The sequence below is a fragment of the Siphateles boraxobius genome, unplaced genomic scaffold (genome assembly GCF_051911475.1).
Source record: "Siphateles boraxobius isolate OS27281-9 unplaced genomic scaffold, OSU_SipBor_1 20, whole genome shotgun sequence".
In the NCBI taxonomy this organism is placed as follows: Eukaryota; Metazoa; Chordata; class Actinopteri; order Cypriniformes; family Leuciscidae; genus Siphateles; species Siphateles boraxobius.
In genome coordinates, this window is record NW_027508811.1 from 11141928 (window position 1) to 11385720 (window position 243793).

Consider the following 243793-nt stretch of genomic DNA (forward strand, 5'->3'; position numbering starts at 1 on the left):
GCAGGTGCTAATTACACCTTTGATTGGGCAGGAACATTAACAAACAGAGGACGGCGGCTTTATCAGGAAGCCTATTTTCCACACAGCGATTTAACAGTAATTAACATCTTGTCGGCAAGTTTTATTTATAAAAATCAAAGTGTGGGATTTACTTTTTGCGGATGGAGTCTTTAGATTAATCAAGCCACTGCTGTTTCAAAGGGTCGTTGATGCCCTCTCCATCTGGCATTGATCTTAATTGGCATCCCAGATTGCCCTACAAGCCAAGTAATCTGTTGTCCAATGTCACCATCCCCCTGTCTGTCACCACTAATGGCTCAGGTTTCCTGATCCAAGCTGCTCTCGGTCACTGACGCAAACCGGATCCCTGGGTGTATGGTTCACTGTAAAACAACTTGCAGATTTATCACCTTTGAAATAATATTTCTCATTCTTTATCCACAATAAAAATGATCGACTGGGCCAACATAAACAATAGCGTAGGAAAAAACATACGGAGTCCTGTGAATTGTTTAAACACGCCTACATCACACACTTGTGTCTGTGATTTATAATCCAAATACACGCAACTCAGTGTACCTCTCAGGATTTCTGGAGAGCCGTATTAGTCCTGTCATCTATTCAACAAAGAACCTGAAGTTCTGCAGGCTCGGATTGCAAGGGAACATCATTAAGATGTAATTGCTGAATGGTTAACATTGCAGGGCACTGGACTGCACTTTGAATAAAGGTGTTCATTCTAACAGAGCAGCCTTTGGGAACATGTTGCCAACCCACAGTGCTGTTAATGACAGGCCCTCATTCAATGTCTCTCACTCCCTGGAAGAACTTACGATAATTGTTCTGGTGCCGTGGAAAAGCGAGTTTTTGAAGATGGGCCGAGACAGGGCCAGCCAGTGGGTCTAGAAACAGATGGTTTCTACCACTTAAGCTCACAAGCAGTTTTTGTCCACACAAAAATACCTTAAATTTTGTAATTTTAAAAGTGTTAATTTTTAATAATAGAAAAATGAATTATCAGCTGTTCTCCCTGTAGCACTGTTTCAGGCGTCTTACATTACGGGCGTAGCAGTTTATTTATCTGGCCACATCTGCAGTCCTTATGTCTCCTGCAAAAGGACCATGGCATGTTCAGGCAAGTGATCAGGGACCCTGGGCATCTTTCTTTTGTTGTTTTTCAGAGTCAAAGGTCTCTTTAGTGTCCTTAGTTACTGGATTTGCAATTTGTATGTATTTTTTTGCCTGTACTAAAGCATAAAAATACCATAACGTTTTCAGATTTTTCATTTAGGAAAGTTCACATATTTGTTTCTCTGGAAAACAATGCTACAGCCAGTTATTTTACTTTGAAATGGACGTTCCGTGACGGAATGTACCCGATAGTTTTTCGACACCCAGAGTTGCCAGTTGGCGGAAAACAGCTCATTGTAGCCATAGAGTAGCAAACGGACTTGGTCAGAGATCGCAGATTCCATCCGACCTAAAAAGCCTCGGCAACCATCTAAAAATCTCTTTAAACGGGAGCATATGAAAATGCGTATATATAAACCCATCAACTTACAGTAAATAGCCTCGCCTTTCATTGTCAATTGTGTTCGCACTCGTTGCGTGTCCTCAATCTGGCAACCCCAGTGAGCGTCCAGTTTGAGGAGAAGGGGTCAGGTAGGGGGCCAACTTAACCCAGTAGGGCCATCTTACCCCTCTTTTAATATTTTAGATTTTGTACTATAACAACTAAATTAGCAAATGTTTCTGTTTATTTCCTGTAATAACACATTGGCTGATGCATTATCTTCATGCACATCCTAAACTTATATCTAAATGTGTTACAATTTAAAAGTAAATCCACATTTTTCTTAAGGCATCTTCACCCATCCTAACCTATGTATACAACTGTCAATTCTCAGTGTCAATCAACAATATCTGTCAATCACCGGAACAGACAGGTCAGGTTAACAGGGGGTCAATTTGCTCTGTATCCCGCTCACTCAAAATGAAACACCATAACCACAGCTGCTACGGCATTCACTTTTCACAAGCTTGGCCTCTTCTCCACTGGCAAGCTTAATGCTGAAAAATAACACCAAATGCTCTTCCATTCAACATACAGACAGACGGTTATGTCTTCAGAGCATTCTCATTGAGTGACATGAAAAGGTCTAATCACCACAGAGGGCCTCCAGTGAGAACTTTTCAGAAACATTTTGCATAATTCCATTGACTTTACATGTCCTTGGAGAACCACTGAACCCTTTAATATGATGTAGATAAGGGTTGGCTTGCAGATGTACAATTCGTTCTACCTCCCAAGTCATCATGCTGGTAATGACTATTCTTCCATATTAGACTCTTGGCACAGGACAATATAAAGGGATTGATTTACCCATCTGAGGTCTAAAAAGTTGTTTTTATCAGTATTTATAAGGGTAAGTTTGTACATTTAGGAGTAGTACCTCTGTTGGGACTGTTATTTGAAAGCCAGGAGCAACAAAACAGTGATGACAAAAAGGGTAATGCAAATGTTGAAAACATGTTCAGATATTTAATCATGAATCAATATCATTTATTAATATTGTTAATATATGAGTATATCCCTGCTTATTTCCTTTGTCTGATATTGTTTGCTGTCAATGTATACGCAATGGGATTCTATTAAAGTCATAAAGTCCGAATAACAGACCCTAAATTGAGTATATTTAAAAGAAAAAAGGGACTCGCCAGCAATGCATCTCCTCCTCCCTGAACAGAGGAATTTGCTGGAGTATTTGGGCTGGGCACTCCAGCAAGTGTTTTCCATCACAGGCTGCGACCCAGAGCCCAGCCAGCCATCACCCTGCTGCACAGAGCGTATGCCGGAGCCCACCGCAGATGGAGGGATTAAGCCTGCCATAATACATAAGATTGAGCCAGTGAATAGGGCTGAGCCAGCCAGAGCCCCAGAGCCCGAGTCCTACTGTTCGTCTGTCCAGCTCGAAGTCTCCTGTGCCTCCAGTGGTCCCATCCAGCACAACGTCTCCTTTGCCCACACTGGTCATGTCCAGTCACAAAGTTTCCGTCCAGCCTCCCTCTTCCACCTACTTGTTCAAACTTAGCCAGCCTGTTAGCCCTGCCTCCGCTGGTTCCCTTCAGCCCCTCAGCTCTTCTTCTGATCCCATTGCATTGTGTGGATCCGCCTTGAGCCCTCAGTTCTCCAGCATCACCCAGTCACGAGGATCCCCCAGCTCTGCCTCCAGCCACTGAACCTGTCACAACACTTTGACCTGTCAGCTTTGCCTTGGCTCCTTCCTCCCTCAGCTCCACCAGATACCATAGTCCTTGTGGCTTCATTGGGCACCGTCGTCCCTCTGGCTCTGCGTTGGTCAGATGTCACTCTGCCTGCTCCGTCTCTCCACCCCACCCCGTCACTCCGTATTTCCAGTGGCTCCACCTCGGTCCTCAGTCTTACCGGCTCCGCCTCAGTCCTCAGGCACCCTGGCTCCACCTCGGACGCTCGTTGCTGCGGCTCCACCTTGGCCTCCAGGACCATCATGTCACCCGGTCTCATCTGCTCTCTGTCAACACCCAGGGCTTCACTACCATCGGCTTAATCTCCATCAGTCGTCCCCCAGGTATTGTAAGCCAAGTCTCCACCATGGCTCTTCCCTCCGCCGTGGGCTTTCATCCTGGCTGCCCTCTGGCTCCCTGCCTGACGCCACCTGCTGCTGGCTCCTCCCACATTTATCGCCACCCTGGTCTCTCCCTCTGTCATCTCCCCTGGTTTACTGCCCTCCACCTGCTCTGTGTCCTCCTCCAGAACCCCCTCCCTCCTCAGTTAGACTGTTTACAGTGCAAGGACAGGCCTTACCAGGGGATTTGCTAAATTTCTACAGTAATACCATATTGAAACATATTCCAAATCTAATAATTTAAAACAATAAGATGCAGCCGAACACCTATATAGGTGTTAGTCTATCAATGTCATTACCATCTACACAAAAGGGGAAACTTAGGAATCATTTTATACTGTAATGTAAACATGGACCACGTTACACACTGCAATGAATTAAAAACAACAGAGAACTGTCCGTCTTGTTTATTAAAGACACTTAACAAAATAAAACATTATAACCTGTTGTTAGTGTTTTTTAGGTTCTTGTGAGTGACAATGTGTGTTTGTTGGGTGAAAAACTTTGCCAGTGTTCTGGAGGAATGTGATTTGAGACATTTATGAAGTGTTTTGTTTTAGTGCATTTTGAATGTAAAATTAACTGCTCTGCCAAGATGAAAATTGGTTAGGAATGTGTGAAGAGTTTTGATAAAATTACCTAAGTATTGAGAAATGCGTCAAAGTGATTGTAAAAAACTGTAAAAGCAGAGGCTCTGTTCTTTCTTTTGATATGATGCATAATGAACATTTTGTGAAAATTATTTAAAAAAAAAGCTGCCAGGGAAAGAGTTAAAGTATAGTTAATAGTATATTTCAAGTATAAAAATTAATACTAAATGGGAACAGATTAGTATACTTAAAGTGCAAAAATAATATATAAAATGTAAGTATGATCTTAAGTTCACTTAAAGAAATCTTACATGTATACTTATAGTATATAATTACTAAACTAGTAGTTTACTGGTTCCCAAACTGAGGTACTCTTACCCCTGGGGGTACGTGAGGTGACAGAGGGGGAACACAAACAAAATGAAAAGTTTTGCCTTTCAATTCAAATACGACATCCAATCAAATTACCTCATCTTTTGCAGTCAAAACTGACTGCATCCACACAAGCAGCGTGCATATGATAGGTTGTGTGCAGACTCAGAGTATGCTGCCTTAGCAAATCACGCTACATTACTGCCGTTCTCCACAATGTACTTTTGTAATTTAATTGTACAAGTGAGGTTTTAGCACTAGCATGCAGAACATTTAGCCTCTAGTATACTTCAAAGTGTACTTTCATAAACTAAAAAATTCTGCTATAAGTATTTAACTAGTAAACAATCAGTATGTTTTCATACTGATATATATATATATATAAATTATATATATAAAATATTTTATATAGAGCTATTTATTTTATAATACCCCAGAACCCCCCTAGGGTGGGCACCCCCACATAATAAATCCCAATTTAACCCCTGCCCAAGACCATTAACCCACCTTCAACATTGGTCCATATAAATTTGCCTACAGTACATAGTGTAGCAAGCTAGCAAAGGTAGTCTTCGGAATTTTTTAGAATTTAATAATAAAATTTTAGGGGACCCCCCCAAGAGTCTTCGAACCCTGGATAGAACTATATATTTAAGATTGGGCGCAATCTGTCACGCCCACTGGAGTCTCTGAAGTAAACTAACCCTGGACCAGAAACTGCTCCGGCAGTTTGAAAGTTACCTCTGAAAAGTTACCTCTGTTTTTGGAACCAAAAGTTGAGGTTATCTGCTTGCTTACAGGTAGGCCTATGTCACATAACCTGCTTTCTGGAATATCCCCCAGAAAAAAATCTATCACGGGCCAGAATAAAGTAATCTCCAACATCAGAGAAGGCTTTATCTGTAATATTTGACTGGGGCACCACAATGTAGCTGTAACAAAAAAACACTGAAAACAAGTTGCGGTTAAGGTAAACTAAACAACATTGACTAAAGTAAACTTGACTAAGAACATAGGCTAGCATACATACATATAAAGATGAACTTGACTTGAGAACACTGGACTCACTAACAGTGGCTAGAAGGTCGTATAAGGAATAGATAGAGAGAGAGTATTAATATAGTACACCTACAAGTATACTAGTACATTAATATTAGTTTACTAACAACATAAAGACACTTATAATATACTTGAATTTTACTTATTAGTATACTTAATCCCCAGCATACTCCTTTTCAGCAATCTTACTTTCGACTTAATACAAACTGAATCCACAGACCTTTCAATTCCCTGATATTTCACTTCACCCTCCACGGGACAGGAGCTGAATTGTCAGTGCACGTAAAGTTCAATCAGATTTACTTTCCAAAAATAATTTGTAGGCCTCTATTTTTTGCACTTAAATACTTTTAAATGTGCTGTACCATGTGCAATAAAAAAAATATTTTTTAAGCTAAAATCTATACTTCATCTTGTAGTGCTCAAGAAACCTGGTCATATTTTACAGGCCACATTGGAAGCGAGCCCTTCCTGCTGTTAATCAGATACATGACTACATGGGGGATACAGCACAGGTGGAACACTATTACTTACTCACCAGCATGCTAGTCAACACCTGCCCTGTTCTTCTAACCATCCATAGTCTTCTGCTTTTCCCATCATTTCCTTTTTGTGACTATAAGAAGTCCATAAGTGAAGCTCCAGCTGTATGATACAAGGCATCTTCTGTCTGCATACAAGTCTCTGGTTGCTCTCAAAGATCCATTGGCTCCCTTTTATGAACTGATCCTTTGCTCTCCATAATTCACTGCAGATTCACAATACTCACTGCTTTTGTGGGTGAGACATCTAATTGCAAACAGAACTGACCATTTTAGCACATGAAAAAAATAGCACACTAAAATTATTTAAGTACACTTATTCCTTAAGCATAGAATACAATTACAGTGATAACATATAAAAAAGTACTATGCTATTCATAAGTCACCATAGCCTATTTACTCATCAGCAAGTTTGCACTAAAATATATTTTCATTTTAAGAGCAAATTTTGAACTGATCGAATTTTGAACCTACATTCTCCCGTCTGCGTTAGAAACAAGTAGGCCTGTTTTAGTTTAGCTTCATTTTTGAAGCGAAATGAAAACAGTAAGAAACTCTACAAAATAAGGCTATTAATTATTTCTCAGTATAACAATTAAGTAAAATTATATACAAAAAGCAATCTGCATAGCCATATGCAAAGCTGGCCAATTAGAATTCCGAAAACTATCACGTACAGGAAGCTCTTTCCAAATGCTCTCAGAAGAGTGTGCGCGAAAAGAACGGGATTTGTAGTTCTCTTACGAGAGTATCTCTCGTACTGCGTAATATCTTACGCTATGGGGAAAACCTCTTTTCCTCGAGATATTGAAGACAAAATTTATCCTTAATTTTGAATCAATGTAAAACGCGTTGCGACAGCATGAAGACAAAGGCAAGGCGGCTCGCATGCCTATTGGCTGACCTGTGGCAACAGCAGCAGCCTATCGAGAGAGGCCCTGTGTGACGTGATACCCAATGGGAGCGCTTCGCGCCCATTTACGTCACGTCCCGCCAGAATAGGCGCGGCCTTGGCCTATAAAATAGCTCGACAGGCTGATACAAACTGATTTTCATCTCTTCAGCGAAGCACTACTGCATCGCTGGATCCGGAGTGAGAAGCCGCGCCGTCTGAGAAAAGCCTTCTGCGGGACGAGCCTTCGAGCCTGAAGCCGCTAGCCTTCACCTCGCCGCCGTACCTGCTACGCTTTCCGGCGTTTATATCCTTTCACTGCTAAGAGTGTGTGTTCGCCGCTGCGACTCACACTCTCTCTCTGTCTATACTCTCTCCTAAAAGAGCTGCGTCTTTTTAAAGATGCAAAGATCCTGCGGCTCGTGCCGAGCCACACTCAGCGACGGGGACCGCCATGTCATCTGCGTTTCCTGCTTGGGTGAGGATCATGCGGCTCTCGCTCTCGTCGACGGTGGATGCCCTCACTGTGAGCTGATGCCTATGGTGACTCTGAGGACTCGCCTGGCATCCTTCTCAGAGCCTGCATTTCCGCCCACTGTAGTGCCGCGCCGTAAAAAGTGCCGTGCTCAGCGGCGGTAGCATCCCATCTCTGCAGGCGGGCTCAGACCGTGCTGCCATCTAAAACCTGCCGAGTGACGTCAGCCATGCACGGTCGCGCTTACACCGACGCCAGGCAAGCTGTGTCAGCGCTGCACACAATGGCCATCCTGCAGATCTTCCAGGCCGACCTTCTCCGTATAATGGACGAGGAAGACGTGGAATCGATCAACGTCGCGGATTTAAGGAGCGCTACCGACCTGGCTCTACGCGCTGCGAAATCTGCTGCACAGGCTATGGGGCGGAACATGGCCTCTCTCACCGTGGCTGAGAGACACCTGTGGTCTCAGATGACGGATTCAGAGCGCGCTGTGTTTCTCAACGCGCCCATTTCGTCAGCTGGCCTCTTCGGAACTTGCCGTCAAAGATTTTGCGGACAGATTCCAGGAGGTTCAAAAGAAGCACTTCCTCTTGAAGCGCTCTAGCTCCGCAGCAGGTCGCTCGAAACAGCCGTCTGCCCGGAGCTCCCATCCGCAGCCTGCATTACCCGCCGCCGCTTCTCAGCGCCGCCAGGCCCGAGAACAGAGACCGCGCTCTACCTCTGCCGGACGCCGCCCCCCTCAGTGCGGGCCCCGGCCGAGGATCGAGATCAAGCCCGAGGTCTCAAAGCCTTCCTAGCCTTCCTAGGAAAGCGACGGTGTTCAAATCCCGCTGCGGCCGGATTTTCACCGAAACGTTTCGCTCGTCCGGTTCCATGCGATGTGACTGATCCAGCGTATTTAGCAGTCAACAAGCCGGTTCATTTGCCCGCTTGCCTGCACACAAAAGCCGATTTTACGGCTACCGAGATAAATCCAATAAAGAGTGTATTTTCTGGTGTTCCGGCCACGGCCGATGGTGTTATGAGTGTTGTAAGAATACTTGCATCTCAGTGCCCATTACCACACACAGACGCAGCCCGCCACAGTTCAGGGCTAGCACAAATAAATCGACTCATGTCGATTGTGCGAAAAATTTAGTGAATGTGCCCACGACACAGTGCCCACAAACACTACACGATGCGTGTCCCACGGTTTCTGTAAAAACGAAACCAACACACATTCAGTCAACACAAGCCCACGGTGTTTTCAGTGCAGTGAGTGTACCCGCTGTCCCGCGCCCACATTCCCTCACAGACACGCTCAACCCAACGGGGTTTGTCCCGCTCGCTCTCTCTCCACAATCTGTCATAGAGAAATCGAGCACGACCAGGCTGCCCGCGTGATCGGCGCGCCCCCCGCCTCCCACACTGTAAACACAGTGTTTATGTCTCAGCACACCGAAGCTCTGCGGCCGCCGCTATGCCGCGACCAGAGCCTGGATTTCATTCTACCTCTAGCTATTCACGCAGATGCGTGGGCAAAGCTTCCCGGGGTATCAGAATGGGTGTTGAACACCATAAAAAGAGGCTATTCGCTACAGTTCGCTCGACGTCCCCGTCGTTACACGGTGCGAGTCGAAACCACGGTAAACAGCGAAGTATCTCATCTACTTCAAGCCGAAATAGCGAAACTACTGAGCAAAGGGGCCGTATAACCTTTATCTCAGGCTCAGAGCGAAGGGGGGCTATACAGCAGATATTTTCTGGTACCGAAAAAAGACAGGGGTCTCAGACCCATTCTAGATCTGCAACAGTTGAACAGAGTGCTTGTGAAGCGCCAGTTCAGAATGCTGACAACCAGGAAAATCCTCGCGCAAGTTCGCCAGGAAGACTGGTTTATGTCAATAGATCTGAAAGACGCCTATTTCCAAATACAAATAGCGTCACGTCACAGGCGATTCTTGAGATTCGCCTTCAAGGGCCAGGCATATCAATACACAGACCTATAGTTCAGCCTGTCCCTAGCACCCCGTACATTTGCGAAGTGCATGGACGCGGCTCTCGCACCCCTGAGACTTCAGGGCATGCGAGTTTTGAACTACTTGGACGATTGGCTGATTCTAGCTTGATCACACTCAGAGCTCATAGAACACAGAACCACATTACTGAGAATCTGTGTGTCACAGTCAATTGGGCGAAGAGTTCGCTGTTTCCCAGCCAGAAAATTCTTTTTTGGGAACATTACTGGACTAGCTGTCTATGACAGCACGTCTGTCGCCGGAGCGCGGACTGGACATTCAGCGCGCCGCGAAATCCTTCAGAATTGGTCAGAACGCCAATGGTCAGAACGGGAAAGGCTTCTACACATAAACTGTCTGGAAATGTTGGCAGTCGACAACGCACTACAGCGCTTTTGTCCCCAGATAAAAGGCCACCACGTCTTGGTTCGGTCGCACAACATGTCAGTGGTGGCATACATAAATCGCCAGGGTGGCATCAGGTCCCGAAACCTTTACAGGCTGACGGAATGCCTCCTGGTCTAGGCTCAGCACAACCTGCTTTCACTGAAAGCAGCGCATGTGCCTGGTCACCTGAATCTGGGACCAGACAGACTGTCCAGAAACAATGTCCCAGCAGGGGAATGGTCGCTGCAACCCGCAGACGACCCAACTCCTGTGGTAGACATTCGGCAGAGCGCAGGTGGACCTGTTCGCGTCCCAAGAAAACGCTCACTGTCCGAACCTTTTCTCCAAGAGCAGGGATGCGCTGGCCCTCGTATGGCCCCGCTGCCCCCTCTATGCTTTTCCCCCCGTCTCGCTCCTGCCTCAAGTGTTGGAACGAATCAGGGAAAACGGATGCCCAGTGCTGCTCATGGCTCTGCTCTGGACGAACCAGATTTGGTTCCCAGTCCTGATGCGGCTGACCAGCTCTGCCCCATGGCCTATACCGGTGAGGAGAGACCTCCCCTCTCAGGCAAAGGGCTCGATTTGGCATCCTCCCCCGGATTTATGGTCCCTACATGCATGGGCCATCAACTGGTACTGCTCGTGGTTCTGCTCGCCTCCCACCTTGCGGAGGGAGTGTTAAACACGATCACGCAGGCTAGAGCCCCGTCTACTAGACGGCTCTATTCCTCGAAATGGTCGGTGTTCTCTGCCTGGTGTCAAGCTCAGGGCTTTTCACCCGTAGACTGCGGGGTTACGGAAGTGCTCTCCTTCCTTCAGGAGCTGCTGGATAAGGGCAGAATCCCATCCACGCTCAAAGTATACGTGGCGCCCATAGCTGCGTTTGCAAAACCTACGTCTGGCCAGTCACTGGGGAAAAACGACCTGGTCGTGCGATTCCTCAGGGGAGCTCGGAGGCTGAATCCTCCCAGACCCCCCTCAGTCCCTGTGTGGGACCTTTCTACGGTCTTGGAAGCCATGAAAGGTGCCCCATTCGAGCCAATCCATTTGTCAGACATGAAACATCTGTCTTTCAAAACGGTGTTTCTTATGGCTCTCGCTTCAGTAAAGCGCAGAGGGGACTTACAAGCGCTTTCAGTAAGCGGTTCATGAATGGAGTTTGGGCCTAATGACTCAAAAGTCATACTCAAACCAAGGCACGGGTACGTGCCCAAATCCCTCAACGCACCATGCAGGGCCCAGTTTATTTCCCTGTGCGCCCTCCCGGTTCATGATGAGGAGGAGGATGCGAGTCTCCTTTGCCTTGTCAGGGCACTGAGAGCTTATGTGTCCCGCTCGTCTGTCTGCAGACAGACCGAGCAGCTCTTCGTTTTGTTTGAGGGATGCTCCAAGGGACTGGCCGCATCAAAACAGAGCCTATCCAGATGGATAGTCGATGCCATAGCGCTGGCTTACACTTCTAAGGGCCTGCAGTGTCCTTTGGGTGTCAGAGCGCACTCCACGAGTGTCGTGGCCTCGTCGTGGGCGTGGTCTAGCGGGATTTCCTTGCAAGATATCTGTATGGCGGCAGGCTGGGCCTCGCCGTCTACATTTATAAGGTTTTATAACCTAGAGGTTCCCGCCTTACAGGCCAAGCTGCTGTCAGTCTAGAATTCAGTACTATCTGCCCCGCTGCACCGGCGCAGAATGCTGAGTTTTGCTTGTGCATCGCTCACTGATCGATAGAACAGCTCCATGGGTGTTGAATAGTCCGTACTGTTACCCGGATCAGGCTGAACATGTTCACCCTGTCTGCGTGAAACACTGTTAACATAACTATCTCCTGTAGGGTGCTATTTCATGGGGAATGATGCTTGCAGCCTCTCTTCTTCGACTCTCTGTGAGTCTATGGTGATTATGCACTATATGAGCCCCGGGCTAATGCCCTTGGGACTTTGCTGTCGGATCCCAGTACGCACAGAGTGTTGCATTGTGTTCCCCATAGCGTAAGATATTACGCAGTACAAGAGATACTCTCGTAGGAGAACGTACTCGGTTACTAACGTAACCTCGGTTCTCTCTAGAGAGGGAACGAGTACTGCGTATCTTGCCGTTCATACAACAGCGCTGGTTCGCTTCAGCGATGAAAACCAGTTTGTATCAGCCTGTCGAGCTATTTTATAGGCCAAGGCCACGCCTATTCTGGCGGGACGTGACGTAAATGGGCGCGAAGCGCCCTCATTGGGTATCACGTCTCTCGATAGGGCCTCTCTCGATAGGCTGCTGCTGTTGCCACAGGTCAGCCCATAGGCACGCGAGCCGCCTTGCCTATGTCTGCATGCTGTTGCAACGCGTTTTACATTGATTCAAAATTAAGGATAATTTTTGGCTTCAATATCTCGTGGAAAAGAGGTTTTCCCCATAGCGCAAGATATTACGCAGTACTCGTTCCCTCTCTAGAGAGAACCAAGGTTACGTTAGTAACCGACTACGTTTTTCATGACAGAATATGCTAATCAATGACTAGAAGATAGTTATCTCCACGTCAGCTACATAAATTCATCAACTAACCATCTGGAAATGTCCTGTTGAATTCTACATGTTGTCACTACTTCTTGAGTCTCTCCATCTTTGTCCAACTCCAGTTTGAACATAAAAGGCTAAACAGTTTCTGAAAATGTTCTTTTCCACATGAGAAATGTCTGCGTGAAGTAATCGGAGCTGCTAACACGCAAGAACTCATGAAGCTCCGCCCTCTGTGCCAGGAGCAGCAGCTCATTTGCATTTAAAGGGATACACACAAAAACAACGTGTTTTTGCTCACCCTCAAAAAGTGACAATTTTAACATGCTATAAATAAACATCTGTGGGTTACTTTGAGCTAAAACTTCACATACTCACTCTGGGGACATCAAAAACTTATTTTACATCTCGTGAAAAGGGCATTATAGGACCCCTTTAATGAATTAGGTGCAATGAGTGTTTTTTAAGTCTGAAGTGTTTTGTTTCTGAATGTTGCAAAACAGACTCTTTTTATCTGAGCTGGTTTGGTGCTTTAATTTATACTCTAATTTATGCTTTAATTGGTGCTTTATATTTTTAATTTTGGTGCTTTAAGTTCAACTGAAGAATCTATTTGCATTAGCAACAGTAGCCTACCAATGTAATTCTGTGGAACCGAGGACGTTGACTTGTTAGTGCTGTATTACATTTTATGCTATTTTTACATTTGTTACCAAAAAAAAATATGTCTGCACTGCACTGTGAACCCAAGAGTTGGTGGATTTACAAGGTGGCTGTGAGATCATTTCCACACTCTTATAAATCACTGGCTCTCTCCAAATACACCGTTCCAAATTACTTTACCACGACAATACACCCACTCCAGTGCTGTCTTCTTGAACTTTTCAGCTCAGTGACAAAAGCAGCGGCTCTGGAAGTGTTATAAAACTGAAAGATGAGCTTGGTTGGGTCTTATATTAATTCCTAAAGTATGTTCAAATTTCCGCACATGTGGTTTCAGTTGCATGATCAATGATTGGAGTATGTCAGAACCACATCCTCTGCCAGTTTCCTTCTGCAAGTGCACTAAATCAGGCCTTGCTAAAGCAATTGCTTTATGTCAGCGTGTTGATGTTGTCAAAAAATGTTTTTTCATAGAATAGTTATTTTTTGTCACTCTGTAAATGGGTGTATGTAAATAAAGATGATGATAGGATTGCCAACAACTACAAAACATTACAATTAACCACCAACACATTATGTTTACTATCAGGCAACAGTGGTGTTGTTGGTCTTACTAATTGAAAACATTTGAGAACACGTTGAAGAAAACAGAAGCAATAATGAAATCCAGATGGGTTCTTATTATTGCAAAACATGCCTAAAATCACACCAGCAAGGGAAAGAGTGTTTCGTTTCCAACACATTAAGGTAGCTTCTCAACAAAGAGTGATTGTTAAATTAATGATAATAGTGAACAACCTGATGTGAAATTATCATTCAATTGTGGTTTTGCTCTTTACAAAAAGTTGAAGACAATTCAAGCAATGGCTGCTATTATTCACAATATCAACAAGGCCTGGAATAGAAGAACTCGCCAATCGTGTTTTCACACAAATGTTTGGCTTTGAAGGCTTTCCTCCTCTTCCACAAGGTCAAAAGGCTTTCCATGCTGTCACAAGAGCCCATGTGAGAGCCGAGGTGGTGTTTACTCTGCAGTAAAAGCAGAGTGGGAACACTCTGCCCTGTGTGCCACGGCGTTGGCTGTAAAGATTCTGTTTTTTTTCTCCTGAAATTTATCATCCACAGTGTGGCCGCAATGACAACTGGAATCCTCAGGATGTGTACAGATCAAGTGCAGGAAGAAAGGCTTCTGAGCTGTGCTGAAATAATACTGATTCAGTGTGCACCTAGGATAAGTGTTTTAGAACTTTCTTATCGAATTGGTGGTGAATATGAATATTAGCGATGGAACAAGTAAAAGAATTTAACAGTTCTGATTCCTCTTAACGATTCCAGGTTTTTCATTAACTGATTTTTCATTAATGTTTTTTTCATTTTAGAGGCACCATAAATGTAATCCTATAATAGACTACACAACAATACTTCAGTAAAAAAAAAAAAAAAAACATTTCCTGGATTTATTTTTGGTCAAATACTAGACGAAACTCATGTGCATCTTCAACTACACGTTGTCATGAAAATCCAGTAATGACAGTGAGTCACAGTTGGTTGTAAACTCTGTGTTGGATTCACTAAAAGAACCAGCTCATAAGAGTCATACATTATTTTGAAACACATGAAATACAATGATGTACTGTTTTTATTTGTAAAAATGGGTACAGTAAGAGTAATAGGCCTACATTTCTGATACATATAACTATAGCTCATAATTGAGGTTTCCATCAAAGTACAAGGTTAATAATTTATAGTGAAATACAGTAATATAGTAGTTTGATCATGTTTCACAAAGCCCGTGGAAAATTAATGCAAATAAATATACGGCTATAGATCAAATGGGACGATTTACCCCTTTTAAAAGCTCTGATGTGCTCATATTCTATAATAAACTCAGTTTAAGACATTAGTGTGCTGCAAATTATTGTGCAGTTGCTTTGCATAAAGCTCAACAGTGAGAAGTACTAAAGTATCACAGAATATTGGTCCATTGCCATTTCCAACCCATTCACACATTTGTTGCTTAATATTGTGAGTCTGATGTCTTACGATGGTTTACTGCAAGCGTTCTTTCTCCATTACAAGTGTAAGCAGATACTTGCTATGCTGTCCAAAACAAATACTGGTTTCCAAGAGATTATGCCTGCTGGCAGACCCTCAGAAGCTATACAAGAAGGCTGTAGTTTGTAATCTCTTAGAATCAGTCCTATTTCTTTGGGTTAATTCCTCCTTCTCTGACCTAATGTTGACTAAAAGGGAAAACAGCTTTTTATTTTAGAAGAGTGCAGATAAAGAAAGATGAGCGGTAAACTGCCCACATGTAGAGAAATTAAAAGGCACTTTGCTAAAAGTATCTGTCCAGCAGCTGGTTCTTCTGAGTGTAAAAATTATTTTGAATGAAGATGACCTCTCTCGCGGCTACTAAAATCAGACACTGCAATACTGACAAATCAAAACAATGCAATTCTGTAAGAAAATCAGAAAAATTTTGACAAACTTCAGTTTGGATCAGTATTCAAAACATACATTTTGTATAATGGTTTGAGGCTGAATAGTAAATTCTTTAAAATGTGCAAAATAAGTTAAGTGAATTCAATAATTAATGAATTGATTAATTCAATTAATTGAATTGAATTAATTATTGTGCATAACTCTTGTATTAAATAAACTAAAACTTGTTCAAGGCAAAATGACTAGGAGTCCAGAAAGGCTATGAAATCAGTGTTTTTAAGCCAAAATGGTACAAAAATATATATCAGATCACACAGGGACTTTGCACAGTTAATGAAAATATCTACCATATTTCCTATGATATATTCAATATTCGATTAATAGAACTAGTGGTCGTACTATATCAGACACACACGATCAACACATCACCATGTCTGCCACTCCAAGACACATATATTGTTGCCTTTCTGAGACACTTGTAAGATTTTAAGGACTGTAAGGATGCGTTAATGAACAGGTTTCGGTTTGGCAGTGGTGACCATGAAGAAGTGAGATGCTTTGTAACACCTCCAGCCAGACTTTGTAACAAAAGAGGTATTGTTCCTGTAATCAGAGAGAAGAATGGCAAAACCTCTCCATTAAGTTTATTCAACTCTTCTATACATTCAGAAGAAGGGTAATGCACACAGAATAAACACAGAAGATAAGTATTGTATTCTTCCCAACCCCATTTTGATGCTAATTAAAAGCTAATTAAATAAATGAAAGCCAACTAATGATTGACAGTTTTTTTAGTTTTGTTTTTTTCATTGGCTGAGAGACTATGTGCCCTAGAGGATTATATATTCACCTGAAGGAAACATTCTTACTGAATGTCCAGATTTACTCACCTTGGTCTGAATCATGCCGTGCCGCTGGAGTCTCATTTCCTTTACTATGTCACTCACATTAATCTACGGGAGCAAAACAGAAGTACATAGATTTAGTTGCTCATAATTAATGTGTAAAAATTTACAGTACTCGCGATTACGAGATTATATCTCATAAAAATGCAAAATATGACATTCTGAAAGACTTTGAATTACTTTTTTTAATTTCTAGTTTCTCTCACAATTTTGATATTTTCCTCACAATTCAAAGTTTATATTTCAAAATTCTGAGGAAAAAAAGACAGAATTCCAAGTAAACCTGCGATTGGTAGAAAAATGTCACAATTGCGAGTTTATATCTAGCAATTATTACCTTAATGTCACAATCGCGAGTTATAAAGTCCAAATTGTGAGATATAAACTCACAATTGAGAGGAAAAAAAGTCAGACTTGTGAGATAAAAAGCCGCAATTACTTTTTATTTTTAATTCCGTGCGTGGAAACAATCTTCCATAGAATTCTGGCATTATTTACATTTAAATGAATGATCATTTTCATATATAGATGATCTATTGTTTTAAGCTTATTGTTAATGCTATACTTGTGTGTGGAAAATACCTACACTTAGGTCTTTCTCAATGAGACTGAGGATGACATCAGTGCAGATGAGGACTCCAGCTCGGCCAATGCCTGCACTGCAGTGGACTGTGATAGGCCCTTTAGAGTGTATAGCCCTCATGTAGCGAATGAAGCACACCAGCTGCTCGGAGGAATGAGGAGTGCCATGGTCTGGCCATGTGGTGAACTTTAGATGCTTCACAAAGTGAACGCCTCCACTCTGGAAAGGCACACAGGTCAATAATGAGTTGCATAAAAATATTTACACATATTTTTGCTGGAAAAAAGCAGTTGAAAATGAAAGAATTTTTATTTTTCTTGCTTAGCATCATTTTATTATTCTTAATACCTTATACAATTTTGGATCTCAGATACATTTATCTTGTTTTAAGGATGTTGAAGGCATAGCCTGACTGTGATTTTTAAAATGGTGGATATTACACTGAAAAGGTCACAATAAGAAAAAGGTATTTTTGGATGAGATGCAATATTTCCATCAGGTACATGCCCCTAACCTCTTTTTCCACCATCTTGATGACCTTGATGTGGAAATAGCCAAGCATCTGGTAGTTATCCAGGAAGAGCTGGTAACGGCTGGTTTCTTTGGGAACATCAAGTTTTCCAGGCCAATACTTGTGGCATTTTACCCGGCCACGTTCCACCTCTTGGGTCATCATGGCGATAACATCAGACTTGTTCTCCCACACCATCTGCCAGAAGTTATCCTGAGTGCCAGGCAAAGGGCCCTGAGCAGAGATGTAGAAGAGCTCCTCTGTGCCCACCTTCAAACAAATGTAGCTGGCATTGATGTAGCCCTCGTTCTCTCCGACAGGAACACGCGTCTTATCATCTGATTGTTCAAACAGTAGAGAGAAACAGGGATTGTAGATTGTGATTAATTAATTTTAATATGCAGACTCACATTTAAAAACCAAGCAATTACTTCTGCTGTAATGATAAATGTATTTGCCTCGGCCCAAAATCCTAGTACATTTGAGCTTGAACAGGCATGCATGTTATTTGGCAATAATATAGGATAAGAGAACAACAGTTAAACTTTCTATGACACCTCAATTCCCACCGGGCAACTAAACCATCGAGTGCTTATTATGAAAACTAGAAGGTATAGTATACAAATTTTTTGTTTTAAGATTCAGTCAAAATCCAGCAAACAAACAAACTCTTGTGTATTTTATTATCAAATGTATGTTTCCCAAACCACAAACAAATTTTTATTTGAAATGCAGCTTGGAGATTTATACGGGGCCTCAGCATTCCTGTAATGAGGTGATTGCTGTTGTTGGCTCTGGTAGCCAACAGTGTTATTAATCTACAAACCAAGAATGCAGTGTTGTTGGTTTCCCCATAGAGAAGGAACAAATTGTGTCCAGGTACAGCAAATAGCTCCAGATAAATGAAACAAGGTCTCAAGGTCATGGCGGCAGGAAAGCCAAAAGGAGTGAACACGGGGGAGCAGGGTGAGAAGAATGTTCTAGAGTATTCTCAAGGTGGCTTGTTGGTCAATGCAGCACACTTGAGACTTTACTTTAAAATTGCAACATTTATACTCTGAAATCGAATCAGTGAGATGAATACTGATTTTTTGTAACTATATAAGTCGAATTTTGCTTGATTTTCTATTTATTTAAGTTAAAATAATAACATTATCAATCAATACCTTAAATGAACGCTTCATACTGATTAAATATAATTTTATAAGGAAAAAAGAAAAGAAAAGCTGATATATACACTAAGATTGTGGTCAGTAAGATTTGGGGGTTTTTTTTGTTGAAAGAAATTAGTACTTTTATTCAGAAACAGCATTTAATTAAACAGTATCTGTATTTTATCAGAGTATTTTTACTTTTACTTCACTTCATTCCAACGCATATCCAACTGCATTTCATAAAAACATGTTGTGTCTCATTATTTTGAACTGAAGAAATGATCCCCCGGTCCAAGACGCGACAACCGTGTCCAATTCGTTATTTTCAATTAACCTGTTAAATCTGTTTGCAAATTACACTGAACGATTCATTCATGAATTGGACCGATCAGATTGCATCTGTTCTCGATTCAACAACTCCTTGATTCAAATCCCTGGTTAACAATTCACTGAATTCACAAGTCTGACTCAAAATGAGTCAAGAACGGGAGATCCTTAGAGCTTGTAAGACATGTTCCTGGATAAACATGTTTTGTTGATCCTGGAACAACATTCCTGTCTGAAAATTTATTCCTAACCTTATCCCTACCCCTGACCAAATAACCCATTATTTGTCCCTAAAATCAGAGGAAAATGATAGGTTTATAAGAATGGTGTAGAAGCCCTGGTTGTAAACCTAAACTTGACATAAACTGTAAACTTGTCCCTTAAATCTGATTGGTTGATTTGAATTTTGTTCCAGGATCAACAAATATGTTGAATACAGGAACATGTACGTTTACTTGCGTGGGATATAGTTACTAAGTTACTAATGAGTTACTGATGCCAAAATAAGTTACTAATTTTAGGATTTATTATTGTACATGAAAATCATATGTAGGTCATGACTGTCACTTGTTTGAAAGCTGAATCTGCTGTAAAAGGGTGAGCTGTTTAAACCAATAGAATGTGGACATGTCCATATTTGTGTATTACCGTCTGAATGGGGTAGGTTTTAGGTAAAAACTAAACGATGTTAAAACAATGCAGTTAGGAGATGCATCTTCCCTGCTGCATGCAGAAGCAGTTTCAAATGACAGCTATAAAACTGTTATTTTAAATTATAATATTTCACAATATTACTGTTTTTACAGTATTTTAATTTTTTTTTTAAATTCTAACCGACCCCAAACTTTTGAACAGTAAAGTATATATATATATATATATATATATATATATATACTATAATATAATATAGCCCTGATCTTGAACATTATCTTCCCATATTTCACCTGCTATGAGTTCATCAGTCAGGTTCTGGTGAGATTTAAATTTTTAAGTAATTGTGCTCAAAGTTTCTGTTACAACAATATAAAAAAAAAATAGTTTAGGTAGATCCAATTTTAGTAGCCTGTTAAGATGCTGAAGAGATTGCTGCTGTAACTCTCTAAAAGCGGGCTGCTTACAAAAACATGTCCAACAGCTCGGAAAGGAAAGGGTCTGAAAAGTGAAACTGAGAGGGAAAAAGATGAACAAGGGGGGCATATGTAAGGGGAAGCGTATGTCACTGGAAGTAGGTAAATTCGTGTGGAGCGGCCTCCACAAAGGGTGGCATCAAGCTTCCTGGAGAAGGTTGCGGCCCTTGAACTGCCTCCAGCAATAACAGTGGTTAAGTCCCAGGGGCCTCACACTTTTCAATCCTGGGCGCTTTATTCAGGGAACAGAAGCCCAGTGAGCTGCCGTGATAATAAACAAACACTCCGGGCCAGGCTAGGGCCAGTCTGCCCCCTGCCAGCACATGAAGCGCCTTATTGTGCCTATTCTGTACAGAGACCTGCTCTCTTCAATACAACTACAGCCCATTCTCTGCATACTCGTTCTGACACTGCACATGAATGGATGTTTCCCATTAACAGTGAAAGCAGATCTATGAGTCACTCATCTCCTGTTTGACTTTACGTTTGCAGCGTTCTGTTATGTTTTAAACTAAGGGCAAACAACGTCTCACGCAGCCTCTGACCTCCTTACACTTCACACCAGCAAAAGCTGAATCCGTACAAACAGGAAAAGCGTGGCCGCAGTGTGAAAACGGCTCCACATGGGTGAGGAGGTCCGGAAAGCCGCAATAAGGTGGCAGATAGAGTGTGAAATACTGAGTCAAACGGACGTCTACACCAGCAATGTAATCTTATATCGCATTGGCAGGACACCCGGGAGTAAATAACCAGGGATTGGTTACATTGCACTTAATTGGCGTGTCATGTGTTCCACTGTTTACAGGTAAATGTATACAGGGGTCATTCCTCTCCCCACATTCAATGTTGTCTACATTTAAACATATGCTCTTTGCTCTGGAAATTTACTGTGTATATTTACAGTATATTTTTGTGAATTTATAGAAAAAGCTGAACAATTTATTACAAATAATTTAATTGTAATAATAAATTAATGCTAATAATATTATGTACTAAAAATAAAACAAATTCAAACACAAGATGTGTGACAATTTATGTGTAATAAACTACTATTGTAAAACATTATACTCATGTTCATAGTGGACAAGATGGTTATTATTTTATTTACAGTGATTTTTACCATAAAAACTGACCAAGCCCTACATTGATTTAACTGTAAAACGGCATACAGCTTTTTATCGTAAGGAATTCAAGGAATTACTGTTAGTGCACAGTTTCCTGGAAATTTTGTACAGTGTGTGGTCCGTGTGGTTTCAGAATGGTGTGAAAATGTACCCCCAAAAACTTCTTTTATGAGAAGTGAGGCTCACAAACTGTAAAACGGCAATAAAAGTCCTAACTAAGGAGGGTTTGTGGAGGATTATGGGAGAAACAGAGGAACTTACATGGCAGGATATCCCTGTATCTGTTCTTCTCCCGGTTTTCGGGTGCTTTTCCAACCAGGCAGTTGTCTGAGGGTTTCAGATGCTCTAAAGCCTGGTAAAAAAAAAAAAAAAAAAAAAAAAAAAAAAGAGCCATACAAGTTCTCTCATTTACACACTTGAATTAATCATGTGGTAAAATAGAAAAAACATGTTTTATACATTATATTCGTATAAAAAATACAGAAAAAAACAGAAACATTTTATTGAAAATTATTCAAATAAAACGTGATTAAAATGTGATTGGATGTTTCTGCTCGTATCAATCAACGATTTTAGTCTTGTGAAGATATAGTTGTTTGTCTTGATGTAAACAACAGGAACCTACCATAAACTCTTTGATCAGATCTTGCTTTTCCAACTGTTCAAGGGCTTGGATGAGGGCTTTGACCCTGGAGCCAGAGTACTGCCCATTCTTAGAAGGAGATATGACTGCAAGACTGGCAAGCTCCTCTTCTGACACGATTGGTCGACCTTAATTTAATAAAGTTATTTTAAGATGCTTGAATCTACAGGCCAATCATATCTCAGTATTTCCCAACTAATTATAGTCTGAAACTGTAGTTTCATAAAATGATTTATGAAAACATAAATATTATATCATATTAAAATAATGAATATATATGGAGTAGAATTACTAAGATGATGAATAAATATGAAGACGTCTGATTTACCTGTTTGAGGAAAAGCCTCTGCAGGCGATGGCTGAGAAGCATTGTCATCATCATCACCATCCTCGTCCTCATCACTGCTCCAGTCGTCTGACTCGCTATGCTCTGCTTTCATGGCAGATTTTTCTAGATGCTGCTTCTGGGGGTCTGTCCTGAAGGGGGTACGGGGCAGGAATGAGCAGAGACCTTGACCACATTGCTACGTTCCGGGGCCTGTTATCATGCAAGGCTGATTTTCCTGCGATTTTTCCACCTAAAATGTAAAAAAGCTGCTAATTGCAAGTGCTGCGTACTATAACAAGAGTGGCATGTAGGCCAGCCTAACTAGAAGCCAAAGCTGTGATTATTGGGCCTGTATTTTATTAATGACTCTTTAGTGCCTCCCTGTGGCGATTCCATTTGAGAGCTATGTTAAAAAAACAAACATACAAAACAAAAACAGCAATGAAATTCAGTCCTTATGATCTGGTTTAAGTTAAGTCATAATACAATGCACATTTACGGGTTAATAGACGAACAGTTTTCGCGGATGATTTTAACGAAGTTTCAGTTAATTCAATCTGTCAGGTCTCATTCTGTACAAAACTCACCACTCTTAGTGGCACATGTGATATAGCAGCTGCATCAACAAAAATTTGAGAAAAAATTATAGGAATTCAGTGACACTCACCTTTCTTGTAGCATGTCAGTAACTCCCAGAGACGGACAACACCTCTGACAGGTAGGTGTACAGTTTCGACTTTCCTACAGGCAAGAGATAGACAGAAAAAGGAGAAAGAGAAAGAGAGAAAGAGGAGACAGGTGATGAGTTAACTCAGTTCGGGCCACCCTTACGGTCTTCTGAGTTTCAGTGTTTTCCTCTGAGAGAAATTGGAGGCAGTGCTAATTAATTTTATGGCGAACCTTGCTAGGTGCTGGAACTTGTCATTTATTAGATTAGGTTTTTGTCCTCTAATCTGTTCTGAGGTGGACTTTCAGTTTACTGGAAAAAGTCAGCATCTCATTATTTGCTTACTTACTTCTATATTTACTTGACAGTAAAGGGAAAAAAAATGTATACCTGCTCACATTCCCCTCTAAGTCCAGGACAACCTGAGGTCTGGAAAGACACACGATCTGCATGCGCTTCTGTTTGTGCTCTAATATCTGCAAATGAAGCATTACAGCAGGAGGAGACCTTTAAAACATTAGTAAGAATATCTCGGTTTCTAACAAGTGTCAGTGCTAGTAGTTAAACAACAATATGCTGTTCAACAGGCAGTGATGATATACAGATATCTAGAAAGGGTGGCAAATATAATGCCAATAAAATATTTAAGCAGTCAAAATTGTGATTTAAAATGTAATTAAAAAACAAAAATTAACAGAATAAATAACATGATACCAGTAATCAAATTGATCATATATTAATATTTTAATTATTATGAATTGATGTATCACATTTGTAAAATAATCATATTTAACCACAGTAAATTAATACACAGTAAAGTAAGTTAAATTGACAATCTATAATTTACATAATATAATTTAATAATGACAAATGATATGTTCACAGAATTGCTGAAATTATCGAACATGCACTACCATTCAAAAATGTATGGCTATTAAGATTTTTTTTAAATGGTTTTGAAAGAAGTATTTTATGCTCACTAAGGCTGCATTTGTTTTGGTCAAAAATACAGTAAACAGTAATCGTGTGAAATATAAGTACAATTTACATAACGGTTATCTATTTTAAAATGTAATTTATTCCTGTGATGGTAGAGCTGAATTTTCAGCATCATTGCAGTATGACGATTTGCTGCTCAAAAAACATTTCTTATTATTATGTTGAAAACAGTTGCTTAATATTTTTGTGGGAACTATAATTCTATGATGAATTGAACGTTCAAAACAACATATATTTTTTTAAATATAAGTTATATTTTGTAACATTATACATGTCTTTACTGTCACTTTTCATCAATATAATGCATCCTTGCTGAATAAAAGTATTAATTTCTTTTTTTTAAATCATACTGATATTTTACATGATTATACCTACTCAATATTTAGTTGAAATTTTCAAAAAAGGACCTAATGACAAAATTCAAACAAAAAAATGTAATATCCATTGAGAATGCTATTGGCATTAATTGGCCTATACTGTATATTGTTCTATCATCATGCAATACAAAAATTATAGGTTATAGTTTTATCAATTGAATATGAATATATAAGTGATGCTGCCAGTCTGACATAATAGATGACCAAGTACAGTACAGACACAGAGCGGGGCTTGCGTGTCAGGCTTGCTGACCTGCAGAATTGAATGTGCTGAATTCCTGAGAGGCCTCACCAGGGGAGCTGGAACCGCAGGTTAACATTGGCAGGATGTCCCTACATATGGTTAACTGAACCGTGCCCTCTGCCTTCCGCAAAATATCCACAACTTTACCGTGGCTCAGTCCTGACACAATGATACCATTCACCTGCAAAACATACACAGATGTGGTACACCTACTACACAGTTTATCAATGGGAAAAAAAAAAAAATCAATGAGGGAATGATTTGCTCATACCTCCAAAAGGATGTCACCCACTCTGAGACGACCATCCAGCTCGGCCGCACCCCCACAGCAAATATCCTTCACTCTTAGTGAGCTCCCATTGACCCCGCCCACCAGAGCAAAGCCCAGCCCACTTCTCTCAGGCTTGGTGAACTCTACCTGGAGGATACAGCTCTACAGAAAAAAAGAGGAACAACGACAGAAGGGTGAACCAGACAGTTGACGGTAGCCATTGACTTCCATAGTAATTTTTGTCTCCTGGAAGTCAATGGCTACCGTCAACTGTCTGGTTACCAACGAAATATCAAAATATCTTCTTTTGTTTTCAACAGAATAAAGAAATTCATACAGGATATCCTTTAACATGGCACACAAATCCGATTTGGTTTTTAAATCCAATCATTAGAACTAACTGTCCACACTGTCATTATTCATGTGATGAAATTGAGCCATTTGCTTAGATCAAATGGATCAATGTTCAGTACATCTACACTTGCGATCAAAAGATTGGAGTTGAATTAAAATGATTTTTTATGTTTTTGAAAGAGGGCTGGATTTATCTGATCAAAAATGGTAATATTGTTATATATAATGTTTTCTATTTTAATACATTTTAAAATGTAATTTATTCCTGTAATTACATTGTATGCTGTAGTCACATAAGCAATAGAGGCATTTAATGTGTTGAAGCATTTGTTGTGTATAGTAAATTATTTAATATCACCTTTTGCTATATGAAGAATTGTATTTGCTATATGAAGTATTGTATCATTTGCTATGAAGTATTGTACTTAGACAGGTCCAGACATGCAAGTACATGTACACTCATTTTCTAGGAAAGGTTTAAATGATTGCTCTTTGAATATTGTAATATTATTAATGATGAACTATTTATCTAGCTGATGATGATGATTACAAAGATATTTAGAGGTGAATGACATAGAGATTACAAAGCAAGAGTCATGTTACAACTTATGTCATCAGCCTAAAACAAGGCCGAGGGAAAATTACCTCCTGCTCCGATGTGATGGACAGCCTCTTCCTGAATTGCACGACACTGTCAGAGACAGGTTTAACTGTACCAGAAACAAGAGAGAGATTTTGTGTCAGAAAATTTGAAGACATTTTAGATGCATTTCTTTAACTGAGCAGGACATTAAACAAATGCCAAAATGAATGAAATGAGTTAATCAGAAATAAAGTCAAAAATCAACCCAAATGAGGAAACCAAGTGCACAGCAATTTCAACCAATTCCCAAACTCACAAACGTCCCCCTCCTCTGCTGCCATTTCCGGGGGAGATGCGTTGATGACCTGCTCTGTACTACGGTAGGTAAACTGTGCTAGCCTTTTCAAGCTCTTTCGGACCTCCTGGCTTGCGGTCTCCTAGCAACCCGGATGCCCACTAGATCAGCTGGCCTTTATTCGTCAGACACAAGAAAGCGCACTTTGATCGGCCAGAGGAGGCCATGTCCCTCGCTAATAATTAATCCTGCCCCCGCTGCCCTCTGAGCAAGACATGCCATGTCTGTCAGCACAGATCTAATGCCACAACTCCCAGACAACAGACACAGGAAACCAAAGGCTTTACCATCCATAGCAGCTGACTCCATGACAGGTGACACAGGCTCTTCGAGGCGAGGGCAGACTTTTTTCTCCTTCTTCCATTCAAACAAACCTGAAGAGGAGAAAAGGGATAAGCTAAGGGCTAAACGGATGTTTTTTTATTTTAAATATGCTACTCCAGAAATCAGAGTTTGCTATTAATCTAATACTTTTGTTTTAATTCTGGTGCCCATATCAATATGGATAATTAGAGTAAAAGTTCAAAATGACAGCGAAATTAAGCGAATCAAATATTATTCAGGGCTGACACTCTAATAAGAGGTGACACTGTGCTCAAAATGTGACAGTGTCCAGTAAAATGTGCAGTAAAGGCCTGGACTGCTCTGGACCTCCACTGGAGAAGCTCTCCACCTCATATCTGTCACTTCAGACTAGACTGAAACAAGTCGATCACGACTGCCCTCTGCAGCCCAGCCGGAGCCTTCACACGCCCAGAGCAAAAGAAAACACACCCCACTGACAGCCAGAGCAGTTACTTCGCCCATGGGAAGGTTAAAGTCTCTCTGTAACTCCATATATGATTAAATAATACCAACAAACACACTCTCAAAGTGAAGAAAAAAACATTAAACTTAATCACATCCTCATATTCTGTATAGATTATGATTCAAACAATTATTGCTGTAATTCAAGAAGATCAGCTCAAATGTACCATTCCATTTATCCATTGGTATCAGTGGTTGATCATCTCTGAAACAAAGAAAAAAAACATTTAATTAAAAAAAATGAAAAACGTACACACAAAAAGTTGCTTATATGTTGTCAACTTATTGATCATATTTTTTTTTACAGTGTACACCATGTAATTAATGTTTTTACTTAATCAATCTCACCTCATGGCTTTGAATCTGACTTTGCGTGGGGCGCTTTCACACACTTTCACCGCATCCTCCAGTGTCATTCCCAGGGTGCACTTCCCACATATGTAAACAATCTTGTCATTGGGCTGGATGCTGCCCTCTTCACTAGCAGGGGAGCTTGGCACCACCTCCTGGACATAAATCCCCTGCCACTTGCTGCCAATGCCCCCTGTTAGCTTAATACCTGCACAGACAAATGCAAAAGTATCATAAATTTGAATTAAATACAAAAAGTCAGAAGGTTACTGTTTCTAAAACAATCACTTTCACCTCAAAATGTTTTTGTTTTTTTTCCATTTTGAAATTCTTACAGAGTAATGTGATCTTAACCTAGTTTATCCTACTATCAAGTATTTCCTCACCCAGTTGTCCAGATGGAGTCTTGGGTATGACAATGTCCTGGAGGGTGTCAGGTGGTGGTGGAGGCAGTAAATTTTGCACAGCTCTCCCCAGCACCATGTGCAGCCTTTTGGAGGAGCACCTGAGGATGCCAATTGCCACGTCATCTGCAACGTTGGTCACATTGTGACCATTCACCTAACAAATATAAGTTGATAATGCCAATTCAGTCTTAACACAGGAGCTGGAACTGTTCATGTAAGTTGCAATTGTGCACAATCAAATCAAATCTTCAGAAAGAGATGGTCAAAACCGTGATTGTGTTTCTAATTGTGAGAAAAGCTGTACCATGACAAGCCTGTCTCCTGCCCTCAGTCTGCCATCTGCTTTGGCCGGATTATCCAGGACATCCTGGATATAATAGCAATTGTCCAGTTTACTCCTGGTTATTGTAAACCCGAAGCTGCCACACCACGATTTGGTCAGTGAGACAGTCATTTCAAACTCCTTCAGCACGTCCTAAAACAAGACAGAGCATATGAGAAGGTGAACAACATGGCTATGCTATTTCACTAGCTAGACCAGCATTAAATCATGATGATGATGATAATAAACTTTATTTTATATACTGCAGTGCTTTATTTTATAAAGCACGCTTCTCAAGGCGCTTACACAGAAAACAAAACAAAAAAGTAAATATGAAAAAAAAAACTATTCCAAAAATGTCTGAGGAGTTAAATAAATTAAATATAAGTAGAAATTCAGAGTTTTGGAGCATTGGAGCAGCACTGAAATGCCGATCTAAAGACTTCATCAATTCATAGTTTTCATGTGACATGACACCCGGATAGGAATGCCAAATTGGAGGGTAAAACAAGGCTAATGCACTAAGACAGTGATATTAATAGACCAATTTTAATATATACCTTATATTCAATATATACATATATATACCTTACCATATATTCTGGGTTCATCAGTATATAGTATGCATAATCAATAAGTACTGAATACTGAATTTGATATTTTAAAATCACTGTTTAAATACATTAAGACACATTAAGTGTTTTTCACATTAAGCACATTAGAATGTCCTGCTGTTTTTAGTGATTGAAATACTGCAGCAAGTGCTGCAATTGGGTCACAAGTGCCCAAAACTTTGTTTACATTTTGTTGACATACTTATGTTTTTCCTCTTTTGAGAGGTGATCTAACTATTCAAGGAAAATTGACAGGCCTGTGCTGCAGTTCTATGGATGTTTGCGCCCTCCAAGTCTCCGCGCCAGCCATGTGACTGAAAACTATGGATAGGCAAATGCAATCAGACTTCACCCCTCTGGGATCTTCGTCATCTTCATCTTCATCATCATCCCAGCCGTTGTTGTTGCTGACTGAGGGGGCGCTGAGCTGGGCAGGAGGTTCTGCTGGGGATGCTGCTTGAGTTGCTTGCTGGTAGGATGGAGGTGTGCTCTGCAATACTAGAGAAAGGGCTGGTGGAGCGGGCGGTTCACTGGAGAAAGCACTGGTGCTTCTGGTTGGGGGAGAGGGTGCCATGGTGGTAATGGTCAAATATTCTTCATCAGCTGTAACAGTCAGCCCATTAGCTGTGAAACTTGTCATGCTCTCTTCCACACCTTCAGTTGTGTGACTGTAAATGGATAACAGGAAGTTAATGTTTGTTTGTGCCAAAATATTTAAGTCATACTTTAGCTTTAAATGAACATTGTCTTGAATTAAGCAATGAAGAAACATCCCCAGTTTTGTCGTAACTATAAACCACATGTGACAGTTGACAGTTGATTTTTAGTTATTTGTATTAGGTACCCCTACCCAAATCTCATTGGTTTGCCCACACAAAGCCCACTCCATATAGCTGCATATTAAACATTAAATTTGATCTGACTATGTCGCAATGTGTAGCATTTTTGTTGTCTGTGTTGACAAATTGCTTTTCACTGGAAACATATTAAGTCCCATCTGTTCACATCCCCAGCATAGTTGAATTATGATTTTTAAAAAAAAAGAAATTTATACTTTAATCCAACAAGGATGCATTTAATTGACAAAAAGTGACAAAAGTATTTATAATATTAAAAAGACATTCAAATAAATGCTGTTCTTTTTTTATTGATCAAAAAATATCTCATTCCTTCCACAAAAATATTAAGCAGCACATCAGTTTTTAACATTAATAATAAAAAGAAATGTTTCTTAAGCACTAAATTAGCATATTAGAATGATTTCTGAAGGATCACGTGAAACTGAAAAAAATCAGCTTGGCCATCAAAGGAATAATTTACATTTTATGTATATTAAAACAAAAAATGGTTACTTTAAATTGTAATAACATTTAACAAAACGACTCGGTTACTAACGTAACCTCGGTTCCCTGAAAAAAAGCAAAGTTATCATCCAACTAGCCGGCAGAGGCGAGCTTTATATGTGGGAAAGAATACAGAGCGGCTAGAAGGCGCTCAGTGTGACACAAGCACATACATAATCTAGATACGAACTCGTAGTTCAACTAGCATCATGCTGATAGTACATTGGAATGCAGTGTCGGGACCTGTAGGTTGTAGAACCTGATAAATGTGGACGGTGAGGCCCAGCCTGCCGCCGCACAAATATCCTCGATCGGTATCCCGCTCGACCATGCCCAGGAAGAAGCCACACTCCTGGTGGAGTGTGCTTTGACTCCCCAGGGGCATTGAAGTCCCTTAGCTTCATAAGCCAGCGCTATAGCTTCAACTATCCAGTGAGAGATTCTCTGCTTTGAAACGGCGGAACCTTTCGTACGGCCGCCAAAGCATACAAACAGTTGTTCTGTCTGTCTGAATAGGGCAGAACGCTCCAAATACACTCTGAGAGCCCTAACGGGGCAGAGTAGATTAGCGTCGTGTTCGTCTGCTGGGGACGATAGCGCAGTTAGGGAGATAACCTGTGCTCTGAAGGGAGTGGTGAGCACTTTAGGAATATACCCATGTTTCGGTCTAAGGACGACCCTGCAGTCGTTAGGTCCGAATTCTAGGCAGGCAGCGCTTGTCGAAAGCGCGTGCAGGTCGCCCACTCTCTTGACCGAGGCGAGTGCCAGCAAGAGCGCAGTCTTGAGCGAGAGCTGTTTAAGGTGCACGGTTCGGAGTGGTTCGAACGGAGGCCCTTTAAGAGCGTCTAGGACAGTAGCTAGGTCCCAGATCGGCACTGAGGGGGGGCGTGAAGGGTTCATCCTCCTAGCGCCCCTTAGGAAACGAATAATTAGGTCGTTTCTTCCCAATGGACGTTCCATTACAGGGTCGTGTGATGCTGTGATGGCCGCCACATATACTTTGAGCGTGGAGGGGGCGCGGCCCGCCTCCAGAAGCCCTTGTAGAAAAGCGAGTACGTTCGTAATCTCGCATGTTTCAGGGTTCAGGCCCTTGGCATTACACCAGACACTGAACACTTTCCATTTCTGGGCATATAAGCGTCTCGTGGAGGGCGCCCGCGCCTCAGCGATGGTTTTTAGTGCTCCGCTCGTGAGGTTCCTGGGAACCCGTTGAGGGGCCATGCATGAAGGGCCCACAGATCGGGGCGGTGATGAAATATCATCCCGTTGGCCTGACTGAGGAGGTCTGGCCTCAGTGGAATCGGCCGTGGTGCAGATTGCATTTGCATCAGATCTGGAAACCATGTTTGGTTCTTCCAGAGTGGGGCTATCAGCAGCACTGCGTTTTTCTCCTCTCTGACCCGACTGATGACCTGCGGTAGCATCGCGATCGGGGGAAAGGCATATAAGGGACGGCTCGGCCAGCTCTGGGCGAGCGCATCCATGCTTTTCGTGAAGAAAAGAGGGCAGTGCGCGTTCTCCTTGGAGGCGAAGAGGTCGATCTCCGCTCTGCCAAAGGTTTTCCATAACCAGTGAATCGTCAGCGGGTTGAGAGCCCATTCTCCTGGGAGAATTTTGTCTCTGGATAGCATGTCCGCCCCCTGGTTCAGGGCACCTGGCACATGCGCTGCTCTCAGCGAGCGCAAGTTGTGCTGGGACCATAAAATGAGTCTCCTGGCCATTGAATGCATGGAGCTCGACCTGAGTCCACCCTGGCGATTTATGTACGATACTACCGTCATGTTGTCCGTTCGGACCAAGACGTGTTCGTTTCTCAGCTGTGGGAGCAGGGCTCTGAGAGCCAAAGCGACCGCTTTCATTTCCAGACAGTTTATGTGTAGGCGCTTCTCCGGGTTTGACCAAAAGCCGGAGACAGGCCTGCCCTCGTAAAGGGCCCCCCAACCTATTTTGGAGGCATCTGTCGTTATCATCTTTCTCCTTGTGTTCACACCCAGACTCACGCCTGACTGGTACCAGTCGGCGGCTTTCCAGTGCGTCAGGGCTTTTATACAGCCGTGGTTCGCTCTGATTAAAAGGTGGCCCGAACGCCACGCGTGAGTAGGGACGCGGCTCTTGAGCCAGCGTTGGAGAGGGCGCATATGCAACAATCCTAGCTGGAGTACGGCCGATGCTGAGGCCATGAGACCGAGCATCCTCTGAAACCGCTTGACGGGGCGAGCGCGCCCGCTCTGAATGATGTTGCAAGGCGCCGGATGGTGAGCGCGCGCTCTGATGAGAGACGCGCTGTCATTTGCATCGAGTCTAGAACTATTCCCAGGAAAGAAATCCTCTGGCTGGGAGATAGTATGCTTTTTGCAAAATTGATTCTTAGACCCAGGCATTCTAAATGACTGATAATCCAAGATCTGTGTGTTATTAACTGACTCTCTGATTGTGCTAGAATCAGCCAATCGTCGAGATAATTCAGTATTCGCACTCCCCTTCGCCTTAGGGGGGAAAGTGCTGCATCCATACATTTCGTGAATGTACGGGGAGCCAGGGACAGGCCGAACGGAAGTACTGTGTACTGGTACGACTGTCCCTCGAAAGCGAATCTCAGAAACGGCCTGTGATGAGGCGCTATTGGAATGTGAAAGTAAGCATCTTTCAGATCCACTGAGAGAAACCAATCTCCTGGGCGTACTTGCGCGAGGATATGCTTGGTTGTTAACATTCTGAACGAGCGAATCATTAGTGCTTTGTTCAGGTGTCTGAGATCTAGGATGGGGCGGAGACCGCCATCCTTTTTCGGGACGAGAAAATAGCGGCTGTAAAAACCTGCCTCGCTCAGAGAGGGGGGAACAGTTTCCACAGCGCCCTTTTCTATTAGTTTGCGCACCTTGGTGCGTAGAACATGTGAGCACTCTTTTCTCACTTTCGTCTCGACCACAGTCGTAAAACGTGGTGGTCTGCGAGCGAACTGGAGCGAGTATCCGTGCTTTACTATATTCAATACCCATTTCGGCATATCTGGAATATTTTCCCATGCCGCTGCGTGTACAGATATGGGCTGAATACAGGCTAGGGGCGGGCCGCTGTGACGCAGGGACCCGGCCAGCGAATCGCCTGAGCTCATAGCTCTCAGAGGCGCGGGCGCGCGCTGAGCAGCTGAGTGAATGGGCGCGTGTGTGATTACAGCAGCGGGCGCTGTGTCTGTAAAACTCGCAGCCTGGGCTGGGGTTGTGTTTGACACTGTAAGGACAGTGTTTATAAGTGGGGGTGCATAAACAGTGGTAGGCACACGCGTCACTTTTATAATGTTTCCCGCTTTTACTGGGGATTAATTTATAACTGTGTGAACAGTGCTTGTGTGTAGTGGTGCGTACATGACCGTAGGCACGTGATCTACATTCATGGGGTGCGCAGCTTGAGCTGGGAATGAATTTGGCACTGTTTTGACAGTATCTGGGAATGCACACTTTGTGGACATGTGAACCCTTAGTGACACAGGCAGAAAAAGACTCTTTTTGTGTTTTCTGTGCGTCGCCGTAAAAACGGCGTTTGTTTGCATGTGAGCGAGCTCTGTGACTGGCCCATTGACTGCTGTATGAACATATCCAGCCGCCTGTAAGGGGACTGGGTAATGCTTGAGCTTTTGCAGAGAGAGTGGTCCGGCTTTTGCGAGACACGCACTCTCTCTTTTCATTCTTGTGGCTAGGACGGCTTTCGAGGCTCGGGGTTCAGCACAATCTTGGGCCGAGGACCCCGTCGCTCAGAAGGCGGCTTGCGGTTGTGAGAGCGCGAGCGGCGTCGAGCGTCAGCCTGAGGCGCGGGCTGAGAGGCGGTGGGGGCTGTTCTAGCCCGCTGCGGCTGCGGCGGCCTCTGTCTGCTCTGCGATGAGCTGGAGCGCTTGGGCAGGAAATGCCGCATAGCTTGTGAAGCATTCTGGGCCTCAGTGAAGCGTTCGGCGAAACCCTTAACCGCCGGTCCAAACAGCCCGCTGGTGGAGATAGGCGCGTCGAGAAATGGCGCCCTTATCCGCGTCCTTCATCTCAGTCAGAGTCAACCACAGATGGCGCTCGAGAACAGTCAAATTAGCCATGGCACGGCCGATAGACTGGGCGGTGGCCTTCGTGGCTCGCAGGGCTATGTCAGTCGCGCTGCGTAGGTCCTTAAAGGCTTCGGGTTCGGGGCCAGACTCGTCCATAGAGCGGAGAAGCTTGGCTTGGAACACTTGAAGTACCGCCATAGAGTGAAGCGCTGATGCAGCTTGGCCGGCGGCGGCGTAGGCGCGACCGGCGAGAGCTGAAGTAGTGCGGCAGGGCTTCGAAGGGTGGGAAGCTTTGGCTTTCCATCTGGTGGTGGAGGGCGGGCAGAGATGATTGGCCACGGCCTCCTCGAGGGGCGGTGTTCCCTCGTAGCCTCTTTCCTTCGCGCCGTCCACAGAGGAGAGCGAGGAAGAAAAAGAAGGCTTTAGGCGCGCAGAGTGGGGGGCTTTCCACGACTTGGTGAGTTCGTCGTGAACTTCCGGGAAGAAGGGAGAAGGCCTTTGCCGAGGGGCCTGCTGGCGCCCCTGCAGAAACCACTCATCCAGTCGGCTCCGGGTTGGTTCTTCGGGAGAAGAGCAATCGAGCCCGAGGTCTTCCACGGCCTTAGAGAGAACGTGGATAATCTCGCTATCCATGGTGGAGCCCCCGCTCGCGCTAGCTAGCGTCGACGGGGCGGGGTCGAGAGTGGAGCCCGGCCAGTCGTCCGATGCAGCGTCGATTGACAAGCTGTCATCCATTCCCCCGTCGTCCTCGGACGCGCCGAAAGTCACAAGGCCCACCGCTCTGCTAGAGGGGTGTGGGTCCGGCTGGGTGAACTGAACCGGCGGTAGGGAAGGCAAGAGCGGCGGTGAAGCACGCGGAGACTGGCTCGGCGTGACGTCACTGAGCTCAGGTTCAGGAAGCCTCTGTGAGCGGCGCTTTTTCTTAGTGCGCGGCTCGAACAGAGGGATGGCGGCGATGGGCTCGCTCACGGCGAAAGCGGCGAGGCGAGCCCGCAGTGCGGAGAGACCCAGGTCGTCACATTCGGGGCATCTGCCCTTGGTCAAAGCAGCTTCTGCGTGGTCCCGGCCCAGGCAGCGAGCGCAGATGATGTGACGATCCCTGTCCGGGAGAAGGTCTCTGCACGACGCGCAGGAAGGCATTTGAAACAACGCCTTGGAAAATTTGCTCTTTTACAAGTGTCGCAGAGCGAACAGATGTAAATACTTGCGTGAGCAGTACGCCGGATGGCTCAGTAGGATCGCGTTAGAAGGCGGCTGAAGGTGCCGACGTCCTCGTAGCAAATCCCGCTGGTATGCTTTTCGACGGCGAAGCTTCAATAATCCGGAGGATCCAACGAAGAAGGTGTTCGCTGAAGGAGATTAAATCTAAAGAACTCTCATGACGGGGCGCCCAATATATAGCTCTTGGCCACGCCCATCTTGGCGGGCTATGCCAATGACCGAGCTGCCTTCGTTCATTGCTGTCAGCTGTGCAGCTGCAATGCGTTTTACATAAAGACTTCAATATTCTCGAGAAAAGGAGTTTTCCCATAGCGTAAGCTACTTACGCAATAGGAGAGACCTCTCGAAAGGGAACTACAGTTTTGACTGTATTTTTGATCAAATAAATGCAGACTTGATGAGTAAAAGAGACTCTTTTTTTTTAAACGTACTAACCCCAAACTTTTGTACGGTAGCTCTCAAGCTCTTTATTTTCAAAAATAAATGTAAACACATTTACATGTAATATTAGCTTCATATTGATCATTTTATCCATCATGTCACATAGAAATAAACAGGCCTTTACCTGGTACAAGCTGAGGCATGGTTGCTTTTTGAGGCGGTATTATCTTTTGACTCTTTAAATGCTGTTTCAGGGGCTGCTGGAGTTGGTGCTGTGTTGGCTGCTGTCACTTTAAGAGTGCTTGGTGTTGGGGGTGGAGTTTTGTTCTCATGCTCCTCCCTCACTATGGCATGAGGTTTTAATTCTCCAACTTCACTTGAGGATGGACGTGAAGGTAGGGGTGGAGGGGCTGATATAGTCGTATCCACCATCTCACTGTCTTGGCTCTGTTGGGTCAAGGGGATCTCCTGGGTTTGCTCAGGGGTAACTTCTTTCTTTAGACCCATCTCTATTGCCCGCTTCTTGAGGAGTTCAGTGAAGTCTGGGGCAAAAGACCTTGCTTGCATGTCTAGAGACCTGGATCTCAGTGCACGGGTTGAAAATGTGTCAGGACCCTGTCAAAAAGAGATGTGAGTATAAAAAAATAAAAAAATTTAGAGTTGTTCCCAACAATGTAGAAATAGGATGTTACCAGAGAGTTGTCAATATCACTGAGTTCCTCCTGTGAGGGTCTGCAGATTGACAGCCTGATCTCAGATGGAGATTTTTGGAGGAGATGCAAAACTTCCTGCGGTGATAGAAAGACATGCTACCGTTAACAAGGTTGGGAAGAATATTTTTTATGTTTTTGAAAGAAGTTTCTTATGCTCATCAAGGCTGCATTTTTATCTAAAATACAGTAAAAACAGTAATATTGTCAAATACTATTACAATTTAAATAACCGTTTTCTAAAATGTAGTTTAGAAATCCTGTCATGACAAAGCTGAATTTTTAGTTATTTTTTAAAGGATATTTTGATGATTAGAAAGTTCAAAAGAACATCATTTGATTGAAATATAAATCTTGTGAAACATTATAAAATGTTTGTACTTTCCCTTTTTTTAAGTAATTTAATCCATCCTTATTAAAAATTAAGTATTCATTAATTTATCAAAAAAGGATTGATTAACCTCTTGATGCATTAATGTATCACAGTTGTTAGTGTATTACAGTTGTTTTATTTAATCCAGTATATTGTATTAAACTGAATAAAGCACAAATAACAAATTTTGGTGGATTAAAGGCTTATCTGTAACATGTGACAAGTTTTAGAAACTAATTGTGTTTCTTGGCCACACATACAAATTATGTTGTCATGATTCCAAAATGTATTATGCTACAGTTATACATTATACATACATAAATATGATCCGAATCTCAGTAAATCTTTAAAAGCTATGTGTCTCTCACAGTGCTTTGATGTGTCTAGTCTTGGAATGCTGGATATGATATAAATAATGCATCCTTTACCTCATAGGACAAGCCTCTAACGGGTTCTCCATTGACAGCCAGGATTATGTCTCCCTCCTTCAGAAGCCCACAGTCCCCTGCAGGCTGACCAGAAGAAAGGCTCTTAATATGCACCATGCTGCCCTCATCAGGACCCAGCTCAGATACGAGGAAGCTGAACCCCAGGCCACTGAGACTCTTCTGAAGCGTCACCTCCCGGATGTTATCTGCCACAAAGAAAGAGTGGAAATCTCTCAATTTGTCGTTAATATCGGGTTCAGACTCACACAAACAAAAACTAGTGAACAGTTAAAGGGAGAGTTCATCCAAAATTAACATTTCTGTAATCATTTTACTCACTTATGATGTTCCAAACACATAATATGACTTACTTTCCTCTGTGAGAATTATAGTATATCCTTGCCACTCTTTAATATAATGAAAATAAATGAGGACTGCCACACAATGCATTGTTATTTTAGTATTATGTATACAGCATTATAGTATTTAATAATAATTTGAATTTGCTTTTATTTTTAGTTATCAATTAAATTTTACTTTATGCTTAAGTAAATTTGTGATGTGCTTTTGTTGTAGTGGTATTATGTAGTTTTGTTTTTAAATAATTCTATTATTAAGCTTTAATTTAGTTAAAGTAGTATTTCACCTTAAAATGATTTGTTTCAGTTAGTTACCCAAACAATAATTTTTAAAATGTCTAATTTTAGTTTAAAATTAATTTTTTTCCCCATCTAATATTTATATTTTATTGCAGCTTAATTTCAATAAACGAAACGAAACGATTTCTAATAGTTTTACTTAACAATAACAACACTGATCATATGACATCAGAAGATTCAAAACATAGTCAAACTGACTACATTTATGGTGCTTTTGCATTCTTTTTAAAGTTTGACAGCCCAAAAGAACTCATTCACTTTTATAAAAATTTGTAATAAATAGTGCCCAAGGTACTCCTCAAAAATTCCCCTTTTGTGTTCCACAGAAGAAAGAAATTCAGTCAAACTTTAGATTAGAGTCCAATTCTCCCTATTAATAATTAAGTTAAATAAAATGTTAAAATAAATGTTTTATTTTTGGGTGTTGTTCCTTGAAAAGAAACTAAATTATGCATGTAAAGGTGATTCTAACATTCAGGCCTGATGCAAAACATATGTCAGTGCAAAAAAGTAAATTTGGCTGGGTCTTTGGGTCTGGCAGCTAGCACAGGGTCGCTGTCAGATTCAGTTGAAATGTTTTGCAGTGTTTTCTCCCCCTCTCTGATCCCCATCTCACCATCTGACACAAATCTGAAGTCCTTGGCCCTGACAGACAAGGGTGTTTCCATGGTCACATCTCTCCTCAGGGGGGTGGGTGCACTCTGCACACTTTGATTTGAAGGAGATCTCTGTCTCTCCAACCTGGATGAAGCACTGAAAGTGTCCAACACCACCGGAGGCTCTCGTCCAAGAACCAGGCTCACCACCTGAAAATAACAATCTCATTAAAGCAACATGTCTTGTTATTTTACTGTTAAAGACAATGGTTGCCCCATTAGCTGCAAGCCTATGGTGAACATGCCCATGTCATCTGTTTGCTTAGCACACAGCCTGTTACCTAACCAGTGCAAGTGGCTGAAGACTGGTCAGCTTAAGTGTTATAGTGTGTCAGTATGACGACGCACAGCTCAGCGTCATACCCCAGAAAATCTTATTAGCCCAGACAAAAATAACGACCAGCACATATGCTTTCACAACCATGTGTCACTTTAGATCTCTCTTTTCTGCAGTCTGAGAACCCTTAAGACACAAGGGTTGCTGGTTGTCCTAAAGCAACTGACATGCTGAAGAAAGGGCCAAAGACCCTTCAGACATATTGTGACCTCTGTCTCGTCCTTGTTTATAGAGTTCACATCTACGGCTGTTACTTCTCAATATAATCATATTAAACGAAAGCGACTGTTCTTTAACGGTTTGAAAAAATGCAAGCGCTCTTCTACAATAGACTGAACTGACTCACATGGCATGTTAAATAAAGCTGAAAAAATTTAATATATTAGATGAAAAACTTAAATTAAAAAACAAATAAGTTCTAAAATTATTAAAAACTGAAATTCACATAAATTAAAGCTAAACAGCTAAAAAAGCTAAAAAAACAAAAACTATTAAAATGACAAAAGCACATTACAATTATTTAAAAAACTAAACTAAAATAAAAAATAATAGCTAATTCAAAATATTAATAAATACCATATATATATACACTCTCAGCAGAAACGGTCTTATATAACTTCCAAATCATGAGGACTAAACTTATACTGTAGGCTCAATCATATGCAACAGCTAACTACATAAACGGTTGTGATTGTACCGCTCAAAAGTAAAGCAAACATGTCAGTACCTCTCCCGTCCTTTTTAGGCACTCCACTGCCTGCCTGTGTGTGACGGAACGCAGGTTACAGCCGTCCACCTCCAGCAGCCTGTCACCTGTCACACGCACACAACACATCATTGAGCTGTCAACACCAATCATGCATCACAACCAGTAAGGAGTTGCATGTTCATGCTCATTAGCATGTTAGGAACATCTGAGTCATTTTTGTAAATCGTCAAGGAGGTGACAATTATGCATGGAACACACTAAAAAAACCTGGAAAACATACCACTTCCGTTAAAAAGTTACAGTAAATTCATTCATGTCATAAATGTTATATTTATAAATTGAAACATTTACAATGTTACAAAAATTTCTGTTTGGATGGATGCTATTCTTTTTAGCTATCTATTCATAAAATAATCCTGAAAATAAAAAATATGAGACAGCACAACTGTTTTCAACATTGATAATAATAAGAAATGTTTTTTAAGCACCAAATCAGCATATTAGAATGATTTCTTAAGGATCATGTGACACTGAAGACTGGACTAATGGCTGCTGAAAATTCAGCTTTGCCATCACAGTAATAAATTACATCTATACATGCATATATTCAAATTCGCAATATTACTGTTTCAATGTATTTTTTATCAAATAAATGCAGCCTTGTTGAGCACAAGAGACTTCTATAATCATACCGACCATCTTACAAAATATAGATATTTTAAACATTATTTTAAGAAAAGTGTGACAAATAAAATATTTTGAATTCAGAAATTTTTATCATGTTTTATCATTGGTAATGATGGATCTTAACCTATCTGTATTCTTCCATCTTGATCTGCCGCTCCTCCTGGCATAACGCTTTTGATGTAAATTCCTCCATGATGTACATTAGTGTTGATTCCCCCCTAAAAATCATTTAATAATAGTATCATCATCCATTTTTTAAGATTCAAGAATAGAAATGAATGCAACACAGAATAAAAACTCACAGCAACACTGATTCCCAAGCTGCTGTTGATCTTTCTGAGCTCCATGTAGATTTCTTCACCTGGCTTCAAGCTGAAGCTAGAAGAATTATTAGACATCCCATCCTGCATAGGATGAACAAATAAAAATAATTTTGGTTAAAATCAGTATTGTTTCATGTCAGATGTTTTTTTAATAAACTGGACAAGCTGCATCACTATAAATCACACCTGAATATCCAGAATCCGCACCACAGGTATGTGCAGCCTTTTGCCCATTTTAGGAGCCATGATGTTGGAGAGGGTCTCCTCCAGCTCCTCCATCACAGGCCTGTACTCTGCACTCAGGGTGCTTTGGGAGCCAAATCCTTTTTCCAGCATCATCCCTAAATTACTTGCAGCCAGTGAAGTCTTACTGTCCCGAAGATCCTCTAAACATGAACAAAAAATTAAAACATTTGACCATACATTGGTTAGCTTCGTCAGTTTTCTTTCTTTTAAAGGTAAAGTGAGAAATTAATTTCATCAAATGTAATTGAAAAAAAAAGATATACAGTAATGGCTTACTAATAGTTTCAGCATATTAACTCTTTCCCCGCCAGCGTTTTAAAAAAAAAAGTTTTTTTAAACGCCAGCCACAGCGTTTTCACACAATTTTCCTGGCCCCCAAAATATTTCTTTGTGAGAATATCTGAACATGCCATGAAATATGTCAAAAGAAAGAACATAAAAATAAAAAAAATAAACACTTTATTCTAGCTTCATGCATTCTTTTTTTTTTTTATCAACACTTGAATGTGGGTAAGTTTAATTAAAAAAAGCAACATTTTGAGCAAAAAGCAGAGAAAATTGTGTCATTATCAAAGACTACATCTGGATGGGATTCAGAAAGATGATCAAAACATAGATGGAGTAGATCGGGTCCATCAAAACCCCTAATGCCTGCACAGTCCTATACCTTGTCCTGGGTCGACATTTTATTCAGTAAAATTTGGCAGTTATGGGTTATATGCTGTTTAATGTTGGTGGTCACGTTATTTTACATATGCATATAATTACATATGATATTGCTTGTTTCTGCATCTTCTTCGCATGTGTTTTAATCAGGAGATTCAGTACTCTTTCAGAAGATGTGTAATAGCGCCCCCTAGAGTGACAACACGGAGACCCGGAAAATTCCGTCAATGGCGGGGAAAGAGTTAAGCTGGCATAAGAGAATGTATTTTTTCATATTGAAAAATTACGCACTTCACCTTTAGTGAAATAGTATAAAGATAGATCAAGTGAACAATGTGGAATCTCATGTTATGAAGACGTACGTTTGGGTTGGGACACTATGAGCTCCACTTCATCTGGGCTGTTCTGCAGTATGGCAGCAGCTATATTAAACGTCACCCCCTCTAGACTGATCTTATTCAGAGAGATCAGCCGACCGCCTAAACAGAGAAGAAAAAGACTTTCAGCTTCTTTCGTTTGTTTCTTTTGGCATAAATAAGGGAAAAGGGTCAGGATTTTACCTGGTCTGATTCTGCCGTCCTTATCAGCTGGCCCGTCCGGAACGATGGATGCAATGAAAATTCCAAGATCTAACTTCCCTGTGTTGTCCTCCCCGACTATTACAAAACCTTTGCAACAACAGTGATACATCAGTGTTTTGGAGTAGGTTTACAGCAAGCGCTTCATGTTATATAAAAGATGCTTGCTCATTTTTACTCACCGAAGCCAAGTTTGGGATCCTTCTTTAATGTAACACAGATCATTTCTCTCTCTGGGGTTGTTCTTGTTGGTGTGTCCACTGAGAGAAAAAAATATATATTTAGTTGAAATACCCATTTCTCATATCATGTTAGGTTGAGAATAACTGTTGTTTTTAATTTTTAGGGTGTTATTAAGTTGAAATGTTCCCATTTCAAATGTGATTGAATGAGTTCCCAAATTAGTTCCCATTAGATAGTCATGAAGAACTTTAGAGTTTCACTGTTAACCTCTTATAGACGAAGTGGTGGAATGAACCTCTGAGTCCTGCTTTTGCAAAGAGACATTGGACATGATGCGATAGATTGGAGGACCGAAAGTGTCTGGTGGGCTGCAAGGAAGAAAGATCAACACAATAGGACCTTCAATACACATTTGGTTTTTCATTAGGATTTGAATGATGTGCAGAGCAGATCCATTGACACACCTGCTGCTTTGGCTCTGGTCTTTCAGTTCACTTGGAGCTCTTCGTTCAGGAATGTAATTTACTTCATTCTGTTGTTGAATCCGAACTCCGATTTTTGCTGACAGGTCATCGCAAGACTTGCTAATGGAGTCATTTGGTAACACATTCAAACCAATATTATTGAGCACGATCTCCGAGCAAGACAGCCTCTTTATCTGATCGTGTCGAGCACGACATATTGATGTATATTTTGCTACGTTGTCATCTAGAATGAGAGATAAGAGAAATAATTAATTACCCGTTGAGTCCAATAAATTCAAGTTATTTATGATCCTAAAAAAACTAACAAATCATTTCCAGCTGACAAAAACAATAAACTAATAAAAAGGAAAAGCTTCTGTGTTGTACGTCACACGCATCACACAAATGACCAGCGTCGGCCAATGAGCCTACATGTGATGTAGCACTACGCAATCACACTACATGAACTGACTCGAGGCCCACAGAGAAGGAAATGAATAGTTGAAATAAAGTCGTTATTTTTGTTTATTTTTGCGCACAAAAAGTATTCTCGTCGCTTTATAAACTTTGAGCCATTGTAGTCACTTGGACTATTTTAACATACATTTTCGGGGCTGGCAAGTTTCAATCCCTTAAGAAGGGTATGGAGGAGTGATCCAGCTCTCAGATTTAATCAAAAATATTTGTATGAAAAGAATGCAAAAATAGCAGCATTTTCACTAGTGGTGTCAGAATGTTGGACTCTTAAGTATTCAAGTTCAAATGACACTCTATACACAAAAGATTTTACACACCTGATGCTAAACAGTAGGTCAGTTGACGAGAGGTCATCTCACTGTGAAACTTGTGCTGGGCTGAGCAGAGGTTCAGGAGGTACTGTGCGATCTTTGAGCTCTCCGTCACAAAAGAGTGCTTCTTCCCACTCGGGCTGCACTCAATGGTAAATTTTCGTCTCTATGGGATGAATAACAGAACATGATTAAAACCTATAGCATGTTACTGGATTAAATGAAGTAACAAAAAAAGAGCTAAACAAGCAATATATGTCACACAAATACCAGCTGTAAACTCACACTTGTTGACAGACTGTCTGTCTCTGTCCAATGAAATCTGCGGCTTAACATCCGAGTATTGTTTTTTACTTCATATACCAGAATACATTTGGCACAAATTCCCAAAACCAGCTCTCCAATAATAGGTTTTCTTTCACGGGCTACTCTGTGAAACAGCACCCCGTACTCTGGTAGCTGCTGTGCAATCTATAAAGGCATGAAAGACACAGGAGGTATTGAAAACTACGATCCAACATCCAAATATTTGAAGAAAAGTACAATTATATTCATCTGAGAGTTCATTTGTTTTATTGTTAAGTTTTATAAGATTTAGAAGAGTCATTTTAGACTGAAGGCCAAAAGAAAGAACCTTTAAGAACTCCATCTCAGCCTCCTCTGGAAGCATCTGGGCATTATTGGCATGTAACCTTGGCAACTCCTCTCTTAAACAGGGCAAGGCCACTTTCTCTGTGACTCTCTTAGAGATGTACTGTTCCGTCTGGAAATAGTTCTTCCCGTAAACCTGAAAAAGTCAGTTTGATTTCTCAAAATACTGTCTAGTTAGGTCAGATGTTAAAGTGTTCATTAAGATCTGACTCACTTCAGGCATATAATCTCCAAACTCAGCCTGCAGTGCGAGAGCAGCAAGAAACAATGCAGTCTCCTCATTACAGTACACTCTGTCCTCCAGAATGTCTCTCCTCAGCTGGAGGTAGTATTGGTGCCGTGTAAGTCTATGCCTTTTAAAATGAAAAGACAAAAACAAACAGTGAGCATTAGAATAAAAGGAGAAGATTTCATAGCAAACAATTAAGAATAATGGTCATTAAAGGCCCCATGACTTGACAAGTGCAGTTTTCTTTCCTGAAAGACTTCTTTAAATGTGTTCAAAAATTAGAGGTCAGTAAGATTTTTTTAATATTTTGAAAGAAGTCTCTTCTGCTCACCAAGGCTGCATTTGTACCATGTTCAAACGTTTTTACTGTCAAGTTTGATCAATTTACTGCATCCTTGCTAAATTAAAAGTATTAATTTCTTTCAACAAAAAAAAATCTTACTGACCCCAAACTTTTAAAAGGTAGTGTATATGTACTAAAAGTTTATTTTTGGAGTACGCTACCACATGGGTGACCCCAAACCTAACAGACATAGATAAAAGCCTGTTATCAAGGGGTCTTTAAACAGACCATCTAAATATGATGTGCTGTATATGTAAACAGTAAAACAGTTAAAAAAGATATACAATATGTAGGAGATGTCATCAGGGAAAAATTTGACACGGAGAAAAAGGGTAAATGTTGCAGAAGCCAATTTCTTCCAGTAATCTGGGGCAACCTTTGAGATTTTTGTCTCAGGGTCCAAAAAGAAATATTCACCATCTAAATGAAAAAAAAAAAGTAATTATTCACCTTTGCAAGACAGCTTAAAGTGTGGATAATATAAATACATGATTCTCTTTCAGTCATTAATGACACACACAATTACCATCAATGAAAGCAAGGCCAAAGTAAAAGTGTTCCACAAGATTAGCATGTGCCACAACCATGTCGAATACATCTCTCCCGCGGGACTTAATGTCACATTTCACTGCCACACACTGTTCATTTGGCATGATCACGTTAACTTCCCTTTGAGACAAGCTTGACTTGCCTTTCTTTGACTGTATCGATCGAAAGAGAAAGGGAGAAGACAATAAATATACAGAGACACAAACTATGCAACCTTAGAAAGCAGTAAAGCTGAACAAAAGTGCTGAACACTTAAAAATGAAGTTCATTATACATGCAACCAAAAATACGGAAACAGAGTTTACCACTATAGATCCTGGCAGCTCTAAAACTATTTGAGGTACATCAATCATCCTGGTAAATTCAGGTCCAAGACTCTACAATTAAAACATGGAAACAGACAATTAAAAATTATTAAATTAGCATAAGATGCAGCATTCATATTATAGTACAGCACAGATATTAAGCGCATTACCTTAGCTTTCCTTTGGGAGAGGCTGACCGCAGACTCACTAACAGTAATACAGGGACTAGAAGGTCTGGCTTCACTCTTGTTGGGAGTGTTGAGGCATGTACTCCGGGACAGCCAACAACTTGTGCTTCGTCTGTGGTGAGGCCCCAGTGGAGATCTGGGATACCAAAGTATCAAAGAAGACTGACATTAACCAGCACTAATAGCTAATTTTTAAAGTGCAAAACAAGACTACCAACCTGTCTGAGCCCTGATTGGATGTAGTCTGACTAGGTCTACTTCTGAGAGACCAGGTTTTTTGTTGAGGGGAAGTTTCTGAAAAAACAAAACAAAAAACAAAAAATCAGCTAGGCTGAATACTGAAAATAAGTATATGAAAATAAGTACTGTCTGTCTAAATGCTCAGCAAAAATTAAGTACAAATATAAGATACACAATTTAACAAACTGACATGCAATTTTAAACAGCAACAATAGTTTTAATAAACATCTAAATATCTGACAAATTGATGTTAAAAAATTAGGGGTGAAAACAATATATTTACTAAGCAAGGATGCATTAAATTGATCGAAAGTGACATAAAAGACATTCATAATGTTACCGATTTTCTTTTTCAAATAAATACTGTTCTTTTAAACTTTCTATTAATCAAAGAATCTCGGAGAAAAACAGTATAATAATAAGAAATGTTTCTTTAGCACTAAATCAGCATATTAGAATGATTTCTGAAGGATCATGTGACACTGAATACTGGAGTAATGATGCTGAAAATTCAGCTTTGCCATCACAGGAATAAATTACATTTTAAAATATAAAAAAAGTAGAAAACAGTTATTTTAAATTGTAATAATATTTAACAATATTGCTATACTTTGATCAAATAAATGCAGCACTGGTGAGTATCACGCTTCTTACAAAAACATAAGAAAACCTTTACACAAAAAAATCCGAACACAAGCTTTTGTAAAGTAGTGTATGAGCTCACCTTGCTTTAGCTCAGAGTCCAGAGACAGTCTTCGAGTCTCTCCTGTAGCTCCGTTCTCCTCTGTATAACCAGGATATGGTCCACGCTTACCTGCTCAACAGAGACCTGATCACTACCGTCACGATGTATACTGTGCACTCATTCTATACACACAGCAGTTTATACTGGTTTGCATTGAAGCATCAATGCTTTGAGCCTGATTACAACCTTTTGTAATCCCATGTTCAGGTTTAGGTTAAACTGTTAATCCAATTGTGGAAACTATTTTATTGGTTCAATGGTGCTTTCTTACGCACATGTTCGTCAAACCTGCATGGTTTTACTGATTTAATTTTTAGGATAAACATTATAATCCAATGACCATTCCTGGATTATCCAATGAAAAGGTTTGTTAAGACAGGTTTTAAGACAAATGTGTGGCATCAACACCCACTTAGACCTGTTATGCAAAGGATCTGACGTGCAAAGATTGTTACATGACACGATAAAACTCTTCTATAAACAGTGGTGTAAAGTATCTGTACTTTATAGAGTAGTTTATTTTTACTTCATTACATTCCGAAGCACAATATTGTACTTTTTACTCTGCTACATTCCATAAAAACATACTGTGTTCCACGTTATTTCGACCTGAAGAAATCGCCACCCCCTCTGAGACAAGCAATGTCCATTTTGTGAACAAGATTATTTCCAATGAACCTTATTATATATTATTAAATACAAATTAATGCCCATTCATCTTCCCCCGCTGTTGTAGCAGTTTAAAATGATATAAAATTAGTATGTTTGCATAGCATTCCTCTTAAAATGTTAACACATCTTGCCCCATGTGACGTCTGTACATTGTATTTTTATGGCTCAGACTGATGAAGAGCCATTGGGCTCGAAACATCACTTGTGGTGAGAACATTAAATAAATATTTTCTATTTTTGGTGCTGTGGTGTGCCAACTTTTCCTTCCTTTTTAAAAAATTGTCTTGTGGTTGAATTTTTATTTGTATACCATTTGTTGCCACATTTACACAAAATGTATTATCCCCATATTTAAAATACTATATGGTATATTATATAACTTGTTAGCACACTTGAATTATCAGTAACTTAAATCGATATTCTAGTTGAATGTTTTGATAGTGTATAGAAGTGCTGTTAATCAAATAAAAGGGTTTGCTTATTTGCAATACATATTTAATGTATGCACTAATCTTTTTCATTAGTGCAGACTACTGACTAGTCTGATTAGTCCTAGCTAGAATAAATATATGGTTCATAAATCAGTACTTTTTACTTTTAATACTTAAAGCTGCAGTCCGTAGTTTTTCCTCTTTGTCGCCACCTCTGTTCAAAATCTGCAATTGCAGTTATTCGCAGAATTATCAACTTTATGTGGGTTGTGCCTCGGCGTGGAGCACAGAGCGGATGAATCCAATGTTTTGAGGAGAATGTGCGGCTGTCAGTCACCGCGCGGTGTGGATACTATCATTCGGATTACAGATTCTACTTTTTGGAAGTTTGACCAACATAAAACATTGCAGTAAATCGCGATGATTAAATCTAACGATCGCTTATCATATCACGTCAAACCATGCAAATTATCATTTGTTCTCAAATTGTTAATGTTAACAACATCAGCATTGCGTGACTACATTTAACGCCCTTCAGATATCTATCCTTGTTTTCGCATGGGCCGGTTGCAGTTTCTTTTTTTCTGTAGCCACTCCGAAGTCCAAAGTCTTTTGCATTTTACAATGGGTGAATCTCCAGTTGTCACTGGTGATTGTCGTTTGAACCTTTCTGGATCCGTCATCAAATTAATAAGTTTAATTATATCAAGTGCTGTGAGAATATCCTCACACGCAATATAGCCTACTAGCCGAGACTTCTTTTTTATGTGTACAGATGTGACGTAATGACGCAAAGACATCCTCGAATTTCCCGCGGAAATCCACCAGTACCACTGGAATTAAAAAAATAATTACAAGCTTACCGTTTTGACTAGAGCTAAGGCAAGCAGATAGTTTTGAACACTGGTTGGTTATGTACTTGCTCAAAAATTTATTTTGGATAATTTTTAACGCAAAAAAGTTACGGACTGAAGCTTTAAGTGCATTAAAAATCAAGTATTTTTGTAAAACGGAAAATGAGTATACTTTTACAGGAGTAATATTTTAATAGGGTATCTGTACTTTTACTCATGCACTTGATTTGTGTACTTCGTTCACCACTGTCTATAAATACCTGCTACATAAACACATTTGAATATGTATCAAAACATCAAGTCAAATGTACATTCATTATAAATACTTTAAAATGTAAACATAATTCAAATATAAAAAATAGCATTTTAAAATATAGCTGCAAGCAGCAATTAAGGGGCCAAGCACAACAGAGGCAGAATGAGGAGCTAAAAATCAAGGCAGCAAGCATCAGACCAACTGCAAAATAAGTAAAGACATTCGGAGATGGTTTTAAGCTAAACAGTTTTGAGCCCATAAATACACTTGTAATGTGACATAATTGCATGTTATTATTTTTGACCAATAGGTGACACTGACACCAAATTGATATGTTGTGGTCAGTGTTTGGTGACAATTTTCAAACTGTTCAGAAGTTATAAGCTAAAAAATCATCATATTTAGTGGCCACTAGGTGGCACTGTGGCGAAACTGTATAGGTACCATCAGATAGTAATAACAAAAAACAAGTTTTGTCAGAATACGTTAAAGTGTTGCAGAGATTGCCTCACGTCCGTTTGGCATGTTGTTCAGAAAATTTGCCTTGAATATGCCTTAAAATTTAACTTGAATTACATGGAGGGGGGATTGAGGGCTCGTCAGCAAGGTCTGAGGATAACCTGATTACATTTTTTGTAAACATCGGAGCAACATAGATACCAATTTTGTCATAGTCAGCTAAACTTCCTGTCTGCCATTTTGATTTTTTTTAACCTACTATTTTGCATGACCCAATGAATCTATTAAGAACATTTTCATTACAATAGGCAAAATTAATCAAAAGCTTTTAGCATTTTTTTTAAATTTCATAATAATTCTTTACCACATGATGGCGCTGCCCCAAAACGTTTTGAGTACCTTCAGGGCATGGTACTGATGACACTTTTGTGGAAAATTCAAAATGGCAGAACATTTTTCATTAACAAAAAGATTTGTGTTTCTAGCCCTTACGGTTCAAAAGTTATTAGCATAAATGTAAGTAAAAGTTTGGACAGTTGGTGGTGCTAGAGGGATTGAGTTAGAGACTCCAAAAATGCTATTGGACTGTCTTCTATATGTGCCAAATTTCACAACTTTTTACCATACGTTCTATTAGGATGCCATAGACTTCAACAGCTGAAGAAGAACAAGAACAAGAAGAAGAACAAGAACAAGAACAAGAAGAAGAAGACTAACGGATACAATTATAGTTGCTTACGCACCTTTGGTGCTTGGCCCCTAAATATTACAAAATATGTGATTATTATTAAAATTACTATTACTTATTTGACTACACTTCTTACAGTATTTTTATAACTATAAGAGGATTTTGAGATTCAAGGTTATTCCTACCATGAAGTCTTTCTCTGATCATCTGACTTTTCCCACTCAACTGCACAACATTTTCAGTTAAAGCAGCTCGATCCACCTGGAAATGAAGATCTCATGAACTCCTTGGGTACCAATTTTATAAATTGATCAACTGAGAAGTTTTTCAGTATAAATGCTTCTTTTAAACTCACAGAGTCTTGGAAGACATCCTCTACCAGCTGTTTGATGACTTTGTTAGGAGGAGGCAGGAGAGACGCTTTGTGGTGCGATTCACACAACTCCAAGATGGAGTTCAGGTTGGCTCGCCGATGGGCCATATCCTCACACATGCTCAGGAGAAGGCAATTCAGAGAGTCGCTTAGCTGAATAGGCTAAACAAGCAGAAAACACATTTCCACAATATTTTCAGATGGAAAGTAAAGGTGATGAAAGTTTAATGTAGCTTGCTTATTCTTCACTGGTATTTGATCATTCTTATTCTTATATGGTTACTTATAATCGTATACAGTCTTTACTTTCTTATTTATTACTCGGATTTCTGTGAAACTGACCTGGTTTTGAGGGAGATGATAATCAACTGACCAATACAGAGTCATACCAAGAGAATACACGATAATCTGGAAGAAACGACACTCAAATCATCAGCATCTCTTCTGTGAGCATTCAACTTAAGTACAACAATAAAGAAGGGCACTTTTGTCAAATAAATCCAACCCTCTACATTTCAACTAAATTTCACGCTAGGTCAGGAAAACGGTAAAATTAAAAGATAAATAATAAGATTAAAATAAATAAGTAAAAAATAATATAGATTAAAATAAATAAATAAATTAGATTAAAATAAATAAATTAGATTAAAATAAATAAATAAAAACGTTGTTTATATTCAGTACTGTGCAAAAGTCTCAGGCGCATTTTCACACATTCAAAAAAGGTTTTAAGCCAGTTATTTATATCTTTTGCTGTAGTGTGTCAGTAGGAAATATTAGTTTCCATTTCCAGGTTTCTTCCTGTTTCTTCATGTAATCACAGACAGACTTGATGATGGTGAGATCAGATCTCCGTGTGGATCATACCGGCTGTTGTTAGACTCCTTGTGCATACAAAAATCTCACTGGATTATTACAATTAATGGCAAAAGGAATGTTTAAAATGTAAACTGATATTTCATACTGACACACTATAAATAACTGGCTTAAAACCATTTTTGGTTTGTACGGTGAATAAAAAGATAAAATAAAATAAACAAAAGATAAATAACACATTTAACAGTACATTAGTGCATTCTAGGATGGGTGCCCCTCACACGAGTGAGATCTAAAAGAAAACCCATGAGAGTTTGTGACTAAATAAATAATGTCTGTCGTTAGCTATTGGCTAATAAATTAAGTGCTACATTCCACTTGTGAGTGATTGAATTTGGCCAAAGACTATACATATACAAGAGTAAGTTTAGCTGATACATTTTCACTGCGTGTCGTGTCCTATGGTGGCTTTAGGGCGCTTTCCCACTACCTGACAGGAAAGAGTGCGTTAGCTCATTTAAGAAGGCGTGAACAAAGCATCAGTGTATATCAATACATATCCGTAAAAAATCTGTCATTTTGTGATGAGAAGCTGATTTGATTTGAAATTTATATTAGCTAGTAAATGTTTATATATATATATATATATATATATATATATATATATATATATATATATATATGTACAAGCCAATGCAGTTTATATCGCCAGTGTGTCCGTAGAGGGTTGAAATCAGATTTTGCAGGTTAAGTGTATGATAACCTCCTGATGTCGCTGAATGGAACTGACCTTCTCCATGGCTAGTTTGGTGGAAATGGCACGGCCTTGCAGCATCTCTGGGGCTGTGAAGGCACAAACCTCATCTGTCATCGCACAGTTCTTGAACGCCAGTGTCCCAGTCGCAGACAAGAGCAGTGATGCAGGAGTTATAATGTTGCAGATATTGTGACCTAGAAAAACATACCCACATTCATTTTGCATGGACTGCACTCTTCACCAGCAGGAAGAAAAAAACACTAACTGCAAGGTCAACGTTTTACCTTTGTAAGACAGGTCTACAAGTGATTCAGCCGAGCCCAGCAGGAGGGACCAAATCTCGTCCTCTTCCAGCGGTCCTCCTCTGGCTTCCAGCACCTCTGCGATGGTCACAAACGTGCTGCTCATCCTGCAGAGTCGCGAGACAGATACCTGAGAAGGAGAGACACAAGCTAAATGGCTGATGGAGGAGGGGAGAAATCTGTTGGAAGAAGAGGATGGAGCCTAAACAAAGTGATCAGCAGGGACTCTGCTCTCATTACCAATGTTTCATAACAATTTTGCGTAATATACATATATTTATAATGTGTGATGTGTAAATCTAAATCTGTCAACAATTATCTATTTTTATCTTTTGCTGAAGTTTAGGCGAGAATGTGCCAATTGTTTTGCATAATCGCTGTGGGTTGGATTTCAGAGGACACCTTTTCAGATCCTTTTTGGAGAACAGCAAGCTACAAACATACAGATTTTAAATGTTTTACACAAGTTATGCTAAAAGATTTAAGTCCGTTTTTTCCCTATATGAAATACTTGTTTATATACTGTAATTCCAATTCACATCTACTTCAATATATTGTTTCACCTGCTACAATACTGAACAATACAGAGTTTCCTGAGATCTTTTCATTTATTCCAGTGTGTCTCACTGTAACTACACAAGACAGAAGGCAGGGGGAGACATTTCATGCCAGTACATGCCATGTACATCCCCAAAACTAATCAATAATATACACTTCTCAAAGGAACGTCCCAGTTAGTACATAAAACTCTTTTTGATTTGGTGTTCAAAAGTACAAAAATCGAAATAGCTTGCTAGAGCACCAGTGAAATTAACTTCACTTTACACGCCTTTTTGGTATATGAGGAAGATAATTTAATAAACCAATAGTATAGTGACTTTTTCATTCATTTAGCTAGTCGTTAGGTGTTTCATTTTGCTGTGATGTATCATGAAAAAAATTACAGTACTGACTTTCTAAGCACAGTCCTGGTGTTATTTAGCATAATTCATTATTTAAAATAATAATTACAATCATGTCTATCAGCTGATGTCTCCATTATGAGGCAGTAAATGAGAAGCGCTAACAATATTTAATTAAAGTCCAAAATGAACAAAATCTAATCCTCTCCCACACATTTTTACATTGCATGTACTTTTTCACTATTAGTCACATCACACTATGGAAGTTACATTTTCAATGCTGTTAATAGAAAACTGTGATTAAATTTTTAAAGCAAGGTTACCACAAGCCAACGCACTAAAAAGAAAGAAAAGTTAAGGATTACAGTAATCTGGCACGAGAAGTGAGACATAATAAGATGTCCATAAGAAGATGCCAGTGACTGCTACAGTAAATGTGCCAAGAAATGTCACCAACATCAGCCATCAGGTACTCCAGGTAAAGCTCCAGGTAAAAAGCTACACCATCAAATTAATGGAAGCTCTAATAAATAATGATTTTCCTGTAATTACTGCGGCAGAATTCACTCATTAACCATCTCACAGATATTTAGCAATGTATTGTGTTTAAGTAATTTGAAGAACTATTTGATGAAAAACTATTTGATTTTTTAACTAAAATGCTCCAATTTAACTTTAAATGCCATACAAAATATATAACATGAATTTTACATTTTAATTTATATAATAAATACAAATACAATGCATTTAAATAAGAGACAAAAACTAATGATTGTAGTTTATTTCAAAACCTTATGCTTAGTCTGTTGTTGTTTGGCTCTCTTGAAGTTTATTATATTGAACTAGATCAGGTCTAGGTGCCAATACAGACAGATTACACCATCTAGTTAATTACATAACCTCTGTTAGCAGGCTGACTCAACACCTTTGTTAAAAAATAATAATACAAAAAAAACTCACTAAAACATATTACATGCAATAATCGAAAAATTGGTTATTTATGGATACCTGATGTTGTTCACTGCCTCAACAAGTCAGATCAGACAGAACTACAAATATTTAGGTTAGACACACACACACACACACACACACACACACACACACACACACACACACACACACACACACACACACACACACACACACACACACACACACACACACACACACACACACACACACACACACACAAAAACAAAACATACCCCCTGCTATAAAGAGCTTGAACTCCAAAGAAGGTTAAGCAGGACCTGCAGATGTGTATGTCTGAACATTACAGGAAGCCTTGAGTTTCTTTTTGTGGCCTTTCAGAAATAGCATGCCTAATTTTGTCTTAGTTTAAGCACTTAACATAAACATAGCAATTATATGAGTCAAAATCTGATATGGGTTAATTAAATGTAACAAATCATGTAAAAATGTATCATCTTTTGGGAAGATTTAACAACATTTCATCAAACTTTGATAACTGCCTTAATATTTTAAACAACTGAGAAGATAAAATCAAACTACATTTTATAAAAATCACCAGTCAAGTTTATAATATGTATTACATCAGCATATAAGAGTAATATAAGAGCAAAAAAAATAAAATAATAATAATTAAAGCCGTTGTTCCATTATTACCCCTTAGCAGATTTTAAGATATATATATATATATATATATATATATATATATATAGAGAGAGAGAGAGAGAGAGAGAGAGAGAGAGAGAGAGAGAGAGAGAGAGAGAGAAAGAGAGAGAGAGAAAGAGAGAGAGAGAATATAGGCTATTCAAAATACATTTGAGCTCTCTCAGACTCCCAGTTTTGGAAATTCAACATGTAAATTCTTATGGAAAAGACACTAAATTCTCACTGCATTCCTACAATAATCAAATTTGAGGATATACCTTTAAACAACCTAGTCTTTGTGCCACATACTGACAGAAGCAGTGGTTAAATAAATCAACTTACCAGTTATATATAAGGAAAGTAAGAGTGAATTTTCTTTATCCTTCTTTTTGCATTGTGTATACTCGCTGATGGAGAAGTTCAAGGCCTTCTCTGGCTAAATAAAAAAAAAGTCTGAAATATTCTGTACATCACAGCTCAGCCCAACCAAGTCATGGAAGCAGCATTAATCAATTACAAACAGAATATGTTGTTTAATCCTAACATACAACTTCATGAATTTTAATTTACACAAATTAAAGCTACTAAGTGTGATCTTTCATTTTAGTAATATTAATAGAGTTGTACCTTCTAGCATTCAGTGTATTAAGTCCTGATCTCCCTCTGATGCCTTTAGTCCCAGTGCACACACTTTAATCCAGTTGATCACTACATGTTTCCTTTACCTTCTGTTGCCAAGCACCACATGTGACCCAGCCTCTGCTCCAGCATACTGCAGTATTGTACAACCATACAAAAATGCATTAAGCTACTGATAAACTACTCACGTCTAATAATCACTAAGAAGCGACGGATGTCTGTGGGTCTTTGAAACTTTTTGCAAATTGAACAACTATTCTTAGACTACAGCTAAGAGCTCAATTGGATTAGATGAGCAGTGACAGAAGAGGATGAAGGAGTCAGCAGGAACATTTTTTTGTCAACCTTTTAGGCCTATTTGAATATGTAGCATTTCCGTCCTTTATTCCTCCCTTACAATGAATTCACAGACGAATTCTGATTCTTTTTCACCACATCTCATGTCATGCATTTTGTTAAATAACATTCTGTAGTAAAAATTACATTTAAAACATTTTTGGAATAAAACGGCTTTTAATTTAAAAAAAGACTATTTTGTCTTGCTAACGCTAGCATGTGTATCCTAAATACACACAATTAAACATTTGCACACTTTTTGCTTACATTTGCATCTTGACTGGAACTTACAATAAAAATGCATATAAAAATAAGTGGTGTTTACCTGTCTTCCATTTCATCAAGCTCCTCTGCTTCTGTTGTCTCCTTGATAAACAAACTGACTAAATTTTGAAAAAACTTTATTAGGCAAACAAATGTGGACAGTCCCTTTTTTAGTGAAACAGATATATAAATTTTCACGCAATAAATAATTAAGAAATGTATGATTATTTCACTCAGTTTTTCTCTGTCACTCTTTAGCCTAGGCTACATTTTTTTTTAATCATCCTTAATATTTGATTGCAAACCAGTAAGTGCATTTCTCAAAACAATTCGTGCGAACCACACGATGGATTACTGCCAAAGCCTGTACCTTGCTCAAAATCCTTAGTTCATCTTTCAAAAGTAAGTATTTATGTCAATGAACATATCAGTGCCATCTCAGAATGACAAGTCCTTGAGTTGTTGTTCACACAAGTCAAAATGCTTAGTCGTGTTGTAAATATAACAGTGTACTGTCATTATATACAAATGTAAACATGGCTAAAATTTTTATGACAGCGATTGCACAAGACTGCACTTGTATAGCTGATATTTCAGCAGTACAAATTTACACATTACTCTATTGTGGTATAGTATAGCCTACAATAATGTAATAGGCCTATTATAGGATACGCACACGTATGTGTGTGTTTGTGTGTTACATTATGTCTCTATAAAGAATATTTACTGTATTGCAAAATGCAATATTACAGTAAGTGTATACTCTATTATAGTGTATAGTGAACATTGTCTGACATACCTGTCCTGCCTACAAATGTTTGAATAATTGAGGACACTGTTCTCCCAATATTCGACTGTACACCTTTCGACCCGTCTCAGCCATTGTAAGGTCATTCTTCCTGGCTGTTGACCCTGTTTGTTTCCTTGTTGTTTTTCCATTGTCAGAATGTGTAACACTGTTGTGCTCTCTCTATATATGATTGCCAGATAAAGCTTCATGAGATGCACCTCTGAGCTATTTTAGAGAATTGGTTGATCAATGGTATAGATCTACAGTAGCCTTTTACATTTCCCTTCGTTAGTAAAATTCAAAACTCACCTCCACAATTCATCAATTCAGGACACATTTACAAAAAAATAAAAGTCTAAGAGAAATGTATAGAAAATATGCTTGACAGTTTATGACAACTAATTCAAGCATTTTGCAATTAATTACTTATGCAAGGAACAAATTATGTTTAGAGGGGTAAGATTCAACAGGGAACCAGTAGCTATAATATATGTTGACATGACACCAGCAATTGATAATGTATTTTACTAGTGACAAGTGACTATGATGTTGAGGTTGAACAAATGGTTTTGAGTATTTCAGTCGTGGTGCATTTCTCAGATCACAAATATATTTACAATGGATCATCAAATATTAACTATTAAAGTTTCTATCTGGGAAATAGATCATATAGACTAATTAGATCAATATTTCCTTAAAACAATGCACAACAAAATTTAGATCATTATTATTATTTAGTAACTGTGGATGGATTCGAATTAGATACTAGGCTATGTATTCAGACTTTGCCTGAAGATTAAGAAAGAAAGAAAGAAAGAAAGAAAGAAAGAAAGAAAGAAAGAAAGAAAGAAAGAAAGAAAGAAAGAAAATGTAGGCCTATCTATGAATAGACCTGCGTGACGGCACGGAAGCGCGTGGGGGTTTGGTGACGTAGAGCGCATGTCGTCCGCAGTGCACGCGAGGCCTGCTGCCAGTGGAAGAAAGCGCTTTCAATACGGTGAGGTCATGTTATCGAAACCAGCAGCCGAATAAGCGCTATTAATAATCAATAGAGACTTCACCACGTCATTTCTGAAGAGCCCGAATATTTAATCTCATTTAGGATACAGGAAGTGTTTATATTTCAATCGTAGCAGGTAAGTGAGCGTTTTAAGGTGGTTTTAATACTACGTGGTATTGTTTCGCAGTGGGGGAGGGTGTCTGCACACATCACAGCTGATTTTTCTTCCTTTGAAAATGTAATACGACAATGTCGCTGTTTTGAATGATGAGGCTTTTAAACGTAGCGACTAATAAATGAGCCTAGTTACATGAGATCTCTTACAATGCTATTTGTCAAGCTGCTTGCTTTGACACCCACCCAGTGTAACCATACTAACGTTATACCTTGTGTGTATTCTAGATATAATTTAATCAATAACGTAACATTTGAATGTAGATTGAATTACATAACTTATGGTTTAGCATTTGTACTGATCACTGTCCAAGTTAAATATATATAGATTATTTTATACATAACTTACAGGCCTGTACTGTCAATACTAACTTACATGTATCCTGAATTATAAACATTTAAACGATTTTAACATTTTAAATGAATTGGCAACAGGGTGATTAATTCAAGCTTGACAGAATTTCCCCTTTATATCTGTGTGTTTTATGGGTAAAATTGTCATTATTATTAATGAAACAAAAAATGACCCCTAAAGTTTGGTGGCAGGACCACATGATTGAAGTTTGTAAGCTATCTTAATCAGAATTTGTCATATTTGATATCTCTATAAAAGGGTTTATTTTAGTAGCCAATGGTCACTTGTGATTTTTTTTTCTACTTTTCACCATGAAAGCTGTCCAGAATATTTTATTTCTAATAAATTAATTTGATATCACATTAGAGCTGAAGGAATTCCATGAATTTAATGGCCGTTTCTATTCCTTTCTATCGATAATTTCTATTGTGGTACATAATAATACTTGTGGTTTGAAATTATTCTCTTTGTGAATGTTGTGTTTTGCCTGGAAGTCTAATCCTTTATTATGATCTGATTTAAATGAGAAATTATGTTAATTGGTTAACTGGTTTGTTTGGGTGCATGTCAGATTCTACAATGTTACCATTTGTTAATATTCAGTCATAAGCACCAATTTATTTTTTAAATGTACAATTAAAGATGGGCCTGTAATATATTAAAATGATATTTTTTCATTCTTTCTTTCACTTGCTTGATTATACAAGGTTACAACCACAGACTCCTGATCTAGGGTTTTCCAGAATCAAATCTTGGCAAAAGTCTCTCTGTTGCTATGGATCCAAATGCATTTTTTCATGCTTTTTTTGTTGTTTTGTTCAGACAGACTTATTCAGTGCTACTTCCTCTCATCATAGTGAACTGTGTCACTTTTAATGTACTGTGACATGTCAGACAAAAAACATCCCTGATATTATGCCATTTGCGGAAAAAACAAAAAAGATTTTCTGTGGATCTGGGTCATTCTGTTAGTCCTGCTATTTAAACTCAGGTTAAGAGCTATTAGGAGACTGCCCTACTCTTTGGTGCCGTGCGAGTCCCCTTTTTATGTGAGTGTGTATATTTCTAACAGCTGTATGCTCTAGTTATTTTCTTTTTGATGGCAGAGAGATAAAGCCCAGAGCCAAAAAGAGGCTCGAGACTACTCTTTGCTGTCCTATCAGTTTATTCTACTATACCAGGACAAACGATAGTGCAGAAAAATAATGTTACGATGCTAGGGATATCACAACAATTGCAATCTATAGTGCATTTTGCTTTGTTTTTGTGGTCTAGGTTTGTAAAAGTCTGCCTCATTCGGATGCTAGGACATCGACTTCATCATGAATAAAAATAAGCGAGAAAAAGAGTTCTACAGCGTAGATGTGGGTGATTCGACATTCACAGTGTTGAAGCGCTATCAGAATCTAAGACCCATTGGCTCGGGTGCTCAGGGAATAGTCTGGTACGTTCTAGAGCTCAAATTCCACCTCAAATCAAGGATGTTACACAGTCGTCACATCTTTTCATCTGTTTTATGCATGCTTTTCTCTTTTAGCTCAGCGTATGACCACAACCTTGAGCGAAACGTGGCTATAAAGAAACTCAGCCGGCCTTTTCAGAATCAGACTCATGCTAAACGCGCATACAGAGAGCTGGTGCTCATGAAGTGTGTCAACCATAAAAATGTAAGTCATCATGACTCCAAAATGGGTGCATGTTGCATGCAAAGAGAAACGTTTATCCAGCATCCAAGCAGGGCTAATAGATATGCTTGTCTTTTTCGTTCCCAGATAATAGGGCTCTTAAATGTTTTTACACCCCAAAAAACATTAGAAGAATTCCAAGATGTGTGAGTATACATTGTGCATTCATACAGTTAAAAACGCCAGACCCCAGCTGATACCCCGCTAATGCTCTCTCTCATCCGCACACACACCCTCCCCTTCTTCTCTGCTCTCTCCTACCCCCCCATCACACCCTGTTTTTTGTCCCTCCCCTTCCCGCCCCTTCCCCAACGACAGTTACCTAGTAATGGAGCTGATGGATGCCAACCTCTGCCAAGTCATTCAGATGGAGCTGGACCACGAGCGGCTGTCCTATCTTCTGTACCAGACGCTGTGTGGAATAAAACACCTCCACTCCGCAGGGATCATCCACAGGGTCGGTGCTCTTTAGCCTAAAGCCTGTCCGCCTAAACAAAAAGACTGCCGTACGCAGCCAAGGTTGCAGTGACAGCGAAAAGCTTAATAATCAGTTAAGGTGAGGGAGGGGGAGGGGTTTCATCCCCTGGGCTGATTACAAAAAGCCAGACCTCTGCCTGCCTGACTGCCTGACTGCAGCTGCTGCTGTGGACTGCATTGCGCTGTTGAGGCAGGGACGTGTTGAGAGGCGACAGGAGGGAAGCGATCAAGGGATCCTCAGTAAACATCGCTGTCCTGTAGTCCTGTTTCACCTTGACTTTACCTCTGGCTTATACGGCGTTAGTGCTTTTGCACAGATATGACCGGAGACGTTTATATTGATGTGTTACAATAAATCTTGTCTCACTGCACAAGGTCATGTCTTATAAACAGCGACCTTTGAACATTAAAGATGCTGATTTCATTTGCAACCGTGGATAATCAAACATTAAATGAATAAAAATGGTTTCACTCTGATACCCCTTTTCCACCAAGGCAGAGCTGGTGCTGGTTCGGAGCCAGAGCCTAGTTTCAATTCGGTTCTTTGGTTTTCCACACGCAAAGCACCAGCTCCGAACCAGGAAAAGTGGTTCTTAAGTAGCACCAAATCATTGCTGGTCTAGAACAGAGCCAAGTAAGAACCACTTGCGTCAGGGGCTGGGGGCGGGGTTACCGTGACCAACAAGAGGAATAGAAACTTGTGACCGCCATTTTTAAATAGCAGCTAGTCGAGCTAATAGCAGCTCGATTATAAATATCCGTCTATGTAAGTTACGGCGAGCTGCACAAACGCGTTGGACTCCGATGTATTTTGTAAACCCATGAGCATCCATAGTATTGCAACGTCCGTTATTGTTGATGGCTTGTTCGAGATGCATCGGAGCGGCGCGGACCGATCGGAGCTGCGGGAGTGTTTGGAGAACATACGACTCCTTGTGCTTTTAGATCGCTATCGCAGTGCTTTGATGTCATGCGGAGATCGATCTGCGAGAAGCCGATGCATCTCGAACAAGCCTGGCGTACTGTTTGGCGCTACCGCACTAGCGTTGCTGGGCAACATGAGACGTATACAGTGACGTAAGATCTGGCTCTGTTGTGGCTCTCTAGCCGGTGGAAAGGCAAATCGGTTCTTATTAAGCTCGTCAGTCGAACCCACTCTGAACCAGCTTTGGCTCTGGCTCTGAACCAGCACCCGGTTCTTGTTGGTGGAAAAGGGGTATGACAGATCGATTAGGTGACGAGAAAACGAAGGAACATTGAAGGAAGTCTTTTTTTCAAGGTTAATGGAAAGATTTGTTTGTTTAAAATGGAGTACAGAACATTATTTTTAATTCACTTTAGCCCCTGGAAATATATGTGTATTGCTGGTTGAGTTTCAGTTAGACAGGACCAAGTGAAAGCTAAAAAACTCAATACTGTATTTGATATATAAAATCCTTTCCAAAGCGCGCACAGTTTATAACCACTTTTGGCAGTTTATTTACAATTAGGCCTATTCTTTGATTTTTGGAAAATTTACTTTTTTTTAAACATTTATATTCACCCATTAATTTTAACTGAATGTTAAATGCCGCTGTCACTGGTCCAAACGTCTGCTTCTGTTTTTTGTATATTACAATATATTATCAGCATAACATTTTGAGTGGAAATTAGAATTGAAACATATTGACTGTTTCAAATAAATGGTACTTCTAAACTTTCTATTCAACAAAGAATCCTGAATTTTTTTTTATCACAATTTCCAGAAAAATATTAAGCAGAACAACTGTTTTCAACATCAATAGTAATAATAAGAAATGTTTCTTGAGCACCAAATCAGCATATTAGAATGATTTCTGAAGGATCATGTGACATTGAAGACTGGAGTAATGATGCTGAAAATTCAGCTTTGCCATCACAGAAATAAATTACATTTTGAAATATATTAAAATAGAAAACAGTTATTACAAATTGCCATAATATTTTACAATATTGTTTATACTGTATTTTTTTATTTAAAAAAATGCAGCATTGGTGAGCATAAGAGATATATTTCAAAAAATCTTACCAATCCCAAAAACTTTTATTATTATTTTAATTTTTCAAAATCCTAAATCTTTGTGTTGTATTTTTTCTACTTTGTTGTTGATTTTCTATGTCGTCTCAGACTTTTGGACCTCATTATGCTTTATATATTTTAAAGCAAACAAATGCTATACATGAGAATGCAAATAAACACCGTATTGACTAATATTCTGTCCTGTTACTCTTTAGGATCTAAAACCCAGCAACATCGTGGTAAAGTCAGACTGTACTCTGAAGATCCTGGATTTCGGTCTGGCCAGGACAGCAGCTACGGGTCTGCTGATGACACCATATGTGGTGACGCGTTACTACAGAGCCCCTGAAGTCATCCTTGGAATGGGATATCAAGCCAATGGTCAGTGCTGCTGACAAGCTACAGAATGCCTAGTTGGCACATCCTATGCATGCTTAACTACCAATATCATCCTCGTGTTGCAGGTTTCAATTCACGCTTTTATAGGCCTCTCTGATGCTTTCCTTGCACTAATAGCTTTGTGGTTTCAGCACCAAAATGTGTTACAAGGCATTCAATTTGTTGGGAATTCATTCTTTTTTGTTCTGTCTTTGATAAAATGTGAAGCTTGTTTAGTGTGTGATGAGTAGACAATGGCTTGGTGTGCTCATTCATGTCTTACCCAAACTCTAATGAATAAAACAAGCTCTTATGCAACAGTACAAAAATACTAACACCCCCTGACTTCCTGCTTAACCGTTTTCTCTCTTTCCCTCTGCTGCACGCGCTTAGTGGACATTTGGTCTGTGGGCTGTATTTTGGCAGAAATGGTCCGTCACAAAATCCTTTTTCCTGGGAGGGATTGTATCCTTGAGTCACAAATTACAAAAATGCATAAATGACGCTTAGATTGTCTGTTGTCATTTTGAGAATCTGTATTATTCTCACAAAGAAGAGTCATGCGGTATATATTGAGCTAGATATACTGTATAGTCCCCCACTAATTTGGCATAAATGTGTAAGAAGGTTCTATATTATGTTCTTTGTTATGCATGCTGTGTTCATCAAATTTGGGTTGGTTATAGCTCTTTCTTTTGCATTTCATTCAAATATTTGTTTCAATGAAGTCCGGTTTTGACTTTACAGTTGGCTTACTGGCTAATTTTGGCTTTACCTTTAGTGAACACCACTCTATTGAAGGATTAGTTTGGTGTTTTAGATTGCCACCTGCTTTTTCATTTACTGGTTGTCTCTTATTGGTAGGTGTTTTAGTGTCATGGTAAATTTAAAAAGAAACATTCAGGCATTCTAGCTGTTGTGTTCTGCACTTGTGATAAAGGTCTGACATTGTTTTGGTTTCATTATAGAAATTACTCCTGAACACTGGGGTCAGTTGCATTTATGAGCTTATTAGATTTGAAGGATTTGCACACTATGGTGTTCACTACTGTTCACAAGCTTGGGGTCAGTAAGCTTCTTTTTTTAAGAAGAAGAAGAAGAAGAAGAAGTGGGTACTTCTATTTAGAAAAAGATTCTTTAAATTGATCAAAAGTGACATTTAAAAACGTTTTATAATGTTACAAAAGATTTTCGATCAAATTTTCTATTCATCAAAAAATCCTGAAAAATGCATCAGTTTCCACAAAAATATGAAGCAGCACAACTGTTTTCAAACACTGGCAGTAATGTTTTTTTCACCACTAAATCCGCATATTAGAATGATTTCTGAAGGATCATGTGATTCTGAATACTGGAGTTATGACTGCTGAAAATTCAACTTGTCATCACAGGAATAAATAATATTTGAAAGTATTTTTATATTAAAATCAAAAAATGTTATTTGAAATTGTAATAATATTTAACAATATTACTGATTTTGCTGTATTTTTTAATAAAATAAATGCAGCTTCGGTGAGCATTAAAAGAAAAATATTTAAAAAATCGTACAGACTCCAAACTTTTAAATGGTAGTGAGTTTTGATATTGTTTGAGAACACATTATAGTGTCATACCAAAAAGCCTACGTCAGGATTTTGGTGTGTTCTCTTAAAATAATATTCTGTAATATGTGTATGGTCATATTAAGTCTAAATCTATTATATCATAATCAGCTGATGAGTCACAATATGAATGAAAATGGTCAGGCCTGTGATGCTTTATAAGGCTTGTTTCCAGTTTATTTATAGTTTTGCGATGATCATTCTGTGTTACGTCTGTGCTTCATCCTCACTGACTTTCCCTGCTAGACATGACAGTTCCTGCATGACGCACATCACTTTTCTTGACATCTGATTTCATTTTATTTGTCTTTTTTTAGCTCTGTGTTGCATGCTAATTTCACTTTCATTTCATTTTTCAGTGGATGTGTGGTCTGTTGGCTGTATCATGGCTGAAATGGTCAGAGGTAGTGTGTTGTTTCCGGGTTCAGATCGTATCCTTACATGTTTATCGTGTGTCATCCATTCCATGGTCATCCCTTCTCCCTGTTACACACAATACATTGTTTTTCCATGGTACACTATGGCTTTTAGAACTAAATATTTTAGCATAAGTCTTCAAAATGAATTGGTGCAAAGTAAAAGATTTGTGGGAAGCCTGCAAGAAGATCGTTTTAGATATTGTAGGACTATTTATTTTTTTCTTAACCTTCTAATGCCTGAAGATATTGATCAGTGGAACAAAGTCATCGAGCAGCTGGGAACACCATCCCAGGAGTTCCTGATGAAACTCAACCAGTCTGTGCGGACCTATGTGGAGAACAGGCCACGGTACACCGGATACAGCTTTGAGAAGCTGTTTCCCGACGTCCTGTTCCCTGCTGATTCAGAACACAACAAACTGAAAGGTACATCTGCCTAAAAGTTTAAATGGGTGACATTTTTCTGTAGCATTTTTTTCATTATTTGGCAGCTGTGCTATTGCTGTTTGCAAATGGGAATGTCAAAATGTTGGTATTGTGCTAGTGTAGTATGTGAATGGCTCGGAAATTAAATATTGAATCCATCACTCAATTGATATATTTGCAGAACAAACACAACCTATTTTGCAATTCTAATAATTTCCAGTGTATTCACAGTAAAGTGGCCTGAATAATCATCTGTGTTTTTGTGATGACATGTTAAGCCACTTGAGAACCTCAGAAACGCCATTAACTCTTTCTCTTTGTACTGGATGTGATTTGTTATGCAGCGAGCCAGGCACGGGACCTGCTGTCTAAAATGCTGGTAATAGATGCATCTAAACGAATTTCTGTGGATGAAGCTCTTCAGCACCCCTACATTAATGTGTGGTACGACCCAGCTGAAGTGGAAGCGGTGAGCTTATGCGCATTCACACACACCAAGTACCAATCCATTGCTGTTAAGTACACATGCAAACTTATTGTGATTTCAAGTCCTTGCACTTTTGAATAATCTACATAATTAGTGTTGATACCCCCCCCCCCCCCCCCCCCCCCCCAAATAGTCAAACAAAGGGTTGTAATTTTGAAATCCCTTTACCAAAACTATTGATGTCTAAATAATTTACCATTTTCTGTTTGTTTGTTTTTGTGTAATTTTGTAAAGCTATACATTTACAAAAGCTATTTTAAAAAGAAATTACAACTATGCCAGAATAAATGGGTGTCTAATTTGGGGACCAAATGTAGGTTTGTTGTTATTGTTTGGAAATGTTACAGATACTTGATGTGTTTTTAAAAAATTAGATGTTTCTAATCGGCTAATAGTTGTTTAACAATCGGCCAAAAAAATCCTATCGGTGCAAATAGCAATATTGTTTTAATATTTGTTTAATAAGAGTTATAAATTTAAAATAATATTTATTTATGGCAAAGCTGTAGTTTCTGCAATAATCATTACTCCAGTCTTGAGTTTCACATGATCTTTCAGAAATCATTCTAATATTTTGATTTCGTGCTCAAGAAACTCTTATTATTATTATTAGTATTTTTATTATTATTATTATCATCATCATCAATGTTGAAAACAGTTGTGCTGCTTAATATTGTTGTGGAAACCATTTTACATTTTTTCAGGATTTTCTGATGAACATAAAGTTCAAAAGAGCAGTGTTTATTTGAAAAATAAATCTTTTGTAACATTATAAATGTCTTTACTATCACTTTTGATCAATTTACTATGTTCTTACAAATTAGAAGTATTAATTTCTTTCAAAAACAAAAAATCTCACTTATGAACTTATGAAAGGTAGTGTATCTAATGGTTCTCACAACAAAAACTATTTTTTTAACACATGAATTGTTTATCTCACCAGTATAATTATGTATGCTTATGTTTCTTTTTTCAGCCACCTCCTCTGATCATAGACAAACAGCTCGATGAGAGGGAACACACAGTGGATGAGTGGAAAGGTGGTTTGTTTTTCTAACTTTAAAGTTCACTGAGTGAAATCCGATGCAAACGAAAGTGCCAGAGGTTTAGAACAAACATAATTTGCCTACTGCACACGCGGTCGAAATCTTGTCTGCAGCGGTCACCTGATTGAATAGTGTTAATAAGCTCCTCTGCGTGTTTAAATGTCTGAGGGCAGTTTCTTAAATTAGAAAGATTGATATTTCTTTCAACTCATGGAGAGGAGCATGTGCTGTTAAACCTTGCCAGTTTCCATGACTTCGTTCATCTATCCAGATTTGGGGAGTAACAAAAAAATGTTTTTTCAGTTGGATTGTTTCTTTTAGCTACTTGACAGTAGCTCAGGTCTTTTCAAGACAGCGCAACTATTACCGTACACATTTTCAAAGAGAAAATAGATTTTCCTGCGAAGCTATGTAGCGTGATGGCAAAAAAATATCTCAAGTTCCTAAAAGTGTTGCGAAGTCTCATGTAGTTTAGTGAATCAGTTCATTTGGAGGTTTATACGATTCAACAGTCATTATTATACGATACAATAAATGAATCATCAGTCAAACAAACAATTCACTTTTATTTCAATCCCTGCTCTTTTCCCTTCCAAGTATGTAATTGAATGCCACTGTTCATCACCATGTTTTCAAGTTAATTGGTTAGTATTATTTTCTAGTTTTATTAATGTATCTGTTTAAGTGAATTTAACTCAACTGAAATCCTTATGGTTTTTATGCTTGAGAAACTTATTTATAAAGTTCCATTCCCTTAATTGACTTCACTGAAGTTGGATAAAAAGTGTGTACTAAGTACTTCAAAAAGAGTAGCCTCACTTTTTTGTTTATTCTTTCTAATTGTTCTTTCTTTGTTTTTCTTCATCAGAGCTGATCTATAAAGAAGTTATGGATTGGGAAGAACGGGTGAAGAATGGTGTTATACGAGGTCAGCCCTCCCCTCTAGGTTAGTTAGATGAGTTTCTATTCGTCTAATGCAGAACCACACTTGCTTATGTTGATCTCAGAGCTTAATGTTAAGAATTATTTCTAATGGCCTGGTCAAGCATGTGGTTTAAATTTTCACTGGCCCCACCACAAAGTTTTTATAAATGAAAAAAATTGTTATTGTTTACAATGATTTTGACCCATGACACCAAAATGTTAGATACCAGTAAAATCTCGCAATTCTCGATTCCAATTTCTAGCCTAACTAATCTATATCACAATCAACTATCCCAAACATCTTTCACGCTGACCTTAGGCGATCAGGCAGTCCTTATTGTCGGGCCCTGCATCTGCCCTGATCTGCATATCATCACAAATTACACCGTACAAAAAATAGTTGTTTCAACTTAAAATTGAGGCAGCACGAACACTTACTTTTAAGTTTAATCAACTCAAATATCCAAGTTGTATCAAGTACAACTTCACATTTCAAGTTTAAGTTAAAACAACTATTATTATTTTTTACTGTGTACGTGCAGGTAATCTAACTGACTGTTATGTTTCACATAGCACAGGTGCAGCAGTGATCAACGGCTCACCCCAGCCCTCCTCCTCCTCCTCTATTAATGACGTCTCCTCCATGTCCACAGAGCCCACCGTGGCCTCGGACACGGACAGCAGCCTGGAGGCCTCTGCGGGACCCCTGAGCTGCTGCAGATGACTATCACCTTCCCCTGGAGATTCTCTGTGTGTGGCATGGTATCAGATTTAGGCCAGTCTAATACATTATTTTGGGTCGGTATGGCTTTTTGAGTTCTGCTGTAGATGCTGTAAATGACTATACAATTTTATCTTTTTAGCGACAACCCTAACAGGTTTAGCCAATGATAGTGAACTCCTTAACAAAACTCTTCTTTTATAAGCTACATTTAGAGTATTTTGTCATGTTGTCGTAGAGTGATTTTGGAAGGTAATCTGTAAAGATTGAATTGAGAATATATTTTCTCAAATTCATTTATTTTGAGTCTTTTTTTTCCCTGGTCAATGTATAATTTTCTTAGTCACCTGGGATATGAAAATCTTTAGATTGTCAATATTAGTATTTTAAAATGGACATAACAATGTTGCACAAATTGATATCAACATAGTTATTTAAGTACATTTTGACAGCTTGCCTGAGGTGGCTTTCTGGGTCATGTTTTCCATCTTTGTGCACAGCACATTTTATTTAAATTTTGTACAGTTTCGTTTAGATATAATAACTCACAACATCGAAAAAATATTTTTATATGTACATTGAGTTATTTTGTCAGGCTGATCTGTTTTTCATGAATACTTTTGCTGCTGGTCAATTTTCTGGTAGACTGTGATATGTGTCGTGCTTGTCCATATATCTCTGGTGTTCTTGTTCTAGTCCTAGTTACCTGGGATTTCAGCACCTTTTTATTTTTTAATTATTTAAATTCATTTTACCCCTTCAAAATCTGCATATAGAACAACCATTGCACTTCAATACCATCCTGGTCAGAATTATTGGCCGCCTTTGTAAATATGAACCAAGAATTCTGTGAAAATAAATCAGCATTGTTGATCCTTTCGACCTTTTATTCAGAAAATTGACAAAAATCGAACCTTTCATTGAAGTAAAACAATTGAAAATGTGGTGAAAATCTCATGAAATAAGTGTTTTTCTCTAATAAACACTGGCCACAATTAATGGCACCTTTCTATTCCATACCTTTTGCAACCCCCTTTTGCCAAGATAACAGCTCTAGAGTCTTCCCCTATAATGGAGAACACCTGACAAGAGATCACAGACCACTCCTCCTTACAGAATCTCTCCAGATCCTTCAGATTCACAGCTCCATGTTGGTGCTTCTTCTCTTCAGTTCAGCCCACTCATTTTCTATAGAGTTCAGGTCAGGGGACTGGGATGATCATGGCAGAAGCTTAATTTTGTGCTCAGTGACACATTTTTGTGTTGATTTTGACGTTTGTTTTGGAGCGTTGTCCTGATGGAAGATCCAACCACGGCTCATTATAAGATTTCTAGCAGAGGCCATCAGGTTTTGATTTGTTATCTGTTGGTATTTGGTAGAATCCATGATACCATGTATCTGAACAAGATGTCCAGGACCTCCAGCAAAAAAATATGCCCACAATTTCAAAGATCCAGCAGTATATTTAACCGTGGGCATGGGGTACTTTTTATCCCTTCTTGCACCAAACCCATCTGGTGGGTTTTCTGCCATAAAGTACTATTTTTAGTTTCATCTGACCATAGAAGCCTGTCCCAGCAGTGTCTGACAACAATATGCTGACCCCTAGACTCAACTATGTTCTGCAATTCTCCAGCTGTGATTCTTCTTGTGAATATATATTACTCATAAGAATTTCTAAGGGTACCGATAATTGTGGCCAATGTGTGTTAAAGAAAAATATTTATTTCATTAATGTGATTTTTTCCCTCCACATTTATTAGTTTTGCTTAATTGAAAGGTTAGATTTTTGTGATTTTTTTTTTTTTTTTTTACTTTTTTTTTAATGAAAGATCAAAAGGATAAACAATGCAGATTTTTTTTACAGCCATCTTTGATCATATTTACCGAGGGTGCCAATAATTCTGACCACGACTGTAGCTGGTATTATATCAATATTAGATTTTGCAGTTTTTCTCTAATATTTATCCAGCCCTTAAAAAGGTTTGTTTTGTGACTTTTTATTTGGTAGAGCAAATGTTTTCCAATTATTTTATTTTATTATTTTGGAAGACCTACAAAAACATCTATACTAGTTCATTTCTAGCATATTCCATTAGAGTTATTGAGTTACTTATTTTTGTACAACAGTGAAATGAAGCAAATTTGGAAATAATGTTTTTATTATTAGTTTTTTTATTTCCCCCGTCAGGTCGGATGGTCTGTAATGGCACATTATGTGCTGTAAATGAACGGGACATACTGAATTGACCTACTGTACGTATATGAATTGTAACTCGTGACATTGAATACTGTGGAGTGCCATGTATTATTTGATAAGATTAAGATATATCAGGGAAGTGGATTTCTTTTACATTTGCTTTTGAAAATGAACGTGAGAGAGATCGTTGAAAAGTTTTGGAGTGAAAAGTGGGAATCTGATTTTTGTTGACCTGGGGTTTTGCCCATTGGATTTATTTACCTGTGCACAGGGTAAAAAATATTTTGCTATTACTTTATATTATGTTTTTTATTTTAAGTGCTCTTAATAGTGGCAATGATATTAAGCCCTACATACTAGCCTGGGAAGCCTGAACCTACTGTAACTGCAAAAAGCAAAAGCCTCTCAACATGTGATGTTTTAGGCATGAAAACACAAGAGCCGTTTGAAGGTCGAGTCTGAACTACCTCACACTGACACCATACAGCTCACATTTTACAAGTATTACTGTAAACTTCATTTCATTTTATTTATTTATTCAGAAGAATGTGAGTGTACAAGTGTCTGTAGTTTGTAAGTGTGAATCTGTGCGAATGTATTGTATATATGTTGTATACAATTCAACGAGTGTGTGTCCTTGTTTCCTCTAGACTTTTTTGTTTGTTTTATTCAGCTTATGTGCAGTAACTCAAAGCTGAACAACGAACCATCTTATTTCAGACTCTATTTATTTCAGAAGATGTTTAGAAGGTTTCTGTCCATATTTTGCTGTTTTGAGAAAAAGAAAAGAGAATGATTAAAATGGAGAGGAAAATTTTCTCATCCCTAGTCTCAACAGTAGGCGGTATCTTGCATGACCTGCTTAGCATTTGATTTTAAGTCCAGAACACTGTACAAGAACCATAAGATCATGGTGCTGGGTTTATTAGACTTCACAAACTGATGCCGTTGTTTTATATTAGGGTTAGCAGATTACCACCTCATTTGAATGCACTGAACCTCAACTGTTAACATCATAACTGGAAAAATGGAAATAAACCATTGAAAATGGGTTTGCTTGCGTCTTTTTTGTTCTCATTGATGTCTAAGAAGTTATACTTGAATAGTATCTTTTTCAAAGTGAATTGCTTTCTACATATTTTACCAAACCCTTTAAAGGGTTAGTTCACCCAAAAAGGAAAATTTGGTCATTTATGTTGACTTTTGTTGACATGTTGACAGCCGACTTTTGTTCATCTTCAAAACACAAATGGAAGATATTTTTAAAAGAGTCCTGAGAGATTTCTGTCCCTCTACTGAAAGTTCATTCCACCATTTCAAAAGGTTCATAGAGAGACATTGTAAAGGAGATCCATATGATTCAAGTGCTTTAATCCATTGCTTCTGAAGAGATTGCTATCGCTTTGATGAACAGATTTGTTTAGGCTTTTATTCTCATATATAAACATTATTCAACACACATACATATGATATAGCAGATCAAATATGGTAGGTTAAACTTTTTTAAAAAAATTGATGGAATGGACTTTCATTGGAGGGGCAGACATCTTATTAATTCTTATTAATCTTAGGGTTGCATAAAATGATTAATTGATTGACTAATTTATTACAGAATTTACATTTTTGAATGAATTATCCCCTTTGAAGGGATGAAATTCTGTCATCATTTACTTACCCTCAAGTTGTTCCAAACCTGAATTAATTTATTTCTTCTGCTGAAAAGAAGGTCGGAAACCAAACACTTGATAGACCCCATTGACTGCTATTTTTTTCCATACTATGGAGGTCAATGGGTTCCATCAACTGTTTGGTGTCCGACCTTCTTTAAAATATTTTCTTTTTGTTTCTGCAGAAGACAGAAACTAATACAGGTTTGGAACAACTTGAGGGTGACAAACTATCCCTTCAAGTTGTCCTTGATGGTCTGAATTCTTGAAAGCATTTGATAGAAAACTAAAATATTTTTTTGCATAGCACTGTTATCATTATATGATTTGATGAGTTGTTATATTACTCATTATCCAACTTCTGATTTTCCTTGATGCATTATAAAGTCACAACATTACACAGTTTTAATGACAACGGCAATTTATTACGATGACTATAGCCAGTCTTCATTTGAAATGAATTACCCATTTTTTTGAAGACCTCTACTTTGGCACGTTCTGCATTCAGGAATCAGTAAACAGAAAAACAACACAAGAACATATGTGCATACTTAAAAAAAAAAAAAAAAAAAACTAACACATTCAAGTATATGTCAGCCTTAGTTCCATCATCTATTTTATATAAAGACACTCATTCTTTGAGTGTTTTGAAAAACAACACCTGAGAAATAGTTCTAGGTACATTAATAAGCTTAAATAAATACTAGCCTTGGCAATCCTGCAGCTGAAGTAATCTTGATATAGTTGATTTAAAAGATTTGAATAACTTTTGACAAGTTGTACAATTCAACACTTGTACAGTGTGGATGGTGTCACCTCATCTAATCTTTCATTCTATAGTGCATTTTACTTACAATAAAGGGCTTTGCTGAAAAGAGTTTGTGTTTGAAGTCTGACGGTGTAACAGTTGATCTAAATGAGCAATGACTTGTTCATGTCTGGTAGTGTGAGGCAAAGTGTGATAGGAAGCAGCCTTTTACTGGTTTTAAACGAAGTAGACTTTGTATGAAAAATGATTGTGTGATAATTTCATCAAAACATCAAGGTTTATCAGGACTTCTTTCATACCATGCATTAACATGACCTGCCTTTGTGAGGGAACAGTCTGGTCTGAAAAGTCATGCTTTGGTATAATCTGTGCAGACTGCTAACAATTGAGCTTCACCTTAAAGGAATAGTTCACCCAAAAAATGTAACTGTTATTATTTACAAATAGCAGATGGCAAGTTTGACGTCAAGAACAAGATGCACAATTTGGTTTGTTCTTTACACAAAATAGAGCACTGCTTTTTGCCATTTGTTTAAGATTTTTCAAAACAAAAATTATTTTGTGCTCTGCAGAAAAAAAAACAGCATATCCGTTTAGAACAACATGAGGGGAAGTAAATCACAGGATTTGTATGTTTGTGTGAACTATCCCTTTAGAATGTAAGACTGAAGAGCAGAGATAAAAGAAAACTGCTACACGATCAAGTCGCCGTTACAAAACAGCACAAAATGACCTCTGAATACTCATGATGCATGAGCAGAGAGATTTAAAAATTCTATCTACAACAAACACGCAGTCTCTCGCAGTCGCAGTGTTAAATCACTAAGTCGCAGTGTTAAATCAGGAGGACTGTCAAAATGCAAGTTAAATTTTGCTCGTCCTTGTTCCCAACGTAAGATCTCCCAAGGTGGAGAAGAACTCCTCCATTTCGTTCTGGAGCAAGCGGTTGCGGGTCTCTGCATCCTCACGGGCCCGTTCAGAGTTGCGGAGTTTGATTTCCAACATTCGATACTTTTTCTTCTCCTGGTCAAACTCCTCCTCTAGTCTCTCCATTTGGCTACGCAGCATGATGCTTGATTCCTCTAGCCTTAGAAGAATGAGTTACATCAATTAACTCAGAAGTTACATTTTAAAAGTAATTCCAAATACACCATGTGATATTGTAGGAAATGCAAAGGAAACACAAAAATTATTCTAATTCACTTAATAAATGACTATTTATTGTCAAAAGAATTCATTTAAACATAAAGGTGAAATGTGTCATGTCTGCGCCGCTAGCAGTACCAAATGAAAATGAACCCAACGGCGCTGTTTTTGAATTGCGCTCTCACGCTAATTTGCCCTGTTTAGTAAATATGCCCCTAAAACTGAGCTAGGAGAAAGAATTTTAAAGCCACCATGAAATCAAAATTGACAATTCTTTATGACAATTCAATGACATCCTTAGTTTTTAAAAATGTATGTGCCCTTGAAATCTTTAATCAAAAACAGTACCTTCCCCTCCCCCTCGGAACAACATCTCAACTTACACACTTCAGCTTTGAAAAGATTCTAACATTAAAGGAACGATGAGAGAGTTTATACTACTCACTTATTGAGCTTCATTTAATTAGTTCAAGTAAACTTTACCTTATGAAGTGTAAAGACAAATACAAATCATCAGTGTGCTGTGGAAAATACCTTCGTATTCGTGATTCATAGTTGGCCTTCTGTTTCTTCAACTCATCTTTCAGCTCTGTTACCAGGCTGTTAAGTGCTGTTGTGCAAGTGTCAGTGTCTCCCGTGGCGTTCACCATATCTCCAACATTTCCATTCTCACTGCAGCCTGCACTGCTCACACACATTTCCAGTGCTTCGCTGCTCTCCGTGACCTCTGAACTCCTGTCCTCACTTTGCCCTTGGACAGACCCTCCAACTGACCACTCCAACTTCACAGAGTTCAGCCCAGAAGGGTCACTTGCCATGGAGTCGGCCACTAAAATCTCGCAAGAGGACGTGGACCAGGGTGTGCTCGCGACACTGGGTACGCTGAGACTGGATGAGGTCACGTTGTCGTAAGTGGACAGACGGTGCGACAGGGCTGAATCCTTCCCCATGCGCTCTCCTGAAGAAGTGCGCCGATGGCTGCGGAGAGAAGAAAGCCCGTTCATCAACCAGTTGCCAGTACTGGGCAAGGTGGACACGTCCACGGACGAGCCCCCTATTTTCGCGGGCTGAGCGCGTACCCCTCCACTCTTAAAGGAGTATTTCCAGGAGGGGAGGGATTTAATCTGCTTGCTGGGGCTGACCGTCACACCAGCTTTTCCCTGAGGTGTCATTTTGGCAGTGATAGGGGCACCTGTACTGATGTCTAAAGACGTGGCACTATCGCACGCACTCTCTGCCACTTTGGACGTCTGGCTCAGTGATGAGCAGTTCAGCATCTCCTCATCGGAGATCCACTCCGCCATGCCGCGCTGACCCCGAAGACAACTTCCGGTCTGCTCAGAAGACATATCTCCCTCAGTCCCCACATAAAGACGCTCATGTTCACTGATCAACACCGTCATCAGGTGCTGAACCTGGGAGGTTCCTAAAAAAATGATTCAAAATGACTCAGATATTAGTTTCTAGCTGGAAATATTACAAAGTCTGCAAATACTTACCTTCCATCATTGAAACAGGGTCCTCTACTTTAGGCCGAAGGATATTTGGTCCAAATACTGTTGCAAGGTTCTGGACACTCATCTTGTTCTCAATTGAGTGTGACTGCACCTCATCTAAGAATCTACGTGAAGACATGTAGTATAGACAACAGATATTCATTCATCATTTATTCAAATGAGAAAAGCAATCATTGCAAAAGCATTGACATGTACAAGAAAACTGACGGAATGCTATGTTTTCACTTACTTGCAAATGTACTTTAACAAATTATAATTAGCCTGAGGAAGAGTGTACACCTGCTTCACAAGCTCACCTAGTCCCTTTAGGAGACACACATGGAAACAAGAACAACATGCAGTGAGCTATTCTATGAAATCATCCATTTTAAAAAGAAGTGAAATAGTTTTGAATGTGCACTTCAAATCCTAAAGTATATTTTAAAGATAATATTAATGAGATAAAAGGCCACTTAAGTGTACATAGTGCATTTTTTAAAAGTGTGTTAAGAAAAATAGTCATGAAAGTGTACTCTATGTAATCATAATTAAAAGTTGTTTTGATAATCTTTTGATATAATTTTAAGAGGTAAACTTATTTTGATGTGATGATTAACATACTAAAGCTCATGTAAAAGTACTTGCTAAGAGTTTTAACAGTAGTGTGCTAACATTACATTGAAAGTTAATATATTTTAAACATACTAAAATGCAAATTCATCATTACAAATGCGTAATTGCAAATATATTTAAAAATACATGACATACAAGTTTTAATAGAAATTACATTAAAGTATATTTTAGTTTACCATAAATGCTTGTCAGAACATTCAGCAGTGCACTTAAACCCCATTTTCAAAGACAACACAAGTAATTATAAAATTACATATAGGCCTGGTATCACAGACAGGGCTTATATTAAGCCAGGATTAGGCCTTAGTTCAATTATGAGGACATTTAAGTAGCAAAACAATGGCACTGACATATTTTAAGATATGTGCCCAAATGTGCATTTTTAGTCTGTGACTATAGGCTGTGAAAACCAGTGGATATTACGTACTTAAGGCCTACTTAAGTGGGTCAAAAAAGGACTCAAGTTCAACTAATTGATTTAACATAAATTTATAATACGATACAGTTTCATAAATTTTTAAAAAAAATAATGCAATTAAGTGCCCGGAAACATTATATTCAGTTATATTATTTCCATAACAAGAACTCTTTTAAAAGTTTACTGATTTTTGTTTTTACAAGTGCAATCATTATTTAATTCAACTTCATCCCCCTGAAATACTGATGTATATCAGACTCACCACTTCGTCATCTTTTAGCAGAAGCTGTGCACAGGTTAGAAAGTCCTCATATTTGTTAAAGGGGATCACAGGCTCGGGCAACTCCCTGAGGTAGAGCTTCAGGAGGGACGCCACGGTGTGAACGTCAGTGTTACTGCAAGAGGTCACACACAGGTCAGCGGGATACACAGATACATCCGTTTAGTTTTCTTGTCTAGGCAAGTATGGTTAAACTGGTCCAGCACCCTGAAAAGCACCTATAACCAGCACAAGCCAGCCTATATACTGTAGAAACTAATGCTGGTTTAAACTGGTAGAGGGAAGCATAATCTTTAAAGTCTCCATGACAGAATTGATTTATTTATAGAAGTGAGATAAGTGATTTATTATTATAAATGATTTATCAGTGCACATAATTATTATTTTTTTTAATTCATGTGCCCTCGTAATTTTGATCAAAATAACTTGCATCGACATCTGTTTTCTTGTCTGATGAGGATGTGTTTACTGGCGTGAGCCCGGGACAACCTGTCACTCACATGAGATCACAGTAATAGCAAATCACAGCAATCCAAAAATCCAATAAATACCCAATGGACAAAATCAAGTCCCGTCCTACATTTTCACTTGTTCGAGAAGCCATTTTTTGCGGATATATGTGACAATAGGGAAGGAAAGCCGATCACAACTTCCGTTCTGAATGCTCTTATGACACTGCGGGATGTTTCCGATATCCACGTCAGTCTAAATGCTTTCCAAAAAGCAGTTTATTGGACCTTCCAAAGAAAGCTACTTGTCTGCATTTGAATTACTACAGCTTGTGTACTACTTATAGCTCATACTTAAAACTTGGCATTATGTACTGCAAATATTGTTGCCCAGTTTCATAAATTGCTTTATTTATAAGTCGTTTTGAATAAAATTCCCTGCTATATGCCTAAATGGAAATGTAAGTGTTTATTTGTTGTGGAGATGTTTTGATCTCATCTTGCCTGTCAAACAGAGGCTTATCACCACAGTCAAAAGCATCCTGGAGTTCTTTGACCAGGTTGGCTTGTCCTGGCATCCTAAAGAGACCCTCCTCTTTCAGACCCTGTTCCCGTATGAAATCCACACACTGCTCCACCAGGAGAGGGGCCAGCCGTGGTCCAAACTTCCTCTCATATTGTACTGTGTCCTCCAGTCGCTGGCCAAAGATACCTACAGTAATACAAACACCAGAGAAAAATGTAAAAAAAAAAAAAAAAATTCTATCAAAATGTTAGAAATCAAAATATGTTTAACAAAATCCCAGTAAATCTCCAAAATCTATACAGTATCCTATCCTACCTTGCAGTACAGTTCTGTCTCGCATATTACAATCTTCTGCACACACACACAAGCCACGATGATCGAACAGACATGACAAGGGTTTAACTTCAGGCATGAGACACATGGCAGGTCCCTCCTGGCACAGGCAGCAGTCCACTTCAGGCACAAGTGAACAGTGATGCATGTGAATGTGTGTGTGTGCAGTGAGTGAGTGTGTGCAGCCGTCAGCAGTCACACCTGTTTTTGTCCTCTTTTATTTGTAAAGGTAATCCAGCCTCACAGAGCGTGGGGAAAATGTGGGGTGAGCGTGAGAGATTACAAAGAGAGGCATCATATTGCTTAACCCATTTATGCCCAGATTCACACAATGTTTTTTTTTATAAACATACTGTTTAAGATGGTTAAATATGACAATTGTTGTGATCACAATGTTCCACAAGTGCTGATATATAGTCCAACAGCCTGGGACTTTTCTTTTTATATCACGCTACCTTATTTCATGTTGCAATATTACTAGGTATTTTAAATGATTAGTTTTATAGTGCTTTTGTCATTTTTATTCGTTTTTTAAATTTCTATTTAGCTTTATAATTATGTTTCAGTTTTAGTTTTAATAATTGTAGTACTTCAATTTAAACTTATTTTGTTTCAGTTGCGAAGGCAATTTTTTCTTTTTACGTTTTTAAGTTAAAGTTTTTTATCTAATATTTATATTCTATTTGATTTCGGATTTATTTTGATAATCTGCTGCAGGCGTGATGTCAAAACTCAGAAGAAGCTACTGGTTCCCTCGAGATTTTGCAACGGGATTTTATTATTTAAGTTTTTTTTTCAATTTATGGGTAAAATAAGGTCTGAGGTAAACATAACTTGACGATACTTTGACGCTTTGTTCTGTGAAACGTCAATTACACACCCATATCTAAAACACTAATTTTGAAGCAGTTTTTTTATTTTTAAAATAAGGTCGTTTACACCACGCTGTCTTCCCTCAAACATTGTCTGCAATATTTAGAACTGCAATCTGTCTTGGTCCTGTGATATATAACAAAGGCTGTCTGTGGTGGATATTTAATACCATTAAAATAATATTAAAATGTTTGCCATTATTAAGACACCCCTAAATAATCCATGTTATTAAAGACCTGTAATACAATGCCTAAAGATTCAGACACTGTCATTCAGACTTTGCAAGTGCTGTTGTTATTTTAGTGAGCTTGTGAATCAGCCGTGCCAGATATAGATCACCTTGCTAGTTTAGTTTTATCGTTTTCTTGAAATCAGCAGATTATGTTGCTTCGTAAGAGAGAAACCAATGCTTAGTGATTGGCCTTATTTATGTATGATGTCCAGGTATATGTTACCTCCTCCAAAGGGAGCCCAGATGACACGTCTGATGGCTTTGACCCAATCCTCCATGTCATTCTGGGAGTTTGCCATGAGCAGGAAAGCCTCATGGCTGAGAGCCGATCTGTCCTTCTCTCCTGTACAGCCTATGGAGACAGAGAGGGGAAAAAACAAATAAATCCTTCGATTGACACTGATAGCATTCAGTCTGTCAAGTCCCTTGACAATTCAAATGACAGATAAATACCAAAACATGAATAATTCTATTCATTTATGTCATTGCAAATGCTATTTGTAGGCACATGAAAAAAACATTTCATAATTATATGTGGGGAATCATTAAAACCACATATTGCTAATTCTGTTGCTAATTCTGTTGCTAATTCTGTTGCATAATATTCATTGAAGTGACTGAACAGCAATTATGTTAAAAATGTAATTGATTAAAAAATAATTATGACTTAAACATTAGTGTTCTAGGATGAATAATGGTGCAGAAAAAAATATATTAATTTAATAATTCATAAATTAATACTTTTATTCAGCAAGGGTACAGTCATTTTACAGTAGGATGGATGTAAAAGGGACAGTCAAGACTTTTGTAATGTTACAAAAGATTTCTATTTCCAATAAATGCTATTCCTCTGATTTTTACATTAAAGAATCATGAAAAAAATGCATCATGGTTGCCACAAAATTATTAGGCAGCGCAACCGTTTTAAACATTGATAATAAAATTGTTTCTTGGGCATCAAATCAGCATATTACAACAATTTCTGAAGGATCATGTGACACTGAAGACTGGAGTAATGGCTGCTGAAAATTCAGTCTTGCCATCACAGGAATATGTACATATTCCCTTTACAATATTTTGAAGTTAACTAACCACTAGATGGCACTAAAGTCATGGGGAAATCTCACATGGCCAAAATACTGATTCCTCTTCATGACATCATCCTTCATACCAGACATTAGCCATAGCAGCACAGGAGAAAAGTGGTATATCGTTCTTAAAAAGAGGACATCCGATGAACTGAAATGTGCCATGACATTTGGAGAAGCTATCGTTTGAACTGATTTCTTAATCATTTTGTTAGTGTTCTATTCAAATGAACTAAATAGTTCAATATTAAGTTGATTTGCTTTAGAATGCTTGTCAACAGCACATCATGCCTTGTTAAATTCATAGCATTATGCAACTGTGACTTCTTTTCATTTCCTTCCTCAAAAAACCCTCCCTCTCCACCTCCCGAAAATATCCTCAGCATAAATTCTGTTCAACCTAGTTTTTGTGGATGGATGGTTCCATTATCTGTCTGAGCCTGGCTGCAGACTGCAGAGTAGTGGCTGTGTCAGACAGCACACATAATGTAGGACTCCCTGAGGAGTGCCTGACCGACTGTCTCTGATCTACATGTCTGAAAGACAGGGACTGGATGATGCATTGCCTCTGTGTTTGTGTCCTTGGAAGATCCAGTTCCACTGCCTGTACCTCACATGTAATGGCAATAATCAAAGGCCTGACTTTGTGGGGAAGTAAAAGTGACCTCTTCAAAAAACACAAGCTGTCAATACCATTGGAATCTATTGTTTAGAAATGGGTCTTTTGACTTGTTGATTTTTCTAATATTGGCACATTTGCATTGGTGATAATGTGTCATTTGCAAACTGAACTAGACAGATACAGTATTATATATATATATATATATATATATATATATATATATATATATATATATATATATATATATATATATACACACACACAGTACAGTGCTTAGCATAAGTGAACACACCCATGCTAAAGTTGACTAAAAAGAGGGGAAAAAAATCATCTTTTGGAAATAATCGGAATGCCTTAATTAAAAAAAGGAGGAAAAATCCAACCTTGAAGGACACCAATTTACTTTGTGAATGAAAAATGTATCGTAAATAAATAAATGTTCTTCTTTATAATACAGGGGGCATAAGTCAGTACACCCCGATGTTAAATTCCCATAGAGGCAGGCAGATGTTTATTTTTAAAAGCCAGTTATTTCCCTTGGCCTTTGGAATTCAAATAGCCCCACATCATCACATACCCTTCACCATACCTAGAGATTTTTTTCAGGAAGCATAGTATCCTGGATCCATGAAATAACTGGCCTTTTAAAAATAAATATCTGCCTGCCTCTATGGAAATTTAACATAGGGGTGTCCTGACTTATCCAACCTGTATTTTAAGGAAGATCATTTATTTATTTATGATACATTATTCATTCACAAAGAAAATTGTTGGATTTTTCCTAATGTTTTTAATTAAGGCATTAAGATCAATTTTCGAAAGATGATTTTTTTTATTCCTCTTTTTAGTCAACTTTAGCATGGGTGTGTTTACTTATGCTAAGCACTGTGTGTGTGTGTGTGTGTGTGTGTGTGTGTGTGTGTGTGTGTGTGTGTGTGTGTGTGTGTGTGTGTGTGTGTGTGTATATATATATATGTATATACACACACACACACACCAAAATTTATTCAGACTCCTTAAACATTTCTCACATTATCACAGTTTATTCACTATAGTTTAGAAAATGGTAACAAAATACGACAAGATCTTAGAGTTATCAAATCAGTTGATATTTCACTGGTTTTGTCTCACAAATGAATTATGTTGAATAGCTGTCTGCTGTTAAATGTAAGTACACAATTAGATAATACCAATTTACGTCAACCAATTACCAAGCAATGCTTAATTTTGTTCAGTTTGTGGTGTAAAAAGATCACATTAGCAATTAAAGAAAAAATACTAAAGCAAAACATGGTTGGGTCAAAGTGTCTGAATAATTTTCGGTCCCAAATTGTTATAGATTTTACTGGTAGTCCAATGTATGAAGAATTTTTGGGTATATGTCAGTTTACTTTATTTTGCTATCCTCACTTACATAAATGAACTATAGTCTCCTTTGTGTGCGTGCACTTTGTGTGCGTACACTTTGTGTGCGTATTAATATATAAATGTACTGTATATATTAATAAAAATTTCCTGTAATGTCTTGTTAATTATATAACTTTTAATCAGTATCATATTATTGAAATGTTTTTGGAATTGCTGGTATTTAGTGAATTTGAGTGAATTATAAGTGAACCGCATCAGGCTCACTCACTTTGCAAGGCCAAACTCAAGGTCAGAAATAATCAGTCTGCATTCACAACATCATTTTGAATTCCCAGGATTTTAGATGGCCTTGCTGTCCCTTATCTGCTACCCAAAGCTGGGCTAAACTGCTCACATCCACATTCTTCGAGTGTGCATATCCCAAACAATGATTTTACTATATGACATTTAGCAGAATTCTATGGTAAGGTCATGGATATGGACCAAAATGAAGGACTGAACAGTGATGTGCAATGTCATGCCTATGTTACATAATGCATTGTTCAAAATAAAACATGTTGGGGAATTTCCTACAATTTGGAGAGTTTTTGTACTGGAGTGAGCCAAATTTTCTTCATTAATGTCCCATTAGCACTATTACACATATCAGGACATAATAATAAATACAATAATTCTTGTTTTTTTTGATGTACAACATAAAAGGCAAGACAATATTTATACTAGATTAGTAAAAAAAAACTCTTGATGTCCTTTAACCTCAATTAGGTAGATGCTTAAAAAGGTCATATCATACTTTTTAAAATATTTCCTACATATAATATTTATTAGTTTTAGCTGTCTTTGAGCACCAAAAAATGCATTGTTTTTTTTTATTTTAATATTATTGTAACAAATGCTTTAGAGTATCATCTGAAAACACACTATGAAACCCCGCTATAAAAGCTGTCAGCTTTTAGGTGGCTGCAGTGTGTCTTCCTCTGTCATGTATACAGAGAGAGATGTATCAGGCAGAGAGAAGCCCGAGGCACAGTGTGTGGTTTGGCCAGCAGTGGACTGGGACGACGTCCAGCACGACAGGCCTGAGGCTTTTAGATGAAGATCTTTACTTTGAATCCAGCACTTTGCAGACGCAGTTGCCTTGAGAGGTGAAAGTCTGTGTCTGAACTTAATGATATCTATCTATCTATCTATCTATCTATCTATCTATCTATCTATCTATCTATCTATCTATCTATCTATCTATCTATCTATCTATCTATCTATCTATCTATCTATCTATCTATCTATCTATCTATCTATCTATCACTAACACACACACACACACACACACACACACACGCACACGCGCACACACACACACACGCACACACACGCGCGCACACACAGAGAGAGAGAGAGAGAATCTGTAACATTCAGGGCAGATATGCAAGTTCAGAGTGCTCACAGAAATATTTTCTAAGTAGGCTAATACTTTCTTTGAACAACCTAGTTTATCGCTTACACAATGCGTGTCAATTGTGTTTGAATTCTTTGTGTAGAGAAACCAGCAAAACCAACATGCTCCAAATATCTGCCATTTGGAAACTCTTATCAGTGCTGTTGGTTTAGCTCTCTCTGTGGGGCCGTTGTTTCTGGTTCTGATTAGTGAAAATGGGAGCCGCTCTTTGGTGAGTCTCTGCTCTCCTGATGGGCCCCCATGACTCCCACTGTCATAAAATCAGTTGACCCGCAATGGCTTCCTTACATTCTGACAGCCATTAGTTCTTCCTGTGTGTTTTTACTTTGTTTAGTAATGCAAGGATTATTATGAATTTAAGAAGAGGGATATCCATGGTTATGTCTACATGACAGATGTTTATTTAAACATAAAGCAGGGACATGATGTATAAATGTTTCAACCAATTTTATCTTATGTACCCCTTCATTGACATCAAAAAAGAAATGTGTTCTTTGTAACTTATTTTTACTGAATAATATTTAGCATTGTCATTATTAAAATGGCTATTACATGTTTATACATACACTATAAACAATCGATATTGTATAGGTGAGAAAACAAGTTTAGTTTTAAACTGAAGCACTGTGTGAAATATAGAACCTGTTACAGTATTTTTTAAGTGCACATAGTTTGATATTGTTTGAATGGCTGAGATATTAAAATGGGACAGTGACAGAAAATAGAGTGAAATAATATGTGTGAGATAAGAGTGAAAAAAGTACAGACTACAGAGCAAGTACATAAACTGTACAGAATTAATTGAATACTTTGATTTCAATACTTATTAAAAGCTACTATTCAGGAGGGATGCATTGATCAACTTGATCAAATGTGACAGTAAAGACGTTAATAATGAGATTCTACATGATTCTTTTGATTTCTATTTCAATTACATTCGTTTTTTTTTCTTTCTATTCATTAAAGAAAAAAAAACATTTATCATGGCTTCCACAAAAATATTAAGCAGCACAACTGTTTTCAAGTTCACACTTTAGATTAGGTTATTATATGACTTTTGTCACAACAAACTCCTAATTACTGCTTATGAATAGTTAGTGAGGTTGTTGTTAAGTTTAGGTATTGAGTAGGATTAAGGAATGTAGAATATGGTCATGCAGAATATGGCGTTAACATGTGCTTTATAAGACCTAATAAACAACCAATATCCTAGAAATATGCATGCTAATTTGCAACTAGTTAAGCGAGAATTGGCCCCAAAACTAAAGTGTTTGCGTTTTCAACATTGATAATAATAAGAAATGTTTCTTGAGCAGAAAATCAGCATATTAGAATGATTTCTGATGGATCATGTGACAATGAAGACTGGAGTAATGATGCTGAAAATTCAGCTTTGCCAACACAGGAATAAATTACTTTTAACATGTTAAATAATTAATTATATTTTTTAAAACTTCTAAAATCCCCAAAAGTCTTATTTTCTCGTTTGGTTTAACAAAGCAAAATCAAAGCATTTACCAGCGCCTCCTGGAACCCATCTGTAAAACTTATACACCTGCAAATAGTATACAGATAGAAACAGGCGTATTGGTAAATCACAATCATTCATGAACTAACTTCATATGAAATGTGAATCAAAATGAGCAAGGAAAGGGTTAAAGTGTCAGTTTCAGCTCATAGAGCAGACGAACACCTTTCAGCATTGCTCAGGCAAAATTACAGGCCCTCACATTCATGCAAGACTACCTCACCAGCAGCAGCTCCACTCCTCACAGCCTGTTCCAAAAATACACAACTCACAAAGCCACAGCTTCCTGGATCTTTTTCATGCATTTGACACTCCAGATGTTACAGTCCTTACAAGCCGCAGCTGGAACCAACATAGATGATTTACAGGTTAAAGTACAAAACTCCCATCGCCCATAAATTCCTTTCCTGCTATAAACGCCTTACTGTTCTTCCACCACGGTAAATCTCACAAATCGATCCATATAAGTTGCCTTCTTTATGAGGAAAGTGTGTCCTTACCCTTAGCGTGAACAGATCGGTGCTCCTGCAGCTTGCGGCAACCGAGTCCCATGTTGGCACACGGGTGCCAAAGAGGGCAGCGCTACAGCTGTGCCATGTTAGTTACATCTCTGGCCTTCCTGGAAGGTAAATACGCAACATAGGTGTGTGCTGGGTGCATGCGATTGAGGGAGAGAGGAAAACTGTGCATGGGACAGAGTAAGATAGAGAGAATAAGAGAGTGAAAGAGAGAGCGCAAAGAACCCCACAGTACCATCACCACCAGAAACCCGGAAAACAAGTCCTCCGTCTGCTTCATTCATTCATTCAACAAAAAAAAGAAGTTGTTGTGTTCTCTCTTTTTTTTCCCAACCTTTTTCTTCCCCGCCCCCCTGGTCTGTCAGACTTGCCCTCGCTCACCCTCATAAGCAGAGCCACCACAGTGCTCATCTTTGCCAAACATCCCCCCCAAACACAAACAGACCTGGCTAATCAATCTGTGTGTGTGTGTGTGTGTGTGTGTGTGTGTGTGTGTGTGTGGTTGGGGGTTGATATGACTTCACATAGGGTGGGGGGCGGTTGAACATTTCTGTAAGCCTGACGCACAAATCTCTGCATGTTGCCTGGATCCTTTCCCCTATTAAATCTAACGGCTTATTAATTAAAACTTCCCCTCTTTGAAGACATTTCAGAGACCACAAGGGGCTTTGTGTGTTACACAGATGCTTTTATTGCACATTGCCTGAAGGCTTTAGATCTGAGCTTTTAATGTACCAAACTGCAATCTTCACAGACAGAGCGTGATGCTTCTGTCAGCTGTAAGGACATGCTCGGATCAGACCTTCCTACTCCAGTCTGCAGTAATGCTTTTGTGTTGAGAGCAGGCGTAAATAGAGCCATTGTTTGAGTGACTGATTCAAAAAGACCAGGACTTATGGAAATCGGGTTTAGTTTACTGTACATGACAAAACACCAGTATACGGAGAAGCTCAGTGTCCACCTTGCAAAAGGATTATAGGGGTGACAATAATAGTCAAGGTGTAAGAAATGAACTGAAGAGTGTAAAAAAAAATATATAAATGGAGGCCAGTGTTGAATCTCAACAAACTAATGCATGCTTCATTCTCAGCAGAAGATGCTAAGACTTGCCTTTTGTTTGGCCTTTTTAAGAGCTATTCTTTCTCGAACTCCTAAGAAGTGTGCAAAGACTCTCAGGGGATTTAGCCTTCATTCACTTTTAATCTCAATTTCAATTATCTGAAATGCAAGACCACCAAGACACAGGGTTTTTGTGTCCTCTTCATGCCAAATAATCAATGACCAATCAGATTTATTTTTTACACAGAAAGTGTGATTAAGTGTGATTGTGAATACCTTATAAAAGCAGTGAAAAGTAATATAGTGAAATAATAGTACAACTCAAAAGAACTGTTTATTTAATATATTTTAAAATGCAATTTATTCCTGTGATGGCAAAGCTGAATTTTCAGCATCATTACTACCTTTTGTAACATTATAAATGTCTTCACTGTCACTTTTGAATTACTGTCAATTTAATGAATCCTTGCTGAAGGAAAGTATTAATTAAAAAAGCATTTTACTGACTTCAAAACTTTTGAACATTAATGATTCATTCCTTTCCTTTTTTTTCTTTTTCTTTTTTTTTTAAACCTGTTTACCTGCTTTCATTCCATCATGTACTTGTTCATGCTTAGATTTTGCTTCAGCATAACATTAAAGTATTAAAGTTAATTATGAGTAAGCGCTTAGTCTCAGAAAAGAACACAGACACCTTGGTCCTGAATGCCAAGTCACGTATTGGTATAGGTTGAACTTTTACATTCAGGTTTGATTGCTGTAGCAACAGCTTGTGATATTTACTTCTTGTAAATGAAAGAATTCTCTCATCAGTCATTTTACGACAAAGACGAGAGAGAGTCCGCGTGTTGCTAGGCACCTAAATAAAATATCCCAATACGAGGCAAAAATACAACAACATTAACATCACCAAAGCTATATAAACTGGACCCTAGCAGATGAGTTTTATAATGCAAACAGATTTTTTATTTAGGATTTCTGCAAAAATATCATTAAAATTAGCATCAAGCAATGATCTAGCAATGTATAGTATAGCGTCTCTAGCAATGTATAGTTACAGTATGAATAAGGCGACTGTTAGGGCCACAGATAGCAGCTGTGTGTCACATGCACACGTTACATGTGTGTCAGTGAATGCAGTAAAAGCATGAATCTTCACTGTGGACCACACATGCAAATGTCTTTATTTTAAATTCAGGAACGCCCCCCATATGAGGGGACACGGCTCAAGTTAGCCTATGACACTCCATACCGAATTCAAGGTTTACCAAGGTCACGTCCTTTGCTTATGAGATGCCGGGTCAGGGTGTGCAGAATGATTTGATATGCAGAGGTTCCCAGAGTAAAAATAAACAATAGACACTTCAGCAGAAACTGTCCCACGGGAACATCCTGCTGCAGCGTGAGTCGTGACCCATGCGACACAACAGATTGTTTGCTTTGAATTAGGAATTCAGGCTTATCATATATTATTGCTCATATGTGACATTCCAAAAGTGAATAACTGTTGGATAATGTGTGGCAAACAAGTTAAACAGACAAACTAGACTTAACCATTTTTAATTACTCACCCACATGTCGTTCCAATCACGTAAGACTTTCGTTCATCTTCAGAACAAAAATGAAGATATTTTTAATACAATCTGAGATATTTCTGTCCCTCCATTGACAGTCTATGCAACTACCACTTTGACATTTCAAAAAGTTCATAAAGAGATCGTCAAAGTGGTAGTTGCATAGACTGTCAATGGAGGGACTAATGTAGAAAACTAATGTTAACAAATGGAACCTTATTGTGAAGTGTTATCTAAAAGGTTTAATTTTTTTATTATTTTCTAATCTACTAGTAAATGTCTTAATACATTACATTATTAGCATAACAACTTGAGTCAAAAGTTGAATAAAAAAAAATCATAAATTTACAATATTCAGTATGTCCACCTTATGTCCACCAAACATTCAGGCTGCAATGTCCTAAATGTACGACCCAGAAATAGTCTTAAATATTTCTTATGCATTTTTTATTTTTCATTTTCAACGTCATACATTTTTCTATTTTATTTTTAATTTGTTGTTCCTCTTTTTTATTTGAGGGTGTAAAGAAAACAAAACAGATTTTCAATGCGGTCTCAGACTTTTGAACCTCACAGTAGGTGGTCAGCATTTTTGCAAATTAATGGATTTTAGTCTTCACAAATGTCCTTCATGAATCCTCAGAGGACACCTCATGCCCTCTAGTGATTACCTCTGGTAATGAGGAAGCTGTATTTCATCAGTAACAATATGCAAGCCTGTGAGCACAGTGCCTTGTTTGTTTTCTTGCTTTGCCATTAAATTCCTCCTTGAGCGACAAGTAGGACCAAGAGTATACTGCAAGCGAGTATAAAATATAGCATGCACAGATTATGCCCTGATGGCACAAACCATTTAAATAATTTTTAAATCAGACCACAGAAGATTCAGGAAAATTTAATTATGCCTTACCTGGAACTATTTCAAAAAGATGCCGCCCAGGTTCGTCAGGATTGGCTGTCAGCTCGTTGACTTGACTACCCTGCAACGGGATACATCCCTGGAGGGAAAAAGACCGAAAGATGACTTTACAGTGAAAAGAGGGCTGAAAGGCACGTGTCCAAGTCACTCGGTTTTAGAACTGTTCAACATTTTAAGCCGTTTTATCTTTTAAAGCATTAGCATAATGAACAATTTCTCTGCAGTGATAACTGGAGATCAGTGTTCCATTAGTCTATTGCAATTTGATTATTGATTTGTGGCGCTAATAAGAACCTATGGGGGGTTAAACTTCGGGTCAGATAAGGCATTGTGCGATTTGAGTTCTCTGTTGTGTGCGTGGCCCAATTTTACACCGTAAACAGTAATGCTGAGTCATGCATAATTAGACACAACGACAGTCAAATCATAAATTATGCACCAGCCTCCTTTAGCTCATCCTCCATCCGTCACTGCATGAACACAGCAACGCAAGCTGCCATTCAGATACAGTTAAATGAAATTTCATATAGGGTTACACGCTCAAATGCAATCTGGGCACGTTTCTGCAGCGGAGATTGAATTTAGCTGTGATGGAGATGGGGTGGGATCGGGGGGTAGAGAAAGAGAGCAGGAGCATTACAGGGAGTTTATGGGCTAGCAGAGGAGAATAATAGGAATCGAAGGATGGACGAGCCAGAGTAAAGTCATGCTGCATTAGGGGTCATAGGTCAGCTGCTGTGTATCCGCTAAATGCTTTGACTTACACCACAGCCAAGCAGGGGGGCATGCTGTTTCCAAATGAGTTTGTCAGGCTAACAGCATGCTGATGTCATCTGGCTGTAATAGAGACCCGTGGAGGACAGTGCATTGTCTCCAAAGCATCGCTGACAATGGAGAATGAATCCCTAGTGTACTGTGTATATGAAATTTAGTTTCGTATTTTTCTACGTTTTTCTTTTTTACTTAATTTTTGGTGATTATTTTTCGGAATAAAACTGAATCAAATAACATGCGTACAACTCACAAACAAAAGATACAATGTATCAATTATTTGCTCATCAAGAATTTATTGGATCAAAAATACGCTAATATTGTGAAATATTATTACAATTTAAAAAATGTTTGCTATTCTAATATATTTTAAAATATAAAAATATTAAATTAAATATTAAAAATATTTATTCCTGTGGTGGCAAAGCTGAATTTTCAGCATCTTTACTCCAGTGTCACATGATCCTTCAGAAATCATTCTAATATGCTGATTTGGTGCTCAAAAACATTTATTATTACCATCACAGTTTAATTATTTATATTTTGGTGGAATCTGACTTTTGATTTTGATTGATTGAGTATTTTGTAATAGATTTTTTAAAATGCTTTTACTATCACCTTTGATTAGTTTAATGCATCATTGCTGAATATAAGTATAGGCCTACAATTCTTTCAATAAAACAAAACTTTTGAACAATAGTATATATCATAAACTTTAACATACAGTGGCTTAAAAATGATTTAAGCACTTCAAATATCTAATGCATTGAAATGCATACATTTTAAGAGTAAAAAAATTTTAGGATCACTTTCTGAAAAATACAGTGATGTCCCTCCCACTGATACAAGTCCAATATCCTGTAGATGGTGTGTATTGTGTGTCGAGGGGTTGAACTTGAAAATAGTGAAGTCATTATTTATCTCACAATAAATGCTTAAATCAGTAAGAGGAATAACATATTGATTTTTTAGAGGTAGGGTTATTGATCAGATATGAAATAAGAAGTCAAGGTCTCTTTTTTTAATCTATTTTTGGAACATTAACTTACACACTGTTTAGACACAACAGGGTCAGATTTTATTTTGATTAATGTGGCTGGGGGAAAAAAGACAACCTTTTATTTCAGATAAATGATATTATAACAAAACATTTATCCTTCTTCTCAGTTCTCAGGTTGGTCTGTCCTCCTCCCACTGTACCTGTGCTTTGGTTTCCTCCTCATCCTTGTAGAAGTAGAGCTGATCAGTCCGGAGCACAAACCAGCGCAGCTGCCAGTTCTTCATGATGCTGCGCTGTTTCTTAAGCCAGCCTGCTTTCAGCGCCCTCTCTTGGAGGCCGGGGGACGACGGCCTGGAGAGCTCCCCCATGACCATGCTCTTAGACCTAGCTGGAAACGCAAACACACATACATTAAATTATATGTCACAATTACATTCCCATTCTGCTCAATCTAAGCCAAGTGAATTTGCCTCCACTCGTTTGGACAGGCATATGCACAGAATGCTCATAAAAATGCTTAGATGTGTTCGGCAATGCCAGCAATTCCCCACCACAGCTGAAAACAAGATGTATCATGTATGCCTTATGACAGGTTCCTTAGTGATTCAAAAGCAAAAAGAATTTGGGCTTATTAATGATTTTAAATTCCTCCTATGTTGACCAGAGACAACCACAAACCACAGCAAAGCGGATCAAATAGGGTAGCTGTTTTTTGAGAGGCATGCCCAGTGACACAAGCAGCTCGTGGGCCGGAAGGGGAAAATCAATCCTTTCTTTCCGTGTGCTGAGAGCAGCAGGATAGCAGTAAACAGGAGTGCACTCCCAAGCTTCCTTTGTACAGCCGTGATCAGAATCACTCTTCTCCCTTTTTCTGTCTTGTCACACTGCTCTTATTTGCTAAGTCATGATTGTTTTTTTCCTCAGGCTTTATCAGTGGCCAACAGTGGTTGGGTCATTCCTATTATGAAGTGCATTTTCATGTGCTCAGAGTATTTAGTCATTTATTGGATAAAATATAAAAAATATGTATTTAAATCACATTTTCACAGTTTAATGTGTGAATTGTAATTATAAATGTGTGAATAAATGTAATTTCTTTTTGAAATACATTGCCCAATTTGAATGCAAAATAGAATATAAAAAACTGGAATTATATTAAGAAGAAATCTATTTAAATTGTATTTAGTCCTTTTCTCAACTGAATTAAAAAATGACTGCATTGGAAATATTATATTATAAAAATAATAATAATTATTATTATTATATAATTTGTAATCAAATTCTCAATTAAGTTTGTCATCATGCTAGTCCTTTGTAACCTCTCTTTAACTAACACAAGCCAATTTCTCAATGACATCATCTAGGAAGTGATGCCATTTTTGGTGGACAAACACCAACACAAAGTCTGCATCCGAAAAATCGCATACTTCCCTACTAGATGAAAAACAGTATGTGACAAAAGAAGAATGTCCAGATTCACAGTACTCATAAAAGAATAGGCAAAAAGTACCCGGATGACCTACTACTTCCGGCAAGATTCTGAAGTGTGCATATGATGAACACTTTACTATCCCATGAGGCCATAGGAGAGGATTTGTGAATGAGAGTGAAGCGACATAACTGATGCTGGTAGGTCACATGATAATGACAACATTGGCGAATGTAATAGGTCCGGATTACATTCATACTACAAACACTCATATCATACTACATAGAACATACTAGTCATGAAGTATTAACTTATTCAAAATAAGTACCTACTCAAGAGAGTATGTGATTTCAGACACAGCCAGACATCTTTAGTATTAGCAATGGATTTCGTGAATTCTGTGAGTTTTTTTCTATATTCTGTGATTTTTAAAACATATAAAAAAACAATATGGAAAAAATTTAGATAAAAATATATACAAATTGAATAAAATTATATATAAAACGTAACAGTATCACATAAGTGAAGAATGTTTTTTTCCCTAAATACTATTTTCTTGCCATCATGTAAATAATCGCGTTAATACTTCCTTAAATTGCAACACATTCTTTCTTTCTTTCTCTTTCTAAGTTACAGAGTACTGTATAACAGGAATGACCTGCACATTGTGCTCCTCTGCCTCCCAATCTGAAAAAAGGGCTGCAAACGCTGCCACTCTGATTCAATCACCGTAAGTAATGGAAGCCTCATCAGTGTAAATGTACACCTCATAGCCTCATGGAGAGAGAAAGAGTGAGAGAGCACAAATGGAAGGAAGAGGGTGGGAGAAAAGCCCCTAAAATGATCCAACCTTTTAAACAACATTCTCCAGGGACACACATAATGATGTTTCTCCTTATTACCCATAAACCTAGTGGCCAACTCTCAATAACACGCAGGTTGCCGACCGGGAAGAGGGGTCAGAATTAGAGTTTTCCTCCATTTGTCGGATTTTCTGCTCCTGTGCTGTGACATATTCATAGTCTAAAAATACTGGATGTCGGACCAGGCCCTTGCATATTTAATTCAGACTCATTTTTTTTTTTTTGGAATTACAAAAGAGCCTTTCTTTTGTGTGTCTGTTCTTCAAATATCCTTTCAGGGCTCTGATACTAAATATGAAGACTTTGAAAATGATTAAGAATTAATATCAACAATTAATCTATGCCTGAAATGATCAGGCTGCTTAAAATAGCCTCGTAATAAAGAGTTTGGTACAAGACATGTTTTATGAGGACACCTTGAGTATGGCACGAGGAACAGAATAATAATGATTCTTGTGTAGCTCTTATGGTTTGGATTATACCCTAGTTCCACTACAGACTTGAATCCAGCTCTATTATAATTGTCTTGAGGATTAAAGCAGGACTTGTTTAAAAAAAAAAAAAGCCTAATACAAGTTCCTAAAAAGATGCACTACGAGTTTACCTTTACATTTTTGTGTATGTGTATATATATATACACACACACATACATACATACATACATACATACATACACATCATGCGTAAGTACAGCAGAAAATTAAAAGGCAATTGTAAATCCAATTAATTTTCTGACTCTCAGAATGATGACACACCTGTCGGGAAATGAAACTTGGAGGTGTTCCTGCTCTGGAATATATGCTGTAGCTGCTTAAAACACGGAAAACCCAACACCCTCATCAAAAGTGACACAATCCATATGCAAGATGACAAATGCAGAGCCCAGCAGACAGACAGTGTGCTTCAAATGCTCCTGTTTGCTTTATGTTGCACAGCAGGGCAAAATCAATCTACAAATAGCCTCCTGCACAACTGCTGAAGCAGACAAGACTTTATTCTCCATTTAGGAGGAGAAAAAATCAGGGGGGGAAAAAACAGGCAATTATTATACATTCAAATTTTAAAAATGATGTTACATCTGTTTTGAGCATAGAATTGTTCAATGGTAATACTGCACTATAAGGCTCAATTTAGTATCATAAATAATCCAATTTATTTAACAATCCAGTTTAATTTGTAAATATACCCGTCAATTGTTATTTCATGTTCATAGTACTATTGTTAATTTATAGAACAGGAAATATTAAAAATGCATTAATAGATGTGGAAATAAAATGCAACCTAGATCATAAAATACTGCAAAGGTACTGTTCATTGGTTAATACATTAGGTATCATGAACTAACAATGTTAATATCTTGAACTTTATTGTGAAGTGCCATCTGGTCAATAAACCTACTGTTTACACTTTATATGACATTTAGTTTAAGTATACTGTATGCCCAATAGTACAGCAGGCTACAGGCTATTGTCAGCAAGCTTTTTTCTCATGCAGGTGAAACAGTTTGACATTCAGCTCTTATGATTTATTGCACCTATAAGTCCCTTGAGTGTTGAGACTACAATTCATCACAGACCAAGAATAGAACATGAGTTCATGTATAGAAAATGACATGGAAATATAATGATCACACTCCTCCTTGAGTTTTCTAAACATTTTACATAAAACATCAGCGTCAGCATGTGTCAAGATCCTGGTTAAGGAGTGTGACACAAAGCCAGAGACCACTTACATTCATTAACCACTAATCAAGCTGAAAGATGTTACCAAGCAACCGCCCAGTGTGTTGGATCACTGCCATGAAGCCTCAGAGATATACTATCCTCAACAGCACATCACTGTGAGATCAGCGGACTACGAGCCGGTAGTGAGCGCAGCTTTAAGAGGGTGTTGCTACGGATGGGAACGCAAGACAGTGATGCTGAGAATTAAAGGCAGATCATATTAGTCTTACCTCTCCTGGACTGTCTAATCTTGGGGCTTAACATGGTGTTCATAGCGGAGCAACACTGTCCTCCATCCACATGTTGGGATCCGCACTCTACTCTCTCCTCCTGAGCCTCGCCCTGTTGCACCTCTTCCGCCTGCTCTGGACAGCATCTGTCTTCCTCCCTCCTCCCTTTCTCTCTCTCTCATGTCCCACTGCACTGAGCGGCACGCTTCCCGGCCCCTCCCACCCTAATCATGCAGAGGCAGCTGGAGGAGAGAGACCTCTTGCACACGCTCAGATCCACCCTTACCCATAATGCATTATTTATCCCACACCACCCAAATTAATTCCACTCCGGACCAGCCATTAAAGGCCTGGATGATTACACTCAATAATTCAGTGAAGCAGAAACAGAAGGGCTTCTGCCATTCCCCCCACCCATTCTCCCTCCTAATTGGCTCTTTAATCTGGTGAATGAATGTGCATGTGCGGATTATTGTACTTCTCTATTTCTCTCCTTCACTTTACATTCGCCTTTTGATTTTCTAGCTTTTCCTCATTTCAAATGACTTCCGAACAACAACAACAAAAAAGTTGTAATAGGGATAATTCTGCCAGAAATTCTGTCATTTACTCTAGTTACTACCCATATGATGTTGTTGTTTTTTTCTTCTGTGGAGCACATAAATAGATTTTTGAAGTTTCACACAGATATTTCTAAACAACAAGCCTCCAAAAAGGACAAAAACGACCTAAAAGTATACAATAAAAGTCTACCTGTTATGATGTGTGTGCTTTATTCCAAGTCTCCTGAAATCATATTTTATTGTGAGGGACAGAATGGAATTTAGGTATAAAACAAAATTAAAATATGACTTCATACGAGCTATTTTAATGGCACTTTTGTCATTTTTGGACGTGGTCATTGTGAACTGGCATTGGAGCTGCATATAAATATTCTTTAAAATGTGTTAATTTGAAATAGGTTAGAAAAATAATTTGGTATTTTGATTCAACAGTATTATTAACATATAGTAGTTGCATTGATTATGAATTTATAAAACGCATTAAAACATTTTTTGGATTAAAACATTTTTATATTCTCAGTAACAGTACAACGTCCCTTTTACACATTTAACATTTCACTACAATTCCAACAGTAATAATGTTTTGCCTGCAAAACTATATGGTGACTGTATGCCAGAAGATCTGAGAATCACATTTAAAAAGTTTTTGCTAAAAGGCTCATAGTAATAGATAAAGCGTCTAACTACTTATTAACAATAAAGCATTCAATTAAGCACAATATACATACATACACAGTCCTGGTCATATAAATGTTATGACTGTTACAAATAATTTAGTTAAACAAGGTCTGATTCACACTCAAAATTTTAAATCTTTTAGCATTTTATTGTACTCAAATGTTTCAGCTCTTATAAGATATGTTGAAATCAAATGAAAATTACTACACAAATCACTTTCAGTCAAACAAGAATATTAAAGTCAACTGATTACCTAAAAATCTCAATCGTCTCCTTGCTGAACACTCAGAGTTGTACATCAGGGCTTACAATTTAGCATCTTCATGTATGGCATTTGAAACTAACCGCCTCAAAAATCTGTGCAAGTAAAAGGAGAATACAGTTATAAGTTTAAAGTTCACCAATGTGATGTCTACCATGAGACTCCCAGTTCCCTTAAAGGAACTGAGGGGAGGAGAATGATTTTGCCAAGTCAGAACTAAATGCAGATCTAATAAATCCACAACTTATAGAAAAATGTCTTCACATCATCAAAAAGAGTGCTTCTGAGGAGAAAATTACTCGGTAATCCGTCTCTCTAACACAAACACTATGAGGTCAGTATTTTCACATTTGCCATCCAATAAACTCTAGACTAGTCTGTGTTTAGCTGCATTATAAAGGGGAAATTTCCAAAAGCTGAGAAGTGTGAAATCACAAGAAGGTAGACACATCTAAGGAAATGACGAATGCTAATGCAGAAGTGAAAACAGAAGTGCAGTGTACAAGTGCCTCTAAGTTGTTGACCAAATGGATTAACATATTTTGAACAACTCTTATGGGTACTAATTGAACAAATACAATAAATGAAGAGCAACAATAATCCAGTATAAAGTCAAGGTAAATATGTAAAGTAACATGTATAATAACTATATTACTTTATGGAGTCAAGTTAGCTTGGGCATTGTAGACTGTGTGCTTGCCCTGAAATCATGTAATATTAAGTGTAAAGACTGATACATGAGGACAATTCTTTTTGAAATGAAAATATAAAAAGGCGCTTTAAAAATGTAATTCAGACTCAAAGTATATGCCTGCAATGATCATTAAAATAAAAGCATAGCGTGGGACTGAATAAACTGAATGGCAATTATCCTGAATTATCATTTAAATCCAGTGATAGAGAGGGACTGAAGACGAGCACTTGATGCAGCGATTCACTGCAAAAGACTGAAGAGTTTTCGATTGATACGGAAAACATGTGCCTTATACAGACACAAAGGGCATCTGAGAAAATAAATGACCCGTCCTAAATCAAACCTTAGACTTAGATAAGATGTTGAATATGCTCTCCTGCATTAGCAAGACTCAGTCGAAACAAAATGCATTTATTCATTGCCATGTCACTTAGACCAATGATATAGGTCTGCAGATTTCTCCACTGAACGGTATTACTGCAGCAAAATCAATGGAAAATTAGCAGCAGACTACACAAGCCTCGCAGATGATTAATGATGGACATCCGTCTTAAAAGCAGAGCTGGGAACGCAGAGCAAGCGCTTCATAATCCTAATGCAGTCAGAGCAGCCAGAATAGAAGTCTGGTCAAGAATTACTTTCAAATCAATAGATACATTTAGTGTTAAACCAGATTAAATTGATGTTTCAAAAAAAGCAAACATTTTTGTAGAATAATTCAAACAAATACTTTATCCCAATATAATATGCCAATAAACAACTTCACATCTGTTTTCAGTGTGTTTGATCGGTTTTCTCATTTATTTGGCCTCATTCATCCATTATGTTTTACTTACAAATTGATTATAAAAATGAGAAACTAAAATGTATACATTTACACAAAGATGTTTATTTAAAATATTTCACATTTTAAAAAAAAATCCACAGTACAGATATTAATATGGGATTGGAAAACCAGCAGTGACCTCTAGGTAATATAATGTATTTTTTTCTTACAAACTATGGGATGCAAAATAATTTTCTTTTGTTTTAAATTGTGTTTAATATTGTTAAACGGAATCGGTGCCCATCATACACTACGCGACAAGACAAAATCTGCAGACTGGCTCTGACTTCCGCCAACTAGCTTTGACTCCTCCAGATAGCGCAGCGGTGTAGTATAATCAAGCTTTTAGAAACAACAATAAGATACAGGCTAAACTGTGATGTTGCTTTATAATTTAAAAAAGTCTCTAAATGCTAAAAGACTGACTTTGCTCCTGTCTTCTTTTCCCTTCAAGCAGAAAAGAGAGGACTGTTGCCAACCGTTGTCTTTTAGAAGGCCCCTTGTAGTCGTACCGCCTAAAGTAGGTGGTGGTTCCCATGGAAATGGCATCAAGCTGCTCGAATAGCAACCATCCCACCCAGATCATAGAGAGGATGTTGAGCAGAGCCAGCAGGACGACCCAAGCCTCTTTTCCCACCACTGAGCCCCAGTCAGACAGCTGCAAGCCTGAGAATTTCAGGTAGAGGTAGTAAACGGCACTGAGGATAAAGATGAGATGAGCCATTACCATGGACATGATGAAGAGGATGAAGGTGCGGTGGTTGTCCCGTCCCACACACTGATTGAGGAAGAGGCAGTGGTGGTCGTAGTCCTGGATGCACACGTCACACAAACGGCAGTGTTTGCAATTATCCACTTGAATTAGCTGAAAGAGAATAGCTTGTGCAGTTTTGAAATTGTTATTTTTTTCTAAGTATCAACAAACATGATATAATTTAATACTATTATATATATATATATATATATATATATATACATATATATATATATATATATTAGTACTTAAGGGATTTAATAAGGTTAATAAATTGACTTTCTGAAAATATGTTAGCCAGCAATCAGATTAGGATCCAGTGCTAATTATTATAATTATTTAAAATATTATATTTGAATTGTATTATTATTTTTAATTATAATAAAAAACAAAGTGAATAATAATTATTATTATTATTAATTAAAAACAAATTATCTTACTTGAATGATTTGTTTAACCAACCAAAAATGGTTGAGGATCCAATCCTCCACAGAAAGGAGGGTTACTTAAAATAATAAATTTGTATTATTATTATTATTAATACAAATGATAATGTTAAGAATTATTATTAAATGTGACTTATTAAAGTCAAATTAAATAATTATTATTATTTATTCAATTTAATTATTTTTTTATTTGTGATTTGTTTAACTATCCAATAATGGTTGATGATCCAAGCCTCCACAGAAAAAAAATAAAAATAAAATGTGATTAATAATAACAACATAACAATTTAATATATATATATATATATATATATACATATATATATAGTACTTAAAGGATTTGTTTAACCATCCAACTGCTCTCCCTGCTTTTATCCACGCTAGGCTGCATGGATGCGTAGGGAGTTCTCGCCCAGAACGGAACCATACCGCCATTCCTAACTGTATGCTAATTGTCAATCGTATTTGACGATAGTGGTCCTGACAGAACTTTATCCAAGTATGTTAAGTCAGCAGACAGTGCTGGTTAAAGAAATGCTCACCTCACAATAAATACAGAATCTGGCTGGGCTCTGGCTGGCTTCCATTAAGTCTCCTATGCTGGAAAACCTTGAATCAGTGTCAGCATCTTTGAGTTGTCCTGGGTTCTGATTTAGAACTTTCCAAAAAAGTCCAGCAAGCACACAAAAATGGACAAGTGAAATGTGTAAGAGGGTATAAGCTGGCCAAAAACGTCAGCAGTTAAGGAAAAATTTACATAAAACAAATCTAAATGATTCAACTTGTAAAAGTGGTTGATGACATAAGCTATATCTGAAAAGGATATTAGGTAAAATTTTATAGAGAAAACAAGCTGTGGAATGAATTAGGCCTGCAGTCAGTGTTCCCAGGTAAACAGGGTTTGGTAACCTAGTCCAAATCAAAGATTAAAAAGTTATTATAACGCCATCAACATCACTTATATTATCAGTGACAAAGCAATTTCCAATAACAACCCTCTAACCTTTGAAAGCTGCTCAGTCTGTGATACTGAGATAGAATGACTTTTGCCATACAGGGGAAAAGCACTGCAGAGAAGATACCCCCATATTCACCAAGAGCCGCAGCTATAATGAGAACTGCTGCCCCGCTGAGAGACGGTAACAACAGCACCCAGAAGTACATCACTGGAGAACAGAGAATTTCATGAATAAACATTACAGCCAATGAATATCATTACAATACAATAATCCCACAGGAAACAAAATGATACCATTTGAGTCCCTAGGAATCAGATCTTTTGGTCGTTGACTGAAATGTGTCAAAATCCCAGAGAGCTGCTGATGTCTACACAAAAATGAGGGAGAGAAAAAAGTATTATTCTGTTATTCTTATTCTGTTAATGATATATTTAATTACTGGCGAAATACAAATAATCAAAACAAACTGAAAATAATATACAACATATATTAACACTCACCTAAAGGATTATTAGGAACACCTGTTCAATTTCTCATTAATGCAATTATCTAATCAACCAATCACATGGCAGTTGCTTCAATGCATTTAGGGGTTTGGTCCTGGTCAAGACAATCTCCTGAACTCCAAACTGAATGTCAGAATGGGAAAGAAAGGTGATTTAAGCAATTTTGAGCGTGGCATGGTTGTTGGTGCCAGACGGGCCGGTCTGAGTATTTCACAATCTGCTCAGTTACTGGGATTTTCACGCACAACCATTTCTAAGGTTTACAAAGAATGGTGTGAAAAGGGAAAAACATCCAGTATGCGGCAGTCCTGTGGGCGAAAATGCCTTCTTGAAGCTAGAGGTCAGAGGAGAATGGGCCGACTGATTCAAGCTGATAGAAGAGCAACTTTGACTGAAATAACCACTCGTTACAACCGAGGTATGCAGCAAAGCATTTGTGAAGCCACAACACGCACAACCTTGAGGCGGATCGGCTACAACAGCAGAAGACCCCACCGGATCCCCAGTCTGGGGATACCCCATCTGATGAGTCTCGATTTCTGTCGAGACATTCAGATGGTAGCGTCAGAGTTTGGCGTAAACAAAATGAGAACATGGATCCATCATGCCTTGTTATTGCTGTGCAGGCTGGTGGTGCTGGTGTAATGGTGTGGGGGATGTTTTCTTGGCACACTTTAGGCCCCTTAGTGCCAATTGGGCATCGTTTAAATGCCACGGCCTACCTGAGCATTGTTTATGACCATGTCCATCCCTTTATGGCCACCATGTACCCATCCTCTGATGGCTACTTTCAGCAGGATAATGCACCATGTCACAAAGCAAATCATTTCAAATTGGTTTCTTGAACATGACAATGAGTTCACTGTACTAAAATGGCCCCCACAGTCACCAGATCTCAACCCAATAGAGCATCTTTGGGATGTGGTGAAACAGGAGCTTCGTGCCCTGGATGTGCATATCACAAATCTCCATCAACTGCAAGATGCTATCCTATCAATATGGGCCAACCTTTCTAAAGAATGCTTCAGCACCTTGTTGAATCAATGCCATGTAGAATTAAGGCAGTTCTGAAGGCGAAAGGGGGTCAAACACAGTATTAGTATGGTGTTCCTAATAATACTTTAGGTGAGTGTATACCCATTTAAAGCTACATGTTAATTGCAGTGAAGGACAATTGAAATATTCTTTTCGTTTTCCTGGTTTGACCATGCAAATTTTTTATTTACTTGAAATTAATTGCCACAATTTTTTTTCCGACAACTCTTGGAAAGATAAATAAATAAATAATCTGAATTAGAGCCTTTAAATTTTTCAATGGTTCTCAACAGACCTAAAAGTATTCCCTTGATTACAGAGGTCTAGAGGTGTGAGGCCAGTGTGGTTTTTCATGTGTAAAATGTGGAGTCCGGCACTCTTCAACAGTAGCCAGCACACCTCAATCATGCCTTTCTCTGCAGCCACGTGAAGTGCTGATGCCCCCTGGTGGTCAACTGCCTCTGGCGTGCACCTCTGGTTAAAGATATAAACAGAAGACACAAAAAGAAAAGACATTGAAACACCATATAAACAATACATTGATTAAATACATACTTCAAACAATAAACTGTGATTTCAGAACTTTTAACTTCCCCCTCCCTCTTGCAACAATATCTTTTCTCTCTGATGTGTTTAGTGTCAAGAGGAACAACCTGGCATTCACATGAGATCACAGCAATTCCAGAATCCCAAAGAAATAAAATTGGTTAAAAAATAGAAGCAGATTGCAGATGAAACATTTAACTGTGATCCATTTGTTATGTGAGCTAAACCCACAAGGAACCGAACGAAGGACTCGGCATAGGTTTGTGAGATGCACCTACTAATCCAAACTATATCTGGCACGTTGAAGCATATGACAAGTTAAAACCGTTTAGACAAGCTTTGTCGATGGCTGTATCGATGGCTTTTCCAGGCAAATTCTTAGGCTTGAGTGTGGACCTACAAATAATAACCAATTTCATAATTTGCTGTTGTTTTCTTATTTGCTGATGTGTTTTCTGATTTGCTATTATGTTTTCAGAATTACATTTGCACTTCAGGGCCACCATACATTTCACTTGGATAATATATCATGAGAGAGTGCCCGTCCCCTTTTTCAGTGGCACTGGTTCCGGAAGTATTTTTTTCCATTCATTTTTCTCATAAGGATTTTAAAATAGTCGTTAAAGGGTTATAAGCCATAAACCAAGTCAATAAGCTATGAGGTGAATCACAACACTACAAACTTTGATTTGAAGCAAAACTTTTTTTTGTTTAATTGGTAAAAAAGACAAAGGTAAAAGACTGTGGACTTAAAGGTTTTAGTGAGGGAAAGAACTACAATCCCATGAAGCATTGCAAACAGCATAATCGAATTAAAAACAATGGAGAAATATAAAACTACTCATTTACAAAAGTTGATATATAAATGCATATTTTGACAATAAACTTAAATATATATTGTTTTTGTATATATACAAAAATAATATATATATTTAATTATTGTCAAAATATGCATTATATATTACACAAACATTTCAGAATTTCGAGAGAAAGTAGGGAGTTGGGCTTGATTACATAATTCGATTAGTGGGAGTGGGTGGAGCTAAAGAGCTATTTTGTACCATATTTCTTTTTACGACTCTCTGATTGGTGTAATCTTCTGTACAGCATCAGGGGTAATGTAGTTTTCATCAGGAATTCCACTGTTAAACAGGATTATTTTAAAATTAAGATGAAATAATGCAAGCTGACGGCTGGATTGACAAACTCAAAGCTCACAGTAGGTCTGGCTTTAAAGGTTTATAAGTCATCGTTCAATATCAATTTCCTTATGGAGAAAATAAATGGAGTTTTTACTTCTGAAAAACTGTTGCACTCTATAGAGAAGAAAAGACTATCACAATTTCCATTTCATGACGACTATAAAGCATATTTAAGTTTAAGATGGTGCTGCAGCTAAGCCTATCCACATTATTCCTACGCCCTATGGCGGTTTGCGAGAATTATGAGTGTAACTTCCAACTTTAAGCTGTAAACAATCAGTAAAAGACTAGCTCTATGGACGCAATAATATATATTTTTTTAAATGTGTACAATGACATTACATTATTCTACTCACCCTTCAACCATTGAACATTAAAAGGACATTTAAAAGTGTAAAAGCATCAACAAGACACTTTCAAAGACCACGAATAACCCCAAAAGCGTGAATCTTTCCACAGCAAATTCGGATGGTTAAATATCACAGTGTTGGTAATCTGTATTATTTAACAGTATTATGTAAAAATTATTTACTTCAGCATTGCGTGATACTATTTCAAAGTGATTTCAATCATTTTGACAGATAATAAATTGTATTTACCTGTGGAACCAAACCTGTAAAGAGACGTGAGGATTTGGGGAGAAAAAAAAGAGAGATTCTTTGTGCATTCCAGTGAATTATTAATGGCATATATGGTGAATTAAATCGGAAGAACAGAATACAAATCTGCAGTATATGTTGACCTTTTTTAGTGGAATGCAAAAGGAAAATACAAATAAAATGATCATGAGAAAAGAATGCAGTGACTGAAAAGAGCTCTTGCCATAGATATTCTTGTTAACGTGTCACATTAAAATACCAAGTGTTAGTTATTCTCATGTTATTCTTAAATAAAACATGAAAGAATAGCTCATTGATAGCTAATAGCTCATTGAGTCAAACTGACAGATAAGCTTTATTTGTAGGGCAACCTTATGATTTGAAATGATTCGTTTCAGTCTTTTTGAATGGAAGTTCCCCAAACCGGAAGTGCCACCCATAATTCAAAACGCAGCAAACTCGTCAGGAATAAGGTGGATTATTGTAAGTCTCTTTAATCACAGTCTGTTCTAGTTTACAATTAAGGAAATTTTAAACCTTACGAACAACTAACCCTAACAAAGTAACCTTAAAAAAAATAACATTCCAATAAAATGAAATTCCATTGTGATTGGAGCAATTTATAGCAGTTTTCAGCCATTCTGCTCTTGTCTATCAGTGTTTTGGTGGCCATTTAGCCTAGCTGCACCCTATAAGAGAACTACTCAACAGTGCTGTTGAGTAAAAGTGCTTACATTCGCTCTAAGGAGATACCGGACTACATCAGTATTGCCCGTGGAAGCTGCCAAATGCAACGGCGTGACCTGATAGTTATCTGCATCCGAGAATCGGAACATTCCAGTCTCCCACAGGTACTGGGTGGCAATACTGAGAACGAAAATGAGAGAGAAACTTAGAAAAACATAGAGGAAAAATATAATGAAGTATGCAGCATACACCAAAACAAAACTATAATTATTTTTAACAACCCTGAGTGTTTTTGTATTAGTTTGTCCTCCACTAATGTAACAGGCCCAGTTACTTACACGCTTCCACCACCGACTGCATGATGAAGAGACGATTTCCCCTGCTCATCTACTATCTGTAAGTCTGCACCGTGCTGCATCATTTTGTGCATGATATAAATATTGCCATTTCTGTTAGAATAACACAGCACAGTAAGCCCTTATTATCTTTCAGGAGAAGCAGAGTTTATGATGGATGTTTCAATTAAAATCACAAACATAAGATGGATGAGGTCTCTCGTACCTGCAAGCGAAGTGAAAAGGAGTTTGTCCTGCATCACAAGGGATGTTCGGATCAGCACCACTGTTCAGCAGAAGCTCAGCCACTGGCCGGTTTCCATGGAGAGCAGCAAAGTGGAGGGCTGTGAAACCTCCCCAACCTGAGAAAATGAGAAAACTTTACAAAAAATGACTTTGAAAAAGTTTTTTGTGCATATTCCAAAACATGTGTTGACAATTGAAATATACACATTTAGTGGAAAAGTTGTGTATACATAAAATAATCTCTCATGGATGTCTATGTATCTGTATTGCTCATCAGTTATAAAAGTTTAGAGTCAAGTCATTTTATTTATATAGTGCTTTTCACAATACACACAGTTTAAAGCAGCTTTACTGAGTTTCATGATGTTAATGCCTAGCAGGGTAACACTTTACAATAAGGTTCCATTAGTTAACAGTAGTTTGCTCCATTATTTAACCTGAACTAACAACAAAAAATACTTGATTTCAACATTTACTAATTTAATATTAAAACCAAAGTTGTATCTGTTAATATTTTTTAGGCCTAATGGACCAGAGCTATATGTCTATATATATATATATACACTTTATACAGTACTAAACTCGCAATTTTTTAAAGATTTTAAGAAATCATATTAATTATAATATATCTATCTATCTATCTATCTATCTATCTATCTATATATATATATATATATATATATATATATATATATATATATATATAAACATACATAACACATATGTCGACCAATGGCTAACTTTATCTCTTTATTAACATCCTGTTTGCCCATTATTGTGTAAGAGGTTAAATAAATTGTTCGATCTTGCTACTGTACTGTAGCTATAACAGGATTGACTCTTATAATTTGCACCGGCTTAATTTCCTTAAAAAAGATTTGTTGATAGTCAATAGTTGATATTGACAATTAATAAATAGTTGCAACTGTAAAACCAGGTATGAAATTTCCCACAGTAAGCTTGCAGACTATTTATCAGTTGAATTCCCCTTTTTTGATCACCATGGTGACAGCTTAACTATATAGTATTTTAGGAGAAAAATATACTATATGGTTACTATATTACATTATGAAGGTGGTTTAGATTGTACCTATCAGACTGTTACCATTTTGTCTATTTAAACAGGGAAAAATCTAAGATAACGTCAGTAAATTATGGAGTGCCACAAGGATCCGTGTTAGCCCCTCGCTATTTTCAATATACATGCTGCCACATGGTAATATTATAAGAAAACATGGAATTAGTTTCCACTGCTATACCGATGAGACTCAGTTATATATTTCATCACGACCAGACGAGTGTGTTAAAGATATAAAACATTGCATGACCAGAAATTTTCTTCTATTAAATACAGATAAGACCGAGGTATTACTTATTGGACCAAAAACCTGTACACAGAATCTCTTAGAATACAATTTGCATCTAGAAGGATGTACTGTTATTTCATCCTCTATAGTTAAATACCTGGGTGTTATATTAGACAGTAACTTGTCTTTCGAAAATCATATTTCATGTTACAAAAACAGACTTCTTCCACCTCAGAAACATGCTGTCTGTTTCAGATGCAGAAAAGTTATTTCATGGATTCTTGACCTCTAGATTACATTACAGTAATGCATTACTAGCTGGTTGGTTGTCCTGCATCCTCAATAAACAAGCTACAATTAGTCCAAAATGCAGCTGCTAGAGTTCTTATAGGAAAATCATCAATTATATCATCTCTACACTAGTTACCTATTAAGTTCCGTATCAATATAAAGTATTGCTACTGACTATATAGAATCTGTCCAGATATTGTTCGGGGCTCATAGTCTCTCTGCTATTTTAAATCTAGATTACAGACGCATCTCTTTAGCCAAGCATTCATATAATGCATCTCATAAACTTGTACTCCACTTATATCAGATCAAATGCAGCAGCAGCCACGCTAATTATTTTCCATTTGCTTTGCTGTTTTTGTCTTGGGATGCCCATCTTGACTGAGGTAACTAATGAGATGTAATTTCCAGTTTGGATCCAACCTCTAATGAAGACTTCAGATGCCCAACACCTGTGAAGAGACAGAGCACTAACAACTGCAAGGACTTCAGATGAAGCAAGCTCTGAATCAACATGCACCAATGCTACATTTTCTATATCCTATTCATTTGTTAACAAATTGTATTCATTACTTAAATGAGCTCATTGCTTTCTACCTTTAATACATTGTTAGCAAACTGTGTGATTTGTAAAGTTACATTTCTGAAATAAATAACGTAACGTTACACAGCATATGACCTCTGATAGCATACCACTCTAAATTGTAATGTAGACGCATGCATTTTCTGTAAAGCTGTTTTGAAACGCTATGTATTGTGAAAAGCGCTATACAAATAAATGTGAATTGAATTAAATTACCATAGAACTATAAAAGGTGTGTTAGAGGACATCTTACAAAGCGTAACAGGTATCGGACGGAAACAGTCTGGCTATTGAAACGACAAATGCATTGAAACTTATCGCACGATTAGGTCTTTTCTTTAATCAATAGTGGCCATTAATAGATAATAAACCGAACGATAACGTTAAGTGGGAGAGAGAAAAACGCGTAGCTGCTACATGATGCTCTATTGACCAGTAGCCTAGATCAGTGTAATCTCTGCCATCATCTGTCACTGTGAATCCATTTCAGCACCCTTTAAAACAAAAGACTCACCTTTTTGTTTTAAGACGCCCCGATCCTGCTGTAATAAATGGGAAACTCGATCGATCTCACCCCGTTGAGTCGATTCAAATATACAACTTCCTGAAGAAGCTTGCAACATTCTGCCACCATTTATTTACGCCTTCTGTAGACTGAAGAAATGATCGGTCAACTGTAAGAAACACATTATAAAAGGATATTTTAATTGTTCTGTTAGTTTGTTGCATCTACGTCCATCACAAAATTCGCCCCATTAGATTTTAATTCATTCGATAAGAGCGAATCTGATAATATGCATGCTGTACTACTGATTTAAGGGAAACCCCGCCCTCTGGAGGTGAAGGGAGAGAAGTGTCTAATGTTTCCTCTAGGGGCGCTCTGCGGCCCGAAACCCTGAACCGCATCAAGTTTTTTTTTTCCTCACTGAAGACAATGAAAGTATAATTGTTTGTAATATATTTAAATGCAAGGTTGAACATGGTATACTTATATTTTGTTTTACCTCACGAATCTAAAAAAATGAAAGTAATGCCTATGGTGTAACCGCAAACGACTGTGATTGGTCCAGCTTGACAGCGCGGGGAAACGTCACAGGTACCACATGATAAACGTAACTGCAGACGTCCTGATGAAACTGCAGACCGGAATAACGCCACTATATTTGAATAATGTTAACATTCATATTTTCATTAAGAAATAAATATTCATTAAGTAATAAAGCAGGAGGAAATACATAAAATAATAACAATATTTTAAGACACATCTTACCTGGCTAATTAATTAGAGACTACGTCCGAGCATAGACAGTTAAAAGTCCGAGCTGCTAAACCTCGCCCATTACAACAATTTTCATTTTTGTTTAATAGGTAATGTCTCAATCAGCTCACTAGTTCACTAGCCAGGCAACTGATCAGGGAGTCTGTCATTGTAGCTGTCTCAGTTTCCCCTAAAAAGTCCTACAATGCACATATAGCTGCTAGTGAAAACCAGGGAGGATCACTGCGTCCAAATACGTAGGCAGCCGACTTGCCTCACAACTCTATCAGGCACTGACTGTGTCCGACACGACATTGTGTGATTCGTGTCTGGAGCGGTCGAATGTGGTTGCTACGCATACATATCTGAAGATCTATTTTTGTCTGACAGTTATACTTGTGGGTGGGGGTATTTTGATTTGCATTTTGTTTTTGTATCTAACTAAACCAACCAAGAAATCAAACGTAAATAAAACTCATGCCCAGTCAGTCGGTGTCTAGCCGAGAAACAGTCTAGCCGTTGTGTTTCAACGGCTCAAAACCATAGAAAAAACACACTTTGCTATTTGACTTCTCCACTCCATTAGTTTGTTAAATGTTACAGTTGTCTAAACAGATGAATATACCAGATAAAGCTGTACGATTTTAATTGTTCATTGCGAAGTCCCCGTAGGCCTACTATACGTGAGCTATCTTGAATCACCACACGATGTCACTATTGTTTTGTTTAACATCTACCGCATCTTAAAGCGCTCAGTGAAATAAAAAAATTGAATAACTTTAAACACCAGAGGGCAGATACTATTTACGTGCCCTCAAATTCCATTTTGATTGGTCGATTTTAAATCTCCCCTTTGGAATAAAATAAGGAAAATCAGCCCGATTGCTTCACTACAGTCTTCTTCAAATTATTATATTTTGAGCCTATTAAAATGTGGAAAACACACAGAGCCGCACAAAAGAGTGTTCCTTCTGCATTTTTCACTAGGAAGTGAGGCACATGACTAGGCGCAGCTGATGTCAGAGTCTCACATTGTGCAAAGTTCATGGATTAGTAATGTTTCAGCTGGCCACTCACTGAGTGTTGTGATATGGGAACCCAGAGTAAAGCCTTCTGTCCAGCCATCTACGTACACAAACAAGCCTTATCAGAGGCTTGAGATGCCACCTACCAAACAACAGGTATGTGTCGGGTTACAGTCTGACTGAACTGGATTTTCGCCTGCCAGGGGTTTATATTATAGTTTGAGAGGATAATGCACATATCTGCACACAACAACAGAGACTAATATTGACAGCTGTGGTTGTCATGTAGTTGTCTCACTGAAGTGCATTCAAAACTAGTTTTGTCGCTTGGCGGCTCAACTTGCTGGAACACAGCAAGATAACGTTAAAGTTAAACAAGGAAGCTTCACTGCTTCTGGTCAAGTACTTTCTAAGCCTAATTTGTTTGTCCGCAAACTAATTTATTTGATCAGATAGATATTATTGTATCAGGTTTAAACATTTCAGCAAGAGACAAGCAAGAATGTACTGAATTACATATTATTACAGGCTTTGGATACAATAACACTGACATGTATGTGCTGTATTTAGCCACAGAGTGAATACACTGGCGGGAATTTGCAGTGCAAACATGTCTGTTCTCCTGGAATGTGAATTGTCTTCCCTGTAGCAAAACAAGCTCACAACTTTACATCACAAGATCACATTAACGTGCAAACAACTGATTGTAAGTTGCAGGAAAGCCCTGAAAAAAATGTTTTATGGCTCTAGACTATAGAATTGAGTTCCTTTTTATATTTTAGGCATCAATAATAAATTATGTTCCTTTTTATGTTTCATACTGTGTCTCAGATGTTTCACTTAAAATTCCCTTGAGCTGTAAAATTATAATTACAGCATATACCAGATCATTTGTTTTTGAAAGAATGTGATGGATGAAAATCAGAGAAAACAAAAGATAAAAATCAGTTAAGCTGTTATTTGTGCAATAACTTCCTTGATGGTCATTTAATTGAGAAAGCAGATTCAGTAAATGTTGTAAGGTAATAGCAGATATGGTATCAGTGTGTGTGTGTGTGTGTTTCATTGTAACCTTTCATTCATCACCTTTTTTCTTTTTCTTTTTTATAGGAGCCGGGTGGAGAAATGGACAAAATCAGTAATGAGAACGGGGAACTTAGTGCGTCAGGGGAGAGTTCAGAGAGTACAGAACTGAAAACTACCCAAATTAACAGTGAGACAAATGGGGACCTGAAAGCAGATGAGGACCTAGTGATGTTTCTGAGAGATCAGCTAACTCAGTTGGGCCAATGGTCACCAGAACAAACAGACCAAGAGCTCGGCCGACTACTGCTTCTGTTCATCCAGGTACAGAAAATCAGTGAGAGGAAGGAAGGAGAACTGATTTTTATAAACTGTCAGTTCAAAAGTTTTGAACACGGCTATTATAGAGAGGGGGGGGGGGGGTTCATAGTGTTTAGTGTTGCATAATCCTTCAGAATATGCTGAATAAGAATAATAGAATATGCTTATTAGAATGGCTTCAGCTTATTATTATCAGTTGAAAACAGTTGTGCTGCTTAATATTGTTTCATGAAGAGGATGTTCAATCACTTTACTATCTTTATCACTTTTTGTTAATAAAAGTTTTAATTACTTAAAAAAGCTCTTAATTCATATAATTCATCATAAAAACAATCTTCACTTCACTCTTCAGTGATTGGATAAAATTCACGTCCCTTTGACTGAAGCACTTTGCTTTATGCTGACATCGATTAAGCTAAAATATTGCATTTCCTGTTTAAATTCCATCAGTGATCTGTCACTAGCAGACAGTTGATCTGGTATGTGGCTGCACTGACAAACACTCATGACCAACTGAGATGTAATCACGCTCACAGGCCGTGGTGATGCATGTGTGGAGGTTTACGTGTGACTCATTTGACTTACCACTCATGCATTCTTACTGGGATTTAAGCAACCATAGAGTAAGGAGAAAGGCACCACATCCACTTGAAAAGTCACACAGAAGTAGGGATTGAAGTTAGAAATGTTAGGTGAAATATTCACTCAGCTTAGGGAAATGAAACTGAAAATGTGAAGATGTTTTTGTTTTTTGCCTTGTGATAAGTGTTGATTATGCTATCGATTTACTATTAACATGATTACCTTTGTGAGAAATTAGTCACGAACATCTCAAACCTATTTATAGTTATTGTGTTCGTGTTTAAATATTAGCATAAACAATCTTTCCACTAACTCTTCATAAGGTCTCAGAGAGCGGCAGCGGCCTTGATGATCTGGATCTCCAGGGCCTGGCGCTGCAGGTTGGAGAAGCTCTTGTCTGTCATATACAGCAGAGAGTGGCAGAAAAGCCGGCAGGTACCTAAAAATAACATTTAATTCAATGCAGTATGTTAATAAAGTTGCAAAGTGATAACAGTGGCATTAGTGAAGTCACTAAAGGGCAAATACAAAGCAAACACAGATTGCTGTGTCGGTGTTTATAGGGAAGTAGCCCACTTCTTTATTTCACAAACATGCAGCAAAATCAATGTTGACCATTTTGGCTATTGTTCGTGTGCATTTATTTTAAAATAGATCATTTAAAATGTATTTGTCTGTGTGTAAAGAACCTAAAACCTCACTTATCTGTTGTGTGCTAATACATAGTAAAATCGAATGGCTTTAATTGTGCTTTCTGTTGCTTTTATGGCTTTGTTTAAAATAGAGGAAGCCCGGTATGAATTGGAGCAGTTGTTTCAGAGGTCAGAGGTCAAAAGCAACCAAGGATGGCTTCTGCTCAAATCAATATCTCTTTTGTCTAACAGAGACACTGTAAGTCGTACTATGAAAACGGATATATTTGTTTATGCAATCAGTTTCGTACTTACTTTGCCAGTTATTGTACCTACACATTTTAAAGATATAGTTAAAGTGCAATTCTGATGTATTTTAGGTAACACTTTACAATAAGGTTTCATTAGTTAACTACTTTAGTTAATATGAACTAAGAATAAACAATACTTCTTGAGTATTTATTAATCTTAGTTATTGTTAATATCAGCATTAATCAAAGGACCATTAAGGACTATTTTTGATCAACTAACATTAATAAAGATTAATAAATACATGTATTCTTCATGTTACTCAATACATCAACTAATGTTAACAAATGAGACCTTATTGTAAAGCGTTATCATATTTTTTTGACAGTAATAAAAAAATATATAATGTCATCTTTTTCTTTTTTTCCCTAAGTTAGTGTTCAGATGCCTAGATCTGTCATTGAAAGCATTCTTCCGTTTGACTCGACCCTGTCTAGTCGTGTTTTGACAGGAAGCTGTTGTGTTCTTTGACAGGAGGTTGGTGTAATGATCAAGACAGGTCTACCTGCTGCCTTAGTCAAGTGTCTGTACCTGTTTGTAGCTTTGCCTCCTAGAAAAGAGAGTTTTGACCCTCAGAAGAATGACGAAGTGGAAGTCAAATGCTCTTTTCAGGACACTCTTATTCAGGTTTTTACATTTTTTAAATGCTTTATTTTACGCTGTAAAGCAATTACGCTACAGATGCTCATCTTGTGTTTTATAATGGGATACTGTTTCTCCATTAGCACATCCAGTTTCAGAAAGTGATTTCTTTTAGTATTATTAAACATACATGTACATATTTGATGCATTTGTGTCAAACTAACAGAAATATAACTCTTCAAACCTTCACCTCTGCTCAGGTGATGTTGCAGCTCTGCAGGCATGTGTGTTTTGTGGAGGCTCTGCTGGAGACCCAGGAGCTTTCAAGTGTGATGATCTCTCTCACCCTTCTGTGGGATCAGTGCAGCCCCTCATGGAGACAGCAGGCGTCCCGTGTGCTCCAAGCAGTGTCTGCTGCACAAGCTCGCAACACTGTACCTGCACTGCAAGGTCAACAACCACACACACACGAGCCCCAGCCCATTCTTCGGCCAACTGAAGGCATCTTATTAGATTGTATTTTTAATAATAAAATTTTCAAATTTATTTTATTGAACAAGTGCATTGGTGTAATATTCTACTTTAATATCTAGGTAGTATCAACAAAATGATTGTGTTTTGGCTAAATATGGAAAGAGAATATAAGCATATCATCAGATGACTATGATATTGATTTACTTTCACATGATGCTAAATTGAATTACTTAGTTGTCCCAGACTTCTGATTACATAACATTTGGAAGTCGCAGTTAGAAAATCTCGGGCACGATACAAAAGCTTCCAGTTGACCCCCTTTTTAGCAGTTCTGGGTCTAAGATATTATATTGAACATAATCCAAGTTAGATCTTATCTACTATCTTGGAGCCAGTGACAATAAGGACAGATTTACAGAATGACTTTGGGAAACTTAGTTCCTGGGTTGTTAGTATATACCTCAGGTAATTTATTTAATTCTATTAAACTTATTTATAGTGTTTTGTTTCCTTTAGCTAGTAACTGCATGAAGATCTGCATCCAGAACATGCATAAGATCAGCGTGGACGTCCCTGGTCATGTTCTTGCTGGGGTGGCTGTGAGTGTTTTCAGCTTTGTGAAGGACTCTTATCCAGTCAGCCCTGCTCTTTTTGAGGAGTTTGAGAACAACGACGGCTATGACATCTTTCAGGCCATCTTGTTACGGTAAATTCATGAGTTTTGTTGGGAAAAAATCATAAATATAATAATTGGAGATTGTCACTAAATAGTGCACATATGAAAGGCACAACTGAAGACTAATTGTCTCTGAAGCTTTAAAAAACTAGGTAGACCACCACCTTGAGAAAATGCATTTGCTTAATGCATTCTTAGGTACTTTCCATTCCTTTCTGTAGCTCTCTTCATCTCATTCTCATCTCCCTCCTCCTGCAAGTTTCTTTTTGAATGCCGCAGAATTCAATAATTAAAGAGCTCGTAATGAGATCAGCAGTAAATTGAGCTCAATCATATTACTGAACATGCCAGCTCTCTCTAACTCACTGTGTGCCTGCGCTTCCTCACAGCAAGGGTCACTACAGGACAAGACCGCCCTCAATGAACAATAGGTTTCATTCACCATGCATGCTTACACACGTATTTGTACGTAAAACCTGTGTGCGAGCATCTACATTTAACCACACAGGCGTGTTTGTGTTACTTTTCTGTGCACATACTGTAAGAATGCTTAGAAATTAAGAAGACCACTGTTACCTAGTTGTCTGTTACTTACACTACCGTTGGGGTATATAAGATTTTTTAATGTTTTGGAAAGAAGAATTTTTTTGCAGCAGTATAAATCTCTTTACTGTAATTTCTGATTAATATGATGCTTTTTTGTTGAATGAAAATATTAATTTATATATATATATATATATATATATATATACTGTATATCATACTGACACTGAACTGTAGTGTACCTTTCACCAAAGTGAGTTTAGTGAGTTGTAAAGAAAAAAATAATACAAAATACCATTCATACTGTATTTTACTAGAATTTATATTTTTTTTTCTTTGAGCTGATGCAAACATGTAGCCATACTGGACTCGAGAATGATTTATATTTACCTTTTGCAGCTGTGAGGAGGAAGTAACAGATGAGCACCTTCTAGTCTTTCAAGACTTTCTAGGCCTCATCGCATCATTTACGCTTTTTGGCAAGGCTGAGCTGAAGGTGGCCATATGTGTGAACAACCCCCAACCTCCAGGCTTCAGGTTTGACCCCACCCTGACTAACGGTAAGCCGCCATGACAGACAGTGAGTGCCACTCTGCATCTCTGCTGCGCCACCTCATAGTAACGCCACAGAAAAGGCAATTATGTCCAAGATGATGAAGTGTAGCTCTCCTCACTAACCTGGTTAAGCCACCCTGCATCCATTCTCTTCATCTATACAGCAATTCCCCATTCATCACCACCAGAGCACCTCACTCCTGAGAGAGAGAAAAACAGCACCTTTTTAAAGCTTTATTTCATTTGGCTTTGATGTGATTTTAATTATGGGTGAAACTCAATCTTATTACCCTCTGCAGCTATATTTATTTGCCATATACATCAGTGCACCTTTGTCCAAAGAGCCAATCAGTCTTTTCTCATATGTTGACGCATTTGAATGTTGATATAGTTCTAAATGTGGTTTAATCTCTTTAATGCGTGCCATATAACACAGTTTCAGGCAGCATAAGTGTAAATAACTCAATACTGATGCTGTTTCTCATTTGCATGAGCTCTTAGTTGTTCATAATGTCATCAATAATGTTGCGCTCTCACAATGTACTTTTAGGAATAGCGTTACAAATTGTGTATGTAATGTGTAGTCTATATAAAGTCAATTAATACAAGGTTGTTCTACTCAAACATGATGCAAAGTACTTTTTGTCAAGTAATTGCATCTCAAATCAGTTTTATTTTATTTTATCTGGGTGTATTTTATGGTCACTTATTTTAATTTATTTCTTATTTTCTTCAAAATTTTCTTGAATAAAAACAAAAAATGGACAGTCCATTTTTTGTCAAGAAGTTTTTAATTAAACACTTGACCAGTTGCCCCTTTTCCTTCTCATTTTCTAAGTGCCTCACTGTCTTCATATTTTCAGGTTCGCCAGTAAAGAACCTCACAGCCTTCAAAATCATCCAGTCCTCCTTCTTGCGCTCAGACAACACAGTGATCTGTAGCCAAATCCTACACACCATCCAGATGATCTGGTCTTGGGAAAAGGCTAACTTCTTCCTGCTGGAGTGGACTCTTCAGACTCTGGCTCAGCTGGCTGAGTGTGTGTGGCAGAAATCTCCACCTGTTCACCTCATTTTCTTCGAACTGATACAGACCGTCATCTTCCAGCTCTCCTACATCCCACACGAGACCCTCAAGAAGGTCCAAGCTGTGCTGAAGCAGGGATGTTCGAAGGCCTTCAACGTCGCAGCTCTGGACTGCTTCTACAGACTCATCATGCACAGTGGATTGCTGTCTGAAGTCCTGAGTGATGGAGGACTGATGGAGCAACTGTTGTTTGAGCTTAAAAGAAGGGCGAAGATAATCAGAAAGGCAGGTGTTGCTGGTGAGTCCTTCGGGGTTTACTCTGTACTATGAATTATGAAAACAAGACTGTTTGTTCTGATCCTGATCTGAGGTTTTATCTATCGGCAACAGGTGAGGATGAAGAGAAGGCTGACAACTATGAGAGGAAGTTGACCGCGAATATTTTGAATGTGGTTGCAGCCCTGGCCTTGCAGTCAGTCAGGAACACTGGTTGGTTGAAGTCATTTTCTTTACAATGAATAAAATAAAATAAAAATAAAATATTATTAAGATTAAAATGGAATTACAAAAATAAAGATCCTTTATGGAGGAAACAATATCTCATTCTCTTGTATTTGAGCGCAAGTAATATTTGAAGTAAGGAGTTCATCCAAAGGACAGTACATCTGAAGTCATGGCGTCTGATCAGTCTATTGGCTTTAATAGTGCTCATCAGGGACTTGGGGATGATTCCCTATGTGAAGATCTTTCTGGATGTTGAGCAGTTCCGCAGTCCTGCTCTGTGCATCCTGGAGCAGCTTTCGGAGGTGAATCCAGAGGAATACATGAGCACCGCCATCGGAGCCATCTGCTCCTCCACTGAGAGTGAGCTCAGACTCAAACAGGATCTTTTACAGGTATTTACTCATTTGCTGCTTTTTATTTTTGCCTCTACCACTTGTCTGTAAAAGTAGCTTCCATTCTTAATTCTAACAAATTATAACATGTTTAAAGCATAATGAGCCGGTGAATTTATTATATCAGCTTTTGGGAGCCTGATTCCATTATAGCCAAATTCAGATTGATTTGCTAATATACAGTTAGCTGTTAACTCAAGCTTCATTCGATTAAGCCTGCAGCCTTGTGGTGCAACACACACAAAATTATGAGCAATATCAGATCACAGAATGTGAGAGAAATCCAATTATGTATAACTATGTTATTCAGTTACTGTACATGTCCATTTTTTAGATTCAAGCTCAGGAATATTAACCTGCAGACCATTAAAGTGTAACTGGGTTAAGGCTGCTGACAATTGGATTCACCCCGACCACTCTGTGAAATGTGTCAAAGCCATTCTGATTACTTCTATTGGTGCTAATTAGGTTTGGGCTTCATTTTATGACACATTAGCTCTTTGATGTATTAGCATGGCAGATTGAATAAGGGCTAATGCATTTTGTGCTAGGCTCTTTGAAACATGAGACTCCCGTTTCACTTTTTGTAGTGATGCATTATTTTCAAACAGATATTTTGAACAATTCTTGGCAGACATAGTAAAACCTTGTAACTAATTCCAATCATATTGATGATTGAAATAATACAATTTGGTAAAGATTAACGTCTGTACTATACGGAGCCCTAAAGGGACATGGTGGTGGAAAAACATGAAATTGGAGGAAACAAATCGATTTAAAAATTTTTGTGTTTATTTGCAAAACTTTTGTATTCCCTGAGAAACTTTGCTCAAAAATTCTCGGGGGAACGCAAAATATTTGAGAGAAGGCAAAAACATTGTCCCTTAGGGAACTCCGTAGACCTACTCTAACATGGAAACTTGAAAAGTTTGGGGTCAATGGAAACATTTTTTTTAAATTCAGCATTACATTTATAATGTTACAAAAGATTTCCATTTCAAATAAATGCTGTTCTTTTGAACTTTCTATTCGTCAAAGATTCCTGCATGTATCACGGTTTCCTCAAAACAATTAAGCAGCACAACTGGATTCAACATTGATGATTGCTGAAGGATCATGTGACACTAAAGACTGCAGTAATGACTGCTGCTTTGCCATAATAAAATAAAATAAAGAGTAAAATTTCACAATATTACTGTTTTACTGTATTTATGATCAAAAACATTCACCCTTCGTGAGCAACATAGACTGCAGTAACTCTTTCAAAAGAGTTACTGCAGACCCCCTCTTTCAAAAATATTAAATAATAATCATACTGACACCCAAACATCTGAATGTAGTGTTGTAATAATCCCTTGCATCTTGCCTTTGCACAGTCTATTATGAAAGTTCTGGAGAACCCAACAAGTTGGAACGCCTTCCGCACTGCTGGAGGCTTTAACGGGCTGCTTTCCGTTGTGGTGGACATGGAAGGATCCCTGCTGGAAGCCCCAACTGGAATATGGGCCTCACTGAGCCGCCAGAGCCTTGTTGAGCTGCTTCTCCTCACCCTGCACACCATCGCTGTTGCGGTGCACGTGCATCCGGTCAACGGACACTTTTTTCACACAACCGGAGTCTGCGAGAGGCTGGGTGAAGCTTTGCTACAGCTAGGTTGTTTTCAGAGAGGGGTCTCTGTGGAAACAGACAAAAACAGCTCAGACTTCAGAAGTTTCCAGGAGTTTGTGGACGCAGTGGAGAGGCCAGAGCCCCAGTTGCCATCACCTTTAGGAGACTGTGTTAAGCTGCTGGAATTCCTGGAGCAGTTTGCTACTGGTGTGAGCTTGGCTGCAGATCCATGCACTGGCTTGCAGGAGAATAATCATGCTGGTGAGAGTCAGATCACAGTCTCAGGTCAGAGGATAAGGGAGCCATCCAATGAGAAGGAGTTGTTGAGTCGCACTGAGGCCGCAAGTTTGTCTTTGGTATCAACAGATTCTGGGAGGTAGGTACTCTCAATTAACTTTTATCTATGATTAGATATTATATTATAGCTGTTAAGATAGCTGTTTTAAATAATATAAAAAACATAAAAATGGCTGTACAGCATTACAGTAATTTGCTATAGATTTGCTGTTGTCATGAAAAGTCAGTAAATCAATACAGGGACAATTTCATCTTTGCATTATCTGTCTGTATATGATTGATAAACATGTCATTGTTTATTCAGGGTTTACTCTGACCTCACCATTCTTCATCCTGGAGCTGTTAAGCTGATCATGACTCTCCTGCCTAGTATTTACTGTCCCAGTGACCCTTGTGTAAGTAAAACCACAATCACAGTCACAGGATTGTGACTATAGATTTAGGATATAGGATACATACCTCAGACATAATTTGTATTTGGTGCAATGCCTAAAAGGCAAGATTGTTTTTTCTTTTTCTTAATTGTATTGAATTGTTTATATTGCACTATTGTTGAAGGCCTGAGCCTCAACCAAATGCATTTTAATGTACTAATTGTCTTTGACATTTGAATAAATGACCAATAAATAAACTTGAAACTTGAGATTAAACGAACAAACAAATAGTAAAGTTTACAATAATGGCCTACATTTTGTCCTATAGTTGTCTGATGAGCTGCAGCTGGCTGTGGCTCATCATGTGCAGACTCTGGTGAAGTCAGAGAGAAACAGGCAGATCATGTGTGAGTTTGGTCTGGTGTCCACACTGCTGACTCACTGCAAACATATCCTCATCGACAATTCCCATTCACTTCAGCTGCCCATTGTTCGGATCCTTGAGAAACTCGCTTCTCAGTCCATGGATCACAAGTGCCTGAGGTCAGCATATGTTTGCAGTTACCATGCTCATGCATTCCTCATGAAAAATGTTAAATTTACAATAGGATAAAACGTTTACATATTTTGTCTGCCATTACAATGGTGTACTTTTATCTTAGGCAGTTCCTGTGTCTTGGGGATCCTCTGATGTGTAGTGGAGAAAACCCGCTCTCTGTCTCCTGTGAAGAGGCCAACAGCACAAGTACAGTTCCTCCTTGTCCTTACAGACTTCCTTTTTGGATTACTTCCTGTTTCATGAAAAAAAAAAGCATTTGATCATATTGTTACATCAATTGTTTAAAGAGACGGTATTGATCTGTATTTCATATTATCTATCGCACAGACCAGACAAAAGAAGAGGATAACAGGAAATCCTTGAAAAAACCAATGAAAAGAAGTTTCAGTCTACTGAAAACCTCTTCAGACAGTGGGATGGCTGTTCCCCTTCATAGAATCATAAGTCTTGTCTCCATCACATCACCACGGTCCTTGCAGCCACACAAAATCTCCATTTCCCCTTCTTTTGTGGAGTTTGACATGACAGACAGTGGCTATGGGTAAGTGTTTGCAGATCGCTTTATAGACATACCAGTAGAGATTTGTGTCCTTTAAGGCAGTGATTGTCATTTCCAAAGGGAGAAAGGGGATGAGTTAAAATTATTTAAATTAATAATTAATATTTAATTAATAACTACTTATAATATTAATATATAAAGTAATATATTAATAATATAAAACCTGAACAACAACCCCCCCCCCCCCACACACACACACATTTTATATTGACTGACTATAAATTAATTTATTCATATGAATATTGTTAATTCAATCAATTCCTTTTGTGTTGGACAATATGGATCCTTTGAATCAAGATGGTTAAAAAACACTGCTTTAGGGGCTTTATCTAAAAATAAAATTATTAGTAATGAATTAAACTAATAAAAAGAAAAGTTTTGCACCAGCCGTTAAATTTACCATATCATTACCAAACGCAAGATGTCACTGGAAGTAAAACTACTGATATATAAATCTAGCATTATTTATTCTGCTAAATGACAAAAAAAACTTATTTTGTCTCCACAGGTGTTTGTTCCTGCCATCCCTTGCCACAGTGAAAGGTGTCAGTGCAGACTTTATCTCCACTGGAGGCTTGGGCACTGGTAAGAAATACTATAGACTTGTTGCATAAAAATAATAAGAGATTGAAATAAATACCCCATCTAAAATCACATGAGACATATAAGTACAACTAAAATTATTTTGGTATGACAATCTAATAAACTACCGGTAATAAAAGTTTGGTTCCAAACGGATTTATATGCTTCAGAAAGATCTGCTACCAGACACTTTTATAATATACATGAGACTGGTTCTTCTTTTATATCCTTTTTTTATTTCCACAGACTGCAGAGGCTTCCCTCCTTCAGCCGGCCTGTCTTTCTCCTGCTGGTTTATGATCTGTAGGTTCAGCTCGGCTTTTGAGTCCCACCCTGTGCGCCTGCTCACGGTAGTGCGCCACATGTCTCGTGCTGAGCAGCAGTTCAGCTGTCTGTCTGTCAGTATCTCTGAAGGCCACTTGGTGATCTCCACAGAGGAGGAAGCATATCAGTTCTTAGGTGAAATCTCACTTGAGATTACTTTTAATGTGCACTTTTTCCTACTAGCTTAGCCATGTCTTATTTATGGTATTTATTTTACTCTCCAGACATGATGGAGCCAGAGGTGCAGACTCCCAGCACGCTGCCGGCTTCAGTGCGGTTTAATTGTTCCAAACAGCTGATACCAGGCCAGTGGCACCAACTTTGTGTGGTTATGGCCAAAGAAATCAAGAAGAGATGTTTAGTCACTGTTTATCTGAATGCAACACCAATTGGAGCAGCAAAGGTTGGTGCAGGGAGTTTATTTAATAAATAGTTCTCCCAAAAATAATTTACAAAAAAAAATAGTTTCCAAAAATCACTTTCCTTTTGTTTAAAACATACTAGCTAAATATCACTGACATTCTCCTGTCGAACACAAATAGTGAATTTTTCGAAAATTTAATGAATGTTTGACTTAAATTACACTTTGCATAAATGTTGGATGTTTTGTTATATGAAGGATATATAAAAAAATAAATAGTTGAATCTGTTCGTTCTTTGAACAAAAGTTTTTGGTTGGTTAGATTAAAAAAGAAAAGAAAATCGTTTTTGAAAAGACACTCTTTTCAAAAACGATTTTCTTTTCTTTTTTAATCTAACCAACCAAAAACTCTTATAATTAATAAGGCTGCATTTATTTGATCAAAAATACAGTAAAATATTAATATTGTGAAATATTATTACAATTTAAAATATCTGTTTTCTATATTTATATATTTTAAATGTATTCCTGTGATGGGAAAGCTGAATTCTCAGCATCATTACTTCAGTGTCACATGATCCTTCAGAAATCATTCTAATATAATGATTTCGTGCTCAAATGGGAACAGAGTTGTGCAAAAGAAATGTGTGGAAGTAGTTGTAATGCATTTATTTTCAGGATTCTTTGATTATTATAAAATTTTAAAGAACAGCATTTATTTGAAATAGAAATCTTTTGTGACATTTAAGTTCGATTTACTGACACTTTTGATAAATTTAATTCGCCCTTGCAGAAATTAATTTATTCAGTAAAAATTCTTACTGACCCCAAACTTTGGAACGGAATGAGTAAATGATGACAGAATTGTAATTTTTGGGGTAACCTGTTCCTATAATGACCTACTGTAGCTCAAACAGTAGAGAATGGAGCTTGCAATGTCGAGGTCATAGGTTCAATTCTCTGTATTCAGGGTATACATTTCTTCAGGTTATGAATAGCCAGTCACTTAGGATAAAAGCTTCTGCCAAAATGTATGTTTACCTTGTGTTTACCATGTAAGTAGTCCCAATGCTAACATGTTGTTAAAAACGCTCTTTTTGCAGATTAAGTACATTAAGCCGTTTCCTGGTCAGTCCATCTCAATGGATCCCTCTGCAGTCATTGACGTGTGTGGGATAATTGGAACTCCATCTTTATGGAAACAGCATGCAGCTCTGGTCTGGCGTGTCGGTCCTACATACTTGTTCGAGGAAGTTCTGAGTTCTGATCAGGTGGAGACTATTTATGGGCAAGGCACCAAATACATTGGCAACTACCTTGCTCTCAATGTTCAAGGTGAGAAAGTTTGCTTCTCTTTGTCCAAAAATAGTTTAGAATTTGATGGGAATCTGTATTCACACAAGTACATATGTTTAATAGGAGGTGAGACAGACAGTGCAATGTCCCAAAATAGGATGGTCTCCCCAGAGAGGATTTCCTTTGCAATAAACACAGCGGTTTCCACCATGACAACAGTAGTAGATATTAGAGACCAGTACAATGAGGTGGACTGTCGCCTTATAGCCAAAGAGGTGCTTTTTTCCCCATTAAATCATGGATTTAATTATTTTGATGAATAAATCATGATTGATTCTTCTATTATTATTTTGATCACAGATGGGGATTACGTCACGTGATCACTCTACTCCTGTTTTCCTGGCTCATAATATCAGCAAACACCTCAGTGGAACTGCCCGGACGATTGGGGCAGCCCTGGTTGGTTGTTTTGGTAAAAAGCACAAGCCTACTAGCTACTGCTCTAAAGTGCTTACTGTAAGACAAGACTGCAGCATTTGTTTATGTAGTAAACTTCTGATTTGAGGCAGATTTTACTCTTTTATTTCCAGGTGTAAGGACGTTCAAGTCATTCAGTGCTGCTAGTAGCTTCCAGTATATTGGTGGCCCTTCTGCCATTCTGAGTTTGGTGGCGATGGCCTCAGATGATGGATCCTTGTATGCTGCTGTCAAAGTTCTGCTCTCGGTTTTAGAGACAAATCCTGTGATGGAGAAGGAGATGAAGCGTACTAATGGCTACAAGGTAGTGCTGTCAATTAAAAGCAAGTTAAGACTTTACAGTATTACAAATCCAAGCTGCAGATTTGATTTGTTTTGTGTTGTCAGCTCTTGTCCTTCCTGCTGAAGATGAAGTCTCAGCTGATCAGCTTCAGGATTTTTCAGCTCGTTCTGTCTATAGTGGGCACAATGGAGCTGGGCATTGTCACTACTCGTATCCCAAACATCAGCGCTTTCCAGGACGTCCTCTGTGACTTTGAGGTAAGTTTTATATATGTGTGATGTATGTTTCTTCACAGCTACAATATTATCTGCTTTGGTGAATGCAGTAGCTTTCTGAATGAATTTTAATGAATTTTGATAGAGTTGTTCAGTCATGATGTCAATTTGTAGACTAACCCAGAAGGCTGACTTGCTGTCTCTATAAAAAGCTGGTCATGGCTTAGTCACTTAGAAATTCACTTTTTAGAGCTAGCTAGATGCTAGCATGTTTTCCATATGTGATCACATGGATTTCACATGGGAACTGTTCCAAAACCACATGTTTCAAATGCGCAAAGTATGTGTTTCACATGTCTTTCACATGTGTCCACGTTTATTTTTGCACTTGTGAAATTCGTGGTTGTGGTTTTCTGTAAGGGTGAAAATAACACTACTTTCTGCATGCAAAACAAGGATGCAAGAGTGCATGCTTGATTAATGATGTGCAATTAAGCTGACAACTCTTATCGGTCTTATGTTGGCAATGCACACTACCATTTAAAAGTTTTTTTGAGTCTGTAAAGTGTTTTTGAAAGAAGTATCTTTGGCTCAACATGGGTGCATTTATTTGGTAAAAAAAAATATAATCATTCTAATAGGCTGATTTGCTCCTCAGGAATATTTATTATTTATTAGTTTTATCAATGTTGAAAACAGCTGTGCTGCCTAATATTTTTGTAGAAACAATTATACAAATTTTTACAGTATTTATTTGAAATCTAAATATTTTTGTCACATTATAAATGTCTTTACTGTTACTTTTGATCAATTGAATGCATCCTTGCTGAATAAAAATATTAATTTCTTTAAAAAAACAACAACAAAATCTTGCTGACCCCAAACCTTTTAATGGTAGTTTACATTTTTAAAGCACATAGCAGTTGCAAAAGTCAGATTTGAGATATGATGCATGTGTGCATAATTAATGTTGTAGAGAAATCTCTCATCAAGCAATGTTAAACACAGACCATATTTTACCGCCATTCTAAAAACCCATAGGAGAATTTAGAGGGAACCCATGACTCAAATTATAATTCTCTTTGTTTTAGGACAACAAGCTTAGCAGCTATGTTGTTTTGCAAAACTTGAAATTGCAAAAGGATTGTCATTCAAGAAACGACAGCAACTTTTTGCTTAAATCATAAGAAGTTTCTTTCATATTGTTTCTGTAGGTGTGGCAGAATGCTCCAGAAAATCTTGACATTTGTGTTTTAAATCATTTTGCTGATATCCTGAAGTCAAGGTACGTTGTTGGCTACTGATGTCAAGTTGTTGTGAGTTCATATTTAGTTTGCAGAATAAAGTGATGTGAAACCCATGGTCCACTTCCTGTTTTTCAACCATGCATAAACCTTGTTACTGGAAACATGCTGTTTGCTGTGTATACGTGTGTCTGATGGCGAGTTTGTTTCCAGTGGGAGTCAAAAGAATGCTGAAGTCATGCACATACTCAACATGATGAGCAAACTCCTGATCCTCTTGCATGATCCAAGTGTGACACGCAGGAAGGTGTCAGTCATCTGTACCATCATCAAATCCCTCCTCGAGGAACATTTCAACACCACAGACATCAAGAGGCATGTCTGTTAACTTTTACAGGCTCATTTTAAATTGAATCCTTTGTTTCAGCTCAATTTTCATGACAATTTTGTGGAAAATCGCTTTAACGCACCAAATGAATAAAAAAAGTCACTCAGTGTGATATCTTGACATTTTTGTTTGTTCAATCAGGCTTGGACTCTTCTTAGTTCATAGTCTTTTGCCTCCTACTTTAAACGAGAAAAGCACTTTCTCTGATTTGGATTTTGATGATCAATCACAAGGTACAAATTTTTTGCAATAAACGTTCATTGTGTTCATGATTTTAAATTTGTGCTCTACTCCAAAATCTTGACTTTTGAATGAGGCTCACTCCTCACATGGTCTTTAAACTCTTTGTGGCTCTAGGGTGGAGTCAGACTCCTGGGAGATCAGTTTGGATCAGGAACCAGTTGCTCTCAATGCTGTCTTCTCTAGTCATCCCAAACACTTCTAGCATGTGAGTCAAGTTTAGCACTGTAACAACGACAACTCTTGCTCTCTTTATCCTTGTTTACGTGATCCCATCGACGCATATCTTGAATTCTAAATCCGTTCTCAAATGTTTTTCAAATGGTAGTAACCAGGAAGAAGTGTTCTTCGCACTGGGGTCGGATTGGTTTCTCCTCTTCTTACAGGGTCACATCCACACTATCACAGTGCTGCTGGTTCTCACATTGCTTAGTCACTTTCTGTCGTATCCGAACATCCTGAGCAAGTTTAGAGAAGGTGTGTCACCAGGAACTTTGGTGGAGACCATGGAGATGCCTACCATTATTACAGGTACTGTATTTCTGGATGGAATTTCAAAAGTGTCCATTAATGTGGTTGTATCTGACTATTTAAAAAAATGTAATAAAATATAGATCTTTTTGATTTTGCCATTTTCCTCTAGATAATTTGAAGTCTCGCTCATGGTCGTTTGAATGTTTGAGCTGTATCTGCCCAGGGTTTGAAGTCCTGCTGAAGCTTCTTGTCAGCCATATCCACCTGCCTCAAATTTATGGAGCTCTAGCTGCACTGCTTATAGGAAAATCTGATTTCCAGGTTCCTGCTGGACAGGTAGTGCTCGCATTGCCTAATTGTCTCATGTGACAAAATATATTGTATTGGCATGTGTATTTATTTGTGATGGTTAAATGACCTACTCCCCTATCTGTTTATTTGATGTCTTTCATCATTATAATGAATTTTAGGAAGATTTATACTTGTGCTTTGTCCTTTGGATGGCAGGTTGATATTGACGTGATGCTTCAGAGTTTGATTGACAGCTGCAGTGGATCTGAGGGCTTTCAACTATGTGCAGATGCAGCTTGTGTCCTTTTAGAGTTGATTAAGATTATCATTACTAAGGTAAGTGTGTCTAAATTGCTAAATGTATTGGCATAAGATAACATGACATGGACATAACATGTTACAGCATAGGATAGCAGTTTCTACATACAAAATGAGGTATTTTACCACCTAGTGTTCAAAAAGGCAATACTAAAATAGACTTGCAGACAGTTGCATGTCTGCTGGATGTAATATTACATAACATATTATCTGAGTGGCAGTTTGCATGATTACTGTATTTGCAAACAGGTTGCATAATCCATTCATTGCATAGTCATTGATGCAATACCAGTAAATCAAGTTTTTTCTCATGTTGTGTATGTCCATTTCTCTAATAAGCCTGTTACAGAAAGTGCCGATGGCTGGGAAGTCCATTACCCAGGTAGTGTGATGCAGTTCCTCTGCCTGGTGAACAGTTTGTTCCCTCAAGATCCTCTCTGGACCTCCCCTGATTTCCTCAGTTCACTGGCCAGTGCTGTTTTCCCCTTTGAAACCCCTGAGGTGAGATTTTTGGGGACTGTACCGTACATTTTCTGTGCAACATTAAAATATACCCAAGAGACATTTTATTGCCCCATTGGCAAGCATTTTACAGAAGTGATATTCTTCTTCTTATCTTCTCATACAGAACACTACAGGTGCCCAGGGAATCAAAGAAAGTGGCGATGCGTTGGGGGAGCCCCCCTTGCTTCGCCCATCCCACCCAGGCAGGAAACAGGTGTGTGACTTCATCCGCATCCTCTTGATGGACAGCCTCATTAACATCCCTGCCAAAGACGGCCATCATCCTTTAATACAACTGCTAGAGGTGAGGGATGTCAAATATTGACATTTATTAAATCAAACTTTTGTTTTTAGTGCTGGGCAACGATTAATCGCGATTAATTGTATCCCAAATAAAAGTTTGTGTGCAACTTATACATGCATATGTGTGTATTTATATATACAAAATAATTATACACAGTATGCACACACATTCTATAAACACAAACTTTTATTTTGGATGTGATTAATCATTGCCCAGCACTATATATATATATTTTTTTTTAAACATAATTATGTATCTATAAATCATTTATAAATTATAAATTCTAGAAATATTATTATCATTATTATTATGATTATGATGTTAATGATGATTATTATTAATTAGCATTGTTAGAAAAAAGTAAAATAAATTATAAATAAATGTAATAAGAATTTATGTATCATTTATTTTATATATATATAATTTTATACATTATATTATTACATACATTTAATAATAAAAGCTGCTACTTTTGTAATGCAGGAGTCACATCTGAGCTGTTAAAGCAGCATCTGATGCGGTGTATAATATCTTTCCTCCATAAGGTGCCACTCTTTGCTCAGTTTTGATGATGAGATGCGCATTACTGCTCACTGGAGGACGATAACTACGGTTTATACAGTCTAGCCAGTAGTGCCCTTGTGGACTATAGTGAAGCCATTATTTTAACATTCTGAAGGTTTGTTTTTAGTTTTCCCCAGATGGTGTTTGTCAAGAGCAGAGGCAGAGCTTTCAGACTGAACTCCTGGAGTTTATGATGGACATCATCCACATGACAGGACAGGAAGAGGGCCAGTCTACACATGTGGCCAGAGATGGTAAAATATATCAGACACCAAATAAAAATGCTTTTAATGAATTTGTTGATTGTCAGAATTTTTTTTCATCTTTTTGGAAGAAATTATATTTGAAAAATAAGCAAGGTTTTAAGGGTGCATTTATACCGCTCCACTAAATTCTCCTAAGATCCATCCAAGTCCAAGCTGGAAGGAAAACCTGCCGTTTTAGTTGAGAATGTGGCGTTCTTCAGTAAAAAGCTAGTGGAAAAACTCTACTCTGGCATGTTCGTGGTGGAACCAGAGAACCTCTTGGTCTTCATGGTTGAACAGATAGCAGTGGTGAGTTTATCTTCTGATTTCACTTATACCGTATTATTGTTTTAAGCCTAGACACACCTGTAATTTACAGTGCATGTTTGTACTGACGCCAGGCACTGGAGAGAGGTCCAGGTAATCGGGAGATAACGGTCAGCATTCTGTACAAAAGCTTGAACCGGGCCCTGCTCTACTTCCTGTCTCGATCCAGACAGACTCAAGCTGAGCAGGAACTCATTATTCAAACACTTCAGGTTTTGCAGCAGCACTGGGATGTGATCATGGCAACATACAATGCCAATGTCCACTTCATCAACTGTCTCATGCACTGCCTCGTCCTTATACGCTCTGGCAGGTGGGTTTCATTGTTAGTAATAATCAAATAGTTGTCACTTTCCACTAATTTGTTTGTTCTTTTGGTGAAAAATTACACATCTCATTCTATTTTCACAATTTTTGCAATTTCTTTGGTTATTGAATGATTATTTTTGGTTATTGTTCTTGTATTTAGGGAAAATATAAGGTTTATATAACTACGATGGTAAAAAGAAGCATGATGTCCGCGCACTGCAAATAACAGCTCCAAACTACTTTTGATAGAAGTCTTTATTTAGAGGCCACAATCTCTCATAATCCATAATCAATGCTTTTGGTTTTCTAATAAATAAATACAAATTTATAAACCAGGTGTTTTGACATTAGATAAACTGTATGTTATCCAATATTTTGATAACAGGGTTGCAAAATCTCCTTTTAAAAATATATAACAAAACAGCTAATACAGTATTTTGTTTGAGCAACATTTTCCTCTAGTCAAGAACATCCTTTCACTGATCATTTTCTGAATAAGTCAAATATTACAGAATTTCCTCTCTTTTTATTACTGTCTTTTAGCTTTCTTGAAGGCTTTGGATGTGAAGTCCATAAAAAACCCTCAAGAAACATCTGGAGGCATCTTTTCCCACACAAGAACAGCCGGGTGATGTCGCAGACCAATGTCACTGATTCAGCAGAAGGTTCATTCACTCACTCACTCACTCACTCACTCACTCACTCACTCACTCACTCACTCACTCAGTCACTCACTCACCTACTCACTCACTCACTCACTCACTCACTCACTCACTCACCTATTCACTCACTCACTAACCTACTCACTCACTCACTCACCTACTCACCTATTCACTCACTCACTCACTCACTCACTCACTCACCTACTCACCTATTCACTCACCCACTAACCTACTCACTCACTCACTCACTCACCTACTCACCTATTCACTCACCCACTAACCTACTCACTCACTCACTCACTCACCTACTCACCTATTCACTCACTCACTAACCTACTCACTCACTCACTCACTCACCTACTCACCTATTCACTCACTCACTAACCTACTCACTCACTCACTCACCTACTCACCTATTCACTCACCCACTAACCTACTCACTCACTCACTCACTCACCTACTCACCTATTCACCCACTCACTAACCTACTCACTCACTCACCTACTCACCTATTCACTCACCCACTAACCTACTCACTCACTCACTCACCTACTCACCTATTCACTCACTCACTAACCTACTCACTCACTCACTCACCTATTCACTCACTCACTAACCTACTCACTCACTCACTCACTCACCTACTCACCTATTCACTCACTCACTCACTCACCTACTCACCTACCCACTAACCTACTCACTCACTCACTCACTCACCTACTCACCTATTCACTCACCCACTAACCTACTCACTCACTCACTCACTCACCTACTCACCTATTCACTCACTCACTAACCTACTCACTCACTCACTCACTCACTCACTCACCTACTCACCTATTCACTCACTCACTAACCTACTCACTCACTCACTCACCTACTCACCTATTCACTCACCCACTAACCTACTCACTCACTCACTCACTCACCTACTCACCTATTCACTCACTCACTAACCTACTCACTCACTCACCTACTCACCTATTCACTCACCCACTAACCTACTCACTCACTCACTCACCTACTCACCTATTCACTCACTCACTAACCTACTCACTCACTCACTCACCTACTCACCTATTCACTCACTCACTAACCTACTCACTCACTCACTCACTCACCTACTCACCTATTCACTCACTCACTCACTCACTCACTCACTCACCTACTCACCTACTCACTCACCTACTCACTCACTCACTCACCTACTCACTCACTCACTCACTCACCTACTCACTCACTCACTAACCTACTCACTCACTCACTCACTCACTCACTCACTCACTCACCTACTCACTCACTCACTAACCTACTCACTCACTCACTCACTCACCTACTCACTCACTCACTCACTCACTCACTCACTCACTCACTCACCTACCTTCCTTCCTTTAATTTGATATCTGCCAGGCTCATGAGTAAAATGAAACGTTTTGAATATGCGTGTGATCCTTGTAGTGGAGTCAGAGCTGATGATGCTTGTGGAAAACACCTGGAGTAAAGTCATGCAGGAGCGGAGACAGGCGCTGGAGGAGGCCTACAAAATCGACCTGTCCGCTAAGCCGGCTGGCAAGGAGGGCCAGGTCTCTATGGGTGATGTGAGCCCTCTGTGGGAGGAGACGGCAACGAAAGCTTGGCAGCTCTTTATAGGTCAGTCACTACTACTTGTGTGTCAACATTTGAGATTACTGTCAGCTTTCTTATTTTGATCCTCTTGCTTTAGTTTCGGTTGTATTTGACTGACATGACAGAGGAGAATACACATGAATTCTACAGTATATTGTATGCTGCAAAAGTAGTAAAGATTTTCCTGCATTTTCTCTCAGATTCTCAAAAGAAAAAAGCAAATAATGTTCATCAGAAGAGGGCAGGACTTCTCAGCAGTGCATTACAATCTGTTCAGAAGAGGTTTGGGAAGGATTCAGCCGGCAGTACTGAGGTAGGGCAATCAAATTTGTTTTAACACAAATGTTTCTGTTGGATTCCAGTGCCTTGATATGATACATGTCCAGAACAACTTTGGACAGACGGTGACTTTTTGTGAGTGGTTTAGTCAATGATAATTCCTTCACATGGTGCCCTCACACCGTCCCAATGTCACCGCAACCGGACGCCACCACCTACCCTGTGGCTCTGTCTCAATCCTGTCTCTAAATCAATTTGGATTATTGCAGCTGAGTACACCTCAGTGGGCAATGTAATTGATATTTGTTAATTTTTTCCATGGGAACACTCACTAGAACATTGCGTTTGCTGTTGAAGGTTAAAGACGCTGTTATTGTTGTTTTTCCCCCCCGAAAACGCAGCCCACATCATTAGTTCCCACCACTGAAGACGTCGCCATCTGGAAAAGGATGCACAGAGATATTACTCAGGCACAAGGGCATGAAATTGCTGTTTCTTTGCAACTGCTGCTATCTCCGTCTCCGCGTCAGAAACAGGGGGCGGTAATTATAGGCAGTCCCGATCCGATGAAAACATCCATTTTCTGTTACTCTGTATCATATCAGTTTGTGACAGCCTATCAGCTGTCTTGATGAATTGTTCTCCTCAGAAACGTGCTGCCTAAAATTTGCTGTGAGTTTTGTGGATTCTGAATTTCTCCTGAAAAGTCATTGTCTTGTGGCACATCATGTGGTACACACATACTTCAGATCATCATACTTAAATTCCTATGAGTTTTGATAGAAAGTTAACTTTAGCTCATAACAGAAAAATCAAGATTCACCTAATTAATGAGATTTTTTAGTTGCTCAACTAATAGTAATTTTTACTCTAAACGCAGAATATGCTATTACAAACAGTATTATAAATCAGTGACAATTATTTCACTGCTACATTCACATACTCTTAAATATTAAACCTTTTCTTAGGTGTTTTATGAAAATGTGACTAAGATAACGCTTTGGAATTTATCTCTTATTTATTATTTATTTTCACATTTTTATTTGACATATATATCGTTAATGCATTTCTCATAATGTGAGGCTAGTTGTCACCTTTTTCTGATTATTTGACCATATCATATGCAATAGACACTTTCATCTGATTTCCGTTAATAGCACAGTCAAAAAATAATTAGGAATATTAGTTTTACCTCTCATTTCTCCTTGCCTACGAGAAAACTTACAGCAAGTAAAAATGGCACAGTTTACCCCTCTCCTATTTCACTAGCAAATTTGAAAAAATCTGAAAATCACAGGTTAAAATGTCGTCAGTTGATGAGGTTGACCTTTTTTTACACTAATTATTTGTTGCTATTCCATAATTTGTGTGTCTTATGGGTGATAAATCCATTTCATCATTTTAAAATGTATATTTGGTATACGCAGTTTAATTCAGTTGCCTGTACGCCAGAGAACTTACCCAGACAGCACGGCGCAAAGCAAACTTTCCTCTGGATTCATTTCAGATATATGCTACAGACTAATTATATCTTCATAATGGAAAGATAATTAACATAGCTAATGATCAAGTTAAGTTTATTACACATTCACCAACAGCCTAAAATGAAGCTGACATTATGTTATGTTATCATCAAAGGTGGTCTTTTTCTGTGGAAAGTAATTAAAATGGAAATCAGTGTGATGTTAATTGCAGAGGGGATGCTGTTTAATGTGCTGCTCGTACAAGGCCAATAAGTTTGCTGTTTGGGTAAATGGAGTAATTAATGCTATATATTACTTATGATTCTCTAAATAAAAGAATATGATTAGGCGATGATTCAGTGTTTATCTGTCAACACAGGGCCGTAATTACTCCTGTGAACTCCTTTGTAACACTTCTTAATCCCGCCATCCATTTGGCACACACAAATGCACAATTTCCCATTTTTCTAGTTTTATAACTTGTCACTATATTTTATAACTTTTCTCCCAAATTGCATTTTTCCTCATTTTTTTGTTGGATTTTTCTCATTAAGCTATGGCATGCAAAGCTGCATTGAGTATGTAGGTGAAACAAGTGGACTGAGTAAAATTACAAATCAAATAACTATTTTATTGCTTTCCCAGTGAATTAATAGCATGTTTGTAGATGTTTTGAGATGGTGTTTTCCTGTTTCCGTGCAGAAATCCTTTTTGCACTGTGCCTATAAAAAAAGTAGTATTATTTGTTAATATTTTACCACAGATGATCTAATTTTCTGATTTTCACATAAAAATAACAAAACATTTCTACAAACACTCAAAATGTATTGTTTGCACAGCTACAAACTCGTCCATTTTAACTCGTATAAGTAGTATTAAACCGAAGCACCAAAAAGCCAAATTAAGTCCACTGTGATTTTAAAGCTGTAAGTCAACAAAACACAAAATAATCCGAGATGATTTTTATTCATCTTAGTTTTATCTTGTGCCTTCTTAACTCATACTTATCTCAGTTTGAGCTCTAACAGTGCTGGATTCAGTGCTCCTCTAGTCTCTGAACTGCAGTCAGTGTGGCTATTGGGCGGCTCCGAGAGGACACCACTGTGATGATTGGTTTAATGAGCCTTTAAGTAAATCTGGATATGAGCAGGTCGGTGGTGAAGTACACAGGCTTCCTGAAGGGCTAATGCCTATCAGTATAATAAATCAGCAGGACACAGAGCATGGCGCAGGGCCAGCAGCCACCTCACACTGTGCTTATATTATACTTTAAGTTAATTAGAACACACTGAGGACTATTGGAGACAGCTTTATTGTATGGTTAAATAGCCACTAGCTTGTTTTTCCCACATGAATGCAATTTGCGAAATGTTATTGTAACTGTGTGGAAACCTAATAGCTACAGAGGACCGTTTACATACATATAACTGTCTGCTTGTTATAATGTACCTTCATGTGTGTGCCTGTTGTGTGTGTTTGTTTCATTAGGGGTTCTTGCTGGACATGGAAACACACTGGCAAACTTGTGAGACCATATTTGATAGCATGTTGAGGAGTTACACACAGGTTGGTTTTTTTTTTTACACTTATACAGTACCTTTAATGCTGTGCCCCAGGAATCCTACATTTCATTCTTTTACTTTTATGTTTTGTGTAGATGAGTCATAGTGAGAATGATCGTATGGCCGTTCAGTGGTTAAGAATAGAGGAAGACCTGCTCAGAGAGAGGGGTCTCTTCGGCCCTGGTCCAGGAGTCTTCCTCAAAAGAGGCTGGGTGCAGAACACCGCAGAAGGCCGCAACCGCACACGATCCCGAATTCGCAGAAAGCAGTTACGTCGATCCAAAAAGGTGAACTATTGCTGTCATGCCAAAGAATAATCATATGTGAATGGAAAATCTTAATAGCATAATTCTTGGCAGTAAATTAAAATAAAGATCAAATGCAGGTTTAATATTAATATTTATTTTTTTATTATTATTTTATAGTGTTTTTCCTACCACTGTTAAATAATCAAGTCAAGTCAAGTCATCATCATTTATATAGCGCTTTTAACAATGTAGATTGTTTCAAAGCAGCTTTACAGAGATAAACATATAATTTAAGGTAACAGATTGAATTATTAATTCGTTACATGTTGATTAATCATCAAATTCAGGTTTTATTTTTGTATTATTTTAATTTATATAATAATAATTATAATAAGTATTTTATTAGTATTTTTCCTAAAGTACTATCACTGTTGAATAATGTTGCTTGGAAAATGATTTGTCTTCTGTATGATTTTCAGTTCTATACTGTTAAATAAATAAATATATAATTTTTTAAATAAATATTTATTTACTTATTTGTATATTTATTTATTTTAAATAGATGCCAACACTGACTTCGGGCCTTATTCAGAAGAATTTCTCTGAAGAAAGCAAAGGAGCTGTTGAAGTTGTTGAGGCTGATTCAGGTATTATATTTTTCATGTCATTTTTATGATCAATTTTAAAACATGTTTTATATTGTACTCCAAAAGCTGAATCTGCACATCTCTTTAAGTGCATATATTGAATGTGTGTCCCAGACCCCAGGATTCTGTGTGAGGCAGGCCGGGAGGTTGATGAGGAGCCTGGTTTAGATTGTGAGCATTTGACCTTTTTCCCTGTGCTGAACGACAATTCACTTCTGCCCGAGGACATCTCAGATCAGTGCATGGACACTCAGCTCATACTGAAGGAGCTGGAACCCTCTGAAGAGGTGAGAATTATCATATATTCAACTGGAGACACATTCCTTTGGTATGAAAAAAACTAAACATTCCTAAGCTTAAGTGTGGACAGCTGTAGTGTGTGTTTTGAGCTTGACAGCGCTCTTCAGCATTAACAGGGCAGAGAGTGGCTGACAGAAGTATTAATAAGGAACTGTAGGGGGTGATGTCTGCTGTGTTGTATTCATTCAGTAGGTGGTGTGTCCTGCTGTGCTGCGTGTCTGCCGAATTGCCCTCTCCATACTTATTAATACAGAAATGCAAACGCTTGACGCGGCCTACTCCTCAATTCTAGAGGCAATGTGATGACAGTAATTTACAGGCACCATGTCCTCAGAGGCTTAGCTCAAACAGGAAATAACTTCACAGATGCAATCTTACGAGTTGTTAATTATTGCTTTTATACAGAGCCGAGGTGTGGGGGTTAGTGCATATGCTGACATTTTTAGCTGTGTTGCTCATGTGGGCAATGTAAGATTGAATCTAGCTCATTTAATTTCCCAATCCTTCTCCTATACCCATCATTTCCTGTTCTCTCATAACTATTCCTATCAATAGGTGCAACAAAAATTGTTGTTGATGTTGTTTAATAAATTCTGATTAACTATATAATAATACTTTTTTTATTTTAATTTTGGCTTTTTTGGCACCTATTATAGGAATAGGTGATTTTTTTTAATAATATTTTTACACCTTTTTTACTTTAAATGACTACAATTCTTATTTCTCTTTAGAAATGGTATTACAAAGTATTGTTTATGTCTAAAGCTCATTCTAGATGTAACATTAGATGTGGCTGGGCTAAGCTTTCATTATTACATACCACTTTTATTGTGTTTGTGTGTGTGTGTGTGTGTGTGTGTGTGTGTGTGTGTGTGTGTGTGTGTGTGTGTGTGTGTGTGTGTGTGTGTGTGTGTGTGTGTGTGTGTGTGTGTGTGTGTGTGTGTGTGTGTGTGTGTGTGTGTTCTTTCTAATGTGAACTACCACAGAACACTCTTAAAAACATTCTGTAGCAGGGCGTAATAAGCTGTTGCTGTAAATCACCAAGACCTGACAGAATTAGGACCGACTCAGGTCAGGGCTGATTCTGTTTTTTAAAGCTCTGTCTGAAACCAAAACCCCACCAGGTGGACCATATATTTAAACAGGACCTTAATCAATTAGTGTGTTGGTATTGTTGCTGTGTCATTGATTAATTCTGGTAATAAACAGTGGGGCCCTCTCTCTGCTCTGGTGAGGGGGCGCTTGCGTGGAGAGGAGGCTCTGATTTGATTTGTATTAATTGTGGAGCGGCTGGCAGTACGGCTGGACCCCATATGTTTCGGGGACGCGGATCCCCGGAGCCCAGAGTCCCGGTGACTCAGGGCTGAGGCCAGGTGCAGCTGCTTGGTGTGAAATGAAGGGAGACAATACAATTAGCCGTGCATAATCGAGAGGTTTCGTGCGAACTCCGCCTGCGGAGGATTGGCCCTATTTCACAAACACCCCAACCATTCAGCATCTTGCCTTTTTCTCACTTTAATTTTTGTCTTTTCACCATGTTGTTTAGATAATGAAGTGGTAACAGTGATCAATCAAGGCCAGGGTGGCGCTTCTTTGACACCTTAGCCCCAGGGCACAATTCAAACGTCAGGCTGCAGTGACACTTCTTACAACTGTTGAAAACTTGGACTGACATTGTGTTTACTCATCCATTGATTTTGGCAGCATGTAAAACAAATTACAGCTTTATTTTAGACAGTTCAATGCACAAGACGGATTCCTGTTTAAGCTACTTGATACACATGCTGTCTGCTGTAATGTGTCCATACTTCAGGTCAAAGCCAAACACTGCGTGGTGGTCGTCAGTGGTCACGTGGTGACTGAAGGAGTGCTGTTGTTTGGTAAAGCTGACCTCTACATATGTGAGGGCTTCACGTTGACCTCCACGGGAGATGTGTGCTGTAGAATCCATCATCAGACCAAGTAAAGCAACTGTTTTCTTTCAGCATTTACATACATACATACATACATACACACTACCATTCAAAAGTTTGGGGTCAGTAAGTAGTAAAAACGGTAATATTGTAAAATAATCGAACAACCCTTTTCTATTCTATAATCAAGTTTATTTATGTGTTGGCAAAGCTGAATATTCAGCAGCCATTTCTCCAGTCTTCTGTGTCACATGATCTTTCTTAATCATTTTAATATGCTGATTGATTTATGCTGATCTATTTTAAAAAAGGTTGTGCTGCTTAATACTTTTGTGGGAATCAGAATAAAAAAAAATCAGTAATCTTTGAGTGTAAAGTTTAAAAGAACACCATTTTTTTTAATATATAAATCTTTTGCAACATCATAAACGTCTTAAATGTCACTTATTATCTATTAAATGCATACTTGCCGAGTAAAAGTATTAATTTAAAAAAAATTAAAACATCTTTATCTTTATTATTAAAGTATGATAAATGAGAAGGTTAACATTAATTTGACTGAGATAGAGCAGCTTTATTTATGTTTTGTTTATAGATACAACAGTATCTTACATTTTCTGTGCTTATTATAGTGTGAGAGACTCATATATTAGCAACATGATGAATAAAGAGAAAAACTCAGTGAGCCAGAGCTGCAAACGCTGGTTATATGATGACATCAAAGAGGCCAATTTCATGCGCTTTCTGCTTGAGGTGAGATTCACAGCGTCCATAGTTATTTCTGTTGTTAAATATATTTATTTTATAGCCCAAATCCTGTACCTTTGTTACAGAATTTCATACATACAGTAGTTGGTCTTAGCATGCATGCCTGTGTTGTCCAGTGCAGTTATTAGCCATTATGTTTAATTTTTGTAGTTTGTAAATGTTTTTTGGTTTTATTTCTCGATGTTTAGGACAACGCTCTGGAAATATTCTTAAAGAACGGAACTTCGGTGTTCCTGGTATTCTTCAACAATGACCATATCAGTGCATATAAGAGGTAAAGCGATATAGTGCTTGTGTTTTAGGCAGGTAAAGAACTGTGTGTGAGGTGACAGACTAAATTGATTTATCTTGATTTTTTTTTTCTCTCTCTCTTTCTCTTTGTCCTGCTTTCCAGGCTATGCTCTGTGGTCTCCTCATTAAAGGGAAGGGGAGAGACTGTACTTAATGTGAGGTGAGTGTCAAAAGCATCTACCAGTTCTTGCAGACAGCAGCCTCTTCAGTTGGAGAGACTGTGATGCTTTTATATTGAAACAGAGTTTTGTGGTTTCAAAGTTTCCAGAAAAGACATTCTCATATGTCTGTGGTTAAATATTGACAGGAAGACTCTCAATCCCCTCAACAATATCCGGGCATTACACGGAAACTACAATTACTGCATCTTCAGCACTTTCTGCCAATTAAAACAGCCTCAGTAACTTTTCGAAGTCATAAGCTGCCAATAGTCACGGTTTTATAGTTTTTAATTGTCTGCTAGGGAGCCTTAAGTTTTCTACCTATTTGTTATTTCAGATGTTGTTTTGTTTCAAATTACCATTCCTTAACTCACCATTTCAATTTCTGCTCAATTTAGTTTTATTATGTTTAGTTCCACTGATTTTTTGACACGATGAAGAGGGAATGGACTTAATATAAGTACCGTTTCTCATTTTTTACCGAGACTGTACAGATTACAGATCAAAGGACCCCTTGGTGGATAGAGAGATGGAGCATATGGTGAAAAAGTGTTGCATTTTTAAACCTGGCCTATAAAAACATTTTTACTTGTGACAATTAATGGATTTACATATTTAATTAATCATGAATAATGTACAGATTCATACATTGGTACATTACATTTGAATTCTATTTAATTTAGGAGGCACAATGAAACAGCTACTGTTGCTGAACCTTCTAAACTTGTTATATAATAAACTTAAATTTGTCGTAGTTTAGTTTGACACATTTTAATTTTTTTTCCCCACACAAATAAGTTTGAGATCAAACAATAATCGGTAGACCCCCTTGCAAAACCTGCAGTTTATTTAGTAACATTTCAGGAGTAGATTCAAATGTTAAAACAGCCATTATGTATTAAGATTGTTAATAAAAAACAATCTATTGGTGTCTCCGGCAGGTCTGTCATGTTCTCTGTGAAAACTTGGAGGTGAGGTAGTAGTCTTTTGCCGCCAATTTTCTTGAATACCTCGAGCTAACGAGTTTGGCGAGATCAGCCCTGAAAAATTAATCTTCCTTTGCGACCTGTCAAGCAGCTTTTTCCTTCTGCTCCTCTCTTGACAAGGATTGCACAAATCTCCTTCTCTCAACAAATACAGACTTCCCGTCATCTTTACAGACTCAGAGTCTTTGCCGTCTTGCTGTGTGTAGGCCACAGGATTGCGTTTGGTGTTTAACTTTGTCAGGTTGGGCAGCACGTGAATGCATTCAGGTACCTGTGTTAGCAAGTTATCAAAAAGTCCCAGCTCTGTCAGGTTTGTCAGGGCAGCCAAGGTGGGCGGTAGTGCGTTCAGACGATTCATTCCCAAGTTCAGAACCTGGAGGTTTCTCAGATTTCCTATCTGAGGCGACAAGCCAGCAGAGTCCAGGTTGTTGTTACAGAGGTTGAGGTGGACTAGAGATCCCAGGAGTCCGATGCTATCAGGCAGTTGTTCGATTTGGTTGCTGTGAAGGTCTAACCAACGCAGTCTAGTCAGCTGGCTAATGAATTCTGGGATTGCTTTCAATTGGTTCCGGCTCAGGTCAAGTTCTTCTATGTTTCTTAGCTTTAGAAGGCATTTGGGAAATGTGGTGATGCCTATGTTGCTCAGATCAAGTCGTAGTTTGCCATCTGGAGTTACTCTGAGAGCATTTTTGGCCATTTTCAATGTTATCTTCGTACCTTTGGCTCCACTTGCTCTCTTCCCTTTAGCCATGGAGCTGTACAAACACAGATTAATGGTTAAACGCTTTTGAAGCCTCAATTTGATTAAGTCTTAACTCAAGTCATGTAATTATTATCTCAGGACCTCGTAGCTTTAAACATGTATGACTTAATGACGGGACAGTTTAGTTGTTTGCATAGGGAAAGAGGTATCATGTATGCCCACAGGCAGTATCGGGGGGCGAGGAGGTGTCGGGCCATTTGGGGAATGAGAGGGGTGTAATGTTTACAACCCCGATTCACTCACCCAACTCACCCTAAAGGGAAAATTTAGGATAATGTCATTCTCTAATTAAGGCTAATACCAGATAACAGTGGGTACGGCAAGCGCCCAAAAGATATTCTGGAAAAAGCTGTTTGTGTTCCATCTGATTGATCCAGGGCGGCGCTAGCAGTCCGTGTGACTGTGTGAATATAGTCAAATCAGTACTTTGATAAATGACACTGGTAAGAGATTTAAACTCGCTCCCTTCATATCTTCCCATTAAAAAGGAGGAGTGTCTGCATTGTAAGCCCTTTGGCGACTCATTAATCACATTGGTAGATGGGCTAATACGGTTCATCCTGTTTCTATTAGACCTTTTGTTTTTGAATCCATTGCATCCGAGAGGTGCAATTACACAGAGCTGACCATCGGCGTGATCCGTCTTCATGTTGTTTGTGATTCGCTGATTCTGATCCCTCCAAACAGAGAGAAAATTGGACGGTGCTGCTGTTTTCGTGACATATGGATTATAATAGATGCCACGACTACATGATTTAAGACCAGACATCATTTGTAACCAAAATATACTTTCAAATTGATGAATATGTTTTTGAAAACGTCTCTAACAATTGTTTAGTCTTTTAGAGTATTCAAAATGAACATTAATAAAAAATTAATTGTTTTGAATGTTGTACTAATGATATAACATACTTGCTTCACTAAAACAGATAAGAGTACAGTCAGACACTTTCTCATTTTTATTTTTGTTTTAAAATATGATTCAAATTACTAATATGAAATGACTTTTTTTTTGTAATAGAAAAAATATATAAACACTGTGATAGATTTAAGATTCAGTGTCTAACTTTGCCAGTTGTGCCACTAGTTGTACCTACAGTAGGTTCAGTCCGTAGGCACATTTTGTAAGCATATTTTTATAGGTTTATCCTTAACCATAACACGTTTTTTCATTTAAGCTTCACAAGAATTTCGGAAAGGCTAAAAGGATTAAAGGTAAAAGGGTTACGCCAAAGGGTGTAAAACCAGCTATTTTTACCCAGGATTCATTTCATCCCCTTTCTGGTGTGAAGGAAGACTTAAATACGTTTTTCTTACTCACAGTTTTTCAATGAGGTCCACAACCGGATTGCTTGAGAATCAAGGGAGGATCTTCAGACTGTAGTCCAAAAAGAAGCTTTGTCCTGTTTAACTTTTGTTACCAAGCAACACTTGCGTGGGGGTGCCAAGAGTTTTATTGTCCTGTGACCGGAGCGCACACAAAAGGAAGGCGAGAAAGAAGTGTTGTACCATTTGTGTGTGTGTGTGTGTACAGTCCCTCAGATTACATTTCCAGAATGTTCTTTGAAGTCCGGGACGTTAATAGTTTCACCCATTAACCACAATTGAACTTGGTATTTTCTTCTCTTTCTCTCTTTTTCTTTCTTTCTTTCTTTCTTTACATATGGGAATAAATGGTGAAAGGGTTTCAATAGTTGTGGTGTAAATCTGATCATCAGCATGCATGCATGACAAATCAGCTTTGATATTGCATGTTTGGGTTGCTTGTTGTAAGAGCCACACTTAATAACGCGTAATCTTGTAATTCAGTAATACTGTATGTGTGAAGGGGCAGCCAAACTATCAAGGAAAAATATTTTAATAATGTGTTACAGTCATTTTCAAAAACCTATAGATGGCACTATTTACTCCTTTAAAGGAGGGACGGACCTGACAGAAAAAAATCAAAACCCTTATTTCCACAAGAATGTACATGTTTCTATTGCCCTGTGTCTGGTGAGAGATGTACCTCCTTGGTTTAAAACCATAAGCTCTTTTTATTCCTTAACTTGTTGCTGTGCAACTATAGTAGACTTGGTTCAGATGACTAGTTCTGAATCGCAATAGGTCAAATAAAATATATATTTTTAAATATAGATGTCAAATTCTTCAAAATAAAATATTTGAATAATATATTTGTCTTTGAACACTTCTTTGCTGTGTTCATACAGAAGGACGGCAGCGGTTGAGAAGACGGCCCTAATTAAATGGCAGGTTGGAGCCTTCAGTTAATTTTACCATTATTAACCATCATTTGTGATAAACATCCTGCATCCTGCAAATTGATTGAATGCAGTAATAGAAACATAAGCTCTCTGCAAATGTAATTTTACATTTAATCCAAAATGAATACTTTTTTTGTTGTACTTTCTTCTCTTTTTGACACCATTTATCTTTTTTTTTCATAGAGGGGAGAAATAAGCAACTTTGAATACCTTATGCATCTAAACACGCTTGCTGGACGGACATACAACGACTTGATGCAATATCCTGTTTTTCCGTGGATCATTGCTGATTATGAATCAGTGGTAAAATTAACATGCATCCAAACTTGAAACTTTTGAGAAATTTCAAGGACTTTTTTTGATGCTGAAAATTCTTGTTTGTTTGATGATTAGTCTCTGGATCTGTCCTGTCCTGCTACATTCAGAGATCTGTCCAAACCAATGGGAGCTCAAACTGAGAAGAGAAAAGCAAAGTTCTTTCAGAGATTCCTTGAAGTGGAAAATAATGATGGTAAAGAATATTTTTTTTCACATGCACCTGTTTTAATGCTACTATTCTGTAACTGAGACCTTTCACTCATACAGTAGCTTAACTTGATGAAATTTGTTGGCTTCACCTGCAGATATAGAAGCCCATAAGTGTTTTTTGTTTGTTTTCTTCCACACATCCCCAACCTCCCCCCCGCCCCATTCCCCCCGCCCCATTCCCCCCCCCTCCCCCGCAGGTGATCTGTCGGCTCAGTGTCATTACTGCACACACTATTCCTCAGCCATCATAGTGGCCTCTTACCTGGTGAGGATGGAGCCTTTCTCCCAGACCTTCATCCAGCTGCAGGTAAACATCTCACCTGTGACCAGACTCAAACACCGCTACTGTTGTTACAGGGCACACAGTGCTACAGAAACTGAAATTAAAAATATGTGTTGGCCTCTTCTTTATCAAATGAAGCACAAAACATGTCTGCATGACAGAACTTTTCCTATAAAATTCAATTTTTCTAAATTGAAGTTACTTGATGAAACAAGCTTGATTGTTTTTGGCCTTGTTTGGGCTTGGGTGCGCTTTTTCTTTCCAAAACTGAATTAGGGTATGATTTTAATATGTATGCAAATAAATTCTTTTGCATCACTTGCTTGCAAAACCGCATTTAGATTTTTAAAGAATATCTCATTTATTCACATGGAACCAATTGATTAAAATAAAATGGCATGCATATTTGATAGCCAGTGTAACGTAATGCAAACATTAGGATAACACTTGAGCAGCTTTCCTCCGTACAGTAATATTCATAATCAGATTTGTGCCACTAACAGTATATTACTTTCATTCAATGAGGGCATTTGCTTTTCCTGCAAATTACATAACTTCTCCAGGGGTTTTCATCAGGACATATAAACTCCCTTGAAAAATAAAAAGCCTGAATCAATTGCTTGAAAATGTCTCGAATCTAAGCAGTTGTTCCTTGACTGTGATTCATATACACACATGGGGTCGTTTTAGTGTTCTCGGCTAGCTGGCAGTGAAACTCCCAGTCTTATGCATTAAACAAACACGTATGACGACGTGTCTTTTTTTTATACTTTATAATTGTCCTTGCTCTGAATCCTTTTCATTGTGCCTCTTTGGTTTCAAATAACATTAGAAAAGTGCTCCCTTTCTAGAGTTTCAAATTTTGTTTTATTTTTATTTTTTGCAGGGTGGAGCGTTTGACGTCCCAGAGCGGATGTTCCACAGCATTCACAACGAGTGGGAATCTGCATCTAAGGACAATATGAGTGATGTTAGGGAGCTAATTCCAGAATTTTTCTACCTTCCAGACTTTCTTGTCAACTCAAACCAATTTGACTTCGGTAATATATCAGTATTAGCTTAACCATTGAATGGAAATGCATTATATATATATATGATTTGAGTCAAAGAAGCTTTTTTGATATTTTATTTGTAAATGACCTGTTTCATAAGTCTGTAAATGTGTTTATTGATAATATAGGTTGCATGCAGGATGGGACGTCATTAGATGATGTGGTTTTGCCACCATGGGCCAAAGGAGACCCACAGGAGTTCATCAGAGTAAACAGAGAGGTCAGTTTCTCTGGCCAAGGCTGTCCATCTAACTTAAAATAGGCCTTTTTTGTGGACCACAAACATCAGAATATCTATTTCTAGTTTAAAGGCTGCAATACTTACTCTCTACTCTCTGTTAGACTAGACATAAGACAACGAAGGCCAGTGCAATCAGAGCACATAACAAGTTTCATGAAAACAAGCATCGGGTTAAACAGTATCAGTGTCACTGCACCATTCATAATCCAGCTAAACTTGGCAATAGTTAAATAATTTTTGTTGCTGCTTTATTTTTTGCCTTTCCTGAGATAATAAGCACTTGTTGAGTTCATCAAGGAAGCCCCATTACTCTGTTTAACGCCATTGTAATTAGAAGATAACAGGCCCAATTCAGCGCAAGTACAATATCTGCACTCTCCTATAACTCCATTACACAAGCCTGCTGGTTATTGGAATGAATGCTTTCTTTCTCACTACGTTATGCCTGCAGGCATATAAGGGCCAGGCTTTATCAGTTCCCAATCTACAGAGCAATATTTGTATCATTTCCAGATAGTATAAAATGAGCTATTCTGTCCGCTCGCCTTCCTTCATATGCAAATGAAGGGCAATATAGGGATCTTCCACAATTTAGTGCTTGTGACTTAGAGCTGCTTTGATTATACTTGTTATTTTAAGTGTTTTTTCTTTTTTTTTTGGCTTTTGTGTATATGTTTGTTATGTTTAGGCTCTTTAACCAATTCTAAAATAAGTTATTTTTCCAATATTTTTCAAAATATAAGTATTATCATGGAATAGCAATACAAACTTTTGGAATATAATTTTTATATCAGATTGTTCGAACCGTAATCAGTCGCCCGGATGGAATAATATCCTTTTAAAATGCATTATTGTGCAATCTCTTTGACCTGAAATGTGTAAGTTTTTCCACTGCTACAGAAATAAAGGTTACGGCATCACTGATAGTGTTTTAGACCCATCCAGATCTGCTGACTGACTGAGTTTGCACTCTCTGCAGGCTCTTGAGAGCGATTACGTGAGTGCACGCCTGCATCTTTGGATTGATCTGATCTTCGGCTACAGACAGCAGGGTTCGCCTGCAGTAGAGGCCCTCAACACCTTTCACCCGTACTTCTACACTGACAAACATGATAGAGCGAGCATGAAGGATCCTGTCGTGAAAAGTACTGTCCTTGGGTATATCAACAACTTTGGCCAAATGCCAAAACAGGTACACCAGTTGGATGATCTATTCCTCTCATTTTTTTTTTTTTGTGGTTGTAAATACAGAATGTAATTTTGAAGCACTTTTCACAGCAATATATATTAGAGATGCATCGATATCATATTTCTGGCCAATACTGAAAAGCCCATAATTATTTCATGTTATGGCTGATAACCGGTACATCTTAAAATTCAGTTTTGACTAAATAAATTTAAAAAAAAGATTTTTTATTTAAGTGGTATAAGTGAATTTAAGCACTAACATTTAACATTAAACACTAACACTTAACATTAACACTCGCCGACCTGTCAAATGCGGGTGGCTTTACGCAGTGGCGTGTAATACATACATTTTTCAATTGTAGTCTTTTAAAAAGGCATCTGAAATAAGGGCAATGTAGTGCTATAGTATAGATTTTTCGATACATATCGGTACTAAAATATCTGAAATGCCTTCAATACTCATTTTCTGCAGAATAGATGCACGATACTAGCTGCGCTTTCGCGCTCTCTTGTCTTTCCTACAGCGAGTTGACGCACCTGCCTCCCCTCACACAATCGTTTCATTTACTTTGTATGAATATTGTTGTTACAGGGCTTGAGTTTCAGCATGGGATTTAACTCACTCCCGCAGATTTTATGCTCGCACCCAAAGTGTGTGCACATAAAGCCACCTCTCAGTACTAGATTTAGTTATTTTTCACTTTTATTGCACGTAAACAGACAAATACACACAAAATAACATCAAAATACCGGTCTTGGCGAATATTCACGTAAACTCAGTTATGTATTAAGTGAACGTAAACAGTTAAGAAAGAAAACACAACTGTCTCTTATGTTTGGTATGGTGGTGGCCAAAAGGGTGATCTTGATGGACTGGAAGTCCATTGTACCACCCAGCTTTCATAAATGGCTGGCTGAAATGGTTGCTGCCCTCAAGCTCGAAAGGATTCGGTTTTCTAAAGCTGATGCCTCTAAAAAATGTGATAAAGTCTGGGGCCCCTTCCTTAAGTATCTTTCTAAGAGGTGAAATATGTTTGGGCATATATGTAATATGGATGACTTATCTCTTTTATTTCTTCACTCCGTTGTCAAAGTATTATTATTTATTTTTATTTTTCTAAAGTTTGATTAAGTGATTTAAAGTGTAATTTCCTTCTCTCTTTCTGGTGCGGGGGATGGGGGTGTTTCTTTAATTTTATTTTATGTATAACATTTTTTTTGTAAACATTTTGTGAGACTTGGATATGTTTTGTGTTTTATAAAAAACTGCTATAAATAAAATGTAAAAAAAAGAAAGAAAAAAAAGAAAAAAGAAAGAAAACACATGTGTAAACGTAAATATTGAAAATATCTTTATGGCAGTTTTTCCCCATGGTAGTGATGTCAAAATTGTGGCCAGTGACAATGCTGAGTGCGCTAGTTACTTTGGAAAAACAAAAAAAGTTAATGTCAAGCCCTGATTATAATGTACAGTATGATATATATATATTTTTGAGATGTGCTAAATATCACATTTAAAGGGGTGGTTGATTGCGATTTCACTTTTTACATTTTAAATGGTGTGTAATGTTGCTGTTGGTGCATGAACAGTATCTGCAAAGTTGCTGCACCGAAAGTTCAACGTAAGCAGAGATATCGTCTTTTAAAAATCAGGAAGTTTAATGCCTACAAAAACGACTCGAATGGGACTACAACGATACCTCCCGGGTTTTATACGTAACTAACCCATAATCAACCCTCCCTCCGGAATATGCAAAAAAGGGGGCGTGACCATGCCGTCGAAAGTGTGTTATTTTCACCCAGCTGTCAGGTCTTCTGTGTTCGGGCTTCCTACAGACGCTGTAGTTTGTCAATGGCTACAATTTATGTTTGATTATGTTCCTGAAAATTACAATCGTAATTTAGCTCTCTGTGCTGCGCATTTTACGGAAGACAACTTCCAGAATCTCCACAAATTCAATGCCGGATTCAACTGTTACTAAAACATGAAGCAGTTCCAACTTTAAAACCAGAGGCAGTAGTTGTTGGGCCACAACCTGTAAGTAAGACCTAATAATTTTAAATGTATTTGCATGTATAATTTCAGACGTAATGTTTTAGTTTTATCAAGGACGTAAACGAATGCTAGCGCTGACTTTAGTAGCTGCTTAGTTACGTGTACAAACATTTTGGACCTGAATTTGTAATTTTATTTACTAATTTTGTAAATGTATTTTCCATGTATACTTTGACATAATTTTTCGATTTGATCAAGAACGTAAACCAATGCCAACGCTGTTTGTTTATAGTAGCCAGTTAGTTCGATGCTATTTTGTGTGTGTAAAACAAACGTGTACACCTAAAGAAAACGATACACTGAGTAAACTAAGTTTTGTGAATAGATAAACGGTTGTTCATTATATCGATAAAACAATAACTTTAAAAAACGGTATTACTCTGTCATTTATTCAGTTATATTAAATGTTTAATCAGGTGAAAACCATATCTCAAAAGCTATAAGCAGCAGTAGCATTTTCAAGTAACAGCGTATTGAAATTCTTATATAATAATAGTAGTATAGAAAAGAATATAATAGAATAATAATAATAAAATCGACCATTCAGAAACGTTTTGTAAGAGCCGTGGGGAGGTTCTGCTTGACTCTCTTCATTGCCTCTTTCTGGGTCTGATTCTGGCTCAAACTGATACGGCAGTAGGCTATTGACACTATTTACATTTGACCGGAGCACATGCAGCTTTCGCCTGTAAAGGTAATGGGCGTGAAGTTTCCGGACTACGTGCACTACGCAGTTTAGCCAATTACAACACACCGGCCCAACTAACCAATCTGAGCCCATTGCCTGTTTCTGAGGGAGTGGTTTCATAGAATCAGGAAGTCAACCGGTCGTTCAACTGACAGAGGAGAAAGCGGCTTACAATAAAGGTGAAATTTATGAAAAATAAAGCTTTTTAAAAAAAAACACACACTTAGACATGTTATATTGCACCCCATAAACACAATCATGCAAAGAAAAAAAGCAGTAAACCACCCCTTTAACAGTGTTAATTTTTAAAAATAGTAATAAATGTATAACAAAGTGAGCATTAGATGACACCAAAGGTAATCTAAAATATGTGAAATGCACAATTAAATATCTAATATCGACAGATAAAAGAAAATCTCTAATAAAGGCCAATAACCAATATAGTTCCAAAATATCATGCATGCCTAATACAGGTCCTTCTCAAAAAATTAGCATATTGTGATAAAGTTCATTATTTTCCACAATGTAATGATAAAAATTAAACTTTCATATATTTCAGATTCATTGCACACCAACTGAAATATTTCAGGTCTTTTATTGTTTTAATACTGATGATTTTGGCATACAGCTCATGAAAACCCAAAATTCCTATCTCAAAAAATTGGCATATCATGAAAAGGGTCTCTAAACGATCTATTAACCTAATCATCTGAATCAACTAATTAACTCTAAACACCTGCAAAAGATTCCTGAGGCTTTTAAAAACTCTCTTAAAAACTTAATTGCTTTTAAATCACTCATGATATATTACCATCAAATATAGGATTCAGTCTTTTTAAATCTTCTAACTTGTTTTCTTTTAATTAGAACAGGTTTTGTATTTATTGTTGGAACTAATTAATCGCAGGCCTCAGATCAATGAGACCTACGGTCAATCAGTTTGAAAAAGACACCACAAGTGTAACAGTGTCAGGGGTTGATTAATATACACTGCCTTGAACTAAAACCTACCGATTTTTAGTCAAAAAAAGACATTAACTAGCATTTTTGAGGAAAAGAAAATCCTGGTCAAAATGACCAGAACACAACCATAGAGTTAAACGCTTTTTTCTTAAATGAGATGATTTATTCTGGTACTGCTTGTTAAATTCCATACTGAAAGAAGTTTTATGCTTGCAGCTCTTCACAAAACCACACCCTAGCCGCACATCTTACAAGGGTTCTGCTGCGAAAGAGCCATCGGTATCCAGTCAGATAACCCCCTTTTTCTTTAAACTGGACAAGCTCAAGACCTCCACCCAGGCAATAAAAGGTACATTCCCTTTTTAAAATGAACATTCTCTGCTGTGCGGTCGAGACCCCCCATTTAATCATTCATAGTCACCTTGTTATTTTATTCCATTCCTCAATTATTTTTTACAAGATGGGGCCACGTCTACAGGGAGCAATAGGAGCCGCGAGGCAGAAGATGCTGGCTAGACTTTTCACAGGCTAATTTTCTCAGTCATAGCTCAGCTCGGCTCCATTCAGCTCCTGCTATTTGTTAGGCCGCTCTTGATGATACAGCCACTGAGGCTTATTTAATAATCTGAATATCCCAAAAGGATCTCTCTTAGAAAATTAGATGATTTTCTTTCACTGTGTTTCCATCTCTCTCGCTCTATTGTCTCTCACTCAATATCTTGTTCTCATATCAGGCGTTACTTTATCATACTGATCAGTAAATCCAACAAGGAAAGATTTAAAGGGCATCTTGAGACAGATTTGCAATAGTCTCATGCTTCATTATGATTTCTGTTTCTGTTGTACTGTCAGTGAGCGAGGAGATTGACTGTGTCCTCGGATACAGTATGTAGGTCATTTTAAATCAGAATACTCCTTCCTCTTGACCACACATTTTTTTTTGTACTTTTATCCTTAAACCCGAGACATCGTTCCGATTTAATAAAAATTTCCCAAATGCCTGATTCAAAAATTCTAGATAGATCAATACAATAACAGTCTAAAAAGGTGGCTGACAAAAAATCATGGTCATTTCAACATCAAGATATTTGTGTAAATATTTAATCTATACAAAGAGTTCCAAAAAGTCTTAAAACCACCTGAACACCACTTAATATTAATTAATATCAACTTTTTTTATTGTAATAGCAAGTTTTCCAATATTTTTAGTCTTCATTTAGTGTTTTGATTTTATTTAAATAGTTTTCATGACATATTACTTTTAACAATAGTTTTGTGACAAATTAAAGCACAAATAAAATGAACTCATGTATTATAATTAACTACATTTTTATATATATACACTCCCTTTCAAAAGTTTGGCGTCAGTCTTTTTCTTTTTAAAGAAGTTAAGTTTTATTCAGCAAGTCTGCATTAATTTGATCAAAAGTGACAGTAAAAAATGTTACAAAAGATCTTATTCCAAATAAATGCTGTTCTTTTGAACTGTGTGCATTAAAGAATACAACATTGACAATAATAAGAAATGTTTCTTGAGCACCAAATCAGCATATTAAAATGATTTCTGAAGGATCATGTAACACTGAAGACTATAAAGCTGATATTTTCTGTTGTTTCTCTTCTTAGAGCTCTCGCTGGGGCCTGTTGGTCAAATAGTGTGTAGAGAGAAGGATGTATTGGTCGTGGAAAAAAACAAACTTCTCATCCCTCCACATTGGAACACATACTTCTGCTGGGGATCTTATGACCAGACCTGCTCTTTTGGGAGCTACACAGCCGAAAAGGTTTGCTTTTATAGTTTCTCTAGATCCATAAATAAACCAAAGTGACGGCCCTGCTTGTAATGTTTTCCTATTGTGTAACTGAATTATTGTTTATAATTTAACAAGGTTTGATAGCTTTATTGCCTGTGCTGCAGAGCTTTGCCGTGTTTGAGAGCCTGTCGGACTGGGGAGAGGCTGTGTGTGCTGCCTGTCCCAACAGCAGCACCATCATCACGGCCGGGACCAGCACTGTAGTGTGTGTGTGGGACGTCTCCATTAGCAAGGACAAACTCAAACACATGATACTCAAACAGGTCATTAAGAGCCATGTTCATGCTTAGGTGTCACAAAGCATGTTTTTGCATTTTTTTTTAATAAATGTTCTGTTGTTTTCCATCCTAGATCTTGTACGGTCACACAGACACAGTGACATGTCTGGTAGCATCAGAAGCGCATAGCGTGATTATTAGCGGCTCGCTTGACAAGACCTGCATCCTGTGGGACCTGGAGGACCTCAGCTACATCACACAGTTACCAGAACATTCCTCTGCCGTGTCTGCCCTGGCTATTAATGACCTGACCGTGAGTACCCTCCAGCAAAAACATACGTCAGCCTGAGGTCAGCCTGCATTTTACCTTCCAAATCTCTCTCCATCCATCTCACTCCCGCACATTTAATTTGGTTAGGGCCGTTTGGCTCGTGTTGCGTCTGGATGACACATTTATACCGGTTCATTTCCACCCGCAGAGTGGTTTCTGCAACTCCCTTCAGCCAGCTGTGTGAAGGAAAGGGTGGGCACATCCTTCCCTTCAGACCTGCTTTAACGCTTAAACCCCGTTACACAGTGTGAAACATACCTGCTATTAAAAACACAAGAGACAAGTATTGATGTATGATTTCAAAACAGCAAATTGAAAGTATTTAAGATCATTTAACCATGTGTAATTATTTCTTCATACATTTTAAGACAATTTAACCATGTGTTATTTTTTCTTCATACATTTTAAAATGTCCAAATAGGTTTTTGGGCCAGTGTAAATATCAGAGTGGTTTGGCTTAAATGAAATAAATTACTTTGAAATTTAAATAAAATTCCTTGTAGCACACAGGATGCAGAATTGCAATTTGATGTAAATAGCATTTCAATTAATTTAAATTTAAATAAATTAATGCAACTGTCATTTTTAACTAAAAAAAAACATTTGTCAAGACAAGCTTTGAAGGTCGGATTGTTTGAAAGTTTAAAATATAGTTTAGAGTCTGTAAGATTTTCATATTTTTTTGAAAGAACTTTCTTATGTTCACCAAGGCTGTGTTTTTCTATCAAAACTAAGGTAAAAACTAATATGGTGGAAATATTTGAATTTAAAATGGTTTTCTATTTTAATACATTTTAAAATGATTTATTCCTGTGATGGCAAAGCTGAATTTTCAGCATCTTTACTCCAGTCTTCAGTGTCACAAGATCCTTCAGAAATCATTCTAATATGCTGGTTTTATGCTCAAGAAACATTTGTTATTATGGTTGAAAATAGTTGTGCTGCTTAATATTTTTGTGAAAACCATGTTACTTTTTTTGAGGATTATTTAATAAAAAGAAAGTTCAAAAGAACAGCATTTATTTTAAAAAAAAAATGCGACAATGTAAAAGTCCTTACTGTCACTTTTGATCAATTTATTACATCCTTGGCGAATAAAAGTATTAATTTATTTTAAAAACCCCTAAACTTTGGAACAGTAGTGTAGATGGATGGATAGATAGATCATTGCCTGATATGTGCATCTTTAATGGCCTTTCTGTCTCTCTCAGGGTGAGATTGTGTCATGTGCAGGGACCCATTTGTACCTGTGGACCATGAAGGGGCAGCTGCTGGCATCCGTAAACCCTTCCTGTTGGCCTGAAGGAAACATTCTGTGCTGCTGTTTCACACAGAAGTACGAGTGGGACTCTCGCAACGTGATCATCACCGGCAGCGCCGATGGCATCGTCCGGGTACGGGCAGATCCTCAGAACGGGCCTTTTTTTAATGCTCCTCCGAAGGCTCTGACTGAAAGATGATGGGGCGTAGCGAACTTTATAATGAGAGCGTTTAAATGAGAAGTCTTCTCCAAAGACTACACCTTTGTGTTTAAGCAATAAATCTTTCCTGTAGCGTTTTCTGCTTAATAGTCAGGTAATATAGCTGAAAAAATATTAAAATATGGTAACTGGGATATTGAAATGGGGCTCACAGGCTTGGCTGAGAAGTCCCACTGAAGCATTAATAGTTACATGTGCTCAGTTTAGATGAGGTAAGAGCAGTTATTAAATCAAAATGCTTCTTAAATTAGGCATCAATTGGAGCCTGGACCTGCGACATCAATGGCCGGCAGATTTGATTTATGAATATAGCTTCAATTGTATTCGATTTTTTTCCCCCTTTTTTTTTTCATTAACCGTGTGGTTCTGTTCCAGATATGGAAGACTGAATATACTAGAGTACAATTACCTGGACATGAGGAGTGCTCTGTGTCTCAAGGGCATGTTTTGTCGTCAGCTCCTGGGGAAGCAGGTAACACTAATACACTTCACTTTAAGAGCAGAATTGAACAAGAGCGTGAATATTCGCTTTTGCTCTCGCCTCCGGCCACAAGAGCGGTATAACCCACAAGCTTTCTTAATGGCCAGCAAGAAATAACAGGAGCTCGCTCAGAATATTGGAAAACAATGTACTTTGTGACGTCACGAGAATCGTTATTTTCTAATACACAAGTAATGTTTGAAATTAAATAGCCAGACCAAATACTAGACATCCTTCAAAAATGCCGTAAAAATCGGATTACGTTTGTTCTTAAGTGTGATAGTACAGACACTCAGCCGGAGGTTCGGTTTTGAGCGATCCACAAGAAAAGTTCATAATGATCTACTGTTTTGTGCGACGCATTAGGGCTAGCTGCGAGGAATTATGGGGCAAAGTTATTAAACATACAGCCTGTAAACACTGATGAGCAATTTTGCTGATGTAGGCATGCAATTTAGAAAGCAATAATAACCAAATCCAATTTGGTACACATTGGTTACAGCACAGCGTCAGCGCGTGTAAGTATCAACACGTTTAAATTAAATTGGGGGAACTCGTTGTAACAGTGAAGGCTTTATATTAGATGTATTTCTCTCAATTTAGCAACATGCTGACCATAAATAATCTCTCTCATATCTCACTCTTGCTTTTGCTTTTCTTAGACAGCAGCTCGTGGGAGTGGGAAAGACACCTGGTGCTCTGTCGAGAGTTAAACCGCAACCAGGCCATCTCTCGGCGACGCTGCAAAAATAACCCTGCAATCACGGCTCTGAGCATATCCAGGTATTGACGAAAGCCCGGTCTCTCGGACCAAAATATGGTCTGAAAGCACTCCTTTTTGAAATGATTCAGTGCAGGATTAAAGTCACTGTTCTTCTGAAGATATCATTTGAATGTGATTTCAGAACGCATGGCACGCTGCTGGTAGGTGATGCCTGGGGCAGGGTGTACAGCTGGTCCTGCGAGAGCTAGGATCAATCAATCCTCCGTCAGTCAGCGTTAAAGTCGGCAGTAACTGCAGCTGAATGCCAGCGGAGAGTCCAGCTTAAGAGCTGCCTATGTATGCACTTTGCTCTCACCACTTCCAGCCGGACTGCTGACTTCAGGAGACCCACTCTGGGTCTGGTGAATTACAGGGATGACGCATTCTTTCTTGGACTGGGTGAGGCTCGCTGGCCAGGGCCGGAAACACAACACTGCTTATTTAAGAAATGAAAGATGATGCCATCTAAAAAAAAATAAAAAATCAGGCCCATTTGGTGTATCGGTTTTATTACGCAGTATCTCTCTTTCTCTTGCTGGACTTAGAAATCCAAAGTAATGTTTATTTTATAAACACCGGTATGCTGGAGTTTCAAAGCTATTCGCTTGTGTGCCATTTCAGATTTTTGTTTAAAATTACACTGGTGGACATACTGAATGGATATGTGTACTTTGTAAAGCAGCAGTTATTGATAGGGCTGAATCAACCCTCTTCAGCCAATTAGAGTCAGAGTTTCCACTGGCGATGTGCCCCAGGTTCCCGTCATCGAGGGTGTGGATTTGTAAAGCTGCATTTACACGCATTCCTTGATCTGGGGAATTCTGAAATAAATGCCACAAAATTATGGCATATAAGAAACAACAGTGATATGCTGTTTTAACCGTGTAAAGTATTATTATTGCTAACCATAGACTGTATAGTTGCTAACACTTTCCATTTTTATATATTTTTAAAATGTTCGAATGTGCTAATTAGGTGTTCAATAAACATTTCTAATCAATGTTGGAAACAGTTGTGCTGCTTAATTTTTTTCACAAAATTGTGATACATTTTATTTTAAATTCTGTTATTAATAGAATGTGTGAAAGAACAGAATTTATTTGACTTTTGATCAATTTTGATAAAATTAAAAAAAAACGGACCCAAACTTATACAATTTAAAGATTTTTACAGAATTGAACTGTGGAATATTTTGTTTTTGCAGTGTGGTAAAGGACTGGAAGGTAAAATGATTTGTTGTTTGGTTGGGAAAACATGTTTGTACTGTACCTGTTTTTACTCGCCCTCAGTCACAGGCTCAACATGCCAAACCTCATTCCAGCAGTACCAAACTATGCCTTGCTTTGGCAACAACAATTGTTCCTTTTATCATCAGGTTTACAATGTAGAATAAATCTATTTAACCCACTAATGCATATTTAATCTGATTAATTTCTCAGATGTCTTCAAACGCATAAAGTGTAAATGTGTTACATCATCTGCTAAAGATGCCAGGAATATTAATGAATCTTATGATTTGAATAGCATCATTTAGTAATGACCTTGAATGACGCTTCTGTTTGCTTGCAGCCACGATTAATAATAGCCTGTATTTTCTGACATTCTTAATGAATGAGCAAGCATGTTTATTATATAGAAATGTTAGCGAATACAACTTTTCTGTGAATTGTCCGTTTGTACATGTGGTCCCCTGGCAGCATCCAGCAGTTGATGTAATGTTTTCGGTAGTTGGCAGGGCTACTGGAGTAGTTAAATTCATAAAATCAACACAGATGTCCATTAAGTTTAAGAATATGGGTCACTGCATGCAGAACAACAAGCTTTTATTACAAAATTGCAATGTGGACCCTGGAAATGCTTTAAGTATAATTCTTTAATATACTTATATTTTATAATTATATGTTATAAATGTCTTTATCATATTATATTCTGTGTATTAGACTATATTCAAGTTAACTTGTTGAAAAGAACAGGAGAAAAATCTTCTGGTCTTCCGCTGTCCAGATGTGTAACTTTGCTGTGTATTAAGGGTCTCTTTGGCACTGGATCTCTCAAGCAGGCGGACAGAAGGGAAAGAGCTGTGATTACTGGGAACTCCCACCAGGCCACGCTCCACTTCCCTCTCTGGGGAAGAGGGCTAATTGTTGCTCCCCTCCAACCTTTGGAGGCTGTCTTCTCCTAATAGTCATCATTAAGCAGCATGAATAATCCAGTGATGGGGGTCGGGCCATAAAGGAAACAGGGATGGGAATCTGAGATCAACCATTTCATGAGGTTATATCTCCACTGTGATTGGATTTAATGTAATGTATACTTGCTCTCAAAATGCGTAAAATAAAGAAATATTAATGTCCACTGTATTCACTGCAGTAAGATAGCCTACTACTTAAGATGCTGTATACTAGTATACTATGTTTTGTATAAATAGCTTAACGTAATATTTCACAAAGTGTAGCTATATATCAGCCCTTCACTGAGAGACATGAAAATAGTGGTGATTTTAGCGTTTGCTATGGACAAGTAGCCTACAGTGGATATTCGGAAATGCCAGGACCTTTGGATGCCGCGATTGACCAATCAGAATCAGACTAATTTAGCGGCATATTTAATTTTTCACAGGAATGAAAATGAAGCTGAGACCTTCACATTTCCGGGGTTCTCAGAAGTTAAAGTCATAGTTGGGTAAACGTCTATAGCAGAAAATGAAAGACTACATTAAATATATAATGTATAGGCCTAGTGTTCCCATTTACTCAAATAACAAAAAAACCCAAGTGTTTTCACAACTTTCAAAAAGAGTTAATACAATAGAGATATTGATAAAGGCAGTGAGAAGAGAGAAATATTACCCTCACTCCCACAGCCACTGTATTAGAAACACCCCACAGCAGTAACTGGTGTAATTTGATGCAAATGTAATATAATACAAAATTTAGTGTTATAAATGTACATACATTTAAAATAAATAAAAAATTGTAAAATAAAATAAAATAAACTTTGCAGGATACACGATGCTGATCACAGTTAAAACGCGTCATTATACAGCCTGTGAAGGGTCATACCCCATACAGTGGACAAATCAATGGATTGTGTGGAGGATTGGATTTTTTATTATTATTATATAGCCTAACTGACTCACTGTATCTTGCCTATATGTCACTGTGAGGAAAAGAGCGTTGTAAAATCGTTCAGATTCTGCCCTTTTGGAGTTTCTCCGCGAAAGTAGTTCAAGTTCTGGCGTAGCCACGGGTGTGCCAGGGTGTGACGGTGCCACCCACAGTGGCACACCTAAAATAGATGCAGAATTATTTTTTAAAGTTTTAATAAAAACGTTTCCTAAAATTGGACTATTGTTGTTTACCTAAAATATTTGTACATTTAAAATGTATTTTAATTTTTAAATTATTATCGTTAAAAAAAATATCTGCCGACTTTCGGACTGCCAACCAATCCGCAAACAGCCGCTGACTGGTAATAGCCTACGGTTGTGCTGTTGAGGCTCGCGCCTCATGAGGAGAAATAGAAACAATGAGCGCAGTTCACACAAAGAAACTTAATGAACACAGAGCGGTTAAAAAATTAATGTGGAGTTTTCATATTTATAACATATGATATGATACAACATCACAGTGACCAAGAGTGCTGAATACCATCACGATTGAAAATATGACACTGATTTCATATGACAGTTCAATAAACTAATTAATTAATATCAAGTCACTTACATTTTAAACACAATATTGACTGTTTTTGTTCTTTTTGAGCAGCGAAAATAGTTCCAAACAAACATCCCAAGAACCACGGGCGTCAGTTTGGTTTGAAATGTGCTGGGCACAGAGACGCATTTTCAGAAGTGCTGCGCATGGGTACAAATTTGTCAGTGACGTGCGGTGATGTCTTAAAGAGGCTATAGGCACTTAGTTGAAAGCCAGATTACCTGATTTATTGTTTAGGCTAATAATACGTAATAACAGTAAACGTTACGCACACGCGCGGCATATCAAGAAATGTACAAATCAGGATGTAAATCGTGTACTCTCACAGTCTCTCTCTCTCTCTCTCTCTCTCTCGCACGCACCCCCCCCCCCCCCCCCCACACACACACACACACACACACACATACACGCACGCACACACACAAGCGCGGCAAAGGCACACACCGGTAGTTAATGTCCACTCCAGCATCAGAATGCAACCATTCTTAATCCTTATTGCACAGCGTCCAATTATGTTTGTCAGCCAGCAAAAGTAAAAATCACACACTGCTCAATTGAATATGAAGGCAAATGGCTTGCATTGATTCAACCACATTCATCAATTCAATATTAAGTCCAAAATAGTTTTTTACTCACCAATCGGTAGATTATTTGTACATAAAATCCATCCGTCGCTCTTTCCTCGTGAAGACGTCGATTAACATCTTTTCTTTCATACCAGTCTGTTTGAAACGATCGGGCAATTTTTGGGCCCTTTTGCTGCACTAGTCCATAATGCTGGGTGTACACCAAAGGATTTTCACAGTCCCAGACTAAAGACCGGCAGTCTTTAGGAATCTTACTGGAGTCTCCCGTTGTCTCGATCGTTAAATGTGAGGTGATAATCTGCAGTCGGTGACCCGATTTATGCCAGTCTTTCTCTAGTCTTTCATATCAAACATGTTTGATATTATCGCAAGTCTTTAGTCTGAGACTAAAAACTGTGAAACCAAGTCTTTAGATGTGAGCTGATAATCTTATAAAGTCTTTTCTAAATCTTTTCAAAGTCTTTAGGTGTACAGAAAGCATAAGGCTGGCGTACCTCCCTCTTGCTAAGAGTTTGAATTAAAATCGAGCTTGGAAAAATTTCTTAACTCCGTGATGACGGCCGGTGTTGTCATTTTGACTTTGAATTTGGCGGGATTACGCATGTAGGCTAGCTGTGGTGTAATGACCTTAGCTGCGCAAATGTCCAGTAATATCTCGATTTTAATTGGTCCATGTCTGATATGTAACGAGATGATTACTGGCATAACATATTTGCGTCCAAAGGCACAGCAGATTTGTGCTTTTTGCCGTAGGCCTACATGTTGAGGAATGCAGGATCGAAGTGCATGCGCAACTTACAGTAAACAAATGCTAGTAAAAGAAAAATGCTAGTAGACAGTAAAAGCACTGCTTATTCTACCATTTGTTTTTTATGTGATTATGCGTAACTGCCACATGTGTCATCATTACGTCTAAACAATTGGAATAACACACATATTGCATAAAACAAAATAAACAGTAAAAAAACAATTTTGGCAGGGTAGTGCCTAGTTTGCCTACCCAGACCGCACGTCACTGAAACTTGTCAAACTGTGCAGCCTCTCTCTGCTCAACCCGTAAATAAATGCATCGATTTGCACATTTTGTTTGAGTTCTTTAATGGTCTAGTGGTATATCTTTTGCCAAGCGTGTCAGAGGTTACGGGTTCTAATTCGCACTTGTATAGTTTTTTTCTTCTCTCATCAAAACTGAATATGTTCATCAGTGGTTACAGTCTATATCAAGCAGGGACACGTTTGTGTGCATTTTATTTTGAGATTTCAACGGAATGAATAGAGAGTCTCCACAACGGCGATAGATTGAAGAGCGCATCCGAGTGAAGCCTGTATCCATGACACTGATTGCCGCGGCAACGAGCACTCAGCTTGAGTTCAAAAACACCACATTTTAGCGCTAGATCTCTTATTTAATAGGGAATTAAATGAATGATCTGCTAGTTAATTGGATATGTTTTATTTATATGTATTAGCTACATCCGTGGCGCCTCAATGTTTCAAAAAGTGGTGGGTACAAAATGACTCATGACGAAATCTGGTGGGGACGCGTACCCACCGTCCCCACCGAAATCGACGCCTATGCCAAGAACCACAGCGCAGCTCACCGGAACACATAACTGTATTAATGAATGATTCCGCGCTTTGAATGAATCGATTGAGTCAAAGATTCAATGACCCAATTCAATGACAACTGCCTCATTCCTTAACGATTCAGCCGTTTGAACGAACCATTTGAATAAATGACTCAATAACTCACTCATTAAGACGGTCACCGTGGTTTAGTTTCGTGTTTAAAAGTAGGCTATAATTCTTTCCAATATCATATTTGTATCTTCAAAAAACAATCTCGTAACATTAATGCAGTTGTAATTTTTCAGTGTAAATTAATTAATTTGATTGGTAACAGCATAGTGTCTTATTATTTCAATTGAATTTATTTATCAAATCTAAGAATTTAAAATGAAAGATGAAGCATATTAAACCGATTTCAGCATTTTTACTTGGACAAGAGAATGGCTGATTTAGCCTACTTGTTCAACGGACAAGCAGATGTAAAGCCTTAATGTTGAACCCTGAGTTATATTTTATATACTGTAGGCCTAGTATTATGTTTATGTGGCAAGCCAGTTTTACACATCAGCCCAGTCTATTCTGTAAAGTTAGTGATAAGCCGGGTCCGAGTTTTTTTCACGTTAATTTGACAATAAATGTGGCACACCCAATTTTTCTTATGCACAGCCAGAGACGCTTTTCTGGCTACGCTAGTGGGAATGACGATCTTGAGTAAATCATCACAGACTCTTGTTTTTTCGCTGAAGTTGCAGCTCGGAGCGGTGAAAAAATGCAATTTTTCTTTCTTTCTTTTGCTGCCTTATTTAGTCAAGGAAGGGTGTTGTTCAAAAACACAACAGAATTGAGAGCAGATGAATTTGCCCAGCTTTTGATGGCTTATATGTAAGCATCTCTAGTAAACTGTGTTTGTGGATTTCTCTCCCTTGAGAACAGTTAAAATTCTTGCTTTGTTCTGGGTTTTGTGCTTGCAACATCTGCATATTCATACAAAACAGCACAAATGAGGCCTCTCTCTCCCTCTCTCTGAGAAGACCCGGTCAGAAAATGCTCGGGCACTCCTGCAGAGCAAAAACAAAACGGGGCAGCAGAAGGTCATAGTAAGTTTAGATGAGACGACACAGGCAGGGTTTGATAAAGAGTATAGCTGTGTTTACGCTTGCTTGACGCTAGTGTTTCAGATATATTCAGAGCTGAGGGCGCAGGAGAAACTGTATCTGGCTCTCCTTCTCACGCTACATCTGCTCATTAATATGCGCTGTGACCACGAGGAAGAGGAAGGGGGGAGAGTCGCTCTCTTTAACCTTTGTGCACGCGGCTAATTGTGCTAAGTAGAGGCGCTTAATAGACTGGAAAATAATCACCGTATATCTCACGAAGAGAAGCAAATGACCTTCTGAAAAGACAATAGCCATCTCAATTTTAATACGCCGGTGATTTTATGATATTAAATGTCAAACCATTTGGGCTCTTCTGAATAATTAAATCAAATAAATTATAGCACCTAGGCAGAACCATCTTGTAGCCTAACCCAATTATAATGCACTGTAAAGCTAATTATTAAGCATGATTACAATTAGTATGATTTTAATAAATGTAAGCATTAAAGGGTTCATCACAGTCACTGGTTCTTAGCTGTGTGTGGGAGAAATGGAGAAAAGAGAGAGACTAAACTCAAGAACGGACGACAGGAGAGGAGGATAGGATGTGCATTGTATCAGTGGCTTCATGCTTAATAATAACTTGTCCAAACCTAATTATGTATATAGAGCTTTTAGCTGTTGTAAAACTTAATAAATTATTAGCCCTACTGAATTACAAAATATTACAGATTTTATTACTATCAAAAATGTTTTATATATGCACATTATATAGCAAATGCTATATATATATATATATATATATATATATATATAAATAATTCTAAATATATTTTGTCTCTATTGCTCTGTTTCTAATTCTAAATGTTTATATTTGTAATATACATTTATTTATTTTTAGTGCTGTCAAATCGATTAATCACATCTAACAAAAGTTTGTTTATATAATAGGCTATATGTGTATATGTATTATATATGTATGTATGTATGTATGTATATATATATATATATATATACATACATACACACAGACACGCACATATATATAATATAAATATTATATAAACACAAACTTTTATGTCAGATGCAATTATTATCGATTAATTATTTTGACAGCCCTAAAATATATAGAATTTACATTATAATTTACAATTTTTATAAATATAAAAATATGTATTATTAATAACCATTATTGTTCACAAATATCATGCATTAAAATATAATTGTAAAAATGCATAATTTTTTTATAAATAGTCACAGTCAAGCTAAATTGAAATTATCTAACACAGCTGATGCATATTTTCAGTTATGGAAAGTTAACTTAAACAAAGGTTATAAATGTTATTCTGGTTACATCATAGGGTTAAATAGTTTTTGATGTGCTTCAATACACAATACGTTATGACTGCCTGTTGAAGTGGACATAAATTAGACAATAAATTGTGCTCTTTAGCTCATACTTTATCATCCTCTGCTTTTAGAGGAGAAATCTTTATTTCAACATAGCAAAAAATAAAATTGTTACATATTTTACAAAATTGCATAATCAAATTATGCATGTTTGGAGTTAAATCCATAATGTAATCCTTTCTTTTTGCTAAAGAAAGCAAGGTCTTAAATCTAGAGGTACATAAATGTGCCCAAATATATCAAAAGAAAATACTGCTGTTGTATTACAGAGTTATACTAGAACATGTGAAATACCAGAACATCAGTATGTAGGTAAAAAATATTTTAAACAATCTCATAAATAATTTTGGTATGAAACTCTTAATATACATATTTACACTTGCTTCTCCACAAAAAGTATTTGGGCGTAAACAGTCCCCGTGCAGTGTGTTTTGGGCTCAAGTTGTGCACATCCAGTGGAGTCTGTTTTCAGCTCAGGCTTCGGTTTCACCAGCTCCAGTTCTGCGTATGTCAGACTGTCCTCTACAACCCTTGGCTTGAGAGCGAGAAGAGAACAGGGCGTTTCAAATATATGAACACTACAGAGTGTGGTCAGAGGTCTAAAAGGGGTGTTTAGTATTCACAGAGGAATGTGGGGTCAGACAGAACAACATGAAATTATAGGTATGATTTTAGGATTGTTCGTAGACGGATGTAAGTCTCAAGTAGGAACAAGCACTTCATACTATGGGGGTAGAATTGTTGCATTATTCCAAATAAATAGATTATGATCCACAAATAAATGTAAAGAGTTTCACAAAGAATTATAAAACTCACAAATAAATAGAATGAGATTTGCAAATAAAAAATATATTTACAAATGTTGTTTATACCACAAACACAACTCTGCCTGGCATTTATTTGTGAACCGCTTTCTGTGCATTTGTAGATCCACTCACGCATTTGTGGATTTTGAAACACTTCTAGCGTCGACGTGCAGACAAATCCACAAATAAGTGGACTCCACCCACCCTTAACCTAAGCCAATCAGATAACGGCCACATTGAGCTGACCAATCGTAGCACGTTCTCACTACAACCAATCACGTTAGGCTTTACAATCAGAGTGGTCTTGCTTGCCCTGAAATAACTTTGCTTGTTCATCTGCATTGGCTCAAATAGGAAGTGTAAGGCTATAAGGCCCATAATATTGCTTCAGTAAAATATGTTTAAAATTTGGATTTCGTTAGAGTTAGACCACTAGACTGTGTATCAAGCCAAGACACATTTTTATGAGCCTTTGAAAATGGCAGAGAAACAGCACTTACGTTATGGGAACAACGCGTTATGGAAGCGTGACGTTATTCATGATAAAACAGAAAAGGATCAATTCGTTGCTGACTAATGAATAACTGGATTCAACCTCGTGATAAATACGCGAGTTTGTGTAATATTGGGGAAATTACTGTCACAACAGCTTTCCCCACTTCATTCAAGTTTTAAATAGCAGGTCCGTGGATCTAATGATTAAATATATAACATGCATTTAAAAGTGAAATGCCCAGAAGACAAGCGATTTGAATTTATCCGTTAAAACGCTTGATCACACAAATAATATTTCATATGAATCAGACTTAATAATATTGTATTGTAAAAGTTACTTACAGCATCCAATATAAATGCAAATATGTATTTTTTCAGCATTGCATTATCCACTAAAACCCCAGTAGCCTATGCACGCTGTTACATCTTCAATGGTGGTCATTTGGGCTGATATTTTGCATTCTACATAATATTTATGTCCTATAGCTAGCTATTTGTCACAACGATTGTGCTTTAAAAGACAAAATCATCCGTTTTGTAATTTATTACATCGTGTGTACCCCGTGCGAGGCTTTCTACATTGGACAAAGGAGCAAATGTGCGAATGTTGTGTCCTCCGTATAGTTGCGTGTGTAGCCGCTACAGAAGAAGAAAAAACGGGCATCCCTTTACTATCAGTGAATCATCGTATCGCCCTGCGCCGCGTCCAGTAGACACTATCACGAATTATGAATTTTCATGTAGCCAGCATAGTCAATAAAAAAGATTATACATCATATATCTTCAGGTAAGAAAACAGAAATCATGGGCAAAATGCGTTAACATTAGTTTTACATGATTTGAAACTGCTACGGCAGGGAAGATAATCGTCTATTTGCTTTTGACGCGCCGCTTGACTCCGGTAGAGAGGGTGTTATGATGCTCGGGATCTGTGATGATCATTTGTGTGTGATCCTGAGTTAATATAAAGAATAATAAATATAGAGAAGCCTTAAACTCCAACAATCTTATGGAAACGGGGTGTTTTAACCACACAAACAGCTAATTTGAAAGAAGCTCCCATTACAGATGCTTTCAGGGGTGTCGAGTCAATATCTGCAAAATTAATCAGATCCAGTTCGTTCTCGCCCCGAGTGTAAAGCCTAACATGATTGGTTGTAGCGAGAACGTGCTACGATTGGTCAGCTCAATGTGGCCGTTATCTGATTGGCTTAGGTTAAGGGTGGGTGGAGTCCACTTATTTGTGGATTTGTCTGCACGTCGACGCTAGAAGTGTTTCAAAATCCACAAATGCGTGAGGGGATTTACAAATGCACAGGAACCGATTCACAAATGCGTGAGTGGATCTACAAATGCACAGAAAGCGATTCGCAAATAAATACCAGGCCAGTTGTGTTTGTGTCATAAAACACATTTGTAAATATATATTTTTATTTGCAAAGCTAATTTTATTTATTTGTGAGTTTTATATTTTTTTGTGAAACTCTTTTAACATTTATTTGTGGATCTTAATCTATTTATTTGTGAATTTACTATATTTTTGTGAATCTCTTTACATTTATTTGTGGATCATAATCTATTTATTTGGAATAATGGAACCATTCTCACCCCATATTAATCTGATATTTCAGATGGTCAAAGCAAGTACTTCTAAAATGGGAATGCAAACAACGAAAGTGGAAAGCAGAAGCAGAGACATGTTCATGTCCTCCGATATCCTATCATTTACACTCATTTAAACAAGTCTGATCTATAAAGGATTTCACAACACAATGCTGGATCTTAAAACATTTTCTCTTTTTTTGCTGCTTTTCTGCATTTCTGTGATTATTTCCCTGGAAACTAATCTAATAAGAATCAAGCATGTTAAATAAATAATCACGCTTTGGAAAGCAATAATAGTAAATAAAATTATATCACCCATAAATGGAGGTAGGTATAGCAATAACTGTGGCGAACAGAGCTCTATGAGAAAGCTACATTATTTCCCTCTTGCATGTTTCTAGTTTGTGAAAATTCAATTGAGAGGCTAAAGAAAGTGCGTTGTTAGATGCAAATATAAAATTGTGAATAAAAAGATTACACATACAAAATTAATTATAAAAAAATATAGAAGTAATTTAGCAAGATTATTGAATTACAATTATGAAACCATATCAGCATCACTTAATCTTTTTAACGTTTTAGCATGAAAGCAAATAATGCTTTTATGTAAAATGAATTCGATAAGAGTCGGCATTCCTACCATTTTTGTAGGTTGTGGCTTTAAAAGTTTGCTTCTACGTGGTTTTCTTGGTACAGGTGCTAAAAACAAACCAAAGAAAACATAATATGAAAAATATATATATTTTCAAGTGTTCAACATTCGGAATCACTTTACAATGAGGTTCTATAGTGTTACATTTGTCAATGGAATAGATAGCATAAAATTATTTAAAGCATTTATTAACCTTGGTTAATGTTCATTTCTACATTCACTAATACATTAGAAGTGTTAAATGAACAGTATTTAATGTATATTGAATGAATGTGAATTACAATGAACAAAAGCATCTGCCAAATGCATAAATGCAATAGTGTATTTATAATTTAATATGAACCTATATTATTAAACGCTATTAAAAAGTTAATTGTTGGTTCATGATACCTAATGCATTATTAACTAATGTTAAAACATTTATTGTACAGTGTTACCCAATATTTTTGATATCACAATATGTAGTACACGGTGTTTCAATGTACCTTTAGCTGGTATCTGTGGTGGTGGTAGTGGTTCAGTGACGTCTCTGAGCTGAGGTTTGTGTCGTTTCTCTTTTCTGTGCATTGCGGGAGAGGAGCTGGACACACTGGTTACTGTCTCCCCTGAGCTGGACATTTTAAACAGAACAATGTTAGTCTTAGAATCAATCTAAGAATTAATCATACATACATAACAGTAAAGCAGTGGTAAACCAGGTCTACCTGTTTTCTGGGCACTTCACAAGGTAATAATTGGCTAGATGGAGACAGAACAAGCATAAAAAAAACATTAGAAACAAATGAATAAATAATTAAATAAATACTCTATCTATGTGACATAACAAGAAAAACAGGATTGTACAATACAAAAATAATTTCATTTAAAAATGCATTTTGAAATGAATTTTTGCAACCGATGACATTGTATTGTTAAAGTATGGGGTAAATAATTTGGATTCTAGAATAAAAAGCTCATCACCTCGTAGTCTTCGTTTGTGCTGTAGGTGCTGACATGTGATAGTCAAGGCAAAGACAAGCATACAGACCAGACCGATAGAGCAGATGAGCACAACACACAGATACAAATCTGAAAAATATCACAGCAAAATATTGTGCTGTAAACGCTTTATTACAAACCCGGCAAAAAACAAATGATAACATTCTCCAACAATCGTACATCAGTATTACAATTTTTACTTTTAACAAATGTTATTAAAACTATAAATTACACCCACAATAATGTGTTTTTTATTTTGTTTAAAAAGTAGGGGATTTTGTAATAATGCAGTGGAAATGTTGTAAAGTGTCATAAACCAAGGAAGAATCTTTATTCCAATAAAAGCTTGGGCAAAGCTGACCACAAAAATAAACCAAACACTGTGAGCACACTTGGTTAAATTTGGTTTGGTCTTTCTCCGCCAGAAGGGAGGAGATGTAACACACTAGCCAAAAGCTGTCTAACACTAAGCTGTGATCCAAGCCAGCACACAAAATGTGTGTCTTTATCAGTGACAGAGACCATACACCCCACTGCAATAAACAAGCTCTATTTTATTACAATATTGAGGCAACACCATACCTTCAAACATGCTCCGTATGACATCAGCTTTTCCTGTGCTTGGTATATGATGTACTGAAAACATTGAGAGAGAGAGAGAGAGAGAGAGAGAGAGAGAGAGAGAGAGAGAGAGAGAGAGAGAGAGAGAGAGAGAGAGAGAGAGAGAGAGAGAGAGAGAGAGAGAGAGACATAAGTAAATATACAGCTGCAATTAAGGGGCCAAGCCGGCCAACCATAAAAAGGCATGATGAGTTATGCAAGCATGGCTGGGATTATCAGAGCAACTGCGACAATTAATAATTGAAGACATTTTTAGAATATATTTGGTCAAAATCACAAATACAATGATTACTTTGACATAGGTGGCACTGTTACCAAATTGATGTTGTGTGGTCAGTGTTAGGAGACAATGACGCTTTGCAGATTTATAGCCTCAAAATAAGCACCATGCCATTAAATTTGTTGATGTGTTCGAAAAATTAGCTTTAAAAAAAAATGTAAATGGCAGACAGCCAGTTCGACCGAATATGGCATAATTGGTATTATTGTTCTTGGTATGACTCAAAGAATCTATAAACACCAGTTTCATTAAAATAAACACTGAATTAAGAGTTTTATGGTTTTTGGGCAAACCGTTCAGTTATAAGCAAATAAAGCTTTTTTTCATGTCTCCTGACCAGTATGTAGAGCTGTGCCAGAATGCAGCATGTTGCCTCAGGTCATGCTTGTGATTACATGTACCAAGAGTTGTCTCAATACGCTAAAGCGCTGCGGAGATATAGGCTGCATCCAAAATCGCATACTTATTTAGTAGGCGAAAAACAGAATGTGACAAAAGAAGTATGTCCGAACTTCGAAGTACTCATAAACGAACAGGCAAAAAGGACCCGGATGACCTACTACTTCCGATTCTGAAGTGTGCATATGATGAACACTTTACTATGACAGTGATTGTGAATGACAGTGAAGGTCACATAATAATGACAACATGGTGAATGTAGTACGTCCATATTACATTCAAATTACACACTTCTATATAGAATGTACTTTTTTAGCGGTCGTGAAGTAATTCGTTTTTCAAAATAAGTAGCTACTCAAGAGAGTATGCTAGAAGAAGAAGGAAAGCTAACAGATACAATTCACCCTTTTCACATTTCCGGGATTCTCAGAAGCAGAATTTGTCATAGTTGGGTACATTTCTATGGCGGTGAATGGGAGATGAAAGCAAATATAATTTTGAATTTGCATTTACTCTGATAGCAAAAGAAAAAAATTAGCAATAGCGTTTTTTACAACTTTCCAAAAGAGGTAAAAATATAGAGAGATTGATTACAGCAGTCAGAAGAGAGAAAGATGTCAAATTTGTCGTCGATCATTTAGCAGTTGTATTAGAAACAACAGCAGCGTTATTTTGCTTTTTATAATTTACTGCCACGGTAATATAACAAAGTATATTTAAAAATGAAAATATTAAACACTTTACTAGATTTGCGATGTTGATAACTGTGGAAACACGCCATCATCACAGTCCGTGAAAAGGGTCCATAGGTGCATTAACACTTGCCATTACAATTTTAAATGACACTTCATTTATGCAGCTGGTTGGAAGCGTTCGAAGTAAAAAACAAACAAACAAACAAAAAAAGCGTTTAAAAGTTACAAAAGAAAGAAAGACAAAGAAAGAAAACAGATCTTATGAGCACTGGATTCAGTTTGTTGTAAATGTGGGTCAAGTCTCAACCCAGTCATTCTCTCCAACATCTTGTTTACAGTGGAGATTTTTTGCAGGGTTGTGCTTGATGAGGCTTCAATTTTACCAGGCAAGGACATTTAGTTTAAAAGGAGGTTGCATTAGCGGCCTCTAAAAATACTTAACCTTTGACCCTGAGAAATGTGGCTTTAATAAATCTATCACAGAAAGCTTATAAACAGCTATTAATACATTCAGCATGCATTACATCAATGTTTAAATAACTTAGTCTACTAATTACTGTTAATATTTGTTTACCTGGGAAACTAAGTTAAGATTTTTGAGAATACATGGACAATTCTCATTCATTCTTTAAGTTTTCTTCGTTCAATGCTTGCTGCATGGCATTTTTTAAAGAGGACAGGGGAAATTGCTTGCAGATGTTGAGGGCACTGTTGGAGAGAATTACTTCAAAGATAATTGTAAGATAGTTAAAACTTCAAATGAGCTCAATAAAATGTAGATGATTGAATGATGAAATGCAATAAAAAGTGTAAGCAAGAACCTTCTTATTTGTGTGCCATTAGCATGAATAAAACTTGAAATTTCCTGTACACTCCCTCCATCTGCCAATGGTCAGAAACAGTTCTGCCCTCAAACCAATACCATTGCATGAGTCAATGTTGCTGTGTTGGGCAGGTTACCACTTAAATGCATGAATGTTTTGCCAAACATTATTACATATTTGGGTTTTTAGCGACCCGGATCTATATCTAACACGGATGGATCTCTACCTTCTCGAAAATATAAAACTCTAAATAATTACAGGAAAATAAAATAAAGCATATTTTGTTTCCTTTTGCAGCTTGGAAGGGTTCAGTTTGAGCAGATGTTTCATCCCATCATCACTGTCCTCGTCAGAGCTCATTTTCTAGCATCTGGCTCATATTCGCAACCTCAAACATATTCTAAAAACTATAATTTTCAACATCTTCAAAATCAATATTTTGATCGCTGACAGCTTCTTCACCAGATCCACCATCAAGTGACAGTGACAATAATATTTGACTGCGTTCAGTACTTGCTCTGCAGTAAATCGCTGAGCCATTTCATGTTTTGCTGATAATACTTCCTATTCTTTTGTTTTCTGCCTCTGGTAACTATGAGTGAAACGCCACTTCATCATGGTGTATCAGATATTGCCACCTTGTGGAAAATTGGTGAATTGCACTTATTCAGTCATCAAAGATTTAATTAATGTTGTGCAGAAAAAATATACTTACACTGTTACACACATCGGGTCATTAGTGACCCTAAACAATTTTTAGAAAAAAATGAATGGTAAAACAGGCATTCTTTTATTTTTTTCTTGTTAAATAGTTTATAATAAATTGATTGAGGAATACTAAGAAGGTTGATGTCTAACTTGAGTGTCAGTACCTGGGTCACTAAAGATCCAAGGGATAAGATGCTAAAGAAATGGAATGGAAGGGTAAATCAATCTGCAAATGGTTCTCTCTGCATAATAAGGATAGGAGAAATAGTAAGGAGAAAGTATTTTTTATATATATTAAAATTACACACTGTTACATTCTCTTAATTAATAGAGAAGTGAAAGGCACAAGAGCAGAACTCTAGGGAAATCCTTTCAAAAAAACAAACAAAAAAACTAAATGGACACTCTGTCCACAGCAGATATACAGTTACACATCTGATCTGCATTTTCTTTCAAGTCAAAACCATTCTATAAAAACCCTGCTAAACTGAAAGGTCCAGCACATTTTCAGATCTGCAGAAACACTGTGCAATAACACTCGAGAACAAAGTGCACACTACATCCGAAGTCAAACGGGTGAGGAACAGCGCATGTTTGAGTGCCGCTTTTGTTTTGGAAAAGCATTAAGTCATTTGCTAGCCGACCCTGTGGCTGTAGTGATGGTTGAAGTGGTTAAACCCGCTCTGTGGTCCTGCTTTGGTCTATGTTTATGGGGGATCTCAGCTAGTTGACATTGTTTTGTTGTGCATAAAAAATTCCCCGGTTTAATTCAACCTACGACCTCCATCTTCTTTTCTTATTGCCTCTTGTTTATTTACTCTTTCACATGTTTTTTTCTTGTATTGGTCTCAGAGTCTGGTAAAGTGGGGTATCTGTGGTTGTTTAAACCCTACAGTAATGTTCTGTTGCTTATATCCCTCAAACCCACATCTTTATATCAGTGAGATATATGCTGGTGTTTTTCTTCAAATAAATCATCAGCTATATGTGCACTTGATGTGGTGGTTTTAAAAAATAAAACAGTTTTTCTCTTATTAAATATACAGACATTCCATAGACTTATTACTTTTAGAATTTAGCTTCTAAAGCATCAGTTATACAAAGAAAACTATACAAAGGAAAATTTAATGGTTATTCATAGCCGATGATGAAGCATAATAAATAACTTAACTTTTTGAGTGGTACAAAGCTACTTTAAAGAAATGGTTAATCCAAAAATGAAAACTGTGTCATCATTTAATCATCCTCATGTCATTCCAAACCCATATGAATTTCTTTCTTCAGTGGAATATAAAAAAAGAAATATGACTTGTGCACTATATTCCAAGTCTTCTGAAACCTATAATATCTTTGTGTGAGGAACAGATTGAAATGTTATTTATTATGCACTGAAAATCTTTACATCTGCTCTAGTTCTCACTGGCACGTTCATGAGAGAAGCAACGTCTGATTTGTGAACGCATCATTCTTTTGAGTTGGATCTTTTCAAAGGACTCGATCGATCCAGTTTACAAAATCGTGACAAAAACTGTTGAAGGTGAAGATTATCAGTGGATAAACTTATATTTAAGTCTATTGATCACACAAAGTGATTTCAGAAGATTTATTTACAGCAAAAAATATAAAATATTGGTGAATGATATTTTATGGTGTTTTTGTATGTTTTTTTAAAGTTTAAAAGCTCTTGTACATTCTTCGGAACATCTCCTTTTGTGTTCTATGGAAGAAAGAAAGTCATACGGCATGCAATAAGTCAATAATGACAAAATGTCTATTTTTGAGTGAACTGTCTCTTTAAGTGCAAACAAATACTTCTTTGTTCTCTTTATTGTTGCTAGAATCAGACAATTGCCGTTTATCAGGCAGATGATTAATCCAGTGGACGCAGAAGCATTGGGGACCTCTCGCTGTCCGAACACCATAGGAAAACTCATAATGCAGCCAGAGTAAATGTTTTCAGTGGCATCCTTGCCAAGCCTCCTCGCTCTGTCCCCACAGCATGTCCAGGTTACTCTCATTAACAGCCTCATGGTCTGTTTGTGTTGGCCCGAAACACATTTATAGTGGAAATGATGTATATATGTGGAAGGTGGAACCCTGAGACTTACAAACACACCGAAGCTAGCATGTAAGAAAAGGCTATAACGTGAGAAATGGGAACGTTTACGCCTCATTTTCTTATTGATTATTTGAAAGTTTTATGGACCATTCTAAAACTATTTGGATTAGGGCTTTGAACCGTTGACATGGAGTAATGTCAATGTGAATCTGATATAGTCACTCTTTTGTGATGTTCTGAAAAGACAGACCATCCCCTCTGTAAAAGAGGTTTACAAATAGCTGACAATGAACTTTGTCACTAATTGTGGAATTGAAATTGACCCTTTGCTAGATGTACTGAAGGATTAGTGAACTGGAGGAAACAGCTGTTGTGTGGTTAGCCCTGACCCTGGCAAGACATCACTCTTACACCACATCCAACTCAACCACAGTGTTCGCTGGCCCTAGTGACTAGGCTCTGAGTTGAGCGGTTAGTTTTAAACGCCAATACTCCAGATTGCTTACTTGCAATAAAAAGCTTTCACATTGTGCAATTTTTCTAAGCATGCATAATCAAATGCGCCTTGCATTTTTTGTTGTTGCACTAATTAATTTGCCCAAAAGGAATGGAGGAGGTGGTCCAACAACAACAATAAACTACAGAAGACACAGCAACAACAATGCCTACGTTGACACGCTAGTGTGAGGGGGCTCAAGACAAAAAGCTAATCTAGTTTTAAAAGGTGCATATGTATCCATCATAACTTATGGAGAGAAATAGCACAGACACTGGACAAAAATGTAAATTTCTAGTGTGCATGTGTCAACTGTCTCTTCATGTGTTCACGCACGGTATTAAATGGAGTATAATTTGAAAGGCTTTTTTCTTGTGCATACATTCGTTATTTGAGGCAAAAACTTACGCACATTGGAGAAATGATCGTAACATCAAATGTAGGATGGTTTCTACGCAACAATTTATAAAAGAGGCCCATAATGTCTCACGATTCAGATGAGTTGAATGTTGAATAGTCCAAACTTCCGGATTGTACTCGTAGTACATTCATGTCTTCTATGTAAAGCACTTTGAATTACCATTGTGTATGAAATGCGCTATATAAATAAACTTGCCTTGCCTTACATAGTGTTCTGTTTTTGTATGCAACAAAAACAGAGGAGCCACAAAGTTAGCTTGACAAAATTTTTTAAATGGCAGACGTGTCAACTACCAAAACACATTGCAAATGTGTTCAATGTATGATTAATCATTCAGTATATGTATAACGCGCAATAAGTAATGTAGGTGCTTGGACTCAGGTTTACCAACATGCTGAAGCTAATGACCGCACTAAATGAGAGGATGCACATTTGACAAATAAAAAAGGTGAATGCTTCTATATTTAAAAAAAAAATAGTGTTTCATTTGAGACAACATTATATAGCTTTCAGAACTCAAATACTGAATGGCTGAGTACATAACGTATTTTACATCATTTAATAAAAAAAAATCCTTAAGTTACCTTTTAATTCCATGCTCCCTGTTCCATTCGACGAGGCCCTCCACTTGTTTCTGTGCTTCCGTATTTCCTGCACTTTACAGGTGTAGTTACCCCCATCCTCCAGGGACACATTCAGGATAAGCAGACGGTAGATCTGTCCCTCCATTTCTTCCCACAGGTGGAACTTCGTCTGGGGAAAGTGCTTGCTGTAGTTGCCATAATACTTGGCTTTCTTCATGCCCATCCTGACCACGAGGTGCTCGTCTTCAAGAGTGGGGAAGTAGAGCCAACGAAGCACCAGGACACTGCTGCTTCTCTTCCTCTGAGACACTAAGCAGGACAAAGTTATATTGTCTCCTTCCATACACATGCTGACTGGCCCAGGGGAGACGGACACATTTAAAGCGGCACTCAGCTCTGGGGGAAAAAACAACATGTTTCTCTGTATTATTGCTGTTAATGTATTATATTAAATAGAGTATATTTGATTCTGTGATAGTGAATTCCTTATTTAAATGTGCATAAAGAAGAGGAATAAAATAGATTTTAATCATGAAAAGAAAACTTGAAAGATAAAAAAATATGCTCATTTAGATTTACCAGTTTAGAAAATTTTTTATAATATAAATAATATTTATCCTTCAGTTTTCTTTGGAGCTTCATTGGTGATATGTCCTATTCTGGCCTAAATCCATGACCATTAAAGGGTGTCAAATATTTTGAATGCATCTGGGCTCAATATGCTCTGCCAAACAGAAACTACAGGTGGAAAACATTTGTCTGCCTTCTCGGAGTAGAGAATAGAGCAGGGAACACGACAACAAGATTGTATCCAGCTGTTAAAAGCCTTTGTCGTGTTTATGTTGTGTCCCAATTACTCAAGTCCCTCATGGGTCAACCGAGGCTCTGTTTTCAATTCAAAAACCACATCACAAGAGAGATTTGGACATAAACAAAAAGAAAAAATCCTAGTTGCTTAACTGAGACTGTTCAGAACAATGCAGTCTGGCATATTTTGTAATATGCACTGGAGATAAATACACAAATATAGAGTAAATTTAGATCAAAGAGGTTTCAAAGTTTTGCTTAAATAGTTTTATGCAGATAAAGACTGCAGTTACTGTACATGTGTGACAAACGTGAAGCAGTCATCTGAAAAATCATCTCACTGACCATGTACCCCTAGATAGCAATTTTGCAAGTTTCATCACTGCATATTAAAAGGCCAACATAAACACACATCCTTACCTCCAATAAAAGCCCTAGTCAGGAGAACTATCGCAACAGTGGAGAGCTTCATTTTGCAGACCCGCAGGCTCCATAAACCCAACTAAACGTCAAGAAAAGAAAGGAGTCCCTGAGATTTTTTCTCCTTTTCTTTCTCTTTCTCCCTCTCACTGTGTGTGTGTGTGTGTGTGTGTAATCTGAAACAGTGCGTGCTCTGTTCCCAGTTAGAAACACCCCTCTTTCCCAGTCTTTCTTTTTTTTACCCACACTCATTTTCCTTCTCTATCCAGAAATCACTCCCCCTGCCAGTGAAAAGTACGTACGAAATGTAATTTCCTGACAGAGCCTTTGAAAGCATCACAAATTTTCTGCTGGACCTACTACAGCATACAAAAGTACAGTATAGGAGCAGCGGCCAGGTCTTAGTGAGGTTTAAGAACTCAGCTTAGATAATGAGGGAAGATAGTGGCATGTCTCACAATGACACACATTTCAGAGAGTCCAAAAACCCCTTTATATAAATATTACATTTATTATGACAGTGGTAAAAACTGGGTTAACTGTTATTCGTATTATATTTTAAAATGTAAGCAAAAACTAACTTAAAGGAATAGCTAGTTCAACCCAAAAATGTATTACTGATGATCCAAACTCAGAGACTTTCTTCTGTTAAGCACAAAGGAGATATTTAAATGTAGCTACTCATTCATTTCTTCCATGCAGTTACAATGATCAGAACTTTTAAGCTTTAAAAAAGGATGCAAAACTATCATTAAAGTATCTCAAAAATAGTCCATACATCTTATGCACCATGCATAATTTATATCAAATCTTTGTATAACCAATTTACAAACTGACCAAAATGTCTTTCAAAATTCATTCCTTGTATTCTATGGAAGAAAGAAAGTCACAGGTTTGGAATGACATGATGAGTAAATGATGACAGACTTTAAACCTTGACTATTGAAAATATGTCCACGGGCTGGAGTTGTAATGCAGTTTTCTGTCTTCAGCGCACAGTTCTTGTCCACCCATCTAGTGGTTTGAAGCATAATGGTTTATTGGGTAGAGTAATGTGCTGAGCTAGTGGTTTCTCCTACTGAGAACTGCAGCCAAGAGGAGTTGAATTACACAATGTGCTTATATATAGTATATGGCTAAAGCTTAACATGTGTCCTGCCAGTGCAATACTTCAGCTTTTGTCTTTAACTCTGTATTGTTTGGAAAAAATCGTTCCACTGTTCTTACTGGATCAAGGAAAAATTTAAAGCATATATACAGCATGTTGTTATATGCTGTCTGAAGACAAAGCCTGTTGAGAATTTCACAGTCTACAATAATTTATGAAACATGTTGAACTCAACCAAAGGAGCATGTGCATGAAAATGGCAGTTATTAGTAAACTTTGATATGCTGGAATCAGTCGGCCTCTACATTATTCTACAGACATTCCCCATCTTTCAAAGCACGCAAGCCTCATGATCACAGTCTCAGCAAGTCAAAACAAGTAGGAATTCTATGCATAAACAATATTTTCTAAAAGTACTACCACTTATCTTTCAGGGCTGCCTCCAACTCACTGATTACAACAAGGACAATTTCCCAGCTTTGGCTATAAAACTGGAATACTATAGCATACCTTTACTCAATACTGTGCATGTATCTATATTTTTTAAATAACATGTGAAACAGAATAAGTCAAGGAACTGTAAAAATCACAGCTGATGATACCATATCTCGTTCCTTCATCATACTGTAAATCTAAACAGTCAATCTAAGCATTCATAGTTATATATCCTTCAGAAGTATCAGTATGATGTGATGTTATTCCAAACCGCCTTAGACAATACAAGTAGTGTAGTTAAAATTATTTTTTTTAAAGCTAATTTATCAAGTTTTGCGAAGATCTGTTTTTTTCTATTCTAATAAACCAGTTAATCAGGCCAGCAAAATTCAAGAGAAACTCAATTCATTGTAAAATAATTACATATCACATTCATTCCTGCTATCAGGACTCTACACTGACTCCATGTGGCTGCAAAACAGTAGATGCCAGATCCTCTCACACGGATCCAACTTACGTATTCACTTTATGATTTTATATATATATATATTATAGTTCAGGAAGATATAAAATAATTCACTATGTTAACAGTCTGGAAGCTTGAATTTTGGGTGACATTTTACATGTAAGGTCCCAATTGCTCCGAATGTGTATAAACCAGTATGTGTGTGTGTGTGTGTGTGTGTGTGTGTGTGTGTGTGTGTGTGTGTGTGTGTGTGTGTGTGTGTGTGTGTGCGCCAATCAAAAAGGGTGAACCGTTATCACTTATGTTACCCTTGTAGATAATGTAAGACACAGAGATTCTTACACTTATTCAATTACAGTTTAAGACATTGCCCACCCGCAGACCTGACTCCTGCAGCGAAATCATGCATTTCATATCAGAGTAGATTAAAAGGGCTCATGGAGAGAAGCTCTCAGTCAATCAGTAAGTGGCTTGTTAATGTAATACACGAGTCAGCGGGAGATACGGAATAACACACACAACAACGTCTCGGCTAACACAAGAGCCTCGGGTCCGGTCTCTACTTCCGACCTCTCCGGTATGGTCACTGCTATAGGTACAGTAAGGTGCTCGACCGAAATCCATATATGCCTCTTAAAGTTTTTAATGGGAGTCGAGGATCAGGGGAAATCAAGAGGAGATGCTCTCTCATATCTCTGGTATATGTAGCATCTCGAGGGAGCTCTTGTTAAACTCATTTGGGCCACTCGCAAGGCAACAAAGCAACACAAAGACACCCTTCCATTAAATCACTCGCTCAGTTTGTTTGTTTATTGGCTCTGCCATTAGGGCAAATTATTCTCAGTTAATTGGTTTTATAATTATACCACTGGATATGCAGAGGACCAGTGTTGTGGCACTCTAAAAAAGACCCAGCGTGGAAATGGGACTGTTTAACGTCCTAGATTATTTACATATTATAGCCTGTTGCCGTTCCCCACCAGCCTCCCAGTGTCAGTAAACTGTGACTTACATTTCTGGGAATAAAACTCTTGAATCATGATCTTTGGAAGTTTGGAACAAGGCTTATTAGCTGTGAACGGCTGAAATACTGTAGTAGGCCCAGTGGATCAGCATTTTAAAAAGAAATCCCATAAGATATTAATTAAATCAAATAGATAGGGCTGTATATAAAAGTGTTTTGTCACTCAGAATTCATCACAATTCAGTTTCTTCTCTTGTAAAAGCATGTAAGGGAAGATCTATTGACATTTTCATTCAAATGACTGTGGGGTTTTAATAAAAAGAGACAGAGCAGGCCCCTCAGGAGGGAGTCATTTAGCTCAAGCTTTATTCAGATGGGGGCGGTGGCTGATTAAGTCACAGACCAGCTAATATCCCTGATATAATCAATATCCCAGAACATTACAGAGGCCATAAGAAGGGCTATGCGTTATTTTCTCTCAACGGGATTTTGTAAACGAGCCTGGGAGTAGTGATGTTATTCTAATATTTGATGGCTTAAGTACTTTCAGTGACTGTGATTATTGACGGTGTTAATTATTACCCTTTGATAGGAAAATAACAGATGCCACACTACAGAGTTTATATAAAAACAACTGTCATTTCAATTAAGATTCAACAACTCCCTCACAATTAATTTTGTTTGTATTATGTGGACTTCATATAATGACAAAGTGATTAAATACTCTCCCCGCCTGCCATTGGTTAGATAAACAGATAGCCTCGCTCCCAAACTCACACCATTGGTTGAGCCAATGTTGCTTTGTTGGGCCAACAAACAGCGTTTATGTGCTTATACTGACTATCCACATACATATACAAAAGGCATTATTGTTTGTAGATATTTTTAGTCCAAAATAAAGCGAAAGAGAGTGTGCAAGCAGCGGTCTCAATATCTTGACACTGTATTTGCAGCTGTTCAAAAATAAACTAAGAGTGTATTAAAACAACATTGTTATCTGTTACCTTTTAAAGCATTTAGAAATATTTGACAAGCAGAATGTCTGTAATTGCAGTACGATCCCATAAATGTCATGCGGGGTGATTCACAGAGGGAATGACCAGTGCTTGGAAGAGACCATTCCAGCCAGTTATGGGGTTCAGCACCTACCGGATCTCTCAAGGCAAGACATACATATGTAATATAATCAGAACTTTTACAAGAGTGCAGTATCCCACTGAGCCCCCTTAAATCTTATACATGATAGCGAAAGTTGCTCCCACTATCCCCGACATGGCAGAATATGTAGAGGTTTTTGCATTGAAAAAAAAATGTGTGTACATATATAAATATATATGTGTGTGTGTGTGTGTGTGTGTGTGTGTGTGTGTGTGTGTGTGTGTGTGTGTGTGTGTGTGTGTGTGTGTGTGTGTGTGTGTGTGTGTGTGTGTGTGTGTGCGTGTGTGTGTGCGTGTTGTTTTGGGCTACTCAAACAATTTCTGACCTTAACCTGTGAAATTCCACCAAAAAATGTCTTATTTTTAACTGGAAAACTAAAAAAAAAAGATTTTGTTTCTTATGTAAATCTTGTTTTGTAGCCGTTTAGATTTTTTTCCCAGGAAAAAAAATGATTGCAGTATAAAAACATGCCTTTTTAATTATCAAAAAATGACCAAATCCAAGAAAATATGACTATTTGAAAAAATTCATGCAAATATTCATGAAAAATATATATAAAATTAGGCATTTCTAAATGTTAGTACTGCAATTGTATCGCTCATGTTCTCAGCTGATATCATGTTGTTTTCCTCATAACATGTCAACTTGTTTAGCTGAGGATATAAGGCAGTACTGTAAACTACAGCTGTGAGTGGTGAGGTGAGTGAGGGAGAACAACTCTGACGAGAGCTTAGCAACACAGCTCTAAAGAGGAGAGAGGGCGGCCCTGCTGCTGCATATGTGAGTGTCCATCAACTTTACACACCAGGCCCTCTGCTGCAGCCAAGACTCCTGGGAAAGAGCTCGCTGCACCCATGTCCTATTATAGCAGTGCCTGGCTGCAAAGTTAAGTTAAGTTGACATCAGGAGGACATTTGAAAATGGATTGACTGAGGGGGCAGGTGCCGGCTCAAACAAATACTCCTCCTATTGTGACCCATTTATTCCCCCCTTTTATTAAGATAACTGGCGACAGAGACTGTGCAGTTTATAAATTGTTCTTGAACCTTAATAACTGACAGTTGCTGGTATTAAGTACAATTGAAAATTGGGATAAAAATACAGGATGGAAAAAGGCAAAAAATCCCAAGGAGGGATCAGATATCACCTGTTGACAAGTCTAAGGCACGATTCAGCCAAAAGAAGTGGGTGACACTTGTTAGTGAAGCAACAAGCTATTTTTAGACCGTGGGCACATGTTCATCTGGTTAGATACATGCTATCCACCACAACAACTCCACAATTGGATACATGTCATGCCACAAACAACAGGTTTTTTTTTTATGTTGGCATTATAAACTCCAATGGTGCTCAAATGTAATTATGACTATTAAGGCCTGGAACGGCAGAACAGAATTATAGGCTTGTTTTTTTTTTTATCTGCTTGACACTTGACACCACATGGCTATTCCAATACGTGTGCTGTCTCAAGCCTTCATCCCATGTTTCCAGCTCGATCGTCTCTCTGCCTGATGCCACTGCTATTTCAGCGTGTTTCTGCTTCTGAACCCTCGTTGCTCTAGCCCCGCCGGGGCCCTTGCACAAAGTGGCCTTTACATCTGCTCTTTGACAACTTTAAGGAGAACCCAGCAAAAGTGTTGTTGTAGAGAATCTCAGAGATCTTTTTGCTGTTGTTTGCCACATATAGTATGCTACGGATAAGGAATGGCTTCTTTCTGAAGCACGAGAAATATTTTCTCCACTAAAAAATGAGATATAAGAGCAAAAGGTAAGAAAAAAAGCTCACTTGAGTTCAGAATGTTACATGGATATAGTTTAAGCAAGCTGTTATAAAAATATCAAACTTAAAATGTTTTGCTTATTATTATATGGTTTATAGAAATATGTAATTGAATAACAGAATATGTTAAATGTGTTATTATTTGTGGACATGAGTACTATACTGCAAAAAACCCACTGCATTTAAAGCAGTAAAGGATCCTGCAATGATAAACACATTTGATTTGAGTGATTCAGCTTCCAACCTATGATCATTGCAATAAAACCAGTATTTATCTTAAATAAAACATATGATGAGCATGCAGTTTAACCCTAACTACTATTTATTATGTTTTCATACTACTTGTAAAAAGCAAAGATGTAACCAAATGTTAAAAATTTAGGATTAGATGAGCACTAATCTGATTATTAAGGGGATGTGTCTATGGTTACAGTGCTGTATGAAAGTAGCTTCAGTAGCGTTCCAAATGCTCTGTGAAAGCAGGGCAGGCAGGGACAAGAATAAAAGAGATGTGAACTATGCAAATCAGCTTCAAACAAATACCCTATTTTGCTTCTGTTAAAAACAAGAATAAATAAATAATATTATTTTCATCTAAAGATTAGACTGGGAACCATTACACTGTTTTTAATCATTCAGACAACACAAACAACTCTGCAAGTGATTAATAAAGTATATCTGTCTCTACTAGACCTATACTTTATCAATATACAAGATAAATTCAAAGCAAAGGGTATTCAAAAGTAATTCACACTAAAATGTCTTGCATGTTTTAAAGCATCAGTGGAATTTATTTTTACTTGCGTGTTTAAATTTGTAACCACAATAATGTAGGGGGTATTTATAGCTATTACCCAGAATTTAAAAAGCATCTAGAAATAATTGTCATTGCTTTTGTTGTACTGAATCTTTCTATGCATAAGAAGCTTAAATATTTAAAGAATCTTATTTTTCAATTGTCACAACTGTAATAAACTTTTTAGGCCTTCTATTGCAATATGTAAAGTCAAAATGTTTACAATTTACTTCAAAACATACAAACGGCCAAATGATCTAATATTGAATAATAATAATAATATTAATAATAATTTGTTACATGTATATAGTACTTCTCTCTGCACTCAAAGCACTTTACATATGGAAGGGTGAATCTCCTCAACCACCATGGATATAATGCTTGAACCAAAGGCTTTATAATTCTACCAATACTACCATATGAAAGCCATGTGCATGTAAGCAAGTGTCAGAGAAGGTTAATATGTGATCCTGTGTATGAATGGAAAGCAGTTTCATTCTCTAAATATACTTCACGTGATATGAATGTGCATTATGCAAGGTGGAGCTCAACGGTTTGGATGTCAGACTTTATAAAATATCAATTGTGCACTACACATCTGAATCACTCAGCAATAGCAGTGTGATTTGCGAGAACTTTGTTGAAAACTACAGTGAACTGCAAGTTTATGACATCTCTGCTACTCTTGCAGGAAAGGAAGGCATTTTGATCACCTTTTAGAAGGTGAACTACTTAAATGCAAGACACCCTGCGTCAGCCATCTCCAAGACTGACAGGGACAACTGTGACCTGTCCATGAGAGTAAGAGTGTGAAATGAGCTCCCTGGAAAAACGCCACACAGGCCAGCAGGGAAGCATGCAGGGCCACCACAAATACTCAGATGGCTTCAGTGACACATCCAGCAGCGGCAGCTTTATGGATGACACGGACAGGGAGGTGAGCAACCTAACCGATCGTGCCTTCAGGAGCCTGTGCATTGGAGATGAGGCCATTTACAATGACTCGGAATTCCCCTCGTCTCCGACCGAACGACATAATGCTTTTGCAGAGGAAACCCAGCAAAAGACAGGGAAGGCAGAAGAACAGTCAGAGATGGCCTCAACATTCCAGCATTCTTACACGGATGTAACCCATCAGGAAAAGGCTTTTATGGAGGAAGGCTTGTCTTATCTGAACAATGGCTCCAAGGAGGTGACGTGGCAGCAGAGCAGGAGCGCATCCAGAGTGTCATCTCTAATCAAAGCCTTTAGTTCAGGGGAGTGTTACCATGACAGTGGGACATGTGACGTTATTCTGGCAAGGGATAGGTATAGAGACTTTGGCAGTGAATCATGGGACAGATCAGCTCTGCTAAGCATCCAGAGAGAACTCTCTGAGTTCTCAGGACATCATCAGAATTTTAAGTCAGGCCCCTTTCAGTCTTACAGAAACCATTTTTATACATCCGACGTGGCTGCCGCGGTGGCCCAGATGGACACAACAGTCCTGATGAATTCTTCAAAAAGAAAGATCAAGGAATTGAATTCCACAAACTGTTTTTTCCATAGCGAATTCAGTCCCTTCCAGCTGTGGGAAGAGTACAACAGGTTTGAAAGTACGAATGTGTCAGGGTTTATGTCAGCTACTGAATTCCCAAGGTGGTACGATTCTCCCATGTACAAAGAGCTGAAAGTCAACAATAGAATTCCTAACTCTCCGTGCGAAAGTCGACTCTTCAATCAGAGACACATTCAGGACGTTGTGGCCAGCCAGCGCTGCAGGTCCACGGTCGTCCAGAAAGCCTCGGCGATTGAGAAGAGGTGTGAATCTGAGATGGCTTCCAACTATGCACCTTCGAAGAAAAACAATACCTTTGTAAGGAACAAACTTCCAGGCAACCGACCCTCCACGGTCTCACCTACTAATGAGAGAACATACAGGCCGGATTCTAATTTGTTTAGTAATAACAAAGTTGCGCACGAGTTAGTGGTCGAGAGCACAGTGCCTAGCAGTGTGACGCCATTCAACATCACTCAGCTCCTCACACCGGTTATTCACACAAGACAAGAAACAGAGACGTCTGAGATCCTGCAGTTTGCACACACTCCTTCTGTTTCTGATTATTCCTCTCAGGGTGAAACTGACCCTAAACTTCAGACTGATGCCAAACATCTGCGGGACAGCTACAAATCCAAAGCTTCAAGTTTGCTGTTCAACCTCAAAGACAACCGAAAAAGAGTCAAGAGTACATACAGTCCAACTAGATTCAAAGGGCAAGAAATAACAGATCGAAATAAGCAGACCTCAAAGCTGGAGGGCCGTGAATCCAGATTTTCGGATATTCTTGTATCCCAAGAAACGGCTCAGGATAATTTGATTGGAACGGATGCACGGGCTTCATGTAATCTAATCCGAGAGCCCAGTGCAGCCCCGATCACCCCTAAAGATTATACAGGTGGCTTTGGATCATACGATAATTTGACATTAGCTTCACCTCAAATTCAGGACGGAGTCGCTAATTACAAATCGTTTCATGGAAGTTCAGAAGATCACTCTCACAGCACAAATCCGCTGGCTAACACAGAGCTCTCAACACACAATCTTTCAGCACAAGGTAAAAGCTCTCTGACTTCAGAAGGTCAATTAAAAGATCTCAATGGTACTTTTAGTCCTGCTAGGCCAGAAATAGCAAATATGCTTCCAAAGGCTTACCCACCGACACATTCTCTGCCTGCTCAGACATCAGAGAGATACGGTCAGAGCGATAACATGAGTGAAAATGATCTAAAACAAAGAAAGGACTTTGGAAGAAAAACATGTATTGAATATAGCCAAAACGAGGCAATTAAAGAAAGATGTCCTTGGGACCATATTGGTTCTGTCAAGGAAACAAACGGAAGATCGGAATCACGGCCATTTGGAGGACAAATAGCAGCGCTGATTGAGATGGACAAACAGAGGAAGGAAACCGCCAAGCAATACTCTGCCAATGACAGATATTCTGTCCGAAAGGAAACGTACATGCAGAAAGTCAATAAGGACATAAAACTCGGTCGACTTGCAAAAGAGGAAGACACAATATCACCCAGGAAAACACCTTACAGTGATAAATCTGTACATGACAAACAATTAAACACATTTTCAAAGCCTACTGAATCATATGGAATACCAAGAAACAGTCTCCAGAACAAAACATCTCCTCTAAAGGAAGTCTATTGTGGTTTACAAAGCTTCAATGTCAACAATGATCTTGAGCAAACGGCGTCTTCAAACAGTATGGCAACGCAAAATACATTTGATCAGAGAGCTCATGGACCTTTACAAGACCATAGAGGTCAAAAGAATGAAGGATCGTACTCATATCAGCCATATAACTATGAGCCTAACAAACAGTGGCACATGGCCACTGTTAGTAAAGATAGGCACACTAAGGAAAGTGTACTATGGAAACTAAAACAATCAGAGATGATGGAACAAATGGTAGCAAAGAGTTATAAAATGTCCAATACATCAAGTACCCTACACATAAACCATAATGAGTTTTCCACCAACAATGGTGCACTAAATCCTGGTTTGCAGGATAAAGATTCAGTCGTACCAATTGACACCTCAGATCAAAATAATACAACTAAACAAGAAAACAGGTTCAGCATCAATGCTATTCTTGCCATTAGAGATAATGAGCAAGCAAGGAGACTAAAGGATAATACATTTGTTTTGGCTAAATCAGAACACTCACAAAATCAAATTAAATATGATACAGCTGATAAACTAACCATTTCAGAGCCTGTAAAAGAGCAAGAACAACAAGGCTACAAAGTGCAGGATGTCACAAGTCCATCACCTGGCTATATAAGAAAGGATATCCACAATACAAATGAAACAAATATTAACACTGACAGAAAAGACAGAATAATGATTAAAGATCCTGACAAGGTCACAACAAGAGTGTTTTCTTACAAGGAAAGAGGCCAAAGCAAACAAGAAATACTGACGTCAAAATTGAAAGCACATGCTCAAAAGGAAATATCTGCGATTAAAGAAAAGGGACTTGCCAAACAAGGCATTCTTGCAAGAAATGCAACAAAAACAAGCATGAATATCAATAGCGATGGTCAGGAAGGTAACTCTGTTAAGAAGGAAATCACAGCAGACAAGCTGAATCACTTGTTTCAAGATATCACTTATTCCAGTGTTACCCAGAACAAAGAACAAATTAAAACACACAATGATCATCCCAAGAATGGATCTCCACCATCATTGGAAAAACAACCATCTTATATTTTTGAAGATAATCAGAAAGTAGTCTTGGAGAAGAAGGGCGAAAACGTAAAATATAAACCTTTGGCTATAGAAAGGCAGAATGACAAACATCCGGGAGATGATAAAGAGATGAAGAAAGAAACGTTTACTCCGGACAGAGTGGAAGATATGAAAAATGATGTCCAGAAAAACTACCAGCCATCCCGAATCTCACCAAAGGATGTAAACACTAACAAGGAATCTGCAATGCAGAGACATGAAATGTCACCAAGTGAGTTGATGTCCGGTCATTTGACAGCAGCAGTTAAGACAGAAAACTCCACTCCCCATATTCCACCTGCAATCCTTAAGGAAAAACAAACAATTCAGCATGATCAGAAAGAAAATCTGTATGGATGTAAGTATACTTGTTCTGAAAAAGCTATGACTAAACCTGCTGATCAAACCAAAAATTACTTACCAGATATCACTTATTCCAGTGTTTCCCAGAACAAAGAACAAATTAAAACACACAACGATCATCCCAGGAAGGGATCCCCACCATCAATGGAAAAACAACCTCTTAATTTTGAAGATAATCAGAAAGTAGTCTTGGAAAAGAAGGGCGAGAACGTAAAATATAAACCTTTGGCTATAGAAAGGCAGAATGACAAACATCCAGCAGATGATAAAGAGATGAAGAAAGAAACGTTTACTCCGGACAGAGTGGCAGATATAAAAAATGATGTCCAGAAAAACTACAAGCCATCCCGAATCTCACCAAAAGTTGTAAACACTAACAAGGAATCTGCAATGCAGAGACATGAAATGTCACCAAGTGAGTTGATATCCGGTCATTTGACAGCAGCAGTTAAGACAGAAAACTCCACTCCCCATAATCCACCTGCAATCCTTAATGAAAAACAAACAATTCAGCATGATCAGAATGAAAATGTGTATGGACGTCTGTATACTTGTTCTGAAAAAGCTATGACTAAACCTGCTGATCAAACCAAAAAATATTTTCCAGATATCACTTATTCCAGTGTTTCCCAGAACAAAGAACAAATTAAAACACACAGCGATCATCCCAAGAATGGATCTCCACCATCATTGGAAAAACAACCATCTTATATTTTTAAAGATAATCAGAAAGCAGTCTTGGAGAAGAAGGGCGAAAACGTAAAATATAAAACTTTGGCGATAGAAAGGCAGAATGACAAACATCCAGCAGATGATAAGGACATGAAGAAAGAAACGTTTACTCCGGACAGAGTGGCAGATATAAAAAATGATGTCCAGAAAAACTACCAGCCATCCCGAATCTCACCAAAGGATGTAAACACTAACGAGGAATTTGCAATGCAGAGACATGAAATGTCACCAAGTGAGTTGATGTCCGGTCATTTGGCAGCAGCAGTTAAGACAGAAAACTCCACTCCCCATAATCCACCTGCAATCCTTAATGAAAAACAAACAATTCAGCATGATCAGAAAGAAAATATGCATGGACGTCAGTATACTTGTTCTGAAAAAGCTATGACTAAACCTGCTGACCAAACCAAAAAAGACGTACAAGTTACAAGCACGGAGACTACAAAATCGAACAGCAGTTTGAATAAAGATCCTCTCTTAGGATTGGACAGAAACAAAGAGGAACCTAATGTACATCATAAAAGTAAGATTACTGTGGAGCAGTCTAAAAATGAACCAATCAAAAATAGCACTGGGATTACAGCTAGTCAACTGACATCCTCATCAAGTGACATGAAGTTTAAAAATGGAATTCCACCTTCTAAACGACTAATGGAACCTGCCAAATCAGAGCTCACCTCAAACCATCAAACAAATACATTGAGTGCAGATGCAGAGAAGCTTTTAAATAGAAACTACAAAGATAATTCTGGGGACAGTTCAGATTCAGAGGCATCATCAACAGAAAATATGGTCAGAATCAACTCTGTACCAGCAAATAATCCAGCCTCACAAAGAACCCGGGAGCCAGACACACTAAAACCTTTTAATAATGAAGACGGACAAGCATTAATAATCAAAAACATTACAACAAAGGAAAATGAATTGGCTAAGCAACAAAATAATACTTCACAAGTAAAAGCTGTGGAGACCAATACCTCTGCAGACCAAATGGTGGAGAGTCAGTCAAAACCAGGAACAAATAAACAATCACTAACACAAATGACATCAGCTAAGGCAAAAGAAAGCTGTCAGCAAAAAGAACTCCATCAAGATGATGAAAATACAAAGACTCTGCTATCATTTGACAAGAATGAACTCCCAAGGAGCCATCAGAGTATGTCAAGAATAAAAAACAATTCAGAAGCAGTAAATAACAGTCAACCCAGAGAGATAAAAACAGAAAGTGCAAGCCCAAAACAAAAAGAACAAGGATTTCATAGACCATTAGACATATCACTTGAGAAAAACAATCACAAGTCCACAAAAGAGTCTCAAGAAGAGAATCTGGGAAATTCCGAACCCAAAAAAGCAGCAGAAGACAAACTAGAAACAAATGTTTTCTCCCAACATAAAGTATTAGTAGATGAGGGTGCAACCCAAAAGAACAATGGACAGCCTGTTTCAACACAGAATGAAAAATCCACAGCAGACATATCAAACATCACCTTTCTTACACCTAACAAAGAGGAGCCTGCAGAGGAACCCATGATTTACAGTATTTGTGTGTCAAGAAAAACAGAGGCAGCTTTAGACGATGAACATATGATCTACAGTATTTGTGTTTCAAGTAACTGTCATATTGCTGATCAACAAAATACAGGAAAACAAGATAAAGTGTGTTCTGATGAAACTGAAAGATGTGTGAAGAATGAAAGCTTTCATATTAAAAATGACAAAGCAGAAAATGAGCATGATGATGTTCACAGACAGACTGAAGTGTCTTCAAACATTGGAGAAAAAGAAGACAAGATTGGAAAATGTGAACCACCTGCAACCACAGATAAGTCAAGTGTCATAGGAAGAATCAGTACATCATATGAGGATCTCAAAGTTAAATATGGGCTTCCAGTCAGAGATCACGTTCATCTCACATCAAAAGATATGCAGGATGATAGAGAAAAAAAAGAAAAGGAGGAGATTGGAACTCATCATTCACAAAAGACTAAACATGGAATCAACAAAACTCTGGCATCCAAAGAGAAAAGCTTAGATAACACACAAACACATCCAGATGACACAAGACAAACACCCATTCAGAAGGAATCCATTACAAGTCAACCTTTAAAAGAGAATGAGAGCAAAATCAAGCAAGCGCAACATGATATCCCTTCAATAACTTGTTCCAACAACATGGCTGAAAAGCAACAGATTACAGGAAACGATATACCAAAACTTGTTCATTCTACACGAGATGCCACCCTAATGGCAAAAGATTTAGAAAATGTTGAACAACAAGATCAAGACACTCATAATATTGACCCATCAAAGCAAAGTAGGAGAAATTACATTCAGTCAAAGGAAAAGAAAGATGAAGAGCAAATGAGAAACACTGAGAAAACACAAAGACTAAGGATGATAGGAAACATTATTGATGATGCATCTAATTCCCCAAAGAAACCTGAGAATGCATCCCTGACTGCTAAACAACCAGGAATAACGAGTGAATCAAGAAAAGCAACTGAAGTTGTAAAGGCACCCATTGGCAACGCATCCATGGCAAAGCATACAGTCAACAGCCAATTCACAGAAAGTACATTTCCTGGATGGACAATCCCTAAAAAGAAGCCTCAAATGGTGGAAAGTGAAGACAAAATTTTTAATCATACTGATACATTTATGCCGCAAAAAAATACAATAAATGGAAGAGAAACATTTAACTTAAAAGTTCAGAAAACTACACATGAGACAAAACAAGAGGATTCCATAATAGCTATGAAAACTGAGTCTGTCTCAAACAAAGATGCCCAAACTCTGCAAAAGAATGGAAAGGGGGATTTGGGGGACATGAGGGTACAAGAGAAGTTACAAGTTGAATTTAAAATGGGTAATGAAATTACAAACATGATGAAGATGGTTTTAAAAGATGGCGCTGCCACAGATGTTAATAATTATAAGGATAAAGTTAGCAGTATTGGTGAGGATGTGTGTAATGTTGTAAAACAAGACCAGGCCTCTTTTGAAGTCCCAAAAAATAACTTAAAGGACATAAAAGTGTCTACAGAGGAAGTATCATCAAACAAAGAATTCATGGCAGGCCACAAAAACCAACATGAAGTGATAAAGAGGGAACATCTGAAAGGAAAGAAAGGAGCTGTCGTGACTGACCGTGTGGGTGAAAAAGACTTTACAGAGCTAAATAAGTTAACATTGAAGACCCTTCCAGCCCATAATGAACCCAAAACTGTGGATAAATTAAATGGTACCAGTGAAACGACACCAAAACATACATATGATGTTGGAAAAGAAATCACACCACCTAAGAAAAATGGTCCAAGTGAATCAGAAAAGACCAGTCAAGGACCAGTTCGGAAACAAGAGATAAATATCTATGATAAACAACCTACACTGAACAGTGACAAAAGAAAGAAAGAAGACCCTGTATTAAGTCTGAGTGGACAAAATGATGGTGATTTGAAAGTTAATGAAAACAGAAACAGTCTCAGAGCGATAAAAGAAAGAAATGTTAAAGCTACGGAGACAAAACAGGCTGAATTGACTAATAAAAACCAGTCTCAGCCAGGAAGAAGTTTTGTCCCCGAAACAAAAGGAATCGCAAGTTATGAACAAGAGAATTCTCAGTTTAATCAACAGAACACAAGTAAAGAAGGTATATTATCCAAATCAGAGGCTACACAAAGGAACAACAAGGGGACTAGACCAGAAATATCTGCTATCGCAGACTATGCTAGATTGAAAGTTATCTCTGCTGAAGATGATACAAAAGAGCATGATGTATTCCCCAGACTAGAGTTCTATGATCAGTCAGTTTTAAGAATTCATAAAGATTCACATGTAAATGTGCCAGATACAGGGGGAGAGTCTAAAAAAGAGATAATTTCAAGGGAGAAATCGCAATTGAAAAAACAAACAATTAAAGAGACGTTTTCACAAAATAACAATCAATTGAATCCCAGCATGAGTACAGCTCAAGCAAAACCTATATCACCCGTAGCTTCAGGTTCACAAGGTGGAGTCACATCAATGGGCACCCAACTGAGGGCTTTAACAAATCATAAGGCATCAAACACTAAACCAGCTTTCATGGAGCATCCAAATAGAGGAGAAATAAATAAATTGTATCAACATAAAAATCCCCAAGGTACAAATACAGTACCATTACAAGCCGAAGGTACAATAAGCAGATTAAGACAACTGACTCATGACAAAACAACTGAAAAGGGCATTATTTCTCATTCTGGAAGACAAGAATCCCTTGCAAACTTGGCTTCGTCTAGCACTGTAAAACTGGCAGACAACCAAATAAATATGACATCACCACTTGGAGAAGAAATGGAAGAACTACAATATTACACAGTAAATGCTCTTGACACTGAACTAAAGCCAAATGAAACAAGTGAACCACCTCCTCCAAATTTCAAAATGTCTCAAAACAAAGACTCAGATGAAAAATCAGAGGAAGAGAAAAAGGAAGAAAGACTGTTTTTGCAGAGTCCAACAGACTATGGTAAAGTGCATGCGACAGGACCGCGATCCAACTCTTCTTCTCCAGCAATGGGGAAACCCATCATGTTCAGAGTGAAGGATAATACCATGAGAACATCTTCTGTGACCAAAACCGTCAAACCACGCTTTCACAGGTCATTATCTGATGACTTCAGGGTTGGCTCACCAAAGGAACACTTGAGTGGTTCAGAGAAAGAAGATGAAATTCTCCCCAAACAATCTGCTAACCCTCCAGTCTCACATGAACCAGCTATTGCTGTCCATCGGCCCCATAAAGTAAAAGAGACACTGCACAACAACTTTTCCTTAGCAGAATACACAACAAAACAATCAAAGAGCCATCAGAGAAGAAGCCAACTTTTTGATGAAGAAGAAACTCATTCTGTCATCAGCACAATGTCAGAGGATATGGACAACTGTACAGCGAGCCTCACAGATTTGGCTGATATAAGTTTGGCCTTCCTGCCCAAGAATGAAACCTACAGAGAAAACTACCAAAGGCCTGCCTCTGCCTACTATGAACGACCAGAGTCAGCCTGCTATGAAAGGCCAGAATCAGCCTGTAGTGATATGAGGCCAATAGGTAAACCTCCAACGGTGCCCCCCAAATCTGAAAAAGCTCTTCGACGAGCACAAAGACTCGCAACGAGGCGTATGAAAAAGGCAGAGCACCCCAAGATGCCGCCTGAAAACCAAGAACAGCTAGAGTCCAAATCAATCAAAGATGTCGCCGAAATGCCCTCTTCACCTTCGGACATACTGTCAACACATCCAGCGGTACAAGCCTCACCTCCTATTTCACAGGATGACATCCAGCCAAATAACACCCACCCAACACACAGTATAGTTGCCCAACCTTTCCCCATGACACAGAGAAAGCTTTTGCAAGACCCAAACTCAGGGCAGTACTTTATGGTGGACGTACCATTATCGGTTAAGACAAAGACATTTTATGACCCAGAAACTGGTAAATACGTACAGCTGAATGTCCGTCAGAGGTCTCAAGGTGCTCTAACGCAGCCAGCATCGGTGGAGATGTTAAACGCTCCCTACATGCTGTATCGTGGGTTTCTGCCAATGGCTGCGTCTTCATTAGCACCCTTGAGGTCATCGTCTGAAATGTCAACACCGGCTGCGTTAACAGACGAACAGGATATGCTTGAGACAGGTAGCGAACTTTGGAGACAGAATGTTTATCCGCGTAATGCGGAAAAGAGCATTAACACCAATGAAAGACGCACAGATATTATAACTATGAGTGAATTAGAGGACTTTGCAATGGAGAGCACGTGACGAGTAAAGTTGTTTCTAGATATTTGGTAAATACTGTTTGTATACAAATCTACAGTTACATTACTGTATATCTAAGCTATTTAACTGTGACTTTTAAATAAGTTAAAAAAGTTATTAAAACATTTTTTGATTTGTATTTAAGGATTGCTGTTAAACTGTGTTTTGTAGCTGAGGTAACCAGAAAGAGCCCAGGCAGGGGCTCTTTATTGTCAAAAAAAGTCAAGGGAAGAACTGTGAAGCATTCCAATTAATTATGTTAAGCTAAAAAATTATTTTGCAGTGTACTTGTTTATAATACAACAAAGACCATACCCACAGAGCACACAGTACATTCAAGGGAAGTATATTTCTGAAGTGACTTTAACATTTTAGGGCTAAATGCTACAGCCTCATCCTCAGACCCAGCCAGAACCTTCACTGATCATTTTGTCAAAATAAAATTAAAGCTAAGTTTTTTTTTTAAATCAAATTTTCCAAACGACCCAAAATATGCATGAAAATTGTACACTATAAAGTTTTGACAGTTTAAAACTAAATACTTGTGCCATAAAGTGCCAACTTTTCCCTTGATGTGCTCTGGCAGGTTGCATATTAGTGGTCTGTCTTTACCTTGCCATGGTTGATGATGTATGACTATGAAATAATTGCCTTATAAACAACTACTTGCAATGTACTACTTTTATAGTCTTTCAGAAGCTCATTTCATCATCATTAAAGAAAGATTTGAAATCAAAATGTTGTGCCTGGCTGCTGTCCTCACACAGAACCCATTAAAAAGATAATGCATTAAAAATGCAGGTATTATCTGATGTAACATACTTTATGAGAATGAGCTTCATTGCTCTCTTTACCTCATTCCTGTGGCTCTACAGACTGATATATTTGTGGCTTTGAGTGATTTCAGTATCTGCACAATTGACCACTCTAGTGGACATATGGTGCATTGCACTTTGTATGTACAAACTATAATCTCTAGTAAATCAATCAGTTATATATTGAAAAATATCTCTGAACATATCTATTTGTCTAATGTTTCTTAAGGAATATGGCTGATACTTATTTATTTATTATTTATCTTTGACGTTCTGTAACTTCCCGTGGGCATAATAAATATTCAGCACCAAGTAAGAAAATCTTTGAGCGTCATCAGATCCATTAACAATATTTCTGTCTTATCTATCTGCAGACTTATTGATCTCTGTTTTACATAAGTGCGGGCAGCTGTGTTAACTGCACAGATGTTGACTGTATCTTGACCTATGCAGGAAGCCCATATCTCAAACAACTGGAGCACCAGAGTTAGGATATGACTTCACTGACAATGTATCATTAATGCAACAAAAGAACTCATTAACTTCATTCAAACAGAATTTGAAACAAATGATTTGTGTCATTATTTAGTTTAGTTTAGGGTTTTTAAGGCTTGCTTGGCCTCTCTCCAGTTAATTTGATGTAACAATGCTTCTCATAATAGAATGAATTACTGGACTGAATAATCAATAATCCACGTGCAATGAATGTTACGAACAATCTTCTAAAAATACTACTACAATAACTCTAAATTACTTAAAACCATCACAGGCTATTTGTTTTTCTGTTTGCTTGCTGTGTGAGAATTCATTTTTCTAAAAGAAAAAAAGCAACAGTGTCTAAATTGATTTTTCCCCTGAGTTGGGTTTTCTTAAAGTGGAGACATCTTTATCAGCCGTTGCAATGTGCAATTACAATATGATTTCTATTGGCTAAGAGAAGCATACAGAGGATTACAGGTCATGTATGAGCAGCAAACATGTTTTAGGTTTAGATTCAAGAAAACTGTGATCGCTATAACCAACATCTTGCCTGGTTTACACGAGTTCACATTTTAATATAATCATTGCAAGGCTTGTTGTTCATGATGATGGAGATTATTAAACCCAATTTCAAAATTCCGCATGGACTACTTAACTAATAGAAAATACATCATATTTCATAAATTAATATATTTAATACAACATAATTTGCACTTCAATCCACACGATTAGATGAACACACTCCTCAACTTCTTCCACAAATGCCCAAATGTAATATAAAGAATAATTCATTGTTCAATTGAACAATAAAAAAATAGCATAAGAGTTCAAGATTCGTGTAATATAAAATTCACAGTTTTTCTGTTACGGGAAAATAGAGTAAAAATATCAATGACTCATCCTGAACGTCCAATCAAACCTGTCTAGAATGAGCATGCCCCGCCCCTTATACCACCTACTTCTGAAGAACGGGCATACAAACAAATAGTGTTTATTAAAAATAGGGGCAAGCCCTTCAACATAGAATACAATAGAACATATATCAACACCGCTAAGAAAAACTGTACTCATCAAGTAAATTTCTGTATATTTATGTAAAAAGATTATTACTAATTACTAATTATTACTAGCACATTACTAATTATCAACATCTTAAAAACATTAGACTTAATATTTTAGGCAAATATTTATATTTAAATCTCTACGTAAAATATTAAGTCTAAATGTAGACATTAATACTTATCTTATAAGCAGATTGGTGAAAACGTGTCCGTCAGTCAGCCATCAGCCTTCACGTCATGAAGAAAAATTGCAGAAATTTCGACAGTGATCGATCTAGAGGGCGCTGTGAAGACCTGTTTGAGACCTCTTGTGTTGTCTTGAGGCCAATGTGTTGTGAGCTGGACCAGGTAATCTTTTTGTTTGAGCTGAGATAAATAAAAAAATTTTTTTTAAAAACAATAAAATATGTGTGCTCCGCAAGCATTGTGTTGATTTCTAGAAATGCTCATAAGGTAAGGCTTTACTGGTGTCACGTGATCTTAGCTGCTTTTTTCCACGTGATCTTAGTCACTTACGTAGGCCTAACAAAATTTTTAGAGCGGCTTCTGATTTGATATTTAAATTTAGACGTATTATGAGATGTAATATTTATTTCTTATTTGCTATAAAAATTAAATCTATAATAATATTCTAGAATCTAGATGTTCGCCTATAGTCAATTCAAAATTTATAAAAGCATTAAAAATGGCACAGCCATTTTGAAACTTGGTCTTTTCTAAGTATGGAGAACATGTATTATTTTCAGTATATTTTACCGTAGATTGTAGATTCAGTAAATTCTTTCATCTGTTTATTTTGAGATATGATATGAGTGTCAATGTCATGTTTAATAGGAATTCTGCGTATTATATGGAAAGATGCTGTCACACTAGCTAATTAATAATATTGCCTGTTCATACTTAAACTTATTTGTATACATAAAAATATTCTCATTTTCAGTTATTGTCATATTGTTACACATTTCGAGCAAAGTGTGTATTATTGTCACCATAAAACACAAATGCCATTCTGCACTGTTTCATCAGACAGGACTTCTGACATTATCTGGCTCTGCTTTGTCACCAGGGTGTCACATCATGAATAATTAAATCACTACTTTGTGATAATACATAATTCAACATCAATTATTAATGCTAATGTGCTTGCAGTTTACTCAATTGTGTTATTGACTATCAAAGTAATTTCCTGAAAATCCTCAAGGACAAGAATTTAATCAGTCCAGCCCCTTTTCAAAGGTAGCACTGTTAAGTGTTCTTAATTTAAGTAGCTTTTTTTTTCTCAATATTGCTGCTATATTTCTTTGAAAACAGGTACTCGAATTTCCTTTTAATACCAATTTGATGGTTCATATGCTCCTAAATGACTATTCCTCTTTCACTATCATATAATTGCACTGATGTTCTAAAATAGTGTGGTTTTGTTTGTTTTTTGCCATAAAAGAATATAACAAAAATAATTCAAGCGGCATGACTAAGCCTCTTTAAAACCTAGTGACAACTGAGCCTTGTTGTCCATGCATAATGTCATAGCTAGCACCCATCACATCTTTATCATCATGGGAAGCATGTAAAATAGCTATGTGATAAGAGAAAGTCATGATGTACTTTAAAGTAAATAAATAATAAGACCAACCGCTGCTTCCATTTTTGCAGCCCTACCGCTTGAGAACTAATTAATAATTGATCATAGCCAGATGGTGTGAGCAATAGGCAACAGGAGATGTACATGATTGCCTACATGTTTAATTGTTTTACAGAACATGTCAAAACAGGACCAGTGTGTGGACTCTTGCAGTCTATCACGGACGTACAGATGTGATGACAAGAGAGGTGTCAGTTGTCATCGCATCAGCATGAGTAAGAGTTACCCGGATCATATCATAAAACATGACAAACCACTTAATATACAGTTCTGTCCTTGATATTATCTTACATATATTATTTCACATTAGTACATTTATATTTCAGCATGGCATATATCTTGACACAATGCAGACTTCCTATCATCACCTGACTTCACAGTACACAAGTCAAACATCAAAGTGGATTGTGAAAAATTAAATGTTCACATTAGCAACCAGGGAGTTTTCAAAAGTCATTCCGCCACTGAAACCGAAATTGCGGCGCCAGGCGCCCGCATAGACCCCAACAGAGCAAAACAACGTCAAGAATCATGATTAAAAGTGAACGACAAGAGGAAAAATTACAATTGAATTATTAGTTTGACACATACAAACACACAAAATGCACAATAAGGGATTGCACTTAACACCGTCCTGTCCAGGGTATGTCAGTGCTCTCGAAAAAGAGGCAACAGGCATTCAATGTTTGATTAAATCCTTCATCCAAAGTGTGTCCTCCAATTAGGAAAAAAAATAACAACCAAGATTCCCTCATTTCTTATCCGGGCCCTCCTTTTGGCAGTGCAGATGCTTGTCTGGAGTTCTTCGTAACGATGTGATCTTAGAGGTGCTGGAGGCAGGACTGGAATCGCTTCCTCCTGCAGAAACAGTGCTTTGTCCCAGACCGACTCCTGGGCCTGTTGTAGACCCGGCTCCCAGCAGGTTAGCTGACTGAAGAACGGCCTCTGAATGTTCCCTGGCCTTCATCCGCAGGGCTGCGACACTGGCTGTCCGATTACTCTGGCACCCATATGGTGGCAGGAAGGAGAGGCCCATTGGGTCAGGCACACAGCAGGAACACAATGGACTTCCTAATGAGGTAGACCGGAATAGTGTGTCATAATGGGGCAGTCAATGTCCTTTATCATTATAAATATTTTTTATTTCACACAGCATATATATATATATATATATATATATATATATATATATATATATATATATATATATATATATATATACATATATATATAACAATTTAATGTGACAAAACAAACGGTAGATTACAGTTCTGACTATCTATCTATCTATCTATCTATCTATCTATCTATCTATCTATCTATCTATCTAGTCAACAACACACAGTAACTATGTTGCGTTTTCACCCACATCAGTTGCAGAAAAAAAAGTTATTCAAGTAAAAACTATCTTATACATTTGTTCATGTTTTCATGATGACATCTAGTAGATCCTGGATCTTACCTTTTAAAGTTGCTACTTGTGACAGGGCTTGTGCATAAGTGGCTGTGTTCAGCAGAGTCCCTGGCAGACAAGATGGGAAAAAAGGTCCACCTGAACCCACCACTCTGTTAATACTGTGCATAAAGGAAAGAATTTGGCATTACATCTCTTTTGAAAAGCAAACAAAAATCGTTTGCGAACGTCGCATTTGATTAGATGATCTACACACTTCTGCTGTAGTTCCATTGGTTCTTTCTTATTTCTGCCATGGTCAACAGGAGACTGGTTGAGGTTTCTTGCAGGAGCTGCACCTTCACTCATTTGCTCTTTGCCTCCCTCCTGGTCCGAAGTTCCTCTTTCCGTTTTTCTCCACTTTGCCCTCCGGTTTTGAAACCACACCTAAAGAGAAAGAAAAAAGAAAAAAAGATTAAAATTTTCCTCTCTTTTAGTTTGATTTAAAAATGCTAACTCTGTTGTCATTTTTACTCACTTTCATGTAATTTCAAACCTACATATTTCTTCTGCGGAAAAGGAGATGTTAGATATCCTTTTGTGTTCAAAAGAAGAAAAAAGTGCAGCATGAGGGTGAATAAATAATGACAAAATGTTTCTTTTTTGGTAAGCTATCCCTTTAATCGCATCTCTTGAAACACATTCATATTAATTGTTTGCTGCATACATTTTAAGAATTATTATTTGCATACAATGCACATTTCTGAAATGTGCCGCAAGATCTAACAAGCCAGTGACTTATGTCAAACTTCACGAACACAACTGCTGAGCATATGCAGTGAAGTTCTTGTATTTTAATTGAATGAAGGTCATTGCCTATAACAACATTTAATTGAGCAATTTTTCATTATCATTTTTTAATGACTTCCTACTGACAGTCTCCCTGCTTCTGAGAGAGAACCATGATGAAGTCGTTTATTTCTCTATTTAGTGATTGTTTGACAACATCAGATTCGATTAAGTCTGGGCTCTCTAACGCATTAATCATATTTGAATGGGAAAGGTTGCATAATGCAGCCATATCTCCACCGCCTGGCCAGCATTGTGCAAAGGTACAATGATGTGAACAAACAAAACGCCACACACATATAGCCGCTCTCTCCACATAATATGACACAACAGTTTACTGGCAGGACAACAATATTCACAATGTAATTGTGGCAACATTATCTCACCCTTGCACCTTTCAGCTATAGAAGTCATGATCCCCCAACACTGAATGCTCTATAATTGCACCATTAATCTCAATTTGCAGTTTGTTCTTAATGCAGCACAAGCCAATTGACACTTTAAAAACGGTGGGCGCCCACTATAGCTACTACAACAAAACAGAAAATTTATTTCCTAATAATAATGTAAGTTTAATATCCCTGCATGCTGCGACCGATTGATGTTTAGATTTAATAATAGGAATCGGGTAATCCGATTAGAGAGAAATAATTTGTTTACAATCCCTAATTTACAGCAGCGAATTCCATTATCGCGTCGCAGTCATTGGTTTTAAGCGATAGTAAGATGACCCTGGGGAACAAAAGGGAAACTATTATATTTCCTACAATTAGATCTGAGCTCAGAAGGAAACCCAAAAGCAAATCTGGAATGCAGGAAATTACATACAGACACATTGAATGTAATTACACGTGGCCAACTTGATATTACCGCGGATGTTTTGCAAGGCCTCAGAATATGAAATCGAAGGTTTCAGGTGCGCGAGCGGTTTATAACCTAGAATCATCGTTCTCGGGACGTTTGTCTTGTTCAAAAAGCACTGCATCCTCTCTCCATTTGCTGAAACGCGGAAATGGCAATGCATCTAAGCATTTTTTATACCTTAGAGACGAGGGCAAATTAGTGTAGAACATTACCACTAGTTAATTATGAATGACCGATTAATCAACCTAATCTAATATTCCACATTATGTTGATGTTATTAACGCGCATCACGGAAGTGACAGAGTGCTTCATTTACTTTCTTCGGCCAAAGGTGCTCTGAGCGCTTTACGTGATGTATTTCTCGTATATCTCTGGTTCAGGTCAGTTGTGGAAAGTGTCTCACCTGAACACGAGCCTCTGTTAAGTTGATTTTCATAGCCAGCTCTTCTCTCGTAAACACGTCTGGATAGTGGGTCTGTGCAAAAACCGCCTCCAAAGCCTCCAACTGTGTGTGAAACATTTTTATTTGGCCTTGTTGCTTGAATGCATGCTTTATAATTCAGTAAGAAATATCTGTTTTTCTTTGCGTTCGCTGGGAATGCATTTCATTGGTAAAACAAGGTTAAAATTAATCAAAATTGTTAAACTGGTGCCTTCAAATTTTAAGTTAAATTAAAGTGATGACAAAGTGGTTAAAACTTTGTATTTACTGAATGACAGGAATTATTGCGACAGTTTAAATGGATCAAAGATGTTGTTATAATGAAAAAAAAAAATGTTATTGTATTTTTTACATTAGCTGAATTAGCTTTAATATAGGCCTAGGCTGCTCTTCTTCGTCCTTTTTCATACGTCTTATACATTTTTACATTGTCATGCAGCCTCTACATTCTAAGCATAAAAAAGCAAAGGCTCTTCTTGTTTGCCTTAGTATTAAAATAAGTTTACTTCCAAAATATTATGTATTTGTCATATTAATGCAGCCCTATGTTTACGTGCATTTACTTTACTCGCGGAATGCCTTGTAAAAAACAGGGCTTTATAAAACAACATTATAATGCAAATAAGTATCAGGACAGTGGTATGCATTTGGATATTTTGCTTCTCACTAACCTGTTGTAAAGTGAAGGTTGTCCTGTTTCTGCGTTGTTTTCTGCGCAGAAAACCGTCATCAAAGTCTCCTGAGGCGTGATTCCCAAACCCATTTGTGTTCACTGTTTAAAAGAGTAACGCGACCCTATTAAAATATTATATTTATGTGATATAAAAATGCACTTTCGTATAGCCCTAAATAATAAGGAAAATAGGATTTCCTTTAGTTGCTAATTCACAGGGAACCGATAATTCATTGTAATCTGCTAGAGACCTGAATGATCACTTTACACAATTAAACCATGACCAACAAAATGACAGTTGAAAAGCATGACATCTAACATCTGTTCTCAGACAGACTGCAACAAAAAGTCTCAGCTGGGCGGCTGTCAAGCTCTCGGTCACAACATTAAACACCATAAAGCCATAAAACAAAACACAAACGGGATGATTATTAGCTATCTTTGATCGCGTAATGTAATGCATAATATGAAGATTTAAATTATAGACGAAAAAGGAAGCGTTTCAATATTTATGTTTTTAATACAGGCCTGTAGGCTATATTTAAGATTACAAAGTTAAAATTATACATAAAACTCAATTCTTACAGAATAAATTAAGCATAGCCTACTTACATGTATTGGTCCTGCAGCACTCTCCTTCTAACTGTGGAGGACAGTGAAAGTAAAACATGTTTCCCGGTGTTTTGCGAGTGGAGAGAATATTTATCTCTGCATAGAAAAAAAATGGCCAAACGTCAACAGTAGCCTATAGCCTGTTCCCAACTATTACCGCGTCTTCAAAAATAACTTCAAACAACACTAATACTTCTCTGCAACCGATTTGAATTGCATAAAGTAAAAAAAGCATCTGTACCAATAGATGGTCTTGATGCAATCGCGATTCTTGTGTCTCCTGCTCAACCTCAGCAGAGCGATCGCACTCACAGTCAATCACACTGAGCGCTCCAGTTTATCCGCTCTTGCGCACATAAGGAGGGAGTGACCAGATGTCTTAGTGACTGTTTAGAGCACGACAACACTCGCCTTTATAATCTAACGCGTAATTGCAATTAATCAGATTTTCGTTTTCAGGACATTTGGATAGGTTCTCCGTGACCAACCGGATTGCGCACGTGGTGGTAAACGTCAAAAACCTCCAAGGCATTAGACTATACTCCGAAAGTGTAACTTTAGCTCGATGCATGCATGCATATTCCCAAATCACGGGCACAAAGCAGGATGCACTTTTTTTTTACACAGTTGCTTTTTATATTAAAAATCTAGATGACTGTTTTTGAATTTAAAATTGGCTGTCAGACCAGTAATTGCTCATTATATGGGTTAGGGGTCCACTTTATACGAGAATCCACTGGCTGCACGCTCGCAGGTCCAAATTTTGATTTTGTTCACAGCAAGGGGTCCAAGGATTTATTTCCCACTCTCGCGTAAATGATATGCAGCGGGACCCTTTCAATTACTTTTAAAACGCACGCGGGACGCCGCGCGCAGACACCGCCGCTCCTCTGCTGCTGGAAATGAGGCTCCGAGTAGCAGCTGAAATTGTGAAGTGCAGGACGGTATTGGATGAAATCACATAAACGGCAAAAAAGCAAGTGTAATGGTGCATAATTGGTTCTCTAATAGCATTACACAAGGATAATAGCCTGTTATGGCCCCCTGCACTATTAAGTGCTTCCCTGGCGTAGAACGTTTATGATATTAAGAGGGGAATATAATGATATTTTAGTTATTAAATGCGTGTAATTAATTTATGCACTGCTGAAAATAAAGTTGGTGTTATCGTCAAAATGCATCGGAAACTGGGTGACGAGCACTGTATAAACTTCCTGACATTTGTATTATTATTATTCGAAACGGAGATTTATTTAGATTGAGCAAACCAAAAGATCAAGTGATTTCTACGATCCTGAGAGGCTGAATGGGAGAGATGAGAGTGAGTGTATTACAGCAGTATATGTGCCAGCTGAAACGAGTGTCATAAACCGCTGTTTTTAGAGTGCACGTGCTAGTGAACAATTGCTGTTTTTAATTTTTTAACTAACATAATAATTGTGTGCGCGCGAGGCCTCATAAGAAAAGTAAAGAAAAACTTTCAGCACCATGGTCAGCGACAGGACTGCTCGCGCACAAATATCCAACATTAACTTTTGGTTAATAGACCACAAACGAATAATTACTATTATTCTGAGCCCATTAACGACTACATAAACGAATAAAGTTTTAATGAGGTCGGAAACAGAGCATTGAATAAATTCATAAACTCAATCTGTTGTTTTCTTTTATATTGTTTCAAACAAGAATTTTCACAGTTAGTTATTTTAATGATTCATTCGCTCTAGTTTGAAGAGAAAAGTATTCACACAAAAGCACAATTTAATTATTATTTTTATTTTATTTTTTACAATTGAAGAGGTCGGTTTGTTTTTCATTGGTTGTGTACTAAATCGCGCTGACAAACAATATAAGACGAACACTAATTTCTGACACATTAACTTACAAGAAATAAAACCCTGTCCCTGAGAGCCCATGGCATTGTGATTAATGTGCAACAACAGAAAATCATTGTTCTTTTCAAAATGAGCTCAGATAAGCCCTGGTGAGGTGGTGCATCTTCCAGCTCATCATCCAGTGATGCATTAAATTTCTTAGATCATATTAATAAAATGTACTAAGGAGTTGATGTAAAGGTTGGATGTTTATTAGGTAACTTTTAATGAATACATTTAATTGTTCAAACGTATAACAGTATTCCCTAAACTCCATCACTGGCTTTACACATTGCAATTACATTAAATCTCATTTGTTCCCAATGAACAAACATTAAGTGGGATGTAGAGGTAGATACTCTCAAGACATTAAATAATGTTGGCTATAACTTTCAAAGCCACCTTTACTCACTAAAACGTCATGTAAACAATTTGGCACCAACCACCTTTAGGGTGGAAGCACTATATAAATGTACATTTCCATTATTAAAAAAAGATTACAATAGTATTACAATAGTATTGCAATAGTATTACAATAGTATTGCAATAGTATTATGATATAGTACAGCAAAACAAATACTGGTCTCATCAATAGTTACCTGACCAAAACAGTTTTCAGGAAATTTCCAAGTTCAAGTAATTTCCAGGAATTTTACACAAGCAAACAAAAAGCAGCAAGCAATAAAAAAGGACTTTTTTTTCATACAATAGGAGTGTTTTACAATAATAGGGCCAATACAATTCTTTTTGTACTTTTTATGGCCAACCTGGAAAGTTCTGGAAAGTTTATTGAAATGAATTGCATTTGCACATTTCGTAATCTTTTAATATGCTCCGCTCAGTTTACCTGAAGTCAGCTTTAAGCTTCCACATTCCTTCCTGCCCAGAAAGTCTGTGGAACTCACAAATATTTCTCAGCAGTTCTCTGAACACTGGTGTTTGTGTGGAAGTGAGTCTTGGGGTGAAGTACTCCAGGATCTCCTTGGTGCTCGCCTGGCCATCCACCTGAGCTTGGAAGGCCACAAAGTTCCTCAGGTCGACCAGAAGCTCATCGTGTTCTGTAGGAGTCGCATGCACGGCGACAGACTGAGTCTCTCTCTCTTCCTCCTCCTCATCCTCTTGTCTTTGTGGTTGATTGAGGTGATTCCTGGCTCTCATTCTAGCGAGAAGAGAAGATGAGGAGAGAGAAGCAGATTCCTCCTGCGCTCCATCACCGCTGAAGTGAGCAGCAGATCCTGGCTTCTTCACCACTGACTTCTTTATAATAGCTGCATCCTATATAAAAAAAAAAATAATAAAAAAACTTGCTTAACATCATTTATTATTTTATTGGGGTTCAGAGGATATTGTACCCATATAGACGTACCTTGCATTTCTCTGCTGCTTTTCCTGTTGTTCCAGATGACTGAGAAAGAAGTGAGTTTTTCTTCTGTCCAAACCTCCTCCTAAGAGGAAAATTTATGTTAAAACAGCCTTATTTTATCATTGACATTTTATAATATCCCAAGACACGTAATATTGTTCAGTTATATAAAATTAAAGGGTTAGTTTACCCAAACATGAAAATTCTTTCATTGATTACTCACCCTCATGTCGTTCCAAACCTGTAAGACATTTGTTCACTTTCTGAACACAAATGAAGATCTTTTTAATGAAATCTGAAAGCTTTCTGTCCCTCCATTGACAGTCTACGCAACTACCATTTTCAAGCCCCATAAAGTTAGTAAAAGCATCATAAAAGTAATCCATGTGACTCCACAGGTTTAACCTCAATTTTATGAAGTGATGCAAGTTTTGTTTGCACAAAATAAACCACATAATTGAGTACTTTATTTACAAAATATAATCTCCAACACACGTTCAGGCAACAACATCTGCTCTCACATCAACACAACATATATGCGTTGTGGCATATATTTATGTGTGATCCGAAGATGAAGTCTTACGGGTTTGGAACGACATGAGGGTGAGTAATTAATGACAATTTTCATTTTTGGGTAAACTAACCCTTTAAAGGAGACATACTTGACTGGAGGTGGGGTTGCTGTCGTTGACCCTCTTGAGAAAGGCAGCCTGCAGTTTTGCCTGGAGACCTTCAGAGCTCTCAGCGCATCCTTTGCAACCCTACTGGCCTCAGCTTCCACAAGTACATAGTCAGGGTTCGATGACTCCATGATGGTGTCATGCTTCATGACACTGTGTATCCCTGATTTTTTAAAGAGTTTGGCTAGGACATAATCGTCACTCTTTTTCTCGTTTTTTCCCTCTTCCTCCTCTTCCTCTTTCTTGTATCTCTTTTTCTTCACCAGGTGAGAAATACGGCAGCCCTCAAACCTGACATCCTCAGAGTGCTTGCGTTTTTTATGCTTACGCTTGAGTCCGTCTGAGGGTAACGTGTCTTTTTCTGGCATTTCACAGTGCTTTTTCTTCTCTCTTTGCTTTTGAGGGCTGTTCGTAGAAGAAAGATCTTTACTAGTGCTGTTTGTCAAACGGTCAGCAATGGAATGAGGTTCAAGGTTATTGTTCGGTGGCCCAGAAGCACTGTTGTTTGAGAGACCGTTGACTGAGGTAGCATTTTTGTTTCCTGATAGAGATGTGGAATCTTGGTCTTCAACGCAAAATGCAGATGAATGAGACTGTGATGGTCTCAAGTTCCCCTGAGATGGACGGGAGGTCTTGTGTCTTTTTGGAACCTGCACATCTGATCCTGTGCCTATGAAATAATAAAAAAATACAACAAATCAGAAGAGTTCTGTACTGTATCTACATTCAGAAGAAATGTAGATGTGCGCACCTTTAAGGGTTCACATTATACTCTAATGTAATAATATACACCTTTTAGGAGTAGATAAGGCACAAAGTCCCTTTAAGGGTACAAGCTGCTGTACTCCTAAAATGTACAATTTTAGCATTTTGTTTTCTGTCAGTGTCCCAAAAAATGTTTTCAAATTCTATTTACATTGCCTGATTTGAACACATCTCCTCTTTGTGACATCAGCCAAATAAACAGAGCTGTTCTTGCAAAGAAAATATGCTCAAATGGTTAACATATCCATGAATTACCTGCAAATATTGCACTGGTTTCTGTTCCTTGGGAGCCATCAGGATTGCTCAGCGTGAAAAGTTCATAAATGTCGTTAGACTTGAAAAAACGCCTCTGCTTAGGATCTTTCAGCACTCGGTTGGTGAGAAACTGTTTGAAGATTTGTCTATGGAAAGATACAAGAAATACTGTAGTTGTTTTTTAATCGCCATTAAGATACACTCTAGCACCACATTTCCGGAATAATTTCCCTTATAACCTAAACACTGACTTGCCAAAATCTCACCCTGCTGGACGTTTTCTCAGCTTAACAAATGCAGGTTAGTTTGAAATTGCAAAATTAATATGCCAACAATCCCACTCTTTGCGGTGTTTCGAAATTCCCATTGCCTCCCTACAAATAACCCAGTAGTCTACGACAGCCTTTAGCGACCAATTAGCGAATTTGTGTTGATATCTAATTAAAAAAATAATGCATTTCAATTACTGTCTATTGAGCTCCTGCAGACAGAAGTAGGACATTATGGATTGTAATAGTCCTCCTCACCATTACCAGCTCCATCTCAATGCCCAGTCCCAGGAAACTAACCTGTGGTAAATCTTCTCCTCAATAGTTCCAGCTGTCAGCAGCCTGTAAACCGTCACCTGCTGTTTCTGCCCGATCCTCCAGGCACGCTCACGAGCCTACAGGAAGAGGTCAATAGTTCAGATCATTACCGATCAGCAGTGCATGCTACAAGCTGACAAATTTTGCATCAGGTACAGCAAGAACATGCGTTTTGGATGTGAAATACAGCTTTGGCAGACCTGAGTGTCTGTGCTAGGGTTCCAGTCTGGGTCGTAGATTACAACCCGATTTGCTCCGGTTAGATTGACTCCCAAACCTCCAACTCTTGTTGTCAGGAGGAAGATGAAGATGTCCTTGTTCTGTAAAAAGGGGGGGAAACAACTGAATGGATTAAGTTGGTTCAAAAGCACCATTACCATCACAGAGAGCTAAAAAAAAAAACCGCACTGCTATCTCATATTTACCTGGTTGAACTGAGCAATGAGAGGCTGTCTGGACCCAATGGTAGTGGTGCCATCCATTTTGAGATAGGAGAAGCCATTCTCCCTCACGAACACCTCCAAGATCTCCAGCATCTGTGTGTGTGTGTGTGGGAGAGAAAGGGTTTCAGACAGAGCATAAAGAACAGGATTAGTGCTAATAGGATTAAGTGAGATTAATATTACATGTACAGAAGTACCAACTGTGTGGGTTTTAGGTTCTCTCTGAAGCCAAATCTCATTTCTATTGAACAAAGACAGCTGGGTCCTGACAGACACCCTACAATGCAATAAGATCTCCTAATGAATTCTATTAGAGGGCAAAATGACATAATAACTTTATTGGTCCTTTAGTGGTTCTGCTGGAGATGGTGAGAGTGCAGCTTATCCATCAATACTGTGGGTTTATTCGCACTTCTTTACTTCAGCGACGGCCTGATGGATCTACTTATGTGAATTTGGCTGAAAACACACAATCACAGCTTTGCTGTTGTGCATTTTTTCTATCCTTTTTTTCGTCGCTCCTTTCTTACTGACCTGCCTGGATTGGGTGAAAAGCAACACTCGGTGTCCCTGTTTGAACCACAGGCGCAGCAGTGACTCCACCACAATCATTTTCCCAGAGCGTTTCCAGTAACCGAAGTGCTCCTCCTCGGTCAGCTGGTCATCCGGGATGCCTCGGAGCAGCCGCGGCCCGCCTGTGAACAGATCCGGGTGGTTGCACATCTTCCTCAGAGCTATGAGGCCTGAGAAGACCTAGAACCACAGGGTGGGGGATTGAGATTAATACACTGGATGGATATGTTAATACTTTTAATGGAGGGAGAAAAACAAGTCTCTCTTTCCATGTAAGAAATAGGAAACACAAATCTTAATATTAATAAACTTGGTTAATTTAATGAAAGTAATTGACCAGAGCAAAGTAAAGTCCCTTCCTTGAAGTAAATGCAGCAGTCTTTGCATTATATATGTGGCTTAATGGAGTTTGTGACCACATAAGAGGGGTTTGTAAACTGCTCTGCAACCCACCGCTTTTGTCTGCTCAAAACACATTTAGAGCATTGAGATGAATAGTTTGTATAAAGAGCTTTTCCTTGCCATGACACTTTGGACATAAAGAGAGTCAATAGTTCACAAGGACAATTTTTTTATGCAACAAGGCAAGCATCTTCACAGGTAAGGCTGACAAATTTGCCAATTAAACAGATTCTGGATCCTTGCGATAAGGTACTTCACAGTAAAGCAAAAGTATCTGTACACATATTACTAATAGTTCAAGTCTAGTTTTACATATTAAGTACTTTTTCCATTTCACATTAGTGTCAGCATTAAAATGTGCGTGAAAAGAAGTAAAAGAAAATTTTAGTACGTTTGTATTAGTACAGTTTGACCTATGCTTGCTTTTATGAGAGCTGTGCTTGAGCTGTACGAACTACACAAGTTTATTTAAAACCTGTTAATCATGTTGTCTTGGATAACTTGACAGAATGATCATTTTTAGTGACTAAGAAATAATGGCAAATCATACATATTTATTATTAATTTTACTTGATAAAATGCCTTAAAATACTAAAACTTTATTTTTAGGTTTGAATTAGATTTTGAATCCCAATGTGGACTTTTGAATCCCACTACTTGGATTGGAGTGTTCAAACATCCCACTATACAAATTCCAGAAGCTCTCTAAATGTTTTTTCTTTACACTCTTTTAAACAAGCACAATTGTGTTTAAAAAATAGCAGTACAACATCAGTAACCTTATGAATCATTGTTATTAAGAGTGATATTTCTGCATTGCAAAAAACTTAACATTGCAAAAAAATAATAACTTGTAGATGTAATAGTGTAATGGAAAAACAACAAACCCAACTGTCATGACAATCGATTAAAAAGTTGATTGGTGAGGGGAAAATGTATAAAAAAAGTTCAAAGCTAAAATGTTCTCAAATGCTTTAAAATGGGAACAGAAACCTGAAACACGCGGAAGAAAATGACCTCAACCGCATTGGTGACATTAAAAATGCAGTTTCTGAAGCGTACCGTAGAAAGTAGTTTGTTTATCCTTGGCTAAAATACCTGTTTCAAGGTGCCAGAAGTTGGTTGACTCGATGCAACGCAGATGCACAGAACTTATGGTTATGCAACTAAATATTAGTTCAGTAATTTAAAGTGAAGTCAACACTGTTATTTTTTTTAACAGATTAATAATCCTTTTCTTTGCTTCCTGTAAATGAATAATGCAGACTTGATAAGCTTTAATTTAGATTTGAATGTGTAATGTTTTCAGTACATTTGAAATATGGAAATAAAAGCTATTGAAAAATATTTGCACTTTATTCACTTTTATTAATGCACTGCTATTTATTTGAACACAACTGTATGTGAACATATAATGATAGGCAGATAGGGGATGTCACCACTCTCAAGTGGACTGAATAATGAATAAGGCTTTTTACATAGTGGGGAATAGAAGATCATCAATTTTGAGCAATCACACTGGTGTTTTACACATGTATGCCTTACATGCATGTCTCCATTCAGAATTTGATAAACCTCTTTGGAGTCCAAAAAAGTCTGGTAAACCTGCCGCTGATCTTCCGTTAATCTGCAGAACAGGACCTGTTTGGACAATAAAACATTATGGGCTATAATTGAGTAGTCAACAACTACTTGATTATTCAACACTAGGAAGTTTCAATGTTTCAAGCTTGATGCTTTGCCTTTCTTTGGAACTACTTTTTCAGATAAAACAATATTAACTAACTGGCCAAACTGTGCCTATAATGCAAGTGATGTCGTCATGCAAGGAATACAAAGATAACTAGTGGAGTATTGATTCACTTCTTTTAAGTATTTCTTTGGGCACCTGTTCGTTTTTGTCAGGTAAAGAGAGGTTTGCTTTCACATCAGCCTTCATTCTCCTCAGCAGGTAAGGGTTAATCGTGTCACGAAGAACACAAGCACATTTATAGGCTGTCTGGACCTGAGGATTATAAATAAAACAAATAAATCCATTTGTGACAACAACAAAAAAAGGTCTCCACAAATATATTAAGCTGCACAACAGTGTTCAACACTGATACTAATTAGCAATGATTCTTTAACACCAAATCAGTTTATTAGAATGATTTCTGAAGGATCATAGTAATGTCTCTAAAAGCTTTGTCATCACAGGAATAAATTACATTTTACATTTTTTTATTTAAAAAATATTAAATATATGCAGTTTTGGTGATAATAAGAGACTTCTTTCAAAAACGTTAAATAATCTTACCGACCCCAAACTTACAGTAGTGTACATGTTTGAGCTTTTTTCAAGCAAACACACCAACTAAAATATATTTATGTTTATGGCTAATTAACAAGCATCCACTTCAAAACATTTTATGAAAGCCAAACAAATGAGTGTGTCCTTAGGCATGTCAACAGCCGCTTGTTCTCTTTCTCTCCTCCTATCAGCAGATTGACACATTAAAGATTCATAAGAGTGCTGCTGGACTCCAGAGGGGGGCTACACTCTTTTATCAATAATGTTCTCCTGATCCAGCGTTAGGCCAAATGCCATTTAGCTGTAATTTAAAGGGGTTTGCAGATCAAAAGAAAGCCTGCAGTGGAACCACAACACTGCAGGGCATACAACGAGCCCAGATTAGGGCCCATTAGAGAGGACAAAAGAAAGAGAGAGAGAGAGAGAGAGAGAGAGAGAGAGAGAGAGAGAGGGAGAGAGAGAGAGAGTGCAAGAGTGAGACAGAGAAGCAGAGGTTAGATCTGTGAATAAGTAGTGATACAGCATTGCTTCATAATAGAGCTGGCTGCAAAAGAGCTCAAGACTTCATGTTTCAGGACCTGTCAGTTTTCATTCATTTCTTCAATAATTTCATTATCTCTTTTAAGTTTTTCACAATTTTTAAAGACCCCTTTATTATTCCCTAGTTCGTTTTAAATGGTCATGCAATGTAAAAGAATATTTGTACTTTTAAAAATAAATTTGTCTCTGAATTAATATACCGTCATAAAAGCTGCATGCATAATTATAAAAGCATTAGGTACATGTTGTTTAAAAAGCTCTTAAACATTTCTATAATATCAAAATATTTCTTCTTTTTTTTTACAAAAACCCTTAGATTTAAACTCTGAAACATATTTTTAAAGTAGAATGTCAAAAACACACACACACGAGATTGCAACATGATTTGAATTAGCGCACAGGACAGACGTTAGTTAATTTTTCATATATTTTTGGTGCAAAGAAATATGTACTGCATAAAGTGTGTAAATTCTAATTGCAAGATTGTAAAGTCTTCTCTCATTTCTCAAATGAATATCCACTAAAATAAAATTTATGAACCCATGAGGCTTGTCAGCAGGACTATGCAGAAAGCTGGGAAAGGAGAGAGCACCATGAGTCAGGGGTTAGCTATCTTCAACCATTTAATAACATTAATAATTAGTAAAGGTTTTTATTATTGGCAAAGGAAACATCAATAGCCTTTTAAAGCAGTTCGGAAATGAAATCCATAAAGTAAGTGTGCTATTAAAAAGGTTTCCTAATAATGGCACATCTACATTCCATTCACCATGCAGCCATCAGTACGCTGTTAGAAGGTTTTTATATGCCTTTGAATTAATACAGGCACTTCCATCTCCGTGTAATATACAGTGTGTTCTGCGTTCATTACGCCGTTATATTTGATGTAAATTATAGGTTTATATATGAATAATAAGAGAATTTTAACTGCACTGATCAGTAAGCTCTGGGTGATGAGTGGTTCACCTGAACTGGAGACGCATTCGAGTATCCTCCCATGGTAATGGGCACAGAGAACTGCTCCATGAAGACGGGCAGGGTCCCCAGCTTCCCTGGAAACACAAAGTCAAAGAGCGACCACAGCTCTTTGAGGTTGTTCTGCATGGGTGAGCCCGAGAGGATGAAACGGTGGGGTGTCCGGAACTGTGTACGGGGCGAAGAAAAAAGAAAATCAGTGACAATCATTCATAATAAGATGCAAGTTGATCAAGTAATCAAAATGGTTTTAGAAGCCTACCTGTGCGAGCAGATACTACTTGACAAAGAAACCCCATTTAGGATAGATTTGGTTTTAAAGCTCCATTAGCTTCAGTTTATTCAATACCAAATCAAAGTGTTGCGAAATTTCCAATTGATTTTTTTAATATAGCGATCAATAGCTCTGGAGCTCATATAACTTGATGCAGACTGAACTAAGTTCATTTCGAAAAGGTCAACTTGCTTTACTTGCGTGCTTTGTGAGAACCGCAAGTCTTCATTTGACAGCTTGATTGTAAAATGCAGGAAAAATCTCTGAAAAGAAAGCAACGGTCACCTGCTTGCATGCCATCGTCACCCCAGCGTTGGGGTTCCTAATCTTGTGGCCCTCATCCAGGATGACGTAATGCCAGTCGTACTTCTGGATGTAATCTTGCATAATGCGTATGTATGAGTAGGAAGTGATGAGGATGCCGTGACTTGCCACTATTTCCGGGATGAGCTTCTCCTGAAAATAAGGAATAAAGTAAAACCGGAAAGTAAACTCACTCGCACAACAATGTCTTTTTTGGCTGTTAATTAAATTGAGGAAATTGCAATAGGTTGCCGGTATCAGGCCCCTGGCGATAGTGTCTTCATCAGAACGACGAGTCTATTCGTCTGCTTTGACGTCTCACATGAACGGTCTCAAGAGTGTTCCAATTATAGACGTGCAAAGCGACTAACCTCTGTTCCCAAACCCCCCTCCACACTTTTTTTTTTTTTTTTTTACTTTGTAGCCAATTAATCAGGTACATCTGCTCTACAAGAGTGTTAGTGTTAGCGTGAAGGCGGTATCATTAGGTGCCAACGCTGCATAAACGTTCCTCTGTCTCTCTCCCACAAGCTCTTGAGACCAACTCTCCACCTAGAGGGCAAAGCACGGACTGCCAGACAACAACCCCCATTAATCACTGTGTCAGGCAGGATGGGGAGGGGGGCAGTGAAGACCACTCACAGTAAACACTTCACAGCCGCCCCACAGCAGCTCCTGATACCTTAGCTTTAATTAATTTAACATTTCCTTGGAGCCATTTCGACTCCACACACTAGGATATTTGCTGACAAGGGGAAAATCTCACGCTGGCATAAACGTTACAGGCCGAAGCGACACAGTTCATCTTAATCTTGTTGTCATGTTGCTTGTATAGAAAAGTTAGAGCATTGAGATTACATATGTTGAGAGTAAACAAAACAGTTTACATTATGGAAGTCTCAAGAATGGTCATCCTCAGCTCCAGCAGAGCGTGTCTCACCTTTTTGCTGGTGAAGGAGCCCGTGTCGTGGAGGACGGCAACACGGAAAGGAGGCCACCATGTGTGGAACTCTTTCACCCACTGATGCATGACTGTAGCCGGACACACAATGACCGTGGGCCCAAGTCCAGCATACCTATAGGAACAAAAATAAGAATTTTGGGTAAATATGATTTTTTTTTAATTAGAAATTTATAGGAGCTATTAATATATAGTAAATAGGAAAATAATACTATTCCGTAAGGATGTATTAAAGTGACAGTAAATAGTTATAATGTCATAAAAGGATTGTTTAATTTATTCAAATAAATGCTGTTCTTTTTACTTTTTTTATTTATCAAATTCGAATGATTTCTGAAGGATTATGTGAGACTGGAGAAATGGCTGCTGAAAATTCAGCTTTGCCATCACAGAAATATATGACATTTAAATTCATCCAATATAAATATGGATTTAATTCAGTAAGGAATTGGGCTTCACTATGTTTTACTGTATGTATATATATATATATATATATATATATATATATATATATATATATATATATATATATATATACACACACACACACACATACTGTATATATATACATACAGTAAAACATAGTGTGGGCCAAGTCCTCACTGAATTGAATCCATCACAGCAGTTAGTGAATCATCATTTGACTCACTTACTGAACAAGTTCAAAGTTCAATTATTTTCAGTGATGTCATCCTTATCGAAATGAGGGTACGTTTTGTGTCAATATAACTACTGGCTGACTGTCCATATTACATTTAGGATAAATCCACCTAAAATGTTTTACTTGCAATTACACATTTACTTGCAAACCCTACACAAACTTTCAGGTGATGAACCCCATGTGCTTACACCACAGCTGTTCTGGTCGTCCTCTCCATGTGAGTGTTCACTAAAGAAATGAACTGAAAAAACATGCACTAAATGGCTTTAGGAGCATTACAGCTTGATATGATATTCTGGATTTTGAAAGCCATTGATAGCGAGCCATAATTGAGTTTGCAAACAATCAATTTGCGGATGGGCGACGCCAGACAGCTTATTGACCAGCCAGGAGGGCCTCCAAGAGTGTTTGGCAAGACGAGCAAAAAAAGTAAAAAGGCACTACCTTAAACGTGTTTAATTACATGTTTCATTTTCCACCCTTCCCTCCCAACAAGCAGTCTCTATTTCATGTCACGTCCTTGTTTCTCCTTTGATGTCGCCACTAAGAGAATTAGAGGAATATCATAATTGAAACGTCTTTAATAATTCACGGCAAACCTCTCTCCACCAGAAATCCAGCTGCTGAAATATTCATCGCAATCGAGACTTTGAGTCTGGGAGGGGTGGGGGAGACAGCTGACGTCTGTGTTTATGAGTGTTTGTACACATGTATGGGTGCATGTTGGACTCGGTGGCTGCTGATGATGATGATGAGCGTGTTTTGGAAAGGAAGACACTCAAAGCACAAAGACAGAATGAAGAAAAAGCGAGAAAATAAATACTATGGAAGCCCATTTCCACCACAGATTAAGACATTAAACTATATCTACGTAATATAACAAATAATATGCAGTGAACAATGTTATTCTTATGTAGAAATTATTGATTACGTCGAAATGATTTGTATTCTGAGGTGGAAAAAGATTTTCATGAATTCATTTAGATAAATACAATAAAAGTCTACAAGCATGTAGGGTCCCTTGCCTGTAATTGGAGCCACGCGTTTTTAGCTTGCTGTAGCTCAGGCCTGCCAGGAAGGCAATTATCTGTATCGTCTTGCCCAGGCCCATCTCGTCTCCCAGAATGCCTCCTGCTTGCTGGCAGTGCAGTTCCCACATCCACCTGACACCTGTCTGCTGATACCTGGACAACAAAAGCAAACGCTTTGTCACACAAAACGCAGCCACAGCACAAACACAGTGGCTGATGAATTAATCATAGGGCCATTATCACTATTGATTCTGGATAAATGGGCCATAAGTGTTGCCCAATTGATGTGCTGTAAAACACATCCAGAACACAACAGCCTGAGTACTTCTTTCTAAGCCTAAAGCACTTCACAGCTCAGCTTTCAGGACTCATGAATTTAAAATTGTGAGTAATTTTTGTACACATTTAATATTTCACATTGGCTGTGTCCGAATACTTAGGCAGCTGACTTGTTGCCTCGCTGCTTTATCAGGCGATGACTTTGCAGGCAACGTTTGCACCTCACGGAACTGATTTCGGAGAGACTTCGAAAATGTAATGGTTAAGGTAATGATCCAGAGGAAAAAAAAAAAGTGAGAGCTTTGGTGAAAACTAAGAACATTTAATTACTACAATAGTAATTTCTCCCTATAAATGGCATCAAAAGTTGAAAACGTTGGTCAAAATTGTACATTTACACACAAACTGACCACCAACCGCAACTTTCGGGCAATATTTATTTGTTTAGCTTAACAGTCATGGAATGGAGTGCACAGGATTGTGGGATATCAAAGGCAGCGAAAGATACATCAATGCTGCCTTTAAAAATCAATCAGATGCAGGTATCTCAGGAGACAAGAAATGAAGCTAACGCTGGATTCAGGCGGACCATGATGCCTTCTTACCTCGGAACGAACCCTCCGAAGGCAGCATTTTCAAGTTTTCGGACGCAGCCATTGTATGTGTATGTGTAAGTTATTGATTGTTTTCTTTCACAATGAGAGTATGTGTGATTTGTGCGAGCCATACTTGAAGAGTTTCTTCCAAAGGAAACCAGGCACTTTAAATCCTTCATCAAACTCCGCTTCACTCTCCTCAGTCTCCTCTTCACCTGCTTCTCTCTTTGCCTCTTTTTCCCGAAGTCTTTGCCTTTTCCACTTCCTGCAAGACAAACCACAACATTACCATTACATTTGTAATGCTCTCTTTACAACCGGCATCAGCTTGAAGCCTCTTGAAGCTGCACATAATCACAGTACATTCACCAACTATCAACTAGGACTACAGAGTCAAGAAGTTGCTATCTAATGAATAAACCTGTTTACTTTACAGGGCTTTTTTTCAACTTTTCTCATTCATTTCCTATCTTTAAATGAAACATGATTGTAAGTGTGACATCGGCTTTACATTGGCCTTTGACCACCTTGCACTCTAAGATATCAGCATCGGCTATCTAAATTATAAATATGTGTATTTTACAGAATTTTTTCCCCATAAAGATTTCAAATAAATGAAACGTGAAATTTTGAAATGCAATGTGATATAAGTGTGACATACTGTATATATCAGATTTATATGGCCTAAAGCAACCCTTCTCTCTAAGATATCGGCAAGGCCTTAAAAAAAAATTCTTATCGGCCGACCACTAAGCACAAGGTTCAGTAACAAAATGGCTTGAGTAGCCGTGCATCATCGTGTTAAAAATAGAAACAGGCCACAAACCGGTGTGGACACGGTGTCAAGCTAAACGACAGAACCCATCGAGACATTTCCCATGCTGAAGACTTCACATAACGTATTTGATTAACGATCTTCTCAAACTAAAACAAGCATCTACTGCAGACATTTTATTTGACTCCGTTAAAGATGCCTCCAATGGAAAAGTCGGCAAGGTACAGTCAGGTACCAAAAGTCCCTGGCCTCGGTTTTTAATTTCCTAGCCAAAGACCTACAGACAGACAAAGACAGAAACAGAAGAGAGAGAGTGAGAGCAAGAGCGAGAGACCTTTCCCTTCCTCTGCCCCTCACTCCAGCAGGCCAGATTTAATTGACCCACTTCTGGCTTCAGGGAAAGCTACAGCAGTTAGTGGTAGTGTCGTCAGAAAAGCAAATTAAGATTGATACAGACAATTAGGAGTTTGAGCTCCCCAAGAAAGGAATGGAGAGAGGAGTGTAGGGAAAAAAAATCCATCTTCATTTGGGGTTGGTCCTGTCACTCCGCAATGAAACTGTTCCCTTTATCTGGGGCTTCCGAGACTGCACTTGTAATTAAGTCAAGACTAAGCATTGGTTCAGTTAATTATGTTTTTTCCCCCCTTTCCTCTACCACTCAGCATTGCTACGCCCCACCATAGCAGAAGAGAGTGGCTGCATTCACATTTAAACCAACCAGAGCAGGGAAACTATGGAGCGAGAGAAAGCATGCCAACTCAATTTGCTTACTATAAATACGAATGCATAAATCTTGTTAGGTTTGCTTCCATCTATTTGCACGTTAACACTGGAATAAATACATGCATACCATAATGAGAAAATATGAATAGGCATAGAATTTGCTTAGTCAAGGAACAGCAGCCAATTTCATCAGTGGATTAGGCTATCTGTTCTAGCATACATGTTAGGCAAAGTAACTACACATATGAATGGCCTTTGACTGTAATGATTGTGACAGTTTAGGAAATGATGGATTCAGACTAAATTTACCTAATCCTTTGCCTGTAACACTCGATATCTCCATCATCTTTACATTGCTTGACTTTTCCGCCTTTCTGAGAGTCTTCATCCTCAGAGCTGCTAGGGATGTACTCGTCGCTCTCGTCCTCCTTCTTGGGTTTCCTGGTTTTGGCCTGGTTCTTCTTCTTGTACGGTTTAAGTTCGTATTCTTCATCTTTATCCACCCAGAACGCATCATCATCATCTCTCTCTGGTTCCTCAGGATCCATCAGCTCATCACTCGGGACATACTCCGAACCCTCGCTATCTGACGTCTGTTCCCCATCACCTTTCCTCCTCCTGGCTCGGGACGGCTCCTTCTCCACCTTGGTCCTGGCTTTGGGGTGAGCCCTCAAGGCGGTCCTCTGGAGCTTACGCATTCGCTTTTGGAGCTTCTTATCTTTGCTGGAAAGGGATCCGTTCTTTTGCTCTTTGCCATGCATCGTCTCTCCTGAGAGCTTCTTGGTGATCTTCTTCTTTAAGATGGGTCTCTTCCTGCTATCCGCTAACATGGCTTGATCGTCAAGGTACTTGTCAAATCCTGAGTTCTCACTGAGCATAACCTTCCGCGGCTCATTCTTCTCTTGTTTTTGAGGGATCCGTGAACCGAAGGGGGTCATGTGACCGGTGCGGATGAGCTCTTCCCATTCGGACTCCTGAGCTGGCATAAGCATGCTGCCCAGAGTGGATGGGCCTGGTTCTAACAGAGACAAACAGAGTATAGATTAGTACCACTATTGTAATTAAAGTATTTTAAAGCAAACATTCAAAGGAACACAATAAGAGAAATGAACTGAGTCACACTTTCCATGATACAGCCATTCCGTAACATTTTGTTTAAATGTGTACAAGGTGTTTTTTTAAGAATGAATAAATAAATAACCTCTGCAAACACTGAACATAAAGCACCCCCAACTATTTAAATTGCATTAGAGATTTTATTGTGTTATTATAAATTTTAAAATAATTTTATATAATATTTAAAAGCTATAATTGTCAATATTTTAATTTATTTCAACTGATTGAGCCAGTGGTGAAACATTTCAAATATGCTGTGCAGTTTTATGTTTAGAAAATAATATATAGTGAAAATAAAATAAAAAAGACAAACATTTTTAAAACAATCCCAAGGTGCCAGTGTTGCCCCTTAAAAGGTACTACTACTGGTCCACAATAGCGTATTAAAACAAACATCCAAGATACAGACATTCTGAAAGTGTATAATTTATGGCACCCATGACATATAAGCAAAGTGATTGTTCAGCAAGATCAAAGGAGTATATGATGCACCAATGATAAGACTAATAATGTATGTAAAGCTTCTGAAAAGGATTGTGCTTCAAACTTACCTTCGTCATCCTCAATCAATAATTCTGCCTCAAGCTTCTGGATATCCTCTCCATCAAGTACAGCCTGCAATCTCTTCTGCTTGGCTCTGATCTTTTTTAACTGCTTCTCCTGTAAAAGATAACAGGCTTCTGAAGTATTGTGTGGTAAGGGTTTGAAAAACAACAACAACAACAGCAATGTGTTATTGAAAATGACATGCTCTTTTTTCGTTCTGAATATAAAGTGTATATATATATATATATATATATATATATATATATATATATATATATATATAGATTAGATAGATAGATTTTGCTTTAAAACTGAGATGGCAGATATTAGGGATGCACCGATACCACTTTTTAAGGGTCGAGTACGAGTACTGATATTTTTTTCCTGGTACTCCCCGATACCGATACCGATGCCTGTTGTACTGGGGGGGTTCTCGTTTTATGTGGCAATTTTCTAAGAACAACACAATGAGACTAATGAACAAATCAGCATCTTTATTTTCAACAACTTAAATAAACTTAAAAAAATAAATCATTCTTATTGTGCTTATCACAAATTTTCAAAGCCCAAATTTCACAGTGTCCAATAACCTCCAAAGGGCAAAACCAAGGACATAATGAATGTAATTTTTACCTGCCTGTCACAAAGTTGTCAAAGTGCTAAAGAAATCACAGACAACAAGACAATCAAGATTGTCAACAAGTGCCAAAGAAATCACAGAACAAATGTTTAACATAACACTGAGTAACAATGTAATGACAGCCGAAAGTGTAAAGTGAAATATTAGAGTGTACTATTAAATCTAGCAACACTATAACTGCAGGAAGAGTGTTCATAAGAATTAAGAAATATAAGCTAAGGATATACGTGAGGTATCGGTCTTTGGTATCAGGGTATTTTTACGAGTACGAGTACAAGTACATGAGCCTGGTATCGGGCCCGATACCGATACTGGTATCGGTGCATCCCTAGCAGATATCTAATAAAATTCCAACAACAAAATCTATTGTGGTATAAGCTAAATTATTATAATAACAACAATCCAGCATATGCTCACCTTGTTCTCTTTTTGTCGTTTGACAGACTCAATTTTTCGACTGATGTCCTTGCTCGAGGCAGCATGAGGGGCTAACTGCTCTAAAATTTTGTTGATGTGCTTCAAAGCACTTGTACATGACCTGAAATACATTACAAGTCAATTACAAAAGGTGACATCACATTCCAGCATTCACATTGAGATTTCATTCTTTGACAAATGTTTCAAGATCAACAAATGAACCATAAATTCACCTGACGTCATCCAGTACGGACTCATATTCTTTCTCTGCCTCTGCTTTGGCCGAAGCCTGGTTGGCCTCCTGAATGGCCCTGTCCACCTGCTGCAACACACCTTGCTCGAGAACATCTTGGTCATATACATCCACTCCCAATCCCTGCAGCTCAGCAGCCTGAGAGTTGTGGTCCACTGATCGGATCTCCTGACGGTTGATGTGGAGTAGGGGCTGCGATTTTCTAGGATTCTGTGCCCCAACATTCTCTGGACATGTAGCCACTGGCTCTTCATTACTGCTCCCTGGGATGGAAAGGCCATTGTCTTCTTGGGCTCCAGGAGTAAGGGCACTGACAGAGCTGGACATGGGAGGCAGGGCCTGGTCCTTGTTACCTTCTACTGGCATTGTTAAGTAACTGTGAATAAGGATGATCTAAGACTGTAACTTTGGACATATTTAATTAGACACCAAAGTAAGAGTATTATCATAACAGGGAAACTCTACAGTAATTGATAATGGCTTATATAAAAAATCATAAAGTTATCTTTTTCGTAGTTATCTCTATAAATGGTAAAACATATGGATTTAGCAATTACAGTCACTGAAGAACACCACAAAAGACACACAATAACTGATTGCTATAACAGTCTCGGTTTTCACAGTAACGCACAATAACAACTCGGAAAATTGGTTAACGTTAATTTGAAGACAAATGTGGTTAAGCTGATATTTGATTATATCCTTTCTAAATAGAAATAAAACAATTTAAAGAGTATTTTAAGCAATAGTATTGGCTTATGTGCTAAATGCTAACTACTACTAGCATATTATATATTGTTGTTTGTCCTCAACTTAACTCAGACTTTTAAAAAGCCCAGCAATAAAACAACAAACCTTCACAACGACCGACTCTTTCAAATTGTTTATTCGTTTAACGTGAAATCCATTAAGATCTCGGTTTTCGATGTGTACTACTATCTAACGTTAGCATGTGAACTTGTTACACAATCAATGCATAATAAACTGTGAAAGAAGAGAGTTTAAGGCACTGTAAATGTCCCCGGCTGAGGAAACATACCAAAATAAAAGTCGAGATAAAATCCTTCTTACTTAGATCTTCTGCTTATTTGTAACATAAACCTCCGATATAATGATAAAACCTGGATGCATTTTTCTTGAAATATGTAGTGTTTTTTTTATAATGAATTAATAAACGAATTAAATGAATGAATGAACTCTGAAAACACAGAACACAAATCACTCTCGAATATTTAACGTTAAATGTTATTGGAGCATTTATTGTGTTATCATAAATTTTGCAATATTTATATCTACTTTTGAATTTGACATTAATTTAATTGAATATTTAACTGTCATAATTGAAGAAACTATTAGAATTTATTTTAATTGATTTTATTGAGTTATTGTTCTCATAAATTGACAATATAATGTGTTTATATGTTTACCAATGTATAGCGAAAATAAGTTTAAAAAAATCTATAAAGAAAATATCTCTATGAAATCAAATTCCAAGGCGCCAACGTTGCCCTTAAAATTTTTCTTATCATACAGCGTCCTCTTGAGGTCAGAATTTTTACAATCCCTTCCATGAATTTACCAAAGCAGCCATCTTTATACCTTTTGATTTTTACAGTAGTAACAGTAAACTTTATTAAGGGGTTGAACTTAATATCGAAAAACTATTTCTCTCTTGTTTAGTGCTGATTCGGCAAGCTTGAGGGTGTATACTGGTGAATGAACTGTAGATGGCAGAAGCGAACTGCTTGATATTTCAAACTCTCAATCTTTAGTCACTACCTCCAAACTTCTAGAGCTGCAATCATCATAGACAGTAAAAGCAATCATCTGTGAAGTGCTGTCATATTTAAAGACAAAGGAAACATGGAGACGTGCAAGTATCATATTCTGTTTTCCAGTCGTGTTTTTCCTCAATGGCCCGATGAAAGAATGAGCGACAGTGTTTGTGACACATCAAAGCAATCGACCAGGAAAACAACCATTCCATAATACCATGTGCTTGGTGTGCACAACTTTGATACTGTATTACTTTTTTTCCTGATGATACGATGCCAGCCAAATCCAATTGTTCTTAGTCCTTGATTTTGCTGCCAAAAGGTTTCTTCCATATGGTAGGTTTTCCACTCCCATATGTTTCCTTCCAAAAGCCTGAAGGATATATTTATGGCGTTGTGTCAACCTGGGATTATTGAGGTACTAACTGCGTATCCAGTGTTTTATTAATATCCTCTTCGAGTGTTTTATCATGAAATTGAATTACTTTCTATCTGCCTACTTGCCTTATAGTCCCATCATGTATTTGTATTACATGATTTTATTCTTGTTTTTAGTAGTGTAACGTTATCTTACTCGAAAAGTTCAATTAAATGTGTGTTTAAATTCTTTGCAACAGTTTAAGGGTCTTTTGAAGTGTCTGTTTTTGCAATAATGCCTCGTAATTGTGCAGAAATGCTACATAAGTTGCAGTAAAAAACTTATTTCAATAACCCAAATAAGAATTATTATTATTATTAAAATCATTACTTTAGAATAAGAAATAAATTATAAAAAAGGTCAATAAAACCAACACCCAAAACCAGATATAAACTTATTTTCCCCCTTTCCCATTTATTTTCAATTTGGTGTCATTTTGACCTTGAGGGCCATTAACATAAAAAGTAACAAAATCTGAGATAAAGGGGAGGTGTTTTTTAATAATGAAAAATTCAAGCGATGTCAGTTTGACAACAAGGATCATTTAAGGGTTAAACTTTTAAAATCCAGACTTCTAAAACTTCATTCAGAATTAACTGAATAGTATATTAATGTAACAAAAAAAAATTCCCTTTCTGTCATGCGTAAGAAACATGAATCTAGGCTTAAGTGATGAATTGCACCAAATGCTTTACTTAATATTGTAAAATACTGTATATTGTGCACCACCTGGAAGGTTTCAGTGGATCACCCTGAGCGTTCGTGCGCATGAATCTTAGGTTAGCTTGATTTAAAGGCCATTCTTCTGATGATGCTATAAATTAAACTGTCACTTCTTTCCCTTGCTTTGTAGTTTCTGACCCCCGAAGTTATATCTTTCGGCAATATGAAGGATAATGTTACTTCTTTGGAGCTTCAGATGATTATTGATTGGTGAGCAAGTGTAGTGCATTGGATAAACCTCAAATGAACTTTTTCTTTTTCACAGAACCCTTCAGGAACTTGACTTGAAAAAAGATACGGCTACATCAGCTCTGTATATTTTACATAATTCGTTCCTAATGTCTTGATATGATTTTTCTGTTTATTTTTCTGGCCTAGTTTTCTATACTATGAACAGATACTGATGCAAAGCCGACAGTCTATGTGCAATGCGTTTATTTACAGTGCATTTCAAAATAAACAGAGGATTTAATTAAAATCGTAGTCACGTTTCACTCAGCCATTCACAAATGCAAAGGAATCTTAACCAAACATTGAAATTGTTAAAATATACACAGTGTGTGGTGGCAGATTTCTTTTTTTTGTACATTGTGAACAGACTTTTTAAAAGTCACGTAGGCCCACTGAGCAGAAGCGGAATAACTTATTTCATTTCATTTTTCATTTATTGGTTTATTTTACAGGGACAGTGCTTATTAATTAACAGTAAAATAACTGTAAATGAGCCAGAGTTAGCTCAACAGGCTAATTTTCATCTGTTGTCCCTGGCCAGTTATTATTAAGGCAACCTAAAATCAAGATATAAAAACAAAATTTTATTGCATATCCATAAGGAGTTAACACCAAAACGAAATAACAAAGTTAAACTTTTGCTGGTGCTGTAGATTTGCTTTGCTGCAAAAAGCAAACATTATTTAAAAAAAAGTTATTTTCTTTTTTCATTCTATTTTAACCAATTAAAAATTTTAAATGTGTGCTTTTCACTGTTAATCTTCCCCTCTGGTGAACTGAGGAATCACTGTGGCTTCATCATTGTGTCAGTGAGCTCAATTTGAAAACTGACTCGCAAACAAACTGATTCACATATGAATCATACAGACTGGTTTGATTCATTGAATCAACCTGAATTGGACATAGGTCAAAATTTTAATTGAATAACAACTTCAATTTCAGTCTGTTTGTCTTACCAATCTTGAAATATAGTGCACATGTTGTATGACTACTTTTATAATTCTTTTGATAATTTTGCATCCTTACAATTTTTTTTTTTTTTTAATGTTTTTCAGAATTCACTGAAAATGTTTATGGCCCAACAGACCACTGTAAATCACCTGCCATCATGAACAAAATGTGTAAGTATGACCAAATCACTTAATCACTGCTTTACGTCTCTCTGCCCTCTGTGTGAATTCTTTTGAAGGTGGATAAGCAATTAAAATATTTACTATATTTAGCATGTACAGTGCATGAAAAGAGGAAAGCTCAGAGGAGGGAAATGGAAATTGATGTTTGAATTGCTCCCAGCACAAGTCTGTACATGTTGTTCCGGGGGAGAGTCTAGTGGAGAAAGCTTACTCAAATAAACCATTCAGCCACAAATGAATTACCTCAGCAAGTGATATGCTCTTTATGTTGTTTGGAATCAAAGGCTGACCTGTTAAGAGGAATGTAAACTTGCTCCATACTTGGGGAATTTTCCCTGATCTGACTTGCCTGCACATTTGAGCCGTTTATTGAACCTTTTAAGATGGTAGCCAACACATTGGGCAACTACCTGAATACGTACATGTAATAGTTGTACATATGTCCTTAGTAACCTTTTTGTGCTGGTAGATGAAAGTGCAGTGCATGTACATCTTGTACAATTTTTTTAGATACAATGCAGCCGTATTAAAAAGAAATTATAAATATAGTTTTATCATTTTAAGAAATATATTTATTTCCATTTTAAATAATTTATAAATGATAAAAAAATAAATTATTTATTTTGTATAAATTATGTTTTATTTTATAATTGAAATATTTAATGTAATTTTTTGTAAATATGATTTGAGAATAATATATTATTGACTATACACTGCCTGGTCAGTAAGATTTAAGAAAATAAAATAAATGAATGCCTTTATTGAGCAACAATGGATTGGATTGATCAAAAGTGACACTGTGACAGTAAAGTAATTTATAATGTTACGAAATATTTTTATTTCAAATAAATCCTGTTCTTTTGAACATTTCTATTCATGTAATAATCCCGAAAAGATGTATCACAATTTCGACAGAAATATTAAGCTGCACAACTGTTTTCAACATTGATAATAATAAGAAATGTTTCCTGAGCATCAAATCAGAATTAGAATGATTTCTGAAGGATCATGTGACACTTAAGACTGGAGTAAAGATGCTGAATATTCACCTTTTGGCATCATAGGAATAAATCATAACATTCTAATTTTTAACAGACTGAACCTACACTTTTGAACGGCAGTTTAAAACAGCATAGTAATCAGGATATATACACACCCCCCCCCCCCCCATTTCAAATATATAACAATAAAAATAAATAAATATTATCATTAATATTTACTAGTTTGTGTATGTATGTGCATCATGACATGACTCTAATGTCAGAGCTAGAGTTGGCATCTGCTCCCAGTCCCAATTCCCTGCCCTCTTAATTCAGCACTACTAAGTCTTGCCAAAATTCCCACAACAGTAGGGGAGATGGAAGACTAATATGTGATTTCTTTGAAGCAAATGAAGTGAACCGAAAGTCTTTTTCTTTTTTTTTTCTCTTACCTTTTGCTTGCCATTGTCACCATGGGAACATAATGTGTTTGGAGACCCATAAGTTCCTAAAGATCTTTGCCACCACATCACAGATGCATTGAGCAGTTACCCACAACTGTGCGTACAAAGCAGGCACATAACAATGGGTGGGCTAGCATGGACCGGCATTTGTGCCCAACCATCCACAATGCACAATTTTGGAAACCAATCCGGATAGAAAATCCTGCCTACACCCCTGACACAAAGATCAACTGGGGCTTTTAATCAGATGTTTAAATTTAAGTTGCCGTTTCAGTTGTGAAGGAACCTTTTAGGATCGCACAATCTGATGGCACCAGAGCTAATAGACGTGAAATAAAGGCCACAGAAAATAAATTTGTATTTGTATTTCATGGGGTCCTAAACTCCTTATACTTGATTGCATGACTTGTTTGTTGTTTAGTTTATTGTTTTCACTGGTATAGGTTTGAGAGAGGTTTTACGGGAATAGGTTTAAGTGTTGAAAAAGTATCATCAATAATAATAATTTCGACTCTGGGTTAGGTGAGGTACTTGGAATACAAAGAGAAAAGGGGCATTTTTTAGGATTTACATTTATAATTTTACAAATGCACTTACATCAATTCTTATTTGAGCTATAAAGCTTTTTCAAATAATTGTAGGTTTTTTTTAGACTTTAATGAAGATGTAGATTCGGATGTAACTGTTCACAGAAAGGTTAGTAAGGGATTTGTTGACACTGAAATCATTCATACTATTTACATCATGTGGCTATACTATTGAAACAGTGAGTATTTTAACGTTTGTAAATTGGTCCCATTCACTTTTAAATATGAACTAGCCTAAGTCTTTAAGCAAGTCGAAAAGCATTGTTGTCTTTTGTGATAGACATTGTATCTTACAATAGGTGCTGTTGAGCTTAATTTGTACTGAACCTTCAAGACTCTTGATTGAGGCACTATAAGCTCTTTTTTAGACTCTAATGAGAAGCCAGCTGTGTTAGTGCTTCTGCTATATCATGTACAGATAATAATTTATGAAATGAGAGGTGGGGAACTGTCCATTGAGATTTATGTAAGATGTCATTATATGGATCCATAGCACCCTGACAGTATAAAGATTAGTTTTAGGGAAGGAAATGAGACTCATACATCTGTAGGCATGCAGCAAAACATTTCCATTTTAATCACATTTTTCATGAACCCCAGTTCAGACAGGTGGAGTGTAAAAAGATCACTGGGATAATTCACCCTCTCATATCCCTAAACAACACTGCCGGGATCTAATATTTCTGGCTTAGATTTGAGTTACAAATGCACTAAAAATGCTCAAATTGTTTATGTGACCAAATGGATGGACTTCCTGTAAAATAATTTAGCTTTCCATTTCATATTAAAGTCTTGATTCACAGGGATTAATTGTTTATACACTGGGGATAATCACTTGTTCCTGATTGCACAATTACATTTACTGATTGGACATTTATCAATAGCTGACTCTGCCCTTTCACTGTACTTGTATTAACATAATTTGCTCAGAAATTGCATCATAACATGTCTTCTCGAAGGCTCATGTCCTTTCTTCTTGTATGGTAGTAATTAAAGTCTTCAGACTTAGTAGGGAATGGCTGCAGAGAACAGTTTGCCATGATTTTGATGATGATAAATGACTTGAGCCCTTGCTTCATATTTAGCTTGGATGAGTTGGTAGCATCACGTCCATTAGCTAAGCGGTATTGAGTTAAAACACATCTGTAAGTGATTTAGCAATTGAAGGGACCATTATATCCTCTTCTGAACTAATGCTCGCATCTGATGTGTTGACAGGGCATGAAGGTGTGGAGACCGCTGGCGTTGAGGTGTCGGCGTCAGATAGCAATTCGCTCTCTCTGGAGTCAATCTCACAGGGCTCCAATCATCCACTGCATGTGTGGATGATTGGAACCCATTTGGCCACTATCAAATCATAGCCTCAGTTGTGTAAGAAAAAGCAGCTGTAGTCAAAACAATGATTAACCTGATGAGTAGACATGTGGTCATGCTGGCGAAAGTGTGCCTGGAAATCCATTTGTGTGTGTGTTCAATGTTTGCTGTATTTTTTTAGAAATGGAATCAGCATCAGGGATCCCAATCACCCGTTCGCAGAGCTCCGGGGGGTTGCAGTCGAAGGCCTGAGATTAATAACCACAGAAATGAGCGTACAACCAAAACACAACATGTCCGTCCAATCTGCTGTCTGATTTTGCGCTGACACTCAACAGGTACAGATGCATAATACAGTGAAGGCAAGGGCTTAGTACATGTTAGAAGAAGGACAAAGGAACTGCTGCGTCCTAAAGCAATAGTTCACCCTATTTGCATACCTATCTGTTGAAAAGAGTAACTTTGATATTATGCTATTAATAACTCCTTTGTTTCACACATAAGAAATAATGTCATATGTGTTAGAATATGAGTATGAGTTAATGATAACAGAATGTTTATTATTTGGAATAAAAAAGTTGTTAGTGGGACAGAACCATTTCAAAAGCTACACTTTTGTACCTTATTTATCCCTAAAGGGTGAAACATAGGGGTACTGACCCAGTGACAGTTTTTGTACCTTTTTTCGTAGAGTGTAGCATTTGGAATGCATTCAATTCAAGGTCTTTACTAGTCAATAATAATTTAGATTTAAGATTTATGCTCCTTTCCCTGTTTTTCTGATATGAGGTCAGCCTTGTTAAAGTATGTGGAGAAATAAAAGTAAGGCTGCAGATATAGGTGTTGCACCTTCATCATTCTCATCTAACAGATCAGTGTGTTAAATGCGGCTCTGGCACTTTTATAGTCTTGCAGACCGGCCTTATGTTCCTGTGGTAGGAAACATGCTTTCACTGAGTTTCCCTTCTCTCCTGTGTGCCACTTTCCCTTTGTGTTCATGTCTCCCTTTATGAGAATGAATTTACTGTGTTAACACTATTAAAGAGCCATCACGTCTCCCTGAGTTGGCAGACATACTGTATTACTCTGAGTTCTAAAGAATCAAATGAATTATGAGTAGGCATATTGTGGGCTTATTTATGATTTAGCTGCAGATGCCATTGTTTGAAAGATTATTATTTAATTATTATTTTGTTCTGTCTTATCTTAGTTTATTTATTTTCAATAATTAAGTCATTGGGCAGCTTGTGACCTGGAAAGGTAAATCATACTGAGTCACTTTTTTCCCCCTCCCAGAATCGTTGTTTTTGGCACAATATTTAGTATCTAAAAGCAAATGCTTGCAATCCCAGGATATATGAATGTTTACATTAATTTAAGAGGCTAAATCTGTTACAATAGGCTAAATCTTAGTTGAGTGTGTTATGAAAGTGAGTCTTGTTTTAGAGGTTGCTCAAACAAATTTCGTTGTATGGTTCTACTGTACAATGACAATTGAAGTCTATCCATCTATCTTAAAATAAGTCTGCGGTGTTTTCCTTTTAAGTTTAAATGAAAATTGAATCAAGTTCATTCTACTTTAAATCAAACTCATCGAATCAGAACATTTCTGCTCCTGGACAATTTCTTTAATATACATGAAATCAGATTTTCTTCATTTCATCTTTATGTAAAATGTTTTAGAGCATGCATCATTTTCTAATGTTGACAGCCTCTGTCCGTGACTGATTATTCATACTTTTTTTTTTTAGTTCTCCTTCATAAACGCAAGCATATAGCACTATGGGGGAAAGAGGCTTCTTGATGCATTACAGCAAGCTCAAGTAATTACAGGCTTTGCTATTACATTTATGAGAATAATTAGCATTTTACAGTAAGCAAGAGAACTGGGTCTTCATCATTTAGAAGTGCTGATGCTCGAGCAGCAGTGAAAAACTTGAGTTCAGTGCCCTGATATTACCTTGCCGCTCTATTATCTCTAATGAGACAAACAGATGTGTGTGGCATTGTTTTTTACAGCAGTGCTGTGACTTATTCAGCAAAAATAAAGCGTCCCAATGGAGATCCCATGCATAGAGTACAGGAAATGTAACTGGTAGGTTGCAACACAGAAGTAGCCCTGGTCTGGTGCTTACATCCTTTTTGTAAAAAGCTATTTTGTTGAGGAAAACAAACTGATGTGGTGTCTTTGCAGTTTGAAGAGGTCAGTGTTTCTTTTCTTGGCTGTTTTCTCAAGCATTGACCTTGGGTTTTGTCAATTAGTCTATGCTATTGAACAGGGACAGACCTGAGCTTCCAATCAAGACTTGGGCTTTTTGTTTTCCCAGAAGTCAGTGAGAGACAAAGGTCTCGGGTCAAAAGAACTGTCCCCCCGTATCGTTCTGTCTTTTGCCCATGTCAGCTGGTGGAGCCACTGATATTTTCTAAAGTCTGGAAGAGCCTGAAGGCTCACAGATTGACTGTCTGGCCCAGGGCAGAGCACATACGTGGGTCTTGAGGTTGATGTTATTTAACTCAGGGGGCCAAATCAGAAAATGAGCAGTCACAGATCATTTACAAGGGACCTTAAAGTTCAACCAAGCACCAATCCAAAGTTCTGTCCTCACTTCCAGCATTAGTAAATTTGCAGTGTGCCCCGCTCGGACGCTAGGAAACAGATGCTGCTTTTGTCAAGAACAAGAAAAATCCTGGTAGACTGACGTTTTTTTATATTAATCTTGGATGATAAAATAGAAAAAAAATATATTTTGGAAGTATAAAAGAGGACATTCTGTCTTAGATCTTCTGCATGCTTCTGCATGTTTAGAATTGGCACGTTCATTATACTTAACCAGTGGATTTTGTGTACAGTTGCTAGTTCCAGCCCCACAAGGGTGGATATGGTATATTAAATTATTCATTTAATTTAATTCAACACACACACAATTTATCTTGGCCTAAATATATAGGATGCTGCATTTTTCCAGCATGTAGATGTAGACTGTGTTGTCAGTTAAGCAACTAGAGAGACCAGTCCTCAGCTAGACCTCAAGGGTTCAAACTTAATTTGTTTCAACACAATAAAGTCATGTTCTACAAGGGTTGTAATGTCATTCAGAATTAAGGTTGAAGCTGTGCAACCTTCTTTTAGCGGCCCAGGGGGAAGACCTGTTTAACACTTAAATGAGTTTAACCAGCTACAAATCTCACCTGACAGAGTCACAGCCCGTGAAACGTCCAATTGCTTTTGTTTTTATCATTTTATATATTGTGCATGAAACCTGGAGCTTTCAGAAATCAACTGCAGGTCATGTAAGACATATTGTGATGGATCTTGCATCTTACTTAAATTTGTATCTGTTGCACAATCCCCTCTGGGAGAAACATAATGCTCTTCATCATTTTTTTTTTGAGGGGACATTGTGCAATGTGGAATATCAGGAATTGGAGTAATAAAGTCAAGAATCAGCTGGCCACATTTAATAATAGTTTGAAAAAAATTGAACAGAATGTGCTGTATTTGTTAGAAGGTATATGTATGGCAAATGTCTAAGATCTCAAAGGCAAAGTGTCTTTTGCCTTTGACATCTTAGAGGTTCACTGCACCCGAGGACTATAAAGAAATAAGTTAGCGTATTCAAAAATAAACAGTAAATCGACATTGGAGGGAATGATTAATGGTTCTTTGGAGGGTCAAGCATACATTCTAGTTATGCAATGTTCGTTTACTGTGTTACAGAATGTCCAAAACTGACCACTAAGGATTTTGGGAATGGATTCCTTTGGGCAGATTTGAGACAAACACAGTGTGTGAAAGTCCCAAAGTCCCAAAAGCTTTACCTGCTCTGTGTTACATGACTGTCACAGCCTTTGTTGTTTTATTTCAATAAAACGGAACTAAGAGGAGTACAATATGTGTACTTTTAGTTTTCTGGCAGTCAGGAAGGAAATGATGTTGACATGGGTTGGATTGGCATTACAAACAGAGCATGTTCTTGGCTTCGTTCTTTGTTTGTCTTCCTCGGCACCCAACGTAGCTGCTGTCAGCACCTGGTCAAGGTGCCAGTTAGGTGCAAATAGATCATTGTAAATAACGGGCTGTAGCTTCATTCATTCACAAAAAAAAAAATCTTTGCAGAAAAAACCACTTGAGTGGTTTCCTTTTCCCAGGACCCTTGTTATCATGCTCAAGGCCTGGTGACATTACATTTGTATAATGTCAGCTTACGCTGCACTTCCTAATTTACTTTTAGCAGCAAGAGTTTATTTCTTGCAATCTGTCCTTTTTGGCAGACAATCATTTAAACCTATTGGGACTTTCTTTTGGGGTTTTTTCAATAGTCTTGCTGGTTTTTAGTTGAATCTAATCTAGTGAAGGTTATGTGAGCTCTGGGTTCTGCTGTGACTTGGCGAAGCTTTCAGAGAAAATTGATTTTGTGAAGAATCAGATCATGTTTCAAATTCAGTGCACTAATAATTTGACTGAACTCACAACAAGTGTGGAGGGAATAGCAGCTCTTTTCTGGATAACTAAATGGCCCAGAGTGAAAACAGCAGACATAGACCACTCCTTAATATATTATTTATGTACATGGAAAAGGTTATTACAAAGAGACTCACAGTTGTATGATCACTTCATAAATATGCCCATTTACTGCTATTCGTTTTGATGAAAAGAAAGAAATATTTATTTTTGCACATTATCCTTCAACGAAATTGTGAATTACATAGCAGTGAGAACAAAGGTCAAGCTTAGCAGACTGTCTATAACATACTTAAGGAACATTATTTAGTTTTTTACATGTAAAAAGTGTAACTTTTTGACCTGTTCGAAAACCTAGTGAGCTACATTTCTGAATGTATTTTTCTGAATCTATGTAAAAAATAAATAAAAAAAATAATATATATATATATATATATATATATATATATATATATATATATATATATATATATATATATATATATATATATATATATTACAAAATATATTGTAAATAAAATGAACCCAACTACACTCTACCAGTTTTCCACTGGTACATTTGATAATAAGTGACAACAGGTCAGGATTTGACATGTTATATTTGGACAAAATGGAAAATGGAAACCACTGTATAGTGCAGTATACAGTTGTCCATTGACTGATCTAAAGCCTTCAGGGCACTGAAGGCCTCATTCTATACATTATATCATATAAACTGTTCAGAATATAGTCGCCACCCTTCATTCTCCCCATTGACAGCAGTCAGGCCTTCAGGGCACTGGCCAGTAAAGAGATTCTCAGAGACAAAATGTAAAGCTATAGAGTGTTTAGCTGAATCTGATAGAATAGATCCTGTTCATGTCAATGAGAGGTGAGAAGTTGGGGGCAAATGTTCTATTGGCTTTCCATTGCAAACACTACAGATTTCAACTCATATGTGAGGACCAGATGTTTTGCCACAGGGATGGAGTATATTTCTCATCTAGAACCGCACAAGAACATACACATTTCTTTGGGAATTTGCCAGAAAGGGCTTAAGTTCTATTGTAAGCATGTCTACCTCTACTCATATTCACAAAACACATTTTTCCTTCTTGATAAATATATATTTTTTTTTTCTGTATAGGTGAAATATAGCAATTGGCTGTGTCTTTGCTTTATTTGTGCAATCATTCTATTCCTGTATAAATTTCTTCAAAGAGTCTGGGTTTGCTCACAGCTAGTTAATCAAGTGAAATCATTCAAACCATTCCCGGATTCCTAGAAGCCGAGCGTAGTTTCAGCAAGAGATTTCTGTAAAAACTGCAAGCCTAGTCATTTTTATTGTAAGCTTTCTGATAATTCTACATTGTATTTTTGCATATGCAGTAATGTGTTCATCTATTTTATTCTTTGACCTTTCACAAAGAAAAAAATGCTGAACATGGAATTTGCAAGTAAAACTTGACAGAGAACCAAAATCCATCAGTCTCTATCAGATAAGACCAAACATTGACTACAATCTTTAGTAATCCCATGGGGCCAGAGAAAAATATATGTGGCACACTGTTACCCCTTCCAACATTAGATTTAGTTTTGCTTGCTTAAGGTATGTGTATACAATGTGTGGGGCCCTTTATGCTGAGAATATATTATTCTGTCAGTTGGTCTTTTTTCCCCATGATCTAATCATGTTTAGAGTATCAGGAAATCAATAGAGTGAGAACACATTGTTCAGTTTAGTCTAACATTGTTTTTTTTTGTTTTGTAGGTTGTTAAATATAATATGATATATATATTTTGAAGCTCTTGCTATGACAGTCAAACTTTCCTTCTGATGAATTTGACCTTCTGTACTCTGGTGAAAGGAGTTTGGATAAATAAATGTACCTTCAGTGTGCCCTGCTGGTCATCTCTGCAGTACTTCCTGTCCGACCTCTAACAGGTAGCTGGATTTCCCGCCCTGATGCTGTTGACTCAGCTGGGCTTAGTAAAATGTTTCTATTTGAGCACACTGAGTAATGCAGGTCCAATTTGTAATGCTGCTAAAAAGGTTGCAGCCTTACTAAACAAGCTGTAAGCCCTGCTTTATTATCCTTCACACCTTTAGACCAGCACAAAGCTCTTTAAAGAGAATCTCACTCAGGAAAACAAGCTTCTGCTCTGAGGCCCTCTTATGAGCGTGTGAAATCCCTGAGCATTGGTGTTTTTAGAAGCCCAAGCGTACAGAGGCAAAGGTCAGGAGAGCTTGGAGGTCCCATACGCGAGGATGCCCCTCAGATATTTTGCTGGGGCTTGAAAGGAGTCTAAACTTCCTCCCAATTTCTTGTATGGGATAAAGAGAGGTGTTTTACCGGGAGGATTAAACTTTTTTTTTTTTAACCTAATTGATTTTGTGCTTTGTATTAATACACTTCGGGTTAGTTTTGATGTTTATGCAGAAGTAACACAAGCGTCTAAATCTGGTTGAGTGGATTCATCAAATGCTGTAACACTACAAAATTTCCCACCTGAATTTGTTTAAACTTTAAATGTAATCTGTGCTTAAACTCTTGAAGTGGTTCTCTTTTTTTCAAGATTAAACATAATAAATCTCCAAAACTGAAGGTTCTAATATGTTTTCCCTCACTTCTGTTGAAATAACAAGAGTTGTAGAGTGGTTTCATTCCTCTTCCGGTGGTCGTTTCTGAATTAATCACTCTCAACAGGTAACTTTCAGTGGGCGATCATGATGAATAGCACCAACTCCATTAAAGTAAAACACTGGTGATTAATAACATCCCAAGACTTCTCATACAGAGCAAGACAAATACACATCTCTCCTGACCTCTTGCCGTTCAGGGTGAAATCATAACCTTCCTCTCCTCTGCACACACACAGCAATCAAAACAAACTAAGCCTTAAGCTGGGGAACTCTGAAAATGTGAAACACACACGGCAAGAGTGAAACTTATCACCCTTTGAATGTTTAAAGTGATTGGATCACATTTTAATGCTTCTCTCTTAAATACAGTAAAATCTACAGTAAGACCCTATATTGTATTATTATTATTGATTTTATTATTTTAATGTGACATTTTGTTGTGTTAAATATAATATTTGTGGTTACACTTTATTTTAAGGTGTCCTTGTTATAGTGTAATTATACTGAGTATATTATACATATTATACAATACTGAGTAATATTGATTAACAACATGTACTTACAGTAAGGTGTATTGGTTATTATGTATAATTTACTGTTATTAGTTACATGTACCATTTGTGACAGTCACTGTAAAATAAAGTGTCCTTGTTACAGTGTAATTATATTGAGTATACCATACACAATACTGAGTAATATTGATTAACAACATGTACTTAAGGTTTGTTGCTTATGTATAATTTACTGATATTACTGTATTAAGTACATGTAACATTTGTGACAATTACTGTAAAATAAAGTGTTACCATATTTACTTATTTACTTTTACTCCTTTATTTTAGAGTTCTTTTAGAGTATACTTTTTCTGTGTTTGTAACTCAGCTGCTTTAAATTCCCCATATATACAGGTTTAATTTTTAATTTTTTTATTATTTATGAGATAGAATGACCGTTTTCTTGCCGTCAGTTTGGTTGGTCTATAATTTCATTGTTTTAACCTGTAAAAAAAAAACGAAGAAAAGAAACAACAGTTTTACATCAGTGGTTTGGAAGTACAGGCTACAATCTTTTTATGTATTTTTTGTGTCAAAATAATACTTTAGTCATATTGTATTTGTAACCATGTAAGAAGCTTCTACAAACTTCTACAAAGAATGTTGAAAAGCTTTAGTCTTGTAGTGTGCACTTGGCTTTTAATCAGCACAGCTGCTCTCTCTTTTCAATTCTGCTAAATTCCCTTTAATGACGTTACCATTTGAGAAATTAGTCGTCAGTTGTGTTTTGCCGCATCTTATTCTGGTTGCTAGCTGCGTAGAAGTGTTCTTTCCACAATTATTGTAAACATCTGATGTGCTTTGCTTACAGAACCCTTCCAATGCATTCCATATGGCTTTCTTGATGCAGTTTGGTTATCGGTAGCCACATGATCGCCTTTGAACCGATTAAGCAGGTCATGCAGGAAGCAGTGTGTATTTCAGAACACATTTGTCATAAAGTATCTGATCTCTGCGGTCTCATCCGGTTTTAGTGTCAAGAGCACAAATGAGCTCAAGGCCCAGAACAACAAGCAACATAAACAGCTTTCAGTGTTCTCAGTGGGGTGGCTGCTCGTTTATCTCTCTCAGTGAAGCAATCGCTTGGTGAAATATTTTCACAACTGTTTGTTCAGTGTGGGGCATTAATGGGTCATTATCTGTTCTCTGCGTTTCTAGTTGAGATTCGTTGTTGTCAAAATCATACGATCTGTGAAAAATAGTTACTAGTTGTGGATGACTTGATGTCAGACTTCAGCCTGATTACTAATCTCTGCTTTAGCTCAGCACTAAGGGAGCTAGAATGAAACTGTCATTCAGGAATTTACGGTCTTGTTACAAACAATCCAATAAAAAGAAACTGAACTTTTCCACTTTGTAGAATCCGCTATAGTGTATTGAATATTTAATCCGCTTTTGCATTTGTCATTTAAATGATCTTTTCAGATTGATCAGTCCTGAAATATCACTGATCATTTAATATTACATATATTCATTCATATACTCTCAATTATCATACATATTTAGAAAATATTGCATAACATACATTTTTATTATTTGACATATAATCTTAAGCTATTTTGTTGTTAAAAGATAAAGTTATTAAATAAAAAACGTATTTATAATATATTATAACTTTATAATATATTTTATTTTTTAATATATTAATTTTATTAATATTTTATTATAGTTAAACTTTTATTATCAATATTTTTTTTCTTAGAGATCCGCTGATACTGATAGTGACTATTCAGAATAACTGCCAATGCCAATGCCAATAGTTTGATTTTCTGAAGGAAAAAAAAATCACTTCCAAGTCCCAGCTGTAAACTATACAGGGAACCCCCTCATTTGGAATATTACTATAATATTAAAAGTTAAAATTAAAAACTAAACTAATAATTATATTCAACTTCTTATTTTCAGATATATGCTGTGTTCACGCCATGTCGTAATTACCATAGTAAGGCTCAGTATGATTTCGAATCTCGCGGTACTTTGATGTCATACACCGTCGGTGTCATACACAAATCTGCGGTGGTCTGGTGGTACAGTGGCCATGTGGTACAAGTTGTAGCTTTCAGAAAATTGCAAGTTCTACAAGCACGTGAAGGCTTTTTACAGTTCAGAATCTTTAGGGTAATTATGACATGCCGTGAACACACCTATATTTACCCTCGAATAAAAAACCTGAAATGTTTGAATTCAAGAGTAGCTTTCATAAACACTTGTCTTGACAAATTTATTCAAACCTTTAACTAACAGTTAATAAGCTCCTGTCTAGTGTTTTTATTTGTAGCTAACTAACAAACATTGAAGAATTTTCCTGAGGTAAATGCAACTTTAAGTACATGACATATTGCTCAAGTTGACATATTACAAGTTGTTTTATTGTAACACTGATTGAACAATTACATGAGAGGTGATACATTTTAGTAAGTTGGACTGCATGCATGTTTTTTTGTGCTATAACTTGTAATAAAGTGGAAGAAGACTTGCGCTCCACACTGCCGCTTGAACTGAGGCACTACAGCAATCTGTCAAGTCACATTTATTAAAACTATTTATTGTTTGAATTTCATGATAAATTGACAGAATTTGAAAGCTGAGACATTTTCTTATCAAAACAATATATAAAGCTCTTTGCGATTACTGGATAGGAGGCGCACTATAAATATTATGTTTGGTGAAGGGAAAAACACAGATCTGGCAACCCTGGCTTGAACTACAGGTGATTCATTGCCATTGGGTCAAATAGAGCCTGATTTAATGTCGCTATTTTGCGTTAATTGTCACATAGGCAGACCCAAAATCAACACGAGACAATTTATTCCGACACAGTATGAGTTGCAGACACGTTTTTCCGGCCCTTTTTGATTGACAGGATCAGCTGATGGCCGATAGTGAAAGTAATTCCTTTATTGCCCGATTCATCGGTGCATCCCTAATATTTTTATAATATACACGCCTATATTTAAGACAACAAGCTTGTGCAAAGCATATGTCGCTCTAAATAAACCATTTCCTTTTATGTTATAATATTATCCAAAGAGTTCAGCTATAGGGTTGTTATTCATTGAAGACTGTATAAATAACCAACTGTGTGTTAAAGTTTATTCAGAACGTTTATTCTGAAGCAGGTTCTCACATTAAACTAATTATCCTGTGTTGCACTAAAACAGGTGTGAATGTGACTATCGCACACACTGTTTCGTCAGTTTCATTGAACGTCAATAAAACCTGTGTAACTAATATCCTCCTGCTCTCTCAGTATCAAATTAAAGTACATACTTCTCACCTTTGGAATAATAAAGCAGCAATGGTGTGAACTGCTCTCTCTCCTCAGGAAATTATACCCTTTGCACAGCCTTTTTTTTTGTTTTTTTGTATGTATGCCAACAACAAGCAAGAGTACAACATTTATATAGCCAATAAGTATTTCCACCTGTAGGGGATTCTTTATACATTCAGCTTATTTTCATGAAAGTTAATGCAAATGTAAATGCAGTGTCAATCTCAAAACTAGATAAAGTATTCACATAATGCATAGGGTTAATATTTAAATATACAATATTAAAAGATTAAAAGATTAATGGTATATCAAGGGATATCATTCATATGTAGCTTAATCTATAAATAATTATAATGCATTGCATGATGTTTTTATGCTGAATTTAAATTGGTTAAAGCACGACAGTGAAGTAATGACATCACAGTGCTTCACCGACTCTGATATCTTGGACTAAAGAACTGCAGGTGTTTCAACCCGAGAGTATTTTAGACGGAAATTTAAACTGGTCATTAATTATTTTTAAATAGCTGTCTAGCGTGAAAGGGAATGAATTATTTGACCCTTGTGAGTGAGCTTTGAGTTTAATGTGCGAGTCTGAAAATATGAAAACCTTTAAATAGGGAGCTCGGGTAGATTTACTGCTGGAGAACATCAGAGGATGAATGTTCTTGTAATTTATTCCTCTATGTTGGGGTAAAACTGCTCCGCAAACGTTGGCAACTGGTCATTTGTTTCTCACCCCTCAAAAGTGTCTGTATTACACTCTTGAACCTTTTTTGACTTCTTCCAGTCTTTCTAGTTTCACTATTCTTTCCCCTAATGCCCAAGAGTCTGCTCAGTTATGTATTTGCTTTCCATCTTGATTTAATGTTACCCCCCTCGTCTAAATCTTATCTGCTTCTTTCTTGTTCTGTCCTTTCAATTATTTCTTTCATTTCTCTCTGTCTCTGCCCCGCTCTTTCATTTTCATTTTATTTTTAATTTCTCAATGTTGAGGTCTTTTGTTTGCTTTAAACAGTTGACTCATAGTGTATTTTCTCTCAGTCCAAGTTTGGAAATAGTGTTTATGTTATTTTGTGAGACATTTTCTAGAATGTTGTATTGAGAATCCATAATTCAAATGTCCTCAATACAAAGTTGAGGTAATTTTCAAGTTCCACTTTGGACAAAACCTTGTACTGGGGAGTTTCCAAGTCTGCATTTACCAGAAACCCTGAGGGTTTGAGTCAGAAGATTTTCATGGTGAATAATATGACTCCTACCATTATATTAAGTGTTCTCTTCTGTGATTTATGGTTAAAGAGGCTGAAACATTCCTTGAAATTACTTAAAATAAAACCTGCAAAAATAATTTTGAGCGCATTCAGACTGCATCCTTCACGCTGTGAGATTTAAGGTTAATAATTTTGAACTCGTCTTCGAAAACTAAATGACCCTGCAGTTGTTGTTTGTCAAAGTAATCCCGACCAAGACAAAACAGCACGCCTCTAAATATCAAAGTATTTTTTGTTGTTTCTTCAAGAGGTGAAACATGCATGTCTGGAATGTGTGCTCAGTGGTTAGGTAGATCTTAACCGGTCCAACTCAATTACCTTTTAATTAGGCCTGGAAACCTGGTGGCGTCTCATTGGGGCAGGAAGTGATGAAGGACTAAAACATCTGCAGGCTGTTTCTTCAG

At 37.7% G+C, this 243793-nt stretch overlaps 10 protein-coding genes and 1 long non-coding RNA gene across 40 annotated transcripts; 4 read left to right on the forward strand and 7 right to left on the reverse strand.

The window, feature by feature from the left end:
* Positions 1-14768: 14768 nt before the first annotated feature.
* ptpn20 (protein tyrosine phosphatase non-receptor type 20) lies at positions 14769-55550 on the reverse strand. Of its 4 annotated transcripts, none has more exons than XM_077236732.1 (47): positions 55429-55550; positions 52268-52415; positions 52017-52177; positions 50753-50818; positions 50393-50572; positions 50223-50298; positions 46657-46746; positions 45911-45986; positions 45675-45828; positions 45505-45576; positions 45177-45351; positions 44935-45070; positions 44293-44431; positions 44062-44214; positions 43713-43898; positions 43434-43593; positions 42640-42883; positions 42443-42543; positions 42175-42252; positions 41975-42082; positions 41777-41893; positions 40689-40888; positions 40482-40583; positions 40304-40397; positions 39511-39596; positions 38407-38596; positions 37132-37337; positions 36313-36408; positions 35805-36235; positions 28998-29313; positions 28014-28184; positions 27689-27863; positions 27300-27510; positions 27119-27156; positions 26432-26518; positions 25852-25916; positions 24853-25014; positions 24591-24762; positions 23352-23437; positions 22962-23035; positions 22295-22443; positions 21949-22094; positions 21585-21675; positions 17595-17929; positions 17084-17299; positions 16483-16545; positions 14769-16195 (listed from the first exon to the last, which is right to left on the reverse strand). In XM_077236732.1, exons 2-47 carry the CDS (start codon positions 52389-52391, stop codon positions 16079-16081), a joined length of 6675 nt encoding a protein of 2224 aa, XP_077092847.1. In that variant the 5' UTR covers positions 52392-52415; positions 55429-55550; the 3' UTR covers positions 14769-16078. The 4 variants fall into 4 exon arrangements, with proteins under 4 accessions (XP_077092847.1, XP_077092848.1, XP_077092850.1 ...); XM_077236733.1 differs by lacking the exon at positions 55429-55550 and adding an exon at positions 55144-55218; XM_077236735.1 differs by lacking the exons at positions 14769-16195; positions 16483-16545; positions 17084-17299; ... (1 more) ...; positions 21585-21675; positions 21949-22094 and having other exon boundaries at positions 22369-22544.
* A 2204-nt stretch (positions 55551-57754) lies between these two features.
* mapk8a (mitogen-activated protein kinase 8a) lies at positions 57755-71814 on the forward strand. 17 transcript variants are annotated; one of them, XM_077236769.1, is made up of 13 exons: positions 57758-57966; positions 59635-59803; positions 59897-60026; positions 60132-60190; positions 60363-60501; positions 62775-62940; positions 64898-64969; positions 65201-65383; positions 65728-65852; positions 66847-66910; positions 67785-67862; positions 68419-68590; positions 70754-70889. In XM_077236769.1, the coding sequence occupies exons 2-12, from the start codon at positions 59682-59684 to the stop codon at positions 68562-68564; spliced, it is 1284 nt and encodes a 427-aa protein (XP_077092884.1). In that variant the 5' UTR covers positions 57758-57966; positions 59635-59681; the 3' UTR covers positions 68565-68590; positions 70754-70889. The 17 variants fall into 17 exon arrangements, with proteins under 17 accessions (XP_077092892.1, XP_077092882.1, XP_077092884.1 ...); XM_077236768.1 differs by having other exon boundaries at positions 68419-68602; positions 70754-70866; XM_077236777.1 differs by having other exon boundaries at positions 57755-57827; positions 68414-71814.
* Positions 71815-72832: 1018 nt separating this feature from the next.
* Positions 72833-97333, reverse strand: arhgap22a (Rho GTPase activating protein 22a). 3 transcript variants are annotated; one of them, XM_077236736.1, is made up of 10 exons: positions 97228-97333; positions 91688-91875; positions 89708-89795; positions 79808-79936; positions 78125-78332; positions 77154-77286; positions 76091-76164; positions 75844-75965; positions 74879-75770; positions 72833-74285 (listed from the first exon to the last, which is right to left on the reverse strand). In XM_077236736.1, exons 1-10 carry the CDS (start codon positions 97271-97273, stop codon positions 74063-74065), a joined length of 2103 nt encoding a protein of 700 aa, XP_077092851.1. In that variant the 5' UTR covers positions 97274-97333; the 3' UTR covers positions 72833-74062. The 3 variants fall into 3 exon arrangements, with proteins under 3 accessions (XP_077092851.1, XP_077092852.1, XP_077092853.1); XM_077236737.1 differs by lacking the exon at positions 97228-97333 and adding an exon at positions 95734-95920; XM_077236738.1 differs by lacking the exons at positions 89708-89795; positions 91688-91875; positions 97228-97333 and adding an exon at positions 86147-86319.
* Positions 97334-98701: 1368 nt separating this feature from the next.
* Positions 98702-109543, reverse strand: LOC143744982 (uncharacterized). 2 transcript variants are annotated; one of them, XM_077236740.1, is made up of 11 exons: positions 109523-109543; positions 108767-108906; positions 106052-106187; positions 105829-105939; positions 105538-105670; positions 102752-102930; positions 101209-101282; positions 100960-101122; positions 100783-100865; positions 100499-100689; positions 98948-99621 (listed from the first exon to the last, which is right to left on the reverse strand). In XM_077236740.1, exons 2-11 carry the CDS (start codon positions 108873-108875, stop codon positions 99163-99165), a joined length of 1638 nt encoding a protein of 545 aa, XP_077092855.1. In that variant the 5' UTR covers positions 108876-108906; positions 109523-109543; the 3' UTR covers positions 98948-99162. The 2 variants fall into 2 exon arrangements, with proteins under 2 accessions (XP_077092854.1, XP_077092855.1); XM_077236739.1 differs by lacking the exon at positions 109523-109543 and having other exon boundaries at positions 98702-99621; positions 108767-109093.
* Positions 109544-110448: 905 nt separating this feature from the next.
* On the forward strand, positions 110449-157327 carry wdfy4 (WDFY family member 4). 5 transcript variants are annotated; one of them, XM_077236741.1, is made up of 63 exons: positions 110468-110691; positions 111646-111882; positions 112785-112896; positions 113246-113352; positions 113877-114029; positions 114245-114434; positions 114975-115164; positions 116077-116237; positions 117096-117557; positions 117650-117748; positions 117965-118155; positions 119532-120139; positions 120365-120455; positions 120763-120977; positions 121097-121179; positions 121321-121534; positions 122061-122137; positions 122381-122593; positions 122683-122861; positions 123923-124154; positions 124239-124390; positions 124476-124587; positions 124706-124896; positions 124980-125132; positions 126305-126375; positions 126548-126709; positions 126864-126955; positions 127080-127170; positions 127291-127493; positions 127606-127772; positions 127944-128063; positions 128385-128546; positions 128674-128853; positions 129545-129671; positions 129820-129971; positions 130064-130302; positions 130842-130963; positions 132419-132610; positions 132787-132899; positions 135817-135894; positions 135986-136177; positions 136701-136785; positions 136900-137072; positions 138899-139047; positions 139631-139751; positions 139955-140040; positions 140161-140217; positions 141160-141189; positions 144178-144220; positions 144415-144534; positions 144625-144742; positions 144957-145066; positions 145929-146082; positions 146223-146314; positions 147315-147527; positions 151447-151579; positions 152857-153014; positions 153149-153307; positions 153396-153575; positions 154805-154987; positions 155450-155546; positions 156218-156338; positions 156461-157327. In XM_077236741.1, the coding sequence occupies exons 1-63, from the start codon at positions 110527-110529 to the stop codon at positions 156525-156527; spliced, it is 9699 nt and encodes a 3232-aa protein (XP_077092856.1). In that variant the 5' UTR covers positions 110468-110526; the 3' UTR covers positions 156528-157327. The 5 variants fall into 5 exon arrangements, with proteins under 5 accessions (XP_077092859.1, XP_077092860.1, XP_077092856.1 ...); XM_077236743.1 differs by lacking the exon at positions 110468-110691 and adding an exon at positions 111104-111241; XM_077236742.1 differs by lacking the exon at positions 141160-141189.
* On the reverse strand, positions 140995-142084 carry lrrc18a (leucine rich repeat containing 18a). The gene has a single exon (XM_077236746.1). The coding sequence runs from the start codon at positions 141953-141955 to the stop codon at positions 141110-141112; it is 846 nt and encodes a 281-aa protein (XP_077092861.1). The 5' UTR covers positions 141956-142084; the 3' UTR covers positions 140995-141109.
* Positions 157328-164741: 7414 nt separating the features above from the next.
* Positions 164742-177714, reverse strand: vstm4a (V-set and transmembrane domain containing 4a). The gene is made up of 8 exons (XM_077236747.1): positions 177548-177714; positions 176321-176716; positions 169816-169869; positions 169216-169323; positions 168960-168993; positions 168741-168865; positions 168244-168302; positions 164742-165232 (listed from the first exon to the last, which is right to left on the reverse strand). Exons 1-8 carry the CDS (start codon positions 177597-177599, stop codon positions 165071-165073), a joined length of 990 nt encoding a protein of 329 aa, XP_077092862.1. The 5' UTR covers positions 177600-177714; the 3' UTR covers positions 164742-165070.
* Positions 177715-182927: 5213 nt separating this feature from the next.
* On the forward strand, positions 182928-196165 carry cunh10orf71 (chromosome unknown C10orf71 homolog). The gene is made up of 2 exons (XM_077236748.1): positions 182928-183446; positions 184946-196165. Exon 2 carries the CDS (start codon positions 185069-185071, stop codon positions 195428-195430), a length of 10362 nt encoding a protein of 3453 aa, XP_077092863.1. The 5' UTR covers positions 182928-183446; positions 184946-185068; the 3' UTR covers positions 195431-196165.
* A 3313-nt stretch (positions 196166-199478) lies between these two features.
* Positions 199479-204648, reverse strand: drgx (dorsal root ganglia homeobox). Its single transcript, XM_077236749.1, has 6 exons — positions 204259-204648; positions 203645-203745; positions 202935-203036; positions 201096-201265; positions 200888-201000; positions 199479-200496 (listed from the first exon to the last, which is right to left on the reverse strand). Exons 1-6 carry the CDS (start codon positions 204314-204316, stop codon positions 200177-200179), a joined length of 864 nt encoding a protein of 287 aa, XP_077092864.1. The 5' UTR covers positions 204317-204648; the 3' UTR covers positions 199479-200176.
* Positions 204649-206322: 1674 nt separating this feature from the next.
* On the reverse strand, positions 206323-224568 carry ercc6 (excision repair cross-complementation group 6). Of its 4 annotated transcripts, none has more exons than XM_077236750.1 (20): positions 224436-224568; positions 223561-223956; positions 223328-223448; positions 222276-222384; positions 220918-221626; positions 219244-219375; positions 218230-218388; positions 216523-216658; positions 215565-215735; positions 214997-215173; positions 213089-213205; positions 212746-212841; positions 210760-210978; positions 210208-210318; positions 209983-210102; positions 209765-209859; positions 209196-209341; positions 208158-208845; positions 207499-207577; positions 206323-207407 (listed from the first exon to the last, which is right to left on the reverse strand). In XM_077236750.1, the coding sequence occupies exons 2-20, from the start codon at positions 223944-223946 to the stop codon at positions 206976-206978; spliced, it is 4203 nt and encodes a 1400-aa protein (XP_077092865.1). In that variant the 5' UTR covers positions 223947-223956; positions 224436-224568; the 3' UTR covers positions 206323-206975. The 4 variants fall into 4 exon arrangements, with proteins under 4 accessions (XP_077092865.1, XP_077092866.1, XP_077092868.1 ...); XM_077236751.1 differs by having other exon boundaries at positions 223561-223973; positions 224452-224566; XM_077236753.1 differs by having other exon boundaries at positions 223561-223899; positions 224436-224566.
* Positions 224569-225422: 854 nt separating this feature from the next.
* Positions 225423-232372, forward strand: LOC143744690 (uncharacterized). Its single transcript, XR_013205892.1, has 5 exons — positions 225423-225691; positions 226627-226706; positions 227783-227848; positions 231110-231262; positions 231387-232372. It is a non-coding gene; the product is annotated as an uncharacterized LOC143744690 (long non-coding RNA).
* The last annotated feature ends 11421 nt before the right edge of the window (positions 232373-243793 follow it).

What these genes read in the sequence shown, in the direction of transcription:
- wdfy4 (XM_077236741.1), top strand. Translation starts at nt 110,527, where the DNA reads ATGTCAGAGTCTCACATTGTGCAAAGTTCATGGATTAGTAATGTTTCA. An exon ending in TGACCCCACCCTGACTAACG is followed by an intron (nt 116,238 to 117,095) that starts GTAAGCCGCCAT and finishes TCATATTTTCAG; the next exon opens with GTTCGCCAGTAAAGAACCTC. An exon ending in TCATCAGAGTAAACAGAGAG is followed by an intron (nt 146,315 to 147,314) that starts GTCAGTTTCTCT and finishes CACTCTCTGCAG; the next exon opens with GCTCTTGAGAGCGATTACGT.
- vstm4a (XM_077236747.1), bottom strand. Translation starts at nt 177,599, where the DNA reads ATGAAGCTCTCCACTGTTGCGATAGTTCTCCTGACTAGGGCTTTTATT. An exon ending in GCACAAACGAAGACTACGAG is followed by an intron (nt 168,994 to 169,215) that starts GTGATGAGCTTT and finishes GTCTCCATCTAG; the next exon opens with CCAATTATTACCTTGTGAAG. An exon ending in AGCCACAACCTACAAAAATG is followed by an intron (nt 165,233 to 168,243) that starts GTAGGAATGCCG and finishes CTCGCTCTCAAG; the next exon opens with CCAAGGGTTGTAGAGGACAG.
- LOC143744982 (XM_077236739.1), bottom strand. Translation starts at nt 108,875, where the DNA reads ATGTTGCAAGCTTCTTCAGGAAGTTGTATATTTGAATCGACTCAACGG. An exon ending in GGGCGTCTTAAAACAAAAAG is followed by an intron (nt 106,188 to 108,766) that starts GTGAGTCTTTTG and finishes TCATTTTCTCAG; the next exon opens with GTTGGGGAGGTTTCACAGCC. An exon ending in GATTCTGTATTTATTGTGAG is followed by an intron (nt 99,622 to 100,498) that starts GTGAGCATTTCT and finishes ATTCTCTTTCAG; the next exon opens with CTAATTCAAGTGGATAATTG.
- mapk8a (XM_077236767.1), top strand. Translation starts at nt 59,682, where the DNA reads ATGAATAAAAATAAGCGAGAAAAAGAGTTCTACAGCGTAGATGTGGGT. An exon ending in GGTGCTCAGGGAATAGTCTG is followed by an intron (nt 59,804 to 59,896) that starts GTACGTTCTAGA and finishes TTTCTCTTTTAG; the next exon opens with CTCAGCGTATGACCACAACC. An exon ending in AGTGTGTCAACCATAAAAAT is followed by an intron (nt 60,027 to 60,131) that starts GTAAGTCATCAT and finishes TTTCGTTCCCAG; the next exon opens with ATAATAGGGCTCTTAAATGT.
- arhgap22a (XM_077236736.1), bottom strand. Translation starts at nt 97,273, where the DNA reads ATGTACAACTCTGAGTGTTCAGCAAGGAGACGATTGAGATTTTTAG. An exon ending in AGGAGGAAACCAAAGCACAG is followed by an intron (nt 89,796 to 91,687) that starts GTACAGTGGGAG and finishes TTTTCCCTCCAG; the next exon opens with GGATGTATCCCGTTGCAGGG. An exon ending in TCTTTTTGAAATAGTTCCAG is followed by an intron (nt 79,937 to 89,707) that starts GTAAGGCATAAT and finishes CTGTCTCCATAG; the next exon opens with GCTGTACAGGAGAGAAGGAC.
- lrrc18a (XM_077236746.1), bottom strand. Translation starts at nt 141,955, where the DNA reads ATGGCTAAAGGGAAGAGAGCAAGTGGAGCCAAAGGTACGAAGATAACA.
- ptpn20 (XM_077236732.1), bottom strand. Translation starts at nt 52,391, where the DNA reads ATGAGCAGCACGTTTGTGACCATCGCAGAGGTGCTGGAAGCCAGAGGA. An exon ending in TCCAATCAGGGCTCAGACAG is followed by an intron (nt 45,829 to 45,910) that starts GTTGGTAGTCTT and finishes TTGGTATCCCAG; the next exon opens with ATCTCCACTGGGGCCTCACC. An exon ending in TGGCCTTGCTTTCATTGATG is followed by an intron (nt 45,071 to 45,176) that starts GTAATTGTGTGT and finishes TTTTTCATTTAG; the next exon opens with ATGGTGAATATTTCTTTTTG.
- ercc6 (XM_077236750.1), bottom strand. Translation starts at nt 223,946, where the DNA reads ATGCCAGTAGAAGGTAACAAGGACCAGGCCCTGCCTCCCATGTCCAGC. An exon ending in ATTGATTGAGGATGACGAAG is followed by an intron (nt 221,627 to 222,275) that starts GTAAGTTTGAAG and finishes TGTCTCTGTTAG; the next exon opens with AACCAGGCCCATCCACTCTG. An exon ending in CGAATGCGTCTCCAGTTCAG is followed by an intron (nt 213,206 to 214,996) that starts GTGAACCACTCA and finishes TATAATCCTCAG; the next exon opens with GTCCAGACAGCCTATAAATG.
- drgx (XM_077236749.1), bottom strand. Translation starts at nt 204,316, where the DNA reads ATGTTTTACTTTCACTGTCCTCCACAGTTAGAAGGAGAGTGCTGCAGG. An exon ending in GTGCTGCAGGACCAATACAT is followed by an intron (nt 203,746 to 204,258) that starts GTAAGTAGGCTA and finishes TCTTTTAAACAG; the next exon opens with TGAACACAAATGGGTTTGGG. An exon ending in CCAATGGAACTACAGCAGAA is followed by an intron (nt 201,001 to 201,095) that starts GTGTGTAGATCA and finishes CTTTATGCACAG; the next exon opens with TATTAACAGAGTGGTGGGTT.
- cunh10orf71 (XM_077236748.1), top strand. Translation starts at nt 185,069, where the DNA reads ATGAGCTCCCTGGAAAAACGCCACACAGGCCAGCAGGGAAGCATGCAG.